At 34.9% G+C, this 288,358-nt stretch overlaps 3 protein-coding genes across 3 annotated transcripts; all 3 read right to left on the reverse strand.

The window, feature by feature from the left end:
* Positions 1–169,934: 169,934 nt before the first annotated feature.
* On the reverse strand, positions 169,935–171,373 carry LOC143187781 (uncharacterized). Its single transcript, XM_076391991.1, has 2 exons — positions 171,275–171,373; positions 169,935–171,230 (listed from the first exon to the last, which is right to left on the reverse strand). Exons 1-2 carry the CDS (start codon positions 171,371–171,373, stop codon positions 169,935–169,937), a joined length of 1,395 nt encoding a protein of 464 aa, XP_076248106.1.
* A 6,824-nt stretch (positions 171,374–178,197) lies between these two features.
* On the reverse strand, positions 178,198–179,707 carry LOC143187782 (uncharacterized). The gene is made up of 4 exons (XM_076391992.1): positions 179,573–179,707; positions 179,510–179,520; positions 178,940–179,453; positions 178,198–178,851 (listed from the first exon to the last, which is right to left on the reverse strand). Exons 1-4 carry the CDS (start codon positions 179,705–179,707, stop codon positions 178,198–178,200), a joined length of 1,314 nt encoding a protein of 437 aa, XP_076248107.1.
* Positions 179,708–179,872: 165 nt separating this feature from the next.
* On the reverse strand, positions 179,873–182,816 carry LOC143187783 (uncharacterized). The gene is made up of 5 exons (XM_076391993.1): positions 182,035–182,816; positions 181,667–182,000; positions 181,600–181,617; positions 181,012–181,555; positions 179,873–180,981 (listed from the first exon to the last, which is right to left on the reverse strand). Exons 1-5 carry the CDS (start codon positions 182,814–182,816, stop codon positions 179,873–179,875), a joined length of 2,787 nt encoding a protein of 928 aa, XP_076248108.1.
* Between the last annotated feature and the right edge of the window lie 105,542 nt (positions 182,817–288,358).

Here is a 288,358-nt window from a genome sequence, read left to right on the forward strand (position 1 = left end):
TATTGAAAGTACATAATGAAAATGTCCTACAACATAGTATGTATCATGAAGTAAAATATGAATAGATGAATTTGATAATATAATTCCTGTTAATCCTCCTATTGTAAACAAAAAAATAAATCCCATAGATCATAAAGTTGTTGGATTTGCGTAAGCTTTTGATCCATGGAATGTTGCTAGTCATCTAAAAACTTTAATGCCAGTGGGAATGGCAGTAATTATAGTTGCTGATGTGAAATAAGCGCGAGTATCTACATCTATTCCAACAGTAAATATGTGATGTGCTCATACAATAAATCCTAGAAAACCAATTCCTAGTATTGCGTATACTATTCCTATGTTTCCAAATGTTGCTTTTTTACCTCTTTCGTTTAAAATAATATGTGAGATTAGTCCAAATCCTGGAAGAATTAGAATATAAACTTTTGGATGTCCAAAGAATCAAAATAAGTGTTGGTATAAAATTGGGTCACCCCCTCCTATAGGGTAAAAAAAGAAGAATTTAAATTTCGATCTGATAAAAGTATTGTAATTGCTCCAGCAAGAACAGGTAGTGATAGTAAAAGTAAAATTGCTGTAATTATAACTGATCATGGGAATAAAGGTATTTGATCATATTGTAGCGAATAATTTATTATATTGAAAATTGTCACTAAAAAATTAATAGCCCCTATGATTGATGATACTCCGGCGATATGAAGGGAAAAAATTGTTAGATCGGTAGATGATGATGGGTGGTATATAAATGATGATAATGGAGGGTAAATTGTTCATCCTGTGCCTGATCCTGAATTTAAATAATTTCTTATTAATAATGAAAAAATTGAAGGAGGTAGTAATCAAAATCTTATATTGTTTATTCGTGGAAATGCCATATCTGGAGCTCCAATCATTAAGGGAACTAATCAGTTCCCAAAATCTCCAATTATGAATGGTATAACCATAAAAAAAATTATAACAAAAGCATGAGACGTTACAATTGAATTATAAATCTGATCATTTTTAATTCATGCCCCTGTCTTCTTAATTCTAATCGAATAATAAATCTTATTGATGAACCAATTATTCCTGATCATATAGCGAATATAAAATATAATATGCCAATATTTTTATGATTAGTGGAGTATAATCATTTTTTCATTCACGAAGAAATTAAGATTTATAAAATTAAATTTATATTTTTAATTTTGAAGATTAATAGTTTAAAATTAACTTAAAATCTTTAAATAAAGTATTAGAGTATTATGTCTGATAAAAGGAATAAATTGTAAATTTATTTATGAAAATAAAATTTTCTAATACTATTAATATAATTTCTATAATTTAAACAAAATATTAAATTGCAAATTTAAAAATAAAATATAATTTTTCAGAAATTAGATTTTAAAGTAAATGTATATGATTCTAAATATAATTACTATAATAGTTATAATTAATAAAATTCACATATCTATATATTTGTATTTTAAGAATATATTTGAGTAATTTTTATTGAATAAATTATTATTAATAAAATTTAAATAATTTCAAATTATTAATAGTCTTGATATTACAATAACGATAGATAGGATAAGATTAAAACCATTAAGTTTAATTACTAAGTTCTCTAACACTAATCATTTTAAAGAAAATACTCCTATTGGTGGAATAAATATATATGTTAGTAATAAATAAGAAAATGTAAGTTTTGATTTATTGTTAAAGATTATTATTTCTATTTTATTTTCTAATTTTATATCTATGATTAAATAGATTATATTATATGATAATACTGAATATATGATGAAGTAAAGAATAAAAATATACAAATTTAAATATATTAATGTTATTATTAATGAAGTTTGATAAATTGAAGAAAATGATATTATTAGTATTAAAGAATTTTTATTTAATATTAATAGAGGTGATACAATTAAATTTAGAGTAATTGTAATTAATAATTCTTTTATCGGGATTGAATTTATTAAAAGAATAAAAGGAATTAATTTTATGAATGTTATTAATAAGAATGCATTTATGAAATTAATTGATTTAAATATAAAATTAAATCAAGCATTAAATGGAATAATCCCTAATTTTAATGAAGTTCCCATTATTATTAGGATTGATGAGTATACATTAAAATTATTAAATAAAATTCCCGTTAAAATTAGAGATCTTCTAATAAATGAAATAAAAAAATAAAGAACTCTAATTTTCATATTTTTTGAAATAGCTAATGATGATAAAAAAATTAAGTTAGTAATTTCTATAATTAGTCAAATGAAAAATATATTGTTTAATATGAGAGAAAATACTGATAAAAAGATAATTATTATAGATGAAAAATAAGAATAAAAATTTTTTATCATGATTAATTTTTTGTTAAATCTTTATATTTTAGTGTATGAGCATATAAATTTTTAAAGTTTATGGAATTAAAATTATTACTAAATTACTATTACACTAAATACAATCATTATTCTGCCATCCGCTGTATCGGTATCTATCATAAGATCGAAAAACTGCTTACTTGTTCTCAATTTTATGCTTCTCAAATGGATTTCTGCGGCCCTAATTGTCCGATCTGGTTGAGTAGCGTCTCTAACTGAAGCCTAGGTTGTGCGGAACGTAAATATAAACATTATTTTGCTTTCCATTGCATCTGAACCTATCCTATGATCGAAAAACTTCAAATTCATTCCGAATTTTGTGCTTCTGGAGTCAATTTCAGCGGCCCTACTTGTCCGATATGGCTGAGCAGCGGCTCAAACTGCAGCCTGGGTTGTGCGGAACGTAAGTATAAACATTACTTTGCCTTTTATTGCGTCCAAACCTGCCATAGAATGGAAAAACTGCTTATTTATTCTCAATCTTATGATTCTCATGTCGATTTCAGCGGCCCTAATTGTCCGATCTGGTTGAGCAGCGCCTCTAACGGAAGCCTAGGGTGTCAGGAACGTAAATATAACCCTTCTTTTGCTGTCCACTGCATCTGACCCTATCCTAGGATCGAAAAACTGCAAATTCATTCTGAATTTTTTGCTTCTGAAGTCGATTTCTGCGGCCCCAATTGTCCAATTTGGTTGTCCAGCGTCTGAAACTGAAGACTGGGTTGTGCGGTGTTAGGTTATCCATCTAGTCGACCTGTCATTTGTTTGGATTCTGTTATAATGATTTACTAGATTCGTTATTTATGGTTTTTAGCTTTGACAGCGTCTTCAAAGTTTATGCATTTCTTGGTACGTTATTATTTAATTTCACGGTTTACTATTATTTATATTTTAGTTAATTTAGTTGCATTGCTTCCAAAACTCTTCGCACCTCTTTAGATTACATTCACTAGTAAGGACTCTTATTGTACTAATATTGTTGTAATACAATATATCACGTTTATTGTTTTACAATCTCTCTATTTTTAATTAAGTGGAAATTATTATCTATATTTTAATTAGGTTAATATTTCTTTCCTGTTTCAGGTTTGCGTTCGCTTCTGTTAAATTATATTATATTTATCTTCCTGAGGGTTTTACTTTTAATTTGTTACCCATAGATGGTATGTATCTTATTCTTACAGTACAATAGATTATCATATTGTAGTGTTCTCTCTTTCAGTCTTTTGTGTTACTCTTTCATCGGCCTGTCTTTTATTCAGTACTTCTGGACAGAAACTTTGGAAAGCGTTCCATTTATTTTAGTCTGGGATAATTGCATCAATTATCTCATTAGGCTCTCATTGGATATTAATTTCTAGATTGTGCGTTAATTTTTGCCTTTGATCTTTCCATTTCTTACAGTAAAGCAGAGTGGGTTGCGCATCATCTTGTGTTTGACAGCTGTACCAGCAGTGATCCGTTTGGTATTCACCTATTTCTTTTTCGTATATTGGTTGAAGCAACCATGACCTGTAAGTATCTGTGTGGTATAAAAATTTACATACCCGTGCTTTCTTGTGACCCATTTCTCAATATCTCTAATCAGCCTTTTAGTCCAGATTCCTGTGTTAGATTCCTCTCATATATTTTGCCATTCTTTGATTGTATTCTCCTTAGTTAATTTGATTTCTTTTTCCAGGTCTTGTTCATATTTTCCTTTCCCTTGTGTAAGGCTAGATACGTAACTTTCTATTAATTTCTTATTGAATTATTCATCTGTGTATGCTTCTTCGTTATAACGAGGTTTGTGACATCTTAATTTATTATCGTTCCTTGTTACTCTGGCTAAATTTTTAATTTTACTATTTCTAGCATTATCCTTTTCTTTTATTTCATAAAGTTCTTTTCTTACTTTGATCTTTACCAAAATGGGTGGAAATCTTGCTAGTACACAGAAGGCGTTTAATGATTAATGATTAATTTAATTTTATTATAAGATTAATGATTTATTTTATTGATTGAAATAAATATTATTTTAGATAATTATGGACCTTATCTAACTTTACTAGTTACTTGCTTATTAACCTTTGATGTAAGTTTATTTCTTATTATCTATTAGGTTCTATCGTATAAATTACAAACTAATTTTCAATTTGTTGTTCGTTTGAAATCAAAATTCGACACCAACAAAATATTCTGCTATTTTGATATATATTTAATATATATTATCATTTTATTTTATTTTATTTTATTCAAAAAGTAGTTTAATTTAAATATTAATTTTGGAGATTAATGATAATTATCTATTTAATTTTTTTTGAAAATAAAATTATTATGTATTTTGTATAATAAAATATTTTGTGGTTAATTAGTTAAAATTATTATATGATATTTTAAATTTACAAGATTTATGTTTTAGATTAAACTATTTAACTAAAACAATGATTTTATTTTATTGCTTATTCACTTATTTTAATTTTATTAAATTTTATGTTGATTTTCGTTTTTAAGAGTGATTTATTGATAATATTGATTAGTATACAATTTTTTGTAATTTCTATACTATCAATAATCTTTATGTTTGAAATTTATTCTAATGAATGAATTTTCATATATTTTATAGTATTTTCTGTGTGCGATAGAGTTATTGGTTTGAGAATTTTAGTTAATTGTACTTATTTTTATGGGAATCAAAGAATTTCAATATTAAATTTAACATGATAAAAGCTTTTTTAATAATTTTGATATTATTTTTTCTTTATAATTTAAATAAATTTTTAAAATTTACATTTTTATTTTGATGTTTATTAGATTTATATTATTATTCAATTTTAGAAATGAAATATATTGAAACACAATTAGGTTTAATTTTGGCTTTAATTTTTTTTCATTTATATTAGTTATTTTAAATTTATGAATTTTTAATTTGATTTTGTTAATAAATTTATCTAGAATTTGTTTTAATTTAAATTTGATTTTGTTGATTGTTTTATATTTTACATTTTTAACAATAAATTTTTTAATATTTTATTTCTTTTTTGAGGTAAGGTTAATTATTATATGTTTAATTATTGTAAAATGAGGGACAGGTAACATACGATTATTAGCTGGTTATTATCTGATGTTTTATACAATATTTTTTTCATTTCCCTTACTGGTTTTTTTATTAATTATTATTTATTTGAATAATTTAGCGCTAATAAATTTAATAGAAATAATAGATTATAATTTAAATATTTTTATATTTATTTATATATTAAGTTCATTTTTAGTGAAAATTCCTATATTTATATTACATGGATGATTATTAAAAGCTCATGTTGAAGCCCCTGTGTTTGGATCAATAATTTTAGCAGCTATTTTATTAAAATTAGGAACATATGGTTTATTGCGATTTATATATATTTTTTATTCTAATTTTTATTTTGTAAATTTGGTAATTTTAGTATTTAGATTAATTGGGGGGTTAATTGTTTCAATTTTATGTTTACGTCAAATTGATATAAAGATTTTGGTAGCTTATTCTTCAGTAATTCATATAAGAATTTTATTAAGATCTATAATAACTGAAATACTTTTAGGATTTGTAGGTAGTTATATTATTATAATTGCTCATGGATTATGTTCTTCGGGTTTATTTTATTCAGTAAATTTGTGTTATAAATCTTCAGGGAGACGGATTATATTTTTAAATAAGGGGATAATAGCGTTAATGCCTCCAATATCTATATTTTGATTTATATTTTGTACATCTAATATATCTGCTCCTGTTTCATTAAACTTAGTTGGTGAGGTATTTTTGTTAATAATTATTTATTTATGATTCAAATATTTGATTTATTTATTAATTTTTTATTGTTTTCTTAGATTTTGTTATTCATTATATTTATATATTTATGTTCAACATGGAAAAATAAATTTCTTTTTAAAGATTTTTAATGCTAATATTTTAGATTATTATATTTTATTGATGCATTGAATTCCCCTAAATTTTATATTTTTAAATTTAATTATTTTTTCATATTAATTTTAAATATATTTTATTTAAATAGTTTAATTAAAATATTGACTTGTGGTGTCAATGATATATGTATTTATATTTTAAATTATCATAAAAATGTTTTTAATTAGTTTATTCATACTATTTTCTGGAATACTATATCTATTTTTAGGCCTATATTTATATACATCTAAATATGTAATTATTTTAGAATGGGATTTAATAAATTTGTTTTGTATAAAATTTAGAATAATTATTTATTTGGATTTTATTAGATTAATATTTATCGGAGTTGTTTCTATTATTTCCTCATGCGTAATAATTTACAGAATTGAATATATAAGGTCAGATAAAAGAATTTGTCGGTTTTTTTATTTATTAATTTTATTTATTCTATCAATATGTTTAATAATTTTAAGTCCCAGAGTTTTATCAATTTTATTAGGATGGGATGGGCTAGGTTTAATTTCTTTTGGTTTAATTATTTATTATCAAAGATATAGAGCTTTTAATTCTGGAGTTTTAACAATTGTATGTAATCGGGTTGGAGATATTGGATTTTTAATATTGATTGTTTCAAATTCCGCAAATGGGTCGTGAAATTTAATATTTTATGAAATAGATAGATTTATAATATTTTTCATATTTTTAAGCGCTTTAACTAAAAGAGCTCAAATACCCTTTTCTTTATGGTTACCTGCAGCTATAATAGCTCCAACCCCTATTTCTACTTTAGTTCATTCTTCAACCTTAGTTACTGCAGGGGTTTATTTATTAATCCATTATTACAGTTTAGTGTTTACAATAAATAATAACGTTATTTTATTTATCTCAATCTTTACTATATTTATGGCTAGTTCTATTGCTAATTTTGAATATGATTTAAAGAAAATTATTGCCCTATCAACTTTAAGTCAGTTAGGATTAATAATAAGAATTTTATCTGTAGGGTTAGTGGATTTAGCCTTCTTTCATTTAGTTATTCATGCTTTATTTAAATCAATAATATTTATATGTGCAAGAAGATTTATTCATAGATCTAATAATAACCAAGATATTCGAAATTTTAATTCTATGAGAATTTTAATACCTTTAAATGGTATAGTTCTATTAATTGGAAAATTAAGTCTATGCGGGTGTTTCTTTTTGTCAGGTTTTCTCTCTAAGGATATAATTATTGAATATTTCTTTATTAATAGAGATATTAGAATTACAATATTTTGTATATTTTATATATCTATGGTGTTTACACTAAGATACTCATTTCGTTTAGTTTTATGAATCTTTTATCCTTTTGAATTTAAAAATGTTACCTACAGAGTATATTATGAATCTTTATACATTAATTTATGTATTTCCTTTTTGTTTATTATAGTTATTTTTATGGGAATACTTATTTTTTATCTAATCTTTAAAGTTTACATTATCTTATTGAATTTTTATGATAAAATATTTATTTTATTTATTTATTTATTACGGATTTATTTTGGTTATTTATTATTTTATTATCCTAATAAACACCCCCAAAAATTTTTATTTAATAAATTTATCTTTTTCCTGAAAGGAATATATTTTTTATCATATTTTTATAAGATTAGGTATACTTTTTTACTTAAATCGATGTATAAAATTAATAATGAAATTGAAAAGGGTCTTTCCGAATCAATTTTGACATTTTGAATGAAAACATTTACAAATTACTTAGTAAAATTTATCAAGTGATTAATTATATATGACACTCTGATGTTTATCCTAAAGCCAAATAAAACTCAACACGAACAACAAACCGCTGATTATTTAATGATACTTATATTTTATATATATTTATCAATATTTATCCTCGTTTATTCATTATTTCTGTTGTTGTATTAAACTTACACCACTTACTGAACGAAAGAATATAATTTATTGTATTATTACTTATTATTGTATATTGCATTAACTGTAAATAATAGTCAGTTGGAAAGGCGTGCAGACATCTCTTCTAAAAATCGAAAATTAAAAACTTTTTAATAGGAACCAGATATTCAACGATGTTCTTTTAATTTCACTTTTCTTAAAACATCAATTTTGATGTATATATATTCAACTTATTCTTTTCAATATGTTTTAATACATTAATAGAGTTTTATTTATTTGCTTAGTATGTACTATTTCACAAGATTTAAGGTTTTACTGGTAGTATTTGAAGAGTACGTTTTGTTATGTTTTCTTATTAATATTATTCAAGATTATCTATTATTATTATTTCAAAATGTAATACTTTATTTTATAATGAATACAAAAATTATGTTTTTGTTATGTTTTATTTAAAATTAATTTCATTTTAGAAAGTGGGATGACATGACTATTGGCGAACCACCCATTATAATAAAAAAAGGGTAACGCGCCATGATAAATACCCCTAGGGTGGTGAGGAAATCTTTCACAATTACAATACAATATATCCTCTAACACGATTTTATAATTAACTGCATAATTGTTCCTTTCAATATCTAATTATGCTAATCTCTTTAGCCTGTTTCACCTGTTCACATAACCTATTTGGCTCCGTACCAATAATTTTGTCTATTCCACGTCTCTCTATTAACTTATACATACCTTTATGAATTTTTAAATTCTTCAGTTTGATTCAAAGATAGTTTTATCTTGTTTCACACTTATATTTTCTTGAAATCTCTGTAAATATTTCAAATATAATGCACCACAACACCAAACACTTTCCTAATTTTATTAAATCTAATACTATATATGAGTGCATTCCTTGAAATGTTCTTTCACGAATTACATCTCGTCATCATTGTGCTATAGTAAATAATATAGTAATTAATGATATAAATAGAATTCAATTAATTTTAAATTGAAAAATTATAATAGCTCTTATTAATAAATTTATTAAATTAATAGATAATATTATTGGTCAAGGCCTGGGTGTTACTAGATGAAATGGATGATTTTTCATTTGTTTTAGTGTTTATTTAAGATAAACAATTTTTTTTTAATTTAATGATTTTAATGATTAGATTCATTAAAGTATAGAAGTCTAAGAATGGAAATTACATACGATTGAATAAATAAAACTGAGATTTCTAGAATAAATAATATATTTTGAATAATGATTATAAATGGAATAATAATTAATCAGGAACTTTCTATTGACGATCCTAGTAAAGTTAAAAGTAAATATCCTGCTAATATATTAGCTGTTAGTCGAATTGATAATGCTCATGGACGAATAATGTTTCTGATTGTTTCAATTAATACTATAAAATTTATTAATATTAAAGGTGTATTTAGTGGTACTAAATGAATTAATATCTTTTCTGAATTTATAGTTCAACCGTAAAATATATATGTTAATCATATTGATATTGTTAATGATAAATTAATTGATAAGTGACTTGTAGGAGTGAAAGTATATGGTATTAATCCTATTAAATTATAAAGTATAATTATTATTAGTATTCTTAAGAAAATAATTATATTAAATATATATTTGTAACTAATTAGTAATTTAAATTCATTGTAAATTATTATTATAAGTTTAATTCATAATATATTTAAACGAGAGAGAATAAATCAATATATTATTGGTATCATTATTAATGGTAGTAATAAACTAATTCAATTTATTATAAGTATAATATATGTAGATGGGTCGAAAATTGATAATAGGTTTATCATATTCACTTTCATAAATTTTTATTCTTATTTTTTAATATTTTCTTTTTATTTTTATATGGAGAAAAATTAATAAATAAATAATGAAGATTAATGATTATAATGTAAATAATTCTTAATGTGAAAAATAGAAGAATTGATCATAATATTGGTTTTATCTGTGGTATAAAAAAATATTTAAATATTGGCCATTAGAAGTATATCGAATTTATACTATAATATGGTTTAAGAGACCAATTCTTTCATTTCAGACATCTAATGATTAAATTATTATTGTTAAATAAAATATAAATAAAAAATATTGAAAAATTAATAATTTTAAATTGACAATTTAATGTTATATGTTTAACTAATTTTTTATCTTAGGATTTTATAAAGTTATTATTCTAAGTAATCAATTTCCAAAATCATTTATTGATGTTGATTCTACTACGATAGGTATAAATCTATGATTTGTTCCACAAATTTCTGAACATTGGCCAAAAAATAATCCTGGTCGGTATGTAAATAATATTATTTGATTAAGTCGTCCTGGAGTTGCATCTATTTTTATTCCTAAGGATGGAATTGTTCATGAGTGAATTACATCAACAGATGTTGTAATTAAAGGAATTGGGGTTTTAAATGGAATAATAATTCGATTATCTACATCTAATAGTCGAAATAATCTTAAATTTGAATAATCATTGATTATAAAAGAATCATAATTTAAATAAAATTCTGGATATTCATATCTTCAATATCATTGATGACCAATAGCTTTAATTGTAAAATATGAGAATGTCCATATTTCATCAACAAAATAAAGAGTTTTTAATGATGGAAATGCAATAATTATTAATACAATTATTGGAAAAATAGTTCAAATAATTTCAATTAAATTATTTTCTAATAAAAATCGATTTCTAAATTTTCTTAAAATGATATTTATTATTATAAATAATGTTATCGAAATAATTATTGATAATATTATATATAGTAATATTATAAAATACAACTAAATTATCAGCAAAAGGAGAGTTAGGATCTTGAAGTGAAAATATATTTCATGTAGCAATTCTTAATAAATGAAATATATCTTTATATATGAAGCTTAAATTCATCGCACTAATCTGCCATATTAAATTTAATTTTTAATTTATAAATTTTATAAGTTTAAAATTAAATTTTATTTTTTTTATTTTCTTTTTTAAAAATCAAAGGAATTTCATTAAATGAGTGTTCAAATGGGGGATAGTTTTGTAATCATTCGAGTGAATTTTGAAAATATATAAGTAAAATTAATCGTTTTACTATAAATCTTTCTAATATAATAAAAATAAATATTATTATTCTATTAATTGAAATTAATGATCCTAGTGAAGGTAAAAAATTTCAACAGTAATACGCGTCAGGGTAATCTGAATATCGTCGTGGTATTCCTATTAATCCTAAAAAATGTTGAGGGAAGAATGTTATATTTACTCCAATAAATATAAAATAAAATTGAATTTTAAGAAATTTTTTGTTTAGTGTTAAGCCAGTAATTAAAGGATATCAGTGAAATAATCTTGCAATAATTCTAAATACTGCTCCTATTGAAAGTACATAATGAAAATGTCCTACAACATAGTATGTATCATGAAGTAAAATATGAATAGATGAATTTGATAATATAATTCCTGTTAATCCTCCTATTGTAAACAAAAAAATAAATCCCATAGATCATAAAGTTGTTGGATTTGCGTAAGCTTTTGATCCATGGAATGTTGCTAGTCATCTAAAAACTTTAATGCCAGTGGGAATGGCAGTAATTATAGTTGCTGATGTGAAATAAGCGCGAGTATCTACATCTATTCCAACAGTAAATATGTGATGTGCTCATACAATAAATCCTAGAAAACCAATTCCTAGTATTGCGTATACTATTCCTATGTTTCCAAATGTTGCTTTTTTACCTCTTTCGTTTAAAATAATATGTGAGATTAGTCCAAATCCTGGAAGAATTAGAATATAAACTTTTGGATGTCCAAAGAATCAAAATAAGTGTTGGTATAAAATTGGGTCACCCCCTCCTATAGGGTAAAAAAAGAAGAATTTAAATTTCGATCTGATAAAAGTATTGTAATTGCTCCAGCAAGAACAGGTAGTGATAGTAAAAGTAAAATTGCTGTAATTATAACTGATCATGGGAATAAAGGTATTTGATCATATTGTAGCGAATAATTTATTATATTGAAAATTGTCACTAAAAAATTAATAGCCCCTATGATTGATGATACTCCGGCGATATGAAGGGAAAAAATTGTTAGATCGGTAGATGATGATGGGTGGTATATAAATGATGATAATGGAGGGTAAATTGTTCATCCTGTGCCTGATCCTGAATTTAAATAATTTCTTATTAATAATGAAAAAATTGAAGGAGGTAGTAATCAAAATCTTATATTGTTTATTCGTGGAAATGCCATATCTGGAGCTCCAATCATTAAGGGAACTAATCAGTTCCCAAAATCTCCAATTATGAATGGTATAACCATAAAAAAAATTATAACAAAAGCATGAGACGTTACAATTGAATTATAAATCTGATCATTTTTAATTCATGCCCCTGTCTTCTTAATTCTAATCGAATAATAAATCTTATTGATGAACCAATTATTCCTGATCATATAGCGAATATAAAATATAATATGCCAATATTTTTATGATTAGTGGAGTATAATCATTTTTTCATTCACGAAGAAATTAAGATTTATAAAATTAAATTTATATTTTTAATTTTGAAGATTAATAGTTTAAAATTAACTTAAAATCTTTAAATAAAGTATTAGAGTATTATGTCTGATAAAAGGAATAAATTGTAAATTTATTTATGAAAATAAAATTTTCTAATACTATTAATATAATTTCTATAATTTAAACAAAATATTAAATTGCAAATTTAAAAATAAAATATAATTTTTCAGAAATTAGATTTTAAAGTAAATGTATATGATTCTAAATATAATTACTATAATAGTTATAATTAATAAAATTCACATATCTATATATTTGTATTTTAAGAATATATTTGAGTAATTTTTATTGAATAAATTATTATTAATAAAATTTAAATAATTTCAAATTATTAATAGTCTTGATATTACAATAACGATAGATAGGATAAGATTAAAACCATTAAGTTTAATTACTAAGTTCTCTAACACTAATCATTTTAAAGAAAATACTCCTATTGGTGGAATAAATATATATGTTAGTAATAAATAAGAAAATGTAAGTTTTGATTTATTGTTAAAGATTATTATTTCTATTTTATTTTCTAATTTTATATCTATGATTAAATAGATTATATTATATGATAATACTGAATATATGATGAAGTAAAGAATAAAAATATACAAATTTAAATATATTAATGTTATTATTAATGAAGTTTGATAAATTGAAGAAAATGATATTATTAGTATTAAAGAATTTTTATTTAATATTAATAGAGGTGATACAATTAAATTTAGAGTAATTATAATTAATAATTCTTTTATCGGGATTGAATTTATTAAAAGAATAAAAGGAATTAATTTTATGAATGTTATTAATAAGAATGCATTTATGAAATTAATTGATTTAAATATAAAATTAAATCAAGCATTAAATGGAATAATCCCTAATTTTAATGAAGTTCCCATTATTATTAGGATTGATGAGTATACATTAAAATTATTAAATAAAATTCCCGTTAAAATTAGAGATCTTCTAATAAATGAAATAAAAAAATAAAGAACTCTAATTTTCATATTTTTTGAAATAGCTAATGATGATAAAAAAATTAAGTTAGTAATTTCTATAATTAGTCAAATGAAAAATATATTGTTTAATATGAGAGAAAATACTGATAAAAAGATAATTATTATAGATGAAAAATAAGAATAAAAATTTTTTATCATGATTAATTTTTTGTTAAATCTTTATATTTTAGTGTATGAGCATATAAATTTTTAAAGTTTATGGAATTAAAATTATTACTAAATTACTATTACACTAAATACAATCATTATTCTGCCATCCGCTGTATCGGTATCTATCATAAGATCGAAAAACTGCTTACTTGTTCTCAATTTTATGCTTCTCAAATGGATTTCTGCGGCCCTAATTGTCCGATCTGGTTGAGTAGCGTCTCTAACTGAAGCCTAGGTTGTGCGGAACGTAAATATAAACATTATTTTGCTTTCCATTGCATCTGAACCTATCCTATGATCGAAAAACTTCAAATTCATTCCGAATTTTGTGCTTCTGGAGTCAATTTCAGCGGCCCTACTTGTCCGATATGGCTGAGCAGCGGCTCAAACTGCAGCCTGGGTTGTGCGGAACGTAAGTATAAACATTACTTTGCCTTTTATTGCGTCCAAACCTGCCATAGAATGGAAAAACTGCTTATTTATTCTCAATCTTATGATTCTCATGTCGATTTCAGCGGCCCTAATTGTCCGATCTGGTTGAGCAGCGCCTCTAACGGAAGCCTAGGGTGTCAGGAACGTAAATATAACCCTTCTTTTGCTGTCCACTGCATCTGACCCTATCCTAGGATCGAAAAACTGCAAATTCATTCTGAATTTTTTGCTTCTGAAGTCGATTTCTGCGGCCCCAATTGTCCAATTTGGTTGTCCAGCGTCTGAAACTGAAGACTGGGTTGTGCGGTGTTAGGTTATCCATCTAGTCGACCTGTCATTTGTTTGGATTCTGTTATAATGATTTACTAGATTCGTTATTTATGGTTTTTAGCTTTGACAGCGTCTTCAAAGTTTATGCATTTCTTGGTACGTTATTATTTAATTTCACGGTTTACTATTATTTATATTTTAGTTAATTTAGTTGCATTGCTTCCAAAACTCTTCGCACCTCTTTAGATTACATTCACTAGTAAGGACTCTTATTGTACTAATATTGTTGTAATACAATATATCACGTTTATTGTTTTACAATCTCTCTATTTTTAATTAAGTGGAAATTATTATCTATATTTTAATTAGGTTAATATTTCTTTCCTGTTTCAGGTTTGCGTTCGCTTCTGTTAAATTATATTATATTTATCTTCCTGAGGGTTTTACTTTTAATTTGTTACCCATAGATGGTATGTATCTTATTCTTACAGTACAATAGATTATCATACTGTAGTGTTCTCTCTTTCAGTCTTTTGTGTTACTCTTTCATCGGCCTGTCTTTTATTCAGTACTTCTGGACAGAAACTTTGGAAAGCGTTCCATTTATTTTAGTCTGGGATAATTGCATCAATTATCTCATTAGGCTCTCATTGGATATTAATTTCTAGATTGTGCGTTAATTTTTGCCTTTGATCTTTCCATTTCTTACAGTAAAGCAGAGTGGGTTGCGCATCATCTTGTGTTTGACAGCTGTACCAGCAGTGATCCGTTTGGTATTCACCTATTTCTTTTTCGTATATTGGTTGAAGCAACCATGACCTGTAAGTATCTGTGTGGTATAAAAATTTACATACCCGTGCTTTCTTGTGACCCATTTCTCAATATCTCTAATCAGCCTTTTAGTCCAGATTCCTGTGTTAGATTCCTCTCATATATTTTGCCATTCTTTGATTGTATTCTCCTTAGTTAATTTGATTTCTTTTTCCAGGTCTTGTTCATATTTTCCTTTCCCTTGTGTAAGGCTAGATACGTAACTTTCTATTAATTTCTTATTGAATTATTCATCTGTGTATGCTTCTTCGTTATAACGAGGTTTGTGACATCTTAATTTATTATCGTTCCTTGTTACTCTGGCTAAATTTTTAATTTTACTATTTCTAGCATTATCCTTTTCTTTTATTTCATAAAGTTCTTTTCTTACTTTGATCTTTACCAAAATGGGTGGAAATCTTGCTAGTACACAGAAGGCGTTTAATGATTAATGATTAATTTAATTTTATTATAAGATTAATGATTTATTTTATTGATTGAAATAAATATTATTTTAGATAATTATGGACCTTATCTAACTTTACTAGTTACTTCCTTATTAACCTTTGATGTAAGTTTATTTCTTATTATCTATTAGGTTCTATCGTATAAATTACAAACTAATTTTCAATTTGTTGTTCGTTTGAAATCAAAATTCGACACCAACAAAATATTCTGCTATTTTGATATATATTTAATATATATTATCATTTTATTTTATTTTATTTTATTCAAAAAGTAGTTTAATTTAAATATTAATTTTGGAGATTAATGATAATTATCTATTTAATTTTTTTTGAAAATAAAATTATTATGTATTTTGTATAATAAAATATTTTGTGGTTAATTAGTTAAAATTATTATATGATATTTTAAATTTACAAGATTTATGTTTTAGATTAAACTATTTAACTAAAACAATGATTTTATTTTATTGCTTATTCACTTATTTTAATTTTATTAAATTTTATGTTGATTTTCGTTTTTAAGAGTGATTTATTGATAATATTGATTAGTATACAATTTTTTGTAATTTCTATACTATCAATAATCTTTATGTTTGAAATTTATTCTAATGAATGAATTTTCATATATTTTATAGTATTTTCTGTGTGCGATAGAGTTATTGGTTTGAGAATTTTAGTTAATTGTACTTATTTTTATGGGAATCAAAGAATTTCAATATTAAATTTAACATGATAAAAGCTTTTTTAATAATTTTGATATTTTTTCTTTATAATTTAAATAAATTTTTAAAATTTACATTTTTATTTTGATGTTTATTAGATTTATATTATTATTCAATTTTAGAAATGAAATATATTGAAACACAATTAGGTTTAATTTTGGCTTTAATTTTTTTTCATTTATATTAGTTATTTTAAATTTATGAATTTTTAATTTGATTTTGTTAATAAATTTATCTAGAATTTGTTTTAATTTAAATTTGATTTTGTTGATTGTTTTATATTTTACATTTTTAACAATAAATTTTTTAATATTTTATTTCTTTTTTGAGGTAAGGTTAATTATTATATGTTTAATTATTGTAAAATGAGGGACAGGTAACATACGATTATTAGCTGGTTATTATCTGATGTTTTATACAATATTTTTTTCATTTCCCTTACTGGTTTTTTTATTAATTATTATTTATTTGAATAATTTAGCGCTAATAAATTTAATAGAAATAATAGATTATAATTTAAATATTTTTATATTTATTTATATATTAAGTTCATTTTTAGTGAAAATTCCTATATTTATATTACATGGATGATTATTAAAAGCTCATGTTGAAGCCCCTGTGTTTGGATCAATAATTTTAGCAGCTATTTTATTAAAATTAGGAACATATGGTTTATTGCGATTTATATATATTTTTTATTCTAATTTTTATTTTGTAAATTTGGTAATTTTAGTATTTAGATTAATTGGGGGGTTGATTGTTTCAATTTTATGTTTACATCAAATTGATATAAAGATTTTGGTAGCTTATTCTTCAGTAATTCATATAAGAATTTTATTAAGATCTATAATAACTGAAATACTTTTAGGATTTGTAGGTAGTTATATTATTATAATTGCTCATGGATTATGTTCTTCGGGTTTATTTTATTCAGTAAATTTGTGTTATAAATCTTCAGGGAGACGGATTATATTTTTAAATAAGGGGATAATAGCGTTAATGCCTCCAATATCTATATTTTGATTTATATTTTGTACATCTAATATATCTGCTCCTGTTTCATTAAACTTAGTTGGTGAGGTATTTTTGTTAATAATTATTTATTTATGATTCAAATATTTGATTTATTTATTAATTTTTTATTGTTTTCTTAGATTTTGTTATTCATTATATTTATATATTTATGTTCAACATGGAAAAATAAATTTCTTTTTAAAGATTTTTAATGCTAATATTTTAGATTATTATATTTTATTGATGCATTGAATTCCCCTAAATTTTATATTTTTAAATTTAATTATTTTTTCATATTAATTTTAAATATATTTTATTTAAATAGTTTAATTAAAATATTGACTTGTGGTGTCAATGATATATGTATTTATATTTTAAATTATCATAAAAATGTTTTTAATTAGTTTATTCATACTATTTTCTGGAATACTATATCTATTTTTAGGCCTATATTTATATACATCTAAATATGTAATTATTTTAGAATGGGATTTAATAAATTTGTTTTGTATAAAATTTAGAATAATTATTTATTTGGATTTTATTAGATTAATATTTATCGGAGTTGTTTCTATTATTTCCTCATGCGTAATAATTTACAGAATTGAATATATAAGGTCAGATAAAAGAATTTGTCGGTTTTTTTATTTATTAATTTTATTTATTCTATCAATATGTTTAATAATTTTAAGTCCCAGAGTTTTATCAATTTTATTAGGATGGGATGGGCTAGGTTTAATTTCTTTTGGTTTAATTATTTATTATCAAAGATATAGAGCTTTTAATTCTGGAGTTTTAACAATTGTATGTAATCGGGTTGGAGATATTGGATTTTTAATATTGATTGTTTCAAATTCCGCAAATGGGTCGTGAAATTTAATATTTTATGAAATAGATAGATTTATAATATTTTTCATATTTTTAAGCGCTTTAACTAAAAGAGCTCAAATACCCTTTTCTTTATGGTTACCTGCAGCTATAATAGCTCCAACCCCTATTTCTACTTTAGTTCATTCTTCAACCTTAGTTACTGCAGGGGTTTATTTATTAATCCATTATTACAGTTTAGTGTTTACAATAAATAATAACGTTATTTTATTTATCTCAATCTTTACTATATTTATGGCTAGTTCTATTGCTAATTTTGAATATGATTTAAAGAAAATTATTGCCCTATCAACTTTAAGTCAGTTAGGATTAATAATAAGAATTTTATCTGTAGAGTTAGTGGATTTAGCCTTCTTTCATTTAGTTATTCATGCTTTATTTAAATCAATAATATTTATATGTGCAAGAAGATTTATTCATAGATCTAATAATAACCAAGATATTCGAAATTTTAATTCTATGAGAATTTTAATACCTTTAAATGGTATAGTTCTATTAATTGGAAAATTAAGTCTATGCGGGTGTTTCTTTTTGTCAGGTTTTCTCTCTAAGGATATAATTATTGAATATTTCTTTATTAATAGAGATATTAGAATTACAATATTTTGTATATTTTATATATCTATGGTGTTTACACTAAGATACTCATTTCGTTTAGTTTTATGAATCTTTTATCCTTTTGAATTTAAAAATGTTACCTACAGAGTATATTATGAATCTTTATACATTAATTTATGTATTTCCTTTTTGTTTATTATAGTTATTTTTATGGGAATACTTATTTTTTATCTAATCTTTAAAGTTTACATTATCTTATTGAATTTTTATGATAAAATATTTATTTTATTTATTTATTTATTACGGATTTATTTTGGTTATTTATTATTTTATTATCCTAATAAACACCCCCAAAAATTTTTATTTAATAAATTTATCTTTTTCCTGAAAGGAATATATTTTTTATCATATTTTTATAAGATTAGGTATACTTTTTTACTTAAATCGATGTATAAAATTAATAATGAAATTGAAAAGGGTCTTTCCGAATCAATTTTGACATTTTGAATGAAAACATTTACAAATTACTTAGTAAAATTTATCAAGTGATTAATTATATATGACACTCTGATGTTTATCCTAAAGCCAAATAAAACTCAACACGAACAACAAACCGCTGATTATTTAATGATACTTATATTTTATATATATTTATCAATATTTATCCTCGTTTATTCATTATTTCTGTTGTTGTATTAAACTTACACCACTTACTGAACGAAAGAATATAATTTATTGTATTATTACTTATTATTGTATATTGCATTAACTGTAAATAATAGTCAGTTGGAAAGGCGTGCAGACATCTCTTCTAAAAATCGAAAATTAAAAACTTTTTAATAGGAACCAGATATTCAACGATGTTCTTTTAATTTCACTTTTCTTAAAACATCAATTTTGATGTATATATATTCAACTTATTCTTTTCAATATGTTTTAATACATTAATAGAGTTTTATTTATTTGCTTAGTATGTACTATTTCACAAGATTTAAGGTTTTACTGGTAGTATTTGAAGAGTACGTTTTGTTATGTTTTCTTATTAATATTATTCAAGATTATCTATTATTATTATTTCAAAATGTAATACTTTATTTTATAATGAATACAAAAATTATGTTTTTGTTATGTTTTATTTAAAATTAATTTCATTTTAGAAAGTGGGATGACATGACTATTGGCGAACCACCCATTATAATAAAAAAAGGGTAACGCGCCATGATAAATACCCCTAGGGTGGTGAGGAAATCTTTCACAATTACAATACAATATATCCTCTAACACGATTTTATAATTAACTGCATAATTGTTCCTTTCAATATCTAATTATGCTAATCTCTTTAGCCTGTTTCACCTGTTCACATAACCTATTTGGCTCCGTACCAATAATTTTGTCTATTCCACGTCTCTCTATTAACTTATACATACCTTTATGAATTTTTAAATTCTTCAGTTTGATTCAAAGATAGTTTTATCTTGTTTCACACTTATATTTTCTTGAAATCTCTGTAAATATTTCAAATATAATGCACCACAACACCAAACACTTTCCTAATTTTATTAAATCTAATATTATATATGAGTGCATTCCTTGAAATGTTCTTTCACGAATTACATCTCGTCATCATTGTGCTATAGTAAATAATATAGTAATTAATGATATAAATAGAATTCAATTAATTTTAAATTGAAAAATTATAATAGCTCTTATTAATAAATTTATTAAATTAATAGATAATATTATTGGTCAAGGCCTGGGTGTTACTAGATGAAATGGATGATTTTTCATTTGTTTTAGTGTTTATTTAAGATAAACAATTTTTTTTTAATTTAATGATTTTAATGATTAGATTCATTAAAGTATAGAAGTCTAAGAATGGAAATTACATACGATTGAATAAATAAAACTGAGATTTCTAGAATAAATAATATATTTTGAATAATGATTATAAATGGAATAATAATTAATCAGGAACTTTCTATTGACGATCCTAGTAAAGTTAAAAGTAAATATCCTGCTAATATATTAGCTGTTAGTCGAATTGATAATGCTCATGGACGAATAATGTTTCTTATTGTTTCAATTAATACTATAAAATTTATTAATATTAAAGGTGTATTTAGTGGTACTAAATGAATTAATATCTTTTCTGAATTTATAGTTCAACCGTAAAATATATATGTTAATCATATTGATATTGTTAATGATAAATTAATTGATAAGTGACTTGTAGGAGTGAAAGTATATGGTATTAATCCTATTAAATTATAAAGTATAATTATTATTAGTATTCTTAAGAAAATAATTATATTAAATATATATTTGTAACTAATTAGTAATTTAAATTCATTGTAAATTATTATTATAAGTTTAATTCATAATATATTTAAACGAGAGAGAATAAATCAATATATTATTGGTATCATTATTAATGGTAGTAATAAACTAATTCAATTTATTATAAGTATAATATATGTAGATGGGTCGAAAATTGATAATAGGTTTATCATATTCACTTTCATAAATTTTTATTCTTATTTTTTAATATTTTCTTTTTATTTTTATATGGAGAAAAATTAATAAATAAATAATGAAGATTAATGATTATAATGTAAATAATTCTTAATGTGAAAAATAGAAGAATTGATCATAATATTGGTTTTATCTGTGGTATAAAAAAATATTTAAATATTGGCCATTAGAAGTATATCGAATTTATACTATAATATGGTTTAAGAGACCAATTCTTTCATTTCAGACATCTAATGATTAAATTATTATTGTTAAATAAAATATAAATAAAAAATATTGAAAAATTAATAATTTTAAATTGACAATTTAATGTTATATGTTTAACTAATTTTTTATCTTAGGATTTTATAAAGTTATTATTCTAAGTAATCAATTTCCAAAATCATTTATTGATGTTGATTCTACTACGATAGGTATAAATCTATGATTTGTTCCACAAATTTCTGAACATTGGCCAAAAAATAATCCTGGTCGGTATGTAAATAATATTATTTGATTAAGTCGTCCTGGAGTTGCATCTATTTTTATTCCTAAGGATGGAATTGTTCATGAGTGAATTACATCAACAGATGTTGTAATTAAAGGAATTGGGGTTTTAAATGGAATAATAATTCGATTATCTACATCTAATAGTCGAAATAATCTTAAATTTGAATAATCATTGATTATAAAAGAATCATAATTTAAATAAAATTCTGGATATTCATATCTTCAATATCATTGATGACCAATAGCTTTAATTGTAAAATATGAGAATGTCCATATTTCATCAACAAAATAAAGAGTTTTTAATGATGGAAATGCAATAATTATTAATACAATTATTGGAAAAATAGTTCAAATAATTTCAATTAAATTATTTTCTAATAAAAATCGATTTCTAAATTTTCTTAAAATGATATTTATTATTATAAATAATGTTATCGAAATAATTATTGATAATATTATATATAGTAATATTATAAAATACAACTAAATTATCAGCAAAAGGAGAGTTAGGATCTTGAAGTGAAAATATATTTCATGTAGCAATTCTTAATAAATGAAATATATCTTTATATATGAAGCTTAAATTCATCGCACTAATCTGCCATATTAAATTTAATTTTTAATTTATAAATTTTATAAGTTTAAAATTAAATTTTATTTTTTTTATTTTCTTTTTTAAAAATCAAAGGAATTTCATTAAATGAGTGTTCAAATGGGGGATAGTTTTGTAATCATTCGAGTGAATTTTGAAAATATATAAGTAAAATTAATCGTTTTACTATAAATCTTTCTAATATAATAAAAATAAATATTATTATTCTATTAATTGAAATTAATGATCCTAGTGAAGGTAAAAAATTTCAACAGTAATACGCGTCAGGGTAATCTGAATATCGTCGTGGTATTCCTATTAATCCTAAAAAATGTTGAGGGAAGAATGTTATATTTACTCCAATAAATATAAAATAAAATTGAATTTTAAGAAATTTTTTGTTTAGTGTTAAGCCAGTAATTAAAGGATATCAGTGAAATAATCTTGCAATAATTCTAAATACTGCTCCTATTGAAAGTACATAATGAAAATGTCCTACAACATAGTATGTATCATGAAGTAAAATATGAATAGATGAATTTGATAATATAATTCCTGTTAATCCTCCTATTGTAAACAAAAAAATAAATCCCATAGATCATAAAGTTGTTGGATTTGCGTAAGCTTTTGATCCATGGAATGTTGCTAGTCATCTAAAAACTTTAATGCCAGTGGGAATGGCAGTAATTATAGTTGCTGATGTGAAATAAGCGCGAGTATCTACATCTATTCCAACAGTAAATATGTGATGTGCTCATACAATAAATCCTAGAAAACCAATTCCTAGTATTGCGTATACTATTCCTATGTTTCCAAATGTTGCTTTTTTACCTCTTTCGTTTAAAATAATATGTGAGATTAGTCCAAATCCTGGAAGAATTAGAATATAAACTTTTGGATGTCCAAAGAATCAAAATAAGTGTTGGTATAAAATTGGGTCACCCCCTCCTATAGGGTAAAAAAAGAAGAATTTAAATTTCGATCTGATAAAAGTATTGTAATTGCTCCAGCAAGAACAGGTAGTGATAGTAAAAGTAAAATTGCTGTAATTATAACTGATCATGGGAATAAAGGTATTTGATCATATTGTAGCGAATAATTTATTATATTGAAAATTGTCACTAAAAAATTAATAGCCCCTATGATTGATGATACTCCGGCGATATGAAGGGAAAAAATTGTTAGATCGGTAGATGATGATGGGTGGTATATAAATGATGATAATGGAGGGTAAATTGTTCATCCTGTGCCTGATCCTGAATTTAAATAATTTCTTATTAATAATGAAAAAATTGAAGGAGGTAGTAATCAAAATCTTATATTGTTTATTCGTGGAAATGCCATATCTGGAGCTCCAATCATTAAGGGAACTAATCAGTTCCCAAAATCTCCAATTATGAATGGTATAACCATAAAAAAAATTATAACAAAAGCATGAGACGTTACAATTGAATTATAAATCTGATCATTTTTAATTCATGCCCCTGTCTTCTTAATTCTAATCGAATAATAAATCTTATTGATGAACCAATTATTCCTGATCATATAGCGAATATAAAATATAATATGCCAATATTTTTATGATTAGTGGAGTATAATCATTTTTTCATTCACGAAGAAATTAAGATTTATAAAATTAAATTTATATTTTTAATTTTGAAGATTAATAGTTTAAAATTAACTTAAAATCTTTAAATAAAGTATTAGAGTATTATGTCTGATAAAAGGAATAAATTGTAAATTTATTTATGAAAATAAAATTTTCTAATACTATTAATATAATTTCTATAATTTAAACAAAATATTAAATTGCAAATTTAAAAATAAAATATAATTTTTCAGAAATTAGATTTTAAAGTAAATGTATATGATTCTAAATATAATTACTATAATAGTTATAATTAATAAAATTCACATATCTATATATTTGTATTTTAAGAATATATTTGAGTAATTTTTATTGAATAAATTATTATTAATAAAATTTAAATAATTTCAAATTATTAATAGTCTTGATATTACAATAACGATAGATAGGATAAGATTAAAACCATTAAGTTTAATTACTAAGTTCTCTAACACTAATCATTTTAAAGAAAATACTCCTATTGGTGGAATAAATATATATGTTAGTAATAAATAAGAAAATGTAAGTTTTGATTTATTGTTAAAGATTATTATTTCTATTTTATTTTCTAATTTTATATCTATGATTAAATAGATTATATTATATGATAATACTGAATATATGATGAAGTAAAGAATAAAAATATACAAATTTAAATATATTAATGTTATTATTAATGAAGTTTGATAAATTGAAGAAAATGATATTATTAGTATTAAAGAATTTTTATTTAATATTAATAGAGGTGATACAATTAAATTTAGAGTAATTATAATTAATAATTCTTTTATCGGGATTGAATTTATTAAAAGAATAAAAGGAATTAATTTTATGAATGTTATTAATAAGAATGCATTTATGAAATTAATTGATTTAAATATAAAATTAAATCAAGCATTAAATGGAATAATCCCTAATTTTAATGAAGTTCCCATTATTATTAGGATTGATGAGTATACATTAAAATTATTAAATAAAATTCCCGTTAAAATTAGAGATCTTCTAATAAATGAAATAAAAAAATAAAGAACTCTAATTTTCATATTTTTTGAAATAGCTAATGATGATAAAAAAATTAAGTTAGTAATTTCTATAATTAGTCAAATGAAAAATATATTGTTTAATATGAGAGAAAATACTGATAAAAAGATAATTATTATAGATGAAAAATAAGAATAAAAATTTTTTATCATGATTAATTTTTTGTTAAATCTTTATATTTTAGTGTATGAGCATATAAATTTTTAAAGTTTATGGAATTAAAATTATTACTAAATTACTATTACACTAAATACAATCATTATTCTGCCATCCGCTGTATCGGTATCTATCATAAGATCGAAAAACTGCTTACTTGTTCTCAATTTTATGCTTCTCAAATGGATTTCTGCGGCCCTAATTGTCCGATCTGGTTGAGTAGCGTCTCTAACTGAAGCCTAGGTTGTGCGGAACGTAAATATAAACATTATTTTGCTTTCCATTGCATCTGAACCTATCCTATGATCGAAAAACTTCAAATTCATTCCGAATTTTGTGCTTCTGGAGTCAATTTCAGCGGCCCTACTTGTCCGATATGGCTGAGCAGCGGCTCAAACTGCAGCCTGGGTTGTGCGGAACGTAAGTATAAACATTACTTTGCCTTTTATTGCGTCCAAACCTGCCATAGAATGGAAAAACTGCTTATTTATTCTCAATCTTATGATTCTCATGTCGATTTCAGCGGCCCTAATTGTCCGATCTGGTTGAGCAGCGCCTCTAACGGAAGCCTAGGGTGTCAGGAACGTAAATATAACCCTTCTTTTGCTGTCCACTGCATCTGACCCTATCCTAGGATCGAAAAACTGCAAATTCATTCTGAATTTTTTGCTTCTGAAGTCGATTTCTGCGGCCCCAATTGTCCAATTTGGTTGTCCAGCGTCTGAAACTGAAGACTGGGTTGTGCGGTGTTAGGTTATCCATCTAGTCGACCTGTCATTTGTTTGGATTCTGTTATAATGATTTACTAGATTCGTTATTTATGGTTTTTAGCTTTGACAGCGTCTTCAAAGTTTATGCATTTCTTGGTACGTTATTATTTAATTTCACGGTTTACTATTATTTATATTTTAGTTAATTTAGTTGCATTGCTTCCAAAACTCTTCGCACCTCTTTAGATTACATTCACTAGTAAGGACTCTTATTGTACTAATATTGTTGTAATACAATATATCACGTTTATTGTTTTACAATCTCTCTATTTTTAATTAAGTGGAAATTATTATCTATATTTTAATTAGGTTAATATTTCTTTCCTGTTTCAGGTTTGCGTTCGCTTCTGTTAAATTATATTATATTTATCTTCCTGAGGGTTTTACTTTTAATTTGTTACCCATAGATGGTATGTATCTTATTCTTACAGTACAATAGATTATCATATTGTAGTGTTCTCTCTTTCAGTCTTTTGTGTTACTCTTTCATCGGCCTGTCTTTTATTCAGTACTTCTGGACAGAAACTTTGGAAAGCGTTCCATTTATTTTAGTCTGGGATAATTGCATCAATTATCTCATTAGGCTCTCATTGGATATTAATTTCTAGATTGTGCGTTAATTTTTGCCTTTGATCTTTCCATTTCTTACAGTAAAGCAGAGTGGGTTGCGCATCATCTTGTGTTTGACAGCTGTACCAGCAGTGATCCGTTTGGTATTCACCTATTTCTTTTTCGTATATTGGTTGAAGCAACCATGACCTGTAAGTATCTGTGTGGTATAAAAATTTACATACCCGTGCTTTCTTGTGACCCATTTCTCAATATCTCTAATCAGCCTTTTAGTCCAGATTCCTGTGTTAGATTCCTCTCATATATTTTGCCATTCTTTGATTGTATTCTCCTTAGTTAATTTGATTTCTTTTTCCAGGTCTTGTTCATATTTTCCTTTCCCTTGTGTAAGGCTAGATACGTAACTTTCTATTAATTTCTTATTGAATTATTCATCTGTGTATGCTTCTTCGTTATAACGAGGTTTGTGACATCTTAATTTATTATCGTTCCTTGTTACTCTGGCTAAATTTTTAATTTTACTATTTCTAGCATTATCCTTTTCTTTTATTTCATAAAGTTCTTTTCTTACTTTGATCTTTACCAAAATGGGTGGAAATCTTGCTAGTACACAGAAGGCGTTTAATGATTAATGATTAATTTAATTTTATTATAAGATTAATGATTTATTTTATTGATTGAAATAAATATTATTTTAGATAATTATGGACCTTATCTAACTTTACTAGTTACTTGCTTATTAACCTTTGATGTAAGTTTATTTCTTATTATCTATTAGGTTCTATCGTATAAATTACAAACTAATTTTCAATTTGTTGTTCGTTTGAAATCAAAATTCGACACCAACAAAATATTCTGCTATTTTGATATATATTTAATATATATTATCATTTTATTTTATTTTATTTTATTCAAAAAGTAGTTTAATTTAAATATTAATTTTGGAGATTAATGATAATTATCTATTTAATTTTTTTTGAAAATAAAATTATTATGTATTTTGTATAATAAAATATTTTGTGGTTAATTAGTTAAAATTATTATATGATATTTTAAATTTACAAGATTTATGTTTTAGATTAAACTATTTAACTAAAACAATGATTTTATTTTATTGCTTATTCACTTATTTTAATTTTATTAAATTTTATGTTGATTTTCGTTTTTAAGAGTGATTTATTGATAATATTGATTAGTATACAATTTTTTGTAATTTCTATGCTATCAATAATCTTTATGTTTGAAATTTATTCTAATGAATGAATTTTCATATATTTTATAGTATTTTCTGTGTGCGATAGAGTTATTGGTTTGAGAATTTTAGTTAATTGTACTTATTTTTATGGGAATCAAAGAATTTCAATATTAAATTTAACATGATAAAAGCTTTTTTAATAATTTTGATATTATTTTTTCTTTATAATTTAAATAAATTTTTAAAATTTACATTTTTATTTTGATGTTTATTAGATTTATATTATTATTCAATTTTAGAAATGAAATATATTGAAACACAATTAGGTTTAATTTTGGCTTTAATTTTTTTTCATTTATATTAGTTATTTTAAATTTATGAATTTTTAATTTGATTTTGTTAATAAATTTATCTAGAATTTGTTTTAATTTAAATTTGATTTTGTTGATTGTTTTATATTTTACATTTTTAACAATAAATTTTTTAATATTTTATTTCTTTTTTGAGGTAAGGTTAATTATTATATGTTTAATTATTGTAAAATGAGGGACAGGTAACATACGATTATTAGCTGGTTATTATCTGATGTTTTATACAATATTTTTTTCATTTCCCTTACTGGTTTTTTTATTAATTATTATTTATTTGAATAATTTAGCGCTAATAAATTTAATAGAAATAATAGATTATAATTTAAATATTTTTATATTTATTTATATATTAAGTTCATTTTTAGTGAAAATTCCTATATTTATATTACATGGATGATTATTAAAAGCTCATGTTGAAGCCCCTGTGTTTGGATCAATAATTTTAGCAGCTATTTTATTAAAATTAGGAACATATGGTTTATTGCGATTTATATATATTTTTTATTCTAATTTTTATTTTGTAAATTTGGTAATTTTAGTATTTAGATTAATTGGGGGGTTAATTGTTTCAATTTTATGTTTACGTCAAATTGATATAAAGATTTTGGTAGCTTATTCTTCAGTAATTCATATAAGAATTTTATTAAGATCTATAATAACTGAAATACTTTTAGGATTTGTAGGTAGTTATATTATTATAATTGCTCATGGATTATGTTCTTCGGGTTTATTTTATTCAGTAAATTTGTGTTATAAATCTTCAGGGAGACGGATTATATTTTTAAATAAGGGGATAATAGCGTTAATGCCTCCAATATCTATATTTTGATTTATATTTTGTACATCTAATATATCTGCTCCTGTTTCATTAAACTTAGTTGGTGAGGTATTTTTGTTAATAATTATTTATTTATGATTCAAATATTTGATTTATTTATTAATTTTTTATTGTTTTCTTAGATTTTGTTATTCATTATATTTATATATTTATGTTCAACATGGAAAAATAAATTTCTTTTTAAAGATTTTTAATGCTAATATTTTAGATTATTATATTTTATTGATGCATTGAATTCCCCTAAATTTTATATTTTTAAATTTAATTATTTTTTCATATTAATTTTAAATATATTTTATTTAAATAGTTTAATTAAAATATTGACTTGTGGTGTCAATGATATATGTATTTATATTTTAAATTATCATAAAAATGTTTTTAATTAGTTTATTCATACTATTTTCTGGAATACTATATCTATTTTTACGCCTATATTTATATACATCTAAATATGTAATTATTTTAGAATGGGATTTAATAAATTTGTTTTGTATAAAATTTAGAATAATTATTTATTTGGATTTTATTAGATTAATATTTATCGGAGTTGTTTCTATTATTTCCTCATGCGTAATAATTTACAGAATTGAATATATAAGGTCAGATAAAACAATTTGTCGGTTTTTTTATTTATTAATTTTATTTATTCTATCAATATGTTTAATAATTTTAAGTCCCAGAGTTTTATCAATTTTATTAGGATGGGATGGGCTAGGTTTAATTTCTTTTGGTTTAATTATTTATTATCAAAGATATAGAGCTTTTAATTCTGGAGTTTTAACAATTGTATGTAATCGGGTTGGAGATATTGGATTTTTAATATTGATTGTTTCAAATTCCGCAAATGGGTCGTGAAATTTAATATTTTATGAAATAGAGAGATTTATAATATTTTTCATATTTTTAAGCGCTTTAACTAAAAGAGCTCAAATACCCTTTTCTTTATGGTTACCTGCAGCTATAATAGCTCCAACCCCTATTTCTACTTTAGTTCATTCTTCAACCTTAGTTACTGCAGGGGTTTATTTATTAATCCATTATTACAGTTTAGTGTTTACAATAAATAATAACGTTATTTTATTTATCTCAATCTTTACTATATTTATGGCTAGTTCTATTGCTAATTTTGAATATGATTTAAAGAAAATTATTGCCCTATCAACTTTAAGTCAGTTAGGATTAATAATAAGAATTTTATCTGTAGGGTTAGTGGATTTAGCCTTCTTTCATTTAGTTATTCATGCTTTATTTAAATCAATAATATTTATATGTGCAAGAAGATTTATTCATAGATCTAATAATAACCAAGATATTCGAAATTTTAATTCTATGAGAATTTTAATACCTTTAAATGGTATAGTTCTATTAATTGGAAAATTAAGTCTATGCGGGTGTTTCTTTTTGTCAGGTTTTCTCTCTAAGGATATAATTATTGAATATTTCTTTATTAATAGAGATATTAGAATTACAATATTTTGTATATTTTATATATCTATGGTGTTTACACTAAGATACTCATTTCGTTTAGTTTTATGAATCTTTTATCCTTTTGAATTTAAAAATGTTACCTACAGAGTATATTATGAATCTTTATACATTAATTTATGTATTTCCTTTTTGTTTATTATAGTTATTTTTATGGGAATACTTATTTTTTATCTAATCTTTAAAGTTTACATTATCTTATTGAATTTTTATGATAAAATATTTATTTTATTTATTTATTTATTACGGATTTATTTTGGTTATTTATTATTTTATTATCCTAATAAACACCCCCCAAAATTTTTATTTAATAAATTTATCTTTTTCCTGAAAGGAATATATTTTTTATCATATTTTTATAAGATTAGGTATACTTTTTTACTTAAATCGATGTATAAAATTAATAATGAAATTGAAAAGGGTCTTTCCGAATCAATTTTGACATTTTGAATGAAAACATTTACAAATTACTTAGTAAAATTTATCAAGTGATTAATTATATATGACACTCTGATGTTTATCCTAAAGCCAAATAAAACTCAACACGAACAACAAACCGCTGATTATTTAATGATACTTATATTTTATATATATTTATCAATATTTATCCTCGTTTATTCATTATTTCTGTTGTTGTATTAAACTTACACCACTTACTGAACGAAAGAATATAATTTATTGTATTATTACTTATTATTGTATATTGCATTAACTGTAAATAATAGTCAGTTGGAAAGGCGTGCAGACATCTCTTCTAAAAATCGAAAATTAAAAACTTTTTAATAGGAACCAGATATTCAACGATGTTCTTTTAATTTCACTTTTCTTAAAACATCAATTTTGATGTATATATATTCAACTTATTCTTTTCAATATGTTTTAATACATTAATAGAGTTTTATTTATTTGCTTAGTATGTACTATTTCACAAGATTTAAGGTTTTACTGGTAGTATTTGAAGAGTACGTTTTGTTATGTTTTCTTATTAATATTATTCAAGATTATCTATTATTATTATTTCAAAATGTAATACTTTATTTTATAATGAATACAAAAATTATGTTTTTGTTATGTTTTATTTAAAATTAATTTCATTTTAGAAAGTGGGATGACATGACTATTGGCGAACCACCCATTATAATAAAAAAAGGGTAACGCGCCATGATAAATACCCCTAGGGTGGTGAGGAAATCTTTCACAATTACAATACAATATATCCTCTAACACGATTTTATAATTAACTGCATAATTGTTCCTTTCAATATCTAATTATGCTAATCTCTTTAGCCTGTTTCACCTGTTCACATAACCTATTTGGCTCCGTACCAATAATTTTGTCTATTCCACGTCTCTCTATTAACTTATACATACCTTTATGAATTTTTAAATTCTTCAGTTTGATTCAAAGATAGTTTTATCTTGTTTCACACTTATATTTTCTTGAAATCTCTGTAAATATTTCAAATATAATGCACCACAACACCAAACACTTTCCTAATTTTATTAAATCTAATACTATATATGAGTGCATTCCTTGAAATGTTCTTTCACGAATTACATCTCGTCATCATTGTGCTATAGTAAATAATATAGTAATTAATGATATAAATAGAATTCAATTAATTTTAAATTGAAAAATTATAATAGCTCTTATTAATAAATTTATTAAATTAATAGATAATATTATTGGTCAAGGCCTGGGTGTTACTAGATGAAATGGATGATTTTTCATTTGTTTTAGTGTTTATTTAAGATAAACAATTTTTTTTTAATTTAATGATTTTAATGATTAGATTCATTAAAGTATAGAAGTCTAAGAATGGAAATTACATACGATTGAATAAATAAAACTGAGATTTCTAGAATAAATAATATATTTTGAATAATGATTATAAATGGAATAATAATTAATCAGGAACTTTCTATTGACGATCCTAGTAAAGTTAAAAGTAAATATCCTGCTAATATATTAGCTGTTAGTCGAATTGATAATGCTCATGGACGAATAATGTTTCTGATTGTTTCAATTAATACTATAAAATTTATTAATATTAAAGGTGTATTTAGTGGTACTAAATGAATTAATATCTTTTCTGAATTTATAGTTCAACCGTAAAATATATATGTTAATCATATTGATATTGTTAATGATAAATTAATTGATAAGTGACTTGTAGGAGTGAAAGTATATGGTATTAATCCTATTAAATTATAAAGTATAATTATTATTAGTATTCTTAAGAAAATAATTATATTAAATATATATTTGTAACTAATTAGTAATTTAAATTCATTGTAAATTATTATTATAAGTTTAATTCATAATATATTTAAACGAGAGAGAATAAATCAATATATTATTGGTATCATTATTAATGGTAGTAATAAACTAATTCAATTTATTATAAGTATAATATATGTAGATGGGTCGAAAATTGATAATAGGTTTATCATATTCACTTTCATAAATTTTTATTCTTATTTTTTAATATTTTCTTTTTATTTTTATATGGAGAAAAATTAATAAATAAATAATGAAGATTAATGATTATAATGTAAATAATTCTTAATGTGAAAAATAGAAGAATTGATCATAATATTGGTTTTATCTGTGGTATAAAAAAATATTTAAATATTGGCCATTAGAAGTATATCGAATTTATACTATAATATGGTTTAAGAGACCAATTCTTTCATTTCAGACATCTAATGATTAAATTATTATTGTTAAATAAAATATAAATAAAAAATATTAAAAAATTAATAATTTTAAATTGACAATTTAATGTTATATGTTTAACTAATTTTTTATCTTAGGATTTTATAAAGTTATTATTCTAAGTAATCAATTTCCAAAATCATTTATTGATGTTGATTCTACTACGATAGGTATAAATCTATGATTTGTTCCACAAATTTCTGAACATTGGCCAAAAAATAATCCTGGTCGGTATGTAAATAATATTATTTGATTAAGTCGTCCTGGAGTTGCATCTATTTTTATTCCTAAGGATGGAATTGTTCATGAGTGAATTACATCAACAGATGTTGTAATTAAAGGAATTGGGGTTTTAAATGGAATAATAATTCGATTATCTACATCTAATAGTCGAAATAATCTTAAATTTGAATAATCATTGATTATAAAAGAATCATAATTTAAATAAAATTCTGGATATTCATATCTTCAATATCATTGATGACCAATAGCTTTAATTGTAAAATATGAGAATGTCCATATTTCATCAACAAAATAAAGAGTTTTTAATGATGGAAATGCAATAATTATTAATACAATTATTGGAAAAATAGTTCAAATAATTTCAATTAAATTATTTTCTAATAAAAATCGATTTCTAAATTTTCTTAAAATGATATTTATTATTATAAATAATGTTATCGAAATAATTATTGATAATATTATATATAGTAATATTATAAAATACAACTAAATTATCAGCAAAAGGAGAGTTAGGATCTTGAAGTGAAAATATATTTCATGTAGCAATTCTTAATAAATGAAATATATCTTTATATATGAAGCTTAAATTCATCGCACTAATCTGCCATATTAAATTTAATTTTTAATTTATAAATTTTATAAGTTTAAAATTAAATTTTATTTTTTTTATTTTCTTTTTTAAAAATCAAAGGAATTTCATTAAATGAGTGTTCAAATGGGGGATAGTTTTGTAATCATTCGAGTGAATTTTGAAAATATATAAGTAAAATTAATCGTTTTACTATAAATCTTTCTAATATAATAAAAATAAATATTATTATTCTATTAATTGAAATTAATGATCCTAGTGAAGGTAAAAAATTTCAACAGTAATACGCGTCAGGGTAATCTGAATATCGTCGTGGTATTCCTATTAATCCTAAAAAATGTTGAGGGAAGAATGTTATATTTACTCCAATAAATATAAAATAAAATTGAATTTTAAGAAATTTTTTGTTTAGTGTTAAGCCAGTAATTAAAGGATATCAGTGAAATAATCTTGCAATAATTCTAAATACTGCTCCTATTGAAAGTACATAATGAAAATGTCCTACAACATAGTATGTATCATGAAGTAAAATATGAATAGATGAATTTGATAATATAATTCCTGTTAATCCTCCTATTGTAAACAAAAAAATAAATCCCATAGATCATAAAGTTGTTGGATTTGCGTAAGCTTTTGATCCATGGAATGTTGCTAGTCATCTAAAAACTTTAATGCCAGTGGGAATGGCAGTAATTATAGTTGCTGATGTGAAATAAGCGCGAGTATCTACATCTATTCCAACAGTAAATATGTGATGTGCTCATACAATAAATCCTAGAAAACCAATTCCTAGTATTGCGTATACTATTCCTATGTTTCCAAATGTTGCTTTTTTACCTCTTTCGTTTAAAATAATATGTGAGATTAGTCCAAATCCTGGAAGAATTAGAATATAAACTTTTGGATGTCCAAAGAACCAAAATAAGTGTTGGTATAAAATTGGGTCACCCCCTCCTATAGGGTAAAAAAAGAAGAATTTAAATTTCGATCTGATAAAAGTATTGTAATTGCTCCAGCAAGAACAGGTAGTGATAGTAAAAGTAAAATTGCTGTAATTATAACTGATCATGGGAATAAAGGTATTTGATCATATTGTAGCGAATAATTTATTATATTGAAAATTGTCACTAAAAAATTAATAGCCCCTATGATTGATGATACTCCGGCGATATGAAGGGAAAAAATTGTTAGATCGGTAGATGATGATGGGTGGTATATAAATGATGATAATGGAGGGTAAATTGTTCATCCTGTGCCTGATCCTGAATTTAAATAATTTCTTATTAATAATGAAAAAATTGAAGGAGGTAGTAATCAAAATCTTATATTGTTTATTCGTGGAAATGCCATATCTGGAGCTCCAATCATTAAGGGAACTAATCAGTTCCCAAAATCTCCAATTATGAATGGTATAACCATAAAAAAAATTATAACAAAAGCATGAGACGTTACAATTGAATTATAAATCTGATCATTTTTAATTCATGCCCCTGTCTTCTTAATTCTAATCGAATAATAAATCTTATTGATGAACCAATTATTCCTGATCATATAGCGAATATAAAATATAATATGCCAATATTTTTATGATTAGTGGAGTATAATCATTTTTTCATTCACGAAGAAATTAAGATTTATAAAATTAAATTTATATTTTTAATTTTGAAGATTAATAGTTTAAAATTAACTTAAAATCTTTAAATAAAGTATTAGAGTATTATGTCTGATAAAAGGAATAAATTGTAAATTTATTTATGAAAATAAAATTTTCTAATACTATTAATATAATTTCTATAATTTAAACAAAATATTAAATTGCAAATTTAAAAATAAAATATAATTTTTCAGAAATTAGATTTTAAAGTAAATGTATATGATTCTAAATATAATTACTATAATAGTTATAATTAATAAAATTCACATATCTATATATTTGTATTTTAAGAATATATTTGAGTAATTTTTATTGAATAAATTATTATTAATAAAATTTAAATAATTTCAAATTATTAATAGTCTTGATATTACAATAACGATAGATAGGATAAGATTAAAACCATTAAGTTTAATTACTAAGTTCTCTAACACTAATCATTTTAAAGAAAATACTCCTATTGGTGGAATAAATATATATGTTAGTAATAAATAAGAAAATGTAAGTTTTGATTTATTGTTAAAGATTATTATTTCTATTTTATTTTCTAATTTTATATCTATGATTAAATAGATTATATTATATGATAATACTGAATATATGATGAAGTAAAGAATAAAAATATACAAATTTAAATATATTAATGTTATTATTAATGAAGTTTGATAAATTGAAGAAAATGATATTATTAGTATTAAAGAATTTTTATTTAATATTAATAGAGGTGATACAATTAAATTTAGAGTAATTATAATTAATAATTCTTTTATCGGGATTGAATTTATTAAAAGAATAAAAGGAATTAATTTTATGAATGTTATTAATAAGAATGCATTTATGAAATTAATTGATTTAAATATAAAATTAAATCAAGCATTAAATGGAATAATCCCTAATTTTAATGAAGTTCCCATTATTATTAGGATTGATGAGTATACATTAAAATTATTAAATAAAATTCCCGTTAAAATTAGAGATCTTCTAATAAATGAAATAAAAAAATAAAGAACTCTAATTTTCATATTTTTTGAAATAGCTAATGATGATAAAAAAATTAAGTTAGTAATTTCTATAATTAGTCAAATGAAAAATATATTGTTTAATATGAGAGAAAATACTGATAAAAAGATAATTATTATAGATGAAAAATAAGAATAAAAATTTTTTATCATGATTAATTTTTTGTTAAATCTTTATATTTTAGTGTATGAGCATATAAATTTTTAAAGTTTATGGAATTAAAATTATTACTAAATTACTATTACACTAAATACAATCATTATTCTGCCATCCGCTGTATCGGTATCTATCATAAGATCGAAAAACTGCTTACTTGTTCTCAATTTTATGCTTCTCAAATGGATTTCTGCGGCCCTAATTGTCCGATCTGGTTGAGTAGCGTCTCTAACTGAAGCCTAGGTTGTGCGGAACGTAAATATAAACATTATTTTGCTTTCCATTGCATCTGAACCTATCCTATGATCGAAAAACTTCAAATTCATTCCGAATTTTGTGCTTCTGGAGTCAATTTCAGCGGCCCTACTTGTCCGATATGGCTGAGCAGCGGCTCAAACTGCAGCCTGGGTTGTGCGGAACGTAAGTATAAACATTACTTTGCCTTTTATTGCGTCCAAACCTGCCATAGAATGGAAAAACTGCTTATTTATTCTCAATCTTATGATTCTCATGTCGATTTCAGCGGCCCTAATTGTCCGATCTGGTTGAGCAGCGCCTCTAACGGAAGCCTAGGGTGTCAGGAACGTAAATATAACCCTTCTTTTGCTGTCCACTGCATCTGACCCTATCCTAGGATCGAAAAACTGCAAATTCATTCTGAATTTTTTGCTTCTGAAGTCGATTTCTGCGGCCCCAATTGTCCAATTTGGTTGTCCAGCGTCTGAAACTGAAGACTGGGTTGTGCGGTGTTAGGTTATCCATCTAGTCGACCTGTCATTTGTTTGGATTCTGTTATAATGATTTACTAGATTCGTTATTTATGGTTTTTAGCTTTGACAGCGTCTTCAAAGTTTATGCATTTCTTGGTACGTTATTATTTAATTTCACGGTTTACTATTATTTATATTTTAGTTAATTTAGTTGCATTGCTTCCAAAACTCTTCGCACCTCTTTAGATTACATTCACTAGTAAGGACTCTTATTGTACTAATATTGTTGTAATACAATATATCACGTTTATTGTTTTACAATCTCTCTATTTTTAATTAAGTGGAAATTATTATCTATATTTTAATTAGGTTAATATTTCTTTCCTGTTTCAGGTTTGCGTTCGCTTCTGTTAAATTATATTATATTTATCTTCCTGAGGGTTTTACTTTTAATTTGTTACCCATAGATGGTATGTATCTTATTCTTACAGTACAATAGATTATCATATTGTAGTGTTCTCTCTTTCAGTCTTTTGTGTTACTCTTTCATCGGCCTGTCTTTTATTCAGTACTTCTGGACAGAAACTTTGGAAAGCGTTCCATTTATTTTAGTCTGGGATAATTGCATCAATTATCTCATTAGGCTCTCATTGGATATTAATTTCTAGATTGTGCGTTAATTTTTGCCTTTGATCTTTCCATTTCTTACAGTAAAGCAGAGTGGGTTGCGCATCATCTTGTGTTTGACAGCTGTACCAGCAGTGATCCGTTTGGTATTCACCTATTTCTTTTTCGTATATTGGTTGAAGCAACCATGACCTGTAAGTATCTGTGTGGTATAAAAATTTACATACCCGTGCTTTCTTGTGACCCATTTCTCAATATCTCTAATCAGCCTTTTAGTCCAGATTCCTGTGTTAGATTCCTCTCATATATTTTGCCATTCTTTGATTGTATTCTCCTTAGTTAATTTGATTTCTTTTTCCAGGTCTTGTTCATATTTTCCTTTCCCTTGTGTAAGGCTAGATACGTAACTTTCTATTAATTTCTTATTGAATTATTCATCTGTGTATGCTTCTTCGTTATAACGAGGTTTGTGACATCTTAATTTATTATCGTTCCTTGTTACTCTGGCTAAATTTTTAATTTTACTATTTCTAGCATTATCCTTTTCTTTTATTTCATAAAGTTCTTTTCTTACTTTGATCTTTACCAAAATGGGTGGAAATCTTGCTAGTACACAGAAGGCGTTTAATGATTAATGATTAATTTAATTTTATTATAAGATTAATGATTTATTTTATTGATTGAAATAAATATTATTTTAGATAATTATGGACCTTATCTAACTTTACTAGTTACTTCCTTATTAACCTTTGATGTAAGTTTATTTCTTATTATCTATTAGGTTCTATCGTATAAATTACAAACTAATTTTCAATTTGTTGTTCGTTTGAAATCAAAATTCGACACCAACAAAATATTCTGCTATTTTGATATATATTTAATATATATTATCATTTTATTTTATTTTATTTTATTCAAAAAGTAGTTTAATTTAAATATTAATTTTGGAGATTAATGATAATTATCTATTTAATTTTTTTTGAAAATAAAATTATTATGTATTTTGTATAATAAAATATTTTGTGGTTAATTAGTTAAAATTATTATATGATATTTTAAATTTACAAGATTTATGTTTTAGATTAAACTATTTAACTAAAATAATGATTTTATTTTATTGCTTATTCACTTATTTTAATTTTATTAAATTTTATGTTGATTTTCGTTTTTAAGAGTGATTTATTGATAATATTGATTAGTATACAATTTTTTGTAATTTCTATACTATCAATAATCTTTATGTTTGAAATTTATTCTAATGAATGAATTTTCATATATTTTATAGTATTTTCTGTGTGCGATAGAGTTATTGGTTTGAGAATTTTAGTTAATTGTACTTATTTTTATGGGAATCAAAGAATTTCAATATTAAATTTAACATGATAAAAGCTTTTTTAATAATTTTGATATTATTTTTTCTTTATAATTTAAATAAATTTTTAAAATTTACATTTTTATTTTGATGTTTATTAGATTTATATTATTATTCAATTTTAGAAATGAAATATATTGAAACACAATTAGGTTTAATTTTGGCTTTAATTTTTTTTCATTTATATTAGTTATTTTAAATTTATGAATTTTTAATTTGATTTTGTTAATAAATTTATCTAGAATTTGTTTTAATTTAAATTTGATTTTGTTGATTGTTTTATATTTTACATTTTTAACAATAAATTTTTTAATATTTTATTTCTTTTTTGAGGTAAGGTTAATTATTATATGTTTAATTATTGTAAAATGAGGGACAGGTAACATACGATTATTAGCTGGTTATTATCTGATGTTTTATACAATATTTTTTTCATTTCCCTTACTGGTTTTTTTATTAATTATTATTTATTTGAATAATTTAGCGCTAATAAATTTAATAGAAATAATAGATTATAATTTAAATATTTTTATATTTATTTATATATTAAGTTCATTTTTAGTGAAAATTCCTATATTTATATTACATGGATGATTATTAAAAGCTCATGTTGAAGCCCCTGTGTTTGGATCAATAATTTTAGCAGCTATTTTATTAAAATTAGGAACATATGGTTTATTGCGATTTATATATATTTTTTATTCTAATTTTTATTTTGTAAATTTGGTAATTTTAGTATTTAGATTAATTGGGGGGTTAATTGTTTCAATTTTATGTTTACGTCAAATTGATATAAAGATTTTGGTAGCTTATTCTTCAGTAATTCATATAAGAATTTTATTAAGATCTATAATAACTGAAATACTTTTAGGATTTGTAGGTAGTTATATTATTATAATTGCTCATGGATTATGTTCTTCGGGTTTATTTTATTCAGTAAATTTGTGTTATAAATCTTCAGGGAGACGGATTATATTTTTAAATAAGGGGATAATAGCGTTAATGCCTCCAATATCTATATTTTGATTTATATTTTGTACATCTAATATATCTGCTCCTGTTTCATTAAACTTAGTTGGTGAGGTATTTTTGTTAATAATTATTTATTTATGATTCAAATATTTGATTTATTTATTAATTTTTTATTGTTTTCTTAGATTTTGTTATTCATTATATTTATATATTTATGTTCAACATGGAAAAATAAATTTCTTTTTAAAGATTTTTAATGCTAATATTTTAGATTATTATATTTTATTGATGCATTGAATTCCCCTAAATTTTATATTTTTAAATTTAATTATTTTTTCATATTAATTTTAAATATATTTTATTTAAATAGTTTAATTAAAATATTGACTTGTGGTGTCAATGATATATGTATTTATATTTTAAATTATCATAAAAATGTTTTTAATTAGTTTATTCATACTATTTTCTGGAATACTATATCTATTTTTAGGCCTATATTTATATACATCTAAATATGTAATTATTTTAGAATGGGATTTAATAAATTTGTTTTGTATAAAATTTAGAATAATTATTTATTTGGATTTTATTAGATTAATATTTATCGGAGTTGTTTCTATTATTTCCTCATGCGTAATAATTTACAGAATTGAATATATAAGGTCAGATAAAACAATTTGTCGGTTTTTTTATTTATTAATTTTATTTATTCTATCAATATGTTTAATAATTTTAAGTCCCAGAGTTTTATCAATTTTATTAGGATGGGATGGGCTAGGTTTAATTTCTTTTGGTTTAATTATTTATTATCAAAGATATAGAGCTTTTAATTCTGGAGTTTTAACAATTGTATGTAATCGGGTTGGAGATATTGGATTTTTAATATTGATTGTTTCAAATTCCGCAAATGGGTCGTGAAATTTAATATTTTATGAAATAGATAGATTTATAATATTTTTCATATTTTTAAGCGCTTTAACTAAAAGAGCTCAAATACCCTTTTCTTTATGGTTACCTGCAGCTATAATAGCTCCAACCCCTATTTCTACTTTAGTTCATTCTTCAACCTTAGTTACTGCAGGGGTTTATTTATTAATCCATTATTACAGTTTAGTGTTTACAATAAATAATAACGTTATTTTATTTATCTCAATCTTTACTATATTTATGGCTAGTTCTATTGCTAATTTTGAATATGATTTAAAGAAAATTATTGCCCTATCAACTTTAAGTCAGTTAGGATTAATAATAAGAATTTTATCTGTAGAGTTAGTGGATTTAGCCTTCTTTCATTTAGTTATTCATGCTTTATTTAAATCAATAATATTTATATGTGCAAGAAGATTTATTCATAGATCTAATAATAACCAAGATATTCGAAATTTTAATTCTATGAGAATTTTAATACCTTTAAATGGTATAGTTCTATTAATTGGAAAATTAAGTCTATGCGGGTGTTTCTTTTTGTCAGGTTTTCTCTCTAAGGATATAATTATTGAATATTTCTTTATTAATAGAGATATTAGAATTACAATATTTTGTATATTTTATATATCTATGGTGTTTACACTAAGATACTCATTTCGTTTAGTTTTATGAATCTTTTATCCTTTTGAATTTAAAAATGTTACCTACAGAGTATATTATGAATCTTTATACATTAATTTATGTATTTCCTTTTTGTTTATTATAGTTATTTTTATGGGAATACTTATTTTTTATCTAATCTTTAAAGTTTACATTATCTTATTGAATTTTTATGATAAAATATTTATTTTATTTATTTATTTATTACGGATTTATTTTGGTTATTTATTATTTTATTATCCTAATAAACACCCCCAAAAATTTTTATTTAATAAATTTATCTTTTTCCTGAAAGGAATATATTTTTTATCATATTTTTATAAGATTAGGTATACTTTTTTACTTAAATCGATGTATAAAATTAATAATGAAATTGAAAAGGGTCTTTCCGAATCAATTTTGACATTTTGAATGAAAACATTTACAAATTACTTAGTAAAATTTATCAAGTGATTAATTATATATGACACTCTGATGTTTATCCTAAAGCCAAATAAAACTCAACACGAACAACAAACCGCTGATTATTTAATGATACTTATATTTTATATATATTTATCAATATTTATCCTCGTTTATTCATTATTTCTGTTGTTGTATTAAACTTACACCACTTACTGAACGAAAGAATATAATTTATTGTATTATTACTTATTATTGTATATTGCATTAACTGTAAATAATAGTCAGTTGGAAAGGCGTGCAGACATCTCTTCTAAAAATCGAAAATTAAAAACTTTTTAATAGGAACCAGATATTCAACGATGTTCTTTTAATTTCACTTTTCTTAAAACATCAATTTTGATGTATATATATTCAACTTATTCTTTTCAATATGTTTTAATACATTAATAGAGTTTTATTTATTTGCTTAGTATGTACTATTTCACAAGATTTAAGGTTTTACTGGTAGTATTTGAAGAGTACGTTTTGTTATGTTTTCTTATTAATATTATTCAAGATTATCTATTATTATTATTTCAAAATGTAATACTTTATTTTATAATGAATACAAAAATTATGTTTTTGTTATGTTTTATTTAAAATTAATTTCATTTTAGAAAGTGGGATGACATGACTATTGGCGAACCACCCATTATAATAAAAAAAGGGTAACGCGCCATGATAAATACCCCTAGGGTGGTGAGGAAATCTTTCACAATTACAATACAATATATCCTCTAACACGATTTTATAATTAACTGCATAATTGTTCCTTTCAATATCTAATTATGCTAATCTCTTTAGCCTGTTTCACCTGTTCACATAACCTATTTGGCTCCGTACCAATAATTTTGTCTATTCCACGTCTCTCTATTAACTTATACATACCTTTATGAATTTTTAAATTCTTCAGTTTGATTCAAAGATAGTTTTATCTTGTTTCACACTTATATTTTCTTGAAATCTCTGTAAATATTTCAAATATAATGCACCACAACACCAAACACTTTCCTAATTTTATTAAATCTAATATTATATATGAGTGCATTCCTTGAAATGTTCTTTCACGAATTACATCTCGTCATCATTGTGCTATAGTAAATAATATAGTAATTAATGATATAAATAGAATTCAATTAATTTTAAATTGAAAAATTATAATAGCTCTTATTAATAAATTTATTAAATTAATAGATAATATTATTGGTCAAGGCCTGGGTGTTACTAGATGAAATGGATGATTTTTCATTTGTTTTAGTGTTTATTTAAGATAAACAATTTTTTTTTAATTTAATGATTTTAATGATTAGATTCATTAAAGTATAGAAGTCTAAGAATGGAAATTACATACGATTGAATAAATAAAACTGAGATTTCTAGAATAAATAATATATTTTGAATAATGATTATAAATGGAATAATAATTAATCAGGAACTTTCTATTGACGATCCTAGTAAAGTTAAAAGTAAATATCCTGCTAATATATTAGCTGTTAGTCGAATTGATAATGCTCATGGACGAATAATGTTTCTGATTGTTTCAATTAATACTATAAAATTTATTAATATTAAAGGTGTATTTAGTGGTACTAAATGAATTAATATCTTTTCTGAATTTATAGTTCAACCGTAAAATATATATGTTAATCATATTGATATTGTTAATGATAAATTAATTGATAAGTGACTTGTAGGAGTGAAAGTATATGGTATTAATCCTATTAAATTATAAAGTATAATTATTATTAGTATTCTTAAGAAAATAATTATATTAAATATATATTTGTAACTAATTAGTAATTTAAATTCATTGTAAATTATTATTATAAGTTTAATTCATAATATATTTAAACGAGAGAGAATAAATCAATATATTATTGGTATCATTATTAATGGTAGTAATAAACTAATTCAATTTAATATAAGTATAATATATGTAGATGGGTCGAAAATTGATAATAGGTTTATCATATTCACTTTCATAAATTTTTATTCTTATTTTTTAATATTTTCTTTTTATTTTTATATGGAGAAAAATTAATAAATAAATAATGAAGATTAATGATTATAATGTAAATAATTCTTAATGTGAAAAATAGAAGAATTGATCATAATATTGGTTTTATCTGTGGTATAAAAAAATATTTAAATATTGGCCATTAGAAGTATATCGAATTTATACTATAATATGGTTTAAGAGACCAATTCTTTCATTTCAGACATCTAATGATTAAATTATTATTGTTAAATAAAATATAAATAAAAAATATTGAAAAATTAATAATTTTAAATTGACAATTTAATGTTATATGTTTAACTAATTTTTTATCTTAGGATTTTATAAAGTTATTATTCTAAGTAATCAATTTCCAAAATCATTTATTGATGTTGATTCTACTACGATAGGTATAAATCTATGATTTGTTCCACAAATTTCTGAACATTGGCCAAAAAATAATCCTGGTCGGTATGTAAATAATATTATTTGATTAAGTCGTCCTGGAGTTGCATCTATTTTTATTCCTAAGGATGGAATTGTTCATGAGTGAATTACATCAACAGATGTTGTAATTAAAGGAATTGGGGTTTTAAATGGAATAATAATTCGATTATCTACATCTAATAGTCGAAATAATCTTAAATTTGAATAATCATTGATTATAAAAGAATCATAATTTAAATAAAATTCTGGATATTCATATCTTCAATATCATTGATGACCAATAGCTTTAATTGTAAAATATGAGAATGTCCATATTTCATCAACAAAATAAAGAGTTTTTAATGATGGAAATGCAATAATTATTAATACAATTATTGGAAAAATAGTTCAAATAATTTCAATTAAATTATTTTCTAATAAAAATCGATTTCTAAATTTTCTTAAAATGATATTTATTATTATAAATAATGTTATCGAAATAATTATTGATAATATTATATATAGTAATATTATAAAATACAACTAAATTATCAGCAAAAGGAGAGTTAGGATCTTGAAGTGAAAATATATTTCATGTAGCAATTCTTAATAAATGAAATATATCTTTATATATGAAGCTTAAATTCATCGCACTAATCTGCCATATTAAATTTAATTTTTAATTTATAAATTTTATAAGTTTAAAATTAAATTTTATTTTTTTTATTTTCTTTTTTAAAAATCAAAGGAATTTCATTAAATGAGTGTTCAAATGGGGGATAGTTTTGTAATCATTCGAGTGAATTTTGAAAATATATAAGTAAAATTAATCGTTTTACTATAAATCTTTCTAATATAATAAAAATAAATATTATTATTCTATTAATTGAAATTAATGATCCTAGTGAAGGTAAAAAATTTCAACAGTAATACGCGTCAGGGTAATCTGAATATCGTCGTGGTATTCCTATTAATCCTAAAAAATGTTGAGGGAAGAATGTTATATTTACTCCAATAAATATAAAATAAAATTGAATTTTAAGAAATTTTTTGTTTAGTGTTAAGCCAGTAATTAAAGGATATCAGTGAAATAATCTTGCAATAATTCTAAATACTGCTCCTATTGAAAGTACATAATGAAAATGTCCTACAACATAGTATGTATCATGAAGTAAAATATGAATAGATGAATTTGATAATATAATTCCTGTTAATCCTCCTATTGTAAACAAAAAAATAAATCCCATAGATCATAAAGTTGTTGGATTTGCGTAAGCTTTTGATCCATGGAATGTTGCTAGTCATCTAAAAACTTTAATGCCAGTGGGAATGGCAGTAATTATAGTTGCTGATGTGAAATAAGCGCGAGTATCTACATCTATTCCAACAGTAAATATGTGATGTGCTCATACAATAAATCCTAGAAAACCAATTCCTAGTATTGCGTATACTATTCCTATGTTTCCAAATGTTGCTTTTTTACCTCTTTCGTTTAAAATAATATGTGAGATTAGTCCAAATCCTGGAAGAATTAGAATATAAACTTTTGGATGTCCAAAGAATCAAAATAAGTGTTGGTATAAAATTGGGTCACCCCCTCCTATAGGGTAAAAAAAGAAGAATTTAAATTTCGATCTGATAAAAGTATTGTAATTGCTCCAGCAAGAACAGGTAGTGATAGTAAAAGTAAAATTGCTGTAATTATAACTGATCATGGGAATAAAGGTATTTGATCATATTGTAGCGAATAATTTATTATATTGAAAATTGTCACTAAAAAATTAATAGCCCCTATGATTGATGATACTCCGGCGATATGAAGGGAAAAAATTGTTAGATCGGTAGATGATGATGGGTGGTATATAAATGATGATAATGGAGGGTAAATTGTTCATCCTGTGCCTGATCCTGAATTTAAATAATTTCTTATTAATAATGAAAAAATTGAAGGAGGTAGTAATCAAAATCTTATATTGTTTATTCGTGGAAATGCCATATCTGGAGCTCCAATCATTAAGGGAACTAATCAGTTCCCAAAATCTCCAATTATGAATGGTATAACCATAAAAAAAATTATAACAAAAGCATGAGACGTTACAATTGAATTATAAATCTGATCATTTTTAATTCATGCCCCTGTCTTCTTAATTCTAATCGAATAATAAATCTTATTGATGAACCAATTATTCCTGATCGTATAGCGAATATAAAATATAATATGCCAATATTTTTATGATTAGTGGAGTATAATCATTTTTTCATTCACGAAGAAATTAAGATTTATAAAATTAAATTTATATTTTTAATTTTGAAGATTAATAGTTTAAAATTAACTTAAAATCTTTAAATAAAGTATTAGAGTATTATGTCTGATAAAAGGAATAAATTGTAAATTTATTTATGAAAATAAAATTTTCTAATACTATTAATATAATTTCTATAATTTAAACAAAATATTAAATTGCAAATTTAAAAATAAAATATAATTTTTCAGAAATTAGATTTTAAAGTAAATGTATATGATTCTAAATATAATTACTATAATAGTTATAATTAATAAAATTCACATATCTATATATTTGTATTTTAAGAATATATTTGAGTAATTTTTATTGAATAAATTATTATTAATAAAATTTAAATAATTTCAAATTATTAATAGTCTTGATATTACAATAACGATAGATAGGATAAGATTAAAACCATTAAGTTTAATTACTAAGTTCTCTAACACTAATCATTTTAAAGAAAATACTCCTATTGGTGGAATAAATATATATGTTAGTAATAAATAAGAAAATGTAAGTTTTGATTTATTGTTAAAGATTATTATTTCTATTTTATTTTCTAATTTTATATCTATGATTAAATAGATTATATTATATGATAATACTGAATATATGATGAAGTAAAGAATAAAAATATACAAATTTAAATATATTAATGTTATTATTAATGAAGTTTGATAAATTGAAGAAAATGATATTATTAGTATTAAAGAATTTTTATTTAATATTAATAGAGGTGATACAATTAAATTTAGAGTAATTATAATTAATAATTCTTTTATCGGGATTGAATTTATTAAAAGAATAAAAGGAATTAATTTTATGAATGTTATTAATAAGAATGCATTTATGAAATTAATTGATTTAAATATAAAATTAAATCAAGCATTAAATGGAATAATCCCTAATTTTAATGAAGTTCCCATTATTATTAGGATTGATGAGTATACATTAAAATTATTAAATAAAATTCCCGTTAAAATTAGAGATCTTCTAATAAATGAAATAAAAAGATAAAGAACTCTAATTTTCATATTTTTTGAAATAGCTAATGATGATAAAAAAATTAAGTTAGTAATTTCTATAATTAGTCAAATGAAAAATATATTGTTTAATATGAGAGAAAATACTGATAAAAAGATAATTATTATAGATGAAAAATAAGAATAAAAATTTTTTATCATGATTAATTTTTTGTTAAATCTTTATATTTTAGTGTATGAGCATATAAATTTTTAAAGTTTATGGAATTAAAATTATTACTAAATTACTATTACACTAAATACAATCATTATTCTGCCATCCGCTGTATCGGTATCTATCATAAGATCGAAAAACTGCTTACTTGTTCTCAATTTTATGCTTCTCAAATGGATTTCTGCGGCCCTAATTGTCCGATCTGGTTGAGTAGCGTCTCTAACTGAAGCCTAGGTTGTGCGGAACGTAAATATAAACATTATTTTGCTTTCCATTGCATCTGAACCTATCCTATGATCGAAAAACTTCAAATTCATTCCGAATTTTGTGCTTCTGGAGTCAATTTCAGCGGCCCTACTTGTCCGATATGGCTGAGCAGCGGCTCAAACTGCAGCCTGGGTTGTGCGGAACGTAAGTATAAACATTACTTTGCCTTTTATTGCGTCCAAACCTGCCATAGAATGGAAAAACTGCTTATTTATTCTCAATCTTATGATTCTCATGTCGATTTCAGCGGCCCTAATTGTCCGATCTGGTTGAGCAGCGCCTCTAACGGAAGCCTAGGGTGTCAGGAACGTAAATATAACCCTTCTTTTGCTGTCCACTGCATCTGACCCTATCCTAGGATCGAAAAACTGCAAATTCATTCTGAATTTTTTGCTTCTGAAGTCGATTTCTGCGGCCCCAATTGTCCAATTTGGTTGTCCAGCGTCTGAAACTGAAGACTGGGTTGTGCGGTGTTAGGTTATCCATCTAGTCGACCTGTCATTTGTTTGGATTCTGTTATAATGATTTACTAGATTCGTTATTTATGGTTTTTAGCTTTGACAGCGTCTTCAAAGTTTATGCATTTCTTGGTACGTTATTATTTAATTTCACGGTTTACTATTATTTATATTTTAGTTAATTTAGTTGCATTGCTTCCAAAACTCTTCGCACCTCTTTAGATTACATTCACTAGTAAGGACTCTTATTGTACTAATATTGTTGTAATACAATATATCACGTTTATTGTTTTACAATCTCTCTATTTTTAATTAAGTGGAAATTATTATCTATATTTTAATTAGGTTAATATTTCTTTCCTGTTTCAGGTTTGCGTTCGCTTCTGTTAAATTATATTATATTTATCTTCCTGAGGGTTTTACTTTTAATTTGTTACCCATAGATGGTATGTATCTTATTCTTACAGTACAATAGATTATCATATTGTAGTGTTCTCTCTTTCAGTCTTTTGTGTTACTCTTTCATCGGCCTGTCTTTTATTCAGTACTTCTGGACAGAAACTTTGGAAAGCGTTCCATTTATTTTAGTCTGGGATAATTGCATCAATTATCTCATTAGGCTCTCATTGGATATTAATTTCTAGATTGTGCGTTAATTTTTGCCTTTGATCTTTCCATTTCTTACAGTAAAGCAGAGTGGGTTGCGCATCATCTTGTGTTTGACAGCTGTACCAGCAGTGATCCGTTTGGTATTCACCTATTTCTTTTTCGTATATTGGTTGAAGCAACCATGACCTGTAAGTATCTGTGTGGTATAAAAATTTACATACCCGTGCTTTCTTGTGACCCATTTCTCAATATCTCTAATCAGCCTTTTAGTCCAGATTCCTGTGTTAGATTCCTCTCATATATTTTGCCATTCTTTGATTGTATTCTCCTTAGTTAATTTGATTTCTTTTTCCAGGTCTTGTTCATATTTTCCTTTCCCTTGTGTAAGGCTAGATACGTAACTTTCTATTAATTTCTTATTGAATTATTCATCTGTGTATGCTTCTTCGTTATAACGAGGTTTGTGACATCTTAATTTATTATCGTTCCTTGTTACTCTGGCTAAATTTTTAATTTTACTATTTCTAGCATTATCCTTTTCTTTTATTTCATAAAGTTCTTTTCTTACTTTGATCTTTACCAAAATGGGTGGAAATCTTGCTAGTACACAGAAGGCGTTTAATGATTAATGATTAATTTAATTTTATTATAAGATTAATGATTTATTTTATTGATTGAAATAAATATTATTTTAGATAATTATGGACCTTATCTAACTTTACTAGTTACTTGCTTATTAACCTTTGATGTAAGTTTATTTCTTATTATCTATTAGGTTCTATCGTATAAATTACAAACTAATTTTCAATTTGTTGTTCGTTTGAAATCAAAATTCGACACCAACAAAATATTCTGCTATTTTGATATATATTTAATATATATTATCATTTTATTTTATTTTATTTTATTCAAAAAGTAGTTTAATTTAAATATTAATTTTGGAGATTAATGATAATTATCTATTTAATTTTTTTTGAAAATAAAATTATTATGTATTTTGTATAATAAAATATTTTGTGGTTAATTAGTTAAAATTATTATATGATATTTTAAATTTACAAGATTTATGTTTTAGATTAAACTATTTAACTAAAACAATGATTTTATTTTATTGCTTATTCACTTATTTTAATTTTATTAAATTTTATGTTGATTTTCGTTTTTAAGAGTGATTTATTGATAATATTGATTAGTATACAATTTTTTGTAATTTCTATACTATCAATAATCTTTATGTTTGAAATTTATTCTAATGAATGAATTTTCATATATTTTATAGTATTTTCTGTGTGCGATAGAGTTATTGGTTTGAGAATTTTAGTTAATTGTACTTATTTTTATGGGAATCAAAGAATTTCAATATTAAATTTAACATGATAAAAGCTTTTTTAATAATTTTGATATTATTTTTTCTTTATAATTTAAATAAATTTTTAAAATTTACATTTTTATTTTGATGTTTATTAGATTTATATTATTATTCAATTTTAGAAATGAAATATATTGAAACACAATTAGGTTTAATTTTGGCTTTAATTTTTTTTCATTTATATTAGTTATTTTAAATTTATGAATTTTTAATTTGATTTTGTTAATAAATTTATCTAGAATTTGTTTTAATTTAAATTTGATTTTGTTGATTGTTTTATATTTTACATTTTTAACAATAAATTTTTTAATATTTTATTTCTTTTTTGAGGTAAGGTTAATTATTATATGTTTAATTATTGTAAAATGAGGGACAGGTAACATACGATTATTAGCTGGTTATTATCTGATGTTTTATACAATATTTTTTTCATTTCCCTTACTGGTTTTTTTATTAATTATTATTTATTTGAATAATTTAGCGCTAATAAATTTAATAGAAATAATAGATTATAATTTAAATATTTTTATATTTATTTATATATTAAGTTCATTTTTAGTGAAAATTCCTATATTTATATTACATGGATGATTATTAAAAGCTCATGTTGAAGCCCCTGTGTTTGGATCAATAATTTTAGCAGCTATTTTATTAAAATTAGGAACATATGGTTTATTGCGATTTATATATATTTTTTATTCTAATTTTTATTTTGTAAATTTGGTAATTTTAGTATTTAGATTAATTGGGGGGTTAATTGTTTCAATTTTATGTTTACGTCAAATTGATATAAAGATTTTGGTAGCTTATTCTTCAGTAATTCATATAAGAATTTTATTAAGATCTATAATAACTGAAATACTTTTAGGATTTGTAGGTAGTTATATTATTATAATTGCTCATGGATTATGTTCTTCGGGTTTATTTTATTCAGTAAATTTGTGTTATAAATCTTCAGGGAGACGGATTATATTTTTAAATAAGGGGATAATAGCGTTAATGCCTCCAATATCTATATTTTGATTTATATTTTGTACATCTAATATATCTGCTCCTGTTTCATTAAACTTAGTTGGTGAGGTATTTTTGTTAATAATTATTTATTTATGATTCAAATATTTGATTTATTTATTAATTTTTTATTGTTTTCTTAGATTTTGTTATTCATTATATTTATATATTTATGTTCAACATGGAAAAATAAATTTCTTTTTAAAGATTTTTAATGCTAATATTTTAGATTATTATATTTTATTGATGCATTGAATTCCCCTAAATTTTATATTTTTAAATTTAATTATTTTTTCATATTAATTTTAAATATATTTTATTTAAATAGTTTAATTAAAATATTGACTTGTGGTGTCAATGATATATGTATTTATATTTTAAATTATCATAAAAATGTTTTTAATTAGTTTATTCATACTATTTTCTGGAATACTATATCTATTTTTACGCCTATATTTATATACATCTAAATATGTAATTATTTTAGAATGGGATTTAATAAATTTGTTTTGTATAAAATTTAGAATAATTATTTATTTGGATTTTATTAGATTAATATTTATCGGAGTTGTTTCTATTATTTCCTCATGCGTAATAATTTACAGAATTGAATATATAAGGTCAGATAAAACAATTTGTCGGTTTTTTTATTTATTAATTTTATTTATTCTATCAATATGTTTAATAATTTTAAGTCCCAGAGTTTTATCAATTTTATTAGGATGGGATGGGCTAGGTTTAATTTCTTTTGGTTTAATTATTTATTATCAAAGATATAGAGCTTTTAATTCTGGAGTTTTAACAATTGTATGTAATCGGGTTGGAGATATTGGATTTTTAATATTGATTGTTTCAAATTCCGCAAATGGGTCGTGAAATTTAATATTTTATGAAATAGAGAGATTTATAATATTTTTCATATTTTTAAGCGCTTTAACTAAAAGAGCTCAAATACCCTTTTCTTTATGGTTACCTGCAGCTATAATAGCTCCAACCCCTATTTCTACTTTAGTTCATTCTTCAACCTTAGTTACTGCAGGGGTTTATTTATTAATCCATTATTACAGTTTAGTGTTTACAATAAATAATAACGTTATTTTATTTATCTCAATCTTTACTATATTTATGGCTAGTTCTATTGCTAATTTTGAATATGATTTAAAGAAAATTATTGCCCTATCAACTTTAAGTCAGTTAGGATTAATAATAAGAATTTTATCTGTAGGGTTAGTGGATTTAGCCTTCTTTCATTTAGTTATTCATGCTTTATTTAAATCAATAATATTTATATGTGCAAGAAGATTTATTCATAGATCTAATAATAACCAAGATATTCGAAATTTTAATTCTATGAGAATTTTAATACCTTTAAATGGTATAGTTCTATTAATTGGAAAATTAAGTCTATGCGGGTGTTTCTTTTTGTCAGGTTTTCTCTCTAAGGATATAATTATTGAATATTTCTTTATTAATAGAGATATTAGAATTACAATATTTTGTATATTTTATATATCTATGGTGTTTACACTAAGATACTCATTTCGTTTAGTTTTATGAATCTTTTATCCTTTTGAATTTAAAAATGTTACCTACAGAGTATATTATGAATCTTTATACATTAATTTATGTATTTCCTTTTTGTTTATTATAGTTATTTTTATGGGAATACTTATTTTTTATCTAATCTTTAAAGTTTACATTATCTTATTGAATTTTTATGATAAAATATTTATTTTATTTATTTATTTATTACGGATTTATTTTGGTTATTTATTATTTTATTATCCTAATAAACACCCCCAAAAATTTTTATTTAATAAATTTATCTTTTTCCTGAAAGGAATATATTTTTTATCATATTTTTATAAGATTAGGTATACTTTTTTACTTAAATCGATGTATAAAATTAATAATGAAATTGAAAAGGGTCTTTCCGAATCAATTTTGACATTTTGAATGAAAACATTTACAAATTACTTAGTAAAATTTATCAAGTGATTAATTATATATGACACTCTGATGTTTATCCTAAAGCCAAATAAAACTCAACACGAACAACAAACCGCTGATTATTTAATGATACTTATATTTTATATATATTTATCAATATTTATCCTCGTTTATTCATTATTTCTGTTGTTGTATTAAACTTACACCACTTACTGAACGAAAGAATATAATTTATTGTATTATTACTTATTATTGTATATTGCATTAACTGTAAATAATAGTCAGTTGGAAAGGCGTGCAGACATCTCTTCTAAAAATCGAAAATTAAAAACTTTTTAATAGGAACCAGATATTCAACGATGTTCTTTTAATTTCACTTTTCTTAAAACATCAATTTTGATGTATATATATTCAACTTATTCTTTTCAATATGTTTTAATACATTAATAGAGTTTTATTTATTTGCTTAGTATGTACTATTTCACAAGATTTAAGGTTTTACTGGTAGTATTTGAAGAGTACGTTTTGTTATGTTTTCTTATTAATATTATTCAAGATTATCTATTATTATTATTTCAAAATGTAATACTTTATTTTATAATGAATACAAAAATTATGTTTTTGTTATGTTTTATTTAAAATTAATTTCATTTTAGAAAGTGGGATGACATGACTATTGGCGAACCACCCATTATAATAAAAAAAGGGTAACGCGCCATGATAAATACCCCTAGGGTGGTGAGGAAATCTTTCACAATTACAATACAATATATCCTCTAACACGATTTTATAATTAACTGCATAATTGTTCCTTTCAATATCTAATTATGCTAATCTCTTTAGCCTGTTTCACCTGTTCACATAACCTATTTGGCTCCGTACCAATAATTTTGTCTATTCCACGTCTCTCTATTAACTTATACATACCTTTATGAATTTTTAAATTCTTCAGTTTGATTCAAAGATAGTTTTATCTTGTTTCACACTTATATTTTCTTGAAATCTCTGTAAATATTTCAAATATAATGCACCACAACACCAAACACTTTCCTAATTTTATTAAATCTAATACTATATATGAGTGCATTCCTTGAAATGTTCTTTCACGAATTACATCTCGTCATCATTGTGCTATAGTAAATAATATAGTAATTAATGATATAAATAGAATTCAATTAATTTTAAATTGAAAAATTATAATAGCTCTTATTAATAAATTTATTAAATTAATAGATAATATTATTGGTCAAGGCCTGGGTGTTACTAGATGAAATGGATGATTTTTCATTTGTTTTAGTGTTTATTTAAGATAAACAATTTTTTTTTAATTTAATGATTTTAATGATTAGATTCATTAAAGTATAGAAGTCTAAGAATGGAAATTACATACGATTGAATAAATAAAACTGAGATTTCTAGAATAAATAATATATTTTGAATAATGATTATAAATGGAATAATAATTAATCAGGAACTTTCTATTGACGATCCTAGTAAAGTTAAAAGTAAATATCCTGCTAATATATTAGCTGTTAGTCGAATTGATAATGCTCATGGACGAATAATGTTTCTGATTGTTTCAATTAATACTATAAAATTTATTAATATTAAAGGTGTATTTAGTGGTACTAAATGAATTAATATCTTTTCTGAATTTATAGTTCAACCGTAAAATATATATGTTAATCATATTGATATTGTTAATGATAAATTAATTGATAAGTGACTTGTAGGAGTGAAAGTATATGGTATTAATCCTATTAAATTATAAAGTATAATTATTATTAGTATTCTTAAGAAAATAATTATATTAAATATATATTTGTAACTAATTAGTAATTTAAATTCATTGTAAATTATTATTATAAGTTTAATTCATAATATATTTAAACGAGAGAGAATAAATCAATATATTATTGGTATCATTATTAATGGTAGTAATAAACTAATTCAATTTAATATAAGTATAATATATGTAGATGGGTCGAAAATTGATAATAGGTTTATCATATTCACTTTCATAAATTTTTATTCTTATTTTTTAATATTTTCTTTTTATTTTTATATGGAGAAAAATTAATAAATAAATAATGAAGATTAATGATTATAATGTAAATAATTCTTAATGTGAAAAATAGAAGAATTGATCATAATATTGGTTTTATCTGTGGTATAAAAAAATATTTAAATATTGGCCATTAGAAGTATATCGAATTTATACTATAATATGGTTTAAGAGACCAATTCTTTCATTTCAGACATCTAATGATTAAATTATTATTGTTAAATAAAATATAAATAAAAAATATTGAAAAATTAATAATTTTAAATTGACAATTTAATGTTATATGTTTAACTAATTTTTTATCTTAGGATTTTATAAAGTTATTATTCTAAGTAATCAATTTCCAAAATCATTTATTGATGTTGATTCTACTACGATAGGTATAAATCTATGATTTGTTCCACAAATTTCTGAACATTGGCCAAAAAATAATCCTGGTCGGTATGTAAATAATATTATTTGATTAAGTCGTCCTGGAGTTGCATCTATTTTTATTCCTAAGGATGGAATTGTTCATGAGTGAATTACATCAACAGATGTTGTAATTAAAGGAATTGGGGTTTTAAATGGAATAATAATTCGATTATCTACATCTAATAGTCGAAATAATCTTAAATTTGAATAATCATTGATTATAAAAGAATCATAATTTAAATAAAATTCTGGATATTCATATCTTCAATATCATTGATGACCAATAGCTTTAATTGTAAAATATGAGAATGTCCATATTTCATCAACAAAATAAAGAGTTTTTAATGATGGAAATGCAATAATTATTAATACAATTATTGGAAAAATAGTTCAAATAATTTCAATTAAATTATTTTCTAATAAAAATCGATTTCTAAATTTTCTTAAAATGATATTTATTATTATAAATAATGTTATCGAAATAATTATTGATAATATTATATATAGTAATATTATAAAATACAACTAAATTATCAGCAAAAGGAGAGTTAGGATCTTGAAGTGAAAATATATTTCATGTAGCAATTCTTAATAAATGAAATATATCTTTATATATGAAGCTTAAATTCATCGCACTAATCTGCCATATTAAATTTAATTTTTAATTTATAAATTTTATAAGTTTAAAATTAAATTTTATTTTTTTTATTTTCTTTTTTAAAAATCAAAGGAATTTCATTAAATGAGTGTTCAAATGGGGGATAGTTTTGTAATCATTCGAGTGAATTTTGAAAATATATAAGTAAAATTAATCGTTTTACTATAAATCTTTCTAATATAATAAAAATAAATATTATTATTCTATTAATTGAAATTAATGATCCTAGTGAAGGTAAAAAATTTCAACAGTAATACGCGTCAGGGTAATCTGAATATCGTCGTGGTATTCCTATTAATCCTAAAAAATGTTGAGGGAAGAATGTTATATTTACTCCAATAAATATAAAATAAAATTGAATTTTAAGAAATTTTTTGTTTAGTGTTAAGCCAGTAATTAAAGGATATCAGTGAAATAATCTTGCAATAATTCTAAATACTGCTCCTATTGAAAGTACATAATGAAAATGTCCTACAACATAGTATGTATCATGAAGTAAAATATGAATAGATGAATTTGATAATATAATTCCTGTTAATCCTCCTATTGTAAACAAAAAAATAAATCCCATAGATCATAAAGTTGTTGGATTTGCGTAAGCTTTTGATCCATGGAATGTTGCTAGTCATCTAAAAACTTTAATGCCAGTGGGAATGGCAGTAATTATAGTTGCTGATGTGAAATAAGCGCGAGTATCTACATCTATTCCAACAGTAAATATGTGATGTGCTCATACAATAAATCCTAGAAAACCAATTCCTAGTATTGCGTATACTATTCCTATGTTTCCAAATGTTGCTTTTTTACCTCTTTCGTTTAAAATAATATGTGAGATTAGTCCAAATCCTGGAAGAATTAGAATATAAACTTTTGGATGTCCAAAGAATCAAAATAAGTGTTGGTATAAAATTGGGTCACCCCCTCCTATAGGGTAAAAAAAGAAGAATTTAAATTTCGATCTGATAAAAGTATTGTAATTGCTCCAGCAAGAACAGGTAGTGATAGTAAAAGTAAAATTGCTGTAATTATAACTGATCATGGGAATAAAGGTATTTGATCATATTGTAGCGAATAATTTGTTATATTGAAAATTGTCACTAAAAAATTAATAGCCCCTATGATTGATGATACTCCGGCGATATGAAGGGAAAAAATTGTTAGATCGGTAGATGATGATGGGTGGTATATAAATGATGATAATGGAGGGTAAATTGTTCATCCTGTGCCTGATCCTGAATTTAAATAATTTCTTATTAATAATGAAAAAATTGAAGGAGGTAGTAATCAAAATCTTATATTGTTTATTCGTGGAAATGCCATATCTGGAGCTCCAATCATTAAGGGAACTAATCAGTTCCCAAAATCTCCAATTATGAATGGTATAACCATAAAAAAAATTATAACAAAAGCATGAGACGTTACAATTGAATTATAAATCTGATCATTTTTAATTCATGCCCCTGTCTTCTTAATTCTAATCGAATAATAAATCTTATTGATGAACCAATTATTCCTGATCATATAGCGAATATAAAATATAATATGCCAATATTTTTATGATTAGTGGAGTATAATCATTTTTTCATTCACGAAGAAATTAAGATTTATAAAATTAAATTTATATTTTTAATTTTGAAGATTAATAGTTTAAAATTAACTTAAAATCTTTAAATAAAGTATTAGAGTATTATGTCTGATAAAAGGAATAAATTGTAAATTTATTTATGAAAATAAAATTTTCTAATACTATTAATATAATTTCTATAATTTAAACAAAATATTAAATTGCAAATTTAAAAATAAAATATAATTTTTCAGAAATTAGATTTTAAAGTAAATGTATATGATTCTAAATATAATTACTATAATAGTTATAATTAATAAAATTCACATATCTATATATTTGTATTTTAAGAATATATTTGAGTAATTTTTATTGAATAAATTATTATTAATAAAATTTAAATAATTTCAAATTATTAATAGTCTTGATATTACAATAACGATAGATAGGATAAGATTAAAACCATTAAGTTTAATTACTAAGTTCTCTAACACTAATCATTTTAAAGAAAATACTCCTATTGGTGGAATAAATATATATGTTAGTAATAAATAAGAAAATGTAAGTTTTGATTTATTGTTAAAGATTATTATTTCTATTTTATTTTCTAATTTTATATCTATGATTAAATAGATTATATTATATGATAATACTGAATATATGATGAAGTAAAGAATAAAAATATACAAATTTAAATATATTAATGTTATTATTAATGAAGTTTGATAAATTGAAGAAAATGATATTATTAGTATTAAAGAATTTTTATTTAATATTAATAGAGGTGATACAATTAAATTTAGAGTAATTATAATTAATAATTCTTTTATCGGGATTGAATTTATTAAAAGAATAAAAGGAATTAATTTTATGAATGTTATTAATAAGAATGCATTTATGAAATTAATTGATTTAAATATAAAATTAAATCAAGCATTAAATGGAATAATCCCTAATTTTAATGAAGTTCCCATTATTATTAGGATTGATGAGTATACATTAAAATTATTAAATAAAATTCCCGTTAAAATTAGAGATCTTCTAATAAATGAAATAAAAAAATAAAGAACTCTAATTTTCATATTTTTTGAAATAGCTAATGATGATAAAAAAATTAAGTTAGTAATTTCTATAATTAGTCAAATGAAAAATATATTGTTTAATATGAGAGAAAATACTGATAAAAAGATAATTATTATAGATGAAAAATAAGAATAAAAATTTTTTATCATGATTAATTTTTTGTTAAATCTTTATATTTTAGTGTATGAGCATATAAATTTTTAAAGTTTATGGAATTAAAATTATTACTAAATTACTATTACACTAAATACAATCATTATTCTGCCATCCGCTGTATCGGTATCTATCATAAGATCGAAAAACTGCTTACTTGTTCTCAATTTTATGCTTCTCAAATGGATTTCTGCGGCCCTAATTGTCCGATCTGGTTGAGTAGCGTCTCTAACTGAAGCCTAGGTTGTGCGGAACGTAAATATAAACATTATTTTGCTTTCCATTGCATCTGAACCTATCCTATGATCGAAAAACTTCAAATTCATTCCGAATTTTGTGCTTCTGGAGTCAATTTCAGCGGCCCTACTTGTCCGATATGGCTGAGCAGCGGCTCAAACTGCAGCCTGGGTTGTGCGGAACGTAAGTATAAACATTACTTTGCCTTTTATTGCGTCCAAACCTGCCATAGAATGGAAAAACTGCTTATTTATTCTCAATCTTATGATTCTCATGTCGATTTCAGCGGCCCTAATTGTCCGATCTGGTTGAGCAGCGCCTCTAACGGAAGCCTAGGGTGTCAGGAACGTAAATATAACCCTTCTTTTGCTGTCCACTGCATCTGACCCTATCCTAGGATCGAAAAACTGCAAATTCATTCTGAATTTTTTGCTTCTGAAGTCGATTTCTGCGGCCCCAATTGTCCAATTTGGTTGTCCAGCGTCTGAAACTGAAGACTGGGTTGTGCGGTGTTAGGTTATCCATCTAGTCGACCTGTCATTTGTTTGGATTCTGTTATAATGATTTACTAGATTCGTTATTTATGGTTTTTAGCTTTGACAGCGTCTTCAAAGTTTATGCATTTCTTGGTACGTTATTATTTAATTTCACGGTTTACTATTATTTATATTTTAGTTAATTTAGTTGCATTGCTTCCAAAACTCTTCGCACCTCTTTAGATTACATTCACTAGTAAGGACTCTTATTGTACTAATATTGTTGTAATACAATATATCACGTTTATTGTTTTACAATCTCTCTATTTTTAATTAAGTGGAAATTATTATCTATATTTTAATTAGGTTAATATTTCTTTCCTGTTTCAGGTTTGCGTTCGCTTCTGTTAAATTATATTATATTTATCTTCCTGAGGGTTTTACTTTTAATTTGTTACCCATAGATGGTATGTATCTTATTCTTACAGTACAATAGATTATCATATTGTAGTGTTCTCTCTTTCAGTCTTTTGTGTTACTCTTTCATCGGCCTGTCTTTTATTCAGTACTTCTGGACAGAAACTTTGGAAAGCGTTCCATTTATTTTAGTCTGGGATAATTGCATCAATTATCTCATTAGGCTCTCATTGGATATTAATTTCTAGATTGTGCGTTAATTTTTGCCTTTGATCTTTCCATTTCTTACAGTAAAGCAGAGTGGGTTGCGCATCATCTTGTGTTTGACAGCTGTACCAGCAGTGATCCGTTTGGTATTCACCTATTTCTTTTTCGTATATTGGTTGAAGCAACCATGACCTGTAAGTATCTGTGTGGTATAAAAATTTACATACCCGTGCTTTCTTGTGACCCATTTCTCAATATCTCTAATCAGCCTTTTAGTCCAGATTCCTGTGTTAGATTCCTCTCATATATTTTGCCATTCTTTGATTGTATTCTCCTTAGTTAATTTGATTTCTTTTTCCAGGTCTTGTTCATATTTTCCTTTCCCTTGTGTAAGGCTAGATACGTAACTTTCTATTAATTTCTTATTGAATTATTCATCTGTGTATGCTTCTTCGTTATAACGAGGTTTGTGACATCTTAATTTATTATCGTTCCTTGTTACTCTGGCTAAATTTTTAATTTTACTATTTCTAGCATTATCCTTTTCTTTTATTTCATAAAGTTCTTTTCTTACTTTGATCTTTACCAAAATGGGTGGAAATCTTGCTAGTACACAGAAGGCGTTTAATGATTAATGATTAATTTAATTTTATTATAAGATTAATGATTTATTTTATTGATTGAAATAAATATTATTTTAGATAATTATGGACCTTATCTAACTTTACTAGTTACTTCCTTATTAACCTTTGATGTAAGTTTATTTCTTATTATCTATTAGGTTCTATCGTATAAATTACAAACTAATTTTCAATTTGTTGTTCGTTTGAAATCAAAATTCGACACCAACAAAATATTCTGCTATTTTGATATATATTTAATATATATTATCATTTTATTTTATTTTATTTTATTCAAAAAGTAGTTTAATTTAAATATTAATTTTGGAGATTAATGATAATTATCTATTTAATTTTTTTTGAAAATAAAATTATTATGTATTTTGTATAATAAAATATTTTGTGGTTAATTAGTTAAAATTATTATATGATATTTTAAATTTACAAGATTTATGTTTTAGATTAAACTATTTAACTAAAATAATGATTTTATTTTATTGCTTATTCACTTATTTTAATTTTATTAAATTTTATGTTGATTTTCGTTTTTAAGAGTGATTTATTGATAATATTGATTAGTATACAATTTTTTGTAATTTCTATACTATCAATAATCTTTATGTTTGAAATTTATTCTAATGAATGAATTTTCATATATTTTATAGTATTTTCTGTGTGCGATAGAGTTATTGGTTTGAGAATTTTAGTTAATTGTACTTATTTTTATGGGAATCAAAGAATTTCAATATTAAATTTAACATGATAAAAGCTTTTTTAATAATTTTGATATTATTTTTTCTTTATAATTTAAATAAATTTTTAAAATTTACATTTTTATTTTGATGTTTATTAGATTTATATTATTATTCAATTTTAGAAATGAAATATATTGAAACACAATTAGGTTTAATTTTGGCTTTAATTTTTTTTCATTTATATTAGTTATTTTAAATTTATGAATTTTTAATTTGATTTTGTTAATAAATTTATCTAGAATTTGTTTTAATTTAAATTTGATTTTGTTGATTGTTTTATATTTTACATTTTTAACAATAAATTTTTTAATATTTTATTTCTTTTTTGAGGTAAGGTTAATTATTATATGTTTAATTATTGTAAAATGAGGGACAGGTAACATACGATTATTAGCTGGTTATTATCTGATGTTTTATACAATATTTTTTTCATTTCCCTTACTGGTTTTTTTATTAATTATTATTTATTTGAATAATTTAGCGCTAATAAATTTAATAGAAATAATAGATTATAATTTAAATATTTTTATATTTATTTATATATTAAGTTCATTTTTAGTGAAAATTCCTATATTTATATTACATGGATGATTATTAAAAGCTCATGTTGAAGCCCCTGTGTTTGGATCAATAATTTTAGCAGCTATTTTATTAAAATTAGGAACATATGGTTTATTGCGATTTATATATATTTTTTATTCTAATTTTTATTTTGTAAATTTGGTAATTTTAGTATTTAGATTAATTGGGGGGTTAATTGTTTCAATTTTATGTTTACGTCAAATTGATATAAAGATTTTGGTAGCTTATTCTTCAGTAATTCATATAAGAATTTTATTAAGATCTATAATAACTGAAATACTTTTAGGATTTGTAGGTAGTTATATTATTATAATTGCTCATGGATTATGTTCTTCGGGTTTATTTTATTCAGTAAATTTGTGTTATAAATCTTCAGGGAGACGGATTATATTTTTAAATAAGGGGATAATAGCGTTAATGCCTCCAATATCTATATTTTGATTTATATTTTGTACATCTAATATATCTGCTCCTGTTTCATTAAACTTAGTTGGTGAGGTATTTTTGTTAATAATTATTTATTTATGATTCAAATATTTGATTTATTTATTAATTTTTTATTGTTTTCTTAGATTTTGTTATTCATTATATTTATATATTTATGTTCAACATGGAAAAATAAATTTCTTTTTAAAGATTTTTAATGCTAATATTTTAGATTATTATATTTTATTGATGCATTGAATTCCCCTAAATTTTATATTTTTAAATTTAATTATTTTTTCATATTAATTTTAAATATATTTTATTTAAATAGTTTAATTAAAATATTGACTTGTGGTGTCAATGATATATGTATTTATATTTTAAATTATCATAAAAATGTTTTTAATTAGTTTATTCATACTATTTTCTGGAATACTATATCTATTTTTACGCCTATATTTATATACATCTAAATATGTAATTATTTTAGAATGGGATTTAATAAATTTGTTTTGTATAAAATTTAGAATAATTATTTATTTGGATTTTATTAGATTAATATTTATCGGAGTTGTTTCTATTATTTCCTCATGCGTAATAATTTACAGAATTGAATATATAAGGTCAGATAAAACAATTTGTCGGTTTTTTTATTTATTAATTTTATTTATTCTATCAATATGTTTAATAATTTTAAGTCCCAGAGTTTTATCAATTTTATTAGGATGGGATGGGCTAGGTTTAATTTCTTTTGGTTTAATTATTTATTATCAAAGATATAGAGCTTTTAATTCTGGAGTTTTAACAATTGTATGTAATCGGGTTGGAGATATTGGATTTTTAATATTGATTGTTTCAAATTCCGCAAATGGGTCGTGAAATTTAATATTTTATGAAATAGATAGATTTATAATATTTTTCATATTTTTAAGCGCTTTAACTAAAAGAGCTCAAATACCCTTTTCTTTATGGTTACCTGCAGCTATAATAGCTCCAACCCCTATTTCTACTTTAGTTCATTCTTCAACCTTAGTTACTGCAGGGGTTTATTTATTAATCCATTATTACAGTTTAGTGTTTACAATAAATAATAACGTTATTTTATTTATCTCAATCTTTACTATATTTATGGCTAGTTCTATTGCTAATTTTGAATATGATTTAAAGAAAATTATTGCCCTATCAACTTTAAGTCAGTTAGGATTAATAATAAGAATTTTATCTGTAGAGTTAGTGGATTTAGCCTTCTTTCATTTAGTTATTCATGCTTTATTTAAATCAATAATATTTATATGTGCAAGAAGATTTATTCATAGATCTAATAATAACCAAGATATTCGAAATTTTAATTCTATGAGAATTTTAATACCTTTAAATGGTATAGTTCTATTAATTGGAAAATTAAGTCTATGCGGGTGTTTCTTTTTGTCAGGTTTTCTCTCTAAGGATATAATTATTGAATATTTCTTTATTAATAGAGATATTAGAATTACAATATTTTGTATATTTTATATATCTATGGTGTTTACACTAAGATACTCATTTCGTTTAGTTTTATGAATCTTTTATCCTTTTGAATTTAAAAATGTTACCTACAGAGTATATTATGAATCTTTATACATTAATTTATGTATTTCCTTTTTGTTTATTATAGTTATTTTTATGGGAATACTTATTTTTTATCTAATCTTTAAAGTTTACATTATCTTATTGAATTTTTATGATAAAATATTTATTTTATTTATTTATTTATTACGGATTTATTTTGGTTATTTATTATTTTATTATCCTAATAAACACCCCCAAAAATTTTTATTTAATAAATTTATCTTTTTCCTGAAAGGAATATATTTTTTATCATATTTTTATAAGATTAGGTATACTTTTTTACTTAAATCGATGTATAAAATTAATAATGAAATTGAAAAGGGTCTTTCCGAATCAATTTTGACATTTTGAATGAAAACATTTACAAATTACTTAGTAAAATTTATCAAGTGATTAATTATATATGACACTCTGATGTTTATCCTAAAGCCAAATAAAACTCAACACGAACAACAAACCGCTGATTATTTAATGATACTTATATTTTATATATATTTATCAATATTTATCCTCGTTTATTCATTATTTCTGTTGTTGTATTAAACTTACACCACTTACTGAACGAAAGAATATAATTTATTGTATTATTACTTATTATTGTATATTGCATTAACTGTAAATAATAGTCAGTTGGAAAGGCGTGCAGACATCTCTTCTAAAAATCGAAAATTAAAAACTTTTTAATAGGAACCAGATATTCAACGATGTTCTTTTAATTTCACTTTTCTTAAAACATCAATTTTGATGTATATATATTCAACTTATTCTTTTCAATATGTTTTAATACATTAATAGAGTTTTATTTATTTGCTTAGTATGTACTATTTCACAAGATTTAAGGTTTTACTGGTAGTATTTGAAGAGTACGTTTTGTTATGTTTTCTTATTAATATTATTCAAGATTATCTATTATTATTATTTCAAAATGTAATACTTTATTTTATAATGAATACAAAAATTATGTTTTTGTTATGTTTTATTTAAAATTAATTTCATTTTAGAAAGTGGGATGACATGACTATTGGCGAACCACCCATTATAATAAAAAAAGGGTAACGCGCCATGATAAATACCCCTAGGGTGGTGAGGAAATCTTTCACAATTACAATACAATATATCCTCTAACACGATTTTATAATTAACTGCATAATTGTTCCTTTCAATATCTAATTATGCTAATCTCTTTAGCCTGTTTCACCTGTTCACATAACCTATTTGGCTCCGTACCAATAATTTTGTCTATTCCACGTCTCTCTATTAACTTATACATACCTTTATGAATTTTTAAATTCTTCAGTTTGATTCAAAGATAGTTTTATCTTGTTTCACACTTATATTTTCTTGAAATCTCTGTAAATATTTCAAATATAATGCACCACAACACCAAACACTTTCCTAATTTTATTAAATCTAATACTATATATGAGTGCATTCCTTGAAATGTTCTTTCACGAATTACATCTCGTCATCATTGTGCTATAGTAAATAATATAGTAATTAATGATATAAATAGAATTCAATTAATTTTAAATTGAAAAATTATAATAGCTCTTATTAATAAATTTATTAAATTAATAGATAATATTATTGGTCAAGGCCTGGGTGTTACTAGATGAAATGGATGATTTTTCATTTGTTTTAGTGTTTATTTAAGATAAACAATTTTTTTTTAATTTAATGATTTTAATGATTAGATTCATTAAAGTATAGAAGTCTAAGAATGGAAATTACATACGATTGAATAAATAAAACTGAGATTTCTAGAATAAATAATATATTTTGAATAATGATTATAAATGGAATAATAATTAATCAGGAACTTTCTATTGACGATCCTAGTAAAGTTAAAAGTAAATATCCTGCTAATATATTAGCTGTTAGTCGAATTGATAATGCTCATGGACGAATAATGTTTCTGATTGTTTCAATTAATACTATAAAATTTATTAATATTAAAGGTGTATTTAGTGGTACTAAATGAATTAATATCTTTTCTGAATTTATAGTTCAACCGTAAAATATATATGTTAATCATATTGATATTGTTAATGATAAATTAATTGATAAGTGACTTGTAGGAGTGAAAGTATATGGTATTAATCCTATTAAATTATAAAGTATAATTATTATTAGTATTCTTAAGAAAATAATTATATTAAATATATATTTGTAACTAATTAGTAATTTAAATTCATTGTAAATTATTATTATAAGTTTAATTCATAATATATTTAAACGAGAGAGAATAAATCAATATATTATTGGTATCATTATTAATGGTAGTAATAAACTAATTCAATTTATTATAAGTATAATATATGTAGATGGGTCGAAAATTGATAATAGGTTTATCATATTCACTTTCATAAATTTTTATTCTTATTTTTTAATATTTTCTTTTTATTTTTATATGGAGAAAAATTAATAAATAAATAATGAAGATTAATGATTATAATGTAAATAATTCTTAATGTGAAAAATAGAAGAATTGATCATAATATTGGTTTTATCTGTGGTATAAAAAAATATTTAAATATTGGCCATTAGAAGTATATCGAATTTATACTATAATATGGTTTAAGAGACCAATTCTTTCATTTCAGACATCTAATGATTAAATTATTATTGTTAAATAAAATATAAATAAAAAATATTGAAAAATTAATAATTTTAAATTGACAATTTAATGTTATATGTTTAACTAATTTTTTATCTTAGGATTTTATAAAGTTATTATTCTAAGTAATCAATTTCCAAAATCATTTATTGATGTTGATTCTACTACGATAGGCATAAATCTATGATTTGTTCCACAAATTTCTGAACATTGGCCAAAAAATAATCCTGGTCGGTATGTAAATAATATTATTTGATTAAGTCGTCCTGGAGTTGCATCTATTTTTATTCCTAAGGATGGAATTGTTCATGAGTGAATTACATCAACAGATGTTGTAATTAAACGAATTGGGGTTTTAAATGGAATAATAATTCGATTATCTACATCTAATAGTCGAAATAATCTTAAATTTGAATAATCATTGATTATAAAAGAATCATAATTTAAATAAAATTCTGGATATTCATATCTTCAATATCATTGATGACCAATAGCTTTAATTGTAAAATATGAGAATGTCCATATTTCATCAACAAAATAAAGAGTTTTTAATGATGGAAATGCAATAATTATTAATACAATTATTGGAAAAATAGTTCAAATAATTTCAATTAAATTATTTTCTAATAAAAATCGATTTCTAAATTTTCTTAAAATGATATTTATTATTATAAATAATGTTATCGAAATAATTATTGATAATATTATATATAGTAATATTATAAAATACAACTAAATTATCAGCAAAAGGAGAGTTAGGATCTTGAAGTGAAAATATATTTCATGTAGCAATTCTTAATAAATGAAATATATCTTTATATATGAAGCTTAAATTCATCGCACTAATCTGCCATATTAAATTTAATTTTTAATTTATAAATTTTATAAGTTTAAAATTAAATTTTATTTTTTTTATTTTCTTTTTTAAAAATCAAAGGAATTTCATTAAATGAGTGTTCAAATGGGGGATAGTTTTGTAATCATTCGAGTGAATTTTGAAAATATATAAGTAAAATTAATCGTTTTACTATAAATCTTTCTAATATAATAAAAATAAATATTATTATTCTATTAATTGAAATTAATGATCCTAGTGAAGGTAAAAAATTTCAACAGTAATACGCGTCAGGGTAATCTGAATATCGTCGTGGTATTCCTATTAATCCTAAAAAATGTTGAGGGAAGAATGTTATATTTACTCCAATAAATATAAAATAAAATTGAATTTTAAGAAATTTTTTGTTTAGTGTTAAGCCAGTAATTAAAGGATATCAGTGAAATAATCTTGCAATAATTCTAAATACTGCTCCTATTGAAAGTACATAATGAAAATGTCCTACAACATAGTATGTATCATGAAGTAAAATATGAATAGATGAATTTGATAATATAATTCCTGTTAATCCTCCTATTGTAAACAAAAAAATAAATCCCATAGATCATAAAGTTGTTGGATTTGCGTAAGCTTTTGATCCATGGAATGTTGCTAGTCATCTAAAAACTTTAATGCCAGTGGGAATGGCAGTAATTATAGTTGCTGATGTGAAATAAGCGCGAGTATCTACATCTATTCCAACAGTAAATATGTGATGTGCTCATACAATAAATCCTAGAAAACCAATTCCTAGTATTGCGTATACTATTCCTATGTTTCCAAATGTTGCTTTTTTACCTCTTTCGTTTAAAATAATATGTGAGATTAGTCCAAATCCTGGAAGAATTAGAATATAAACTTTTGGATGTCCAAAGAATCAAAATAAGTGTTGGTATAAAATTGGGTCACCCCCTCCTATAGGGTAAAAAAAGAAGAATTTAAATTTCGATCTGATAAAAGTATTGTAATTGCTCCAGCAAGAACAGGTAGTGATAGTAAAAGTAAAATTGCTGTAATTATAACTGATCATGGGAATAAAGGTATTTGATCATATTGTAGCGAATAATTTATTATATTGAAAATTGTCACTAAAAAATTAATAGCCCCTATGATTGATGATACTCCGGCGATATGAAGGGAAAAAATTGTTAGATCGGTAGATGATGATGGGTGGTATATAAATGATGATAATGGAGGGTAAATTGTTCATCCTGTGCCTGATCCTGAATTTAAATAATTTCTTATTAATAATGAAAAAATTGAAGGAGGTAGTAATCAAAATCTTATATTGTTTATTCGTGGAAATGCCATATCTGGAGCTCCAATCATTAAGGGAACTAATCAGTTCCCAAAATCTCCAATTATGAATGGTATAACCATAAAAAAAATTATAACAAAAGCATGAGACGTTACAATTGAATTATAAATCTGATCATTTTTAATTCATGCCCCTGTCTTCTTAATTCTAATCGAATAATAAATCTTATTGATGAACCAATTATTCCTGATCATATAGCGAATATAAAATATAATATGCCAATATTTTTATGATTAGTGGAGTATAATCATTTTTTCATTCACGAAGAAATTAAGATTTATAAAATTAAATTTATATTTTTAATTTTGAAGATTAATAGTTTAAAATTAACTTAAAATCTTTAAATAAAGTATTAGAGTATTATGTCTGATAAAAGGAATAAATTGTAAATTTATTTATGAAAATAAAATTTTCTAATACTATTAATATAATTTCTATAATTTAAACAAAATATTAAATTGCAAATTTAAAAATAAAATATAATTTTTCAGAAATTAGATTTTAAAGTAAATGTATATGATTCTAAATATAATTACTATAATAGTTATAATTAATAAAATTCACATATCTATATATTTGTATTTTAAGAATATATTTGAGTAATTTTTATTGAATAAATTATTATTAATAAAATTTAAATAATTTCAAATTATTAATAGTCTTGATATTACAATAACGATAGATAGGATAAGATTAAAACCATTAAGTTTAATTACTAAGTTCTCTAACACTAATCATTTTAAAGAAAATACTCCTATTGGTGGAATAAATATATATGTTAGTAATAAATAAGAAAATGTAAGTTTTGATTTATTGTTAAAGATTATTATTTCTATTTTATTTTCTAATTTTATATCTATGATTAAATAGATTATATTATATGATAATACTGAATATATGATGAAGTAAAGAATAAAAATATACAAATTTAAATATATTAATGTTATTATTAATGAAGTTTGATAAATTGAAGAAAATGATATTATTAGTATTAAAGAATTTTTATTTAATATTAATAGAGGTGATACAATTAAATTTAGAGTAATTATAATTAATAATTCTTTTATCGGGATTGAATTTATTAAAAGAATAAAAGGAATTAATTTTATGAATGTTATTAATAAGAATGCATTTATGAAATTAATTGATTTAAATATAAAATTAAATCAAGCATTAAATGGAATAATCCCTAATTTTAATGAAGTTCCCATTATTATTAGGATTGATGAGTATACATTAAAATTATTAAATAAAATTCCCGTTAAAATTAGAGATCTTCTAATAAATGAAATAAAAAAATAAAGAACTCTAATTTTCATATTTTTTGAAATAGCTAATGATGATAAAAAAATTAAGTTAGTAATTTCTATAATTAGTCAAATGAAAAATATATTGTTTAATATGAGAGAAAATACTGATAAAAAGATAATTATTATAGATGAAAAATAAGAATAAAAATTTTTTATCATGATTAATTTTTTGTTAAATCTTTATATTTTAGTGTATGAGCATATAAATTTTTAAAGTTTATGGAATTAAAATTATTACTAAATTACTATTACACTAAATACAATCATTATTCTGCCATCCGCTGTATCGGTATCTATCATAAGATCGAAAAACTGCTTACTTGTTCTCAATTTTATGCTTCTCAAATGGATTTCTGCGGCCCTAATTGTCCGATCTGGTTGAGTAGCGTCTCTAACTGAAGCCTAGGTTGTGCGGAACGTAAATATAAACATTATTTTGCTTTCCATTGCATCTGAACCTATCCTATGATCGAAAAACTTCAAATTCATTCCGAATTTTGTGCTTCTGGAGTCAATTTCAGCGGCCCTACTTGTCCGATATGGCTGAGCAGCGGCTCAAACTGCAGCCTGGGTTGTGCGGAACGTAAGTATAAACATTACTTTGCCTTTTATTGCGTCCAAACCTGCCATAGAATGGAAAAACTGCTTATTTATTCTCAATCTTATGATTCTCATGTCGATTTCAGCGGCCCTAATTGTCCGATCTGGTTGAGCAGCGCCTCTAACGGAAGCCTAGGGTGTCAGGAACGTAAATATAACCCTTCTTTTGCTGTCCACTGCATCTGACCCTATCCTAGGATCGAAAAACTGCAAATTCATTCTGAATTTTTTGCTTCTGAAGTCGATTTCTGCGGCCCCAATTGTCCAATTTGGTTGTCCAGCGTCTGAAACTGAAGACTGGGTTGTGCGGTGTTAGGTTATCCATCTAGTCGACCTGTCATTTGTTTGGATTCTGTTATAATGATTTACTAGATTCGTTATTTATGGTTTTTAGCTTTGACAGCGTCTTCAAAGTTTATGCATTTCTTGGTACGTTATTATTTAATTTCACGGTTTACTATTATTTATATTTTAGTTAATTTAGTTGCATTGCTTCCAAAACTCTTCGCACCTCTTTAGATTACATTCACTAGTAAGGACTCTTATTGTACTAATATTGTTGTAATACAATATATCACGTTTATTGTTTTACAATCTCTCTATTTTTAATTAAGTGGAAATTATTATCTATATTTTAATTAGGTTAATATTTCTTTCCTGTTTCAGGTTTGCGTTCGCTTCTGTTAAATTATATTATATTTATCTTCCTGAGGGTTTTACTTTTAATTTGTTACCCATAGATGGTATGTATCTTATTCTTACAGTACAATAGATTATCATATTGTAGTGTTCTCTCTTTCAGTCTTTTGTGTTACTCTTTCATCGGCCTGTCTTTTATTCAGTACTTCTGGACAGAAACTTTGGAAAGCGTTCCATTTATTTTAGTCTGGGATAATTGCATCAATTATCTCATTAGGCTCTCATTGGATATTAATTTCTAGATTGTGCGTTAATTTTTGCCTTTGATCTTTCCATTTCTTACAGTAAAGCAGAGTGGGTTGCGCATCATCTTGTGTTTGACAGCTGTACCAGCAGTGATCCGTTTGGTATTCACCTATTTCTTTTTCGTATATTGGTTGAAGCAACCATGACCTGTAAGTATCTGTGTGGTATAAAAATTTACATACCCGTGCTTTCTTGTGACCCATTTCTCAATATCTCTAATCAGCCTTTTAGTCCAGATTCCTGTGTTAGATTCCTCTCATATATTTTGCCATTCTTTGATTGTATTCTCCTTAGTTAATTTGATTTCTTTTTCCAGGTCTTGTTCATATTTTCCTTTCCCTTGTGTAAGGCTAGATACGTAACTTTCTATTAATTTCTTATTGAATTATTCATCTGTGTATGCTTCTTCGTTATAACGAGGTTTGTGACATCTTAATTTATTATCGTTCCTTGTTACTCTGGCTAAATTTTTAATTTTACTATTTCTAGCATTATCCTTTTCTTTTATTTCATAAAGTTCTTTTCTTACTTTGATCTTTACCAAAATGGGTGGAAATCTTGCTAGTACACAGAAGGCGTTTAATGATTAATGATTAATTTAATTTTATTATAAGATTAATGATTTATTTTATTGATTGAAATAAATATTATTTTAGATAATTATGGACCTTATCTAACTTTACTAGTTACTTCCTTATTAACCTTTGATGTAAGTTTATTTCTTATTATCTATTAGGTTCTATCGTATAAATTACAAACTAATTTTCAATTTGTTGTTCGTTTGAAATCAAAATTCGACACCAACAAAATATTCTGCTATTTTGATATATATTTAATATATATTATCATTTTATTTTATTTTATTTTATTCAAAAAGTAGTTTAATTTAAATATTAATTTTGGAGATTAATGATAATTATCTATTTAATTTTTTTTGAAAATAAAATTATTATGTATTTTGTATAATAAAATATTTTGTGGTTAATTAGTTAAAATTATTATATGATATTTTAAATTTACAAGATTTATGTTTTAGATTAAACTATTTAACTAAAATAATGATTTTATTTTATTGCTTATTCACTTATTTTAATTTTATTAAATTTTATGTTGATTTTCGTTTTTAAGAGTGATTTATTGATAATATTGATTAGTATACAATTTTTTGTAATTTCTATACTATCAATAATCTTTATGTTTGAAATTTATTCTAATGAATGAATTTTCATATATTTTATAGTATTTTCTGTGTGCGATAGAGTTATTGGTTTGAGAATTTTAGTTAATTGTACTTATTTTTATGGGAATCAAAGAATTTCAATATTAAATTTAACATGATAAAAGCTTTTTTAATAATTTTGATATTATTTTTTCTTTATAATTTAAATAAATTTTTAAAATTTACATTTTTATTTTGATGTTTATTAGATTTATATTATTATTCAATTTTAGAAATGAAATATATTGAAACACAATTAGGTTTAATTTTGGCTTTAATTTTTTTTCATTTATATTAGTTATTTTAAATTTATGAATTTTTAATTTGATTTTGTTAATAAATTTATCTAGAATTTGTTTTAATTTAAATTTGATTTTGTTGATTGTTTTATATTTTACATTTTTAACAATAAATTTTTTAATATTTTATTTCTTTTTTGAGGTAAGGTTAATTATTATATGTTTAATTATTGTAAAATGAGGGACAGGTAACATACGATTATTAGCTGGTTATTATCTGATGTTTTATACAATATTTTTTTCATTTCCCTTACTGGTTTTTTTATTAATTATTATTTATTTGAATAATTTAGCGCTAATAAATTTAATAGAAATAATAGATTATAATTTAAATATTTTTATATTTATTTATATATTAAGTTCATTTTTAGTGAAAATTCCTATATTTATATTACATGGATGATTATTAAAAGCTCATGTTGAAGCCCCTGTGTTTGGATCAATAATTTTAGCAGCTATTTTATTAAAATTAGGAACATATGGTTTATTGCGATTTATATATATTTTTTATTCTAATTTTTATTTTGTAAATTTGGTAATTTTAGTATTTAGATTAATTGGGGGGTTAATTGTTTCAATTTTATGTTTACGTCAAATTGATATAAAGATTTTGGTAGCTTATTCTTCAGTAATTCATATAAGAATTTTATTAAGATCTATAATAACTGAAATACTTTTAGGATTTGTAGGTAGTTATATTATTATAATTGCTCATGGATTATGTTCTTCGGGTTTATTTTATTCAGTAAATTTGTGTTATAAATCTTCAGGGAGACGGATTATATTTTTAAATAAGGGGATAATAGCGTTAATGCCTCCAATATCTATATTTTGATTTATATTTTGTACATCTAATATATCTGCTCCTGTTTCATTAAACTTAGTTGGTGAGGTATTTTTGTTAATAATTATTTATTTATGATTCAAATATTTGATTTATTTATTAATTTTTTATTGTTTTCTTAGATTTTGTTATTCATTATATTTATATATTTATGTTCAACATGGAAAAATAAATTTCTTTTTAAAGATTTTTAATGCTAATATTTTAGATTATTATATTTTATTGATGCATTGAATTCCCCTAAATTTTATATTTTTAAATTTAATTATTTTTTCATATTAATTTTAAATATATTTTATTTAAATAGTTTAATTAAAATATTGACTTGTGGTGTCAATGATATATGTATTTATATTTTAAATTATCATAAAAATGTTTTTAATTAGTTTATTCATACTATTTTCTGGAATACTATATCTATTTTTACGCCTATATTTATATACATCTAAATATGTAATTATTTTAGAATGGGATTTAATAAATTTGTTTTGTATAAAATTTAGAATAATTATTTATTTGGATTTTATTAGATTAATATTTATCGGAGTTGTTTCTATTATTTCCTCATGCGTAATAATTTACAGAATTGAATATATAAGGTCAGATAAAACAATTTGTCGGTTTTTTTATTTATTAATTTTATTTATTCTATCAATATGTTTAATAATTTTAAGTCCCAGAGTTTTATCAATTTTATTAGGATGGGATGGGCTAGGTTTAATTTCTTTTGGTTTAATTATTTATTATCAAAGATATAGAGCTTTTAATTCTGGAGTTTTAACAATTGTATGTAATCGGGTTGGAGATATTGGATTTTTAATATTGATTGTTTCAAATTCCGCAAATGGGTCGTGAAATTTAATATTTTATGAAATAGATAGATTTATAATATTTTTCATATTTTTAAGCGCTTTAACTAAAAGAGCTCAAATACCCTTTTCTTTATGGTTACCTGCAGCTATAATAGCTCCAACCCCTATTTCTACTTTAGTTCATTCTTCAACCTTAGTTACTGCAGGGGTTTATTTATTAATCCATTATTACAGTTTAGTGTTTACAATAAATAATAACGTTATTTTATTTATCTCAATCTTTACTATATTTATGGCTAGTTCTATTGCTAATTTTGAATATGATTTAAAGAAAATTATTGCCCTATCAACTTTAAGTCAGTTAGGATTAATAATAAGAATTTTATCTGTAGAGTTAGTGGATTTAGCCTTCTTTCATTTAGTTATTCATGCTTTATTTAAATCAATAATATTTATATGTGCAAGAAGATTTATTCATAGATCTAATAATAACCAAGATATTCGAAATTTTAATTCTATGAGAATTTTAATACCTTTAAATGGTATAGTTCTATTAATTGGAAAATTAAGTCTATGCGGGTGTTTCTTTTTGTCAGGTTTTCTCTCTAAGGATATAATTATTGAATATTTCTTTATTAATAGAGATATTAGAATTACAATATTTTGTATATTTTATATATCTATGGTGTTTACACTAAGATACTCATTTCGTTTAGTTTTATGAATCTTTTATCCTTTTGAATTTAAAAATGTTACCTACAGAGTATATTATGAATCTTTATACATTAATTTATGTATTTCCTTTTTGTTTATTATAGTTATTTTTATGGGAATACTTATTTTTTATCTAATCTTTAAAGTTTACATTATCTTATTGAATTTTTATGATAAAATATTTATTTTATTTATTTATTTATTACGGATTTATTTTGGTTATTTATTATTTTATTATCCTAATAAACACCCCCAAAAATTTTTATTTAATAAATTTATCTTTTTCCTGAAAGGAATATATTTTTTATCATATTTTTATAAGATTAGGTATACTTTTTTACTTAAATCGATGTATAAAATTAATAATGAAATTGAAAAGGGTCTTTCCGAATCAATTTTGACATTTTGAATGAAAACATTTACAAATTACTTAGTAAAATTTATCAAGTGATTAATTATATATGACACTCTGATGTTTATCCTAAAGCCAAATAAAACTCAACACGAACAACAAACCGCTGATTATTTAATGATACTTATATTTTATATATATTTATCAATATTTATCCTCGTTTATTCATTATTTCTGTTGTTGTATTAAACTTACACCACTTACTGAACGAAAGAATATAATTTATTGTATTATTACTTATTATTGTATATTGCATTAACTGTAAATAATAGTCAGTTGGAAAGGCGTGCAGACATCTCTTCTAAAAATCGAAAATTAAAAACTTTTTAATAGGAACCAGATATTCAACGATGTTCTTTTAATTTCACTTTTCTTAAAACATCAATTTTGATGTATATATATTCAACTTATTCTTTTCAATATGTTTTAATACATTAATAGAGTTTTATTTATTTGCTTAGTATGTACTATTTCACAAGATTTAAGGTTTTACTGGTAGTATTTGAAGAGTACGTTTTGTTATGTTTTCTTATTAATATTATTCAAGATTATCTATTATTATTATTTCAAAATGTAATACTTTATTTTATAATGAATACAAAAATTATGTTTTTGTTATGTTTTATTTAAAATTAATTTCATTTTAGAAAGTGGGATGACATGACTATTGGCGAACCACCCATTATAATAAAAAAAGGGTAACGCGCCATGATAAATACCCCTAGGGTGGTGAGGAAATCTTTCACAATTACAATACAATATATCCTCTAACACGATTTTATAATTAACTGCATAATTGTTCCTTTCAATATCTAATTATGCTAATCTCTTTAGCCTGTTTCACCTGTTCACATAACCTATTTGGCTCCGTACCAATAATTTTGTCTATTCCACGTCTCTCTATTAACTTATACATACCTTTATGAATTTTTAAATTCTTCAGTTTGATTCAAAGATAGTTTTATCTTGTTTCACACTTATATTTTCTTGAAATCTCTGTAAATATTTCAAATATAATGCACCACAACACCAAACACTTTCCTAATTTTATTAAATCTAATACTATATATGAGTGCATTCCTTGAAATGTTCTTTCACGAATTACATCTCGTCATCATTGTGCTATAGTAAATAATATAGTAATTAATGATATAAATAGAATTCAATTAATTTTAAATTGAAAAATTATAATAGCTCTTATTAATAAATTTATTAAATTAATAGATAATATTATTGGTCAAGGCCTGGGTGTTACTAGATGAAATGGATGATTTTTCATTTGTTTTAGTGTTTATTTAAGATAAACAATTTTTTTTTAATTTAATGATTTTAATGATTAGATTCATTAAAGTATAGAAGTCTAAGAATGGAAATTACATACGATTGAATAAATAAAACTGAGATTTCTAGAATAAATAATATATTTTGAATAATGATTATAAATGGAATAATAATTAATCAGGAACTTTCTATTGACGATCCTAGTAAAGTTAAAAGTAAATATCCTGCTAATATATTAGCTGTTAGTCGAATTGATAATGCTCATGGACGAATAATGTTTCTGATTGTTTCAATTAATACTATAAAATTTATTAATATTAAAGGTGTATTTAGTGGTACTAAATGAATTAATATCTTTTCTGAATTTATAGTTCAACCGTAAAATATATATGTTAATCATATTGATATTGTTAATGATAAATTAATTGATAAGTGACTTGTAGGAGTGAAAGTATATGGTATTAATCCTATTAAATTATAAAGTATAATTATTATTAGTATTCTTAAGAAAATAATTATATTAAATATATATTTGTAACTAATTAGTAATTTAAATTCATTGTAAATTATTATTATAAGTTTAATTCATAATATATTTAAACGAGAGAGAATAAATCAATATATTATTGGTATCATTATTAATGGTAGTAATAAACTAATTCAATTTATTATAAGTATAATATATGTAGATGGGTCGAAAATTGATAATAGGTTTATCATATTCACTTTCATAAATTTTTATTCTTATTTTTTAATATTTTCTTTTTATTTTTATATGGAGAAAAATTAATAAATAAATAATGAAGATTAATGATTATAATGTAAATAATTCTTAATGTGAAAAATAGAAGAATTGATCATAATATTGGTTTTATCTGTGGTATAAAAAAATATTTAAATATTGGCCATTAGAAGTATATCGAATTTATACTATAATATGGTTTAAGAGACCAATTCTTTCATTTCAGACATCTAATGATTAAATTATTATTGTTAAATAAAATATAAATAAAAAATATTAAAAAATTAATAATTTTAAATTGACAATTTAATGTTATATGTTTAACTAATTTTTTATCTTAGGATTTTATAAAGTTATTATTCTAAGTAATCAATTTCCAAAATCATTTATTGATGTTGATTCTACTACGATAGGTATAAATCTATGATTTGTTCCACAAATTTCTGAACATTGGCCAAAAAATAATCCTGGTCGGTATGTAAATAATATTATTTGATTAAGTCGTCCTGGAGTTGCATCTATTTTTATTCCTAAGGATGGAATTGTTCATGAGTGAATTACATCAACAGATGTTGTAATTAAAGGAATTGGGGTTTTAAATGGAATAATAATTCGATTATCTACATCTAATAGTCGAAATAATCTTAAATTTGAATAATCATTGATTATAAAAGAATCATAATTTAAATAAAATTCTGGATATTCATATCTTCAATATCATTGATGACCAATAGCTTTAATTGTAAAATATGAGAATGTCCATATTTCATCAACAAAATAAAGAGTTTTTAATGATGGAAATGCAATAATTATTAATACAATTATTGGAAAAATAGTTCAAATAATTTCAATTAAATTATTTTCTAATAAAAATCGATTTCTAAATTTTCTTAAAATGATATTTATTATTATAAATAATGTTATCGAAATAATTATTGATAATATTATATATAGTAATATTATAAAATACAACTAAATTATCAGCAAAAGGAGAGTTAGGATCTTGAAGTGAAAATATATTTCATGTAGCAATTCTTAATAAATGAAATATATCTTTATATATGAAGCTTAAATTCATCGCACTAATCTGCCATATTAAATTTAATTTTTAATTTATAAATTTTATAAGTTTAAAATTAAATTTTATTTTTTTTATTTTCTTTTTTAAAAATCAAAGGAATTTCATTAAATGAGTGTTCAAATGGGGGATAGTTTTGTAATCATTCGAGTGAATTTTGAAAATATATAAGTAAAATTAATCGTTTTACTATAAATCTTTCTAATATAATAAAAATAAATATTATTATTCTATTAATTGAAATTAATGATCCTAGTGAAGGTAAAAAATTTCAACAGTAATACGCGTCAGGGTAATCTGAATATCGTCGTGGTATTCCTATTAATCCTAAAAAATGTTGAGGGAAGAATGTTATATTTACTCCAATAAATATAAAATAAAATTGAATTTTAAGAAATTTTTTGTTTAGTGTTAAGCCAGTAATTAAAGGATATCAGTGAAATAATCTTGCAATAATTCTAAATACTGCTCCTATTGAAAGTACATAATGAAAATGTCCTACAACATAGTATGTATCATGAAGTAAAATATGAATAGATGAATTTGATAATATAATTCCTGTTAATCCTCCTATTGTAAACAAAAAAATAAATCCCATAGATCATAAAGTTGTTGGATTTGCGTAAGCTTTTGATCCATGGAATGTTGCTAGTCATCTAAAAACTTTAATGCCAGTGGGAATGGCAGTAATTATAGTTGCTGATGTGAAATAAGCGCGAGTATCTACATCTATTCCAACAGTAAATATGTGATGTGCTCATACAATAAATCCTAGAAAACCAATTCCTAGTATTGCGTATACTATTCCTATGTTTCCAAATGTTGCTTTTTTACCTCTTTCGTTTAAAATAATATGTGAGATTAGTCCAAATCCTGGAAGAATTAGAATATAAACTTTTGGATGTCCAAAGAATCAAAATAAGTGTTGGTATAAAATTGGGTCACCCCCTCCTATAGGGTAAAAAAAGAAGAATTTAAATTTCGATCTGATAAAAGTATTGTAATTGCTCCAGCAAGAACAGGTAGTGATAGTAAAAGTAAAATTGCTGTAATTATAACTGATCATGGGAATAAAGGTATTTGATCATATTGTAGCGAATAATTTATTATATTGAAAATTGTCACTAAAAAATTAATAGCCCCTATGATTGATGATACTCCGGCGATATGAAGGGAAAAAATTGTTAGATCGGTAGATGATGATGGGTGGTATATAAATGATGATAATGGAGGGTAAATTGTTCATCCTGTGCCTGATCCTGAATTTAAATAATTTCTTATTAATAATGAAAAAATTGAAGGAGGTAGTAATCAAAATCTTATATTGTTTATTCGTGGAAATGCCATATCTGGAGCTCCAATCATTAAGGGAACTAATCAGTTCCCAAAATCTCCAATTATGAATGGTATAACCATAAAAAAAATTATAACAAAAGCATGAGACGTTACAATTGAATTATAAATCTGATCATTTTTAATTCATGCCCCTGTCTTCTTAATTCTAATCGAATAATAAATCTTATTGATGAACCAATTATTCCTGATCATATAGCGAATATAAAATATAATATGCCAATATTTTTATGATTAGTGGAGTATAATCATTTTTTCATTCACGAAGAAATTAAGATTTATAAAATTAAATTTATATTTTTAATTTTGAAGATTAATAGTTTAAAATTAACTTAAAATCTTTAAATAAAGTATTAGAGTATTATGTCTGATAAAAGGAATAAATTGTAAATTTATTTATGAAAATAAAATTTTCTAATACTATTAATATAATTTCTATAATTTAAACAAAATATTAAATTGCAAATTTAAAAATAAAATATAATTTTTCAGAAATTAGATTTTAAAGTAAATGTATATGATTCTAAATATAATTACTATAATAGTTATAATTAATAAAATTCACATATCTATATATTTGTATTTTAAGAATATATTTGAGTAATTTTTATTGAATAAATTATTATTAATAAAATTTAAATAATTTCAAATTATTAATAGTCTTGATATTACAATAACGATAGATAGGATAAGATTAAAACCATTAAGTTTAATTACTAAGTTCTCTAACACTAATCATTTTAAAGAAAATACTCCTATTGGTGGAATAAATATATATGTTAGTAATAAATAAGAAAATGTAAGTTTTGATTTATTGTTAAAGATTATTATTTCTATTTTATTTTCTAATTTTATATCTATGATTAAATAGATTATATTATATGATAATACTGAATATATGATGAAGTAAAGAATAAAAATATACAAATTTAAATATATTAATGTTATTATTAATGAAGTTTGATAAATTGAAGAAAATGATATTATTAGTATTAAAGAATTTTTATTTAATATTAATAGAGGTGATACAATTAAATTTAGAGTAATTATAATTAATAATTCTTTTATCGGGATTGAATTTATTAAAAGAATAAAAGGAATTAATTTTATGAATGTTATTAATAAGAATGCATTTATGAAATTAATTGATTTAAATATAAAATTAAATCAAGCATTAAATGGAATAATCCCTAATTTTAATGAAGTTCCCATTATTATTAGGATTGATGAGTATACATTAAAATTATTAAATAAAATTCCCGTTAAAATTAGAGATCTTCTAATAAATGAAATAAAAAAATAAAGAACTCTAATTTTCATATTTTTTGAAATAGCTAATGATGATAAAAAAATTAAGTTAGTAATTTCTATAATTAGTCAAATGAAAAATATATTGTTTAATATGAGAGAAAATACTGATAAAAAGATAATTATTATAGATGAAAAATAAGAATAAAAATTTTTTATCATGATTAATTTTTTGTTAAATCTTTATATTTTAGTGTATGAGCATATAAATTTTTAAAGTTTATGGAATTAAAATTATTACTAAATTACTATTACACTAAATACAATCATTATTCTGCCATCCGCTGTATCGGTATCTATCATAAGATCGAAAAACTGCTTACTTGTTCTCAATTTTATGCTTCTCAAATGGATTTCTGCGGCCCTAATTGTCCGATCTGGTTGAGTAGCGTCTCTAACTGAAGCCTAGGTTGTGCGGAACGTAAATATAAACATTATTTTGCTTTCCATTGCATCTGAACCTATCCTATGATCGAAAAACTTCAAATTCATTCCGAATTTTGTGCTTCTGGAGTCAATTTCAGCGGCCCTACTTGTCCGATATGGCTGAGCAGCGGCTCAAACTGCAGCCTGGGTTGTGCGGAACGTAAGTATAAACATTACTTTGCCTTTTATTGCGTCCAAACCTGCCATAGAATGGAAAAACTGCTTATTTATTCTCAATCTTATGATTCTCATGTCGATTTCAGCGGCCCTAATTGTCCGATCTGGTTGAGCAGCGCCTCTAACGGAAGCCTAGGGTGTCAGGAACGTAAATATAACCCTTCTTTTGCTGTCCACTGCATCTGACCCTATCCTAGGATCGAAAAACTGCAAATTCATTCTGAATTTTTTGCTTCTGAAGTCGATTTCTGCGGCCCCAATTGTCCAATTTGGTTGTCCAGCGTCTGAAACTGAAGACTGGGTTGTGCGGTGTTAGGTTATCCATCTAGTCGACCTGTCATTTGTTTGGATTCTGTTATAATGATTTACTAGATTCGTTATTTATGGTTTTTAGCTTTGACAGCGTCTTCAAAGTTTATGCATTTCTTGGTACGTTATTATTTAATTTCACGGTTTACTATTATTTATATTTTAGTTAATTTAGTTGCATTGCTTCCAAAACTCTTCGCACCTCTTTAGATTACATTCACTAGTAAGGACTCTTATTGTACTAATATTGTTGTAATACAATATATCACGTTTATTGTTTTACAATCTCTCTATTTTTAATTAAGTGGAAATTATTATCTATATTTTAATTAGGTTAATATTTCTTTCCTGTTTCAGGTTTGCGTTCGCTTCTGTTAAATTATATTATATTTATCTTCCTGAGGGTTTTACTTTTAATTTGTTACCCATAGATGGTATGTATCTTATTCTTACAGTACAATAGATTATCATATTGTAGTGTTCTCTCTTTCAGTCTTTTGTGTTACTCTTTCATCGGCCTGTCGTTTATTCAGTACTTCTGGACAGAAACTTTGGAAAGCGTTCCATTTATTTTAGTCTGGGATAATTGCATCAATTATCTCATTAGGCTCTCATTGGATATTAATTTCTAGATTGTGCGTTAATTTTTGCCTTTGATCTTTCCATTTCTTACAGTAAAGCAGAGTGGGTTGCGCATCATCTTGTGTTTGACAGCTGTACCAGCAGTGATCCGTTTGGTATTCACCTATTTCTTTTTCGTATATTGGTTGAAGCAACCATGACCTGTAAGTATCTGTGTGGTATAAAAATTTACATACCCGTGCTTTCTTGTGACCCATTTCTCAATATCTCTAATCAGCCTTTTAGTCCAGATTCCTGTGTTAGATTCCTCTCATATATTTTGCCATTCTTTGATTGTATTCTCCTTAGTTAATTTGATTTCTTTTTCCAGGTCTTGTTCATATTTTCCTTTCCCTTGTGTAAGGCTAGATACGTAACTTTCTATTAATTTCTTATTGAATTATTCATCTGTGTATGCTTCTTCGTTATAACGAGGTTTGTGACATCTTAATTTATTATCGTTCCTTGTTACTCTGGCTAAATTTTTAATTTTACTATTTCTAGCATTATCCTTTTCTTTTATTTCATAAAGTTCTTTTCTTACTTTGATCTTTACCAAAATGGGTGGAAATCTTGCTAGTACACAGAAGGCGTTTAATGATTAATGATTAATTTAATTTTATTATAAGATTAATGATTTATTTTATTGATTGAAATAAATATTATTTTAGATAATTATGGACCTTATCTAACTTTACTAGTTACTTCCTTATTAACCTTTGATGTAAGTTTATTTCTTATTATCTATTAGGTTCTATCGTATAAATTACAAACTAATTTTCAATTTGTTGTTCGTTTGAAATCAAAATTCGACACCAACAAAATATTCTGCTATTTTGATATATATTTAATATATATTATCATTTTATTTTATTTTATTTTATTCAAAAAGTAGTTTAATTTAAATATTAATTTTGGAGATTAATGATAATTATCTATTTAATTTTTTTTGAAAATAAAATTATTATGTATTTTGTATAATAAAATATTTTGTGGTTAATTAGTTAAAATTATTATATGATATTTTAAATTTACAAGATTTATGTTTTAGATTAAACTATTTAACTAAAATAATGATTTTATTTTATTGCTTATTCACTTATTTTAATTTTATTAAATTTTATGTTGATTTTCGTTTTTAAGAGTGATTTATTGATAATATTGATTAGTATACAATTTTTTGTAATTTCTATACTATCAATAATCTTTATGTTTGAAATTTATTCTAATGAATGAATTTTCATATATTTTATAGTATTTTCTGTGTGCGATAGAGTTATTGGTTTGAGAATTTTAGTTAATTGTACTTATTTTTATGGGAATCAAAGAATTTCAATATTAAATTTAACATGATAAAAGCTTTTTTAATAATTTTGATATTATTTTTTCTTTATAATTTAAATAAATTTTTAAAATTTACATTTTTATTTTGATGTTTATTAGATTTATATTATTATTCAATTTTAGAAATGAAATATATTGAAACACAATTAGGTTTAATTTTGGCTTTAATTTTTTTTCATTTATATTAGTTATTTTAAATTTATGAATTTTTAATTTGATTTTGTTAATAAATTTATCTAGAATTTGTTTTAATTTAAATTTGATTTTGTTGATTGTTTTATATTTTACATTTTTAACAATAAATTTTTTAATATTTTATTTCTTTTTTGAGGTAAGGTTAATTATTATATGTTTAATTATTGTAAAATGAGGGACAGGTAACATACGATTATTAGCTGGTTATTATCTGATGTTTTATACAATATTTTTTTCATTTCCCTTACTGGTTTTTTTATTAATTATTATTTATTTGAATAATTTAGCGCTAATAAATTTAATAGAAATAATAGATTATAATTTAAATATTTTTATATTTATTTATATATTAAGTTCATTTTTAGTGAAAATTCCTATATTTATATTACATGGATGATTATTAAAAGCTCATGTTGAAGCCCCTGTGTTTGGATCAATAATTTTAGCAGCTATTTTATTAAAATTAGGAACATATGGTTTATTGCGATTTATATATATTTTTTATTCTAATTTTTATTTTGTAAATTTGGTAATTTTAGTATTTAGATTAATTGGGGGGTTAATTGTTTCAATTTTATGTTTACGTCAAATTGATATAAAGATTTTGGTAGCTTATTCTTCAGTAATTCATATAAGAATTTTATTAAGATCTATAATAACTGAAATACTTTTAGGATTTGTAGGTAGTTATATTATTATAATTGCTCATGGATTATGTTCTTCGGGTTTATTTTATTCAGTAAATTTGTGTTATAAATCTTCAGGGAGACGGATTATATTTTTAAATAAGGGGATAATAGCGTTAATGCCTCCAATATCTATATTTTGATTTATATTTTGTACATCTAATATATCTGCTCCTGTTTCATTAAACTTAGTTGGTGAGGTATTTTTGTTAATAATTATTTATTTATGATTCAAATATTTGATTTATTTATTAATTTTTTATTGTTTTCTTAGATTTTGTTATTCATTATATTTATATATTTATGTTCAACATGGAAAAATAAATTTCTTTTTAAAGATTTTTAATGCTAATATTTTAGATTATTATATTTTATTGATGCATTGAATTCCCCTAAATTTTATATTTTTAAATTTAATTATTTTTTCATATTAATTTTAAATATATTTTATTTAAATAGTTTAATTAAAATATTGACTTGTGGTGTCAATGATATATGTATTTATATTTTAAATTATCATAAAAATGTTTTTAATTAGTTTATTCATACTATTTTCTGGAATACTATATCTATTTTTAGGCCTATATTTATATACATCTAAATATGTAATTATTTTAGAATGGGATTTAATAAATTTGTTTTGTATAAAATTTAGAATAATTATTTATTTGGATTTTATTAGATTAATATTTATCGGAGTTGTTTCTATTATTTCCTCATGCGTAATAATTTACAGAATTGAATATATAAGGTCAGATAAAACAATTTGTCGGTTTTTTTATTTATTAATTTTATTTATTCTATCAATATGTTTAATAATTTTAAGTCCCAGAGTTTTATCAATTTTATTAGGATGGGATGGGCTAGGTTTAATTTCTTTTGGTTTAATTATTTATTATCAAAGATATAGAGCTTTTAATTCTGGAGTTTTAACAATTGTATGTAATCGGGTTGGAGATATTGGATTTTTAATATTGATTGTTTCAAATTCCGCAAATGGGTCGTGAAATTTAATATTTTATGAAATAGATAGATTTATAATATTTTTCATATTTTTAAGCGCTTTAACTAAAAGAGCTCAAATACCCTTTTCTTTATGGTTACCTGCAGCTATAATAGCTCCAACCCCTATTTCTACTTTAGTTCATTCTTCAACCTTAGTTACTGCAGGGGTTTATTTATTAATCCATTATTACAGTTTAGTGTTTACAATAAATAATAACGTTATTTTATTTATCTCAATCTTTACTATATTTATGGCTAGTTCTATTGCTAATTTTGAATATGATTTAAAGAAAATTATTGCCCTATCAACTTTAAGTCAGTTAGGATTAATAATAAGAATTTTATCTGTAGGGTTAGTGGATTTAGCCTTCTTTCATTTAGTTATTCATGCTTTATTTAAATCAATAATATTTATATGTGCAAGAAGATTTATTCATAGATCTAATAATAACCAAGATATTCGAAATTTTAATTCTATGAGAATTTTAATACCTTTAAATGGTATAGTTCTATTAATTGGAAAATTAAGTCTATGCGGGTGTTTCTTTTTGTCAGGTTTTCTCTCTAAGGATATAATTATTGAATATTTCTTTATTAATAGAGATATTAGAATTACAATATTTTGTATATTTTATATATCTATGGTGTTTACACTAAGATACTCATTTCGTTTAGTTTTATGAATCTTTTATCCTTTTGAATTTAAAAATGTTACCTACAGAGTATATTATGAATCTTTATACATTAATTTATGTATTTCCTTTTTGTTTATTATAGTTATTTTTATGGGAATACTTATTTTTTATCTAATCTTTAAAGTTTACATTATCTTATTGAATTTTTATGATAAAATATTTATTTTATTTATTTATTTATTACGGATTTATTTTGGTTATTTATTATTTTATTATCCTAATAAACACCCCCAAAAATTTTTATTTAATAAATTTATCTTTTTCCTGAAAGGAATATATTTTTTATCATATTTTTATAAGATTAGGTATACTTTTTTACTTAAATCGATGTATAAAATTAATAATGAAATTGAAAAGGGTCTTTCCGAATCAATTTTGACATTTTGAATGAAAACATTTACAAATTACTTAGTAAAATTTATCAAGTGATTAATTATATATGACACTCTGATGTTTATCCTAAAGCCAAATAAAACTCAACACGAACAACAAACCGCTGATTATTTAATGATACTTATATTTTATATATATTTATCAATATTTATCCTCGTTTATTCATTATTTCTGTTGTTGTATTAAACTTACACCACTTACTGAACGAAAGAATATAATTTATTGTATTATTACTTATTATTGTATATTGCATTAACTGTAAATAATAGTCAGTTGGAAAGGCGTGCAGACATCTCTTCTAAAAATCGAAAATTAAAAACTTTTTAATAGGAACCAGATATTCAACGATGTTCTTTTAATTTCACTTTTCTTAAAACATCAATTTTGATGTATATATATTCAACTTATTCTTTTCAATATGTTTTAATACATTAATAGAGTTTTATTTATTTGCTTAGTATGTACTATTTCACAAGATTTAAGGTTTTACTGGTAGTATTTGAAGAGTACGTTTTGTTATGTTTTCTTATTAATATTATTCAAGATTATCTATTATTATTATTTCAAAATGTAATACTTTATTTTATAATGAATACAAAAATTATGTTTTTGTTATGTTTTATTTAAAATTAATTTCATTTTAGAAAGTGGGATGACATGACTATTGGCGAACCACCCATTATAATAAAAAAAGGGTAACGCGCCATGATAAATACCCCTAGGGTGGTGAGGAAATCTTTCACAATTACAATACAATATATCCTCTAACACGATTTTATAATTAACTGCATAATTGTTCCTTTCAATATCTAATTATGCTAATCTCTTTAGCCTGTTTCACCTGTTCACATAACCTATTTGGCTCCGTACCAATAATTTTGTCTATTCCACGTCTCTCTATTAACTTATACATACCTTTATGAATTTTTAAATTCTTCAGTTTGATTCAAAGATAGTTTTATCTTGTTTCACACTTATATTTTCTTGAAATCTCTGTAAATATTTCAAATATAATGCACCACAACACCAAACACTTTCCTAATTTTATTAAATCTAATACTATATATGAGTGCATTCCTTGAAATGTTCTTTCACGAATTACATCTCGTCATCATTGTGCTATAGTAAATAATATAGTAATTAATGATATAAATAGAATTCAATTAATTTTAAATTGAAAAATTATAATAGCTCTTATTAATAAATTTATTAAATTAATAGATAATATTATTGGTCAAGGCCTGGGTGTTACTAGATGAAATGGATGATTTTTCATTTGTTTTAGTGTTTATTTAAGATAAACAATTTTTTTTTAATTTAATGATTTTAATGATTAGATTCATTAAAGTATAGAAGTCTAAGAATGGAAATTACATACGATTGAATAAATAAAACTGAGATTTCTAGAATAAATAATATATTTTGAATAATGATTATAAATGGAATAATAATTAATCAGGAACTTTCTATTGACGATCCTAGTAAAGTTAAAAGTAAATATCCTGCTAATATATTAGCTGTTAGTCGAATTGATAATGCTCATGGACGAATAATGTTTCTGATTGTTTCAATTAATACTATAAAATTTATTAATATTAAAGGTGTATTTAGTGGTACTAAATGAATTAATATCTTTTCTGAATTTATAGTTCAACCGTAAAATATATATGTTAATCATATTGATATTGTTAATGATAAATTAATTGATAAGTGACTTGTAGGAGTGAAAGTATATGGTATTAATCCTATTAAATTATAAAGTATAATTATTATTAGTATTCTTAAGAAAATAATTATATTAAATATATATTTGTAACTAATTAGTAATTTAAATTCATTGTAAATTATTATTATAAGTTTAATTCATAATATATTTAAACGAGAGAGAATAAATCAATATATTATTGGTATCATTATTAATGGTAGTAATAAACTAATTCAATTTATTATAAGTATAATATATGTAGATGGGTCGAAAATTGATAATAGGTTTATCATATTCACTTTCATAAATTTTTATTCTTATTTTTTAATATTTTCTTTTTATTTTTATATGGAGAAAAATTAATAAATAAATAATGAAGATTAATGATTATAATGTAAATAATTCTTAATGTGAAAAATAGAAGAATTGATCATAATATTGGTTTTATCTGTGGTATAAAAAAATATTTAAATATTGGCCATTAGAAGTATATCGAATTTATACTATAATATGGTTTAAGAGACCAATTCTTTCATTTCAGACATCTAATGATTAAATTATTATTGTTAAATAAAATATAAATAAAAAATATTGAAAAATTAATAATTTTAAATTGACAATTTAATGTTATATGTTTAACTAATTTTTTATCTTAGGATTTTATAAAGTTATTATTCTAAGTAATCAATTTCCAAAATCATTTATTGATGTTGATTCTACTACGATAGGTATAAATCTATGATTTGTTCCACAAATTTCTGAACATTGGCCAAAAAATAATCCTGGTCGGTATGTAAATAATATTATTTGATTAAGTCGTCCTGGAGTTGCATCTATTTTTATTCCTAAGGATGGAATTGTTCATGAGTGAATTACATCAACAGATGTTGTAATTAAAGGAATTGGGGTTTTAAATGGAATAATAATTCGATTATCTACATCTAATAGTCGAAATAATCTTAAATTTGAATAATCATTGATTATAAAAGAATCATAATTTAAATAAAATTCTGGATATTCATATCTTCAATATCATTGATGACCAATAGCTTTAATTGTAAAATATGAGAATGTCCATATTTCATCAACAAAATAAAGAGTTTTTAATGATGGAAATGCAATAATTATTAATACAATTATTGGAAAAATAGTTCAAATAATTTCAATTAAATTATTTTCTAATAAAAATCGATTTCTAAATTTTCTTAAAATGATATTTATTATTATAAATAATGTTATCGAAATAATTATTGATAATATTATATATAGTAATATTATAAAATACAACTAAATTATCAGCAAAAGGAGAGTTAGGATCTTGAAGTGAAAATATATTTCATGTAGCAATTCTTAATAAATGAAATATATCTTTATATATGAAGCTTAAATTCATCGCACTAATCTGCCATATTAAATTTAATTTTTAATTTATAAATTTTATAAGTTTAAAATTAAATTTTATTTTTTTTATTTTCTTTTTTAAAAATCAAAGGAATTTCATTAAATGAGTGTTCAAATGGGGGATAGTTTTGTAATCATTCGAGTGAATTTTGAAAATATATAAGTAAAATTAATCGTTTTACTATAAATCTTTCTAATATAATAAAAATAAATATTATTATTCTATTAATTGAAATTAATGATCCTAGTGAAGGTAAAAAATTTCAACAGTAATACGCGTCAGGGTAATCTGAATATCGTCGTGGTATTCCTATTAATCCTAAAAAATGTTGAGGGAAGAATGTTATATTTACTCCAATAAATATAAAATAAAATTGAATTTTAAGAAATTTTTTGTTTAGTGTTAAGCCAGTAATTAAAGGATATCAGTGAAATAATCTTGCAATAATTCTAAATACTGCTCCTATTGAAAGTACATAATGAAAATGTCCTACAACATAGTATGTATCATGAAGTAAAATATGAATAGATGAATTTGATAATATAATTCCTGTTAATCCTCCTATTGTAAACAAAAAAATAAATCCCATAGATCATAAAGTTGTTGGATTTGCGTAAGCTTTTGATCCATGGAATGTTGCTAGTCATCTAAAAACTTTAATGCCAGTGGGAATGGCAGTAATTATAGTTGCTGATGTGAAATAAGCGCGAGTATCTACATCTATTCCAACAGTAAATATGTGATGTGCTCATACAATAAATCCTAGAAAACCAATTCCTAGTATTGCGTATACTATTCCTATGTTTCCAAATGTTGCTTTTTTACCTCTTTCGTTTAAAATAATATGTGAGATTAGTCCAAATCCTGGAAGAATTAGAATATAAACTTTTGGATGTCCAAAGAATCAAAATAAGTGTTGGTATAAAATTGGGTCACCCCCTCCTATAGGGTAAAAAAAGAAGAATTTAAATTTCGATCTGATAAAAGTATTGTAATTGCTCCAGCAAGAACAGGTAGTGATAGTAAAAGTAAAATTGCTGTAATTATAACTGATCATGGGAATAAAGGTATTTGATCATATTGTAGCGAATAATTTATTATATTGAAAATTGTCACTAAAAAATTAATAGCCCCTATGATTGATGATACTCCGGCGATATGAAGGGAAAAAATTGTTAGATCGGTAGATGATGATGGGTGGTATATAAATGATGATAATGGAGGGTAAATTGTTCATCCTGTGCCTGATCCTGAATTTAAATAATTTCTTATTAATAATGAAAAAATTGAAGGAGGTAGTAATCAAAATCTTATATTGTTTATTCGTGGAAATGCCATATCTGGAGCTCCAATCATTAAGGGAACTAATCAGTTCCCAAAATCTCCAATTATGAATGGTATAACCATAAAAAAAATTATAACAAAAGCATGAGACGTTACAATTGAATTATAAATCTGATCATTTTTAATTCATGCCCCTGTCTTCTTAATTCTAATCGAATAATAAATCTTATTGATGAACCAATTATTCCTGATCATATAGCGAATATAAAATATAATATGCCAATATTTTTATGATTAGTGGAGTATAATCATTTTTTCATTCACGAAGAAATTAAGATTTATAAAATTAAATTTATATTTTTAATTTTGAAGATTAATAGTTTAAAATTAACTTAAAATCTTTAAATAAAGTATTAGAGTATTATGTCTGATAAAAGGAATAAATTGTAAATTTATTTATGAAAATAAAATTTTCTAATACTATTAATATAATTTCTATAATTTAAACAAAATATTAAATTGCAAATTTAAAAATAAAATATAATTTTTCAGAAATTAGATTTTAAAGTAAATGTATATGATTCTAAATATAATTACTATAATAGTTATAATTAATAAAATTCACATATCTATATATTTGTATTTTAAGAATATATTTGAGTAATTTTTATTGAATAAATTATTATTAATAAAATTTAAATAATTTCAAATTATTAATAGTCTTGATATTACAATAACGATAGATAGGATAAGATTAAAACCATTAAGTTTAATTACTAAGTTCTCTAACACTAATCATTTTAAAGAAAATACTCCTATTGGTGGAATAAATATATATGTTAGTAATAAATAAGAAAATGTAAGTTTTGATTTATTGTTAAAGATTATTATTTCTATTTTATTTTCTAATTTTATATCTATGATTAAATAGATTATATTATATGATAATACTGAATATATGATGAAGTAAAGAATAAAAATATACAAATTTAAATATATTAATGTTATTATTAATGAAGTTTGATAAATTGAAGAAAATGATATTATTAGTATTAAAGAATTTTTATTTAATATTAATAGAGGTGATACAATTAAATTTAGAGTAATTATAATTAATAATTCTTTTATCGGGATTGAATTTATTAAAAGAATAAAAGGAATTAATTTTATGAATGTTATTAATAAGAATGCATTTATGAAATTAATTGATTTAAATATAAAATTAAATCAAGCATTAAATGGAATAATCCCTAATTTTAATGAAGTTCCCATTATTATTAGGATTGATGAGTATACATTAAAATTATTAAATAAAATTCCCGTTAAAATTAGAGATCTTCTAATAAATGAAATAAAAAAATAAAGAACTCTAATTTTCATATTTTTTGAAATAGCTAATGATGATAAAAAAATTAAGTTAGTAATTTCTATAATTAGTCAAATGAAAAATATATTGTTTAATATGAGAGAAAATACTGATAAAAAGATAATTATTATAGATGAAAAATAAGAATAAAAATTTTTTATCATGATTAATTTTTTGTTAAATCTTTATATTTTAGTGTATGAGCATATAAATTTTTAAAGTTTATGGAATTAAAATTATTACTAAATTACTATTACACTAAATACAATCATTATTCTGCCATCCGCTGTATCGGTATCTATCATAAGATCGAAAAACTGCTTACTTGTTCTCAATTTTATGCTTCTCAAATGGATTTCTGCGGCCCTAATTGTCCGATCTGGTTGAGTAGCGTCTCTAACTGAAGCCTAGGTTGTGCGGAACGTAAATATAAACATTATTTTGCTTTCCATTGCATCTGAACCTATCCTATGATCGAAAAACTTCAAATTCATTCCGAATTTTGTGCTTCTGGAGTCAATTTCAGCGGCCCTACTTGTCCGATATGGCTGAGCAGCGGCTCAAACTGCAGCCTGGGTTGTGCGGAACGTAAGTATAAACATTACTTTGCCTTTTATTGCGTCCAAACCTGCCATAGAATGGAAAAACTGCTTATTTATTCTCAATCTTATGATTCTCATGTCGATTTCAGCGGCCCTAATTGTCCGATCTGGTTGAGCAGCGCCTCTAACGGAAGCCTAGGGTGTCAGGAACGTAAATATAACCCTTCTTTTGCTGTCCACTGCATCTGACCCTATCCTAGGATCGAAAAACTGCAAATTCATTCTGAATTTTTTGCTTCTGAAGTCGATTTCTGCGGCCCCAATTGTCCAATTTGGTTGTCCAGCGTCTGAAACTGAAGACTGGGTTGTGCGGTGTTAGGTTATCCATCTAGTCGACCTGTCATTTGTTTGGATTCTGTTATAATGATTTACTAGATTCGTTATTTATGGTTTTTAGCTTTGACAGCGTCTTCAAAGTTTATGCATTTCTTGGTACGTTATTATTTAATTTCACGGTTTACTATTATTTATATTTTAGTTAATTTAGTTGTATTGCTTCCAAAACTCTTCGCACCTCTTTAGATTACATTCACTAGTAAGGACTCTTATTGTACTAATATTGTTGTAATACAATATATCACGTTTATTGTTTTACAATCTCTCTATTTTTAATTAAGTGGAAATTATTATCTATATTTTAATTAGGTTAATATTTCTTTCCTGTTTCAAGTTTGCGTTCGCTTCTGTTAAATTATATTATATTTATCTTCCTGAGGGTTTTACTTTTAATTTGTTACCCATAGATGGTATGTATCTTATTCTTACAGTACAATAGATTATCATATTGTAGTGTTCTCTCTTTCAGTCTTTTGTGTTACTCTTTCATCGGCCTGTCTTTTATTCAGTACTTCTGGACAGAAACTTTGGAAAGCGTTCCATTTATTTTAGTCTGGGATAATTGCATCAATTATCTCATTAGGCTCTCATTGGATATTAATTTCTAGATTGTGCGTTAATTTTTGCCTTTGATCTTTCCATTTCTTACAGTAAAGCAGAGTGGGTTGCGCATCATCTTGTGTTTGACAGCTGTACCAGCAGTGATCCGTTTGGTATTCACCTATTTCTTTTTCGTATATTGGTTGAAGCAACCATGACCTGTAAGTATCTGTGTGGTATAAAAATTTACATACCCGTGCTTTCTTGTGACCCATTTCTCAATATCTCTAATCAGCCTTTTAGTCCAGATTCCTGTGTTAGATTCCTCTCATATATTTTGCCATTCTTTGATTGTATTCTCCTTAGTTAATTTGATTTCTTTTTCCAGGTCTTGTTCATATTTTCCTTTCCCTTGTGTAAGGCTAGATACGTAACTTTCTATTAATTTCTTATTGAATTATTCATCTGTGTATGCTTCTTCGTTATAACGAGGTTTGTGACATCTTAATTTATTATCGTTCCTTGTTACTCTGGCTAAATTTTTAATTTTACTATTTCTAGCATTATCCTTTTCTTTTATTTCATAAAGTTCTTTTCTTACTTTGATCTTTACCAAAATGGGTGGAAATCTTGCTAGTACACAGAAGGCGTTTAATGATTAATGATTAATTTAATTTTATTATAAGATTAATGATTTATTTTATTGATTGAAATAAATATTATTTTAGATAATTATGGACCTTATCTAACTTTACTAGTTACTTCCTTATTAACCTTTGATGTAAGTTTATTTCTTATTATCTATTAGGTTCTATCGTATAAATTACAAACTAATTTTCAATTTGTTGTTCGTTTGAAATCAAAATTCGACACCAACAAAATATTCTGCTATTTTGATATATATTTAATATATATTATCATTTTATTTTATTTTATTTTATTCAAAAAGTAGTTTAATTTAAATATTAATTTTGGAGATTAATGATAATTATCTATTTAATTTTTTTTGAAAATAAAATTATTATGTATTTTGTATAATAAAATATTTTGTGGTTAATTAGTTAAAATTATTATATGATATTTTAAATTTACAAGATTTATGTTTTAGATTAAACTATTTAACTAAAACAATGATTTTATTTTATTGCTTATTCACTTATTTTAATTTTATTAAATTTTATGTTGATTTTCGTTTTTAAGAGTGATTTATTGATAATATTGATTAGTATACAATTTTTTGTAATTTCTATACTATCAATAATCTTTATGTTTGAAATTTATTCTAATGAATGAATTTTCATATATTTTATAGTATTTTCTGTGTGCGATAGAGTTATTGGTTTGAGAATTTTAGTTAATTGTACTTATTTTTATGGGAATCAAAGAATTTCAATATTAAATTTAACATGATAAAAGCTTTTTTAATAATTTTGATATTATTTTTTCTTTATAATTTAAATAAATTTTTAAAATTTACATTTTTATTTTGATGTTTATTAGATTTATATTATTATTCAATTTTAGAAATGAAATATATTGAAACACAATTAGGTTTAATTTTGGCTTTAATTTTTTTTCATTTATATTAGTTATTTTAAATTTATGAATTTTTAATTTGATTTTGTTAATAAATTTATCTAGAATTTGTTTTAATTTAAATTTGATTTTGTTGATTGTTTTATATTTTACATTTTTAACAATAAATTTTTTAATATTTTATTTCTTTTTTGAGGTAAGGTTAATTATTATATGTTTAATTATTGTAAAATGAGGGACAGGTAACATACGATTATTAGCTGGTTATTATCTGATGTTTTATACAATATTTTTTTCATTTCCCTTACTGGTTTTTTTATTAATTATTATTTATTTGAATAATTTAGCGCTAATAAATTTAATAGAAATAATAGATTATAATTTAAATATTTTTATATTTATTTATATATTAAGTTCATTTTTAGTGAAAATTCCTATATTTATATTACATGGATGATTATTAAAAGCTCATGTTGAAGCCCCTGTGTTTGGATCAATAATTTTAGCAGCTATTTTATTAAAATTAGGAACATATGGTTTATTGCGATTTATATATATTTTTTATTCTAATTTTTATTTTGTAAATTTGGTAATTTTAGTATTTAGATTAATTGGGGGGTTAATTGTTTCAATTTTATGTTTACGTCAAATTGATATAAAGATTTTGGTAGCTTATTCTTCAGTAATTCATATAAGAATTTTATTAAGATCTATAATAACTGAAATACTTTTAGGATTTGTAGGTAGTTATATTATTATAATTGCTCATGGATTATGTTCTTCGGGTTTATTTTATTCAGTAAATTTGTGTTATAAATCTTCAGGGAGACGGATTATATTTTTAAATAAGGGGATAATAGCGTTAATGCCTCCAATATCTATATTTTGATTTATATTTTGTACATCTAATATATCTGCTCCTGTTTCATTAAACTTAGTTGGTGAGGTATTTTTGTTAATAATTATTTATTTATGATTCAAATATTTGATTTATTTATTAATTTTTTATTGTTTTCTTAGATTTTGTTATTCATTATATTTATATATTTATGTTCTACATGGAAAAATAAATTTCTTTTTAAAGATTTTTAATGCTAATATTTTAGATTATTATATTTTATTGATGCATTGAATTCCCCTAAATTTTATATTTCTAATTTAATTATTTTTTCATATTAATTTTAAATATATTTTATTTAAATAGTTTAATTAAAATATTGACTTGTGGTGTCAATGATATATGTATTTATATTTTAAATTATCATAAAAATGTTTTTAATTAGTTTATTCATACTATTTTCTGGAATACTATATCTATTTTTACGCCTATATTTATATACATCTAAATATGTAATTATTTTAGAATGGGATTTAATAAATTTGTTTTGTATAAAATTTAGAATAATTATTTATTTGGATTTTATTAGATTAATATTTATCGGAGTTGTTTCTATTATTTCCTCATGCGTAATAATTTACAGAATTGAATATATAAGGTCAGATAAAACAATTTGTCGGTTTTTTTATTTATTAATTTTATTTATTCTATCAATATGTTTAATAATTTTAAGTCCCAGAGTTTTATCAATTTTATTAGGATGGGATGGGCTAGGTTTAATTTCTTTTGGTTTAATTATTTATTATCAAAGATATAGAGCTTTTAATTCTGGAGTTTTAACAATTGTATGTAATCGGGTTGGAGATATTGGATTTTTAATATTGATTGTTTCAAATTCCGCAAATGGGTCGTGAAATTTAATATTTTATGAAATAGATAGATTTATAATATTTTTCATATTTTTAAGCGCTTTAACTAAAAGAGCTCAAATACCCTTTTCTTTATGGTTACCTGCAGCTATAATAGCTCCAACCCCTATTTCTACTTTAGTTCATTCTTCAACCTTAGTTACTGCAGGGGTTTATTTATTAATCCATTATTACAGTTTAGTGTTTACAATAAATAATAACGTTATTTTATTTATCTCAATCTTTACTATATTTATGGCTAGTTCTATTGCTAATTTTGAATATGATTTAAAGAAAATTATTGCCCTATCAACTTTAAGTCAGTTAGGATTAATAATAAGAATTTTATCTGTAGGGTTAGTGGATTTAGCCTTCTTTCATTTAGTTATTCATGCTTTATTTAAATCAATAATATTTATATGTGCAAGAAGATTTATTCATAGATCTAATAATAACCAAGATATTCGAAATTTTAATTCTATGAGAATTTTAATACCTTTAAATGGTATAGTTCTATTAATTGGAAAATTAAGTCTATGCGGGTGTTTCTTTTTGTCAGGTTTTCTCTCTAAGGATATAATTATTGAATATTTCTTTATTAATAGAGATATTAGAATTACAATATTTTGTATATTTTATATATCTATGGTGTTTACACTAAGATACTCATTTCGTTTAGTTTTATGAATCTTTTATCCTTTTGAATTTAAAAATGTTACCTACAGAGTATATTATGAATCTTTATACATTAATTTATGTATTTCCTTTTTGTTTATTATAGTTATTTTTATGGGAATACTTATTTTTTATCTAATCTTTAAAGTTTACATTATCTTATTGAATTTTTATGATAAAATATTTATTTTATTTATTTATTTATTACGGATTTATTTTGGTTATTTATTATTTTATTATCCTAATAAACACCCCCAAAAATTTTTATTTAATAAATTTATCTTTTTCCTGAAAGGAATATATTTTTTATCATATTTTTATAAGATTAGGTATACTTTTTTACTTAAATCGATGTATAAAATTAATAATGAAATTGAAAAGGGTCTTTCCGAATCAATTTTGACATTTTGAATGAAAACATTTACAAATTACTTAGTAAAATTTATCAAGTGATTAATTATATATGACACTCTGATGTTTATCCTAAAGCCAAATAAAACTCAACACGAACAACAAACCGCTGATTATTTAATGATACTTATATTTTATATATATTTATCAATATTTATCCTCGTTTATTCATTATTTCTGTTGTTGTATTAAACTTACACCACTTACTGAACGAAAGAATATAATTTATTGTATTATTACTTATTATTGTATATTGCATTAACTGTAAATAATAGTCAGTTGGAAAGGCGTGCAGACATCTCTTCTAAAAATCGAAAATTAAAAACTTTTTAATAGGAACCAGATATTCAACGATGTTCTTTTAATTTCACTTTTCTTAAAACATCAATTTTGATGTATATATATTCAACTTATTCTTTTCAATATGTTTTAATACATTAATAGAGTTTTATTTATTTGCTTAGTATGTACTATTTCACAAGATTTAAGGTTTTACTGGTAGTATTTGAAGAGTACGTTTTGTTATGTTTTCTTATTAATATTATTCAAGATTATCTATTATTATTATTTCAAAATGTAATACTTTATTTTATAATGAATACAAAAATTATGTTTTTGTTATGTTTTATTTAAAATTAATTTCATTTTAGAAAGTGGGATGACATGACTATTGGCGAACCACCCATTATAATAAAAAAAGGGTAACGCGCCATGATAAATACCCCTAGGGTGGTGAGGAAATCTTTCACAATTACAATACAATATATCCTCTAACACGATTTTATAATTAACTGCATAATTGTTCCTTTCAATATCTAATTATGCTAATCTCTTTAGCCTGTTTCACCTGTTCACATAACCTATTTGGCTCCGTACCAATAATTTTGTCTATTCCACGTCTCTCTATTAACTTATACATACCTTTATGAATTTTTAAATTCTTCAGTTTGATTCAAAGATAGTTTTATCTTGTTTCACACTTATATTTTCTTGAAATCTCTGTAAATATTTCAAATATAATGCACCACAACACCAAACACTTTCCTAATTTTATTAAATCTAATACTATATATGAGTGCATTCCTTGAAATGTTCTTTCACGAATTACATCTCGTCATCATTGTGCTATAGTAAATAATATAGTAATTAATGATATAAATAGAATTCAATTAATTTTAAATTGAAAAATTATAATAGCTCTTATTAATAAATTTATTAAATTAATAGATAATATTATTGGTCAAGGCCTGGGTGTTACTAGATGAAATGGATGATTTTTCATTTGTTTTAGTGTTTATTTAAGATAAACAATTTTTTTTTAATTTAATGATTTTAATGATTAGATTCATTAAAGTATAGAAGTCTAAGAATGGAAATTACATACGATTGAATAAATAAAACTGAGATTTCTAGAATAAATAATATATTTTGAATAATGATTATAAATGGAATAATAATTAATCAGGAACTTTCTATTGACGATCCTAGTAAAGTTAAAAGTAAATATCCTGCTAATATATTAGCTGTTAGTCGAATTGATAATGCTCATGGACGAATAATGTTTCTGATTGTTTCAATTAATACTATAAAATTTATTAATATTAAAGGTGTATTTAGTGGTACTAAATGAATTAATATCTTTTCTGAATTTATAGTTCAACCGTAAAATATATATGTTAATCATATTGATATTGTTAATGATAAATTAATTGATAAGTGACTTGTAGGAGTGAAAGTATATGGTATTAATCCTATTAAATTATAAAGTATAATTATTATTAGTATTCTTAAGAAAATAATTATATTAAATATATATTTGTAACTAATTAGTAATTTAAATTCATTGTAAATTATTATTATAAGTTTAATTCATAATATATTTAAACGAGAGAGAATAAATCAATATATTATTGGTATCATTATTAATGGTAGTAATAAACTAATTCAATTTATTATAAGTATAATATATGTAGATGGGTCGAAAATTGATAATAGGTTTATCATATTCACTTTCATAAATTTTTATTCTTATTTTTTAATATTTTCTTTTTATTTTTATATGGAGAAAAATTAATAAATAAATAATGAAGATTAATGATTATAATGTAAATAATTCTTAATGTGAAAAATAGAAGAATTGATCATAATATTGGTTTTATCTGTGGTATAAAAAAATATTTAAATATTGGCCATTAGAAGTATATCGAATTTATACTATAATATGGTTTAAGAGACCAATTCTTTCATTTCAGACATCTAATGATTAAATTATTATTGTTAAATAAAATATAAATAAAAAATATTGAAAAATTAATAATTTTAAATTGACAATTTAATGTTATATGTTTAACTAATTTTTTATCTTAGGATTTTATAAAGTTATTATTCTAAGTAATCAATTTCCAAAATCATTTATTGATGTTGATTCTACTACGATAGGCATAAATCTATGATTTGTTCCACAAATTTCTGAACATTGGCCAAAAAATAATCCTGGTCGGTATGTAAATAATATTATTTGATTAAGTCGTCCTGGAGTTGCATCTATTTTTATTCCTAAGGATGGAATTGTTCATGAGTGAATTACATCAACAGATGTTGTAATTAAACGAATTGGGGTTTTAAATGGAATAATAATTCGATTATCTACATCTAATAGTCGAAATAATCTTAAATTTGAATAATCATTGATTATAAAAGAATCATAATTTAAATAAAATTCTGGATATTCATATCTTCAATATCATTGATGACCAATAGCTTTAATTGTAAAATATGAGAATGTCCATATTTCATCAACAAAATAAAGAGTTTTTAATGATGGAAATGCAATAATTATTAATACAATTATTGGAAAAATAGTTCAAATAATTTCAATTAAATTATTTTCTAATAAAAATCGATTTCTAAATTTTCTTAAAATGATATTTATTATTATAAATAATGTTATCGAAATAATTATTGATAATATTATATATAGTAATATTATAAAATACAACTAAATTATCAGCAAAAGGAGAGTTAGGATCTTGAAGTGAAAATATATTTCATGTAGCAATTCTTAATAAATGAAATATATCTTTATATATGAAGCTTAAATTCATCGCACTAATCTGCCATATTAAATTTAATTTTTAATTTATAAATTTTATAAGTTTAAAATTAAATTTTATTTTTTTTATTTTCTTTTTTAAAAATCAAAGGAATTTCATTAAATGAGTGTTCAAATGGGGGATAGTTTTGTAATCATTCGAGTGAATTTTGAAAATATATAAGTAAAATTAATCGTTTTACTATAAATCTTTCTAATATAATAAAAATAAATATTATTATTCTATTAATTGAAATTAATGATCCTAGTGAAGGTAAAAAATTTCAACAGTAATACGCGTCAGGGTAATCTGAATATCGTCGTGGTATTCCTATTAATCCTAAAAAATGTTGAGGGAAGAATGTTATATTTACTCCAATAAATATAAAATAAAATTGAATTTTAAGAAATTTTTTGTTTAGTGTTAAGCCAGTAATTAAAGGATATCAGTGAAATAATCTTGCAATAATTCTAAATACTGCTCCTATTGAAAGTACATAATGAAAATGTCCTACAACATAGTATGTATCATGAAGTAAAATATGAATAGATGAATTTGATAATATAATTCCTGTTAATCCTCCTATTGTAAACAAAAAAATAAATCCCATAGATCATAAAGTTGTTGGATTTGCGTAAGCTTTTGATCCATGGAATGTTGCTAGTCATCTAAAAACTTTAATGCCAGTGGGAATGGCAGTAATTATAGTTGCTGATGTGAAATAAGCGCGAGTATCTACATCTATTCCAACAGTAAATATGTGATGTGCTCATACAATAAATCCTAGAAAACCAATTCCTAGTATTGCGTATACTATTCCTATGTTTCCAAATGTTGCTTTTTTACCTCTTTCGTTTAAAATAATATGTGAGATTAGTCCAAATCCTGGAAGAATTAGAATATAAACTTTTGGATGTCCAAAGAATCAAAATAAGTGTTGGTATAAAATTGGGTCACCCCCTCCTATAGGGTAAAAAAAGAAGAATTTAAATTTCGATCTGATAAAAGTATTGTAATTGCTCCAGCAAGAACAGGTAGTGATAGTAAAAGTAAAATTGCTGTAATTATAACTGATCATGGGAATAAAGGTATTTGATCATATTGTAGCGAATAATTTATTATATTGAAAATTGTCACTAAAAAATTAATAGCCCCTATGATTGATGATACTCCGGCGATATGAAGGGAAAAAATTGTTAGATCGGTAGATGATGATGGGTGGTATATAAATGATGATAATGGAGGGTAAATTGTTCATCCTGTGCCTGATCCTGAATTTAAATAATTTCTTATTAATAATGAAAAAATTGAAGGAGGTAGTAATCAAAATCTTATATTGTTTATTCGTGGAAATGCCATATCTGGAGCTCCAATCATTAAGGGAACTAATCAGTTCCCAAAATCTCCAATTATGAATGGTATAACCATAAAAAAAATTATAACAAAAGCATGAGACGTTACAATTGAATTATAAATCTGATCATTTTTAATTCATGCCCCTGTCTTCTTAATTCTAATCGAATAATAAATCTTATTGATGAACCAATTATTCCTGATCATATAGCGAATATAAAATATAATATGCCAATATTTTTATGATTAGTGGAGTATAATCATTTTTTCATTCACGAAGAAATTAAGATTTATAAAATTAAATTTATATTTTTAATTTTGAAGATTAATAGTTTAAAATTAACTTAAAATCTTTAAATAAAGTATTAGAGTATTATGTCTGATAAAAGGAATAAATTGTAAATTTATTTATGAAAATAAAATTTTCTAATACTATTAATATAATTTCTATAATTTAAACAAAATATTAAATTGCAAATTTAAAAATAAAATATAATTTTTCAGAAATTAGATTTTAAAGTAAATGTATATGATTCTAAATATAATTACTATAATAGTTATAATTAATAAAATTCACATATCTATATATTTGTATTTTAAGAATATATTTGAGTAATTTTTATTGAATAAATTATTATTAATAAAATTTAAATAATTTCAAATTATTAATAGTCTTGATATTACAATAACGATAGATAGGATAAGATTAAAACCATTAAGTTTAATTACTAAGTTCTCTAACACTAATCATTTTAAAGAAAATACTCCTATTGGTGGAATAAATATATATGTTAGTAATAAATAAGAAAATGTAAGTTTTGATTTATTGTTAAAGATTATTATTTCTATTTTATTTTCTAATTTTATATCTATGATTAAATAGATTATATTATATGATAATACTGAATATATGATGAAGTAAAGAATAAAAATATACAAATTTAAATATATTAATGTTATTATTAATGAAGTTTGATAAATTGAAGAAAATGATATTATTAGTATTAAAGAATTTTTATTTAATATTAATAGAGGTGATACAATTAAATTTAGAGTAATTATAATTAATAATTCTTTTATCGGGATTGAATTTATTAAAAGAATAAAAGGAATTAATTTTATGAATGTTATTAATAAGAATGCATTTATGAAATTAATTGATTTAAATATAAAATTAAATCAAGCATTAAATGGAATAATCCCTAATTTTAATGAAGTTCCCATTATTATTAGGATTGATGAGTATACATTAAAATTATTAAATAAAATTCCCGTTAAAATTAGAGATCTTCTAATAAATGAAATAAAAAAATAAAGAACTCTAATTTTCATATTTTTTGAAATAGCTAATGATGATAAAAAAATTAAGTTAGTAATTTCTATAATTAGTCAAATGAAAAATATATTGTTTAATATGAGAGAAAATACTGATAAAAAGATAATTATTATAGATGAAAAATAAGAATAAAAATTTTTTATCATGATTAATTTTTTGTTAAATCTTTATATTTTAGTGTATGAGCATATAAATTTTTAAAGTTTATGGAATTAAAATTATTACTAAATTACTATTACACTAAATACAATCATTATTCTGCCATCCGCTGTATCGGTATCTATCATAAGATCGAAAAACTGCTTACTTGTTCTCAATTTTATGCTTCTCAAATGGATTTCTGCGGCCCTAATTGTCCGATCTGGTTGAGTAGCGTCTCTAACTGAAGCCTAGGTTGTGCGGAACGTAAATATAAACATTATTTTGCTTTCCATTGCATCTGAACCTATCCTATGATCGAAAAACTTCAAATTCATTCCGAATTTTGTGCTTCTGGAGTCAATTTCAGCGGCCCTACTTGTCCGATATGGCTGAGCAGCGGCTCAAACTGCAGCCTGGGTTGTGCGGAACGTAAGTATAAACATTACTTTGCCTTTTATTGCGTCCAAACCTGCCATAGAATGGAAAAACTGCTTATTTATTCTCAATCTTATGATTCTCATGTCGATTTCAGCGGCCCTAATTGTCCGATCTGGTTGAGCAGCGCCTCTAACGGAAGCCTAGGGTGTCAGGAACGTAAATATAACCCTTCTTTTGCTGTCCACTGCATCTGACCCTATCCTAGGATCGAAAAACTGCAAATTCATTCTGAATTTTTTGCTTCTGAAGTCGATTTCTGCGGCCCCAATTGTCCAATTTGGTTGTCCAGCGTCTGAAACTGAAGACTGGGTTGTGCGGTGTTAGGTTATCCATCTAGTCGACCTGTCATTTGTTTGGATTCTGTTATAATGATTTACTAGATTCGTTATTTATGGTTTTTAGCTTTGACAGCGTCTTCAAAGTTTATGCATTTCTTGGTACGTTATTATTTAATTTCACGGTTTACTATTATTTATATTTTAGTTAATTTAGTTGCATTGCTTCCAAAACTCTTCGCACCTCTTTAGATTACATTCACTAGTAAGGACTCTTATTGTACTAATATTGTTGTAATACAATATATCACGTTTATTGTTTTACAATCTCTCTATTTTTAATTAAGTGGAAATTATTATCTATATTTTAATTAGGTTAATATTTCTTTCCTGTTTCAGGTTTGCGTTCGCTTCTGTTAAATTATATTATATTTATCTTCCTGAGGGTTTTACTTTTAATTTGTTACCCATAGATGGTATGTATCTTATTCTTACAGTACAATAGATTATCATATTGTAGTGTTCTCTCTTTCAGTCTTTTGTGTTACTCTTTCATCGGCCTGTCTTTTATTCAGTACTTCTGGACAGAAACTTTGGAAAGCGTTCCATTTATTTTAGTCTGGGATAATTGCATCAATTATCTCATTAGGCTCTCATTGGATATTAATTTCTAGATTGTGCGTTAATTTTTGCCTTTGATCTTTCCATTTCTTACAGTAAAGCAGAGTGGGTTGCGCATCATCTTGTGTTTGACAGCTGTACCAGCAGTGATCCGTTTGGTATTCACCTATTTCTTTTTCGTATATTGGTTGAAGCAACCATGACCTGTAAGTATCTGTGTGGTATAAAAATTTACATACCCGTGCTTTCTTGTGACCCATTTCTCAATATCTCTAATCAGCCTTTTAGTCCAGATTCCTGTGTTAGATTCCTCTCATATATTTTGCCATTCTTTGATTGTATTCTCCTTAGTTAATTTGATTTCTTTTTCCAGGTCTTGTTCATATTTTCCTTTCCCTTGTGTAAGGCTAGATACGTAACTTTCTATTAATTTCTTATTGAATTATTCATCTGTGTATGCTTCTTCGTTATAACGAGGTTTGTGACATCTTAATTTATTATCGTTCCTTGTTACTCTGGCTAAATTTTTAATTTTACTATTTCTAGCATTATCCTTTTCTTTTATTTCATAAAGTTCTTTTCTTACTTTGATCTTTACCAAAATGGGTGGAAATCTTGCTAGTACACAGAAGGCGTTTAATGATTAATGATTAATTTAATTTTATTATAAGATTAATGATTTATTTTATTGATTGAAATAAATATTATTTTAGATAATTATGGACCTTATCTAACTTTACTAGTTACTTCCTTATTAACCTTTGATGTAAGTTTATTTCTTATTATCTATTAGGTTCTATCGTATAAATTACAAACTAATTTTCAATTTGTTGTTCGTTTGAAATCAAAATTCGACACCAACAAAATATTCTGCTATTTTGATATATATTTAATATATATTATCATTTTATTTTATTTTATTTTATTCAAAAAGTAGTTTAATTTAAATATTAATTTTGGAGATTAATGATAATTATCTATTTAATTTTTTTTGAAAATAAAATTATTATGTATTTTGTATAATAAAATATTTTGTGGTTAATTAGTTAAAATTATTATATGATATTTTAAATTTACAAGATTTATGTTTTAGATTAAACTATTTAACTAAAATAATGATTTTATTTTATTGCTTATTCACTTATTTTAATTTTATTAAATTTTATGTTGATTTTCGTTTTTAAGAGTGATTTATTGATAATATTGATTAGTATACAATTTTTTGTAATTTCTATACTATCAATAATCTTTATGTTTGAAATTTATTCTAATGAATGAATTTTCATATATTTTATAGTATTTTCTGTGTGCGATAGAGTTATTGGTTTGAGAATTTTAGTTAATTGTACTTATTTTTATGGGAATCAAAGAATTTCAATATTAAATTTAACATGATAAAAGCTTTTTTAATAATTTTGATATTATTTTTTCTTTATAATTTAAATAAATTTTTAAAATTTACATTTTTATTTTGATGTTTATTAGATTTATATTATTATTCAATTTTAGAAATGAAATATATTGAAACACAATTAGGTTTAATTTTGGCTTTAATTTTTTTTCATTTATATTAGTTATTTTAAATTTATGAATTTTTAATTTGATTTTGTTAATAAATTTATCTAGAATTTGTTTTAATTTAAATTTGATTTTGTTGATTGTTTTATATTTTACATTTTTAACAATAAATTTTTTAATATTTTATTTCTTTTTTGAGGTAAGGTTAATTATTATATGTTTAATTATTGTAAAATGAGGGACAGGTAACATACGATTATTAGCTGGTTATTATCTGATGTTTTATACAATATTTTTTTCATTTCCCTTACTGGTTTTTTTATTAATTATTATTTATTTGAATAATTTAGCGCTAATAAATTTAATAGAAATAATAGATTATAATTTAAATATTTTTATATTTATTTATATATTAAGTTCATTTTTAGTGAAAATTCCTATATTTATATTACATGGATGATTATTAAAAGCTCATGTTGAAGCCCCTGTGTTTGGATCAATAATTTTAGCAGCTATTTTATTAAAATTAGGAACATATGGTTTATTGCGATTTATATATATTTTTTATTCTAATTTTTATTTTGTAAATTTGGTAATTTTAGTATTTAGATTAATTGGGGGGTTAATTGTTTCAATTTTATGTTTACGTCAAATTGATATAAAGATTTTGGTAGCTTATTCTTCAGTAATTCATATAAGAATTTTATTAAGATCTATAATAACTGAAATACTTTTAGGATTTGTAGGTAGTTATATTATTATAATTGCTCATGGATTATGTTCTTCGGGTTTATTTTATTCAGTAAATTTGTGTTATAAATCTTCAGGGAGACGGATTATATTTTTAAATAAGGGGATAATAGCGTTAATGCCTCCAATATCTATATTTTGATTTATATTTTGTACATCTAATATATCTGCTCCTGTTTCATTAAACTTAGTTGGTGAGGTATTTTTGTTAATAATTATTTATTTATGATTCAAATATTTGATTTATTTATTAATTTTTTATTGTTTTCTTAGATTTTGTTATTCATTATATTTATATATTTATGTTCAACATGGAAAAATAAATTTCTTTTTAAAGATTTTTAATGCTAATATTTTAGATTATTATATTTTATTGATGCATTGAATTCCCCTAAATTTTATATTTTTAAATTTAATTATTTTTTCATATTAATTTTAAATATATTTTATTTAAATAGTTTAATTAAAATATTGACTTGTGGTGTCAATGATATATGTATTTATATTTTAAATTATCATAAAAATGTTTTTAATTAGTTTATTCATACTATTTTCTGGAATACTATATCTATTTTTACGCCTATATTTATATACATCTAAATATGTAATTATTTTAGAATGGGATTTAATAAATTTGTTTTGTATAAAATTTAGAATAATTATTTATTTGGATTTTATTAGATTAATATTTATCGGAGTTGTTTCTATTATTTCCTCATGCGTAATAATTTACAGAATTGAATATATAAGGTCAGATAAAACAATTTGTCGGTTTTTTTATTTATTAATTTTATTTATTCTATCAATATGTTTAATAATTTTAAGTCCCAGAGTTTTATCAATTTTATTAGGATGGGATGGGCTAGGTTTAATTTCTTTTGGTTTAATTATTTATTATCAAAGATATAGAGCTTTTAATTCTGGAGTTTTAACAATTGTATGTAATCGGGTTGGAGATATTGGATTTTTAATATTGATTGTTTCAAATTCCGCAAATGGGTCGTGAAATTTAATATTTTATGAAATAGATAGATTTATAATATTTTTCATATTTTTAAGCGCTTTAACTAAAAGAGCTCAAATACCCTTTTCTTTATGGTTACCTGCAGCTATAATAGCTCCAACCCCTATTTCTACTTTAGTTCATTCTTCAACCTTAGTTACTGCAGGGGTTTATTTATTAATCCATTATTACAGTTTAGTGTTTACAATAAATAATAACGTTATTTTATTTATCTCAATCTTTACTATATTTATGGCTAGTTCTATTGCTAATTTTGAATATGATTTAAAGAAAATTATTGCCCTATCAACTTTAAGTCAGTTAGGATTAATAATAAGAATTTTATCTGTAGAGTTAGTGGATTTAGCCTTCTTTCATTTAGTTATTCATGCTTTATTTAAATCAATAATATTTATATGTGCAAGAAGATTTATTCATAGATCTAATAATAACCAAGATATTCGAAATTTTAATTCTATGAGAATTTTAATACCTTTAAATGGTATAGTTCTATTAATTGGAAAATTAAGTCTATGCGGGTGTTTCTTTTTGTCAGGTTTTCTCTCTAAGGATATAATTATTGAATATTTCTTTATTAATAGAGATATTAGAATTACAATATTTTGTATATTTTATATATCTATGGTGTTTACACTAAGATACTCATTTCGTTTAGTTTTATGAATCTTTTATCCTTTTGAATTTAAAAATGTTACCTACAGAGTATATTATGAATCTTTATACATTAATTTATGTATTTCCTTTTTGTTTATTATAGTTATTTTTATGGGAATACTTATTTTTTATCTAATCTTTAAAGTTTACATTATCTTATTGAATTTTTATGATAAAATATTTATTTTATTTATTTATTTATTACGGATTTATTTTGGTTATTTATTATTTTATTATCCTAATAAACACCCCCAAAAATTTTTATTTAATAAATTTATCTTTTTCCTGAAAGGAATATATTTTTTATCATATTTTTATAAGATTAGGTATACTTTTTTACTTAAATCGATGTATAAAATTAATAATGAAATTGAAAAGGGTCTTTCCGAATCAATTTTGACATTTTGAATGAAAACATTTACAAATTACTTAGTAAAATTTATCAAGTGATTAATTATATATGACACTCTGATGTTTATCCTAAAGCCAAATAAAACTCAACACGAACAACAAACCGCTGATTATTTAATGATACTTATATTTTATATATATTTATCAATATTTATCCTCGTTTATTCATTATTTCTGTTGTTGTATTAAACTTACACCACTTACTGAACGAAAGAATATAATTTATTGTATTATTACTTATTATTGTATATTGCATTAACTGTAAATAATAGTCAGTTGGAAAGGCGTGCAGACATCTCTTCTAAAAATCGAAAATTAAAAACTTTTTAATAGGAACCAGATATTCAACGATGTTCTTTTAATTTCACTTTTCTTAAAACATCAATTTTGATGTATATATATTCAACTTATTCTTTTCAATATGTTTTAATACATTAATAGAGTTTTATTTATTTGCTTAGTATGTACTATTTCACAAGATTTAAGGTTTTACTGGTAGTATTTGAAGAGTACGTTTTGTTATGTTTTCTTATTAATATTATTCAAGATTATCTATTATTATTATTTCAAAATGTAATACTTTATTTTATAATGAATACAAAAATTATGTTTTTGTTATGTTTTATTTAAAATTAATTTCATTTTAGAAAGTGGGATGACATGACTATTGGCGAACCACCCATTATAATAAAAAAAGGGTAACGCGCCATGATAAATACCCCTAGGGTGGTGAGGAAATCTTTCACAATTACAATACAATATATCCTCTAACACGATTTTATAATTAACTGCATAATTGTTCCTTTCAATATCTAATTATGCTAATCTCTTTAGCCTGTTTCACCTGTTCACATAACCTATTTGGCTCCGTACCAATAATTTTGTCTATTCCACGTCTCTCTATTAACTTATACATACCTTTATGAATTTTTAAATTCTTCAGTTTGATTCAAAGATAGTTTTATCTTGTTTCACACTTATATTTTCTTGAAATCTCTGTAAATATTTCAAATATAATGCACCACAACACCAAACACTTTCCTAATTTTATTAAATCTAATATTATATATGAGTGCATTCCTTGAAATGTTCTTTCACGAATTACATCTCGTCATCATTGTGCTATAGTAAATAATATAGTAATTAATGATATAAATAGAATTCAATTAATTTTAAATTGAAAAATTATAATAGCTCTTATTAATAAATTTATTAAATTAATAGATAATATTATTGGTCAAGGCCTGGGTGTTACTAGATGAAATGGATGATTTTTCATTTGTTTTAGTGTTTATTTAAGATAAACAATTTTTTTTTAATTTAATGATTTTAATGATTAGATTCATTAAAGTATAGAAGTCTAAGAATGGAAATTACATACGATTGAATAAATAAAACTGAGATTTCTAGAATAAATAATATATTTTGAATAATGATTATAAATGGAATAATAATTAATCAGGAACTTTCTATTGACGATCCTAGTAAAGTTAAAAGTAAATATCCTGCTAATATATTAGCTGTTAGTCGAATTGATAATGCTCATGGACGAATAATGTTTCTGATTGTTTCAATTAATACTATAAAATTTATTAATATTAAAGGTGTATTTAGTGGTACTAAATGAATTAATATCTTTTCTGAATTTATAGTTCAACCGTAAAATATATATGTTAATCATATTGATATTGTTAATGATAAATTAATTGATAAGTGACTTGTAGGAGTGAAAGTATATGGTATTAATCCTATTAAATTATAAAGTATAATTATTATTAGTATTCTTAAGAAAATAATTATATTAAATATATATTTGTAACTAATTAGTAATTTAAATTCATTGTAAATTATTATTATAAGTTTAATTCATAATATATTTAAACGAGAGAGAATAAATCAATATATTATTGGTATCATTATTAATGGTAGTAATAAACTAATTCAATTTATTATAAGTATAATATATGTAGATGGGTCGAAAATTGATAATAGGTTTATCATATTCACTTTCATAAATTTTTATTCTTATTTTTTAATATTTTCTTTTTATTTTTATATGGAGAAAAATTAATAAATAAATAATGAAGATTAATGATTATAATGTAAATAATTCTTAATGTGAAAAATAGAAGAATTGATCATAATATTGGTTTTATCTGTGGTATAAAAAAATATTTAAATATTGGCCATTAGAAGTATATCGAATTTATACTATAATATGGTTTAAGAGACCAATTCTTTCATTTCAGACATCTAATGATTAAATTATTATTGTTAAATAAAATATAAATAAAAAATATTGAAAAATTAATAATTTTAAATTGACAATTTAATGTTATATGTTTAACTAATTTTTTATCTTAGGATTTTATAAAGTTATTATTCTAAGTAATCAATTTCCAAAATCATTTATTGATGTTGATTCTACTACGATAGGCATAAATCTATGATTTGTTCCACAAATTTCTGAACATTGGCCAAAAAATAATCCTGGTCGGTATGTAAATAATATTATTTGATTAAGTCGTCCTGGAGTTGCATCTATTTTTATTCCTAAGGATGGAATTGTTCATGAGTGAATTACATCAACAGATGTTGTAATTAAACGAATTGGGGTTTTAAATGGAATAATAATTCGATTATCTACATCTAATAGTCGAAATAATCTTAAATTTGAATAATCATTGATTATAAAAGAATCATAATTTAAATAAAATTCTGGATATTCATATCTTCAATATCATTGATGACCAATAGCTTTAATTGTAAAATATGAGAATGTCCATATTTCATCAACAAAATAAAGAGTTTTTAATGATGGAAATGCAATAATTATTAATACAATTATTGGAAAAATAATTCAAATAATTTCAATTAAATTATTTTCTAATAAAAATCGATTTCTAAATTTTCTTAAAATGATATTTATTATTATAAATAATGTTATCGAAATAATTATTGATAATATTATATATAGTAATATTATAAAATACAACTAAATTATCAGCAAAAGGAGAGTTAGGATCTTGAAGTGAAAATATATTTCATGTAGCAATTCTTAATAAATGAAATATATCTTTATATATGAAGCTTAAATTCATCGCACTAATCTGCCATATTAAATTTAATTTTTAATTTATAAATTTTATAAGTTTAAAATTAAATTTTATTTTTTTTATTTTCTTTTTTAAAAATCAAAGGAATTTCATTAAATGAGTGTTCAAATGGGGGATAGTTTTGTAATCATTCGAGTGAATTTTGAAAATATATAAGTAAAATTAATCGTTTTACTATAAATCTTTCTAATATAATAAAAATAAATATTATTATTCTATTAATTGAAATTAATGATCCTAGTGAAGGTAAAAAATTTCAACAGTAATACGCGTCAGGGTAATCTGAATATCGTCGTGGTATTCCTATTAATCCTAAAAAATGTTGAGGGAAGAATGTTATATTTACTCCAATAAATATAAAATAAAATTGAATTTTAAGAAATTTTTTGTTTAGTGTTAAGCCAGTAATTAAAGGATATCAGTGAAATAATCTTGCAATAATTCTAAATACTGCTCCTATTGAAAGTACATAATGAAAATGTCCTACAACATAGTATGTATCATGAAGTAAAATATGAATAGATGAATTTGATAATATAATTCCTGTTAATCCTCCTATTGTAAACAAAAAAATAAATCCCATAGATCATAAAGTTGTTGGATTTGCGTAAGCTTTTGATCCATGGAATGTTGCTAGTCATCTAAAAACTTTAATGCCAGTGGGAATGGCAGTAATTATAGTTGCTGATGTGAAATAAGCGCGAGTATCTACATCTATTCCAACAGTAAATATGTGATGTGCTCATACAATAAATCCTAGAAAACCAATTCCTAGTATTGCGTATACTATTCCTATGTTTCCAAATGTTGCTTTTTTACCTCTTTCGTTTAAAATAATATGTGAGATTAGTCCAAATCCTGGAAGAATTAGAATATAAACTTTTGGATGTCCAAAGAATCAAAATAAGTGTTGGTATAAAATTGGGTCACCCCCTCCTATAGGGTAAAAAAAGAAGAATTTAAATTTCGATCTGATAAAAGTATTGTAATTGCTCCAGCAAGAACAGGTAGTGATAGTAAAAGTAAAATTGCTGTAATTATAACTGATCATGGGAATAAAGGTATTTGATCATATTGTAGCGAATAATTTATTATATTGAAAATTGTCACTAAAAAATTAATAGCCCCTATGATTGATGATACTCCGGCGATATGAAGGGAAAAAATTGTTAGATCGGTAGATGATGATGGGTGGTATATAAATGATGATAATGGAGGGTAAATTGTTCATCCTGTGCCTGATCCTGAATTTAAATAATTTCTTATTAATAATGAAAAAATTGAAGGAGGTAGTAATCAAAATCTTATATTGTTTATTCGTGGAAATGCCATATCTGGAGCTCCAATCATTAAGGGAACTAATCAGTTCCCAAAATCTCCAATTATGAATGGTATAACCATAAAAAAAATTATAACAAAAGCATGAGACGTTACAATTGAATTATAAATCTGATCATTTTTAATTCATGCCCCTGTCTTCTTAATTCTAATCGAATAATAAATCTTATTGATGAACCAATTATTCCTGATCATATAGCGAATATAAAATATAATATGCCAATATTTTTATGATTAGTGGAGTATAATCATTTTTTCATTCACGAAGAAATTAAGATTTATAAAATTAAATTTATATTTTTAATTTTGAAGATTAATAGTTTAAAATTAACTTAAAATCTTTAAATAAAGTATTAGAGTATTATGTCTGATAAAAGGAATAAATTGTAAATTTATTTATGAAAATAAAATTTTCTAATACTATTAATATAATTTCTATAATTTAAACAAAATATTAAATTGCAAATTTAAAAATAAAATATAATTTTTCAGAAATTAGATTTTAAAGTAAATGTATATGATTCTAAATATAATTACTATAATAGTTATAATTAATAAAATTCACATATCTATATATTTGTATTTTAAGAATATATTTGAGTAATTTTTATTGAATAAATTATTATTAATAAAATTTAAATAATTTCAAATTATTAATAGTCTTGATATTACAATAACGATAGATAGGATAAGATTAAAACCATTAAGTTTAATTACTAAGTTCTCTAACACTAATCATTTTAAAGAAAATACTCCTATTGGTGGAATAAATATATATGTTAGTAATAAATAAGAAAATGTAAGTTTTGATTTATTGTTAAAGATTATTATTTCTATTTTATTTTCTAATTTTATATCTATGATTAAATAGATTATATTATATGATAATACTGAATATATGATGAAGTAAAGAATAAAAATATACAAATTTAAATATATTAATGTTATTATTAATGAAGTTTGATAAATTGAAGAAAATGATATTATTAGTATTAAAGAATTTTTATTTAATATTAATAGAGGTGATACAATTAAATTTAGAGTAATTATAATTAATAATTCTTTTATCGGGATTGAATTTATTAAAAGAATAAAAGGAATTAATTTTATGAATGTTATTAATAAGAATGCATTTATGAAATTAATTGATTTAAATATAAAATTAAATCAAGCATTAAATGGAATAATCCCTAATTTTAATGAAGTTCCCATTATTATTAGGATTGATGAGTATACATTAAAATTATTAAATAAAATTCCCGTTAAAATTAGAGATCTTCTAATAAATGAAATAAAAAGATAAAGAACTCTAATTTTCATATTTTTTGAAATAGCTAATGATGATAAAAAAATTAAGTTAGTAATTTCTATAATTAGTCAAATGAAAAATATATTGTTTAATATGAGAGAAAATACTGATAAAAAGATAATTATTATAGATGAAAAATAAGAATAAAAATTTTTTATCATGATTAATTTTTTGTTAAATCTTTATATTTTAGTGTATGAGCATATAAATTTTTAAAGTTTATGGAATTAAAATTATTACTAAATTACTATTACACTAAATACAATCATTATTCTGCCATCCGCTGTATCGGTATCTATCATAAGATCGAAAAACTGCTTACTTGTTCTCAATTTTATGCTTCTCAAATGGATTTCTGCGGCCCTAATTGTCCGATCTGGTTGAGTAGCGTCTCTAACTGAAGCCTAGGTTGTGCGGAACGTAAATATAAACATTATTTTGCTTTCCATTGCATCTGAACCTATCCTATGATCGAAAAACTTCAAATTCATTCCGAATTTTGTGCTTCTGGAGTCAATTTCAGCGGCCCTACTTGTCCGATATGGCTGAGCAGCGGCTCAAACTGCAGCCTGGGTTGTGCGGAACGTAAGTATAAACATTACTTTGCCTTTTATTGCGTCCAAACCTGCCATAGAATGGAAAAACTGCTTATTTATTCTCAATCTTATGATTCTCATGTCGATTTCAGCGGCCCTAATTGTCCGATCTGGTTGAGCAGCGCCTCTAACGGAAGCCTAGGGTGTCAGGAACGTAAATATAACCCTTCTTTTGCTGTCCACTGCATCTGACCCTATCCTAGGATCGAAAAACTGCAAATTCATTCTGAATTTTTTGCTTCTGAAGTCGATTTCTGCGGCCCCAATTGTCCAATTTGGTTGTCCAGCGTCTGAAACTGAAGACTGGGTTGTGCGGTGTTAGGTTATCCATCTAGTCGACCTGTCATTTGTTTGGATTCTGTTATAATGATTTACTAGATTCGTTATTTATGGTTTTTAGCTTTGACAGCGTCTTCAAAGTTTATGCATTTCTTGGTACGTTATTATTTAATTTCACGGTTTACTATTATTTATATTTTAGTTAATTTAGTTGCATTGCTTCCAAAACTCTTCGCACCTCTTTAGATTACATTCACTAGTAAGGACTCTTATTGTACTAATATTGTTGTAATACAATATATCACGTTTATTGTTTTACAATCTCTCTATTTTTAATTAAGTGGAAATTATTATCTATATTTTAATTAGGTTAATATTTCTTTCCTGTTTCAGGTTTGCGTTCGCTTCTGTTAAATTATATTATATTTATCTTCCTGAGGGTTTTACTTTTAATTTGTTACCCATAGATGGTATGTATCTTATTCTTACAGTACAATAGATTATCATATTGTAGTGTTCTCTCTTTCAGTCTTTTGTGTTACTCTTTCATCGGCCTGTCTTTTATTCAGTACTTCTGGACAGAAACTTTGGAAAGCGTTCCATTTATTTTAGTCTGGGATAATTGCATCAATTATCTCATTAGGCTCTCATTGGATATTAATTTCTAGATTGTGCGTTAATTTTTGCCTTTGATCTTTCCATTTCTTACAGTAAAGCAGAGTGGGTTGCGCATCATCTTGTGTTTGACAGCTGTACCAGCAGTGATCCGTTTGGTATTCACCTATTTCTTTTTCGTATATTGGTTGAAGCAACCATGACCTGTAAGTATCTGTGTGGTATAAAAATTTACATACCCGTGCTTTCTTGTGACCCATTTCTCAATATCTCTAATCAGCCTTTTAGTCCAGATTCCTGTGTTAGATTCCTCTCATATATTTTGCCATTCTTTGATTGTATTCTCCTTAGTTAATTTGATTTCTTTTTCCAGGTCTTGTTCATATTTTCCTTTCCCTTGTGTAAGGCTAGATACGTAACTTTCTATTAATTTCTTATTGAATTATTCATCTGTGTATGCTTCTTCGTTATAACGAGGTTTGTGACATCTTAATTTATTATCGTTCCTTGTTACTCTGGCTAAATTTTTAATTTTACTATTTCTAGCATTATCCTTTTCTTTTATTTCATAAAGTTCTTTTCTTACTTTGATCTTTACCAAAATGGGTGGAAATCTTGCTAGTACACAGAAGGCGTTTAATGATTAATGATTAATTTAATTTTATTATAAGATTAATGATTTATTTTATTGATTGAAATAAATATTATTTTAGATAATTATGGACCTTATCTAACTTTACTAGTTACTTCCTTATTAACCTTTGATGTAAGTTTATTTCTTATTATCTATTAGGTTCTATCGTATAAATTACAAACTAATTTTCAATTTGTTGTTCGTTTGAAATCAAAATTCGACACCAACAAAATATTCTGCTATTTTGATATATATTTAATATATATTATCATTTTATTTTATTTTATTTTATTCAAAAAGTAGTTTAATTTAAATATTAATTTTGGAGATTAATGATAATTATCTATTTAATTTTTTTTGAAAATAAAATTATTATGTATTTTGTATAATAAAATATTTTGTGGTTAATTAGTTAAAATTATTATATGATATTTTAAATTTACAAGATTTATGTTTTAGATTAAACTATTTAACTAAAATAATGATTTTATTTTATTGCTTATTCACTTATTTTAATTTTATTAAATTTTATGTTGATTTTCGTTTTTAAGAGTGATTTATTGATAATATTGATTAGTATACAATTTTTTGTAATTTCTATACTATCAATAATCTTTATGTTTGAAATTTATTCTAATGAATGAATTTTCATATATTTTATAGTATTTTCTGTGTGCGATAGAGTTATTGGTTTGAGAATTTTAGTTAATTGTACTTATTTTTATGGGAATCAAAGAATTTCAATATTAAATTTAACATGATAAAAGCTTTTTTAATAATTTTGATATCATTTTTTCTTTATAATTTAAATAAATTTTTAAAATTTACATTTTTATTTTGATGTTTATTAGATTTATATTATTATTCAATTTTAGAAATGAAATATATTGAAACACAATTAGGTTTAATTTTGGCTTTAATTTTTTTTCATTTATATTAGTTATTTTAAATTTATGAATTTTTAATTTGATTTTGTTAATAAATTTATCTAGAATTTGTTTTAATTTAAATTTGATTTTGTTGATTGTTTTATATTTTACATTTTTAACAATAAATTTTTTAATATTTTATTTCTTTTTTGAGGTAAGGTTAATTATTATATGTTTAATTATTGTAAAATGAGGGACAGGTAACATACGATTATTAGCTGGTTATTATCTGATGTTTTATACAATATTTTTTTCATTTCCCTTACTGGTTTTTTTATTAATTATTATTTATTTGAATAATTTAGCGCTAATAAATTTAATAGAAATAATAGATTATAATTTAAATATTTTTATATTTATTTATATATTAAGTTCATTTTTAGTGAAAATTCCTATATTTATATTACATGGATGATTATTAAAAGCTCATGTTGAAGCCCCTGTGTTTGGATCAATAATTTTAGCAGCTATTTTATTAAAATTAGGAACATATGGTTTATTGCGATTTATATATATTTTTTATTCTAATTTTTATTTTGTAAATTTGGTAATTTTAGTATTTAGATTAATTGGGGGGTTAATTATTTCAATTTTATGTTTACGTCAAATTGATATAAAGATTTTGGTAGCTTATTCTTCAGTAATTCATATAAGAATTTTATTAAGATCTATAATAACTGAAATACTTTTAGGATTTGTAGGTAGTTATATTATTATAATTGCTCATGGATTATGTTCTTCGGGTTTATTTTATTCAGTAAATTTGTGTTATAAATCTTCAGGGAGACGGATTATATTTTTAAATAAGGGGATAATAGCGTTAATGCCTCCAATATCTATATTTTGATTTATATTTTGTACATCTAATATATCTGCTCCTGTTTCATTAAACTTAGTTGGTGAGGTATTTTTGTTAATAATTATTTATTTATGATTCAAATATTTGATTTATTTATTAATTTTTTATTGTTTTCTTAGATTTTGTTATTCATTATATTTATATATTTATGTTCAACATGGAAAAATAAATTTCTTTTTAAAGATTTTTAATGCTAATATTTTAGATTATTATATTTTATTGATGCATTGAATTCCCCTAAATTTTATATTTTTAAATTTAATTATTTTTTCATATTAATTTTAAATATATTTTATTTAAATAGTTTAATTAAAATATTGACTTGTGGTGTCAATGATATATGTATTTATATTTTAAATTATCATAAAAATGTTTTTAATTAGTTTATTCATACTATTTTCTGGAATACTATATCTATTTTTAGGCCTATATTTATATACATCTAAATATGTAATTATTTTAGAATGGGATTTAATAAATTTGTTTTGTATAAAATTTAGAATAATTATTTATTTGGATTTTATTAGATTAATATTTATCGGAGTTGTTTCTATTATTTCCTCATGCGTAATAATTTACAGAATTGAATATATAAGGTCAGATAAAACAATTTGTCGGTTTTTTTATTTATTAATTTTATTTATTCTATCAATATGTTTAATAATTTTAAGTCCCAGAGTTTTATCAATTTTATTAGGATGGGATGGGCTAGGTTTAATTTCTTTTGGTTTAATTATTTATTATCAAAGATATAGAGCTTTTAATTCTGGAGTTTTAACAATTGTATGTAATCGGGTTGGAGATATTGGATTTTTAATATTGATTGTTTCAAATTCCGCAAATGGGTCGTGAAATTTAATATTTTATGAAATAGATAGATTTATAATATTTTTCATATTTTTAAGCGCTTTAACTAAAAGAGCTCAAATACCCTTTTCTTTATGGTTACCTGCAGCTATAATAGCTCCAACCCCTATTTCTACTTTAGTTCATTCTTCAACCTTAGTTACTGCAGGGGTTTATTTATTAATCCATTATTACAGTTTAGTGTTTACAATAAATAATAACGTTATTTTATTTATCTCAATCTTTACTATATTTATGGCTAGTTCTATTGCTAATTTTGAATATGATTTAAAGAAAATTATTGCCCTATCAACTTTAAGTCAGTTAGGATTAATAATAAGAATTTTATCTGTAGAGTTAGTGGATTTAGCCTTCTTTCATTTAGTTATTCATGCTTTATTTAAATCAATAATATTTATATGTGCAAGAAGATTTATTCATAGATCTAATAATAACCAAGATATTCGAAATTTTAATTCTATGAGAATTTTAATACCTTTAAATGGTATAGTTCTATTAATTGGAAAATTAAGTCTATGCGGGTGTTTCTTTTTGTCAGGTTTTCTCTCTAAGGATATAATTATTGAATATTTCTTTATTAATAGAGATATTAGAATTACAATATTTTGTATATTTTATATATCTATGGTGTTTACACTAAGATACTCATTTCGTTTAGTTTTATGAATCTTTTATCCTTTTGAATTTAAAAATGTTACCTACAGAGTATATTATGAATCTTTATACATTAATTTATGTATTTCCTTTTTGTTTATTATAGTTATTTTTATGGGAATACTTATTTTTTATCTAATCTTTAAAGTTTACATTATCTTATTGAATTTTTATGATAAAATATTTATTTTATTTATTTATTTATTACGGATTTATTTTGGTTATTTATTATTTTATTATCCTAATAAACACCCCCAAAAATTTTTATTTAATAAATTTATCTTTTTCCTGAAAGGAATATATTTTTTATCATATTTTTATAAGATTAGGTATACTTTTTTACTTAAATCGATGTATAAAATTAATAATGAAATTGAAAAGGGTCTTTCCGAATCAATTTTGACATTTTGAATGAAAACATTTACAAATTACTTAGTAAAATTTATCAAGTGATTAATTATATATGACACTCTGATGTTTATCCTAAAGCCAAATAAAACTCAACACGAACAACAAACCGCTGATTATTTAATGATACTTATATTTTATATATATTTATCAATATTTATCCTCGTTTATTCATTATTTCTGTTGTTGTATTAAACTTACACCACTTACTGAACGAAAGAATATAATTTATTGTATTATTACTTATTATTGTATATTGCATTAACTGTAAATAATAGTCAGTTGGAAAGGCGTGCAGACATCTCTTCTAAAAATCGAAAATTAAAAACTTTTTAATAGGAACCAGATATTCAACGATGTTCTTTTAATTTCACTTTTCTTAAAACATCAATTTTGATGTATATATATTCAACTTATTCTTTTCAATATGTTTTAATACATTAATAGAGTTTTATTTATTTGCTTAGTATGTACTATTTCACAAGATTTAAGGTTTTACTGGTAGTATTTGAAGAGTACGTTTTGTTATGTTTTCTTATTAATATTATTCAAGATTATCTATTATTATTATTTCAAAATGTAATACTTTATTTTATAATGAATACAAAAATTATGTTTTTGTTATGTTTTATTTAAAATTAATTTCATTTTAGAAAGTGGGATGACATGACTATTGGCGAACCACCCATTATAATAAAAAAAGGGTAACGCGCCATGATAAATACCCCTAGGGTGGTGAGGAAATCTTTCACAATTACAATACAATATATCCTCTAACACGATTTTATAATTAACTGCATAATTGTTCCTTTCAATATCTAATTATGCTAATCTCTTTAGCCTGTTTCACCTGTTCACATAACCTATTTGGCTCCGTACCAATAATTTTGTCTATTCCACGTCTCTCTATTAACTTATACATACCTTTATGAATTTTTAAATTCTTCAGTTTGATTCAAAGATAGTTTTATCTTGTTTCACACTTATATTTTCTTGAAATCTCTGTAAATATTTCAAATATAATGCACCACAACACCAAACACTTTCCTAATTTTATTAAATCTAATACTATATATGAGTGCATTCCTTGAAATGTTCTTTCACGAATTACATCTCGTCATCATTGTGCTATAGTAAATAATATAGTAATTAATGATATAAATAGAATTCAATTAATTTTAAATTGAAAAATTATAATAGCTCTTATTAATAAATTTATTAAATTAATAGATAATATTATTGGTCAAGGCCTGGGTGTTACTAGATGAAATGGATGATTTTTCATTTGTTTTAGTGTTTATTTAAGATAAACAATTTTTTTTTAATTTAATGATTTTAATGATTAGATTCATTAAAGTATAGAAGTCTAAGAATGGAAATTACATACGATTGAATAAATAAAACTGAGATTTCTAGAATAAATAATATATTTTGAATAATGATTATAAATGGAATAATAATTAATCAGGAACTTTCTATTGACGATCCTAGTAAAGTTAAAAGTAAATATCCTGCTAATATATTAGCTGTTAGTCGAATTGATAATGCTCATGGACGAATAATGTTTCTGATTGTTTCAATTAATACTATAAAATTTATTAATATTAAAGGTGTATTTAGTGGTACTAAATGAATTAATATCTTTTCTGAATTTATAGTTCAACCGTAAAATATATATGTTAATCATATTGATATTGTTAATGATAAATTAATTGATAAGTGACTTGTAGGAGTGAAAGTATATGGTATTAATCCTATTAAATTATAAAGTATAATTATTATTAGTATTCTTAAGAAAATAATTATATTAAATATATATTTGTAACTAATTAGTAATTTAAATTCATTGTAAATTATTATTATAAGTTTAATTCATAATATATTTAAACGAGAGAGAATAAATCAATATATTATTGGTATCATTATTAATGGTAGTAATAAACTAATTCAATTTATTATAAGTATAATATATGTAGATGGGTCGAAAATTGATAATAGGTTTATCATATTCACTTTCATAAATTTTTATTCTTATTTTTTAATATTTTCTTTTTATTTTTATATGGAGAAAAATTAATAAATAAATAATGAAGATTAATGATTATAATGTAAATAATTCTTAATGTGAAAAATAGAAGAATTGATCATAATATTGGTTTTATCTGTGGTATAAAAAAATATTTAAATATTGGCCATTAGAAGTATATCGAATTTATACTATAATATGGTTTAAGAGACCAATTCTTTCATTTCAGACATCTAATGATTAAATTATTATTGTTAAATAAAATATAAATAAAAAATATTGAAAAATTAATAATTTTAAATTGACAATTTAATGTTATATGTTTAACTAATTTTTTATCTTAGGATTTTATAAAGTTATTATTCTAAGTAATCAATTTCCAAAATCATTTATTGATGTTGATTCTACTACGATAGGTATAAATCTATGATTTGTTCCACAAATTTCTGAACATTGGCCAAAAAATAATCCTGGTCGGTATGTAAATAATATTATTTGATTAAGTCGTCCTGGAGTTGCATCTATTTTTATTCCTAAGGATGGAATTGTTCATGAGTGAATTACATCAACAGATGTTGTAATTAAAGGAATTGGGGTTTTAAATGGAATAATAATTCGATTATCTACATCTAATAGTCGAAATAATCTTAAATTTGAATAATCATTGATTATAAAAGAATCATAATTTAAATAAAATTCTGGATATTCATATCTTCAATATCATTGATGACCAATAGCTTTAATTGTAAAATATGAGAATGTCCATATTTCATCAACAAAATAAAGAGTTTTTAATGATGGAAATGCAATAATTATTAATACAATTATTGGAAAAATAGTTCAAATAATTTCAATTAAATTATTTTCTAATAAAAATCGATTTCTAAATTTTCTTAAAATGATATTTATTATTATAAATAATGTTATCGAAATAATTATTGATAATATTATATATAGTAATATTATAAAATACAACTAAATTATCAGCAAAAGGAGAGTTAGGATCTTGAAGTGAAAATATATTTCATGTAGCAATTCTTAATAAATGAAATATATCTTTATATATGAAGCTTAAATTCATCGCACTAATCTGCCATATTAAATTTAATTTTTAATTTATAAATTTTATAAGTTTAAAATTAAATTTTATTTTTTTTATTTTCTTTTTTAAAAATCAAAGGAATTTCATTAAATGAGTGTTCAAATGGGGGATAGTTTTGTAATCATTCGAGTGAATTTTGAAAATATATAAGTAAAATTAATCGTTTTACTATAAATCTTTCTAATATAATAAAAATAAATATTATTATTCTATTAATTGAAATTAATGATCCTAGTGAAGGTAAAAAATTTCAACAGTAATACGCGTCAGGGTAATCTGAATATCGTCGTGGTATTCCTATTAATCCTAAAAAATGTTGAGGGAAGAATGTTATATTTACTCCAATAAATATAAAATAAAATTGAATTTTAAGAAATTTTTTGTTTAGTGTTAAGCCAGTAATTAAAGGATATCAGTGAAATAATCTTGCAATAATACTAAATACTGCTCCTATTGAAAGTACATAATGAAAATGTCCTACAACATAGTATGTATCATGAAGTAAAATATGAATAGATGAATTTGATAATATAATTCCTGTTAATCCTCCTATTGTAAACAAAAAAATAAATCCCATAGATCATAAAGTTGTTGGATTTGCGTAAGCTTTTGATCCATGGAATGTTGCTAGTCATCTAAAAACTTTAATGCCAGTGGGAATGGCAGTAATTATAGTTGCTGATGTGAAATAAGCGCGAGTATCTACATCTATTCCAACAGTAAATATGTGATGTGCTCATACAATAAATCCTAGAAAACCAATTCCTAGTATTGCGTATACTATTCCTATGTTTCCAAATGTTGCTTTTTTACCTCTTTCGTTTAAAATAATATGTGAGATTAGTCCAAATCCTGGAAGAATTAGAATATAAACTTTTGGATGTCCAAAGAATCAAAATAAGTGTTGGTATAAAATTGGGTCACCCCCTCCTATAGGGTAAAAAAAGAAGAATTTAAATTTCGATCTGATAAAAGTATTGTAATTGCTCCAGCAAGAACAGGTAGTGATAGTAAAAGTAAAATTGCTGTAATTATAACTGATCATGGGAATAAAGGTATTTGATCATATTGTAGCGAATAATTTATTATATTGAAAATTGTCACTAAAAAATTAATAGCCCCTATGATTGATGATACTCCGGCGATATGAAGGGAAAAAATTGTTAGATCGGTAGATGATGATGGGTGGTATATAAATGATGATAATGGAGGGTAAATTGTTCATCCTGTGCCTGATCCTGAATTTAAATAATTTCTTATTAATAATGAAAAAATTGAAGGAGGTAGTAATCAAAATCTTATATTGTTTATTCGTGGAAATGCCATATCTGGAGCTCCAATCATTAAGGGAACTAATCAGTTCCCAAAATCTCCAATTATGAATGGTATAACCATAAAAAAAATTATAACAAAAGCATGAGACGTTACAATTGAATTATAAATCTGATCATTTTTAATTCATGCCCCTGTCTTCTTAATTCTAATCGAATAATAAATCTTATTGATGAACCAATTATTCCTGATCATATAGCGAATATAAAATATAATATGCCAATATTTTTATGATTAGTGGAGTATAATCATTTTTTCATTCACGAAGAAATTAAGATTTATAAAATTAAATTTATATTTTTAATTTTGAAGATTAATAGTTTAAAATTAACTTAAAATCTTTAAATAAAGTATTAGAGTATTATGTCTGATAAAAGGAATAAATTGTAAATTTATTTATGAAAATAAAATTTTCTAATACTATTAATATAATTTCTATAATTTAAACAAAATATTAAATTGCAAATTTAAAAATAAAATATAATTTTTCAGAAATTAGATTTTAAAGTAAATGTATATGATTCTAAATATAATTACTATAATAGTTATAATTAATAAAATTCACATATCTATATATTTGTATTTTAAGAATATATTTGAGTAATTTTTATTGAATAAATTATTATTAATAAAATTTAAATAATTTCAAATTATTAATAGTCTTGATATTACAATAACGATAGATAGGATAAGATTAAAACCATTAAGTTTAATTACTAAGTTCTCTAACACTAATCATTTTAAAGAAAATACTCCTATTGGTGGAATAAATATATATGTTAGTAATAAATAAGAAAATGTAAGTTTTGATTTATTGTTAAAGATTATTATTTCTATTTTATTTTCTAATTTTATATCTATGATTAAATAGATTATATTATATGATAATACTGAATATATGATGAAGTAAAGAATAAAAATATACAAATTTAAATATATTAATGTTATTATTAATGAAGTTTGATAAATTGAAGAAAATGATATTATTAGTATTAAAGAATTGTTATTTAATATTAATAGAGGTGATACAATTAAATTTAGAGTAATTATAATTAATAATTCTTTTATCGGGATTGAATTTATTAAAAGAATAAAAGGAATTAATTTTATGAATGTTATTAATAAGAATGCATTTATGAAATTAATTGATTTAAATATAAAATTAAATCAAGCATTAAATGGAATAATCCCTAATTTTAATGAAGTTCCCATTATTATTAGGATTGATGAGTATACATTAAAATTATTAAATAAAATTCCCGTTAAAATTAGAGATCTTCTAATAAATGAAATAAAAAAATAAAGAACTCTAATTTTCATATTTTTTGAAATAGCTAATGATGATAAAAAAATTAAGTTAGTAATTTCTATAATTAGTCAAATGAAAAATATATTGTTTAATATGAGAGAAAATACTGATAAAAAGATAATTATTATAGATGAAAAATAAGAATAAAAATTTTTTATCATGATTAATTTTTTGTTAAATCTTTATATTTTAGTGTATGAGCATATAAATTTTTAAAGTTTATGGAATTAAAATTATTACTAAATTACTATTACACTAAATACAATCATTATTCTGCCATCCGCTGTATCGGTATCTATCATAAGATCGAAAAACTGCTTACTTGTTCTCAATTTTATGCTTCTCAAATGGATTTCTGCGGCCCTAATTGTCCGATCTGGTTGAGTAGCGTCTCTAACTGAAGCCTAGGTTGTGCGGAACGTAAATATAAACATTATTTTGCTTTCCATTGCATCTGAACCTATCCTATGATCGAAAAACTTCAAATTCATTCCGAATTTTGTGCTTCTGGAGTCAATTTCAGCGGCCCTACTTGTCCGATATGGCTGAGCAGCGGCTCAAACTGCAGCCTGGGTTGTGCGGAACGTAAGTATAAACATTACTTTGCCTTTTATTGCGTCCAAACCTGCCATAGAATGGAAAAACTGCTTATTTATTCTCAATCTTATGATTCTCATGTCGATTTCAGCGGCCCTAATTGTCCGATCTGGTTGAGCAGCGCCTCTAACGGAAGCCTAGGGTGTCAGGAACGTAAATATAACCCTTCTTTTGCTGTCCACTGCATCTGACCCTATCCTAGGATCGAAAAACTGCAAATTCATTCTGAATTTTTTGCTTCTGAAGTCGATTTCTGCGGCCCCAATTGTCCAATTTGGTTGTCCAGCGTCTGAAACTGAAGACTGGGTTGTGCGGTGTTAGGTTATCCATCTAGTCGACCTGTCATTTGTTTGGATTCTGTTATAATGATTTACTAGATTCGTTATTTATGGTTTTTAGCTTTGACAGCGTCTTCAAAGTTTATGCATTTCTTGGTACGTTATTATTTAATTTCACGGTTTACTATTATTTATATTTTAGTTAATTTAGTTGCATTGCTTCCAAAACTCTTCGCACCTCTTTAGATTACATTCACTAGTAAGGACTCTTATTGTACTAATATTGTTGTAATACAATATATCACGTTTATTGTTTTACAATCTCTCTATTTTTAATTAAGTGGAAATTATTATCTATATTTTAATTAGGTTAATATTTCTTTCCTGTTTCAGGTTTGCGTTCGCTTCTGTTAAATTATATTATATTTATCTTCCTGAGGGTTTTACTTTTAATTTGTTACCCATAGATGGTATGTATCTTATTCTTACAGTACAATAGATTATCATATTGTAGTGTTCTCTCTTTCAGTCTTTTGTGTTACTCTTTCATCGGCCTGTCTTTTATTCAGTACTTCTGGACAGAAACTTTGGAAAGCGTTCCATTTATTTTAGTCTGGGATAATTGCATCAATTATCTCATTAGGCTCTCATTGGATATTAATTTCTAGATTGTGCGTTAATTTTTGCCTTTGATCTTTCCATTTCTTACAGTAAAGCAGAGTGGGTTGCGCATCATCTTGTGTTTGACAGCTGTACCAGCAGTGATCCGTTTGGTATTCACCTATTTCTTTTTCGTATATTGGTTGAAGCAACCATGACCTGTAAGTATCTGTGTGGTATAAAAATTTACATACCCGTGCTTTCTTGTGACCCATTTCTCAATATCTCTAATCAGCCTTTTAGTCCAGATTCCTGTGTTAGATTCCTCTCATATATTTTGCCATTCTTTGATTGTATTCTCCTTAGTTAATTTGATTTCTTTTTCCAGGTCTTGTTCATATTTTCCTTTCCCTTGTGTAAGGCTAGATACGTAACTTTCTACTAATTTCTTATTGAATTATTCATCTGTGTATGCTTCTTCGTTATAACGAGGTTTGTGACATCTTAATTTATTATCGTTCCTTGTTACTCTGGCTAAATTTTTAATTTTACTATTTCTAGCATTATCCTTTTCTTTTATTTCATAAAGTTCTTTTCTTACTTTGATCTTTACCAAAATGGGTGGAAATCTTGCTAGTACACAGAAGGCGTTTAATGATTAATGATTAATTTAATTTTATTATAAGATTAATGATTTATTTTATTGATTGAAATAAATATTATTTTAGATAATTATGGACCTTATCTAACTTTACTAGTTACTTCCTTATTAACCTTTGATGTAAGTTTATTTCTTATTATCTATTAGGTTCTATCGTATAAATTACAAACTAATTTTCAATTTGTTGTTCGTTTGAAATCAAAATTCGACACCAACAAAATATTCTGCTATTTTGATATATATTTAATATATATTATCATTTTATTTTATTTTATTTTATTCAAAAAGTAGTTTAATTTAAATATTAATTTTGGAGATTAATGATAATTATCTATTTAATTTTTTTTGAAAATAAAATTATTATGTATTTTGTATAATAAAATATTTTGTGGTTAATTAGTTAAAATTATTATATGATATTTTAAATTTACAAGATTTATGTTTTAGATTAAACTATTTAACTAAAACAATGATTTTATTTTATTGCTTATTCACTTATTTTAATTTTATTAAATTTTATGTTGATTTTCGTTTTTAAGAGTGATTTATTGATAATATTGATTAGTATACAATTTTTTGTAATTTCTATACTATCAATAATCTTTATGTTTGAAATTTATTCTAATGAATGAATTTTCATATATTTTATAGTATTTTCTGTGTGCGATAGAGTTATTGGTTTGAGAATTTTAGTTAATTGTACTTATTTTTATGGGAATCAAAGAATTTCAATATTAAATTTAACATGATAAAAGCTTTTTTAATAATTTTGATATTATTTTTTCTTTATAATTTAAATAAATTTTTAAAATTTACATTTTTATTTTGATGTTTATTAGATTTATATTATTATTCAATTTTAGAAATGAAATATATTGAAACACAATTAGGTTTAATTTTGGCTTTAATTTTTTTTCATTTATATTAGTTATTTTAAATTTATGAATTTTTAATTTGATTTTGTTAATAAATTTATCTAGAATTTGTTTTAATTTAAATTTGATTTTGTTGATTGTTTTATATTTTACATTTTTAACAATAAATTTTTTAATATTTTATTTCTTTTTTGAGGTAAGGTTAATTATTATATGTTTAATTATTGTAAAATGAGGGACAGGTAACATACGATTATTAGCTGGTTATTATCTGATGTTTTATACAATATTTTTTTCATTTCCCTTACTGGTTTTTTTATTAATTATTATTTATTTGAATAATTTAGCGCTAATAAATTTAATAGAAATAATAGATTATAATTTAAATATTTTTATATTTATTTATATATTAAGTTCATTTTTAGTGAAAATTCCTATATTTATATTACATGGATGATTATTAAAAGCTCATGTTGAAGCCCCTGTGTTTGGATCAATAATTTTAGCAGCTATTTTATTAAAATTAGGAACATATGGTTTATTGCGATTTATATATATTTTTTATTCTAATTTTTATTTTGTAAATTTGGTAATTTTAGTATTTAGATTAATTGGGGGGTTAATTATTTCAATTTTATGTTTACGTCAAATTGATATAAAGATTTTGGTAGCTTATTCTTCAGTAATTCATATAAGAATTTTATTAAGATCTATAATAACTGAAATACTTTTAGGATTTGTAGGTAGTTATATTATTATAATTGCTCATGGATTATGTTCTTCGGGTTTATTTTATTCAGTAAATTTGTGTTATAAATCTTCAGGGAGATGGATTATATTTTTAAATAAGGGGATAATAGCGTTAATGCCTCCAATATCTATATTTTGATTTATATTTTGTACATCTAATATATCTGCTCCTGTTTCATTAAACTTAGTTGGTGAGGTATTTTTGTTAATAATTATTTATTTATGATTCAAATATTTGATTTATTTATTAATTTTTTATTGTTTTCTTAGATTTTGTTATTCATTATATTTATATATTTATGTTCAACATGGAAAAATAAATTTCTTTTTAAAGATTTTTAATGCTAATATTTTAGATTATTATATTTTATTGATGCATTGAATTCCCCTAAATTTTATATTTTTAAATTTAATTATTTTTTCATATTAATTTTAAATATATTTTATTTAAATAGTTTAATTAAAATATTGACTTGTGGTGTCAATGATATATGTATTTATATTTTAAATTATCATAAAAATGTTTTTAATTAGTTTATTCATACTATTTTCTGGAATACTATATCTATTTTTAGGCCTATATTTATATACATCTAAATATGTAATTATTTTAGAATGGGATTTAATAAATTTGTTTTGTATAAAATTTAGAATAATTATTTATTTGGATTTTATTAGATTAATATTTATCGGAGTTGTTTCTATTATTTCCTCATGCGTAATAATTTACAGAATTGAATATATAAGGTCAGATAAAACAATTTGTCGGTTTTTTTATTTATTAATTTTATTTATTCTATCAATATGTTTAATAATTTTAAGTCCCAGAGTTTTATCAATTTTATTAGGATGGGATGGGCTAGGTTTAATTTCTTTTGGTTTAATTATTTATTATCAAAGATATAGAGCTTTTAATTCTGGAGTTTTAACAATTGTATGTAATCGGGTTGGAGATATTGGATTTTTAATATTGATTGTTTCAAATTCCGCAAATGGGTCGTGAAATTTAATATTTTATGAAATAGATAGATTTATAATATTTTTCATATTTTTAAGCGCTTTAACTAAAAGAGCTCAAATACCCTTTTCTTTATGGTTACCTGCAGCTATAATAGCTCCAACCCCTATTTCTACTTTAGTTCATTCTTCAACCTTAGTTACTGCAGGGGTTTATTTATTAATCCATTATTACAGTTTAGTGTTTACAATAAATAATAACGTTATTTTATTTATCTCAATCTTTACTATATTTATGGCTAGTTCTATTGCTAATTTTGAATATGATTTAAAGAAAATTATTGCCCTATCAACTTTAAGTCAGTTAGGATTAATAATAAGAATTTTATCTGTAGGGTTAGTGGATTTAGCCTTCTTTCATTTAGTTATTCATGCTTTATTTAAATCAATAATATTTATATGTGCAAGAAGATTTATTCATAGATCTAATAATAACCAAGATATTCGAAATTTTAATTCTATGAGAATTTTAATACCTTTAAATGGTATAGTTCTATTAATTGGAAAATTAAGTCTATGCGGGTGTTTCTTTTTGTCAGGTTTTCTCTCTAAGGATATAATTATTGAATATTTCTTTATTAATAGAGATATTAGAATTACAATATTTTGTATATTTTATATATCTATGGTGTTTACACTAAGATACTCATTTCGTTTAGTTTTATGAATCTTTTATCCTTTTGAATTTAAAAATGTTACCTACAGAGTATATTATGAATCTTTATACATTAATTTATGTATTTCCTTTTTGTTTATTATAGTTATTTTTATGGGAATACTTATTTTTTATCTAATCTTTAAAGTTTACATTATCTTATTGAATTTTTATGATAAAATATTTATTTTATTTATTTATTTATTAGGGATTTATTTTGGTTATTTATTATTTTATTATCCTAATAAACACCCCCAAAAATTTTTATTTAATAAATTTATCTTTTTCCTGAAAGGAATATATTTTTTATCATATTTTTATAAGATTAGGTATACTTTTTTACTTAAATCGATGTATAAAATTAATAATGAAATTGAAAAGGGTCTTTCCGAATCAATTTTGACATTTTGAATGAAAACATTTACAAATTACTTAGTAAAATTTATCAAGTGATTAATTATATATGACACTCTGATGTTTATCCTAAAGCCAAATAAAACTCAACACGAACAACAAACCGCTGATTATTTAATGATACTTATATTTTATATATATTTATCAATATTTATCCTCGTTTATTCATTATTTCTGTTGTTGTATTAAACTTACACCACTTACTGAACGAAAGAATATAATTTATTGTATTATTACTTATTATTGTATATTGCATTAACTGTAAATAATAGTCAGTTGGAAAGGCGTGCAGACATCTCTTCTAAAAATCGAAAATTAAAAACTTTTTAATAGGAACCAGATATTCAACGATGTTCTTTTAATTTCACTTTTCTTAAAACATCAATTTTGATGTATATATATTCAACTTATTCTTTTCAATATGTTTTAATACATTAATAGAGTTTTATTTATTTGCTTAGTATGTACTATTTCACAAGATTTAAGGTTTTACTGGTAGTATTTGAAGAGTACGTTTTGTTATGTTTTCTTATTAATATTATTCAAGATTATCTATTATTATTATTTCAAAATGTAATACTTTATTTTATAATGAATACAAAAATTATGTTTTTGTTATGTTTTATTTAAAATTAATTTCATTTTAGAAAGTGGGATGACATGACTATTGGCGAACCACCCATTATAATAAAAAAAGGGTAACGCGCCATGATAAATACCCCTAGGGTGGTGAGGAAATCTTTCACAATTACAATACAATATATCCTCTAACACGATTTTATAATTAACTGCATAATTGTTCCTTTCAATATCTAATTATGCTAATCTCTTTAGCCTGTTTCACCTGTTCACATAACCTATTTGGCTCCGTACCAATAATTTTGTCTATTCCACGTCTCTCTATTAACTTATACATACCTTTATGAATTTTTAAATTCTTCAGTTTGATTCAAAGATAGTTTTATCTTGTTTCACACTTATATTTTCTTGAAATCTCTGTAAATATTTCAAATATAATGCACCACAACACCAAACACTTTCCTAATTTTATTAAATCTAATATTATATATGAGTGCATTCCTTGAAATGTTCTTTCACGAATTACATCTCGTCATCATTGTGCTATAGTAAATAATATAGTAATTAATGATATAAATAGAATTCAATTAATTTTAAATTGAAAAATTATAATAGCTCTTATTAATAAATTTATTAAATTAATAGATAATATTATTGGTCAAGGCCTGGGTGTTACTAGATGAAATGGATGATTTTTCATTTGTTTTAGTGTTTATTTAAGATAAACAATTTTTTTTTAATTTAATGATTTTAATGATTAGATTCATTAAAGTATAGAAGTCTAAGAATGGAAATTACATACGATTGAATAAATAAAACTGAGATTTCTAGAATAAATAATATATTTTGAATAATGATTATAAATGGAATAATAATTAATCAGGAACTTTCTATTGACGATCCTAGTAAAGTTAAAAGTAAATATCCTGCTAATATATTAGCTGTTAGTCGAATTGATAATGCTCATGGACGAATAATGTTTCTGATTGTTTCAATTAATACTATAAAATTTATTAATATTAAAGGTGTATTTAGTGGTACTAAATGAATTAATATCTTTTCTGAATTTATAGTTCAACCGTAAAATATATATGTTAATCATATTGATATTGTTAATGATAAATTAATTGATAAGTGACTTGTAGGAGTGAAAGTATATGGTATTAATCCTATTAAATTATAAAGTATAATTATTATTAGTATTCTTAAGAAAATAATTATATTAAATATATATTTGTAACTAATTAGTAATTTAAATTCATTGTAAATTATTATTATAAGTTTAATTCATAATATATTTAAACGAGAGAGAATAAATCAATATATTATTGGTATCATTATTAATGGTAGTAATAAACTAATTCAATTTATTATAAGTATAATATATGTAGATGGGTCGAAAATTGATAATAGGTTTATCATATTCACTTTCATAAATTTTTATTCTTATTTTTTAATATTTTCTTTTTATTTTTATATGGAGAAAAATTAATAAATAAATAATGAAGATTAATGATTATAATGTAAATAATTCTTAATGTGAAAAATAGAAGAATTGATCATAATATTGGTTTTATCTGTGGTATAAAAAAATATTTAAATATTGGCTATTAGAAGTATATCGAATTTATACTATAATATGGTTTAAGAGACCAATTCTTTCATTTCAGACATCTAATGATTAAATTATTATTGTTAAATAAAATATAAATAAAAAATATTGAAAAATTAATAATTTTAAATTGACAATTTAATGTTATATGTTTAACTAATTTTTTATCTTAGGATTTTATAAAGTTATTATTCTAAGTAATCAATTTCCAAAATCATTTATTGATGTTGATTCTACTACGATAGGTATAAATCTATGATTTGTTCCACAAATTTCTGAACATTGGCCAAAAAATAATCCTGGTCGGTATGTAAATAATATTATTTGATTAAGTCGTCCTGGAGTTGCATCTATTTTTATTCCTAAGGATGGAATTGTTCATGAGTGAATTACATCAACAGATGTTGTAATTAAAGGAATTGGGGTTTTAAATGGAATAATAATTCGATTATCTACATCTAATAGTCGAAATAATCTTAAATTTGAATAATCATTGATTATAAAAGAATCATAATTTAAATAAAATTCTGGATATTCATATCTTCAATATCATTGATGACCAATAGCTTTAATTGTAAAATATGAGAATGTCCATATTTCATCAACAAAATAAAGAGTTTTTAATGATGGAAATGCAATAATTATTAATACAATTATTGGAAAAATAGTTCAAATAATTTCAATTAAATTATTTTCTAATAAAAATCGATTTCTAAATTTTCTTAAAATGATATTTATTATTATAAATAATGTTATCGAAATAATTATTGATAATATTATATATAGTAATATTATAAAATACAACTAAATTATCAGCAAAAGGAGAGTTAGGATCTTGAAGTGAAAATATATTTCATGTAGCAATTCTTAATAAATGAAATATATCTTTATATATGAAGCTTAAATTCATCGCACTAATCTGCCATATTAAATTTAATTTTTAATTTATAAATTTTATAAGTTTAAAATTAAATTTTATTTTTTTTATTTTCTTTTTTAAAAATCAAAGGAATTTCATTAAATGAGTGTTCAAATGGGGGATAGTTTTGTAATCATTCGAGTGAATTTTGAAAATATATAAGTAAAATTAATCGTTTTACTATAAATCTTTCTAATATAATAAAAATAAATATTATTATTCTATTAATTGAAATTAATGATCCTAGTGAAGGTAAAAAATTTCAACAGTAATACGCGTCAGGGTAATCTGAATATCGTCGTGGTATTCCTATTAATCCTAAAAAATGTTGAGGGAAGAATGTTATATTTACTCCAATAAATATAAAATAAAATTGAATTTTAAGAAATTTTTTGTTTAGTGTTAAGCCAGTAATTAAAGGATATCAGTGAAATAATCTTGCAATAATTCTAAATACTGCTCCTATTGAAAGTACATAATGAAAATGTCCTACAACATAGTATGTATCATGAAGTAAAATATGAATAGATGAATTTGATAATATAATTCCTGTTAATCCTCCTATTGTAAACAAAAAAATAAATCCCATAGATCATAAAGTTGTTGGATTTGCGTAAGCTTTTGATCCATGGAATGTTGCTAGTCATCTAAAAACTTTAATGCCAGTGGGAATGGCAGTAATTATAGTTGCTGATGTGAAATAAGCGCGAGTATCTACATCTATTCCAACAGTAAATATGTGATGTGCTCATACAATAAATCCTAGAAAAACCAATTCCTAGTATTGCGTATACTATTCCTATGTTTCCAAATGTTGCTTTTTTACCTCTTTCGTTTAAAATAATATGTGAGATTAGTCCAAATCCTGGAAGAATTAGAATATAAACTTTTGGATGTCCAAAGAATCAAAATAAGTGTTGGTATAAAATTGGGTCACCCCCTCCTATAGGGTAAAAAAAGAAGAATTTAAATTTCGATCTGATAAAAGTATTGTAATTGCTCCAGCAAGAACAGGTAGTGATAGTAAAAGTAAAATTGCTGTAATTATAACTGATCATGGGAATAAAGGTATTTGATCATATTGTAGCGAATAATTTATTATATTGAAAATTGTCACTAAAAAATTAATAGCCCCTATGATTGATGATACTCCGGCGATATGAAGGGAAAAAATTGTTAGATCGGTAGATGATGATGGGTGGTATATAAATGATGATAATGGAGGGTAAATTGTTCATCCTGTGCCTGATCCTGAATTTAAATAATTTCTTATTAATAATGAAAAAATTGAAGGAGGTAGTAATCAAAATCTTATATTGTTTATTCGTGGAAATGCCATATCTGGAGCTCCAATCATTAAGGGAACTAATCAGTTCCCAAAATCTCCAATTATGAATGGTATAACCATAAAAAAAATTATAACAAAAGCATGAGACGTTACAATTGAATTATAAATCTGATCATTTTTAATTCATGCCCCTGTCTTCTTAATTCTAATCGAATAATAAATCTTATTGATGAACCAATTATTCCTGATCATATAGCGAATATAAAATATAATATGCCAATATTTTTATGATTAGTGGAGTATAATCATTTTTTCATTCACGAAGAAATTAAGATTTATAAAATTAAATTTATATTTTTAATTTTGAAGATTAATAGTTTAAAATTAACTTAAAATCTTTAAATAAAGTATTAGAGTATTATGTCTGATAAAAGGAATAAATTGTAAATTTATTTATGAAAATAAAATTTTCTAATACTATTAATATAATTTCTATAATTTAAACAAAATATTAAATTGCAAATTTAAAAATAAAATATAATTTTTCAGAAATTAGATTTTAAAGTAAATGTATATGATTCTAAATATAATTACTATAATAGTTATAATTAATAAAATTCACATATCTATATATTTGTATTTTAAGAATATATTTGAGTAATTTTTATTGAATAAATTATTATTAATAAAATTTAAATAATTTCAAATTATTAATAGTCTTGATATTACAATAACGATAGATAGGATAAGATTAAAACCATTAAGTTTAATTACTAAGTTCTCTAACACTAATCATTTTAAAGAAAATACTCCTATTGGTGGAATAAATATATATGTTAGTAATAAATAAGAAAATGTAAGTTTTGATTTATTGTTAAAGATTATTATTTCTATTTTATTTTCTAATTTTATATCTATGATTAAATAGATTATATTATATGATAATACTGAATATATGATGAAGTAAAGAATAAAAATATACAAATTTAAATATATTAATGTTATTATTAATGAAGTTTGATAAATTGAAGAAAATGATATTATTAGTATTAAAGAATTTTTATTTAATATTAATAGAGGTGATACAATTAAATTTAGAGTAATTATAATTAATAATTCTTTTATCGGGATTGAATTTATTAAAAGAATAAAAGGAATTAATTTTATGAATGTTATTAATAAGAATGCATTTATGAAATTAATTGATTTAAATATAAAATTAAATCAAGCATTAAATGGAATAATCCCTAATTTTAATGAAGTTCCCATTATTATTAGGATTGATGAGTATACATTAAAATTATTAAATAAAATTCCCGTTAAAATTAGAGATCTTCTAATAAATGAAATAAAAAAATAAAGAACTCTAATTTTCATATTTTTTGAAATAGCTAATGATGATAAAAAAATTAAGTTAGTAATTTCTATAATTAGTCAAATGAAAAATATATTGTTTAATATGAGAGAAAATACTGATAAAAAGATAATTATTATAGATGAAAAATAAGAATAAAAATTTTTTATCATGATTAATTTTTTGTTAAATCTTTATATTTTAGTGTATGAGCATATAAATTTTTAAAGTTTATGGAATTAAAATTATTACTAAATTACTATTACACTAAATACAATCATTATTCTGCCATCCGCTGTATCGGTATCTATCATAAGATCGAAAAACTGCTTACTTGTTCTCAATTTTATGCTTCTCAAATGGATTTCTGCGGCCCTAATTGTCCGATCTGGTTGAGTAGCGTCTCTAACTGAAGCCTAGGTTGTGCGGAACGTAAATATAAACATTATTTTGCTTTCCATTGCATCTGAACCTATCCTATGATCGAAAAACTTCAAATTCATTCCGAATTTTGTGCTTCTGGAGTCAATTTCAGCGGCCCTACTTGTCCGATATGGCTGAGCAGCGGCTCAAACTGCAGCCTGGGTTGTGCGGAACGTAAGTATAAACATTACTTTGCCTTTTATTGCGTCCAAACCTGCCATAGAATGGAAAAACTGCTTATTTATTCTCAATCTTATGATTCTCATGTCGATTTCAGCGGCCCTAATTGTCCGATCTGGTTGAGCAGCGCCTCTAACGGAAGCCTAGGGTGTCAGGAACGTAAATATAACCCTTCTTTTGCTGTCCACTGCATCTGACCCTATCCTAGGATCGAAAAACTGCAAATTCATTCTGAATTTTTTGCTTCTGAAGTCGATTTCTGCGGCCCCAATTGTCCAATTTGGTTGTCCAGCGTCTGAAACTGAAGACTGGGTTGTGCGGTGTTAGGTTATCCATCTAGTCGACCTGTCATTTGTTTGGATTCTGTTATAATGATTTACTAGATTCGTTATTTATGGTTTTTAGCTTTGACAGCGTCTTCAAAGTTTATGCATTTCTTGGTACGTTATTATTTAATTTCACGGTTTACTATTATTTATATTTTAGTTAATTTAGTTGCATTGCTTCCAAAACTCTTCGCACCTCTTTAGATTACATTCACTAGTAAGGACTCTTATTGTACTAATATTGTTGTAATACAATATATCACGTTTATTGTTTTACAATCTCTCTATTTTTAATTAAGTGGAAATTATTATCTATATTTTAATTAGGTTAATATTTCTTTCCTGTTTCAGGTTTGCGTTCGCTTCTGTTAAATTATATTATATTTATCTTCCTGAGGGTTTTACTTTTAATTTGTTACCCATAGATGGTATGTATCTTATTCTTACAGTACAATAGATTATCATATTGTAGTGTTCTCTCTTTCAGTCTTTTGTGTTACTCTTTCATCGGCCTGTCTTTTATTCAGTACTTCTGGACAGAAACTTTGGAAAGCGTTCCATTTATTTTAGTCTGGGATAATTGCATCAATTATCTCATTAGGCTCTCATTGGATATTAATTTCTAGATTGTGCGTTAATTTTTGCCTTTGATCTTTCCATTTCTTACAGTAAAGCAGAGTGGGTTGCGCATCATCTTGTGTTTGACAGCTGTACCAGCAGTGATCCGTTTGGTATTCACCTATTTCTTTTTCGTATATTGGTTGAAGCAACCATGACCTGTAAGTATCTGTGTGGTATAAAAATTTACATACCCGTGCTTTCTTGTGACCCATTTCTCAATATCTCTAATCAGCCTTTTAGTCCAGATTCCTGTGTTAGATTCCTCTCATATATTTTGCCATTCTTTGATTGTATTCTCCTTAGTTAATTTGATTTCTTTTTCCAGGTCTTGTTCATATTTTCCTTTCCCTTGTGTAAGGCTAGATACGTAACTTTCTATTAATTTCTTATTGAATTATTCATCTGTGTATGCTTCTTCGTTATAACGAGGTTTGTGACATCTTAATTTATTATCGTTCCTTGTTACTCTGGCTAAATTTTTAATTTTACTATTTCTAGCATTATCCTTTTCTTTTATTTCATAAAGTTCTTTTCTTACTTTGATCTTTACCAAAATGGGTGGAAATCTTGCTAGTACACAGAAGGCGTTTAATGATTAATGATTAATTTAATTTTATTATAAGATTAATGATTTATTTTATTGATTGAAATAAATATTATTTTAGATAATTATGGACCTTATCTAACTTTACTAGTTACTTCCTTATTAACCTTTGATGTAAGTTTATTTCTTATTATCTATTAGGTTCTATCGTATAAATTACAAACTAATTTTCAATTTGTTGTTCGTTTGAAATCAAAATTCGACACCAACAAAATATTCTGCTATTTTGATATATATTTAATATATATTATCATTTTATTTTATTTTATTTTATTCAAAAAGTAGTTTAATTTAAATATTAATTTTGGAGATTAATGATAATTATCTATTTAATTTTTTTTGAAAATAAAATTATTATGTATTTTGTATAATAAAATATTTTGTGGTTAATTAGTTAAAATTATTATATGATATTTTAAATTTACAAGATTTATGTTTTAGATTAAACTATTTAACTAAAATAATGATTTTATTTTATTGCTTATTCACTTATTTTAATTTTATTAAATTTTATGTTGATTTTCGTTTTTAAGAGTGATTTATTGATAATATTGATTAGTATACAATTTTTTGTAATTTCTATACTATCAATAATCTTTATGTTTGAAATTTATTCTAATGAATGAATTTTCATATATTTTATAGTATTTTCTGTGTGCGATAGAGTTATTGGTTTGAGAATTTTAGTTAATTGTACTTATTTTTATGGGAATCAAAGAATTTCAATATTAAATTTAACATGATAAAAGCTTTTTTAATAATTTTGATATTATTTTTTCTTTATAATTTAAATAAATTTTTAAAATTTACATTTTTATTTTGATGTTTATTAGATTTATATTATTATTCAATTTTAGAAATGAAATATATTGAAACACAATTAGGTTTAATTTTGGCTTTAATTTTTTTTCATTTATATTAGTTATTTTAAATTTATGAATTTTTAATTTGATTTTGTTAATAAATTTATCTAGAATTTGTTTTAATTTAAATTTGATTTTGTTGATTGTTTTATATTTTACATTTTTAACAATAAATTTTTTAATATTTTATTTCTTTTTTGAGGTAAGGTTAATTATTATATGTTTAATTATTGTAAAATGAGGGACAGGTAACATACGATTATTAGCTGGTTATTATCTGATGTTTTATACAACATTTTTTTCATTTCCCTTACTGGTTTTTTTATTAATTATTATTTATTTGAATAATTTAGCGCTAATAAATTTAATAGAAATAATAGATTATAATTTAAATATTTTTATATTTATTTATATATTAAGTTCATTTTTAGTGAAAATTCCTATATTTATATTACATGGATGATTATTAAAAGCTCATGTTGAAGCCCCTGTGTTTGGATCAATAATTTTAGCAGCTATTTTATTAAAATTAGGAACATATGGTTTATTGCGATTTATATATATTTTTTATTCTAATTTTTATTTTGTAAATTTGGTAATTTTAGTATTTAGATTAATTGGGGGGTTAATTGTTTCAATTTTATGTTTACGTCAAATTGATATAAAGATTTTGGTAGCTTATTCTTCAGTAATTCATATAAGAATTTTATTAAGATCTATAATAACTGAAATACTTTTAGGATTTGTAGGTAGTTATATTATTATAATTGCTCATGGATTATGTTCTTCGGGTTTATTTTATTCAGTAAATTTGTGTTATAAATCTTCAGGGAGACGGATTATATTTTTAAATAAGGGGATAATAGCGTTAATGCCTCCAATATCTATATTTTGATTTATATTTTGTACATCTAATATATCTGCTCCTGTTTCATTAAACTTAGTTGGTAAGGTATTTTTGTTAATAATTATTTATTTATGATTCAAATATTTGATTTATTTATTAATTTTTTATTGTTTTCTTAGATTTTGTTATTCATTATATTTATATATTTATGTTCAACATGGAAAAATAAATTTCTTTTTAAAGATTTTTAATGCTAATATTTTAGATTATTATATTTTATTGATGCATTGAATTCCCCTAAATTTTATATTTTTAAATTTAATTATTTTTTCATATTAATTTTAAATATATTTTATTTAAATAGTTTAATTAAAATATTGACTTGTGGTGTCAATGATATATGTATTTATATTTTAAATTATCATAAAAATGTTTTTAATTAGTTTATTCATACTATTTTCTGGAATACTATATCTATTTTTACGCCTATATTTATATACATCTAAATATGTAATTATTTTAGAATGGGATTTAATAAATTTGTTTTGTATAAAATTTAGAATAATTATTTATTTGGATTTTATTAGATTAATATTTATCGGAGTTGTTTCTATTATTTCCTCATGCGTAATAATTTACAGAATTGAATATATAAGGTCAGATAAAACAATTTGTCGGTTTTTTTATTTATTAATTTTATTTATTCTATCAATATGTTTAATAATTTTAAGTCCCAGAGTTTTATCAATTTTATTAGGATGGGATGGGCTAGGTTTAATTTCTTTTGGTTTAATTATTTATTATCAAAGATATAGAGCTTTTAATTCTGGAGTTTTAACAATTGTATGTAATCGGGTTGGAGATATTGGATTTTTAATATTGATTGTTTCAAATTCCGCAAATGGGTCGTGAAATTTAATATTTTATGAAATAGATAGATTTATAATATTTTTCATATTTTTAAGCGCTTTAACTAAAAGAGCTCAAATACCCTTTTCTTTATGGTTACCTGCAGCTATAATAGCTCCAACCCTTATTTCTACTTTAGTTCATTCTTCAACCTTAGTTACTGCAGGGGTTTATTTATTAATCCATTATTACAGTTTAGTGTTTACAATAAATAATAACGTTATTTTATTTATCTCAATCTTTACTATATTTATGGCTAGTTCTATTGCTAATTTTGAATATGATTTAAAGAAAATTATTGCCCTATCAACTTTAAGTCAGTTAGGATTAATAATAAGAATTTTATCTGTAGGGTTAGTGGATTTAGCCTTATTTCATTTAGTTATTCATGCTTTATTTAAATCAATAATATTTATATGTGCAAGAAGATTTATTCATAGATCTAATAATAACCAAGATATTCGAAATTTTAATTCTATGAGAATTTTAATACCTTTAAATGGTATAGTTCTATTAATTGGAAAATTAAGTCTATGCGGGTGTTTCTTTTTGTCAGGTTTTCTCTCTAAGGATATAATTATTGAATATTTCTTTATTAATAGAGATATTAGAATTACAATATTTTGTATATTTTATATATCTATGGTGTTTACACTAAGATACTCATTTCGTTTAGTTTTATGAATCTTTTATCCTTTTGAATTTAAAAATGTTACCTACAGAGTATATTATGAATCTTTATACATTAATTTATGTATTTCCTTTTTGTTTATTATAGTTATTTTTATGGGAATACTTATTTTTTATCTAATCTTTAAAGTTTACATTATCTTATTGAATTTTTATGATAAAATATTTATTTTATTTATTTATTTATTAGGGATTTATTTTGGTTATTTATTATTTTATTATCCTAATAAACACCCCCAAAAATTTTTATTTAATAAATTTATCTTTTTCCTGAAAGGAATATATTTTTTATCATATTTTTATAAGATTAGGTATACTTTTTTACTTAAATCGATGTATAAAATTAATAATGAAATTGAAAAGGGTCTTTCCGAATCAATTTTGACATTTTGAATGAAAACATTTACAAATTACTTAGTAAAATTTATCAAGTGATTAATTATATATGACACTCTGATGTTTATCCTAAAGCCAAATAAAACTCAACACGAACAACAAACCGCTGATTATTTAATGATACTTATATTTTATATATATTTATCAATATTTATCCTCGTTTATTCATTATTTCTGTTGTTGTATTAAACTTACACCACTTACTGAACGAAAGAATATAATTTATTGTATTATTACTTATTATTGTATATTGCATTAACTGTAAATAATAGTCAGTTGGAAAGGCGTGCAGACATCTCTTCTAAAAATCGAAAATTAAAAACTTTTTAATAGGAACCAGATATTCAACGATGTTCTTTTAATTTCACTTTTCTTAAAACATCAATTTTGATGTATATATATTCAACTTATTCTTTTCAATATGTTTTAATACATTAATAGAGTTTTATTTATTTGCTTAGTATGTACTATTTCACAAGATTTAAGGTTTTACTGGTAGTATTTGAAGAGTACGTTTTGTTATGTTTTCTTATTAATATTATTCAAGATTATCTATTATTATTATTTCAAAATGTAATACTTTATTTTATAATGAATACAAAAATTATGTTTTTGTTATGTTTTATTTAAAATTAATTTCATTTTAGAAAGTGGGATGACATGACTATTGGCGAACCACCCATTATAATAAAAAAAGGGTAACGCGCCATGATAAATACCCCTAGGGTGGTGAGGAAATCTTTCACAATTACAATACAATATATCCTCTAACACGATTTTATAATTAACTGCATAATTGTTCCTTTCAATATCTAATTATGCTAATCTCTTTAGCCTGTTTCACCTGTTCACATAACCTATTTGGCTCCGTACCAATAATTTTGTCTATTCCACGTCTCTCTATTAACTTATACATACCTTTATGAATTTTTAAATTCTTCAGTTTGATTCAAAGATAGTTTTATCTTGTTTCACACTTATATTTTCTTGAAATCTCTGTAAATATTTCAAATATAATGCACCACAACACCAAACACTTTCCTAATTTTATTAAATCTAATACTATATATGAGTGCATTCCTTGAAATGTTCTTTCACGAATTACATCTCGTCATCATTGTGCTATAGTAAATAATATAGTAATTAATGATATAAATAGAATTCAATTAATTTTAAATTGAAAAATTATAATAGCTCTTATTAATAAATTTATTAAATTAATAGATAATATTATTGGTCAAGGCCTGGGTGTTACTAGATGAAATGGATGATTTTTCATTTGTTTTAGTGTTTATTTAAGATAAACAATTTTTTTTTAATTTAATGATTTTAATGATTAGATTCATTAAAGTATAGAAGTCTAAGAATGGAAATTACATACGATTGAATAAATAAAACTGAGATTTCTAGAATAAATAATATATTTTGAATAATGATTATAAATGGAATAATAATTAATCAGGAACTTTCTATTGACGATCCTAGTAAAGTTAAAAGTAAATATCCTGCTAATATATTAGCTGTTAGTCGAATTGATAATGCTCATGGACGAATAATGTTTCTGATTGTTTCAATTAATACTATAAAATTTATTAATATTAAAGGTGTATTTAGTGGTACTAAATGAATTAATATCTTTTCTGAATTTATAGTTCAACCGTAAAATATATATGTTAATCATATTGATATTGTTAATGATAAATTAATTGATAAGTGACTTGTAGGAGTGAAAGTATATGGTATTAATCCTATTAAATTATAAAGTATAATTATTATTAGTATTCTTAAGAAAATAATTATATTAAATATATATTTGTAACTAATTAGTAATTTAAATTCATTGTAAATTATTATTATAAGTTTAATTCATAATATATTTAAACGAGAGAGAATAAATCAATATATTATTGGTATCATTATTAATGGTAGTAATAAACTAATTCAATTTATTATAAGTATAATATATGTAGATGGGTCGAAAATTGATAATAGGTTTATCATATTCACTTTCATAAATTTTTATTCTTATTTTTTAATATTTTCTTTTTATTTTTATATGGAGAAAAATTAATAAATAAATAATGAAGATTAATGATTATAATGTAAATAATTCTTAATGTGAAAAATAGAAGAATTGATCATAATATTGGTTTTATCTGTGGTATAAAAAAATATTTAAATATTGGCCATTAGAAGTATATCGAATTTATACTATAATATGGTTTAAGAGACCAATTCTTTCATTTCAGACATCTAATGATTAAATTATTATTGTTAAATAAAATATAAATAAAAAATATTGAAAAATTAATAATTTTAAATTGACAATTTAATGTTATATGTTTAACTAATTTTTTATCTTAGGATTTTATAAAGTTATTATTCTAAGTAATCAATTTCCAAAATCATTTATTGATGTTGATTCTACTACGATAGGTATAAATCTATGATTTGTTCCACAAATTTCTGAACATTGGCCAAAAAATAATCCTGGTCGGTATGTAAATAATATTATTTGATTAAGTCGTCCTGGAGTTGCATCTATTTTTATTCCTAAGGATGGAATTGTTCATGAGTGAATTACATCAACAGATGTTGTAATTAAAGGAATTGGGGTTTTAAATGGAATAATAATTCGATTATCTACATCTAATAGTCGAAATAATCTTAAATTTGAATAATCATTGATTATAAAAGAATCATAATTTAAATAAAATTCTGGATATTCATATCTTCAATATCATTGATGACCAATAGAAATAAAGAGTGGATTAACTTCATAATTTTCGTTGCTGCCAGAACTATCATCTAAATATAAGGTCTTATGCTGCTTTTCATTTTCAATTATATTTCGCTTCTCTTTATATTTGGTTTTTAAATTGTTTCTGTCTAACTGAACAGACCTGAAAAGAGATAATGCAGCACTAGGTCTATTATTTTTTAACGCTGCACATATCTCTTTCCAGACTGGATCTCCCCTTCGCTGCAATAAATTATCACCATCAAATATATCAAAATTTAATAATGTATTTAAAATAATTTCAGGAGGTGCAATGGTTGAGGACCACGTTGTCTCTCTACTGGTACCATGATTCTGAAATGCTATTATTCTAACAATATATGAAAGGTAATATTAAAATAGTGTATTCTAAAAATACAAATGATTCCTGAAATTATTTTGTGTACGATTCTTTTTTTTATACTAATCAAAAAACAATTAACTTTTTACCCACATGTGCTTTTACACATTGAATATTATTATTAATTATTATTGCACTTACTACTTTATTAATCCCACGTAGGTGACACAAACAAAAAATTAAAAAAAAAAACAAAAACTACTAATTATATAAAACTACTATCTTAAATAAACTAAAAATTGCTTTTATTGTCGGAGACACAAAGCTTGCAGTCAAAGATCCACGCCAACTTTTGCTACGGATGTTTCGCTTTTGTTTCATTAAAACAGTTGAACGCTATGAAAAATGTCTTTTGTTTCTGTAGCCTTTTAGTTATTTCCTAATTTAAAGCTAGGTTTTTATGATTAAGAATAATTAATACTCAAACTTGTATTTAAAATGAAAAATATAATTACATGTCTGTACAATACAAACTTTAATTAACAAACACAACAATTTCAATTTTATGCAGCTTGCATTACAAAACATATTTTGTTTTACAACGAGCGTTTTCACATATGTACTCAGAAAAAATAGATGAAATTATAATTGCACTGAGCACATAATTACACAGTTTTGTAGATTTGTATTAAAACGATGATTATAATTACATAAAAGGTGCCTTAGTTTAAATTTCCCTCAAAATATGATGAAGCTCTTAAATACATATTCATCAGGCAACAAGATCGGGAATAGTCGCTCATCCAAAAATATCGTTTGTACATAAAAAGTCAATATGTATTGAGTTACCCTTTTAAAACAAGAATTACGGATTATAGCATTTTCCAATACGAAACAAAGATTTCTCAAAGAATCCGACAACTGAATCTCAGACAACTTTGCTACGATAAAAGATATCTTTCTCAGATTTTACGCGAAGAAAAGTTTAGGATGCTTTAAAGCTAAGCATATAAATTGCAAATACACCCGTCAAAATTAAAGATTTACAATTTTTACTCAATTATAATTTTCATATATAGAGATATTTTTTGAATTCCATGAAAACTGGCAGTCTTATATCTGTCGCCAACTTAATGCAGTTGAAACGGCATGTCAGTTTTTCAGAAATTTCTCGAAAAATAAGAGGGAGCAATTAAATGTAATTACAGAGCAATAATGGGCAAGAAAAGAGCAATTTTTTAAGCCATTTTGCAGTAAGATAGGGCAATTTTTTGGAAACTTGTATAATTGTAAACTGATATGTATTGCCAACTGAACGCAGTTGTAATTGCAAGAGCATTTTTCCGAAAGTTTTAGATGATTACGAGTGAGAAGTTAGAAGTAATTACAGGGCAGGAAAGAGCAAATAAAGAGCAATTGTTTAAGTCACTGCGTAATGTAGTGGAGCAAGTTTCAGAGTTTTCATGTGGAGGCGGACGTACGATCTGTATTAATGTTACTAAAGATACGTGCATGAGCACTTAGAAGTTACTAGGTTACAGTTTCATATTTTTATTTATAAAATTTGTTGTTTATTGGCCTAATTGTTGCTTATTAACGATTGAGCAATTAATTCTGAGCAAAGAGCAATTTCTTGGTAGCTTGTGTAGTTCGTTTTGTACATTATTTTAGAAGTTTCGGGATAGTGTATGTCGTTGCCAACCCATAAAAGTCCCTAGATGCCCAAAAAAGTATTTTGATAATATTTTGAAAACGAAAGGTGAGCAATTAAAAATAATTGATGAGCAATTATGGGCAATTAAAGATCAATTTTTTGACCTATGTTTTATTGGATTTGGTTACTAGTGTGAGCTAACTTCACATGGGTCTGTTTTCCCATGTGCGTTGATTGAGATGCAGAAGAGATGTGAAAGTGTGTTTAAGTTACTGACTATATTATCATATGATAATTTTTCATTTCAAATGTAACAAATATACTGCATTTTTGATTCTCAAATCACGTGAGATATGTGGGAACGTTTTTATTTATTTTCTACGCCATATTCCACGATTTGAAAACAGTAACCAAAATCCAAGAGGTTATGGGTCCAGGAAACACATGGCGTAAAGAAAAGTAAAAATTGAAAAAGGAAAAAGAATAAGAGAAGAAGGGCATTAAAGCGGATTAATAAAGAATCCAGTAAAATCTTAAAAATGAATACCACGGTAAACAATCAGGAAAATGTGCAAATTGTGGAAAAACTGAAGAATGCAGATGGATATCCACTATGGAAATTTCAAATTGTAATTCATCTGGAGGCAGCAGGTCTTTTATCTGTTGTTTTAGCGGAAGCCACAAATGAAATTAGGATAACAGAACAATGGAGAGAAAAGGATGCAAAAGCCAGAAAAATAATTGTAAGTACTGTGGAAAGACAAGCATTGGTGCATATAGTAACGTGTAAAATTGCTTTTGAAATGTGGTACAAGTTAAAGGGCATTTATGAGAGAGATTCATATCAACAAAAATGTGCTCTTATGCAAGAATTTTTTCAGTACAGGAAGAAAAATGAAGTAGATATGGTGTTGGAAACCCGGTCGACTGAATGATACAAGGTCTACTATTTAACTATATAGCAATGTATATTTCAGTAGGTTACAACAATTAAAGGGATCGCAAGCTGGACTGACAAAGGTTCGGAGTGTAGGAGAGTACAAGTGAGAATTGCCTCTTTTTGGTTGTACAGACATATATAAAGAGTTTGGGTTTTGGTGGGGGATAGTACTATGAACCCTTAGTTCTAAACAAGAAGCGACATGACTAAAATTTGCTTAAGCTTACTCAGTTGGTTTGAACAGTTCTCGAAAACAACCCTTATCGGAATGTGACTCATCCGTGAGTCAAACGTAAGATTACATAGTTTCCCAACATCTCCCCCCTTTAATGAAATTGAAAACGCCAGTTTTTAATTTATAATTAACTTAGCCTGTACCTTATGATCTATATCGCTAATTCCTAGCTTAATAAGGTATAAAATAGTAAACTATAATGTATCATGTTTTAGTTAAACATATTAGAATATAAGTATTACAGTAAATTACTACTTTAACTTATTGAAATATAATATCTTAAAATATAATATATCATACTTTGTACTATCGTTTAGGTATTTATGTATATAAAAAAAAATGATATTACAACGGTATAGTGCTTTTACGCGGTTGTAGTACACGCTTACTTCAGAGATTATAACGTGATGTTGATGGTACATTTTCTTGAATATTTGTTTCTACTGGTTGTGGATTTCTTACAATTTGAGTGCCTGATTGATTGTCGTATATTACAATGTCACTTGACTCTTCTCGATAATCTGTACGAACATCAGAGTCAAATGTACAGTTAATAAAATTTTTTATCATTGGAGGTACAATTTCGCCCGTTTCAGGTTTTCTTGTAAAACAAAATAATTTTTTTAAAAATCGACAACATCCAAAGAGATTACAACAGTTTCCGCAAATGAACAAAAATATTATTGCTACTATTACGCATAGAACTATAGTATACCATTGAGTATGAGTAACAATAAAAGGTTCTTTTAACCATCGAGTAATAATATCATCAAATTCGTTAATCTTTTTACTAGCGTATTTGAGATCATTTAAATCAATATTTGTTAACTTAACCGGCTTTAATATTATTGAGTCCAATTTCTTGACTTCTTCAGAAGTAACGCAACAATCACTTCCAACTATGCTGATTGAAGGAATATGATGACTAATGTTTCTGTTTGTTCGTTTCGTCGGTTCCAAGGAGTATACCATTGTATAACCTTTGCAGTTATCCCGGAGTTGTAGAATCCCAGATTGTTGCAGAACAACATCGTTCATGTAGTTTTCCTCGCCGTTGCAGATGATCGTTATGGTAGTAGGTTGTTGCAAAACATAGAGCCACTGATTATCCCCTATGTATTGCCAGGTCTCGATTTCAGCCTTGATAGTCCTTGTATCACAATCTTCAGGAATCCGGTTCACATGAGGAGACAGCAAGGATACTTCGCAGGTCCCATGGTCCGTAGTTTTGGAAGTGTGTACGTTTGCACATACGTACTTTTCATCCATGTACTCTTTACATTCTGACAATTCTGATCGAAAGGAGTATTGGGTCTTGGATTGGGATAAGAGCAAGTATGGTTGTTTAGGTTCAATGTATGAGAAGGTAGATGTATTTTGGTGTTGGATTGGAAGCGGAATTAATTCAAAGAGATCAAAAATAGCTCTTTTTACAAGGGGAAACTTTAAAGCAAATACAACAAGTCCGTCAGCAACTTTTGTTTTCAAACTAATTAATTTATAAATTATCTGCATATTTTTATAATTTGCTACTATGGGTAAATCAAAGTCGCCTTTGTAATTATTCAGTTCTTCACAAAGTATTTTAGGAGGTATTACGAATGGTGAGATTATATTATGGCTACTTAAATTAATTGCTTCAATATATTTACTGTAGTCTTCAGATATGCGTGTGCAGAGTGACAGCAAGAGTGTAATATGCTGAGTAATTATTGATTCAATAGACAATTGTGTCAGTATTCCATTAGTTTCCGTTGTAAATTTGTTAATTAATCTCAAATTATTATTTAGTGTACCTTCAGTTTCTCTTAAAGATTGCAGTGAATTATTAAAATTTTTTATAGTGGAGGAAATTATCTGAATTTGTGATTTTAAGAGAGTTTGGGTTTGTTTGTTATCATTTATCAACATTTTTATACTGTCAGTATAATACTGAGCATCATCTGCATCCGGAGTACCAATCAACCAGTTAAGGATATTCGAAACACCATTTATTAGACCTCGACGTTTACGTTTATTTGAAAGGCCTAATAGATTTTGCAAGATTTCACATTTCATATCAATGTTTTGCAATTCTCCATTAATAAGTTTTAGATTACGGTCGCAATGAAAGCTAACATGATTATGTTCAGTAGGATTCTTTAATGCTGCAGTACAGAGGTTTTGTGATTTTGTAAAATATAATTGCAGAATGTCTCTCTCTTTATTTAGGTGAGTGACATTGATATGTGTTAAAAGAGTTAATTCTGAATTGGATATTTTTGCAATCCCCTTTTTGTTGTAAAATATTCCACTTGAATGGAAAAGGGGTGTATTGTGTTACGTCCCTGCTTTGCGGAGCGCACGCGCGCAGCACGGCAGGGGAAAGTACAGTGAATATTTAAATTTTTAAATATAATTTTGTTTGGGTTCGGAGACACTCTAGTCCCATACGGGCCCCATTCACAGGATTACTTAAAGAAAGTGGTAACAAAATAAGAGCTTGAGATTAATTTTAACTGGAAAAGATATAATGTGTAATTGCCAATTCTCAATGATTACAACAAAGTTATTCAATGAATATAAACATATAAAAGAGAAAATTTATAAAATACGACATACGCGTACACACACACAATCGACCGAGTTGTTACAAAATTTTTATTATAAAGGAGTAACGGAAAAGTACTCACCAAATTTTATTTGGTCAATTTACTTTATAATTTTGCTTTTGGTATTTGGCTTTAACTGTGTTATTTCCTGTTGGGGGAAGAAGCACACACACACTGTTATTAGCACTACAGTTACGTATGATTATAATTATAATAATAAGAAAATTAAAATTGAATATATATTTATATATATATAATATGGAAAAAGAAATAAAGAAAAAGAAAAAGAAAAACGAAGTTAAAGAGAATACTAATTAGGATAACTAATTTTCGAGAGGCTGAGTCCTTTTTGTTAATAACAAAAACTATGTCTCAAACCACCCCACGGACTCACGACACGCACCTCGCGATTGTACGTCGACAAGTGACGCAGCTTCACGCTCCCGGAGGAGACCAAAGTGGGCCTCGTCCGAAATTGTTTATTCTGCGCCCCGTATCTTAACGAATTAGGTCGCGAGTTCGATACATGGTGAGCCGTGATTCGTCAATCTGTTGCATCGAGAGCATGTGAAGAGTGTGTGTATGCTCCTTCCTTTCTTCTTTCTATATTCTACTATACTCTTTTTCTTTTTAAAGGGTTTTATAATGAATTTTGAATTTGGAGTAAAAGAGAATTTTCCAGACGATGCGTGACGCTAATGAAAAGGAAAGGCATTCGTAAAATTAGTACCAATATCCACTATGGTCAGGGAAAGCCCACAATGCTATGCAATACCACAGTGTTCTAGTACCATATAGTTCTATTAAGTAATGCCCATCCTTACATTGAAACGCATTCAATCAACTCACTCAATCGCATACACGTACATAGGTGCAACTAAACAAAATGAAGGATTTTTTCTATCGTAATATTCTTTGCTCTTATTTTTGGAGTCAGACAAATTTTCTTTTGCAATTTTAAATGAAATATTTAATTTATTTTGAAGGGAACGAATATAATCATCATATGTATAATGGAATCGAGGTTCTTGTAAAATCGAGGAAGGCAAATAAGCTTTTCGACCAAACAAAAGTTCGTAAGGAGTAAGTTGAGTTGACTTATGAATTGACGTATTATAACTGAAAATTGCAAATGAAAGGTATTCGTCCCAGTCAGTTTGATTAGGTTTTATATAATGTTTTAAATAATCTTTTAAAGTTAAATGATATCGCTCTAATGCACCGTTGGTTTGAGGATGATAAGGACTGCTGTTAATGTGTTTAGTTTTAAGCATATTACTCAAATTTTTTATTAATTCAGACATAAAGTCACTTCCTTGATTAGTAAGAAATGTTTTTGGAATTCCAAACTGCATAAATAATTTTACTAAAGATTTTGCAACGGTTAATGCCTCATGATTGGGAATTGCTTTGGCAAAACAATATCTCGTTAAATCATCCTGAATAGTAAGAATAAATCTGTTACCAGATTCAGTAAGTGGCAATGGACCTACAATATCAATGGCTAATCTTTCAAATGGTTCATTAGCTGTAGTCGTAATTTCCATTGGTTGTTTTACTGGTCTAAAATTTGTTTTATTAATTTGACACGAATGACAAGTTTTTATGTAGTTTTTTACATCTGTCTTAATAGAAGGCCAATAATACCGTTCTTTAATTCTTGCGTATGTCTTGCTAAAACCATAATGTCCTGACAATTTATTATCATGGTTTTCTTTCAGAATTTGCTGTATTTCTGTTTGCGTTTTTAGAATTATTCTAGAAAAGTTAAATAGTTTGATTTCATTTTGTTGGAAAATAAATTTCAGCATCTCGTTTAACCGATCAATCTTTATATTTTTATGTTTCCTTGGTGGTACTAATACGAACCTCTTATCTTTAATAATTGATTTTAATTTTTTAAAACAATCGAATAGATTCTTATACTCTAACTTATCAAAACAATGATTCAATGGTTACAGCAAATATATGGTTTGTTTTTTATTTTCAAGTTTCTGTAACCCGTTCAACTCTGGTTTAAGATTGGTAATGTCAAAATTAGAACATACGTGACCTGAATATGGATTCTCTTCATCTAAATCTTGAGACCATAACAAGACAATTGGATCACTAATTTTTTCAAGGGGTTTATTTTCTGTATCGTAATATATAGTATCATTATTGGTATAATGGAATTTAATAAAGTCTTGATAACTTTGATCTTGTGTAACAGTTAAATTTACTGTATTTTCAGGAATTAGTCTAGAAAGACCATCAGCATTGGAATTGATACATCCTGGTTTATATTTTATGGTATATTCATATTCCTCAAGTCTAAGTCTCCACCTGACTAATTTCGAAGATGGATTTTTACAATTAAACAACCACTGAAGTGGTCGATGATCCGTGTAAATGATAAAAGATCTACCATATAAATATGGTCTAAAATGTTCAACAGAATTAACAATTGCAAGTAATTCTTTTTCTGTTGTAGAGTAATTTTGCTCAGACTTGTTCAAAGTACGAGAGTAATAAGCAGTCGGAAGATCCTGATCGTTTGTTATTTGCGATAATACAGCTCCTATTCCGATATTCGAAGCATCGGTAGTTAAAACGAATTCCTTTGAAAAATTAGGATACTGTAAAATAGGTTTTTTCACTAATTTGTTTTTAAGATTTAAAAATGAATTTTCTTGTTGTTCCGTCCAATTAAAGGTTACATCCTTTTTTAATAATTGTGTTAGGGGTTTAGCTAGCATTGAAAAATTTGGAATAAACTTCCTGTAATATCCTGTCATTCCTAGAAACATCTTAATCTCTTTTACATTTCGCGGTCTAGGTACTTTAAGGATGCTATTTATTTTATCTGGATTTGGCTCTACACCTCTATCGGAAATTACATGACCTAAATATCGACAAGTTCTTTCCATGAATTCGCACTTATCCGGTTGTAATTTTAAATTATTTTCTCTAAGTCTGGAAAAAATGTTTTTTAATTTACGATTATGGTCTTCTATTGAGGAACCGTAGAGTACGACATCATCAAGATAAACGAAACATTGGACATTATTTAAACCAGTGATGACATTATTCATCATACGTTGAAAACAGGCTGGAGCATTTTTTAGACCGAATGGCATACGGGTGAATTCATAATGTCCATTTGGCGTTGAAAACGCTGTCTTTGAAGCATGTTTCGGATCCATGGGGATTTGATGAAATCCACTTGCTAAATCTAGAGTGGTAAAATATTGCGCATGACCCAATTGATCAAGAATGTCTTCAATGTTTGGGAGCGGATATGAATCGCCTATTGTTTTTTCGTTCAATTTCCTATAATCAATGACAATTCGCCATTTTCTTTCACCGGATGCGTCTAATTTTTTTGGAACAACCCACAGGGGACTAGACCATGGACTGATTGAGGGTTTAATTATTCCCTGATCTAACATTTTTTCTATTTGTTTATCTACCTCAGTTTTATGTACTTGTGGATAACGATAATTTTTTGATTGAATAGGTGTTTCGTCAGTAATAGGAATACTATGTGAAGCTGCAGTAGTTCGAGTAAGTAAGTCAGTGAGCAAATGGAATATATCATTAAATTCTTCACAAATTTTCGTAACAGACTCTTTTTCTTCAGCATTAAGATGCTCAAGTCTAAGATTTTTGTTCAATGTAATTAATTTGTTTTCTTTATTACTTTCCCGATTCTCTGCTAAACTGTAGATATAAGAATATTTAGGAATAGGTTCAATGAGAACTTCAGGGATTGGTATCGTCTGAGTTTTGACTGAAGTATTAAGAATTGTTACGAAGGCTTTATTTCCTTCATGTACTTTCACGATTGCATTAGGCATCACAAGAGAATTATCATCATTTAATTGTTTTGGTGATATTATGCCTTCTTGTATATTTAAAGGATTTATTAATTTAATTGGAACTATAGTTTCTGTGCGAGGATTAAGTCTAATTGTAAAGGCAGAATTTTGTGGTGAATTACGACTTAAAGGTATTGAAAATGGTATAGATGCTAACGAAATAGTACATGTTGCATAATCAATTTTAGCATTATGAGTTTGAAAAAAATCATCTCCCAATAAGCCATCAAATGGGATATTAGTAGTAGTGTTAAGAACTTGAAAACTTCCAAGAATTTGTTTGTTACAGACTTCTAATGTTAATTTTGTTTCTCCAAGAGTTTGAATGGGAGTATTTGGTGCAATGCCATTTAATACAGTTGGATTGTCATTGTTTATTGTAAAATTTGTTATACTACTGGCTTTGACTAAGGACACTACTGCTCCAGTATCAATTAACGATTTCAAAATTCTATCACTACTGCCTGAACTAGGTGATTCGAATAACACATAAAGTTGATCATTAGAAGTCAATAAAGTTGATGAATTTAGGATAATCTCATTGTGTGATTGGAGGATTTGGTAGCTGATGAGAACTGGGAAAATTTGAAGGTTGAGGCGGTTCGTGTCTAATCTGAGTTGAAAGTGAACTATTTTGAATACTCGAAGTAGGAACAGTTTGATTACGTCTACTAAATGAATTTGTATTTTGATTGTACGTATTTGCAGAATTCGAATTTCGCTGATATGTACGCGATGTAGTCTGATTTTGTTGGTGTTGATTGGTAAAATTAGAATTTTGTCTCGAATTATTAAATTGTCGCGTTCTGCATTCTTCTATAACGTGTCCAAAGGGCCTAGCCGAATAAGGGGGTCAAAAGTGCCCCCAAACCAAATCCGACTTCCAATGAATCATTCGATAGCTTATTACAAAAAACTAGTTTGTGGCAATTTTCAACCCTGTAACTCAACCTGGGGGGTAGTTATGAGGGTAAATAGAAAATCAAGTTTTTTGGAAATTACTCGCATCTTACTGAATAAAAAATTCGACAAAAAATCAGAGATATATCAGATACCAAGACACATGTTGTGGAATTTTTTGAGATTTTTAAAACGATAATTGAAGCCGTGAAAAATAAAAAACGCAAAAAAACGCCAAAAAACGGGAATTTCGCATTGAAGCAATCGCAGAACTACAATCATATTTTTACAGTAAATACATAATGTTGTTACTAGTATCCCTGATTTTTTTCAGATTTTTCGGTTTGGTGCGCCATTGTCAAAAAAATCAAAAACCGATATTTTCGTCGTTTCTTTCGCGTCAGAGTAACATGTACGTTGAGTTTCCGTACATTCTTTATGAAACATATGTTTTGTGCAATGTTCAATGCTTTTGCACTCAAAAAAATAATATAAGAATTACAGAAAATAAATAAACTCGTCCGATGAAAACTATGTCGAGCGCGTTATGTTTCGAAGTGTCGACGCTATATCTGCAACAGCCTCAGTGGCGCAGCGACAAAGCGTCCGCTTGCCGGACCGCTGCATGTTTTTTTACCTGCAGGTTCGAGTCCTTCTTGGACTCATAATTTTTTATGTTCATTATTATATTTTTTTTTTAGTTTCTAACTATGTAATGATGATCAACATTTACTTTTAAATGTTTTTTGAGAACATTTCAAAATATTTTAATCTGAAATGCCTATAAAAATAATTTTGGAGTGTTTTTCACGATTCCGCTTTTCTTATTATATATATGTTGTAGGTGTTTACCACAGCTTCACTATCTAACGGAAGAAGCTATAAGGATCATTCCACTCTATATCTACTATCCCACTCTCAGTCAATAATACTTTTTTTTTAATAATCACATATTTAAGTACCTGTTTGATTGTTCGCTACCCATTTGTAGAAAAAAGTATTATTGTTCGATGGAAACCACGGGAAGGTGGTGGGCTTCTTCCATCAGGAAGGGATAAGGATTGGTCTGGGTTAGGTCTGGGTGAGGTCTGGGGATAAGGATAAGTTTCAAAGGATAACCTGAATGGGATGAGTTTACATGGCAGGGTAAAGGGTTGCAAGTACGAGCATGGAATGATCCGGATGAATTCCTAAAAATGTTTCTAATCTTCATCGCTGTCTGCGTTAATGACCGGAGCTACTTCTTCGATGCTGAATATTTTAGTTAAGATTTCTGCGGGACGTATAATTTTTGATAAGTACCGAGCATGTGATAAATAATATATGATTGCTGCGACATGTGAACAGCATCCGACGGTACGGTTACCATTCGCACATTCGCAACAATAGCGTTGAATTCCCGAGTAACCAATTGAATTTGGAGTATAATCAATGTAACATCTATATGTTTTACTATTAATATGCCGTGATTTTACTTCGAATTTAAGAATATTAGTGGTCTCTTTAAGGCAACGAACGTTAATTTTATTTTCATCGTCCATAAGTTCCGCTAAATACGAAACCGCTTGAGATAATTGATACGAACCGGTAAACAGATTTTTAAGATCTTTCTCGGTCATTTCCGGAAAATCAAGAACTTCAGAAGCTGAAAGCAATTTGAAGGGTACCTTTCTTCTGTTCCAGTGTTGATTCTCAACCTGTACTGCCAGTGAATTTTCGATACTATTTTGAGAGGACATTCTGTCTACTATTTCGTTAAAAAGACCTACATCCGAATTTAAGCGTTTACCGAAAGTATTATGAAGAAAACCCGCTATTCTACAAAGTGAACTAACTTTTGGGAGTAGTTTGTTATCTAATTGATGATGTAAAAGCTGATACTTTTGACCTAAAATGCCATGAACTGCCTCGACTACCCAGCGAACTTTCGTTATATGACGAGATGCATTTGATTCTGTAGTCGTTAATTGACTACGTTTGCCTTTCAACGCAGGCATGAGAACTCTATAACCGCGTTCTTCTAAATAAGACGTTATATCGCGAAAGCCTCGATCAACAATACAAATATCTCCGGATTTTAATATTGTTTGTAATCCATTAGGATCTTGTAATATAATTTTTAGAATTTCCGCGTCATTCTGGGTGGCATAAAATGGACCTAGCATATCAAGAATGTAACCGTTTGTTGTGCAAACAGTGAAAGGTTTGCACAGAGGTACCTTCTTTTGACCTGAATAAGATTTCCGCTGATATTCGTTATTAGAACTTTTCTCATGCCGAATATATGTTCCATCGAAAATCAGTGCCATTTGGTCTGTTATATTATACAATTTTTTAGCAACAAGCGAAGTTTCATTTTCTATTAAATCATTTCTAGAACGCGCGCCGAATCCAAAATGAAAGGGTAATATGTCTTTTTCGAACGAGTTTATAACGGATCTACAAAAATCAGATACTTGTTGCTCGCGTTCTAATCCGAGAATTGCAGCTATCATACTATTTGAATTACCGGTACGCAATTTTAGTAAAAAAACAACTATAGCTTGTGTAACATCACGCTGTTCAGAATTCCTCATGGAAGACATCATTTCGCGAAGTTTTATTAAGTTTTCCCACGTTAAACCTGTAAATACTTTTAACCGTTCTTCGGAAAGTGTAAAATCACCTACTTTATCTTTAATATGCGAAGAGCTATTAATCGAAAGATATTCAAAATAATTCCGTAATTCTTTTGTATCGATTGTACTACTATTTGAATGTACACGTAAATTCGTAATATCATCTTGAAATAAACGTTTTTTTAACAAATGACCAGGACAGACTCGATTTCCTTTAGGAACATATAATCTGCGCATGATAAAGACCTGTTGTCTAGTTTCAATTGGTACACTAATGATATTTTTTGAAGAACCGCAAATAAAGCAGTATTTGTGAGTGGAAATAACTCTTGCAAATGGCATTTCTACGACCGAAACTTCAATATTATTTGAATCGAAAACAAATGATGGATCTTGAATTGAGGAACATGATGAAATGGGTTCAGAGGTAGATTGATCTGATGAAGACATTTCTACTGATGATTCAGGTGAAGGTACCTCGGCTGATGACGTTCCAGGTAAAGATACTTCAGCTGAAACAACTCCAAATGAAGAAGAAGAAGGTTCCACTGGAAACAAAGTTTCAGCTGAAGAAGAGGGTTCAACTAAACGACAAGTTGCAGATGAAGAAGAGGGTTCAACTGAATGAATGATTTCATTTGAAGAAGAGGACTCAATTGAAGAGAACACTGTATCTGCAGAAGAGCACTCGACTGAAGTAAAAGATTCGACAATAGAAGACATACCGGTGGAAGTTTCCTCAAGCTGAAGAAATACCTGAGAACTATCAGAATCTGAGGTGGAAGTCGCTGCTTGTTTATACATATAAACACGGCACCTATTACACAACATGTCACCTACACTCACGGAAATTCTCAAAATCCTTGAACACTTCATTGCTTCAGCTTCTGTCTTGATTTTCTTGATCTGACCAGGCGATTTACGAATTAAAATATGACAACGAATGCATTTAGCGTGCAAGGTTTTTCTTTCAACGAATTGTACTGATTGACTGGACATATTGGAAAATACACAAGAGATGAATGTACGCGGAAAATAAAGTTAAGAAACTGATAAAATAGCTACTACTAAAAATGAAATAAGCTCACCACGCGACGTATTAATGAAGACCGTTGTATTTGATATTTCAACCAAGACTGATTATCTTTTCCGTACTTTTACTTAGAGGAAAACATTTTCCAATGGACGGTGGGGGGAAGGTAGGTAACGAGAGTGGGAAGGGAGCTAAAGACTAAAGGATCTTTTATATCTTCTTGTTTTGAAGCACAGTTCAAGATCCTCAATAGCAATTGACCTGTTATAAACCCATAGTAAGGGACGCACATGGTCGGTACTCTCCAACTTTGTACCCTTTGAGACTGACCTTTTTCAATACAGTAAAAGCTTTATGAGTGCCATTTTCATGAATTCGTTGTTTTGAGTACAATGGTTTATGGTGTACGCAGTCGCTCTTCTGTCCGAAGAGTAATTATGTCTCGCTAAAAAACTTTTACTTAAAACTCAGTGACAAGCTTTAAGGTAAATATGGTAGGGACGAATATCAAATACCAAAAAAGAACAAAAGACAGGTAAAATGAACATACTTACAGACGTCACATTGATTATACTCCAAATTCAATAGGTGACCCAAGCATTAAACGTTATTGTTGCGAATTGTACGAATAGTAACCGTATCTTCCCACCACCTTCCGTTATCCCCATATCTAACCCAGACCTAACCCAGACCAATCCTTATCCCTTCCTGATGGAAGAAGCCCACCACCTTCCCGTGGTTTCCATCGAACAATAATACTTTTTTCTACAAATGAGTAGCGAACAATCAAACAGGTACTTAAATATGTGATTATTAAAAAAAAAGTATTATTGACTGAGAGTGGGATAGTAGATATAGAGTGGAATGATCCTTATAGCTTCTTCCGTTAGATAGTGAAGCTGTGGTAAACACCTACAACATATATATAATAAGAAAAGCGGAATCGTGAAAAACACTCCAAAATTATTTTTATAGGCATTTCAGATTAAAATATTTTGAAATGTTCTCAAAAAACATTTAAAAGTAAATGTTGATCATCATTACATAGTTAGAAACTAAAAAAAAAATATAATAATGAACATAAAAAATTATGAGTCCAAGAAGGACTCGAACCTGCAGGTAAAAAAACATGCAGCGGTCCGGCAAGCGGACGCTTTGTCGCTGCGCCACTGAGGCTGTTGCAGATATAGCGTCGACACTTCGAAACATAACGCGCTCGACATAGTTTTCATCGGACGAGTTTATTTATTTTCTGTAATTCTTATATTATTTTTTTGAGTGCAAAAGCATTGAACATTGCACAAAACATATGTTTCATAAAGAATGTACGGAAACTCAACGTACATGTTACTCTGACGCGAAAGAAACGACGAAAATATCGGTTTTTGATTTTTTTGACAATGGCGCACCAAACCGAAAAATCTGAAAAAAATCAGGGATACTAGTAACAACATTATGTATTTACTGTAAAAATATGATTGTAGTTCTGCGATTGCTTCAATGCGAAATTCCCGTTTTTTGGCGTTTTTTTGCGTTTTTTATTTTTCACGGCTTCAATTATCGTTTTAAAAATCTCAAAAAATTCCACAACATGTGTCTTGGTATCTGATATATCTCTGATTTTTTGTCGAATTTTTTATTCAGTAAGATGCGAGTAATTTCCAAAAAACTTGATTTTCTATTTACCCTCATAACTACCCCCCAGGTTGAGTTACAGGGTTGAAAATTGCCACAAACTAGTTTTTTGTAATAAGCTATCGAATGATTCATTGGAAGTCGGATTTGGTTTGGGGGCACTTTTGACCCCCTTATTCGGCTAGGCCCTTTCTTACAATATCGACATTGTTTTTGTTCACGAGTAAAATTAGTTGAATTTGGTTGATTATAATGGATAAATCGAGTAGAAAAAGGTATTCTATTGTTAAAAGACTTATTCTGATTCTTATAGCATTCGTTTGTTCTATGATTTGTTTTAAAACAAATTCTACATTTTGAGATAGGCAACTGATCGTATTTTAAGCGTAGTGCTTTTTCTTCTGTTATTGCCGCTGTAAGAGCACAATTGATATTTTCAAAATCACGATACCTCAACATTTGGGATATTTGCGGATGCGAATGGTGAATAAAGCGATTTAATGTCATGTCATTAATCATTGCTAATCGTCCTACTAATGTATTGTCATTTATATTCGATGCATGAATTGATGCAAGAATTCGTGATGATAAATCCTCTAAACGTTGCTAAAATTGCGAAACATTTTCATTTCTTTCTTGTCTTATTGAATTCATGTCTTCCATTAACTGATCGAATGATTTTTTATCATGATAGAGACTTAATAAAAGATCAGAGATTTCTGGCCACGTCGTAAGATTACAATGGATGTCAATTTGATCTCTTGCTTTACCAATGATACTTTTTTTTACGAAAACTAATAGAATTTGTTGCTGAGATGGAGTAGCTAGTTCAAATGCAGCATCGACTTGCTTTATAAATTGCCTCAATGTATAAGGATTGCCATCAAATGAAGTTGGTAACAATTTTATTATTAATTGTAAGGAAAATGATTCGGATTGTATCGTATTTGCTTCATCTTGAGACATTTTTCTTAATCGTTTTCTTTCTTTCTATTTATTTAAGGAAAAGGATAGATCTTTCTTGTCAGAAATTAGAATATCTAGATGTCAGTACTTACAGTGACACACGTTTTTCTCCCTTGGAATGATGATTCCCGTTGACGTTGGATTGTTGAGTATGTCAATTGATGATGGAATTGATGATACTTCTCCATGCGATGTTCCACGCCAGGAAATAGATACCCTTGGTTGCCAAATTCAGCCGAATTATGGTTTGCCAGCTATGTCTGCGATACTGCTTTCTTCGTTGATTCAACTTTGTCAATTGAAATTGACAATTCACTATCAGTACGGAAGCAGTTTTCCGTCTATACTGAATACGTGAAATGATGAACCATCCCACTTCTGACACCAAATTTTTATGTTGGAAACCCGGTCGACTGAATGATACAAGGTCTACTATTTAACTATATAACAATGTATATTTCGGTAGGTTACAACAATTAAAGGGATCGCAAGCTGGACTGACAAAGGTTCGGAGTGTAGGAGAGTACGAGTGAGAATTGCCTCTTTTTGGCTGTACAGACATATATAAAGAGTTTGGGTTTTGGTGGGGGATAGTACTATGAACCCTTAGTTCTAAACAAGAAGCGACATGACTAAAATTTGCTTAAGCTTACTCAGTTGGTTTGAACAGTTCTCGAAAACAACCCTTATCGGAATGTGACTCATCCGTGAGTCAAACGTAAGATTACATAGTTTACCAACAATGGTCACATTCATATCTGACTTAAAAAATCTAGCCTACAAACTTAAGGGCTTAGGTCAAGAGATAGATGAAACGATGATAGTATCAAAAATATTAGCTGTTTTGCCAGAAAAGTATCGCTTCTTTGTAAGTGCGTGGGAATCCACAGCAATCGCTGAGAGGACATTAGCAAATTTAACGGCTAGACTCTTGGCTGAAGAATCAAGGGACAACACTGGGAAAGAAGAGGCGATAGCATTCAAGACTGAAGAAGAAAGGAATACCAAATATGTCAAGAAAGGGTCATCATCGCAAAATTATAAAAGGCAAGCAGATGGAAGAAATGATGTCTTAAAGTGCTTTAATTATCAGAAAGTAGGACATATAGCAAAAGACTGCAGAGCAAATGCATCGATGTTTTGCAAAATATGTAAAAGGAACAGTCATCTGGACAAAGATTGTTTCTTTAGAAACAAAAAGGGAAACGTAAAAAAGGAACAGTCTCAAAAAGTAGCTTTACTGACAAATATTATTTTTATTTATTTATTAGTACATAATCCTTGCCTTTCGGCTTAGGATGGCTTCCAGTTTACACCCATTTACATTTTTCCTGTGTACATATCTATGTGTTAATCTATTTTCTCTTTCCTCTTCTCTTTGGTATATGCTTAACTTATATTCTAACTTTATCTTAACTTATCCTTATTTCCTATCCCTTTCTTTGTACTTCCAAACTATTCCCTATGTATATATAACTCTGGACTATAAATATAATTCTAAACTAAAATAAATGTCTGTATAAATCTAAACTATAAGTCTCAACCACGAACATTTCTTTTGTACCCCTTCAACCTTCCCTCAACTACCCAATCTCTATCTCTCTCTGTTTTGCCTTCTTAGTACTCGTTTCGTTCTCCCACCTTCTTCCCATTCCTAATCTTTGGTTTCCCTCCTCTTTCCTTCCTACTCCTTCTCTTCTTCCCTTTTCCTTTCCTCCCTTCCCTCTACTATTCTTTTCATTGCTTCTAAACCTGCCCCACTCTCGCTTAGAAATTCTTCTATTTCTATGTTGCTCTTTGTCACCTCGCATTCTTTCAGTATATGTGTCACATCTTCGTCTTCCTTCTTACATATCCTGCACATCCTCTCCTCTTCTTCTCTCCAATGTTGATTTCCTCTTAGTTCATTTCCACATCTGAATCTTGCTATTATGTTCCTATCCTTCTTTTTCCTTTTCCCTTTCAAATATTGTGGTAACTCGGCCGTCCTTATGTACTCGTAGTAGCTATTGTACTTTGATTCCTTTATTTTCTCTTCTCTCTCCTCCTTTTCCTTCCACCATATCCTTTCCAGAGCCAGTTGTCCTACTTCTGAACCTTCTTCTCTCTCTCTATTTCGGTTCTCTTTTCCCATTCCCACTCCTTCTAGCCTTTCTCTTCTCATCTTCTCCCATCTCATCTCTTCCTCCTTCGGTCTTCCCCTGTCCAGACTTCTTATACATTCTGTTATCAATTTCTTTTCTGTTTGCCTTGCCTTCTCTTCGTAACATATTGCTCTCCTAATAGCTTCCAGTCTTAGCTCTATGCTTTTGCTCTCTTCCACTACGATATAGTTTGGTGTCTCTCTGTCTAGGTTTAGTATCCACTTTATGTATTTTCTTTTGACTTTATCCACTCTTGCCTCGTTCTGCCAGCCCCATATCTCTGCTCCATATAGTGCAACGCTACCAACCAGCGCGTCAAACATTTTCATTCTCCTTCTGTAATCGTCTTTGAAAATTCTTTCTCCTATACTCCATTTCATTTTCATCGCTATTGTTGCTCTCTTCATCCTCTCCACTAAATGTCTCTCTGTTCCTCTGTTCTTCTGCATCATATAACCTAAATATCTCATCTCTTTTACCTCTTCTATACTCTCGTTCCCCCATTTCCATTCCCGCCCCCTTTTCCTTCCCTTTCCCCTCTTGAACACCATTATCTTCGATTTTTCACTACTTAATGTTAGTCCTTTCCTTTCTACATACTTCTGAATCTTCTTAACATGCCTCTCAATCCTGCTTCTCCTGTTGCTAACAGTACGATGTCGTCCGCATATGTAACTGTCCACAATTTTTCCCTCCCTGTCACTACTCCTCCCTCCTGTTCTTTCCTCATTTCTTGTTCCAGGTCTGCCAAATACACATTGAATAATGTGGGACTCATCGGACACCCTTGTCTCACCCCTTTCTCAGTCCAGAACTCCTCCGTCCTTCTTTGTCCTACTCTTACCCCACACTTCGTCTCTTCATATACCTCCATTATTCTCTTTCTTAAATGCTTTCTTGTTCCGGTATCCTTCAACATTCTATTTAACTCTTTCCAAATGCAGCTTTTAAATCCGCAAAGAACGCGAATATCTTCCCTCCTTTTTGCCCCAACTCCTTGTTTACTACGCAGTTCAAGGTACATACGGCATCTATTGTTCCTCTTCCTTTTCTGAATCCAAATTGCCCTTCGTATAACCCCTCTTCCACTTCATTTCTTAATTTTTCGTTAAGTAGGCTTGCATAAATTTTGTATGCTGTGTTCATTAAGGTCACCCCCCTGTAATTTTTAACTTCGCTTTTTTCTCCCTTCTTATAAATAGGGCTGATTATCCCTCTCTTCGACTCCTCCACTATCTCTCCCTCTCTCCATATCTTGTTGATTATCTTCCAAACTTCTTCCCCTATCTCCTTTGGCATGTATATCCACGCTTCGTTCTCAATCCCGTCCTCCCCTGGTGCTTTCGCCTTCTTTAGCTTCCTTAGCTGCTTTATTAGGTCCTCCTTCGTTATGTCTTCTATTTCTTCCTCCTCTTGTGTATCTTCCCCTTCTTCCCCCTCCAGATTCAGGGTAACTCTGTCTTCCTTCCCTCCTAATAACTCCATAAAATGCTTCTTCCACCTGTCTACTTCTATGGTTTCATTTATATTTTCTCTTCTCTTCCTATATCTATTTATGTACTTCCATGCCTCTGCCTCCGTTCTAATATTCTTTATTTTCTCTTCTTCCTCTAGTGCATGCCTTCTCTTTTCTTCCTCACACCATGCTCTAAATTCCTTCCTCTTTCCTATGTACTCCTCCCTGTTGATTTTTCCTTTCTTCCATGCTCTCATTGTTTTCTTCAGCTCCCTCTTCCTCTCTCCCCATACCCTACTATGCCAATCCTTCTTTCCCAATTTCCACCGTATTATTTTCCTTCTTATTTTCTTTATCGAGCTTTTCACCTTTCCCGCTATTTCCCCCCATGTCCCCTCAATATCTTCTTTTGTACTTCTCCATCCTTCACATTTTCCATGATAATATATTATGCCTTCCTCTGTCCAATCCGTCTTTTCTACTTCCTTTTCCCTTTCCTTTTGTTGACTTCTTGTTTCCTCTTGCTCCTCCGTCTCTCTCAACTCTACTTCCACTGGAACGTGGTCCGATTCCGTCCTGTCTCCCTCTGTCACCCTCTCTACCTCCTCTTTTGCTCTTTCATTCGCAATTGCATAATCTATTACTGATAATCCTGTCTCTCCAATGTATGTCCACCCTCCTTCCTCTTCGTATGTGCCATTCAGAATCATCCACCCCCTTTCTTCTATTCTTTCGATCAGTATCCTTCCTTCTTTGTTTGTTACCTTATCTATTGATCTTCTAATCCCTATCCTTTCTCCCTCCCTACTATTGGTCCTCCTTCGTCTCCTGTCCTTGCGTTACAGTCTCCTCCTACTAATAAGCATTCTTCCTCTCTTTCGTCTATTACACCCATCACCACTTCCATTGTTTCCTTTATATTTTGGCTATATATCGTTACATTTCTCCATCTTTTTCCCTTGTAGCTCACTCATAACTCCACTGTCTGTTCATTCCACTCCTTACATTCCATCAAATCCAAGTCCTTACTTACTGCTATAAGAATTCCTCCCTTCGCTCTTCCTTTCTTGTTCTCCCTTTTGGCTGGCGTACAGTACCTTACTGACAAATATTGCTACAGGTAAGTGGATCGTGGATTCAGGTTCCACATCACATATGACCAATGACATAGATAAGCTGAAAAATTATCGCAAAATAAAGACAGAAACTAAAGTAGCGAGTTAAGAGGGTAAGATGATGGCAGAAAAGATAGGTACAGTTGATCTTGGAGATTGTGAGTTACAAAAGGTCTTATATGTACCAAATCTGAGAGGAGATCTTTTATCAGTGAGTGTAATAGATAAACAAGGAGGCACAGTAGAATTCCAGAATGGTTAAGGTCACAGTAAAGAAGAATGGAAATACACTATTACATGGAAGTAGAAATACATTGGGATTATACACCATTAATGAGACTGAAGAGGCATTAATTACTGTAAATGAATCCTCGGCGAAGTTATGGCACCAAAGACTTGGACATCTTGGTACAAATAATGTGATTAGATTACTAAGTATGTCTGAAGGTATAAAATTAACAAAAAATGAGATATTACTTCAGTTAACAAACTGTGATTCATGTATGCGAGCAAATCAAAGGAAGCAACCATATAAAGATCAACGAAGAAGATCATCACAACCAATGGAGATAATTCATACAGATGTATGTGGACCCATAACGCCAACAACATGGGATAACAAGAGATATTTTCTTACCTTCATAGACGATTATACGAATTACGTTACAGTATATCTTCTGGAGTCGAAGGAAGAAGTTTTCTCAAAGGTGAGAGAATTTTTAATGCAAGCTGAGACAAAATGGGAAAGAAAAACAAAAGAGATAAGGTGTGACAACGGTAAGGAGTAATCTAACGATAGATTACAAACATGGTGTAAAGAAAGAGGCACTTGGATAAATTATGCTCCGCCATATACACCTCAGTTGAATGGGAAGGCGGAGAGATTGAATAGGACGTTGATAGAAAAGGTAAGAGCGATGCTGAGTATTGAGGATAAAGTACTTTGGGGAGAGGCAGTGAGAGTCGCAACCTATCTATACAACAGGAGTCCAACCAAAGTTAATCCACAAACGGCATATGAATTATGGACTGGGAGGAAACCTAACTTTCAACATCTAAAGATTTTTGGATGCACTCCATATTCCAGAGAACTAGGACAATTAAAGGAACTAGAAGATAGAGGGAGAAAAGTAAAATATTGTCGGGTATACATCGTTAGGTTATCGATTGTGGGATTCAACAAGGAAAAAAATCATAATATCTAGAGAAGTATTGTTTCATGAAGAGCAGTGTGTAAAACCAGAAAGCAGAATAACTGAAATCAATGAGAGCAAGGTGAATTAAGAAACGCTAATTCACATACCAATTGATAAAGAAAATGATGAGATAGAAGAAGGGATCCTTGAAGATAACGAATTAGATACAGATAGTGAGGAATATGAATGGACAGAAGATGAACAAGATACAACAGTTATCGAGGTGAATAATTCAGGAAGCGGACAAGTTGAAGGTACACAAAATGAATTAGAAGAAAATGAGCAAGAAACTCAATTAAGAAGATCTACTCGAGCAAGGAAATGTCCAGAAAAATTAAATGACTATGTTTTACTAACCTATGAAGATATCATGAAAAGTGAAGATAAATCAAAGTGGTTGAGTGCAATGCAAGAAGAAAAAGAATCATTAAAGAAAAATAAAACGTGGGAATTAGTAGTTTCAAGTGAGAGAAAGGAAAAAGAATGCCATCTAGTAGATGGGTATTTCAAATAAAGGAAGGAGGAAGATATAAGGTAAGACTAGTCGCAAGAGGATTTGAACAGAAAAATAACATAGACTATGAACAATTATACAGTCCAGTGGTCAACGATGCAACATTGAAGATATTATTCGCATTAGCAATGCAGTATGGATGGGATTTTATAAAGTTTGATGTAAAGACAGCATTTCTGTATGGAGAACTAAATGAAGAGATATACATACGATTACCAGAAGGATTTGAGGAAGAAAAAGGAAAAGTCTGTAGGTTGAAGAAAGCATTATATGGGCTAAAACAGGCTTCATATTGTTGGAATAAATCGTTTACAGAAGCATTGAAGAAATATGGTTTGAAACAACTCAAGACAGCTAAATGTATTTTCAAGAATGAAGATAACTCAGAGATCATGGCGATCCATGTTGATGATCTTGTTTGGAACAAATAAACAAAAACTCCAAGATTTAGTTTGAAAATTGAGAATATATTTTGACATAAAATGTGATTCTAATCCAAATTCTTTTCTAGGTCTAGAAATTGAAAGAATAGGGAAGCAAACTGTCAGATTAAAACAATCTAAATATTTGGATAAAGTCCTAGAAACATATGGAATGGGTGGAGCAAAGGCGGTGGACACACCCATGCTAGCAAAAGTTCAAGAGGAGGTACATAAGGAAAAGACGACCTTTCCATATAGAGAAGCGGTAGGGAGTCTTATGTATCTAACCAAGAAAACAAGACCGGATATAAACTATGCGGTAATGTATAGTAGTAGGAGAGTAGAGAATCCTTCAGAAGTTGATGTAACTAACATAAAAAGAATAATAAGATATTTACAAGGTACCAGAAACTTAGGGATAATATATCGTAAAGATGAGAGTAACGTGAATATTATTAAAGGATACTTTTTTTTTTCTTTTCTTTTTTGACGTGGGGAAATCCTCATAGGACACCCCGAACCCCTTGGGGAGGCCTCGGGGCACTGTCGGACTCTTACCGACTAAAACTCCACGGTGGCCAACCTATGGCGTTTCGGGCGGTACTGCCAACTCCGAAGAATACATCCAGTACCCCCCTAGCCGTGCAGAGGCTCATCCCGGGAGGGGTGGTTCCCCTGCCTGCGACATATCTAACTCCGACGACATGTGGCCACACTACATGAAGCCCCCCCCCCCCCCCCCCACCCCGCCGTGGTCGCTGTGCCATGGCGACTTGGGCCCCAACCCAAGCCACCTGCGACCCCCGCGATGTCCCGCTGCCAGCCAAACCCTCGGGGGCCTAGTGGCCCCGTCGGTGGGTCCCGCTGGCCTCGGGCCGTCGCTCCCCCCTTCCCTTTGTCATGGGACTGCTACTGGACCGGGGCGGGTCGGCGATCTGCGTCGTCGTCTCGCCCGTGGCCCGGCCCTAGCTCTACCCCTATGAGCGGGATGGACGCGTCGCTCCCTAACCCGCTCCGCGGCCTCCTTCTGCAACATAACTTGCTCGCAGAAGGAGGCCATTGCTTTCCATTTCCTCTCGCCGGAGAGCATAGCTTCCACTACTGCCCCCAGCGAGAGGTCCCATCCCACTGCCTGCACCAGGACACGGCGCTCCGCTGCTCACGCTGGGCAGACTTCCAACGTGTGCTGCGCCGTGTCATGTTCGTCCCCGCAATGGTGGCATGCCGCTGTCGCTTCCTTTCCAATTCGACACAGGTACTCCCCGAAACAGCCATGTCCGGAGAGCACCTGCGTCATTCGATAGGTGAGCCTTCCGAATGCTCTGCCCCGCCACTTTTCAAAATGCGGCAGGACAGCCGCGACGGCCCTTTTCGTTGCCGCGCCAGTCTCTAGCTGGCGGGTCCACTCCAAGTGGAGGGCACGCCGGGCGAGACGCCTCGTCTGCTCGACTGCTCCTGCCTCCGGTGGCCTCCCGCTATCCCGGAGCTGGCGCAGCCGGACGTATATCGTCCGGTCGTGCTGCGTCAAAAGCTCCAGGGAGGGTAGACCCGCCAGGGCCGTCGCCGCCTCGTAGGAGACGGTGCGATAGCCTCGGATGACTCTGATGGCCAGCCGCCTGTGAAGGCATCGCAGCAAAATTATGCTGCGTTTTCTGGCCATCAGGTCCGGGGGCCAGACAGGGACCTCGTAGAGGGTCATTGATCGCACCACCCCAGCGTAGAGGCGGCGAATTCCTTCCTCGGGCCCCCCTATATTGAGGAGGAGGTGGCCTAAAGCGGCAGACGCTCTCTCCACCCGGGGGGCCAAGCGTCCGAAATGCTCGACGAAGCGCCATCGGCTGTCGAGGATCAGGCCCAGATACTTCATCTGTTCCTTCACCTCGACGAAGGCATCACCCACCTTGAACCGCAAGCCGGGCGGGGTCACCCCGCGGCGACGCCGGTTATAAAACCACATTGCCTCGCATTTGTGAGGCGCTACCTCAAGGCCCGACTCACGGATCGCTGCGACAACGACAGTCACCGCCATCTCGGCAAGGCGGATGGCCCCACCGTAGCCTACCCCACCGACCAGTTCCAGCGGGTCGTCTGCATATCGCGTCAGGTTGACATCGGCGGGGAGGCGTGCCCGCAGCACGTGGTCGTACGCGACGACCCATAGCACTGGGCCCAACACGGACCCCTGCGGCATGCCGCGCACGACCTTCCTTCGGCAAATATTTCCATCACGGCCGGTGTATTGAATCCACCTGTCACTTAGGTAGGACCGGACCATACGTCTCAGGTACGGTGGCACCCGCATATGACGAAGCGCCCCCAGTACCCTGCTCCAAGGAAGGGTGTTAAAGGCGTTGACGATATCTAACGACACTGCCAACGCCACCCCATCCCTGGAGACGCCCTCCTCCGAGAGGGACCTGACGCACAGGATGGCGTCAATGGTTGATAGTCCCTCCCGGAAGCCAAACTGGCTGGAGGACAATCCCGGTCCCACCGTCGATAGGTGGCTCGAGAGGCGGGCAGCTATGATGGTCTCAAAAAGCTTTCCCGCCTCGTCAAGCAAGCACACCGGCCTGTACGCCGAAGGCGTGTCTGCGGACCGTCCATCCTTCCTTAAATGGACCATCCGCGCTTGCTTCCATTCCCTGGGGAATTCACCCAGGCGGAGGCAGCCGCTCAACATCCGCGCGAACCGCGAGCTGAGGACGCCCATTGCCCGGGCTAATACGCGGCCAGGGACACCGTCAGGGCACGGCGCAACGTTGCGGGATGCGCGGCGGCGCAGTGCCCCGGCCATCTCCTCGTGGGTAACCCCCATCTCCGCCTCGGACCATTCACTAAGTGGCTCCGAGGCTTCGTCGCGGGTGGCCTCCTGCTCCCTGTCTATTCCGGGAAACAGGGTCTGTACCACCCGCTCGAGGAGTGGGGGATCTAGGGTCTCCGTTATGGGTGGCGCCCACGGGCGTAGCTTGCCCATTACTGGTTTTTATGGGTGCCACTACGGATCCCTGTTTAGCTCCACGAGGAGTTCCTTCCATGCCCGGGCTTTGGCGTCCCGGATGGCGCGCTGGAGGTTCTTGCGTGTAGCACTATAATCCTCGTATCAGCGCGCCACCTGCTCGGGCTCGGCGTGTCGGCGACGACGGGCGTGGGTATACCGGCGCCGCGCTCGGACATTCGCTGCACGTAATCCGCCCATTTCGCGCGACCACCAGTAGGCCGCGACTGGACGCGAGGGTGGCCTAGCTCTTGGCATGGCGGTGTCACACACCGCCATTATAGCCCTGCTGAACCCGGCCAATTCTCCCTCAACGTCGACGACTGGCCCAGCCGGTACCTCCGACCAAGCCGCTACCTGAGCGGCTGCCTCCAAGAGGCTGTCGTCCAGCCGCTTTGCGACCCATCGCGGCGGTGGGCGCAGTTGCCGGCTCCCGTGGCACCGGGGCCCGACAATTGAAAGGTGTAATATCTTTATTAAATCTGGAAGCTGTTACTAATTTTAAACAGGGTTTACGAGACCAATCTTTGAGACTACATTTTCTTAAAGAACGAGCGGAAGATTTTGAGGAAATCGCGAAAATTGCGTGCGAACTAGGACGAGAACTAGGTGATGAACAATCAAATCAAGTTTTATCTACTCGGCCTATAATTCGAGATGGTAAAGTTTTTACAACTAACGGTGAAGAAATTCAATGCTTTAAGTGTAATCAAAAACGACACTTTCGTAATAACTGTCCCCAAAATAATGAGAAGAATTTGAATAAATCGAACTATAACTGGATCAGATGCAAATTCTGTAGGAAAACCGGCCATGACGAATCGCGTTGTTTTAAAAAACAGAATATTAATTTTCCTTCACAAGCACAATTAACTTCAAACACTATCACAAAACCTCAATATTAAAACTCTCAGATAGCTCCGCGGAAGGGTGTGACACGGGGCGAACCTTTGATTGCACGCCCTCAACTCAACAAAACAGGTTCCAGTTCGATGTAAAAAGTATAGGTCAATTACCAGTTCTTGATTTAGAACACAGTTCATTTTGTAGAGGGATCGCTAGCTTCCTTATTGACACTGGTTCACAGTTAAACCTAATCAAACGAAAGAGTGTTATTTCTACTTTGAAAGTAAATCCTAAAGGTCGCTTTCCATTGCTCTAACGAGCTCGTTCGGTCATAAATGTGCGTGCTCGGCGAGTTTTGCTCGAAAAGACGTTCCCACTAGGCGAGCATAGGTCGCCTATACGACGCTTCGAGCCACTCGAAAGGGTCTATTTTTACGAGCGTCCGAGCATGAGAGGCGTTCGGCGCTAGCAGCAACGGCTATATTCCACCCGAGCATCCGAGCATCCGAGCATCCGAGCAATAACCATGGTTACCTCAATTTCCTCAATGAAAATTAATATTTTTTTAATACGTCAATCGATACATCTTTGTATTCTATTTAGAAAAGTATTGGATGTCTTAGTTCGAAAGTTGATTAAATTAGGAGCAATGAGTTTTGCTCCAAATTTCCACAATAGGCGACACACTGTGGGACGGAAAGACCCTACCCCTTGTTGACCGCCTGCGGCGGCGACAGCGATCGGGGTGCATAGTCATGGCTTCGTATGTTAATAATGTTTTTCCGACTGTACGAATTAAATGACGCTTCACTTGTTTGACAGTTGCCTCCCAGAGACCTCCGAAATTAGATGCACGTGGGGGAATAAAATGCCAAATAATTCTATTATCTATCGCATAATGTTGTACTATACTATTTTTTATCGCAGTTTTGAACGACTCGTGTATTTCACGTAATTCTCGATTCGCATCAATGAAAGTCTTTGCGTTGTCCGAATAAATTTCTGATGATTTTCCTCGTCTCGCAAAAAATCTTTTAAGAACCGCCAAAAATGCTTCTGTTGTTAAATCACTGACCAATTCAAGATGAACTGCTTTGGTTGAGAAACAAACGAATACTACTACATATACCTTTATTGTTTTTGTATTACGTAGGCGCTTTTCCTTTATGTACAATGGGCTGCAATAATCGATGCCCGTCACGAGGAAAGCGCGATTTGGTGTAACCCTAGTCTTAGGTAAATTACCCATTTGGTATACCTGTGTGGAAATGCTTCCAGTGCTCATGACGAATAACTAAGTTGGTGAAATGATGTTTAGCTGGTAATAATATTTGATGCTTCTTATCATATGTAGTGGTTGCATTTGTAATTCTCCCCCCTACCCGTAAAATTCCATTTTTATCCACAAAAGGATTTAAAAATCGCAGTTTTCCGTTATAAGGTTGTTTTTTGTTACATATCAATTTGATGTCTTCTACGAACTCCTTTTGTTGTATGAACTTAATTATCGATTGCTGCGCGTTTTGTAATTCTTCGACGCTAAGCAATCCTGAACGTTTTTGTTTGTGCTTGATGTTAAAACAAAATCTAAGGCAATAAGCTATTGTTCGCTCTAAGCGACCTAAGGAAGAAAAACGGTCAATGAATGTTTTATTGCTAATGACTGTGGCAGTAAGAACTACTACGGTACGACGCTCAGAAACCTCGACAGGTAACAAAGTATTTGATGGCCATTTGTCCTCTGACTGTCGTAACCATTGTGGACCGGTAAACCATGATGTTTCATGCAAGAAATCGGCAGGCCTTATACCCCTTGACAAACAATTGGCAGGATTATCTTGTGATGGCACATGACGCCAATGAACGTTGTCAGCTAATTGTTGTATTTCGCTTACCCTATTAGCAATAAAAACCTTTAATGTATGTGGAGGAGTATTGATTCAATGTAATACCATTGTAGCGTCTGTCCAAAATACATCGTTATCTATTTTTAATTTAAAAGATTTTATAGTTACGTTAAATAATTTGGTTAATAAAACTGCCGCACATAATTCTAAACGCGATAGTGACTGAACTTTAAGAGGCGCAACTTTACTTTCTGAACAAATTAATTGTGTATAACATTGACCGGAATTATTAATAGAACGCATGTATATACAGGCTCCGTATGCCTTTTCACTGGCATCACAGAATCCGTGTAACTCTAATAATGCATATTGATCGCATGTAATTCTACGCGGTATACATAGGTTTTTGATAATACCCAACTGTGATTCAAAAAGTTTCCATTCAGTGTGTAATGTTTCCGGAATTGTTTAGTCCCAATCTATTTTCAATTGCCACAATCTCTGCATTAAAATTTTAGTTTTTACAATAATTGGACCCAGTAGACCTAATGGATCGAAAAGCTGAGCAACTCGCGATAGTATAGTACGTTTTGTTACCTGCAGAAGTGGTCCATGATCTTTAACCTCATAACCTAAGGTATCATGTACCTGATTCCAATATAAACCTAACGTTTTTCTAAATTCATCTGATACTATGTTCATAAATGTATTTTCATTGCTTTTAGCAACAGATTGTAATAATTGTTGATCGCTTGATGACCACTGCCTTAATTGGAATCCTGCCCTTTGAGTTATTTGAATACGCTGATCACGAATTAATAAAGCATCTTCATAAGTGTCTGCTCCGGTTAAAAGGTCGTCAACGTAGAAATCAGACTTTAAAATTTTTGCTGCTATTGGAAATTGATGACCTTCATCATCCGCCAATCGATGTAATGTTTTAATAGCTAAATAGGATGCGGATGATGTGCCATACGTTACAGTATTTAACAAGTATGTGGATATAGGATGACTTGAGTTTCCGCGCCAGAGTATCTTATGATAATGACGATCTTCTGTAGCAAGCATAACCTGACGATACATCTTAGTGATATCAGCAGATAAAACATATTTATGAATTCTAAATCTCGTAACAATAGTAAATAATTCTCCTTGAATATTAGTTCCGATCATTAAAGTATCATTTAATGATAAACCTGAAGTAGTTTTTGCCGATGCATCGAATACAACGCGAATTTTTGTGGTTAAATTATCCTCCTTTTTTACGGCATGGTGTGGAAGATAATAACCTTCAAATTTAGAACAAAATGTAGTTTTAGTCATATGACCTAAATCCTCGTACTCACGCATGAAAATGACATAGTGTTCGCGCATAATTGGATTATGTTGGAGTGATCTTTCCAGAGATAAAAATCTTTTCATGGCAGTATTGTATGGATCACCTAGATTTTTGACATTATTTTTGAATGGCAAATTTACGCTATATCTTCCCGTTTCTAATTCCCGACGTGTATGGTCCAAATAATGTTTTTCACAATTTTGTTCTTCCTCAGACAATGTTACTTCCTGTGGAGTCTCTTCTACTTTTCAAAATTTAGCTAACTGACCGTCTAATGAGCTTAACGTATCATTACAAACTACTGAATTTATTGTCCTTGATCTAGGAGTCTCTCCTACTATTATCCAACCTAACAAAGTTTTACGCATCATCATTGTTGGATGTGCTAATTTGATTTGTCCTACACTTAATAAATGCCAAAATAACTGAGCACCAAGTAAACCGTCAATTTCTGCTGCGTTATGAAATTCTGGATCAGCTAATGGCAAATTTTGAGGTAATTGTAGTGATTTATAGTTAATATTTTCTTCGGGCAAAGATTCTGAAATCTGATTGGATACAAGAAATGTTAATTCAGTAGTAAAATTAGTTGTACGCGATTGAATACGAGCTTTTGTAAAATATTTAACTTCAGAATGCATTTGATTCATACCAGCTACTAGAATTTGTGTTTGAAATAAGGGCAAATTTAATCTTTTTGCAAATTGGTAAGTTAAAAAATGTGATTGCGCGCATGAATCTAATAACACCCGACAACGATGCGAATGTTTATTATTGTCAATAACGTCTATAGCGGCAGTAGATAATATGACCTGTGATTTTGTGTTATTGTTTAAGCACACTATGTTGACATGACTAGTTCATGGCTGTGGTTCTAATGGTGCATCGGTATGCAATAAAGTGTTATGCCTTTTCTTACATACCCTGCAACCACTACTCTTGCATACTGATGCAGAATGCCCCCTTTTTAAGCAATTAATGCATAACCTATTATCTAATATGAGCTTCGTACGTTGTGAAATAGCAGATTTGGTAAACTGATCACATGCGTAGATAGCATGAGCGCCCTGACATATAGGACAGGATGAATGTACTGTAGTATAAGTCCTTTGAGTAGGAATACTATTATTTACTGGAGCTCGTGATGTAACGTGTGTTGTTTGCTGGACCTGATGGCTCAATATCATGGCATCGATTCCGCAAAAATTTACACAATTCATCAAGAGTTGGAAATATTTTATCACGTGTATGTTCCTTCTATTTTAAATTAGTTTCTTGATCTAGTCTTGACAAGGATAAATGTATTAATAAAGTGTCAGCTGACGGCTGGTGTAACGTTTGAAGTGCGCGATAATGTGACTCTAAATTAGTTAAAAATTGTCTTATATTATGATGATTTACCTTTGCTATATGTGGTAAATTAAATAACGCGCGTACGTGATTGGCAACGATTACCGCTGGCTTATTATATTGTTCTTCTGACAAATCCCAAGCAGTTTTGTAATTGGCCGAGGAATTTTCTAAAGATGCAATTAAACGCGACGCTTCGGCCCGTAAACAAGAACGCAAATAAATTAATTTACGACAATCATTTAATCGAGGATTATTATGTACGGCAGATTTGAACTGATCAGCAAATCCTGGCCATTCTTCATAACATGCACTAAAGTATGGTAAATGTAATTTAGGAAGACTTATATCGTTATCGAGAGTTTTCAAATTTGCTAGAGTATTACTTGTATTATGATCTGTATTTGCATGAGAATGAGCCGGAATCTGCTGGACAGATTGTAATAGCTTTTGCGCTATAGAACTATAACCTATGTACATATTTTTTATCTCAATTCTTTCTTTCATTAATTCTCCAGTTTCATCTGCATTATCTAAATCACTTTGCGATTTTCGGAATGCGGCGTATTCGATTTTAAGTTCATCTAATCTATATTTAATTTCAATGTCTTCTTTATCGGGGTCGCAATTATCAAGAAAATGTTTAAAAGTTATTAACTCGAACTTGAACGACGAGCGTTTTAATTTTAAAATACGAATGCGTTCTTCCGCGGATGGAGCCATGACAACAGATTATTGCGGACTGAGAAGAGGAATAAAAAAGGATAGAACTTGATCACTGTATTGAGCAGGTACGTTACCGTTTCGTTGTCGGCAGGCTGCTACAATATGTTAACGCTACCAAAAGCTGCTGATGGTATGAAGAAAGAGGAGGTACTCTAAGGAGATGTTGATGCTCTGCAAAGGTGTTGATGCATCGAAGATGCCTTGACGCTACGAAGATCGGCTGACGCTCCGAGGATGCGCTGATGCTCCAAAGATGCGCGGATGCTCCGAGGATGTGCTGATGCTCCGAAGATGCGCTGATGCTCCGAAGATGCGCTGATGCTCCGAAGATGCGCTGACCAGATGTTGGCCTGATGTAGACTCGTGTAAAATATCAGTTTCCAGAAAACTGTTGCTTGTTTCGCTGGAGACCTGATAACGAGAGCCTGAATTTCTAATCCTCAGGCGTTGACCGTTGTTGGATTACTTGATGTTGAATGATGGTTGAATACAGGATGGAATGTTCTCCACAGCTGCTATATCCGGCTCGAAGGAACGTGTCCTTCAATACACGGAAGAAAACCCCCAAACGAGTGTACGCCAGATGGAAAGATTAATTGGGATACCACGCTCGACTGTACATCGAATTTTACAAGACGAAGGACAATATCCATACCACATGTACCGTGTGCAGTCTCTACAACCTGCTGATCTGCCGGCGAGAATGGTTTTCTGCAGATGGTTACTGCAGAAACATGAAGAAGATGAGAATATCTTGCAAAGAATACTATGGACAGACGAAAGCACTTTTACGAGATCTGGTGCTTTTAATACACGCAATACTCATGTTTAGAGTTATGAAAATCCACATGAGACATGGTCCACTAATTTCCAACAACGATGGAAACTTAACGTCTGGGCAGGAATAGTAGGTAATGACATTGTGGATCCAGTTTTCCTCCCGGAGACATTAACAGCCAGGACGTACTTGGAGTTTTTACAAAATGAGCTGCCTTTGCTCTTGGAAAATATTCCATTAGCTGTAAGGAATACTATGCTTTTCCAACAGGATGGAGCACCAGCTCATTTTGGACGAAGTGTTCGTGAATTTTTAAATAATACATACAAAGATCGTTGGATCGGACGATTAGGTCCAGTGGCATGGCCACCACGATCTCCCGACCTCACTCCCTTAGACTTTTTTTTGTGAGGGTACGTGAAACAAAAAGTTTACGGAGTCGAGATTGAAAGTCGACATGCTGCGTGACAGGATACAAAATGCGTTTGAGGAAATTAAACTGGACGGAGTGTATGCTAGTGTACAGGAATCATTATTAAGAAGACTTCAAAAGTGTGTTGATAAACAAGGAGATGTGTTCAAACATTTATTATGACTTACAATTAGTGAAAAAGTTAAGTAACTGTTCAGTTCATACCATGGAAGTGCATTAACATCTGTAACATCAGCAGTATACGCGTGTGTATGTTCACCGACGCGTGCTTCTCGCGTTCGAACTCGCGTGTTTGTGGTCACACGTTCGGCTGACTGGGATTTGAACAGCGCGCCCCGAAAGTCCAATACCTGAATTTCAATCACCGATATCCCGAAGATGAAGCTCCAGATTGCAAAACGGTACAGGACTTTTCGATTTCTATTTGTATGAAGAATATGCATGTCCCGGCTTGTCCCATAGTTTTGGGACACCCTGTTTATAATTATTCATACCTATACATACCTATACATACATATTATTTTCCCTATTGTAACGTCCCTAAAACTATGCTACGTTGTCCATGGAAGAGCGGCTTTCCAATGGACGGAAAGGTGGGGATCCGTGTGGCGTGCGGTTAAGGAGTTAAAATCCAAGGCTTATATCTTTCTTAACAATAATTTATTCAATAATACTTATTCTAATCCTAACATTAATAGAACAATGATAACTATTCTAATCTGGTTAAATAAAATCATAAGATGATATTAGGTTATATTATATGTGATTATCTATTTGTCAGGTTATATTGAACGTGATTATAATTATCTATTAATTATCTCGATAACGCGAGAGTTATGAAAATACGATATACAGTATGTCCCACGAAATCCTGGACAGTCGGTTATTTGCTAACCTATTAAAGATACGAAAAAAGTTTTTATATGAAATTGAATGGCAAGAGGGGGCTGATTTATTGGCCGTAACAATTTTTTTTTATCATTATTGTTTACAGAGATATGCAAGTTAAGTTTGGTTTTTTAAATGGGATTATATATATTTTTTTGATAAATAGATAGTACGTTTCAAGACGAATTCAGCAAACATTAATGTATACACTTTTTTTCAAATAGTTTTTAAGATATTACGCGTAAAAGTTTACTTATAGTATATATATATACTATATAAGTGTGGGAAAACTCGGTGATGTAGGTAGAAGACAAGATAATAGACCGAAAACTTCCTATGCAATATTCTCGGAAACGCTTAGTTTGTTAGTTATACGCGATTTTATATTTCGTAAAATACCGATGTAACAGTGACCCATCCCCTTTAAGGTCAGTGTCCGGGCTTCGACGAGGCCTCGAGCTTTTAAAGGTCTAAGCATTTCTGAGCCTAAGTGAGCTTCTGGCGACTCGCAACGCGTGTCGAGAGATATCTCATCAAATGGGAAAGCATAGTTTCTAATTGAAAATACTATTGATATTTATCTACAATTAAGGGGTTGCTTTGGCATTTTTAGAAAGGCGAAAATTTTGCTTTCTCATAAAGGGATGTCATGAACCTATTTAAATAACGTGGAAAAGATTTCATACTAAAATATTAAAAATGAAATTCGGTTTGAATAGAGAAATATCTTCGAATCCGGAAATATTTCTGAAAATTCAGGAATCCTTTCGGAAAAGACTAGAGATGTGTTTGCGTGAGGGTGTAGGGCATTTCGAACATCGATTATAAACATATGGTAAGTCGTTATTATTCACACCCAGAGTTCTTCTTTAATACTCTAGTCGGATTTTTAATATTCTAGTATGAAATCTTTTCCACGTTATTTAAACAGGTTCAAGATATCCCTTTATGAGAAAGCAAAATTTTCGCCTTTCTAAAAATGCCAAAGCAACCCCTTAATTGTAGATAAATATCAATAGTATTTTCAATTAGAAACTATGCTTTCCCATTTGATGAAGTATCACTCGACATGCGTTGCGAGTCGTCAGAGGGTCACTTAGAACCAGAGATGCCTAGTCCTTTAAAGGGGATGGGCCACTGGCATATCGGTATTTTACGAAATATAAACCCGCTTAAAACTAACAAACTAAGCGTTTCGGAGAATATTGTATATGAAGTTTTCGGTTTATTTTCTTGTCTACTACCTACATCTCCGAGTTTTCCCACGAATTTAGAAACACCCTGTATATAGTATATAGGAGCAGTGTCAGTGTCAGGAGCAGTCTCAGGAGCAGTGTCAGGAGCAGTGTCAGTGTCAGTGTCAGGCGCAGTGTCAGTGTCAGTGTCAGGAGGAGTGTCAGTGTCAGTGTGAGGATCAGTGTCAGAAGAAGTGCCAGTGTCAGGAGAAGTGCCAGTGTCAGGAGCAGTATCAGGAGCAGTGTCAGTGTCTGGAGCAGTGTCAGGAGCAGTGTCAGTGTCAGGAGCAGTGTCAGGAGCAGTTTCAGGAGCATTGTCAGCAGCAGTGTCAGTGTCAGGAGAAGTGCCAGTGTCAGGAGCAGTATCAGGAGCAGTGTCAGTGTCTGGAGCAGAGTCAGGAGCAGTGTCAGTGTCAGGAGCAGTGTCAGGAGCAGTTTCAGGAGCATTGTCAGCAGCAGTGTCAGTGTCAGAAGAAGTGCCAGTGTCAGGAGAAGTGCCAGTGTCAGGAGCAGTGTCAGGAGCAGTGTCAGTATCAGGAGCAGTGTCAGGAGCAGTGTCAGGAGCAGCGTCAGTGTCAGGAGCAGTGTCAGGAGCAGTTTCAGGAGCATTGTCAGCAGCAGTGTCAGTGTCAGGAGCAGTGCCAGTGTCAGGAGCAGTGTCAGTGTCCGGAGCAGTGTTAGTGTCAGGAGCTGTGTTAGGAACAGTGGCAGTGTCTGGAGCAGAGTCAGGAACAGTGGCAGTGTCTGGAGCAGAGTCAGGAACAGTGCCAGTGTCTGGAGCAGTGTCAGTGCCAGGAGCAGTGTCAGGAGCAGTGTCAGTGTCAGGAGCAGGGTCTGGAGAAGTGTCAGTGTCAGGAAAACTGTCAGTGTCAGTGTCTGTGTCAGGAGCCTTGACAGTGTCAGTGCCAGTAGCAGTGTCAGTGTCAGGAGCAGTGTCAGGAGTAGTGTCAGTGTTAGGAGCAGTGTCAGGAGCAGTGTCAGGAGAGGTGCCAGTGTCACGAGCAGTATCAGGAGCATTGTCAGTGTCTGGAGCAGTGTCAGAAGCAGTGTCAGTGTCAGGAGCAGTGCCTGGAGCAGTCTCAGTTTCAGGAGCAGTGTCAGTGTCAGGAGCAGTGTTAGGAGCAATGTCAGTATCAGTGTCAGGCGCAGTGTCAGTGCCAGGAGCAGTGTCAGGGGCAGTATCAGTGTCAGGAGCAGGGTCTGGAGCAGTGTCAGTGTCAGGAAAAGTGTCAGTGTCAGTGTCAGGAGCAGTGTCAGTGTCAGTGTGAGGATCAGTGTCAGAAGAAGTGCCAGTGTCAGGAGCAGTACCAGGAGCGGTACCGGTGTCAGGAGCAGTGTCAGGAGCAGTATCCGTGACAGGAGCAGTGTCAGTGTCAGTGTCAGGAGCAGTGTCAGTGTCAGTGCCAGGAGCAGTTTAAGGAGAAGTGCCAGTGTCAGGAGCAGTATCAGGAGCAGTGTCAGTGTCTGGAGCAGTGTCAGGTGTAGTGTCAGGAGCAGTGTCTGGAGAAGTGCCAGTGTCAGGAGCATTATGAGGAGCGGTGCCAGTGACAGGAGCAGTGTCAGGAGCACTGTCAGTGCCAGGAGCAGTGTCAGCAGCAATGTCAGTGTCAGTGTCAGGAGCAGTGCCAATGCCAGGAGCAGTGTCAGGGGCAGTGTCAGTGTCAGGAGCAGGGTCTGGAGCAGTGTCAGTGTCAGGAAAAGTGTCTGTGTCAGTGACAGTGTCAGGAGCAGTGTCAGGAGGAGTGTCAGTGTCAGTGTCAGTGGCAGGAGCAGTGTCAGTGTCAGTGTGAGGATCAGTGTCAGAAGAAGTGCCAGTGTCAGGAGAAGTGCCAGTGTCAGGAGCAGTACCAGGAGCGGTACCGGTGTCACGAGCAGTGTCAGGAGCAGTATCAGTGCCAGGAGCAGTGTCAGTGTGAGTGTCAGGAGCAGTGTTAGTGTCAGTGTCAGGAGCAGTGTCAGGAGCAGTGTCAGGGTCAGGAGCAGTGTCAGTTTCAGTATCTGGAGCAGTGTCAGGAGTAGTGTCAGTGTCAGGAGCAATGTCAGGAGCTGTGTCAGGAACAGTGTCAGTGTCTGGAGCAGGGTCTGGAGCAGTGTCAGTGTCAGTGTCAGGAGCAGTGTCAGCAGCAGTGTCAGTGTCAGTGTCAGGAGCAGTGCCAGTGTCAGGAGAAGTGCCAGTGTCAGGAGCAGTGTCAGTGTCAGGAGCAGTGTCAGTGTCCGGAGCAGTGTCAGTGTCCGGAGCAGTATCAGGAGCTGTGTCAGTGTTAGGAGCAGTGTCAGTATCACTGACAGTGTCAGGAGCAGTGCCTGTGTCAGGAGCAGTGTCAGGAGCAGTGTCAGTGTCAGGAGCAGGGTCAGTCTCGGAAGCAGTGTCAGGAGCAGTATCAGTGGCAGGAGCAGTGTCAGTGTCAGGAGCAGTGTCAGGAGAAGTGCCAGTGTCAGGAGCAGTATCAGGAGCAGTGTCAGGAGCAGTGTCAGTGCCAGGAGCAGTGTCAGCGTCAGGAATAGTGTCAGGAGAAGTGCCAGTGTCAGGAGCAGTATCAGGAGCGGTGCCAGTGTCAGGAGCAGCGCCATGGGGCAGCGTCAGTGCCAGGAGCAGTGTCAGGAGCAGTGTCAGTGTCAGTGTCAGGAGCAGTGTCAATGTCAGTGATAGGAGCAGTGTCAGTGTCAGGAATAGTGTCAGTGCCAGGAGCAATGTCAGTGTCAGGAGCAGTGTGAGGAGCAGTGCCATTGTCAGGAGCAGTATCAGGAGCGGTGCCAGTGTCAGGAACAGTGTCAGGAGCACTGTCAGTGCCAGGAGCAGTGTCAGCAGCAATGTCAGTGTCAGTGTCAGGAGCAGTGTCAGTGCCAGGAGCAGTGTCAGGGGCAGTGTCAGTGTCAGGAGCAGGGTCTGTAGCAGTGTCAGTGTCTGGAACAGTGTGAGGAGTAGTGTCAGAGTCAGGAGCAGTGTCAGGAGCAGTGTCGGTGTCAGGAGCAATGTCAGGAGCAGTGTCAGGAGCAGTGCATGTGTCAGGGCCATTGTCAGGAGCAGTGTCAGTGTCAGGAGCAGTGCCAGTGTCAGGAGCAGTGTCAGTGTCTGTGTCAGGAGCAGTATCAGGAGCGGTGCCAGTGTCAGGAGCAGTGTCAGGTGCAGTGTCAGTGACAGTGTCAGGGGTAATATCTGGAGCAGTGTCAGGGTCAGGAGCAGTGTCAGGCGCAGTGTCAGTGTCAGGAGCAGCGTCACTGTCAGGAGCAGTGTCAAGTGCAGTGTCAGTGTCAGGAGCAGTATCCTCAGCTGTGTCATAAGCAGCGCCAGTGTCAGGAGCAGTGTCAGGGCAGCGTCAGTGTCAGGAGCAGTGTCAGGAGCAGTTTCAGTGTCAGTGTCAGGAATAGTGTCAGGAGAAGTGCCAGTGTCAGGAGCAGTATCAGGAGCGGTGCCAGTGTCAAGAGCAGCGCCAGGGGCAGCTTCAGTGCCAGGAGCAGTGTCAGGAGCTGTGTCAGTGTCAGTGTCAGGAGCAGTGTCAATGTCAGTGATAGGAGCAATGTCAGTGTCAGGAATAGTGTCAGTACCAGGAGCAATGTCAGTGTCAGGATCAGTGTGAGGAGAAGTGCCATTGTCAGGAGGGGTGTCGGGAGCCGTATCAGTGTCAGGAGCAGTGTCAGGAGCAGTGTCAGTGTCAGGAGCAGTGTCAGGAGCAGTGTCAGTGTCAGGAGCAGCGTCACTGTCAGGAGCAGTGTCAAGTGCAGTGTCAGTGTCAGGAGCAGTATCCTCAGCTGTGTCATAAGCAGCGCCAGTGTCAGGAGCAGTGTCAGGGCAGCGTCAGTGTCAGGAGCAGTGACAGGAGCAGTGTCAGGAGCAGTGTCAGTGTCAGGAGCAGCGTCAGTGTCAGTGTTAGGAGCAGTGTCAGTATCACTGACAGTGTCAGGAGCAGTGTCAGGCGCAGTGTCTGTGTCAGGAGCAGAGTCAGGAGCAGTGACAGTGTCAGGAGCAGTGTCAGTGTCAGGAGCAGTGTCAGGAGCAGTTTCAGTGTCAGTGTCAGGAATAGTGTCAGGAGAAGTGCCAGTGTCAGGAGCAGTATCAGGAGCGGTGCCAGTGTCAAGAGCAGCGCCAGGGGCAGCTTCAGTGCCAGGAGCAGTGTCAGGAGCAGTGTCAGGAGCAGTGTCAGGAGCAGTTTCTGTGTCAGTGCCAGGAGCAGTGTGAGGAGCAGTGTCAGTGTCAGGAGCAGTGTCAGGAGTAGTGCCAGTGTCAGGAGAAGTGCCAGTGTCAGGAGCAGTACCAGGAGCGGTACCGGTGCCAGGAGCAGTGTCAGGAGCAGTATCAGTGCCAGGAGCAGTGTCAGTGTCAGTGTCAGGAGCAGTGTCAGGAGAAGTGCCAGTGTTAGGAGCAGTATCAGGATCAGTGTCAGTGTCTGGAGCAGTGTCAGAAGCAGTGTCAGGAGCAGTGTCAGTGTCAGGAGCAGTGCCAGTGTCAGGAGAAGTGCCAGTGTCAGGAGCAGTACCAGGAGCGGTACCGGTGCCAGGAGCAGTGTCAGGAGCAGTATCAGTGCCAGGAGCAGTGTCAGTGTCAGTGTCAGGAGCAGTGTCAGGAGAAGTGCCAGTGTCAGGAGCAGTATCAGTATCAGTGTCAGTGTCTGGAGCAGTGTCAGAAGCAGTGTCAGTGTCAGGAGCAGTGTCAGGAGCAGTGTCAGGAGCATTGTCAGGAGCAGTGTCAGTGTCAGGAGCAGTGCCAGTGTCAGGAGCAGTGTCAGTATCAGGAACAGTGTCAGGGGCAGTGTCAGTGTCAGGAGCAGTGTCAGGATTAGTGTCTATGTCAGGGGCAGTGTCAGGAGCTGTGTCAGGAGCAGTGTCAGTGTCAGGAGCAGTGTTAGGAGCAATGTCAGATTCAGGAGCATTGTCAGTGACAGGTGCAGCATCAGGAGCAGTGCCAGGAGCAGTGATAGTGTCAGGAGCAGCATCAGGAGCAGTGTCAGGAGCAGGGTCAGTGTCAGTGTCAGTCTCAGGAGCAGTGCCAGTGTCAGTGTCTGTAGCAGTGTCAGTGTCTGGAGCAGTGTGAGGAGTAGTGTCAGAGTCAGGAGCAGTGTCAGGAGCAGTGTCGGTGTCAGGAGCAATGTCAGGAGCAGTGTCAGGAGCAGTGCAAGTGTCAGTGTCAGTGTCAGGCGCAGTGTCAGTGTCAGTGTTAGTGTCAGGAGGAGTGTCAGTGTCAGTGTGAGGATCAGTGTCAGAAGAAGTGCCAGTGTCAGGAGAAGTGCCCGTGTCAGGAGCAGTATCAGGAGCACTGTCAGTGTCTGGAGCAGTGTCAGGAGCAGTGTCAGTGTCAGGAGCAGTGTCAGGAGCAGTTTCAGCAGCATTGTCAGCAGCAGTGTCAGTGTCAGAAGAAGTGCCAGTGTCAGGAGAAGTGCCAGTGTCAGGAGCAGTGTCAGGAGCAGTGTCAGTATCAGGAGCAGTGTCAGGAGCAGTGTCAGGAGCAGTGTCAGGAGCAGTGTCAGTGTCAGGAGCAGTGTCAGGAGCAGTTTCAGGAGCATTGTCAGCAGCAGTGTCAGTGTCAGGTGCAGTGCCAGTGTCAGGAGCAGTGTCAGTGTCAGGAGCAGTGTCAGTGTCAGGAGCAGTGTCAGTGTCAGGAGCAGTGTTAGTGTCAGGAGCTGTGTTAGGAACAGTGGCAGAGTCTGGAGTAGAGTCAGGAACAGTGGCAGTGTCTGGAGCAGAGTCAGGAACAGTGCCAGTGTCTGGAGCAGTGTCAGTGCCAGGAGCAGTGTCAGGAGGAGTGTCAGTGTCAGGGGCAGGGTCTGGAGAAGTGTCAGTGTCAGGAAAACTGTCAGTGTCAGTGTCTGTGTCAGGAGCCTTGACAGTGTCAGTGCCAGTAGCAGTGTCAGTGTCAGGAGCAGTGTCAGGAGTAGTGTCAGTGTTAGGAGCAGTGTCAGGAGCAGTGTCAGGAGAGGTGCCAGTGTCACGAGCAGTATCAGGAGCATTGTCAGTGTCTGGAGCAGTGGCAGAAGCAGTGTCAGTGTCAGGAGCAGTGCCTGGAGGAGTCTCAGTTTCAGGAGCAGTGTCAGTGTCAGGAGCAGTGTTATGAGCAATGTCAGTATCAGTGTCAGGCGCAGTGTCAGTGCCAGGAGCAGTGTCAGGGGCAGTGTCAGTGTCAGGAGCAGGGTCTGTAGCAGAGTCAGTGTCTGGAACAGTGTGAGGAGTAGTGTCAGAGTCAGGAGCAGTGTCAGGAGCAGTGTTGGTGTCAGGAGCAATGTCAGGAGCAGTGTCAGGAGCAGTGCATGTGTCAGGGCCATTGTCAGGAGCAGTGTCAGTGTCAGGAGCAGTGCCAGTGTCAGGAGCAGTGTCAGGGCAGCGTCAGTGTCAGGAGCAGTGTCAGGAGCAGTGTCAGGAGCAGTGTCAGTGTCAGGAGCAGCGTCAGTGTCAGTGTTAGGAGCAGTGTGAGTATCACTGACAGTGTCAGGAGCAGTGTCAGGCGCAGTGTCTGTGTCAGGAGCAGAGTCAGGAGCAGTGGCAGTGTCAGGAGCAGTGTCAGTGTCAGTGTCAGGAGCAGTATCAGGAGCGGTGCCAGTGTCAGGAGCAGTGTCAGGTGCAGTGTCAGTGACAGTGTCAGGAGCAGTATCTGGAGCAGTGTCAGGGTCAGGAGCAGTGTCAGGGGCAGTGTCAGGAGCAATCTCAGGAGCAGTGTCAGTGTCAGGAGCAGTGTCACTGTCAGGAGCAGTGTTAAGTGCAGTGTCAGTGTCAGTAGCAGTATCGTGAGCTGTGTCATAAGCAGCGCGAGTGTCACGAGCAGTGTCAGGGCAGTGTCAGTGTCAGGAGCAGTGTCAGGAGCAGTGTCAGTGTCAGGAGCAGTGTCAGGAGCAGTGTCAGTGCCAGGAGCAGTGTCAGGAGCAGTGTCTGTGTCAGGAGCAGGGTCTGGAGCAGTGTCAGTGTCAGGAGCAGTGTCGGGAGCAATGTCACGAGCTGTGTCAGTGTTAGCAGCACGGTCAGTCTCAGAAGCAGTGTCAGGAGCATTGTCAGTGTCAGGAGCAGCGTCAGTGTCAATGTCAGGAGCAATGTCAGTGTCAGGAGCAGTGTCAGTGTAAGGAGCAATGTCAGTGTCAGTGTCAGGAGCAGTGTCAGTACCAGGAGCAGTGTCGGTGTCAGGAGCAGTGTGAGGAGCAGTGCCAGTGTCAGGAGCAGTGTCAGTGTCAGGAGCATTGTCCGGAGCAGTGTCTGTGTCAGGAGCATTGTCCGGAGCAGTGTCTGTGTCAGGAGCAGTGCCAGTGTGAGGAGCAATGTCAGTGACAGTGTCAGGAGCAGTATCAGGAATAGTGTCAGTGTCAGGAGCAGTGTCAGGTGCAGTGTCATGAGCTGTGTCATAAGCAGCGCCAGTGTCAGGAGCAGTGTCAGGGCAGCGTCAGTGTCAGGAGCAGTGTCAGGAGCAGTGTCAGGAGCAGTGTCAGTGTCAGGAGCAGCGTCAGTGTCAGTGTTAGGTGCAGTGTCAGTATCACTGACAGAGTCAGGAGCAGTGTCTGGAGCAGTGTCAGTGTCAGGAGCAGTATCGTGAGCTGTGTCATAAGCAGTGCCAGTGTCAGGAGCAGTGTCAGGGCAGCGTCATCGTCAGGAGCAGTGTCATCGTCAGGAGCAGCGTCAGTGTCAGTGTTAGGAGCAGTGTCAGTATCACTGACAGTGTCAGGAGCAGTGTCAGGAGCAGTGTCTGTGTCAGGAGCAGAGTCAGGAGCAGTGTCAGTGTCAGGAGCAGTGTCAGTGTCAGTGTCAGGAGCAGTATCAGGAGCGGTGCCAGTGTCAGGAGCAGTGTCAGGTGCAGTGTCAGTGCCAGTGTCAGAAGCGGTGTCAGGGGCCGTGTCAGTTTCAGGAGCAGTGTCAGGAGCAGTGTGAGTGCCAGGAGCAGGGTCAGTGTCAATGTCAGGAGCAACGTCAGTGTCAGGAGCAGTGTCAGTGTAAGGAGCAGTGTCAGTGTCAGTGTCAGGAGCAGTGTCAGTACCAGGAGCAGTGTCGGTGTCAGGAGCAGTATGAGGAGCAGTGCCAGTGTCAGAAGCGGTGTCAGGGGCCGTGTCAGTTTCAGGAGCAGTGTCAGGAGCAGTGTCAGTGTCAGGGGCAGTGTCAGGAGCAGCGTCAGTGTCAGGAGCGTCGTCAGGGGCAGTGTCAGGAGCAATGTCAGGAGCAGTGTCAGTGTCAGGAGCAGTGTCTGGAGCAGTGTCAGTGTCTGGAGCAGTGTCACCAACAGTGTCAGTGTCAGGAGCAATGTCAGGAGCATCGCCAGTGTCAGGAGCATTGTCAGGAGCAGTGTCAGTCTCAGTAGCAGTGTCACGGGCAGTGTCAGTGTCAGGAGCAGGGTCTGGAGCAGTGTCAGTGTCAGGAAAAGTGTCAGTGTCAGTGTCAGGAGCAGTGTCAGTGTCAGTGTGAGGATCAGTGTCAGAAGAAGTGCCAGTGTCAGGAGAAGTGCCAGTGTCAGGAGCAGTACCAGGAGCGGTACCGGTGCCAGGAGCAGTGTCAGGAGCAGTATCAGTGCCAGGAGCAGTGTCAGTGTCAGTGTCAGGAGCAGTGTCAGGAGAAGTGCCAGTGTCAGGAGCAGTATCAGGATCAGTGTCAGTGTCTGGAGCAGTGTCAGAAGCAGTGTCAGGAGCAGTGTCAGGAGCATTGTCAGGAGCAGTGTCAGTGTCAGGAGCAGTGCCAGTGTCAGGAGGAGTGTCAGTATCAGGAACAGTGTCAGGGGCAGTGTCAGTGTCAGGAGCAGTGTCAGGATTAGTGTCTGTGTCAGGGGCAGTGTCAGGAGCTGTGTCAGGAGCAGTGTCAGTGTCAGGAGCAGTGTTAGGAGCAATGTCAGATTCAGGAGCATTGTCAGTGACAGGTGCAGCATCAGGAGCAGTGCCAGGAGCAGTGATAGTGTCAGGAGCAGCATCAGGAGCAGTGTCAGGAGCAGGGTCAGTGTTAGTGTCAGTGTCAAGAGCAGTGCCAGTGTCAGTGTCTGTAGCAGTGTCAGTGTCTGGAGCAGTGTGAGGAGTAGTGTCAGAGTTAGGGGCAGTGTCAGGAGCAGTGTCGGTGTCAGGAGCAATGTCTGGTTCAGTGTCAGTATCACTGACAGTGTCAGGAGCAGTGTCAGGAGCTGTGTCTGTGTCAGGAGCAGTGTCAGGAGCAGTGTCAGTGTGCGGAGCAGGTTCAGTCTCAGAAGCAGTGTCAGGAGCAGTGTCAGTGTCAGGAGCAGCGTCAGTGTCAATGTCAGGAGCAACGTCAGTGTCAGGAGCAGTGTCAGTGTAAGGAGCAGTGTCAGTGTCAGTGTCAGGAGCAGCGTCAGTACCAGGAGCAGTGTCGGTGTCAGGAGCAGTGTGAGGAGCAGTGCCAGTGTCAGAAGCGGTGTCAGGAGCCGTGTCAGTTTCAGGAGCAGTGTCAGGAGCAGTGTCAGTGTCAGGGGCAGTGTCAGGAGGAGCGTCAGTGTCAGGAGCGTCGTCAGGGGCAGTGTCAGGAGCAATGTCAGGAGCAGTGTCAGTGTCAGGTGCAGTGTTAGCAGCAGTGTCAGTGTCAGTGTCAGGAGCAGTGTTAGGAGCAGTATCAGTGTCAGGAGCAGTGTCAGGAGCAGTGTCAGTGCCAGGAGAAGTGTCAGGAGCAGTGTCAGTGTCAGGAGCAGGGTCTGGAGTAGTGTCAGTGTCAGGAGCAGTGTCGGGAGCAATGTCACGAGCTGTGTCAGTGTCAGCAGCACGGTCAGTCTCAGAAGCAGTGTCAGGAGCAGTGTCACTGTCAGGAGCAGCGTCAGTGTCAATGTCAGGAGCAATGTCAGTGTCAGGAGCAGTGTCAGTGTAAGGAGCAATGTCAGTGTCAGTGTCAGGAGCAGTGTCAGTACCAGGAGCAGTGTCGGTGTCAGGAGCAGTGTGAGGAGCAGTGCCAGTGTCAGGAGCAGTGTCAGTGTCAGCAGCAGTGTCAGTGTCAGTGTCAGGAGCAGTGCCAGTTTCAGGAGCAGAGCCAGGAGCAGTGTGAGTGTCAGGAGCTGTGTCAGGAGCAGTGTCAGTGTCACGAGCAGTGTCAGGAGCAGGGTCAGTGTCAGTGTCAGGAATAGTGTCAGGAGAAGTGCCAGTTTCAGGAGCAGTATCAGGAGCGTTGCCAGTGTCAGGAGAAGCGCCAGGGGCAGCGTCAGTGCCAGTAGCAGTGTCAGGAGCAGTGCCAGTGTCAGTGTCTGTAGCAGTGTCAGTGTCTGGAGCAGTGTGAGGAGCAGTGTCAGAGTCAGCAGCAGTGTCAGGAGCAGTGTCGGTGTCAGGAGCAATATCACGAGCAGTGTCAGGAGCAGTGTAAGTGTCAGGAGCATTGTCAGGAGCAGTCTCAGTGTCAGGAGCAGTGTCAGTGTCAGGAGCAATGTCAGGAGCAGTTTCAGTGTCAGTGTCAGGAATAGTGTCAGGAGAAGTGCCAGTGTCAGGAGCAGTATCAGGAGCGGTGCCAGTGTCAGGAGCAGTGACAGGTGCAGTGTCAGCGTCATTAGCGTCGTGAGGGGCAGTGTCAAGAGCAATGTCAGGAGCAGTGTCAGGAGCAGTGTCAGTGCCACTGTCAGGAATAGTGTCCGGAGCTGTGTCAGTATCAGGATCAGTGTCAGGAGCAGTGTTAGTGTCAGGAGCAGTGTGAGGAGTAGTGTCAGGGTCAGGAGTAGTGTCAGGAGCAGTGTCGGTGTCAGTGTCTGTGTCAGGAGCAGTGTCAGTGTCTGGAGCAGTGTCACCAACAGTGTCAGTGTCAGGAGCAATTTCAGGAGCATCGCCAGTGTCAGGAGCACTGTCAGGAGCAGTGTCAGTCTCAGGAGCAGTGTCAAGGGCAGTGTCAGTGTCAATGTCAGGAGCAATGTCAGTGCAGGAGCAGTGTCAGTGTCAGGAGCAGTGTCAGGGGCAGTGTTTGTGTCTGGAGCAGTGTCAGGAGCTGTGTCAGGAGCAGTGTCAGGAGTAGTGTCAGTGCCAGGAGCAGTGTCAGTGTCAGGAGCAGTACCAGGAGCGGTACCAGTGTCAGGTGCAGTGTCAGGATGTGTCAGTATCAGGAGCAGTGTCAGCAGCAACGTCAGTGTCAGTCTCAGCAGCAGTGCCAGTGCCAGGAGCAGTGTCAGGGGCAGTGTCAGTGTCAGGAGCAGGGTCTGGAGCAGTGTCAGTGTCAGGAGCAGTGTCACTGTCAGGAGCAGTGTCAAGTGCAGTGTCCGTGTCAGGAGCAGTGTCAGGAGCAGTGTGAGTGCCAGGAGCAGGATCAGTGTCAATGTCAGGAGCAACGTCAGTGTCAGGAGCAGTGTCAGTGTAAGGAGCAGTGTCAGTGTCAGTGTCAGGAGCAGTGTCAGTACCAGGAGCAGTGTCGGTGTCAGGAGCAGTGTGAGGAGCAGTGCCAGCGTCAGAAGCGGTGTCAGGGGCCGTGTCAGTTTCAGGAGCAGTGTCAGGAGCAGTGTCAGTGTCAGGGGCAGTGTCAGGAGCAGCGTCAGTGTCAGGAGCGTCGTCAGGGGCAGTGTCAGGAGCAATGTCAGGAGCAGTGTCAGTGTCAGGAGCAGTGTCACTGTCAGGAGCACTGTCAAGTGCAGTGTCAGTGTCAGGAGCAGTATCGTGAGCTGTGTCATAAGCAACGCCTGTGTCAGGAGCAGTGTCAGGGCAGCGTCATCGTCAGGAGCAGTGTCATCGTCAGGAGCAGCGTCAGTGTCAGTGTTAGGAGCAGTGTCAGTATCACTGACAGTGTCAGGAGCAGTGTCAGGAGCAGTGTCTGTGTCAGGAGCAGAGTCAGGAGCAGTGTCAGTGTCAGGAGCAGTGTCAGGAGCAGTATCAGTAGCGGTGCCAGTGTTAGGAGCAGCGCCAGGGGCAGCGTCAGTGCCAGGAGCAGTGTGAGGAGCAGTGTCAGTGTCAGGAGCAGTGTCTGGAGCAGTGTCAGTGTCTGGAGCAGTGTCACCAACAGTGTCAGTGTCAGGAGCAATTTCAGGAGCATCGCCAGTGTCAGGAGCATTGTCAGGAGCAGTGTCAGTCTCAGGAGCAGTGTCAAGGGCAGTGTCAGTGTCAGTGTCAGGAGCAGTGTTAGGAGCAGTGCCAGTGTCAGAAGCGGTGTCAGGAGCCGTGTCAGTTTCAGGAGCAGTGTCAGGAGCAGTGTGAGGAGCAGTGTCAGGAGTAGTGTCAGTGCCAGGAGCAGTGTCAGTGTCAGGAGCAGTACCAGGAGCGGTACCAGTATCAGGAGCAGTGTCAGGAAGTGTCAGTATCAGGAGCAGTGTCAGCAGCAACGACAGTGTCAGTCTCAGGAGCAGTGTCAGTGCCAGGAGCAGTGTCAGGGGCAGTTTCAGTGTCAGGAGCAGGGTCTGGAGCAGTGTCAGTGTCTGGAAAAGTGTCAGTGTCAGTGACAGTGTCAGGAGCAGTGTCAGGAGCAGTGTCAGTGTCAGTGTCAGGAGCAGTGCCAGTGTCAGGAGCAATGTCAGTGTCAGTGTCAGGAGCAGTATCAGGAGCGGTGCCAGTGTCAGGATCAGTGTCAGGTGCAGTGTCAGTGACAGTGTCAGAAGCAGTATCTGGAGCAGTGTCAGGGTCAGGAGCAGTGTCAGGGCAGTGTCAGGAGCAATGTCAGGAGCAGTGTCAGTGTCAGGAGCAGTGTCACTGTCAGGAGTAGTGTCAGGAGCAGTGTCAGTGTCAGGAGCAGTATCATGAGCTGTGTCATAAGCAGCGCCAGTGTCAGGAGCAGCGTCAGTGTCAGTGTTAGGAGCAGTGTCAGTATCAGTGACAGTGTCAGGAGCAGTGTCAGGAGCAGTGTCCGTGTCAGGAGCAGTGTCAGGAGCAGTGTCAGTGTGCGGAGCAGGTTCAGTCTCAGAAGCAGTGTCAGGAGCAGTGTCAGTGTCAGGAGCAGCGTCAGTGTCAATGTCAGGAGCAACGTCAGTGTCAGGAGCAGTGTCAGTGTAAGGAGCAGTGTCAGTGTCAGTGTCAGGAGCAGCGTCAGTACCAGGAGCAGTGTCGGTGTCAGGAGCAGTGTGAGGAGCAGTGCCAGTGTCAGAAGCGGTGTCAGGAGCCGTGTCAGTTTCAGGAGCAGTGTCAGGAGCAGTGTCAGTGTCAGGGGCAGTGTCAGGAGGAGCGTCAGTGTCAGGAGCGTCGTCAGGGGCAGTGTCAGGAGCAATGTCAGGAGCAGTGTCAGTGTCAGGTGCAGTGTTAGCAGCAGTGTCAGTGTCAGTGTCAGGAGCAGTGTTAGGAGCAGTATCAGTGTCAGGAGCAGTGTCAGGAGCAGTGTCAGTGCCAGGAGAAGTGTCAGGAGCAGTGTCAGTGTCAGGAGCAGGGTCTGGAGTAGTGTCAGTGTCAGGAGCAGTGTCGGGAACAATGTCACGAGCTGTGTCAGTGTCAGCAGCACGGTCAGTCTCAGAAGCAGTGTCAGGAGCAGTGTCACTGTCAGGAGCAGCGTCAGTGTCAATGTCAGGAGCAATGTCAGTGTCAGGAGCAGTGTCAGTGTAAGGAGCAATGTCAGTGTCAGTGTCAGGAGCAGTGGCAGTACCAGGAGCAGTGTCGGTGTCAGGAGCAGTGTGAGGAGCAGTGCCAGTGTCAGGAGCAGTGTCAGTGTCAGCAGCAGTGTCAGTGTCAGTGTCAGGAGCAGTGCCAGTTTCAGGAGCAGAGCCAGGAGCAGTGTGAGTGTCAGGAGCTGTGTCAGGAGCAGTGTCAGTGTCACGAGCAGTGTCAGGAGCAGGGTCAGTGTCAGTGTCAGGAATAGTGTCAGGAGAAGTGCCAGTTTCAGGAGCAGTATCAGGAGCGTTGCCAGTGTCAGGAGAAGCGCCAGGGGCAGCGTCAGTGCCAGTAGCAGTGTCAGGAGCAGTGCCAGTGTCAGTGTCTGTAGCAGTGTCAGTGTCTGGAGCAGTGTGAGGAGCAGTGTCAGAGTCAGCAGCAGTGTCAGGAGCAGTGTCGGTGTCAGGAGCAATATCACGAGCAGTGTCAGGAGCAGTGTAAGTGTCAGGAGCATTGTCAGGAGCAGTGTCAGTGTCAGGAGCAGTGTCAGTGTCAGGAGCAATGTCAGGAGCAGTTTCAGTGTCAGTGTCAGGAATAGTGTCAGGAGAAGTGCCAGTGTCAGGAGCAGTATCAGGAGCGGTGCCAGTGTCAGGAGCAGTGACAGGTGCAGTGTCAGCGTCATTAGCGTCGTGAGGGGCAGTGTCAAGAGCAATGTCAGGAGCAGTGTCAGGAGCAGTGTCAGTGCCACTGTCAGGAATAGTGTCCGTAGCTGTGTCAGTATCAGGATCAGTGTCAGGAGCAGTGTTAGTGTCAGGAGCAGTGTGAGGAGTAGTGTCAGGGTCAGGAGTAGTGTCAGGAGCAGTGTCGGTGTCAGGAGCAATGTCAGGAGCAGTGTCAGGAGCAGTGTCAGTGTCAGCAGCAGTGTCAGTGTCAGTGTCAGGAGCAGTGCCAGTTTCAGGAGCAGAGCCAGGAGCAGTGTGAGTGTCAGGAGCTGTGTCAGGAGCAGTGTCAGTGTCACGAGCAGTGTCAGGAGCAGGGTCAGTGTCAGTGTCAGGAATAGTGTCAGGAGAAGTGCCAGTTTCAGGAGCAGTATCAGGAGCGTTGCCAGTGTCAGGAGAAGCGCCAGGGGCAGCGTCAGTGCCAGTAGCAGTGTCAGGAGCAGTGCCAGTGTCAGTGTCTGTAGCAGTGTCAGTGTCTGGAGCAGTGTGAGGAGCAGTGTCAGAGTCAGCAGCAGTGTCAGGAGCAGTGTCGGTGTCAGGAGCAATATCACGAGCAGTGTCAGGAGCAGTGTAAGTGTCAGGAGCATTGTCAGGAGCAGTCTCAGTGTCAGGAGCAGTGTCAGTGTCAGGAGCAATGTCAGGAGCAGTTTCAGTGTCAGTGTCAGGAATAGTGTCAGGAGAAGTGCCAGTGTCAGGAGCAGTATCAGGAGCGGTGCCAGTGTCAGGAGCAGTGACAGGTGCAGTGTCAGCGTCATTAGCGTCGTGAGGGGCAGTGTCAAGAGCAATGTCAGGAGCAGTGTCAGGAGCAGTGTCAGTGCCACTGTCAGGAATAGTGTCCGGAGCTGTGTCAGTATCAGGATCAGTGTCAGGAGCAGTGTTAGTGTCAGGAGCAGTGTGAGGAGTAGTGTCAGGGTCAGGAGTAGTGTCAGGAGCAGTGTCGGTGTCAGTGTCTGTGTCAGGAGCAGTGTCAGTGTCTGGAGCAGTGTCACCAACAGTGTCAGTGTCAGGAGCAATTTCAGGAGCATCGCCAGTGTCAGGAGCACTGTCAGGAGCAGTGTCAGTCTCAGGAGCAGTGTCAAGGGCAGTGTCAGTGTCAATGTCAGGAGCAATGTCAGTGCAGGAGCAGTGTCAGTGTCAGGAGCAGTGTCAGGGGCAGTGTTTGTGTCTGGAGCAGTGTCAGGAGCTGTGTCAGGAGCAGTGTCAGGAGTAGTGTCAGTGCCAGGAGCAGTGTCAGTGTCAGGAGCAGTACCAGGAGCGGTACCAGTGTCAGGTGCAGTGTCAGGATGTGTCAGTATCAGGAGCAGTGTCAGCAGCAACGTCAGTGTCAGTCTCAGCAGCAGTGCCAGTGCCAGGAGCAGTGTCAGGGGCAGTGTCAGTGTCAGGAGCAGGGTCTGGAGCAGTGTCAGTGTCAGGAGCAGTGTCACTGTCAGGAGCAGTGTCAAGTGCAGTGTCCGTGTCAGGAGCAGTGTCAGGAGCAGTGTGAGTGCCAGGAGCAGGATCAGTGTCAATGTCAGGAGCAACGTCAGTGTCAGGAGCAGTGTCAGTGTAAGGAGCAGTGTCAGTGTCAGTGTCAGGAGCAGTGTCAGTACCAGGAGCAGTGTCGGTGTCAGGAGCAGTGTGAGGAGCAGTGCCAGCGTCAGAAGCGGTGTCAGGGGCCGTGTCAGTTTCAGGAGCAGTGTCAGGAGCAGTGTCAGTGTCAGGGGCAGTGTCAGGAGCAGCGTCAGTGTCAGGAGCGTCGTCAGGGGCAGTGTCAGGAGCAATGTCAGGAGCAGTGTCAGTGTCAGGAGCAGTGTCACTGTCAGGAGCACTGTCAAGTGCAGTGTCAGTGTCAGGAGCAGTATCGTGAGCTGTGTCATAAGCAACGCCTGTGTCAGGAGCAGTGTCAGGGCAGCGTCATCGTCAGGAGCAGTGTCATCGTCAGGAGCAGCGTCAGTGTCAGTGTTAGGAGCAGTGTCAGTATCACTGACAGTGTCAGGAGCAGTGTCAGGAGCAGTGTCTGTGTCAGGAGCAGAGTCAGGAGCAGTGTCAGTGTCAGGAGCAGTGTCAGGAGCAGTATCAGTAGCGGTGCCAGTGTTAGGAGCAGCGCCAGGGGCAGCGTCAGTGCCAGGAGCAGTGTGAGGAGCAGTGTCAGTGTCAGGAGCAGTGTCTGGAGCAGTGTCAGTGTCTGGAGCAGTGTCACCAACAGTGTCAGTGTCAGGAGCAATTTCAGGAGCATCGCCAGTGTCAGGAGCATTGTCAGGAGCAGTGTCAGTCTCAGGAGCAGTGTCAAGGGCAGTGTCAGTGTCAGTGTCAGGAGCAGTGTTAGGAGCAGTGCCAGTGTCAGAAGCGGTGTCAGGAGCCGTGTCAGTTTCAGGAGCAGTGTCAGGAGCAGTGTGAGGAGCAGTGTCAGGAGTAGTGTCAGTGCCAGGAGCAGTGTCAGTGTCAGGAGCAGTACCAGGAGCGGTACCAGTATCAGGAGCAGTGTCAGGAAGTGTCAGTATCAGGAGCAGTGTCAGCAGCAACGACAGTGTCAGTCTCAGGAGCAGTGTCAGTGCCAGGAGCAGTGTCAGGGGCAGTTTCAGTGTCAGGAGCAGGGTCTGGAGCAGTGTCAGTGTCTGGAAAAGTGTCAGTGTCAGTGACAGTGTCAGGAGCAGTGTCAGGAGCAGTGTCAGTGTCAGTGTCAGGAGCAGTGCCAGTGTCAGGAGCAATGTCAGTGTCAGTGTCAGGAGCAGTATCAGGAGCGGTGCCAGTGTCAGGATCAGTGTCAGGTGCAGTGTCAGTGACAGTGTCAGAAGCAGTATCTGGAGCAGTGTCAGGGTCAGGAGCAGTGTCAGGGCAGTGTCAGGAGCAATGTCAGGAGCAGTGTCAGTGTCAGGAGCAGTGTCACTGTCAGGAGCAGTGTCAGGAGCAGTGTCAGTGTCAGGAGCAGTATCATGAGCTGTGTCATAAGCAGCGCCAGTGTCAGGAGCAGCGTCAGTGTCAGTGTTAGGAGCAGTGTCAGTATCAGTGACAGTGTCAGGAGCAGTGTCAGGAGCAGTGTCCGTGTCAGGAGCAGTGTCAGGAGCAGTGTCAGTGTGCGGAGCAGGTTCAGTCTCAGAAGCAGTGTCAGGAGCAGTGTCAGTGTCAGGAGCAGCGTCAGTGTCAATGTCAGGAGCAACGTCAGTGTCAGGAGCAGTGTCAGTGTAAGGAGCAGTGTCAGTGTCAGTGTCAGGAGCAGCGTCAGTACCAGGAGCAGTGTCGGTGTCAGGAGCAGTGTGAGGAGCAGTGCCAGTGTCAGAAGCGGTGTCAGGAGCCGTGTCAGTTTCAGGAGCAGTGTCAGGAGCAGTGTCAGTGTCAGGGGCAGTGTCAGGAGGAGCGTCAGTGTCAGGAGCGTCGTCAGGGGCAGTGTCAGGAGCAATGTCAGGAGCAGTGTCAGTGTCAGGTGCAGTGTTAGCAGCAGTGTCAGTGTCAGTGTCAGGAGCAGTGTTAGGAGCAGTATCAGTGTCAGGAGCAGTGTCAGGAGCAGTGTCAGTGCCAGGAGAAGTGTCAGGAGCAGTGTCAGTGTCAGGAGCAGGGTCTGGAGTAGTGTCAGTGTCAGGAGCAGTGTCGGGAACAATGTCACGAGCTGTGTCAGTGTCAGCAGCACGGTCAGTCTCAGAAGCAGTGTCAGGAGCAGTGTCACTGTCAGGAGCAGCGTCAGTGTCAATGTCAGGAGCAATGTCAGTGTCAGGAGCAGTGTCAGTGTAAGGAGCAATGTCAGTGTCAGTGTCAGGAGCAGTGTCAGTACCAGGAGCAGTGTCGGTGTCAGGAGCAGTGTGAGGAGCAGTGCCAGTGTCAGGAGCAGTGTCAGTGTCAGCAGCAGTGTCAGTGTCAGTGTCAGGAGCAGTGCCAGTTTCAGGAGCAGAGCCAGGAGCAGTGTGAGTGTCAGGAGCTGTGTCAGGAGCAGTGTCAGTGTCACGAGCAGTGTCAGGAGCAGGGTCAGTGTCAGTGTCAGGAATAGTGTCAGGAGAAGTGCCAGTTTCAGGAGCAGTATCAGGAGCGTTGCCAGTGTCAGGAGAAGCGCCAGGGGCAGCGTCAGTGCCAGTAGCAGTGTCAGGAGCAGTGCCAGTGTCAGTGTCTGTAGCAGTGTCAGTGTCTGGAGCAGTGTGAGGAGCAGTGTCAGAGTCAGCAGCAGTGTCAGGAGCAGTGTCGGTGTCAGGAGCAATATCACGAGCAGTGTCAGGAGCAGTGTAAGTGTCAGGAGCATTGTCAGGAGCAGTGTCAGTGTCAGGAGCAGTGTCAGTGTCAGGAGCAATGTCAGGAGCAGTTTCAGTGTCAGTGTCAGGAATAGTGTCAGGAGAAGTGCCAGTGTCAGGAGCAGTATCAGGAGCGGTGCCAGTGTCAGGAGCAGTGACAGGTGCAGTGTCAGCGTCATTAGCGTCGTGAGGGGCAGTGTCAAGAGCAATGTCAGGAGCAGTGTCAGGAGCAGTGTCAGTGCCACTGTCAGGAATAGTGTCCGTAGCTGTGTCAGTATCAGGATCAGTGTCAGGAGCAGTGTTAGTGTCAGGAGCAGTGTGAGGAGTAGTGTCAGGGTCAGGAGTAGTGTCAGGAGCAGTGTCGGTGTCAGGAGCAATGTCAGGAGCAGTGTCAGGAGCAGTGTAAATGCCAGGAGCATTGTCAGGAGCAGTGTCAGTGTCAGGAGCAGTGGCATTGTCAGGAGCAATGTCAGTGTTAGTGTCAGGAGCAGTATCAGGAGCGGTGCCAGTGTCAGGAGCAGTGTCAGGTGCAGTGTCAGTGACAGTGTCAGGAGCAGTATCTGGAGCAGTATCCGGGTCAGGAGCAGTGTCAGGGGGCAGTGTCAGGAGCAATGTCAGGAGCAGTGTCAGTGTCAGGAGCAGTGTCACTGTCGGGAACAGTGTCAAGATCAGTGTCAGTGTCAGGAGCAGTATCGTGAGCTGTGTCATAAGCAGCGCCAGAGTCAGGAGCAGTGTCAGGGCAGCGTCAGTGTCAGGAGCAGTGTCAGGAGCAGTGCCAGTGTCAGGAGCAGCGTCAGTGTCAGTGTCAGGACGAGTGTCAGTGTTAGTAGCAGTCTCAGGAGCAGTGTCAGTGTCAGTAGCAGTGTCAGGAGCTGTGTCAGGAGCAGTGTCAGTGTTAGGAGCAGTGTCAGTGTCAGGGGCAGTGTCAGGAGCAGTGCCAGTGTCAGGAGCAGCGTCAGTGTCAGGGGCAGTGTCAGGAGCAGTGCCAGTGTCAGGAGCAGCGTCAGTAGCAGTGTCAGTAGCAGGAGCAACGTCAGTGTCAGGAGCAGTGTCTGTGTCAGTAGCAGTTTCAGGTGCAGTGTCAGTGACAGGAGCAGTGTCAGTGTCAGGAGCAGTGTCAGGAGCAGTGTCAGTGTCGGGAGCATTGCCAGTGCCAGGAGCCATAGCCATAGCCATAGCCTTAGCGGCCAGAGCCATAGCCACAGGAGCCATAGCCATAGCCATAGCCATAGGAGCCATAGGCATAGCCATAGCAGCCATAGCCATAGACATACCAGACAGAGCCATAGCAATACCCATAGCAGCCACAGCGATAGTCATAGCAGCCACAGCCACACCTATAGCAGCCATAGTCGTAGCCATAGCCATAGCAGCCATAGCCATATCCATACTAGCCATAGACATAGCCATAGCCTTAGCAGCAATAGCCATAGCCATTGCAGCCGTAGCCATAGCCATAGCAGCCATAGCCATAGCCATAGCCATAGCAGCCATAGCCATAGCCATAGTCATAGTAGCCGTAGCCATAGCCATAGAAGCCGTAGCCATAGCAGCCATAGCCATAGCCATAGCCATAGCAGCCATAGCCATAGCCATAGCAGCCATAGCCATAGCCATAGCAGCCATAGCCATAGCTATAGCCGCAATAGCCATTGCAGCCATAGCCATAGCCATAGCAGCCATAGCCATACTCATAACAGCCATAGCCATAGCCATAGCAACCATAGCCATAGCCATAGCAGCCATAGCCAAAGCCATAGCAACCATAGCCATAGCCATAGCAGCCACAGCCATAGCCATCGCAGCCATAGCCATAGCCATAGCCTTAGCAGCAATAGCCATAGCCATAGCAGCCATAGCCATATCCATACTAGCCATAGCCATAGCCATAGCCGTAGCAGCAATAGCCATAGCTATAGCAGCCACAGCCATAGCCATAGCAGCCATAGCCATAACCATAGCCATAGAGGCCATAGCCATAGCAGCCATAACCATTGCCATAGCCATAGCAGTCATAGGCATAACCATAGCCATAGCCATAGCAGCCATAGCCGTAGCCATAGCAGCCATAGCCATACTCATAGCAGCCATAGCCATAGCCATAGCAACCATAGCCATAGCCATAGCAGCCATAGCCAAAGCCATAGCAGCCATAGCCATAGCTATAGCCGCCATAGCCATAGCAGCCATAGCCATAGCCATAGCCATAGCAGCCATAGGCATAGCCATAGTCATAGTAGCCATAGCCATAGCCATAGCGGCAATAGCCATAGCCATAGTAGCAATAGCAGCCATAGCCATAGCCATTGCAGCCATAGCCATACTCATAGCAGCAATAGCCATAGCCATTGCAGCCATTGCCATAGCCATAGCAGCCTTAGCCATAGCCATAGTCATAGTAGCTATAGCCATAGCCATGGCCATAGCAGCCATAGCGATAGTCCTAGCAGCCATAGCCATAGCCATAGCAGCCATAACCATAGCCATTGCAGCCGTAGCCATACTCATAGCAGCCATAGCCATAGCCATTGCAGCCATAGCCATAGCCATAGCAACCATAGCCATAGCCATAGCAGCCATAGCCATACTCATAGCAGCCATAGCCGTAGCCATAGCAGCCATAGCCAAAGCCATAGCAGCCATAGCCAAAGCCATAGCAGCCATAGCCATAGCTATAGCCGCCATAGCCATAGCAGCCATAGCCATAGCCGTAGCCATAGCAGCCATAGGCATAGCCATAGTCATAGTAGCCATAGCCATAGCCATAGCGGCAATAGCCATAGCCATAGTAGCAATAGCAGCCATAGCCATAGCCATAGCCATAGCAGCCATAGCCATAGCCATACCAGACAGAGCAACCATAGCCATAGTCATGGCCTTAGTAGCCATAGTTATACGCATAGCAGACATAGCCACAGCCAAAGCAGCCATAGCGATAGTCATAGCAGCCATAGCCATAGCCAAAGTCATTGCAGCCATAGCCATGGCCACAGCAATCATAGCCATAGCCATAGCAGCCATAGCGATAGCCATAGCAGCCATAGCCATAGCCACAGCAGCCATAGACATAGCCATAGCCATAGCAGCCGTAGCCACAGCCATAGCGGCCATAGCCATAGCCATAGGAGCCATAGCAGTCATAACAATAGCCATAGCCCTAGCAGCCATAGCCATAGCCATAGCCGCCATAGCCATAGCCATAGCAGCCATAGCCATAGCCATAGCAGCCATAGCCATAGCAGCCATAGCCATAGCCATAGTAGCCTTAGCCATAGTCATAGCCATAGTAGCGATAGCCATAGCCATAGCAGACATAGCCATAGCCATAGCCTTAGCAGCCATAGCCATAACTACAGCCATAGCAGCCATAGCAAAAGCCTTAGCCATAGCAACCATAGCCATAGCCATAGCAGCCATAGCCATAGCCATAGCAGCCATAGCCAGAGCCATAGCATCCATAGCCCTAGCCAAAGCAGCCATAGCCATAGCCATGGCAGGCATAACCATATCCATACTAGCCATAGCCAAAGCTATAGAAGCCATAGCCATAGCAGCCATAGCCATAGCCGTAGTAGCCATAGACATAGCCATAGCAGCCATAGCCATACTCATAGCAGCCATAGCCATAGCCATAGCAACCATAGCCATAGCCATAGCAGCCATAGCCATAGCCATGGCAGGCATAACCATATCCATACTAGCCACAGCCAAAGCTATAGAAGCCATAGCCATAGCAGCCATAGCCATAGCCATAGTAGCCATAGACATAGCCATAGCAGCCATAGCCATACTCATAGCGGCCATAGCCATAGCCATAGCAACCATAGCCATAGCCATAGCAGCCATAGCCATAGCCATAGCAGCCATAACCATATCCATACTAGCCATAGCCAAAGCTATAGAAGCCATAGCCATAGCAGCCATAGCCATAGCCATAGCCGTAGCAGCCAGAGCCATAGCCATAGCAGCCATAGCCCTAGCCATAGGAGCCATAGCCATAGCCTTAGCAGCCATAGCCATAGCCATAGCAACCGTAGCCATAGCCATAGCAGCCATAGCCATAGCCATAGCAGCCACAGCGATAGTCATAGCAGACACAGCCACAGCTATAACAGCGATAGTCGTAGCCATAGCAGCCATAGCAGCCATATCCATAACCATAGCCATAGAAGCCATAGCCATAGCAGCCATAGCCATAGCCATAGCAACCATAGCCATAGCCATAGCAGCCATAGCCATACTCATGGCAGCCATAGCCATAGCCATAGCAGCCATAGCCAAAGCCATAGCAGCCATAGCCATAGCTATAGCCGCCATAGCCATTGCAGCCATAGCCATAGCCATAGCAGCCATAGCCATACTCATAGCAGCCATAGCCAGAGCCATAGCATCCATAGCCCTAGCCAAAGCAGCCATAGCCATAGCCATGGCAGGCATAACCATATCCATACTAGCCATAGCCAAAGCTATAGAAGCCATAGCCATAGCAGCCATAGCAATAGCCATAGCCATAGCAGCCATAGCCATAGCCATAGCCATAGTAGCCATAGCCATAGCCATACTAGGCATAGCCATAGCCTTAGCCATAGCAACCATAGCCGTAGCCATAGCAGCCTTAGCCATAGCCATAGTCATAGTAGCTATAGCCATAGCCATGGCCATAGCAGCCATAGCGATGGTCCTAGCAGCCATAGCCATAGCCATAGCAGCCATAACCATAGCCATTGCAGCCGTACCCATACTCATAGCAGCCATAGCCATAGCCATTGCAGCCATAGCCATAGCCATAGCAACCATAGCCATAGCCATAGCAGCCATAGCCATACTCATAGCAGCCATAGCCATAGCCATAGCAGCCATAGCCAAAGCCATAGCAACCATAGCCATAGCCATAGCAGCCACAGCCATAGCCATCGCAGCCATAGCCATAGCCATAGCCTTAGCAGCAATAGCCATATCCATACTAGCCATAGCCATAGCCATAGCCGTAGCAGCAGTAGCCATAGCCGTAGCAGCAGTAGCCATAGCTATAGCAGCCACAGCCATAGCCATAGCAGCCATAGCCATAACCATAGCCATAGAAGCCATAGCCATAGCAGCCATAACCATTGCCATAGCCATAGCAGTCATAGGCATAGCCATAGCCATAGCCATAGCAGCCATAGCCATAGCAATTGCAACCATAGCCATAGCCATAGCAGCCATAGCCATAGCCATGGCAGCCATAGCCATACTCATAGCAGCCATAGCCATAGCCATAGCAACCATAGCCATAGCCATAGCAGCCATAGCCAAAGCCATAGCAGCCATAGCCATAGCTATAGCCGCCATAGCCATAGCAGCCATAGCCATAGCCATAGCCATAGCAGCCATAGGCATAGCCATAGTCATAGTAGCCATAGCCATAGCCATAGCGGCAATAGCCATAGCCATAGTAGCAATAGCAGCCATAGCCATAGCCATAGCCATAGCAGCCATAGCCATAGCCATACCAGACAGAGCAACCATAGCCATAGTCATGGCCTTAGTAGCCATAGCTATACGCATAGCAGCCATAGCCACAGCCAAAGCAGCCATAGCGATAGTCATAGCAGCCATAGCCATAGCCAAAGTCATTGCAGCCATAGCCATGGCCACAGCAACCATAGCCATAGCCATAGCAGCCATAGCGATAGCCATAGCAGCCATAGCCATAGCCACAGCAGCCATAGACATAGCCATAGCCATAGTAGCCGTAGCCACAGCCATAGCGGCCATAGCCATAGCCATAGGAGCCATAGCAGTCATAACAATAGCCATAGCCATAGCAGCCATAGCCATAGCCATAGCCGCCATAGCCATAGCCATAGCAGCCATAGCCATAGCCATAGCAGCCATAGCCATAGCAGCCATAGCCATAGCCATAGTAGCCTTAGCCATAGTCATAGCCATAGTAGCGATAGCCATAGCCATAGCAGACATAGCCATAGCCATAGCCATAGCAGCCATAGCCATAACTACAGCCATAGCAGCCATAGCAAAAGCCTTAGCCATAGCAACCATAGCCATAGCCATAGCAGCCATAGCCATAGCCATAGCAGCCATAGCCAGAGCCATAGCAGCCATAGCCATACTCATGGCAGCCATAGCCATAGCCATAGCAGCCATAGCCAAAGCCATAGCAGCCATAGCCATAGCTATAGCCGCCATAGCCATTGCAGCCATAGCCATAGCCATAGCAGCCATAGCCATAGCCATAGCAGCCATAGCCAGAGCCATAGCATCCATAGCCCTAGCCAAAGCAGCCATAGCCATAGCCATGGCAGGCATAACCATATCCGTACTAGCCATAGCCAAAGCTATAGAAGCCATAGCCATAGCAGCCATAGCAATAGCCATAGCCATAGCAGCCATAGCCATAGCCATAGCCATAGTAGTCATAGCCATAGCCATACTAGGCGTAGCCATAGTATTAGCCATAGCAACCATAGCCATAGCCATAGCAGCCATAGCCATAGCCATAGCAGCCATAGCCATAGCCATAGCCTTAGCAGCAATAGCCATAGCCATAGCAGCCATAGCCATAGCCATAGCAGCCATAGCCATAGCCATAGCCTTAGCAGCAATAGCCATAGCCATAGCAGCCATAGCCATATCCATACTAGCCATAGCCATAGCCATAGCTTTAGCAGCAATAGCCATAGCCATTGCAGCCATAGCCATAGCCATAGCAGCCTTAGCCATAGCCATAGTCATAGTAGATATAGCCATAGCCATGGCCATAGCAGCCATAGCGATAGTCATAGCAGCCATAGCCATGGCCATAGCAGCCATAGCCATAGCCATAGCAGCCATAGCCATACTCATAGCAGCCATAGCCATAGCCATAGCAACCGTAGCCATAGCCATAGCAGCCATAGCCATACTCATAGCAGCCATAGCCATAGCCATAGCAACCGTAGCCATAGCCATAGCAGTCATAGCCATATCCATACTAGCCATAGCCATAGCCATAGCTTTAGCAGCAATAGCCATAGCCATTGCAGCCATAGCCATAGCCATAGCAGCCATAGCCATAGCCATAGCCATAGTAGTCATAGCCATAGCCATACTAGGCATAGCCATAGTATTAGCCATAGCAACCATAGCAATAGCCATAGCAGCCATAGCCATAGCCATAGCAGCCATAGCCATAGCCATAGCCATAGCAGCCATAGCCATACTCATAGCAGCCATAGCCATACTCATAGCAGCCATAGCCATAGCCATTGCAGCCATAGCCATAGCCATAGCAACCATAGCCATAGCCATAGCAGCCATAGCCACACTCATAGCAGCCATAGCCATGGCCATAGCAACCATAGCCATAGCCATAGCAGCCATAGCCATAGCCATAGCAGCCATAGCCATAGCTATAGCAGCCATAGCCATAGCCATAGCAGCCATAGCCATAGCTATAGCAGCCATAGCCATAGCAGCCATAGCCATAGCGATAGTCATAGCAGCCATAGCCATAGCCATAGCCATAGCCATAGCAGCCATAGCCATAGCCATAGCAGCCATAGCCCTAGTCATAGGAGCCATAGCCATTGCCTTAGCAGCCATAGCTATAGCTATAGCAGCCATAGCCATAGCAGCCTTAGCCATAGCTATACCAGACAGAGCCATAGCAATAGCCATAGCAGCCACAGCGATAGTCATAGCAGCCACAGCGACAGCTATAACAGCCATAGTGGTAGCCATAGCAGCCATAGCAGCCATAGCCATAACCATAGCCATAGAAGCCATAGCCGTAGCAGCCATAGCCATAGCGATAGCAGCCATAGACATAGCCATAGCCATAGTAGCCATAGCAATAGCCATAGCGGCCATAGCCATAGCCATAGGAGCCATAGCAGCCATAACCATAGCCATAGCCATAGCAGACAGAGCCATAGCCATAGCCATAGCAGCCATAGCCATAGCCATAGCAACCACAGCCATAGCCATAGCAGCCATAGCCATAGCCATAGCCATAGCAGCCATAGCCATAGCCATAGCAGCCATAGCCATAGCCATAGCCATAGTAGCCATAGCCATAGCCATACTAGGCATAGCCATAGCCTTAGCCATAGCAACCATAGCCATAGCCAAAGCAGCCATATCCATAGCCATAGCAGCCATAGCCATAGCCATAGCCTTAGCAGCAATAGCCATAGCAGCCATAGCCATATCCATACTACCCAGAGCCATAGCCATAGCCTTAGCAGCAATAGCCATAGCCATAGTAGCCATAGCAATAGCCATAGCGGCCATAGCCATAGCCATAGGAGCCATAGCAGCCATAACCATAGCCATAGCCATAGCAGACAGAGCCATAGCCATAGCCATAGCAGCCATAGCCATAGCCATAGCAACCACAGCCATAGCCATAGCAGCCATAGCCATAGCCATAGCCATAGCAGCCATAGCCATAGCCATAGCAGCCATAACCATAGCCATAGCCATAGCAGACAGAGCCATAGCCATAGCCATAGCAGCCATAGCCATAGCCAAAGCAGCCATAGCCATAGCCATAGCAGCCATAGCCATAGCCATAGCCTTAGCAGCAATAGCCATAGCCATAGCAGCCATAGCCATATCCATACTACCCAGAGCCATAGCCATAGCCTTAGCAGCAATAGCCATAGCCATTGCAGCCATTGCCATAGCCATAGCAGCCTTAGCCATAGCAATAGTCATAGTAGCTATAGTCATAGCCATGGCCATAGCAGCCATAGCGATAGTCCTAGCAGCCATAGCCATAGCCATAGCAGCCATAACCATAGCCATTGCAGCCATAGCCATACTCATAGCAGCCATAGCCATAGCCATTGCAGCCATAGCCATAGCCATAGCAACCATAGCCATAGCCATAGCAGCCATAGCCATACCCATAGCAGTCATAGCCATAGCCATAGCCATAGCAGCCATAGCCATGGCCATAGCAACCTTAGACATAGCCATAGCATCCATAGCCATAGCCATAGCAGCCATAGACATAGCCATAGCAATAGTCATAGCGGCCATAGCCATAGCCATAGCAGCCATAGCCCTAGTCATAGGAGCCATAGCCATAGCCTTAGCAGCCATAGCCCTAGTCATAGGAGCCATAGCCATAGCCTTAGCAGCCATAGCTATAGCTATAGCAGCCATAGCCATAGCTATAGCCGCCATAGCCATAGCAGCCATATCCATAGCCATAGCCATAGTAGCCATAGCCAAGGCCATACTAGGCATAGCCATAGCCTTAGCCATAGCAACCATAGCCATAGCCATAGCAGCCATAGCCATAGGCATAGCAGCCATAGCCATAGCCATAGCCTTAGCAGCAATACCCACTGCCATTGCAGCCATAGCCATAGCCATAGCAGTCTTAGCCATAGCCATAGTCATAGTAGCTATAGCCATAGCCATGGCCATAGCAGCCACAGCGATAGTCCTAGCAGCCATAGCCATAGCCATAGCAGCCATAACCATAGCCATTGCAGCCATAGCCATACTCATAGCAGCCATATCCATAGCCATTGCAGCCATAGCCATAGCCATAGCAACCATAGCCATAGCCATTGCAGCCATAGCAATAGCCATAGCAGTCATTGCGATAGTCATACCAGCCATAGCCATAGCCACACCAGCCATAGCCATAGCGATGGCCATAGCAGGCATAGCTGTAGGCATAGCAGCCATAGCAACAGCCATAGCAGCCATAGCGATAGTCATAGCAGCCATAGTCATAGCCATAGTCATTGCAGCCATAGCCATGGCCATAGCAACCATAGCAATAGCCATAGCAGCCATAGCGATAGCCATAGCAGCCATAGCCATAGCCATAGTCATGCACCCCTAGCCATGGCCATAGCAACCTTAGCCATAGCCATAGCATCCATAGCCATAGCCATAGCAGCCATAGACATAGCCATAGCAATAGTCATAGCGGCCATAGCCATAGCCATAGGAGCCATAGCAGCCATAGCCATAGCCATAGCCATAGCAGCCATAGCCATAGCCATACCAGACAGAGCAACCATAGCCATAGTCATGGCCTTAGTAGCCATAGCTATACGCATAGCAGCCATAGCCACAGCCATAGCAGCCATAGCGATAGTCATAGCAGCCATAGCCATAGCCATAGTCATTGCAGCCATAGCCATGGCCACAGCAACCATAGCCATAGCCATAGCAGCCATAGCGATAGCCATAGCAGCCATAGCCATAGCCACAGCAGCCATAGACATAGCCATAGCCATAGTAGCCATACCCACAGCCATAGCGGCCATAGCCATAGCCATAGGAGCCATAGCAGTCATAACGATAGCCATAGCCATAGCAGCCATAGCCATAGCCATAGCCGCCATAGCCATAGCCATAGCAGCCATAGCCATAGCCATAGCAGCAATAGCCATAGCCATAGTAGCCTTAGCCATAGCCATACTAGCCATAGCCAAAGCTATAGAAGCCATAGCCATAGCAGCCATAGCAATAGGCATAGCCATAGCAGCCATAGCCATAGCCATAGCCATAGTAGTCATAGCCATAGCCATACTAGGCATAGCCATAGCCTTAGCCATAGCAACCATAGCCATAGCCATAGCAGCCATAGCCATAGCCATAGCAGCCATAGCCATAGCCATAGCCTTAGCAGCAATAGCGATAGCCATAGCAGCCATAGCCATATCCATACTAGCCATAGCCATAGCCATAGCTTTAGCAGCAATAGCCATGGCCATTGCAGCCATAGCCATAGCCATAGCAGACTTAGCCATAGCCATAGCCATAGCAGCCATAGCCATAGCCATAGCCATAGCAGCTATAGCCATAGCCATAACAGCCATAGCCATACCAGCCATAGCCATAGCCTTAGCCATAGCAGCCATAGCCATAGCCTTAGTCATAGTAGCCATAGCCACAGCCATGGCCATAGCAGTCATAGCAATAGTCATAGCAGCCATAGCCATAGCCATAGTCATTGCAGCCATAGCCATGGCCACAGCAACCATAGCCATAGCCATAGCAGCCACAGCCATAGCCATAGCAGCCATAGGCATAACCATAGCCATAGAGGCCATAGCCATAGAAGCCATAACCATTGCCATAGCCATAGCAATCATAGGCAAAGCCATAGCCACTGTAGCCATAGCCATAGCCATATCAGACATAGCCATAGCCATAGCCATAGCAGCCATAGCGATATTCATAGCAGCCATAGCCATAGCCATACCAGCCATAGCCATACCAGCCATAGCCGTAGCCTTAGCCGTAGCAGCCATAGCCATAGCCATAGCAGCCATAGCCATAGCCATAGCAGCCATAGCCATAGCCATAGCAGCCATAACCATATCCATACTAGCCATAGCCAAAGCTGTAGAAGCCATAGCCAAAGCTATAGAAGCCATAGCCATAGCAGCCATAGCCATAGCCATAGCTATAGCAGCCATAGCCATAGGCATAGCAGCCATAGCCATAGCCATAGCCTTAGCAGCAATACCCATTGCCATTGCAGCCATAGCCATAGCCATAGCAGTCTTAGCGATAGCCATAGTCATAGTAGCTATAGCCATAGCCATGGCCATAGCAGCCATAGCGATAGTCCTAGCAGCCATAGCCAAAGCCATAGCAGCCATAGCCATAGCTATAGCCGCCATAGCCATTGCAGCCATAGCCATAGCAATTGCAACCATAGCCATAGCCATAGCAGCCATAGCCATAGCCATAGCAGCCATAGCCATACTCATAGCAGCCATAGCCATAGCCATAGCAACCATAGCCATAGCCATAGCAGCCATAGCCAAAGCCATAGCAGCCATAGCCATAGCTATAGCCGCCATAGCCATAGCAGCCATAGCCATAGCCATAGCCATAGCAGCCATAGGCATAGCCATAGTCATAGTAGCCATAGCCATAGCCATAGCGGCAATAGCCATAGCCATAGTAGCAATAGCAGCCATAGCCATAGCCATAGCCATAGCAGCCATAGCCATAGCCATACCAGACAGAGCAACCATAGCCATAGTCATGGCCTTAGTAGCCATAGCTATACGCATAGCAGCCATAGCCACAGCCAAAGCAGCCATAGCGATAGTCATAGCAGCCATAGCCATAGCCAAAGTCATTGCAGCCATAGCCATGGCCACAGCAACCATAGCCATAGCCATAGCAGCCATAGCGATAGCCATAGCAGCCATAGCCATAGCCACAGCAGCCATAGACATAGCCATAGCCATAGTAGCCGTAGCCACAGCCATAGCGGCCATAGCCATAGCCATAGGAGCCATAGCCATAGCAGCCATAGCCATAGCCATAGTAGCCTTAGCCATAGCCATAGCAGCCATAGCCATAGCAGCCATAGCCATAGCCATAGTAGCCTTAGCCATAGTCATAGCCATAGTAGCGATAGCCATAGCCATAGCAGACATAGCCATAGCCATAGCCATAGCAGCCATAGCCATAACTACAGCCATAGCAGCCATAGCAAAAGCCTTAGCCATAGCAACCATAGCCATAGCCATAGCAGCCATAGCCATAGCCATAGCAGCCATAGCCAGAGCCATAGCAGCCATAGCCATACTCATGGCAGCCATAGCCATAGCCATAGCAGCCATAGCCAAAGCCATAGCAGCCATAGCCATAGCTATAGCCGCCATAGCCATTGCAGCCATAGCCATAGCCATAGCAGCCATAGCCATAGCCATAGCAGCCATAGCCAGAGCCATAGCATCCATAGCCCTAGCCAAAGCAGCCATAGCCATAGCCATGGCAGGCATAACCATATCCATACTAGCCATAGCCATAGCCATAGCTTTAGCAGCAATAGCCATAGCCATTGCAGCCATAGCCATAGCCATAGCAGCCTTAGCCATAGCCATAGTCATAGTAGATATAGCCATAGCCATGGCCATAGCAGCCATAGCGATAGTCATAGCAGCCATAGCCATGGCCATAGCAGCCATAGCCATAGCCATAGCAGCCATAGCCATACTCATAGCAGCCATAGCCATAGCCATAGCAACCGTAGCCATAGCCATAGCAGCCATAGCCATACTCATAGCAGCCATAGCCATAGCCATAGCAACCGTAGCCATAGCCATAGCAGTCATAGCCATATCCATACTAGCCATAGCCATAGCCATAGCTTTAGCAGCAATAGCCATAGCCATTGCAGCCATAGCCATAGCCATAGCAGCCATAGCCATAGCCATAGCCATAGTAGTCATAGCCATAGCCATACTAGGCATAGCCATAGTATTAGCCATAGCAACCATAGCCATAGCCATAGCAGCCATAGCCATAGCCATAGCAGCCATAGCCATAGCCATAGCCATAGCAGCCATAGCCATACTCATAGCAGCCATAGCCATACTCATAGCAGCCATAGCCATAGCCATTGCAGCCATAGCCATAGCCATAGCAACCATAGCCATAGCCATAGCAGCCATAGCCACACTCATAGCAGCCATAGCCATGGCCATAGCAACCATAGCCATAGCCATAGCAGCCATAGCCATAGCCATAGCAGCCATAGCCATAGCTATAGCAGCCATAGCCATAGCCATAGCAGCCATAGCCATAGCTATAGCAGCCATAGCCATAGCAGCCATAGCCATAGCGATAGTCATAGCAGCCATAGCCATAGCCATAGCCATAGCCATAGCAGCCATAGCCATAGCCATAGCAGCCATAGCCCTAGTCATAGGAGCCATAGCCATTGCCTTAGCAGCCATAGCTATAGCTATAGCAGCCATAGCCATAGCAGCCTTAGCCATAGCTATACCAGACAGAGCCATAGCAATAGCCATAGCAGCCACAGCGATAGTCATAGCAGCCACAGCCACAGCTATAACAGCCATAGTGGTAGCCATAGCAGCCATAGCAGCCATAGCCATAACCATAGCCATAGAAGCCATAGCCGTAGCAGCCATAGCCATAGCGATAGCAGCCATAGACATAGCCATAGCCATAGTAGCCATCGCAATAGCCATAGCGGCCATAGCCATAGCCATAGGAGCCATAGCAGCCATAACCATAGCCATAGCCATAGCAGACAGAGCCATAGCCATAGCCATAGCAGCCATAGCCATAGCCATAGCAACCACAGCCATAGCCATAGCAGCCATAGCCATAGCCATAGCCATAGCAGCCATAGCCATAGCCATAGCAGCCATAGCCATAGCCATAGCCATAGTAGCCATAGCCATAGCCATACTAGGCATAGCCATAGCCTTAGCCATAGCAACCATAGCCATAGCCAAAGCAGCCATATCCATAGCCATAGCAGCCATAGCCATAGCCATAGCCTTAGCAGCAATAGCCATAGCAGCCATAGCCATATCCATACTACCCAGAGCCATAGCCATAGCCTTAGCAGCAATAGCCATAGCCATAGTAGCCATAGCAATAGCCATAGCGGCCATAGCCATAGCCATAGGAGCCATAGCAGCCATAACCATAGCCATAGCCATAGCAGACAGAGCCATAGCCATAGCCATAGCAGCCATAGCCATAGCCATAGCAACCACAGCCATAGCCATAGCAGCCATAGCCATAGCCATAGCCATAGCAGCCATAGCCATAGCCATAGCAGCCATAACCATAGCCATAGCCATAGCAGACAGAGCCATAGCCATAGCCATAGCAGCCATAGCCATAGCCAAAGCAGCCATAGCCATAGCCATAGCAGCCATAGCCATAGCCATAGCCTTAGCAGCAATAGCCATAGCCATAGCAGCCATAGCCATATCCATACTACCCAGAGCCATAGCCATAGCCTTAGCAGCAATAGCCATAGCCATTGCAGCCATTGCCATAGCCATAGCAGCCTTAGCCATAGCAATAGTCATAGTAGCTATAGTCATAGCCATGGCCATAGCAGCCATAGCGATAGTCCTAGCAGCCATAGCCATAGCCATAGCAGCCATAACCATAGCCATTGCAGCCATAGCCATACTCATAGCAGCCATAGCCATAGCCATTGCAGCCATAGCCATAGCCATAGCAACCATAGCCATAGCCATAGCAGCCATAGCCATACCCATAGCAGTCATAGCCATAGCCATAGCCATAGCAGCCATAGCCATAGCCTTAGTCATAGTAGCCATAGCCATAGCCATGGCCATAGCAGTCATAGCAATAGTCATAGCAGCCATAGCCATAGCCATAGTCATTGCAGCCATAGCCATGGCCACAGCAACCATAGCCATAGCCATAGCAACCATAGCGATAGCCATAGCAGCCATAGCCATAGCCATAGCAGCCATAGCCATATCCATACTAGCCATAGCCATAGCCATAGCCTTAGCAGCAATAGCCATAGCTATAGCAGCCACAGACATAGCCAAGGCAGCCATAGCCATAACCATAGCCATAGAGGCCATAGCCATAGCAGCCATAACCATTGCCATAGCCATAGCAGTCATAGGCATAGCCATAGCCACAGTAGCCATAGCCATAGCCATAGCAGCCATAGCCATAGCCATAGCAGTCATAGCCATACTCATAGCAGCCATAGCCATAGCCATAGCAACCATAGCCATAGCCATAGCAGCCATAGCCAAAGCCATAGCAGCCATAGCCGTAGCTATAGCCGCCATAGCCATTGCAGCCATAGCCATAGTCATAGCAGCCACAGCCATAGCCATAGCAGCCATAGCCATAACCATAGCCATAGAGGCCATAGCCATAGAAGCCATAACCATTGCCATAGCCATAGCAATCATAGGCAAAGCCATAGCCACTGTAGCCATAGCCATAGCCATAGCAGCCATAGCCATAGCCATAGCCTTAGCAGCAATAGCCATAGCCATAGCAGCCATAGCCATATCCATACTACCCAGAGCCATAGCCATAGCCTTAGCAGCAATAGCCATAGCCATAGTAGCCATAGCAATAGCCATAGCGGCCATAGCCATAGCCATAGGAGCCATAGCAGCCATAACCATAGCCATAGCCATAGCAGACAGAGCCATAGCCATAGCCATAGCAGCCATAGCCATAGCCATAGCAACCACAGCCATAGCCATAGCAGCCATAGCCATAGCCATAGCCATAGCAGCCATAGCCATAGCCATAGCAGCCATAACCATAGCCATAGCCATAGCAGACAGAGCCATAGCCATAGCCATAGCAGCCATAGCCATAGCCAAAGCAGCCATAGCCATAGCCATAGCAGCCATAGCCATAGCCATAGCCTTAGCAGCAATAGCCATAGCCATAGCAGCCATAGCCATATCCATACTACCCAGAGCCATAGCCATAGCCTTAGCAGCAATAGCCATAGCCATTGCAGCCATTGCCATAGCCATAGCAGCCTTAGCCATAGCCATAGTCATAGTAGCTATAGTCATAGCCATGGCCATAGCAGCCATAGCGATAGTCCTAGCAGCCATAGCCATAGCCATAGCAGCCATAACCATAGCCATTGCAGCCATAGCCATACTCATAGCAGCCATAGCCATAGCCATTGCAGCCATAGCCATAGCCATAGCAACCATAGCCATAGCCATAGCAGCCATAGCCATACCCATAGCAGTCATAGCCATAGCCATAGCCATAGCAGCCATAGCCATAGCCTTAGTCATAGTAGCCATAGCGATAGCCATAGCAGCCATAGCCATAGCCACAGCAGCCATAGACATAGCCATAGCCATAGTAGCCATACCCACAGCCATAGCGGCCATAGCCATAGCCATAGGAGCCATAGCAGTCATAACGATAGCCATAGCCATAGCAGCCATAGCCATAGCCATAGCCGCCATAGCCATAGCCATAGCAGCCATAGCCATAGCCATAGCAGCCATAGCCATAGCCATAGTAGCCTTAGCCATAGCCATACTAGCCATAGCCAAAGCTATAGAAGCCATAGCCATAGCAGCCATAGCAATAGGCATAGCCATAGCAGCCATAGCCATAGCCATAGCCATAGTAGTCATAGCCATAGCCATACTAGGCATAGCCATAGCCTTAGCCATAGCAACCATAGCCATAGCCATAGCAGCCATAGCCATAGCCATAGCAGCCATAGCCATAGCCATAGCCTTAGCAGCAATAGCGATAGCCATAGCAGCCATAGCCATATCCATACTAGCCATAGCCATAGCAATAGCTTTAGCAGCAATAGCCATGGCCATTGCAGCCATAGCCATAGCCATAGCAGACTTAGCCATAGCCATAGCCATAGCAGCCATAGCCATAGCCATAGCCATAGCAGCTATAGCCATAGCCATAACAGCCATAGCCATACCAGCCATAGCCATAGCCTTAGCCACAGCAGCCATAGCCATAGCCATAGCAGCCATAGCCATAGCCATAGCAGCCATAACCATATCCATACTAGCCATAGCCAAAGCTGTAGAAGCTATAGCCAAGGCTATAGAAGCCATAGCCATAGCAGCCATAGCCATAGCCATAGCCATAGCAGCCATAGCCATAGCCATAGCAGCCATAGCCCTAGTCATAGGAGCCATAGCCATAGCCATAGCAGCCATAGCCATAGCTATAGCAGCCATAGCCATAGCCATAGCAGCCATAGCCATAACCATAGCCATAGAGGCCATAGCCATAGAAGCCATAACCATTGCCATAGCCATAGCAATCATAGGCAAAGCCATAGCCACTGTAGCCATAGCCATAGCCATATCAGACATAGCCATAGCCATAGCCATAGCAGCCATAGCGATATTCATAGCAGCCATAGCCATAGCCATACCAGCCATAGCCATACCAGCCATAGCCGTAGCCTTAGCCGTAGCAGCCATAGCCATAGCCATAGCAGCCATAGCCATAGCCATAGCAGCCATAGCCATAGCCATAGCAGCCATAACCATATCCATACTAGCCATAGCCAAAGCTGTAGAAGCCATAGCCAAAGCTATAGAAGCCATAGCCATAGCAGCCATAGCCATAGCCATAGCTATAGCAGCCATAGCCATAGGCATAGCAGCCATAGCCATAGCCATAGCCTTAGCAGCAATACCCATTGCCATTGCAGCCATAGCCATAGCCATAGCAGTCTTAGCGATAGCCATAGTCATAGTAGCTATAGCCATAGCCATGGCCATAGCAGCCATAGCGATAGTCCTAGCAGCCATAGCCATAGCCATAGCAGCCATAACCATAGCCATTGCAGCCATAGCCATACTCATAGCAGCCATAGCCATAGCCATTGCAGCCATAGCCATAGCCATAGCAACCATAGCCATAGCCATTGCAGCCATAGCAATAGCCATAGCAGTCATTGCGATAGTCATACCAGCCATAGCCATAGCCACACCAGCCATAGCCATAGCCATAGCAACCATAGCCATAGCCATAGCAGCCATAGCGATAGCCATAGCAGCCATAGCCATAGCCATAGCAGCCATAGACGTAGCCATAGCCATAGTAGCCATAGCCATAGCCATAGCGGGCGCAGCCATAGCCATAGGAGCCGTAGCAGCCATAACGATAGCCATAGCTATAGCAGCCATAGCCATAGCCATAGCGGCCATAGCAAAAGCCTCAGCCATAGCAACCATAGCCATAGTCATAGCAGCCATAGCCATAGCCATAGCACCCATAGACATAGCCATAGACATAGTAGCCATAGCCATAGCCATAGCAGCCATAGCCATAGCAGCAATAGCCATAGCAGCCATAACCATAGCAGCCATAGCCATAGCCATAGCAGCCATAACCATATCCATACTAGCCATAGCCAAAGCTATAGAAGCCATAGCCATAGCAGCCATAGCTATAGCCATAGCCATAGCCATAGCTGCCATAGCCATAGCCGTAGCCATTGTAGCCATAGCCATAGCCATACTAGGCATAGCCATAGCCATAGCAGCCATAGCCAGAGCCGTAGCATCCATAGGCCTAGCCATAGCAGCCATAGCCATAGTCATAGCAGCCTTAGCCATAGCCATAGCCATAGCAGCCTTAGCCATAGCCATAGCCATAGTACCGATAGCCATAGCCATAGCAGCCTTAGCCATAGCCATAGCACCCATAGCGATAGCCATAGCAGCCATAGCCATAGCAGCCATTGCCATAGCAGCCATTGCCATAGCAGCCATAGCCATAGAGATAGCAGCTATAGCCATAGCCAAAGCAGCCATAGCGATAGCCATAGCGGCCGTAGCCATGGCCACAGCCATAGCAGCCAGAGCCTTAGCCATAGCACACATAGCCATTTGTATAGCCAAAGCATCCGTAGCCATAGCCATTGCCATAGCCATAGCCATAGCAACCATAGCGATAGCCATAGCAGCCATAGCCATAGCCATAGCAGCCATAGACATAGCCATAGCCATAGTAGCCATACCCACAGCCATAGCGGCCATAGCCATAGCCATAGGAGCCATAGCAGTCATAACGATAGCCATAGACATAGCAGCCATAGCCATAGCCATAGCCGCCATAGCCATAGCCATAGCAGCCATAGCCATAGCCATAGCAGCCATAGCCATAGTCATAGTAGCCTTAGCCATAGCCATACTAGCCATAGCCAAAGCTATAGAAGCCATAGCCATAGCAGCCATAGCAATAGCCATAGCCATAGCAGCCATAGCCATAGCCATAGCCATAGTAGTCATAGCCATAGCCATACTAGGCATAGCCATAGCCTTAGCCATAGCAACCATAGCCATAGCCATAGCAGCCATAGCCATAGCCATAGCAGCCATAGCCATAGCCATAGCCTTAGCAGCAAAAGCCATAGCCATAGCAGCCATAGCCATATCCATGCTAGCCATAGCCATAGCCATAGCTTTAGCAGCAATAGCCATAGCCATTGCAGCCATAGCCATAGCCATAGCAGCCTTAGCCATAGCCATAGTCATAGTAGCTATAGCCATAGCGATGGCCATAGCAGCCATGGCGATAGTTATAGCAGCCATTGCCATAGCCATAGCAGGCATAACCATAGCCATACTAGCCATAGCCAAAGCTATAGAAGCCATAGCCATAGCAGCCATAGCTATAGCCATAGCCATAGCCATAGCTGCCATAGCCATAGCCGTAGCCATTGTAGCCATAGCCATAGCCATACTAGGCATAGCCATAGCCATAGCAGCCATAGCCAGAGCCGTAGCATCCATAGGCCTAGCCATAGCAGCCATAGCCATAGTCATAGCAGCCTTAGCCATAGCCATAGCCATAGCAGCCTTAGCCATAGCCATAGCCATAGTACCGATAGCCATAGCCATAGCAGCCTTAGCCATAGCCATAGCACCCATAGCGATAGCCATAGCAGCCATAGCCATAGCAGCCATTGCCATAGCAGCCATTGCCATAGCAGCCATAGCCATAGAGATAGCAGCTATAGCCATAGCCAAAGCAGCCATAGCGATAGCCATAGCGGCCGTAGCCATGGCCACAGCCATAGCAGCCAGAGCCTTAGCCATAGCACACATAGCCATTTGTATAGCCAAAGCATCCGTAGCCATAGCCATTGCCATAGCCATAGCCATAGCAACCATAGCGATAGCCATAGCAGCCATAGCCATAGCCATAGCAGCCATAGACATAGCCATAGCCATAGTAGCCATACCCACAGCCATAGCGGCCATAGCCATAGCCATAGGAGCCATAGCAGTCATAACGATAGCCATAGCCATAGCAGCCATAGCCATAGCCATAGCCGCCATAGCCATAGCCATAGCAGCCATAGCCATAGCCATAGCAGCCATAGCCATAGTCATAGTAGCCTTAGCCATAGCCATACTAGCCATAGCCAAAGCTATAGAAGCCATAGCCATAGCAGCCATAGCAATAGCCATAGCCATAGCAGCCATAGCCATAGCCATAGCCATAGTAGTCATAGCCATAGCCATACTAGGCATAGCCATAGCCTTAGCCATAGCAACCATAGCCATAGCCATAGCAGCCATAGCCATAGCCATAGCAGCCATAGCCATAGCCATAGCCTTAGCAGCAAAAGCCATAGCCATAGCAGCCATAGCCATATCCATGCTAGCCATAGCCATAGCCATAGCTTTAGCAGCAATAGCCATAGCCATTGCAGCCATAGCCATAGCCATAGCAGCCTTAGCCATAGCCATAGTCATAGTAGCTATAGCCATAGCGATGGCCATAGCAGCCATGGCGATAGTTATAGCAGCCATAGCCATAGCCATAGCAGGCATAACCATAGCCATAGCAGCCATTGCCATACTCATAGCAGCCATAGCCATAGCCATTGCTGCCATAGCCATAGCCATAGCAACCATAGCCATAGCCATAGCAGCCATAGCCACACTCATAGCAGCCATAGCCATAGCCATAGCAACCATAGCCATAGCCATAGCAGCCATAGCCATAGCCATAGCAGCCATAGCCATAGCTATAGCAGCCATAGCCATAGCCATAGCAGCCATAGCCATAGCTATAGCAGCCATAGCCATAGCAGCCATAGCCATAGCCATAGTCATAGCAGCCATAGCCATAGCCATAGTCATAGTAGCCATAGCCATAGCCATGGCCATAGCAGCCATAGCGATAGTCATAGCAGCCATAGCCATGGCCATAGCAGCCATAGCCATAGCCATAGCAGCCATAGCCATAGCCATAGCAGCCATAGCCATATCCATACTAGCCATAGCCATAGCCATAGCCTTAGCAGCAATATCCATAGCTATAGCAGCCACAGCCATAGCCATAGCAGCCATAGCCATAGCCATAGCCATAGCAGCCATAGCCATAGCCATAGCAGCCATAGCCCTAGTCATAGGAGCCATAGCCATTGCATTAGCAGCCATAGCTATAGCTATAGCAGCCATAGCCATAGCAGCCTTAGCCATAGCTATACCAGACAGAGCCATAGCAATAGCCATAACAGCCACAGCGATAGTCATAGCAGCCACAGCCACAGCTATAACAGCCATAGTAGTAGCCATAGCCATAGCAGCCATAGCCATAGCCATAGCAGCCATAGCCATAGCTATACCAGCCATAGCCATAGCCATAGCAACCATAGCCATAGCCATAGCCATAGCCATAGCTGCCATAGCCATAGCCGTAGCCATTGTAGCCATAGCCATAGCCATACTAGGCATAGCCATAGCCATAGCAGCCATAGCCAGAGCAGTAGCATCCATAGGCCTAGCCATAGCAGCCATAGCCATAGTCATAGCAGCCTTAGCCATAGCCATAGCCATAGCAGCCTTAGCCATAGCCATAGCCATAGTACCGATAGCCATAGCCATAGCAGCCTTAGCCATAGCCATAGCACCCATAGCGATAGCCATAGCAGCCATAGCCATAGCAGCCATTGCCATAGCAGCCATAGCCATAGAGATAGCAGCTATAGCCATAGCCAAAGCAGCCATAGCGATAGCCATAGCGGCCGTAGCCATGGCCACAGCCATAGCAGCCAGAGCCTTAGCCATAGCACACATAGCCATTTGTATAGCCAAAGCATCCGAGGCCATAGCCATTGCCATAGCCATAGCCATAGCAACCATAGCGATAGCCATAGTAGCCATAGCCATAGCCATAGCAGCCATAGACATAGCCACAGCCATAGTAGCCATACCCACAGCCATAGCGGCCATAGCCATAGCCATAGGAGCCATAGCAGTCATAACGATAGCCATAGACATAGCAGCCATAGCCATAGCCATAGCCGCCATAGCCATAGCCATAGCAGCCATAGCCATAGCCATAGCAGCCATAGCCATAGCCATAGTAGCCTTAGCCATAGTCATACTAGCCATAGCCAAAGCTATAGAAGCCATAGCCATAGCAGCCATAGCAATAGCCATAGCCATAGCAGCCATAGCCATAGCCATAGCCATAGTAGTCATAGCCATAGCCATACTAGGCATAGCCATAGCCTTAGCCATAGCAACCATAGCCATAGCCATAGCAGCCATAGCCATAGCCATAGCAGCCATAGCCATAGCCATAGCCGTAGCAGCAATAGCCATAGCCATAGCAGCCATAGCCATATCCATGCTAGCCATAGCCATAGCCATAGCTTTAGCAGCAATAGCCATAGCCATTGCAGCCATAGCCATAGCCATAGCAGCCTTAGCCATAGCCATAGTCATAGTAGCTATAGCCATAGCGATGGCCATAGCAGCCATAGCGATAGTTATAGCAGCCATAGCCATAGCCATAGCAGGCATAACCATAGCCATAGCAGCCATAGCCATACTCATAGCAGCCATAGCCATAGCCATTGCTGCCATAGCCATAGCCATAGCAACCATAGCCATAGCCATAGCAGCCATAGCCACACTCATAGCAGCCATAGCCATAGCCATAGCAACCATAGCCATAGCCATAGCAGCCATAGCCATAGCCATAGCAGCCATAGCCATAGCTATAGCAGCCATAGCCATAGCCATAGCAGCCATAGCCATAGCTATAGCAGCCATAGCCATAGCAGCCATAGCCATAGCCATAGTCATAGCAGCCATAGCCATAGCCATAGTCATAGTAGCCATAGCCATAGCCGTGGCCATAGCAGCCATAGCGATAGTCATAGCAGCCATAGCCATGGCCATAGCAGCCATAGCCATAGCCATAGCAGCCATAGCCATACTCATAGCAGCCATAGCCATAGCCATAGCAACCGTAGCCATAGCCATAGCAGCCATAGCCATATCCATACTAGCCATAGCCATAGCCATAGCCTTAGCAGCAATATCCATAGCTATAGCAGCCACAGCCATAGCCATAGCAGCCATAGCCATAGCCATAGCCATAGCAGCCATAGCCATAGCCATAGCAGCCATAGCCCTAGTCATAGGAGCCATAGCCATTGCATTAGCAGCCATAGCTATAGCTATAGCAGCCATAGCCATAGCAGCCTTAGCCATAGCTATACCAGACAGAGCCATAGCAATAGCCATAACAGCCACAGCGAAAAGTCATAGCAGCCACAGCCACAGCTATAACAGCCATAGTAGTAGCCATAGCCATAGCAGCCATAGCCATAGCCATAGCAGCCATAGCCATAGCTATACCAGCCATAGCCATAGCCATAGCAACCATAGCCATAGCCATAGCCGTAGCCATAGCAGCCATAGCCATAGCCATAGTCATTGCAGCCATAGCCATGTCCACAGCAACCATAGCCATAGCCATCGCAGCCATAGCGATAGCCATAGCAGCCATAGCCATAGCCACAGCAGCCATAGACATAGCCATAGCCATAGTAGCCTTAGCCACAGCCATAGCGGCCATAGCCATAGCCATAGGAGCCATAGCAGTCATAAGGATAGCCATAGCCATAGCAGCCATAGCCATAGCCATAGCCGCCATAGCCATAGCCATAGCAGCCATAGCCATAGCCTTAGCAGCCATAGCCATAGCAGGCACAGCCATAGCCATAGCAGCCATAGCCATTATAATAGCCATAGAGGCCATAGCCATAGCAGCCATAGCGATAGTCCTAGCAGCTATAGCCATAGCCATAGCAGCCATAACCATAGCCATTGCAGCCGTAGCCATACTCATAGCAGCCATAGCCATAGCCATTGCAGCCATAGCCAAAGCCATAGTAGCCATAGCCATAGCTATAGCCGCCATAGCCATTGCAGCCATAGCCATAGCCATAGCAGCCATAGCCATAGCCATAGCAGCCACAGCCAGAGCCATAGCATCCATAGCCCTAGCCAAAGCAGCCATAGCCATAGCCATGGCAGGCATAACCATATCCATACCAGCTATAGCCAAAGCTATAGAAGCCATAGCCATAGCAGCCATAGCAATAGCCATAGCCATAGCAGCCATAGCCATAGGCATAGCCATAGTCGCCATAGCCATGGCCATACTAGGCATAGCCATAGCCATAGTCATTGCAGCCATAGCCATGGCCATAGCCACCACAGCCATAGCCATAGCAGCCATAGCGATAGCCATAGAAGCCATAGCCATAGCCATAGTCATGCAGCCGTAGCCATGGCCGTAGCAACCATAGCCATAGCCATAGCAGCAATAGCGATAGCCATAGAATCCATAGCCATAGCCATAGCAGCCATAGACATAGCCATAGCCATAGTAGCCATAGCAATAGCCATAGCGGCCATAGCCGTAGCCATAGGAGCCATAGCAGCCATAGCCATAGCCATAGCCATAGCAGCCATAGCCATAGCCATACCAGACAGAGCAACCATAGCCATAGTCATGGCCTTAGTAGCCATAGCTATACGCATAGCAGCCATAGCCATAGCCATAGCAGCCATAGCGATAGTCAATGCAGCCATAGCCATAGCCATAGTCATTGCAGCCATAGCCATGGCCACAGCAACCCTAGCCATAGCCATAGCAGCCATAGCGATAGCCATAGCAGCCATAGCCATAGCCACAGCAGCCATAGACATAGCCATAGCCATAGTAGCCATAGCCACAGCCATAGCGGACATAGCCATAGCTACAGCCATAGCAGCCATAGCCATAGCCATAGCCATAGCAGACATAGCCATAGCCATAGCAGCCATAGCCATAGCCATAGCAGTCATAGCCATAGCGATAGCAGCCATAGCGATAGTCATAGCAGACGCAGCCACAGCTATAACAGCGATAGTCGTAGCCATAGCAGCCATAGCAGCCATAGCCATAACCATAGCCATAGAAGCCATAGCCATAGCAGCCATAGCAATAGCCATAGCAGTCATTGCGTTAGTCATACCAGCCATAGCCATATCCACACCAGCCATAGCCATAGCCATGGCCATAGCAGTCATAGCTATAGGCATAGCAGCCATAGCCACAGCCATAGCAGTCATAGCGACAGTCATAGCAGCCATAGCCATAGCCATAGTCAATGCAGCCATAGCCATGGCCATAGCAACCATAGCCATAGCCATAGCAGCCATAGCGATAGCCATAGCAGCCATAGCCATAGCCATAGTCATGCAGCCATAGCCATGGCCATGGCCATAGCAGCCATAGCTATAGGCATAGAAGCCACAGCCACAGCCATAGCAGCCACAGCGATAGTCATAGCAGCCATAGCCATAGCCATAGCCATTGCAACCATAGCCATGGCCATAGCAACAAAAGCCATAGCCATAGCAGCCATAGCGATAGCCATAGCACTCATAGCCATAGCCATAGTCATGCAGCCATAGCCATGGCCATAGCAACCATAGCCATAGCCATAGCAGCCATGGCGATAGCCATAGCAACCATAGCCATAGCCATAGCAGCCATAGCGATAGCCATAGCAGCCATAGCCATAGCCATAGCAGCCATAGACGTAGCCATAGCCATAGTAGCCATAGCCATAGCCATAGCGGGCACAGCCATAGCCATAGGAGCCGTAGCAGCCATAACGATAGCCATAGCTATAGCAGCCATAGCCATAGCTATAGCCGCCATAGCAAAAGCCTCAGCCATAGCAACCATAGCCATAGTCATTGCAGCCATACCCATAGCCATAGCAGCCATAGCCATAGCAGCCATAGCCATAGCAGCCATAACCATAGCAGCCATAGCCATAGCCATAGCAGCCATAACCATATCCATACTAGCCATAGCCAAAGCTATAGAAGCCATAGCCATAGCAGCCATAGCCATAGCCATAGCCATAGCCATAGCTGCCATAGCCATAGCCGTAGCCATTGTAGCCATAGCCATAGCCATACTAGGCATAGCCATAGCCATAGCAGCCATAGCCAGAGCCGTAGCATCCATAGGCCTAGCCATAGCAGACATAGCCATAGCCATAGCAGCCTTAGCCATAGCCATAGCCATAGTACCGATAGCCATAGCCATAGCAGCCTTAGCCATAGCCATAGCACCCATAGCGATAGCCATAGCAGCCATAGCCATAGCAGCCATTGCCATAGCAGCCATAGCCATAGAGATAGCAGCTATAGCCATAGCCAAAGCAGCCATAGCGATAGCCATAGCAGCCGTAGCCATGGCCACAGCCATAGCAGCCAGAGCCTTAGCCATAGCACACATAGTCATTTGTATAGCCAAAGCATCCGTAGCCATAGCCATTGCCATAGCTATAGCCATACCAGACAGAGCAACCATAGCCATAGTCATGGCCTTAGTAGCCATAGCTATACGCATAGCAGCCATAGCCACAGCCATAGCAGCCATAGCGATAGTCAATGCAGCCATAGCCATAGCCATTGTCATTGCAGCCATAGCCATGGCCACAGCAACCCTAGCCATAGCCATAGCAGCCATAGCGATAGCCATAGCAGCCATAGTCATAGCCACAGCAGCCATAGACATAGCCATAGCCATAGTAGCCATAGCCACAGCCATAGCAGCCATAGCCATAACTACAGCCATAGCAGCCATAGCCATAGCCATAGCCATAGCAGACATAGCCATAGCCATAGCAGCCATAGCCATAGCCATAGCAGTCATAGCCATAGCGATAGCAGCCATAGCGATAGTCATAGCAGACGCAGCCACAGCTATAACAGCGATAGTCGTAGCCATAGCAGCCATAGCAGCCATAGCCATAACCATAGCCATAGAAGCCGTAGCCATAGCAGCCATAGCCATAGCCATAGTAGCCATACACATAGCCATAGCAGCCATAGACATAGCCACAGCAGCCATAGACATAGCCATAGACATAGTAGACATAGCCATAGCCATAGCAGCCATAGCCATAGCAGCCATAGCCATAGCAGCCACAGCCATAGCCATAGCAGCCACAGCCATAGCCATAGCAGCCTTAGCCAAAGCCATAGCCATAGTACCGATATCCATAGCCGTAGCAGCCATAGCCATAGCAGCCACAGCCACAGCCATAGCAGCCATAGCCATAATCATAGGAGCCATATCAGCCATAACCATAGCCATAGCCATAGCAGCTATAGCAATAGCCATAGCAGTCATTGCGATAGTCATACCAGCCATAGCCATATCCACACCAGCCATAGCCATAGCCATGGCCATAGCAGTCATAGCTATAGGCATAGCAGCCATAGCCACAGCCATAGCAGCCATAGCGACAGTCATAGCAGCCATAGCCATAGCCATAGTCAATGCAGCCATAGCCATGGCCATAGCAACCATAGCCATAGCCATAGCAGCCATAGCGATAGCCATAGCAGCCATGGCCATAGCCATAGTCATGCAGCCATAGCCATGGCCATAGCAACCATAGCCATAGCCATAGCAGCCATGGCGATAGCCATAGCAACCATAGCCATAGCCATAGCAGCCATAGCGATAGCCATAGCAGCCATAGCCATAGCCATAGCAACCATAGCCATAGCCATAGCAGCCATAGCCATAGCCATAGCAGCCATAGCCATAGCGATAGTCATAGCAGCCATAGCCATGGCCATAGCAGCCATAGCGATAGTCATAGCAGCCATAGCCATGGCCACAGCAGCCATAGCCATAGCCATAGCAGCCATAGCCATACTCATAGCAGCCATAGCCATAGCCATAGCAACCGTAGCCATAGCCATAGCAGCCATAGCCATATCCATACTAGCCATAGCCATAGCCATAGCCTTAGCAGCAATATCCATAGCTACAGCAGCCACAGCCATAGCCATAGCAGTCATAGCCATAGCCATAGCCATAGCCATAGCAGCCATAGCCATAGCCATAGCAGCCATAGCCCTAGTCATAGGAGCCATAGCCATTGCCTTAGCAGCCATAGCTATAGCTATAGCAGCCATAGCCATAGCAGCCTTAGCCATAGCTATACCAGACAGAGCCATAGCAATAGCCATAGCAGCCACAGCGATAGTCATAGCAGCCACAGCCACAGCTATAACAGCCATAGTGGTAGCCATAGCAGCCATAGCAGCCATAGCCATAACCATAGCCATAGAAGCCATAGCCGTAGCAGCCATAGCCATAGCGATAGCAGCCATAGACATAGCCATAGCCATAGTAGCCATAGCAATAGCCATAGCGGCCATAGCCATAGCCATAGGAGCCATAGCAGCCATAACCATAGCCATAGCCATAGCAGACAGAGCCATAGCCATAGCCATAGCAGCCATAGCCATTGCCATAGCAACCACAGCCATAGCCATAGCAGCCATAGCCATAGCCATAGCCATAGCAGCCATAGCCATAGCCATAGCAGCCATAGCCATAGCCATAGCCATAGTAGCCATAGCCATAGCCATACTAGGCATAGCCATAGCCTTAGCCATAGCAACCATAGCCATAGCCAAAGCAGCCATAGCCATAGCCATAGCAGCCTTAGCCATAGCCATAGTCATAGTAGCTATAGCCATAGCGATGGCCATAGCAGCCATAGCGATAGTTATAGCAGCCATAGCCATAGCCATAGCAGGCATAACCATAGCCATAGCAGCCATAGCCATACTCATAGCAGCCATAGCCATAGCCATTGCTGCCATAGCCATAGCCATAGCAACCATAGCCATAGCCATAGCAGCCATAGCCACACTCATAGCAGCCATAGCCATAGCCATAGCAACCATAGCCATAGCCATAGCAGCCATAGCCATAGCCATAGCAGCCATAGCCATAGCTATAGCAGCCATAGCCATAGCCATAGCAGCCATAGCCATAGCTATAGCAGCCATAGCCATAGCAGCCATAGCCATAGCCATAGTCATAGCAGGTATAGCCATAGCCATAGTCATAGTAGCCATAGCCATAGCAGCCATAGCCATAGCTATAGCAGCCATAGCCATAGCCATAGCAGCCATAGCCATAGCTATAGCAGCCATAGCCATAGCAGCCATAGCCATAGCCATAGTCATAGCAGGTATAGCCATAGCCATAGTCATAGTAGCCATAGCCATAGCCATGGCCATAGCAGCCATAGCGATAGTCATAGCAGCCATAGCCATGGCCATAGCAGCCATAGCCATAGCCATAGCAGCCATAGCCATACTCATAGCAGCCATAGCCATAGCCATAGCAACCGTAGCCATAGCCATAGCAGCCATAGCCATATCCATACTAGCCATAGCCATAGCCATAGCCTTAGCAGCAATATCCATAGCTATAGCAGCCACAGCCATAGCCATAGCAGCCATAGCCATAGCCATAGCCATAGCAGCCATAGCCATAGCCTTAGCAGCCATAGCCATAGCCACAGCAGCCATAGACATAGCCATAGCCATAGTAGCCTTAGCCACAGCCATAGCGGCCATAGCCATAGCCATAGGAGCCATAGCAGTCATAAGGATAGCCATAGCCATAGCAGCCATAGCCATAGCCATAGCCGCCATAGCCATAGCCATAGCAGCCATAGCCATAGCCTTAGCAGCCATAGCCATAGCAGGCACCGCCATAGCCATACCAGCCATAGCCATAGCCTTAGCCGTAGCAGCCATAGCCATAGCCATAGCAGCCATAGCCATAGCCATAGCAGCAATAGCCATAGCCATAGCAGCCATAACCATATCCATACTAGCCATAGCCAAAGCTGTAGAAGCCATAGCCAAAGCTATAGAAGCCATAGCCATAGCAGCCATAGCCATAGCCATAGCCATAGCAGCCATAGCCATAGGCATAGCAGCCATAGCCATAGCCATAGCCTTAGCAGCAATACCCATTGCCATTGCAGCCATAGCCATAGCCATAGCAGTCTTAGCGATAGCCATAGTCATAGTAGCTATAGCCATAGCCATGGCCATAGCAGCCATAGCGATAGTCCTAGCAGCCATAGCCATAGTCATAGCAGCCATAACCATAGCCATTGCAGCCATAGCCATACTCATAGCAGCCATAGCCATAGCCATTGCAGCCATAGCCATAGCCATAGCAACCATAGCCATAGCCATTGCAGCCATAGCAATAGCCATAACAGTCATTGCGATAGTCATACCAGCCATAGCCATAGCCACACCAGCCATAGCCATAGCCATAGCAACCATAGCCATAGCCATAGCAGCCATAGCGATAGCCATAGCAGCCATAGCCATAGCCATAGCAGCCGTAGACGTAGCCATAGCCATAGTAGCCATAGCCATAGCCATAGCGGGCGCAGCCATAGCCATAGGAGCCGTAGCAGCCATAACGATAGCCATAGCTATAGCAGCCATAGCCATAGCCATAGCGGCCATAGCAAAAGCCTCAGCCATAGCAACCATAGCCATAGTCATAGCAGCCATAGCCATGGCCATAGCACCCATAGACATAGCCATAGACATAGTAGCCATAGCCATAGCCATAGCAGCCATAGCCATAGCAGCCATAGCCATAGCAGCCATAACCATAGCAGCCATAGCCATAGCCATAGCAGCCATAACCATATCCATACTAGCCATAGCCAAAGCTATAGAAGCCATAGCCATAGCAGCCATAGCTATTGCCATAGCCATAGCCATAGCTGCCATAGCCATAGCCGTAGCCATTGTAGCCATAGCCATAGCCATACTAGGCATAGCCATAGCCATAGCAGCCATAGCCAGAGCCGTAGCATCCATAGGGCTAGCCATAGCAGCCATAGCCATAGCCATAGCAGCCTTAGCCATAGCCATAGCCATAGCAGCCTTAGCCATAGCCATAGCCATAGTACCGATAGCCATAGCCATAGCAGCCTTAGCCATAGCCATAGCACCCATAGCGATAGCCATAGCAGCCATAGCCATAGCAGCCATTGCCATAGCAGCCATAGCCATAGAGATAGCAGCTATAGCCATAGCCAAAGCAGCCATAGCGATAGCCATAGCGGCCGTAGCCATGGCCACAGCCATAGCAGCCAGAGCCTTAGCCATAGCACACATAGTCATTTGTATAGCCAAAGCATCCGTAGCCATAGCCATTGCCATAGCCATAGCCATAGCAACCATAGCGATAGCCATAGCAGCCATAGCCATAGCCATAGCAGCCATAGACATAGCCATAGCCATAGTAGCCATACCCACAGCCATAGCGGCCATAGCCATAGCCATAGGAGCCATAGCAGTCATAAAGATAGCCATAGACATAGCAGCCATAGCCATAGCCATAGCCGCCATAGCCATAGCCATAGCAGCCATAGCCATAGCAGCCATAGCCATAGCAGCCATAACCATAGCAGCCATAGCCATAGCCATAGCAGCCATAACCATATCCATACTAGCCATAGCCAAAGCTATAGAAGCCATAGCCATAGCAGCCATAGCTATTGCCATAGCCATAGCCATAGCTGCCATAGCCATAGCCGTAGCCATTGTAGCCATAGCCATAGCCATACTAGGCATAGCCATAGCCATAGCAGCCATAGCCAGAGCCGTAGCATCCATAGGGCTAGCCATAGCAGCCATAGCCATAGCCATAGCAGCCTTAGCCATAGCCATAGCCATAGCAGCCTTAGCCATAGCCATAGCCATAGTACCGATAGCCATAGCCATAGCAGCCTTAGCCATAGCCATAGCACCCATAGCGATAGCCATAGCAGCCATAGCCATAGCAGCCATTGCCATAGCAGCCATAGCCATAGAGATAGCAGCTATAGCCATAGCCAAAGCAGCCATAGCGATAGCCATAGCGGCCGTAGCCATGGCCACAGACATAGCAGCCAGAGCCTTAGCCATAGCACACATAGTCATTTGTATAGCCAAAGCATCCGTAGCCATAGCCATTGCCATAGCCATAGCCATAGCAACCATAGCGATAGCCATAGCAGCCATAGCCATAGCCATAGCAGCCATAGACATAGCCATAGCCATAGTAGCCATACCCACAGCCATAGCGGCCATAGCCATAGCCATAGGAGCCATAGCAGTCATAACGATAGCCATAGACATAGCAGCCATAGCCATAGCCATAGCCGCCATAGCCATAGCCATAGCAGCCATAGTCATAGCCATAGCAGCCGTAGCCATAGCCATAGTAGCCTTAGCCATAGCCATACTAGCCATAGCCAAAGCTATAGAAGCCATAGCCATAGCAGCCATAGCAATAGCCATAGCCATAGCAGCCATAGCCATAGCCATAGCCATAGTAGTCATAGCCATAGCCATACTAGGCATAGCCATAGCCTTAGCCATAGCAACCATAGCCATAGCCATAGCAGCCATAGCCATAGCCATAGCAGCCATAGCCATAGCCATAGCCTTAGCAGCAATAGCCATAGCCATAGCAGCCATAGCCATATCCATGCTAGCCATAGCCATAGCCATAGCTTTAGCAGCAATAGCCATAGCCATTGCAGCCATAGCCATAGCCATAGCAGCCTTAGCCATAGCCATAGTCATAGTAGCTATAGCCATAGCGATGGCCATAGCAGCCATAGCGATAGTTATAGCAGCCATAGCCATAGCCATAGCAGGCATAACCATAGCCATAGCAGCCATAGCCATACTCATAGCAGCCATAGCCATAGCCATTGCTGCCATAGCCATAGCCATAGCAACCATAGCCATAGCCATAGCAGCCATAGCCACACTCATAGCAGCCATAGCCATAGCCATAGCAACCATAGCCATAGCCATAGCAGCCATAGCCATAGCCATAGCAGCCATAGCCATAGCTATAGCAGCCATAGCCATAGCCATAGCAGCCATAGCCATAGCTATAGCAGCCATAGCCATAGCAGCCATAGCCATAGCCATAGTCATAGCAGCCATAGCCATAGCCATAGTCATAGTAGCCATAGCCATAGCCATGGCCATAGCAGCCATAGCGATAGTCATAGCAGCCATAGCCATGGCCATAGCAGCCATAGCCATAGCCATAGCAGCCATAGCCATACTCATAGCAGCCATAGCCATAGCCATAGCAACCGTAGCCATAGCCATAGCAGCCATAGCCATATCCATACTAGCCATAGCCATAGCGATAGCCTTAGCAGCAATATCCATAGCTATAGCAGCCACAGCCATAGCCATAGCAGCCATAGCCATAGCCATAGCCATAGCAGCCATAGCCATAGCCATAGCAGCCATAGCCCTAGTCATAGGAGCCATAGCCATTGCATTAGCAGCCATAGCTATAGCTATAGCAGCCATAGCCATAGCAGCCTTAGCCATAGCTATACCAGACAGAGCCATAGCAATAGCCATAACAGCCACAGCGATAGTCATAGCAGCGACAGCCACAGCTATAACAGCCATAGTAGTAGCCATAGCCATAGCAGCCATAGCCATAGCCCTAGCAGCCATAGCCATAGCTATACCAGCCATAGCCATAGCCATAGCAACCATAGCCATAGACATAGCCATAGCCATAGCAGCCATAGCCATAGCCATAGTCATTGCAGCCATAGCCATGTCCACAGCAACCATAGCCATAGCCATAGCAGCCATAGCGATAGCCATAGCAGCCATAGCCATAGCCACAGCAGCCATAGACATAGCCATAGCCATAGTAGCCTTAGCCACAGCCATAGCGGCCATAGCCATAGCCATAGGAGCCATAGCAGTCATAAGGATAGCCATAGCCATAGCAGCCATAGCCATAGCCATAGCCGCCATAGCCATAGCCATAGCAGCCATAGCCATAGCCTTAGCAGCCATAGCCATAGCAGGCACCGCCATAGCCATAGCAGCCATAGCCATTACCATAGCCATAGAGGCCATAGCCATAGCAGCCATAGCGATAGTCCTAGCAGCTATAGCCATAGCCATAGCAATCATAACCATAGCCATTGCAGCCGTAGCCATACTCATAGCAGCCATAGCCATAGCCATTGCAGCCATAGCCAAAGCCATAGCAGCCATAGCCATAGCTATAGCCGCCATAGCCATTGCAGCCATAGCCATAGCCATAGCAGCCATAGCCATAGCCATAGCAGCCACAGCCAGAGCCATAGCATCCATAGCCCTAGCCAAAGCAGCCATAGCCATAGCCATGGCAGGCATAACCATATCCATACCAGCTATAGCCAAAGCTATAGAAGCCATAGCCATAGCAGCCATAGCAATAGCCATAGCCATAGCAGCCATAGCCATAGGCATAGCCATAGTCGCCATAGCCATGGCCATACTAGGCATAGCCATAGCTATAGTCATTGCAGCCATAGCCATGGCCATAGCCACCATAGCCATAGCCATAGCAGCCATAGCGATAGCCATAGAAGCCATAGCCATAGCCATAGTCATGCAGCCGTAGCCATGGCCGTAGCAACCATAGCCATAGCCATAGCAGCAATAGCGATAGCCATAGAATCCATAGCCATAGCCATAGCAGCCATAGACATTGCCATAGCCATAGTAGCCATAGCAATAGCCATAGCGGCCATAGCCGTAGCCATAGGAGCCATAGCAGCCATAGCCATAGCCATAGCCATAGCAGCCATAGCCATAGCCATACCAGACAGAGCAACCATAGCCATAGTCATGGCCTTAGTAGCCATAGCTATACGCATAGCAGCCATAGCCATAGCCATAGCAGCCATAGCGATAGTCAATGCAGCCATAGCCATAGCCATAGTCATTGCAGCCATAGCCATGGCCACAGCAACCCTAGCCATAGCCATAGCAGCCATAGCGATAGCCATAGCAGCCATAGCCATAGCCACAGCAGCCATAGACATAGCCATAGCCATAGTAGCCATAGCGACAGCCATAGCGGACATAGCCATAACTACAGCCATAGCAGCCATAGCCATAGCCATAGCCATAGCAGACATAGCCATAGCCATAGCAGCCATAGCCATAGCCATAGCAGTCATAGCCATAGCGATAGCAGCCATAGCGATAGTCATAGCAGACGCAGCCACAGCTATAACAGCGATAGTCGTAGCCATAGCAGCCATAGCAGCCATAGCCATAACCATAGCCATAGAAGCCATAGCCGTAGCAGCCATAGCCATAGCCATAGCCATAGCAGCCATAGCCATAGCCATAGCAGCCATAGCCCTAGTCATAGGAGCCATAGCCATTGCCTTAGCAGCCATAGCTATAGCTATAGCAGCCATAGCCATAGCAGCCTTAGCCATAGCTATACCAGGCAGAGCCATAGCAATAGCCATAGCAGCCACAGCGATAGTCATAGCAGCCACAGCCACAGCTATAACAGCCATAGTGGTAGCCATAGCAGCCATAGCAGCCATAGCCATAACCATAGCCATAGAAGCCATAGCCGTAGCAGCCATAGCCATAGCGATAGCAGCCATAGACATAGCCATAGCCATAGTAGCCATAGCAATAGCCATAGCGGCCATAGCCATAGCCATAGGAGCCATAGCAGCCATAACCATAGCCATAGCCATAGCAGACAGAGCCATAGCCATAGCCATAGCAGCCATAGCCATAGCCATAGCAACCACAGCCATAGCCATAGCAGCCATAGCCATAGCCATAGCCATAGCAGCCATAGCCATAGCCATAGCAGCCATAGCCATAGCCATAGCCATAGTAGCCATAGCCATAGCCATACTAGGCATAGCCATAGCCTTAGCCATAGCAACCATAGCCATAGCCAAAGCAGCCATAGCCATAGCCATAGCAGCCATAGCCATAGCCATAGCCTTAGCAGCAATAGCCATAGCCATAGCAGCCATAGCCATATCCATACTACCCAGAGCCATAGCCATAGCCTTAGCAGCAATAGCCATAGCCATAGTAGCCATAGCAATAGCCATAGCGGCCATAGCCATAGCCATAGGAGCCATAGCAGCCATAACCATAGCCATAGCCATAGCAGACAGAGCCATAGCCATAGCCATAGCAGCCATAGCCATAGCCATAGCAACCACAGCCATAGCCATAGCAGCCATAGCCATAGCCATAGCCATAGCAGCCATAGCCATAGCCATAGCAGCCATAGCCATAGCCATAGCCATAGTAGCCATAGCCATAGCCATACTAGGCATAGCCATAGCCTTAGACATAGCAACCATAGCCATAGCCAAAGCAGCCATAGCCATAGCCATAGCAGCCATAGCCATAGCCATAGCCTTAGCAGCAATAGCCATAGCCATAGCAGCCATAGCCATATCCATACTACCCAGAGCCATAGCCATAGCCTTAGCAGCAATAGCCATAGCCATTGCAGCCATTGCCATAGCCATAGCAGCCTTAGCCATAGCCATAGTCATAGTAGCTATAGTCATAGCCATGGCCATAGCAGCCATAGCGATAGTCCTAGCAGCCATAGCCATAGCCATAGCAGCCATAACCATAGCCATTGCAGCCATAGCCACACTCATAGCAGCCATAGCCATAGCCATTGCAGCCATAGCCATAGCCATAGCAACCATAGCCATAGCCATAGCAGCCATAGCCATACCCATAGCAGTCATAGCCATAGCCATAGCCATAGCAGCCATAGCCATAGCCTTAGTCATAGTAGCCATAGCCATAGCCATGGCCATAGCAGTCATAGCAATAGTCATAGCAGCCATAGCCATAGCCATAGTCATTGCAGCCATAGCCATGGCCACAGCAACCATAGCCATAGCCATAGCAATCATAGCGATAGCCATAGCAGCCATAGCCATAGCCATAGCAGCCATAGCCATATCCATACTAGCCATAGCCATAGCCATAGCCTTAGCAGCAATAGCCATAGCTATAGCAGCCACAGACATAGCCAAGGCAGCCATAGCCATAACCATAGCCATAGAGGCCATAGCCATAGCAGCCATAACCATTGCCATAGCCATAGCAGTCATAGGCATAGCCATAGCCACAGTAGCCATAGCCATAGCCATAGCAGCCATAGCCATAGCCATGGCAGTCATAGCCATACTCATAGCAGCCATAGCCATAGCCATAGCAACCATAGCCATAGCCATAGCAGCCATAGCCAAAGCCATAGCAGCCATAGCCGTAGCTATAGCCGCCATAGCCATTGCAGCCATAGCCATAGTCATAGCAGCCACAGCCATAGCCATAGCAGCCATAGCCATAACCATAGCCATAGAGGCCATAGCCATAGAAGCCATAACCATTGCCATAGCCATAGCAATCATAGGCAAAGCCATAGCCACTGTAGCCATAGCCATAGCCATATCAGACATAGCCATAGCCATAGCCATAGCAGCCATAGCGATATTCATAGCAGCCATAGCCATAGCCATACCAGCCATAGCCATACCAGCCATAGCCATAGCCTTAGCCGTAGCAGCCATAGCCATAGCCATAGCAGCCATAGCCATAGCCATAGCAGCCATAGCCATAGCCATAGCAGCCATAACCATATCCATACTAGCCATAGCCAAAGCTGTAGAAGCCGTAGCCAAAGCTATAGAAGCCATAGCCATAGCAGCCATAGCCATAGCCATAGCCATAGCAGCCATAGCCATAGCCATAGCAGCCATAGCCCTAGTCATAGGAGCCATAGCCATAGCCTTAGCAGCCATAGCCCTAGTCATAGGAGCCATAGCCATAGCCTTAGCAGCCATAGCTATAGCTATAGCAGCCATAGCCATAGCTATAGCCGCCATAGCCATAGCAGCCATATCCATAGCCATAGCCATAGTAGCCATAGCCAAGGCCATACTAGGCATAGCCATAGCCTTAGCCATAGCAACCATAGCCATAGCCATAGCAGCCATAGCCATAGGCATAGCAGCCATAGCCATAGCCATAGCCTTAGCAGCAATACCCATTGCCATTGCAGCCATAGCCATAGCCATAGCAGTCTTAGCCATAGCCATAGTCATAGTAGCTATAGCCATAGCCATGGCCATAGCAGCCATAGCGATAGTCCTAGCAGCCATAGCCATAGCCATAGCAGCCATAACCATAGCCATTGCAGCCATAGCCATACTCATAGCAGCCATATCCATAGCCATTGCAGCCATAGCCATAGCCATAGCAACCATAGCCATAGCCATTGCAGCCATAGCAATAGCCATAGCAGTCATTGCGATAGTCATACCAGCCATAGCCATAGCCACACCAGCCATAGCCTTAGCCATGGCCATAGCAGGCATAGCTGTAGGCATAGCAGCCATAGCAACAGCCATAGCAGCCATAGCGATAGTCATAGCAGCCATAGTCATAGCCATAGTCATTGCAGCCATAGCCATGGCCATAGCAACCATAGCAATAGCCATAGCAGCCATAGCGATAGCCATAGCAGCCATAGCCATAGCCATAGTCATGCACCCCTAGCCATGGCCATAGCAACCTTAGCCATAGCCATAGCATCCATAGCCATAGCCATAGCAGCCATAGACATAAACATAGCAATAGTCATAGCGGGCATAGCCATAGCCATAGGAGCCATAGCAGCCATAGCCATAGCCATAGCCATAGCTGCCATAGCCATAGCCATACCAGACAGAGCAACCATAGCCATAGTCATGGCCTTAGTAGCCATAGCTATACGCATAGCAGCCATAGCCACAGCCATAGCAGCCATAGCGATAGTCATAGCAGCCATAGCCATAGCCATAGACATTGCAGCCATAGCCATGGCCACAGCAACCATAGCCATAGCCATAGCAGCCATAGCGATAGCCATAGCAGCCATAGCCATAGCCACAGCAGCCATAGACATAGCCATAGCCATAGTAGCCATACCCACAGCCATAGCGGCCATAGCCATAGCCATAGGAGCCATAGCAGTCATAACGATAGCCATAGCCATAGCAGCCATAGCCATAGCCATAGCCGCCATAGCCATAGCCATAGCAGCCATAGCCATAGCCATAGCAGCCATAGCCATAGCCATAGTAGCCTTAGCCATAGCCATACTAGCCATAACCAAAGCTATAGAAGCCATAGCCATAGCAGCCATAGCAATAGGCATAGCCATAGCAGCCATAGCCATAGCCATAGCCATAGTAGTCATAGCCATAGCCATACTAGGCATAGCCATAGCCTTAGCCATAGCAACCATAGCCATAGCCATAGCAGCCATAGCCATAGCCATAGCAGCCATAGCCATAGCCATAGCCTTAGCAGCAATAGCCATAGCCATAGCAGCCATAGCCATATCCATACTAGCCATAGCCATAGCCATAGCTTTAGCAGCAATAGCCATAGCCATTGCAGCCATAGCCATAGCCATAGCAGACTTAGCCATAGCCATAGCCATAGCAGCCATAGCCATAGCCATAGCCATAGCAGCTATAGCCATAGCCATAACAGCCATAGCCATACCAGCCATAGCCATAGCCTTAGCCATAGCAGCCATAGCCATAGCCATAGCAGCCATAGCCATAGCCATAGCAGCCATAACCATATCCATACTAGCCATAGCCAAAGCTGTAGAAGCTATAGCCAAGGCTATAGAAGCCATAGCCATAGCAGCCATAGCCATAGCCATAGCCATAGCAGCCATAGCCATAGCCATAGCAGCCATAGCCCTAGTCATAGGAGCCATAGCCATAGCCATAGCAGCCATAGCCATAGCTATAGCAGCCATAGCCATAGCCTTAGTCATAGTAGCCATAGCCACAGCCATGGCCATAGCAGTCATAGCAATAGTCATAGCAGCCATAGCCATAGCCATAGTCATTGCAGCCATAGCCATGGCCACAGCAACCATAGCCATAGCCATAGCAGCCACAGCCATAGCCATAGCAGCCATAGCCATAACCATAGCCATAGAGGCCATAGCCATAGAAGCCATAACCATTGCCATAGCCATAGCAATCATAGGCAAAGCCATAGCCACTGTAGCCATAGCCATAGCCATATCAGACATAGCCATAGCCATAGCCATAGCAGCCATAGCGATATTCATAGCAGCCATAGCCATAGCCATACCAGCCATAGCCATACCAGCCATAGCCATAGCCATAGCGGCCATAGCAAAAGCCTCAGCCATAGCAACCATAGCCATAGTCATAGCAGCCATAGCCATAGCCATAGCACCCATAGACATAGCCATAGACATAGTAGCCATAGCCATAGCCATAGCAGCCATAGCCATAGCAGCCATAGCCATAGCAGCCATAACCATAGCAGCCATAGCCATAGCCATAGCAGCCATAACCATATCCATACTAGCCATAGCCAAAGCTATAGAAGCCATAGCCATAGCAGCCATAGCTATAGCCATAGCCATAGCCATAGCTGCCATAGCCATAGCCGTAGCCATTGTAGCCATAGCCATAGTCATACTAGGCATAGCCATAGCCATAGCAGCCATAGCCAGAGCCGTAGCATCCATAGGCCTAGCCATAGCAGCCATAGCCATAGCCATAGCAGCCTTAGCCATAGCCATAGCCATAGCAGCCTTAGCCATAGCCATAGCCATAGTACCGATAGCCATAGCCATAGCAGCCTTAGCCATAGCCATAGCACCCATAGCGATAGCCATAGCAGCCATAGCCATAGCAGCCATTGCCATAGCAGCCATAGCCATAGAGATAGCAGCTATAGCCATAGCCAAAGCAGCCATAGCGATAGCCATAGCGGCCGTAGCCATGGCCACAGCCATAGCAGCCAGAGCCTTAGCCATAGCACACATAGTCATTTGTATAGCCAAAGCATCCGTAGCCATAGCCATTGCCATAGCCATAGCCATAGCAACCATAGCGATAGCCATAGCAGCCATAGCCATAGCCATAGCAGCCATAGACATAGCCATAGCCATAGTAGCCATACCCACAGCCATAGCGGCCATAGCCATAGCCATAGGAGCCATAGCAGTCATAACGATAGCCATAGACATAGCAGCCATAGCCATAGCCATAGCCGCCATAGCCATAGCCATAGCAGCCATAGCCATAGCCATAGCAGCCATAGCCATAGCCATAGTAGCCTTAGCCATAGCCATACTAGCCATAGCCAAAGCTATAGAAGCCATAGCCATAGCAGCCATAGCAATAGCCATAGCCATAGCAGCCATAGCCATAGCCATAGCCATAGTAGTCATAGCCATAGCCATACTAGGCATAGCCATAGCCTTAGCCATAGCAACCATAGCCATAGCCATAGCAGCCATAGCCATAGCCATAGCAGCCATAGCCATAGCCATAGCCTTAGCAGCAATAGCCATAGCCATAGCAGCCATAGCCATATCCATGCTAGCCATAGCCATAGCCATAGCTTTAGCAGCAATAGCCATAGCCATTGCAGCCATAGCCATAGCCATAGCAGCCTTAGCCATAGCCATAGTCATAGTAGCTATAGCCATAGCGATGGCCATAGCAGCCATAGCGATAGTTATAGCAGCCATAGCCATAGCCATAGCAGGCATAACCATAGCCATAGCAGCCATAGCCATACTCATAGCAGCCATAGCCATAGCCATTGCTGCCATAGCCATAGCCATAGCAACCATAGCCATAGCCATAGCAGCCATAGCCACACTCATAGCAGCCATAGCCATAGCCATAGCAACCATAGCCATAGCCATAGCAGCCATAGCCATAGCCATAGCAGCCATAGCCATAGCTATAGCAGCCATAGCCATAGCCATAGCAGCCATAGCCATAGCTATAGCAGCCATAGCCATAGCAGCCATAGCCATAGCCATAGTCATAGCAGCCATAGCCATAGCCATAGTCATAGTAGCCATAGCCATAGCCATGGCCATAGCAGCCATAGCGATAGTCATAGCAGCCATAGCCATGGCCATAGCAGCCATAGCCATAGCCATAGCAGCCATAGCCATACTCATAGCAGCCATAGCCATAGCCATAGCAACCGTAGCCATAGCCATAGCAGCCATAGCCATATCCATACTAGCCATAGCCATAGCCATAGCCTTAGCAGCAATATCCATAGCTATAGCAGCCACAGCCATAGCCATAGCAGCCATAGCCATAGCCATAGCCATAGCAGCCATAGCCATAGCCATAGCAGCCATAGCCCTAGTCATAGGAGCCATAGCCATTGCATTAGCAGCCATAGCTATAGCTATAGCAGCCATAGCCATAGCAGCCTTAGCCATAGCTATACCAGACAGAGCCATAGCTATACCAGCCATAGCCATAGCCATAGCAACCATAGCCATAGCCATAGCCATAGCCATAGCAGCCATAGCCATAGCCATAGTCATTGCAGCCATAGCCATGTCCACAGCAACCATAGCCATAGCCATAGCAGCCATAGCGATAGCCATAGCAGCCATAGCCATAGCCACAGCAGCCATAGACATAGCCATAGCCATAGTAGCCATAGCCACAGCCATAGCGGACATAGCCATAACTACAGCCATAGCAGCCATAGCCATAGCCATAGCCATAGCAGACATAGCCATAGCCATAGCAGCCATAGCCATAGCCATAGCAGTCATAGCCATAGCGATAGCAGCCATAGCGATAGTCATAGCAGACGCAGCCACAGCTATAACAGCGATAGTCGTAGCCATAGCAGCCATAGCAGCCATAGCCATAACCATAGCCATAGAAGCCATAGCCGTAGCAGCCATAGCCATAGCCATAGCCATAGCAGCCATAGCCATAGCCATAGCAGCCATAGCCCTAGTCATAGGAGCCATAGCCATTGCCTTAGCAGCCATAGCTATAGCTATAGCAGCCATAGCCATAGCAGCCTTAGCCATAGCTATACCAGACAGAGCCATAGCAATAGCCATAGCAGCCACAGCGATAGTCATAGCAGCCACAGCCACAGCTATAACAGCCATAGTGGTAGCCATAGCAGCCATAGCAGCCATAGCCATAACCATAGCCATAGAAGCCATAGCCGTAGCAGCCATAGCCATAGCGATAGCAGCCATAGACATAGCCATAGCCATAGTAGCCATAGCAATAGCCATAGCGGCCATAGCCATAGCCATAGGAGCCATAGCAGCCATAACCATAGCCATAGCCATAGCAGACAGAGCCATAGCCATAGCCATAGCAGCCATAGCCATAGCCATAGCAACCACAGCCATAGCCATAGCAGCCATAGCCATAGCCATAGCCATAGCAGCCATAGCCATAGCCATAGCAGCCATAGCCATAGCCATAGCCATAGTAGCCATAGCCATAGTCATACTAGGCATAGCCATAGCCTTAGCCATAGCAACCATAGCCATAGCCAAAGCAGCCATAGCCATAGCCATAGCAGCCATAGCCATAGCCATAGCCTTAGCAGCAATAGCCATAGCCATAGCAGCCATAGCCATATCCATACTACCCAGAGCCATAGCCATAGCCTTAGCAGCAATAGCCATAGCCATAGTAGCCATAGCAATAGCCATAGCGGCCATAGCCATAGGCATAGCAGCCATAGCCATAGCCATAGCCTTAGCAGCAATACCCATTGCCATTGCAGCCATAGCCATAGCCATAGCAGTCTTAGCCATAGCCATAGTCATAGTAGCTATAGCCATAGCCATGACCATAGCAGCCATAGCGATAGTCCTAGCAGCCATAGCCATAGCCATAGCAGCCATAACCATAGCCATTGCAGCCATAGCCATACTCATAGCAGCCATATCCATAGCCATTGCAGCCATAGCCATAGCCATAGCAACCATAGCCATAGCCATTGCAGCCATAGCAATAGCCATAGCAGTCATTGCGATAGTCATACCAGCCATAGCCATAGCCACACCAGCCATAGCCTTAGCCATGGCCATAGCAGGCATAGCTGTAGGCATAGCAGCCATAGCAACAGCCATAGCAGCCATAGCGATAGTCATAGCAGCCATAGTCATAGCCATAGTCATTGCAGCCATAGCCATGGCCATAGCAACCATAGCAATAGCCATAGCAGCCATAGCGATAGCCATAGCAGCCATAGCCATAGCCATAGTCATGCACCCCTAGCCATGGCCATAGCAACCTTAGCCATAGCCATAGCATCCATAGCCATAGCCATAGCAGCCATAGACATAAACATAGCAATAGTCATAGCGGGCATAGCCATAGCCATAGGAGCCATAGCAGCCATAGCCATAGCCATAGCCATAGCAGCCATAGCCATAGCCATACCAGACAGAGCAACCATAGCCATAGTCATGGCCTTAGTAGCCATAGCTATACGCATAGCAGCCATAGCCACAGCCATAGCAGCCATAGCGATAGTCATAGCAGCCATAGCCATAGCCATAGACATTGCAGCCATAGCCATGGCCACAGCAACCATAGCCATAGCCATAGCAGCCATAGCGATAGCCATAGCAGCCATAGCCATAGCCACAGCAGCCATAGACATAGCCATAGCCATAGTAGCCATACCCACAGCCATAGCGGCCATAGCCATAGCCATAGGAGCCATAGCAGTCATAACGATAGCCATAGCCATAGCAGCCATAGCCATAGCCATAGCCGCCATAGCCATAGCCATAGCAGCCATAGCCATAGCCATAGCAGCCATAGCCATAGCCATAGTAGCCTTAGCCATAGCCATACTAACCATAACCAAAGCTATAGAAGCCATAGCCATAGCAGCCATAGCAATAGGCATAGCCATAGCAGCCATAGCCATAGCCATAGCCATAGTAGTCATAGCCATAGCCATACTAGGCATAGCCATAGCCTTAGCCATAGCAACCATAGCCATAGCCATAGCAGCCATAGCCATAGCCATAGCAGCCATAGCCATAGCCATAGCCTTAGCAGCAATAGCCATAGCCATAGCAGCCATAGCCATATCCATACTAGCCATAGCCATAGCCATAGCTTTAGCAGCAATAGCCATAGCCATTGCAGCCATAGCCATAGCCATAGCAGACTTGGCCATAGCCATAGCCATAGCAGCCATAGCCATAGCCATAGCCATAGCAGCTATAGCCATAGCCATAACAGCCATAGCCATACCAGCCATAGCCATAGCCTTAGCCATAGCAGCCATAGCCATAGCCATAGCAGCCATAGCCATAGCCATAGCAGCCATAACCATATCCATACTAGCCATAGCCAAAGCTGTAGAAGCTATAGCCAAGGCTATAGAAGCCATAGCCATAGCAGCCATAGCCATAGCCATAGCCATAGCAGCCATAGCCATAGCCATAGCAGCCATAGCCCTAGTCATAGGAGCCATAGCCATAGCCATAGCAGCCATAGCCATAGCTATAGCAGCCATAGCCATAGCCTTAGTCATAGTAGCCATAGCCACAGCCATGGCCATAGCAGTCATAGCAATAGTCATAGCAGCCATAGCCATAGCCATAGTCATTGCAGCCATAGCCATGGCCACAGCAACCATAGCCATAGCCATAGCAGCCACAGCCATAGCCATAGCAGCCATAGCCATAACCATAGCCATAGAGGCCATAGCCATAGAAGCCATAACCATTGCCATAGCCATAGCAATCATAGGCAAAGCCATAGCCACTGTAGCCATAGCCATAGCCATATCAGACATAGCCATAGCCATAGCCATAGCAGCCATAGCGATATTCATAGCAGCCATAGCCATAGCCATACCAGCCATAGCCATACCAGCCATAGCCATAGCCATAGCGGCCATAGCAAAAGCCTCAGCCATAGCAACCATAGCCATAGTCATAGCAGCCATAGCCATAGCCATAGCACCCATAGACATAGCCATAGACATAGTAGCCATAGCCATAGCCATAGCAGCCATAGCCATAGCAGCCATAGCCATAGCAGCCATAACCATAGCAGCCATAGCCATAGCCATAGCAGCCATAACCATATCCATACTAGCCATAGCCAAAGCTATAGAAGCCATAGCCATAGCAGCCATAGCTATAGCCATAGCCATAGCCATAGCTGCCATAGCCATAGCCGTAGCCATTGTAGCCATAGCCATAGTCATACTAGGCATAGCCATAGCCATAGCAGCCATAGCCAGAGCCGTAGCATCCATAGGCCTAGCCATAGCAGCCATAGCCATAGCCATAGCAGCCTTAGCCATAGCCATAGCCATAGCAGCCTTAGCCATAGCCATAGCCATAGTACCGATAGCCATAGCCATAGCAGCCTTAGCCATAGCCATAGCACCCATAGCGATAGCCATAGCAGCCATAGCCATAGCAGCCATTGCCATAGCAGCCATAGCCATAGAGATAGCAGCTATAGCCATAGCCAAAGCAGCCATAGCGATAGCCATAGCGGCCGTAGCCATGGCCACAGCCATAGCAGCCAGAGCCTTAGCCATAGCACACATAGTCATTTGTATAGCCAAAGCATCCGTAGCCATAGCCATTGCCATAGCCATAGCCATAGCAACCATAGCGATAGCCATAGCAGCCATAGCCATAGCCATAGCAGCCATAGACATAGCCATAGCCATAGTAGCCATACCCACAGCCATAGCGGCCATAGCCATAGCCATAGGAGCCATAGCAGTCATAACGATAGCCATAGACATAGCAGCCATAGCCATAGCCATAGCCGCCATAGCCATAGCCATAGCAGCCATAGCCATAGCCATAGCAGCCATAGCCATAGCCATAGTAGCCTTAGCCATAGCCATACTAGCCATAGCCAAAGCTATAGAAGCCATAGCCATAGCAGCCATAGCAATAGCCATAGCCATAGCAGCCATAGCCATAGCCATAGCCATAGTAGTCATAGCCATAGCCATACTAGGCATAGCCATAGCCTTAGCCATAGCAACCATAGCCATAGCCATAGCAGCCATAGCCATAGCCATAGCAGCCATAGCCATAGCCATAGCCTTAGCAGCAATAGCCATAGCCATAGCAGCCATAGCCATATCCATGCTAGCCATAGCCATAGCCATAGCTTTAGCAGCAATAGCCATAGCCATTGCAGCCATAGCCATAGCCATAGCAGCCTTAGCCATAGCCATAGTCATAGTAGCTATAGCCATAGCGATGGCCATAGCAGCCATAGCGATAGTTATAGCAGCCATAGCCATAGCCATAGCAGGCATAACCATAGCCATAGCAGCCATAGCCATACTCATAGCAGCCATAGCCATAGCCATTGCTGCCATAGCCATAGCCATAGCAACCATAGCCATAGCCATAGCAGCCATAGCCACACTCATAGCAGCCATAGCCATAGCCATAGCAACCATAGCCATAGCCATAGCAGCCATAGCCATAGCCATAGCAGCCATAGCCATAGCTATAGCAGCCATAGCCATAGCCATAGCAGCCATAGCCATAGCTATAGCAGCCATAGCCATAGCAGCCATAGCCATAGCCATAGTCATAGCAGCCATAGCCATAGCCATAGTCATAGTAGCCATAGCCATAGCCATGGCCATAGCAGCCATAGCGATAGTCATAGCAGCCATAGCCATGGCCATAGCAGCCATAGCCATAGCCATAGCAGCCATAGCCATACTCATAGCAGCCATAGCCATAGCCATAGCAACCGTAGCCATAGCCATAGCAGCCATAGCCATATCCATACTAGCCATAGCCATAGCCATAGCCTTAGCAGCAATATCCATAGCTATAGCAGCCACAGCCATAGCCATAGCAGCCATAGCCATAGCCATAGCCATAGCAGCCATAGCCATAGCCATAGCAGCCATAGCCCTAGTCATAGGAGCCATAGCCATTGCATTAGCAGCCATAGCTATAGCTATAGCAGCCATAGCCATAGCAGCCTTAGCCATAGCTATACCAGACAGAGCCATAGCTATACCAGCCATAGCCATAGCCATAGCAACCATAGCCATAGCCATAGCCATAGCCATAGCAGCCATAGCCATAGCCATAGTCATTGCAGCCATAGCCATGTCCACAGCAACCATAGCCATAGCCATAGCAGCCATAGCGATAGCCATAGCAGCCATAGCCATAGCCACAGCAGCCATAGACATAGCCATAGCCATAGTAGCCATAGCCACAGCCATAGCGGACATAGCCATAACTACAGCCATAGCAGCCATAGCCATAGCCATAGCCATAGCAGACATAGCCATAGCCATAGCAGCCATAGCCATAGCCATAGCAGTCATAGCCATAGCGATAGCAGCCATAGCGATAGTCATAGCAGACGCAGCCACAGCTATAACAGCGATAGTCGTAGCCATAGCAGCCATAGCAGCCATAGCCATAACCATAGCCATAGAAGCCATAGCCGTAGCAGCCATAGCCATAGCCATAGCCATAGCAGCCATAGCCATAGCCATAGCAGCCATAGCCCTAGTCATAGGAGCCATAGCCATTGCCTTAGCAGCCATAGCTATAGCTATAGCAGCCATAGCCATAGCAGCCTTAGCCATAGCTATACCAGACAGAGCCATAGCAATAGCCATAGCAGCCACAGCGATAGTCATAGCAGCCACAGCCACAGCTATAACAGCCATAGTGGTAGCCATAGCAGCCATAGCAGCCATAGCCATAACCATAGCCATAGAAGCCATAGCCGTAGCAGCCATAGCCATAGCGATAGCAGCCATAGACATAGCCATAGCCATAGTAGCCATAGCAATAGCCATAGCGGCCATAGCCATAGCCATAGGAGCCATAGCAGCCATAACCATAGCCATAGCCATAGCAGACAGAGCCATAGCCATAGCCATAGCAGCCATAGCCATAGCCATAGCAACCACAGCCATAGCCATAGCAGCCATAGCCATAGCCATAGCCATAGCAGCCATAGCCATAGCCATAGCAGCCATAGCCATAGCCATAGCCATAGTAGCCATAGCCATAGCCATACTAGGCATAGCCATAGCCTTAGCCATAGCAACCATAGCCATAGCCAAAGCAGCCATAGCCATAGCCATAGCAGCCATAGCCATAGCCATAGCCTTAGCAGCAATAGCCATAGCCATAGCAGCCATAGCCATATCCATACTACCCAGAGCCATAGCCATAGCCTTAGCAGCAATAGCCATAGCCATAGTAGCCATAGCAATAGCCATAGCGGCCATAGCCATAGCCATAGGAGCCATAGCAGCCATAACCATAGCCATAGCCATAGCAGACAGAGCCATAGCCATAGCCATAGCAGCCATAGCCATAGCCATAGCAACCACAGCCATAGCCATAGCAGCCATAGCCATAGCCATAGCCATAGCAGCCATAGCCATAGCCATAGCAGCCATAGCCATAGCCATAGCCATAGTAGCCATAGCCATAGCCATACTAGGCATAGCCATAGCCTTAGACATAGCAACCATAGCCATAGCCAAAGCAGCCATAGCCATAGCCATAGCAGCCATAGCCATAGCCATAGCCTTAGCAGCAATAGCCATAGCCATAGCAGCCATAGCCATATCCATACTACCCAGAGCCATAGCCATAGCCTTAGCAGCAATAGCCATAGCCATTGCAGCCATTGCCATAGCCATAGCAGCCTTAGCCATAGCCATAGTCATAGTAGCTATAGTCATAGCCATGGCCATAGCAGCCATAGCGATAGTCCTAGCAGCCATAGCCATAGCCATAGCAGCCATAACCATAGCCATTGCAGCCATAGCCACACTCATAGCAGCCATAGCCATAGCCATTGCAGCCATAGCCATAGCCATAGCAACCATAGCCATAGCCATAGCAGCCATAGCCATACCCATAGCAGTCATAGCCATAGCCATAGCCATAGCAGCCATAGCCATAGCCTTAGTCATAGGTGCCATAGCCATAGCCATGGCCATAGCAGTCATAGCAATAGTCATAGCAGCCATAGCCATAGCCATAGTCATTGCAGCCATAGCCATGGCCACAGCAACCATAGCCATAGCCATAGCAATCATAGCGATAGCCATAGCAGCCATAGCCATAGCCATAGCAGCCATAGCCATATCCATACTAGCCATAGCCATAGCCATAGCCTTAGCAGCAATAGCCATAGCTATAGCAGCCACAGACATAGCCAAGGCAGCCATAGCCATAACCATAGCCATAGAGGCCATAGCCATAGCAGCCATAACCATTGCCATAGCCATAGCAGTCATAGGCATAGCCATAGCCACAGTAGCCATAGCCATAGCCATAGCAGCCATAGCCATAGCCATGGCAGTCATAGCCATACTCATAGCAGCCATAGCCATAGCCATAGCAACCATAGCCATAGCCATAGCAGCCATAGCCAAAGCCATAGCAGCCATAGCCGTAGCTATAGCCGCCATAGCCATTGCAGCCATAGCCATAGTCATAGCAGCCACAGCCATAGCCATAGCAGCCATAGCCATAACCATAGCCATAGAGGCCATAGCCATAGAAGCCATAACCATTGCCATAGCCATAGCAATCATAGGCAAAGCCATAGCCACTGTAGCCATAGCCATAGCCATATCAGACATAGCCATAGCCATAGCCATAGCAGCCATAGCGATATTCATAGCAGCCATAGCCATAGCCATACCAGCCATAGCCATACCAGCCATAGCCATAGCCTTAGCCGTAGCAGCCATAGCCATAGCCATAGCAGCCATAGCCATAGCCATAGCAGCCATAGCCATAGCCATAGCAGCCATAACCATATCCATACTAGCCATAGCCAAAGCTGTAGAAGCCGTAGCCAAAGCTATAGAAGCCATAGCCATAGCAGCCATAGCCATAGCCATAGCCATAGCAGCCATAGCCATAGCCATAGCCATAGCAGCCATAGCCATAGCCATAGCAGCCATAGCCCTAGTCATAGGAGCCATAGCCATAGCCTTAGCAGCCATAGCCCTAGTCATAGGAGCCATAGCCATAGCCTTAGCAGCCATAGCTATAGCTATAGCAGCCATAGCCATAGCTATAGCCGCCATAGCCATAGCAGCCATATCCATAGCCATAGCCATAGTAGCCATAGCCAAGGCCATACTAGGCATAGCCATAGCCTTAGCCATAGCAACCATAGCCATAGCCATAGCAGCCATAGCCATAGGCATAGCAGCCATAGCCATAGCCATAGCCTTAGCAGCAATACAAATTGCCATTGCAGCCATAGCCATAGCCATAGCAGTCTTAGCCATAGCCATAGTCATAGTAGCTATAGCCATAGCCATGGCCATAGCAGCCATAGCGATAGTCCTAGCAGCCATAGCCATAGCCATAGCAGCCATAACCATAGCCATTGCAGCCATAGCCATACTCATAGCAGCCATATCCATAGCCATTGCAGCCATAGCCATAGCCATAGCAACCATAGCCATAGCCATTGCAGCCATAGCAATAGCCATAGCAGTCATTGCGATAGTCATACCAGCCATAGCCATAGCCACACCAGCCATAGCCTTAGCCATGGCCATAGCAGGCATAGCTGTAGGCATAGCAGCCATAGCAACAGCCATAGCAACCACAGCCATAGCCATAGCAGCCATAGCCATAGCCATAGCCATAGCAGCCATAGCCATAGCCATAGCAGCCATAGCCATAGCCATAGCCATAGTAGCCATAGCCATAGCCATACTAGGCATAGCCATAGCCTTAGCCATAGCAACCATAGCCATAGCCAAAGCAGCCATAGCCATAGCCATAGCAGCCATAGCCATAGCCATAGCCTTAGCAGCAATAGCCATAGCCATAGCAGCCATAGCCATATCCATACTACCCAGAGCCATAGCCATAGCCTTAGCAGCAATAGCCATAGCCATAGTAGCCATAGCAATAGCCATAGCGGCCATAGCCATAGCCATAGGAGCCATAGCAGCCATAACCATAGCCATAGCCATAGCAGACAGAGCCATAGCCATAGCCATAGCAGCCATAGCCATAGCCATAGCAACCACAGCCATAGCCATAGCAGCCATAGCCATAGCCATAGCCATAGCAGCCATAGCCATAGCCATAGCAGCCATAGCCATAGCCATAGCCATAGTAGCCATAGCCATAGCCATACTAGGCATAGCCATAGCCTTAGACATAGCAACCATAGCCATAGCCAAAGCAGCCATAGCCATAGCCATAGCAGCCATAGCCATAGCCATAGCCTTAGCAGCAATAGCCATAGCCATAGCAGCCATAGCCATATCCATACTACCCAGAGCCATAGCCATAGCCTTAGCAGCAATAGCCATAGCCATTGCAGCCATTGCCATAGCCATAGCAGCCTTAGCCATAGCCATAGTCATAGTAGCTATAGTCATAGCCATGGCCATAGCAGCCATAGCGATAGTCCTAGCAGCCATAGCCATAGCCATAGCAGCCATAACCATAGCCATTGCAGCCATAGCCACACTCATAGCAGCCATAGCCATAGCCATTGCAGCCATAGCCATAGCCATAGCAACCATAGCCATAGCCATAGCAGCCATAGCCATACCCATAGCAGTCATAGCCATAGCCATAGCCATAGCAGCCATAGCCATAGCCTTAGTCATAGGTGCCATAGCCATAGCCATGGCCATAGCAGTCATAGCAATAGTCATAGCAGCCATAGCCATAGCCATAGTCATTGCAGCCATAGCCATGGCCACAGCAACCATAGCCATAGCCATAGCAATCATAGCGATAGCCATAGCAGCCATAGCCATAGCCATAGCAGCCATAGCCATATCCATACTAGCCATAGCCATAGCCATAGCCTTAGCAGCAATAGCCATAGCTATAGCAGCCACAGACATAGCCAAGGCAGCCATAGCCATAACCATAGCCATAGAGGCCATAGCCATAGCAGCCATAACCATTGCCATAGCCATAGCAGTCATAGGCATAGCCATAGCCACAGTAGCCATAGCCATAGCCATAGCAGCCATAGCCATAGCCATGGCAGTCATAGCCATACTCATAGCAGCCATAGCCATAGCCATAGCAACCATAGCCATAGCCATAGCAGCCATAGCCAAAGCCATAGCAGCCATAGCCGTAGCTATAGCCGCCATAGCCATTGCAGCCATAGCCATAGTCATAGCAGCCACAGCCATAGCCATAGCAGCCATAGCCATAACCATAGCCATAGAGGCCATAGCCATAGAAGCCATAACCATTGCCATAGCCATAGCAATCATAGGCAAAGCCATAGCCACTGTAGCCATAGCCATAGCCATATCAGACATAGCCATAGCCATAGCCATAGCAGCCATAGCGATATTCATAGCAGCCATAGCCATAGCCATACCAGCCATAGCCATACCAGCCATAGCCATAGCCTTAGCCGTAGCAGCCATAGCCATAGCCATAGCAGCCATAGCCATAGCCATAGCAGCCATAGCCATAGCCATAGCAGCCATAACCATATCCATACTAGCCATAGCCAAAGCTGTAGAAGCCGTAGCCAAAGCTATAGAAGCCATAGCCATAGCAGCCATAGCCATAGCCATAGCCATAGCAGCCATAGCCATAGCCATAGCCATAGCAGCCATAGCCATAGCCATAGCAGCCATAGCCCTAGTCATAGGAGCCATAGCCATAGCCTTAGCAGCCATAGCCCTAGTCATAGGAGCCATAGCCATAGCCTTAGCAGCCATAGCTATAGCTATAGCAGCCATAGCCATAGCTATAGCCGCCATAGCCATAGCAGCCATATCCATAGCCATAGCCATAGTAGCCATAGCCAAGGCCATACTAGGCATAGCCATAGCCTTAGCCATAGCAACCATAGCCATAGCCATAGCAGCCATAGCCATAGGCATAGCAGCCATAGCCATAGCCATAGCCTTAGCAGCAATACAAATTGCCATTGCAGCCATAGCCATAGCCATAGCAGTCTTAGCCATAGCCATAGTCATAGTAGCTATAGCCATAGCCATGGCCATAGCAGCCATAGCGATAGTCCTAGCAGCCATAGCCATAGCCATAGCAGCCATAACCATAGCCATTGCAGCCATAGCCATACTCATAGCAGCCATATCCATAGCCATTGCAGCCATAGCCATAGCCATAGCAACCATAGCCATAGCCATTGCAGCCATAGCAATAGCCATAGCAGTCATTGCGATAGTCATACCAGCCATAGCCATAGCCACACCAGCCATAGCCTTAGCCATGGCCATAGCAGGCATAGCTGTAGGCATAGCAGCCATAGCAACAGCCATAGCAGCCATAGCGATAGTCATAGCAGCCATAGTCATAGCCATAGTCATTGCAGCCATAGCCATGGCCATAGCAACCATAGCAATAGCCATAGCAGCCATAGCGATAGCCATAGCAGCCATAGCCATAGCCATAGTCATGCACCCCTAGCCATGGCCATAGCAACCTTAGCCATAGCCATAGCATCCATAGCCATAGCCATAGCAGCCATAGACATAAACATAGCAATAGTCATAGCGGGCATAGCCATAGCCATAGGAGCCATAGCAGCCATAGCCATAGCCATAGCCATAGCAGCCATAGCCATAGCCATACCAGACAGAGCAACCATAGCCATAGTCATGGCCTTAGTAGCCATAGCTATACGCATAGCAGCCATAGCCACAGCCATAGCAGCCATAGCGATAGTCATAGCAGCCATAGCCATAGCCATAGACATTGCAGCCATAGCCATGGCCACAGCAACCATAGCCATAGCCATAGCAGCCATAGCGATAGCCATAGCAGCCATAGCCATAGCCACAGCAGCCATAGACATAGCCATAGCCATAGTAGCCATACCCACAGCCATAGCGGCCATAGCCATAGCCATACGAGCCATAGCAGTCATAACGATAGCCATAGCCATAGCAGCCATAGCCATAGCCATAGCCGCCATAGCCATAGCCATAGCAGCCATAGCCATAGCCATAGCAGCCATAGCCATAGCCATAGTAGCCTTAGCCATAGCCATACTAGCCATAACCAAAGCTATAGAAGCCATAGCCATAGCAGCCATAGCAATAGGCATAGCCATAGCAGCCATAGCCATAGCCATAGCCATAGTAGTCATAGCCATAGCCATACTAGGCATAGCCATAGCCTTAGCCATAGCAACCATAGCCATAGCCATAGCAGCCATAGCCATAGCCATAGCAGCCATAGCCATAGCCATAGCCTTAGCAGCAATAGCCATAGCCATAGCAGCCATAGCCATATCCATACTAGCCATAGCCATAGCCATAGCTTTAGCAGCAATAGCCATAGCCATTGCAGCCATAGCCATAGCCATAGCAGACTTAGCCATAGCCATAGCCATAGCAGCCATAGCCATAGCCATAGCCATAGCAGCTACAGCCATAGCCATAACAGCCATAGCCATACCAGCCATAGCCATAGCCTTAGCCATAGCAGCCATAGCCATAGCCATAGCAGCCATAGCCATAGCCATAGCAGCCATAACCATATCCATACTAGCCATAGCCAAAGCTGTAGAAGCTATAGCCAAGGCTATAGAAGCCATAGCCATAGCAGCCATAGCCATAGCCATAGCCATAGCAGCCATAGCCATAGCCATAGCAGCCATAGCCCTAGTCATAGGAGCCATAGCCATAGCCATAGCAGCCATAGCCATAGCTATAGCAGCCATAGCCATAGCCTTAGTCATAGTAGCCATAGCCACAGCCATGGCCATAGCAGTCATAGCAATAGTCATAGCAGCCATAGCCATAGCCATAGTCATTGCAGCCATAGCCATGGCCACAGCAACCATAGCCATAGCCATAGCAGCCGCAGCCATAGCCATAGCAGCCATAGCCATAACCATAGCCATAGAGGCCATAGCCATAGAAGCCATAACCATTGCCATAGCCATAGCAATCATAGGCAAAGCCATAGCCACTGTAGCCATAGCCATAGCCATATCAGACATAGCCATAGCCATAGCCATAGCAGCCATAGCGATATTCATAGCAGCCATAGCCATAGCCATACCAGCCATAGCCATACCAGCCATAGCCATAGCCATAGCGGCCATAGCAAAAGCCTCAGCCATAGCAACCATAGCCATAGTCATAGCAGCCATAGCCATAGCCATAGCACCCATAGACATAGCCATAGACATAGTAGCCATAGCCATAGCCATAGCAGCCATAGCCATAGCAGCCATAGCCATAGCCATAGCAGCCATAGCCATAGCCATAGTAGCCTTAGCCATAGCCATACTAGCCATAGCCAAAGCTATAGAAGCCATAGCCATAGCAGCCATAGCAATAGCCATAGCCATAGCAGCCATAGCCATAGCCATAGCCATAGTAGTCATAGCCATAGCCATACTAGGCATAGCCATAGCCTTAGCCATAGCAACCATAGCCATAGCCATAGCAGCCATAGCCATAGCCATAGCAGCCATAGCCATAGCCATAGCCTTAGCAGCAATAGCCATAGCCATAGCAGCCATAGCCATATCCATGCTAGCCATAGCCATAGCCATAGCTTTAGCAGCAATAGCCATAGCCATTGCAGCCATAGCCATAGCCATAGCAGCCTTAGCCATAGCCATAGTCATAGTAGCTATAGCCATAGCGATGGCCATAGCAGCCATAGCGATAGTTATAGCAGCCATAGCCATAGCCATAGCAGGCATAACCATAGCCATAGCAGCCATAGCCATACTCATAGCAGCCATAGCCATAGCCATTGCTGCCATAGCCATAGCCATAGCAACCATAGCCATAGCCATAGCAGCCATAGCCACACTCATAGCAGCCATAGCCATAGCCATAGCAACCATAGCCATAGCCATAGCAGCCATAGCCATAGCCATAGCAGCCATAGCCATAGCTATAGCAGCCATAGCCATAGCCATAGCAGCCATAGCCATAGCTATAGCAGCCATAGCCATAGTAGCCATAGCCATAGCCATGGCCATAGCAGCCATAGCGATAGTCATAGCAGCCATAGCCATGGCCATAGCAGCCATAGCCATAGCCATAGCAGCCATAGCCATACTCATAGCAGCCATAGCCATAGCCATAGCAACCGTAGCCATAGCCATAGCAGCCATAGCCATATCCATACTAGCCATAGCCATAGCCATAGCCTTAGCAGCAATATCCATAGCTATAGCAGCCACAGCCATAGCCATAGCAGCCATAGCCATAGCCATAGCCATAGCAGCCATAGCCATAGCCATAGCAGCCATAGCCCTAGTCATAGGAGCCATAGCCATTGCATTAGCAGCCATAGCTATAGCTATAGCAGCCATAGCCATAGCAGCCTTAGCGATAGCTATACCAGACAGAGCCATAGCTATACCAGCCATAGCCATAGCCATAGCAACCATAGCCATAGCCATAGCCATAGCCATAGCAGCCATAGCCATAGCCATAGTCATTGCAGCCATAGCCATGTCCACAGCAACCATAGCCATAGCCATAGCAGCCATAGCGATAGCCATAGCAGCCATAGCCATAGCCACAGCAGCCATAGACATAGCCATAGCCATAGTAGCCTTAGCCACAGCCATAGCGGCCATAGCCATAGCCATAGGAGCCATAGCAGTCATAAGGGTAGCCATAGCCATAGCAGCCATAGCCATAGCCATAGCCGCCATAGCCATAGCCATAGCAGCCATAGCCATAGCCTTAGCAGCCATAGCCATAGCAGGCACCGCCATAGCCATAGCAGCCATAGCCATTACCATAGCCATAGAGGCCATAGCCATAGCAGCCATAGCGATAGTCCTAGCAGCTATAGCCATAGCCATAGCAGCCATAACCATAGCCATTGCAGCCGTAGCCATACTCATAGCAGCCATAGCCATAGCCATTGCAGCCATAGCCAAAGCCATACCAGCCATAGCCATAGCTATAGCCGCCATAGCCATTGCAGCCATAGCCATAGCCATAGCAGCCATAGCCATAGCCATAGCAGCCACAGCCAGAGCCATAGCATCCATAGCCCTAGCCAAAGCAGCCATCGCCATAGCCATGGCAGGCATAACCATATCCATACCAGCTATAGCCAAAGCTATAGAAGCCATAGCCATAGCAGCCATAGCAATAGCCATAGCCATAGCAGCCATAGCCATAGGCATAGCCATAGTCGCCATAGCCATGGCCATACTAGGCATAGCCATAGCCATAGTCATTGCAGCCATAGCCATGGCCATAGCCACCATAGCCATAGCCATAGCAGCCATAGCGATAGCCATAGAAGCCATAGCCATAGTCATGCAGCCGTAGCCATGGCCGTAGCAACCATAGCCATAGCCATAGCAGCAATAGCGATAGCCATAGAATCCATAGCCATAGCCACAGCAGCCATAGACATAGCCATAGCCATAGTAGCCATAGCAATAGCCATAGCGGCCATAGCCGTAGCCATAGGAGCCATAGCAGCCATAGCCATAGCCATAGCCATAGCAGCCATAGCCATAGCCATACCAGACAGAGCAACCATAGCCATAGTCATGGCCTTAGTAGCCATAGCTATACGCATAGCAGCCATAGCCATAGCCATAGCAGCCATAGCGATAGTCAATGCAGCCATAGCCATAGCCATAGTCATTGCAGCCATAGCCATGGCCACAGCAACCCTAGCCATAGCCATAGCAGCCATAGCGATAGCCATAGCAGCCATAGCCATAGCCACAGCAGCCATAGACATAGCCATAGCCATAGTAGCCATAGCCACAGCCATAGCGGACATAGCCATAACTACAGCCATAGCAGCCATAGCCATAGCCATAGCCATAGCAGACATAGCCATAGCCATAGCAGCCATAGCCATAGCCATAGCAGTCATAGCCATAGCGATAGCAGCCATAGCGATAGTCATAGCAGACGCAGCCACAGCTATAACAGCGATAGTCGTAGCCATAGCAGCCATAGCAGCCATAGCCATAACCATAGCCATAGAAGCCATAGCCATAGCAGCCATAGCAATAGCCATAGCAGTCATTGCGATAGTCATACCAGCCATAGCTATATCCACACCAGCCATAGCCATAGCCATGGCCATAGCAGTCATAGCTATAGGCATAGCAGCCATAGCCACAGCCATAGCAGTCATAGCGACAGTCATAGCAGCCATAGCCATAGCCATAGTCAATGCAGCCATAGCCATGGCCATAGCAACCATAGCCATAGCCATAGCAGCCATAGCGATAGCCATAGCAGCCATAGCCATAGCCATAGTCATGCAGCCATAGCCATGGCCATGGCCATAGCAGCCATAGCTATAGGCATAGAAGCCACAGCCACAGCCATAGCAGCCACAGCGATAGTCATAGCAGCCATAGCCATAGCCATAGCCATTGCAACCATAGCCATAGCCATAGTCATGCAGCCATAGCCATGGCCATAGCAACCATAGCCATAGCCATAGCAGCCATGGCGATAGCCATAGCAACCATAGCCATAGCCATAGCAGCCATAGCGATAGCCATAGCAGCCATAGCCATAGCCATAGCAGCCATAGACGTAGCCATAGCCATAGTAGCCATAGCCATAGCCATAGCGGGCACAGCCATAGCCATAGGAGCCGTAGCAGCCATAACGATAGCCATAGCTATAGCAGCCATAGCCATAGCCATAGCCGCCATAGCAAAAGCCTCAGCCATAGCAACCATAGCCATAGTCATAGCAGCCATAGCCATAGCCATAGCACCCATAGACATAGCCATAGACATAGTAGCCATAGCCATAGCCATAGCAGCCATAGCCATAGCAGCCATAGCCGTAGCAGCCATAGCCATAGCAGCCATAGCCATAGCCATAGCAGCCTTAGCCATAGCCATAGCCATAGTACCAATAGCCATAGCCATAGCAGCCATAGCCATAGCAGCCACAGCCACAGCCATAGCAGCCATAGCGATAGTCATAGCAGCCATAGTCATAGCCATAGTCATTGCAGCCATAGCCATGGGCATAGCAACCATAGCCATAGCCATAGCAGCCATAGCGATAGCCATAGAAGCCATAGATATAGCCATAGTCATGCAGCCATAGCCATGGCCATAGCGACCATAGCCATAGCCATAGCAGCAATAGCGATAGCCATAGCAGCCATAGCCATAGCCATAGTAGCCTTAGCCATAGCCATACTAGCCATAGCCAAAGCTATAGAAGCCATAGCCATAGCAGCCATAGCAATAGCCATAGCCATAGCAGCCATAGCCATAGCCATAGCCATAGTAGACATAGCCATAGCCATACTAGGCATAGCCATAGCCTTAGCCATAGCAACCATAGCCATAGCCATAGCAGCCATAGCCATAGCCATAGCAGCCATAGCCATAGCCATAGCCTTAGCAGCAATAGCCATAGCCATAGCAGCCATAGCCATATCCATGCTAGCCATAGCCATAGCCATAGCTTTAGCAGCAATAGCCATAGCCATTGCAGCCATAGCCATAGCCATAGCAGCCTTAGCCATAGCCATAGTCATAGTAGCTATAGCCATAGCGATGGCCATAGCAGCCATAGCGATAGTTATAGCAGCCATAGCCATAGCCATAGCAGGCATAACCATAGCCATAGCAGCCATAGCCATACTCATAGCAGCCATAGCCATAGCCATTGCTGCCATAGCCATAGCCATAGCAACCATAGCCATAGCCATAGCAGCCATAGCCACACTCATAGCAGCCATAGCCATAGCCATAGCAACCATAGCCATAGCCATAGCAGCCATAGCCATAGCCATAGCAGCCATAGCCATAGCTATAGCAGCCATAGCCATAGCCATAGCAGCCATAGCCATAGCTATAGCAGCCATAGCCATAGCAGCCATAGCCATAGCCATAGTCATAGCAGCCATAGCCATAGCCATAGTCATAGTAGCCATAGCCATAGCCATGGCCATAGCAGCCATAGCGATAGTCATAGCAGCCATAGCCATGGCCATAGCAGCCATAGCCATAGCCATAGCAGCCATAGCCATACTCATAGCAGCCATAGCCATAGCCATTGCAGCCATAGCCATAGCCATAGCAACCATAGCCATAGTCATAGCAGCCACAGCCATAGCCATAGCAGACATAGCCATAACCATAGCCATTGAGGCCATAGCCATAGCAGCCATAACCATTGCCATCGCCATAGCAGTCATAGGCATAGCCATAGCCACAGTAGCCATAGCCATAGCCATGTCAGACATAGCCATAGCCATAGCCATAGCAGCCATAGCGAAATTCATAGCAGCCATAGCCATAGCCATACCAGCCATAGCCATAGCCTTAGCCATAGCATCCATAGCCATAGCCATAGCAGCCATAGCCATAGCCATAGCAGCCATAGTAGCCATAGTCATAGCCATAGCCATTGCAGCCATAGCCATAGCCATACCAGACAGAGCAACCATAGCCATAGTCATGGCCTTAGTAGCCATAGCTATACGCATAGCAGCCATAGCCACAGCCATAGCAGCCATAGCGATAGTCATAGCAGCCATAGCCATAGCCATAGTCATTGCAGCCATAGCCATGGCCACAGCAACCATAGCCATAGCCATAGCAGCCATAGCGATAGCCATAGCCGCCATAGCCATAGCCACAGCAGCCATAGACATAGCCATAGCCATAGTAGCCATAGCCGCAGCCATAGCGGCCATGGCCATAGGCATAGGAGCCATAGCAGTCATAACGATAGCCATAGCCATAGCAGACATAGCCATAGCCATAGCAGCCATAGCCATAGCCATAGCAGTCATAGCCATAGCGATAGCAGCCATAGCGATAGTCATAGCAGACGCAGCCACAGCTATAACAGCGATAGTCGTAGCCATAGCAGCCATAGCAGCCATAGCCATAACCATAGCCATAGAAGCCGTAGCCATAGCAGCCATAGCCATAGCCATAGTAGCCATAGACATAGCCATAGCAGCCATAGACATAGCCATAGCAGCCATAGACATAGCCATAGACATAGTAGCCATAGCCATAGCCATAGCAGCCATAGCCATAGCAGCCATAGCCATAGCCATAGCAGCCATAACCATATCCATACTAGCCATAGCCAAAGCTATAGAAGCCATAGCCATAGCAGCCATAGCCATAGCCATAGCCATAGCCATAGCTGCCATAGCCATAGCCGTAGCCATTGTAGCCATAGCCATAGCCATACTAGGCATAGTCATAGCCATAGCAGCCATAGCCAGAGCCGTAGCATCCATAGGCCTAGCCATAGCAGCCATAGCCATAGCCATAGCAGCCTTAGCCATAGCCATAGCCATAGCAGCCTTAGCCATAGCCATAGCCATAGTACCGATAGCCATAGCCATAGCAGCCTTAGCCATAGCCATAGCCATAGTACCGATAGCCATAGCCATAGCAGCCTTAGCCATAGCCATAGCACCCATAGCGATAGCCATAGCAGCCATAGCCACAGCAGCCATTGCCATAGCAGCCATAGCCATAGAGATAGCAGCTATAGCCATAGCCAAAGCAGCCATAGCGATAGCCATAGCGGCCGTAGCCATGGCCACAGCCATAGCAGCCAGAGCCTTAGCCATAGCACACATAGTCATTTGTATAGCCAAAGCATCCGTAGCCATAGCCATTGCCATAGCCATAGCCATAGCAGCCATAGCTAAAGGCATAGCAGCCGTAGCCACAGCCATAGCAGCCATAGCGATAGTCATAGCAGCCATAGCGATAGCCATAGCAGCCATAGCCATAGCCACAGCAGCCATAGACATAGCCATAGCAGACATAGCCATTTGTATAGCCAAAGCAGCCGTAGCCATAGCCATAGCCATAGCCATAGCCATATCTATAGCCGCCATAGCCATTGCAGCCATAGCCATAACCATAGCCATAGAGGCCATAGCCATAGAAGCCATAACCATTGCCATAGCCATAGCAGTCATAGGCATAGCCATAGTCACTGTAGCCATAGCCATGGCCATATCAGACATAGCCATAGCCATAGCCATACCAGCCATAGCGATATTCATAGCAGCCATAGCCATAGCCATACCAGCCATAGCCATACCAGCCATAGCCATAGCCTTAGCCATAGCAGCCATAGCCATAGCCATAGCAGCCATAGCCATAGCCATAGCAGCCATAGCCATAGCCATAGCAGCCATAGCCATAGCCATAGCCATAGCAGCCGTAGCCATAGCCATAGCAGCCATAGCCCTAGTCATAGGAGCCATAGCCATAGCCTTAGCAGCCATAGCTATAGCAGCCATAGCCATAGCAGCCTTAGCCATAGCTATACCAGACAGAGCCATAGCAATAGCCATAGCAGCCACAGCGATAGTCATAGCAGCCACAGCCACAGCTATAACAGCCATAGTCGTAGCCATAGCAGCCATAGCAGCCATAGCCATAACCATAGCCATAGAAGCCATAGCCATAGCAGCCATAGCGATAGTCATAGCAGCCATAGCCATAGCCATAGCAGCCATAGCCATAGCCATAGCAGCCATAGCCATACTCATAGCAGCCATAGCCATAGCCATTGCAGCCATAGCCATAGCCATAGCAACCATAGCCATAGTCATAGCAGCCACAGCCATAGCCATAGCAGACATAGCCATAACCATAGCCATTGAGGCCATAGCCATAGCAGCCATAACCATTGCCATCGCCATAGCAGTCATAGGCATAGCCATAGCCACAGTAGCCATAGCCATAGCCATGTCAGACATAGCCATAGCCATAGCCATAGCAGCCATAGCGAAATTCATAGCAGCCATAGCCATAGCCATACCAGCCATAGCCATAGCCTTAGCCATAGCATCCATAGCCATAGCCATAGCAGCCATAGCCATAGCCATAGCAGCCATAGCCATTCTCATAGCAGCCGTAGCCATAGCCATAGCCATAGAGGCCATAGCCATAGCAGCCATAACCATTGCCATCGCCATAGCAGTCATAGGCATAGCCATAGCCACAGTAGCCATAGCCATAGCCATGTCAGACATAGCCATAGCCATAGCCATAGCAGCCATAGCGAAATTCATAGCAGCCATAGCCATAGCCATAGCAGCCATAGCCATAACCATAGCCATAGAGGCCATAGCCATAGCAGCCATAGCGATAGTCCTAGCAGCTATAGCCATAGCCATAGCAGCCATAACCATAGCCATTGCAGCCGTAGCCATACTCATAGCAGCCATAGCCATAGCCAAAGCCATAGCAGCCATAGCCATAGCTATAGCCGCCATAGCCATTGCAGCCATAGCCATAGCCATAGCAGCCATAGCCATAGCCATAGCAGCCACAGCCAGAGCCATAGCATCCATAGCCCTAGCCAAAGCAGCCATAGCCATAGCCATGGCAGGCATAACCATATCCATACTAGCTATAGCCAAAGCTGTAGAAGCCATAGCCATAGCAGCCATAGCAATAGCCATAGCCATAGCAGCCATAGCCATAGGCATAGCCATAGTCGCCATAGCCATGGCCATACTAGGCATAGCCATAGCCATAGTCATTGCAGCCATAGCCATGGCCATAGCAACCATAGCCATAGCCATAGCAGCCATAGCGATAGCCATAGAAGCCATAGCCATAGCCATAGTCATGCAGCCGTAGCCATGGCCGTAGCAACCATAACCATAGCCATAGCAGCAATAGCGATAGCCATAGAATCCATAGCCATAGCCATAGCAGCCATAGACATAGCCATAGCCATAGTAGCCATAGCAATAGCCATAGCGGCCATAGCCGTAGCCATAGGAGCCATTGCAGCCATAGCCATAGCCATAGCCATAGCAGCAATAGCCATAGCCATACCAGACAGAGCAACCATAGCCATAGTCATGGCCTTAGTAGCCATAGCTATACGCATAGCAGCCATAGCCACAGCCATAGCAGCCATAGCGATAGTCAATGCAGCCATAGCCATAGCCATAGTCATTGCAGCCATAGCCATGGCCACAGCAACCCTAGCCATAGCCATAGCAGCCATACCGATAGCCATAGCAGCCATAGCCATAGCCACAGCAGCCATAGACATAGCCATAGCCATAGTAGCCATAGCCACAGCCATAGCGGCCATAGCCATAACTACAGCCATAGCAGCCATAGCCATAGCCATAGCCATAGCAGACATAGCCATAGCCATAGCAGCCATAGCCATAGCCATAGCAGTCATAGCCATAGCGATAGCAGCCATAGCGATAGTCATAGCAGACGCAGCCACAGCTATAACAGCGATAGTCGTAGCCATAGCAGCCATAGCAGCCATAGCCATAACCATAGCTATAGAAGCCATAGCCATAGCAGCCATAGCCATAGCCATAGTAGCCATAGACATGGCCATAGCAGCCATAGACATAGCCATAGTAGCCATAGACATAGCCATAGACATAGTAGCCATAGCCATAGCCATAGCAGCCATAGCCATAGCAGCCATAGCCATAGCAGCCATAGCCATAGCCATAGCAGCCTTAGCCAAAGCCATAGCCATAGTACCAATAGCCATAGCCATTGCAGCCATAGCCATAGCAGCCACAGCCACAGCCATAGCAGCCATAGCCATAACCATAGGAGCCATATCAGCCATAACCATAGCCATAGCCATAGCAGCCATAGCCATAGCCACAGCAGTCATTGCGATAGTCATACCAGCCATAGCCATAGCCACACCAGCCATAGCCATAGCCATGGCCATAGCAGCCATAGGTATAGGCATAGCAGCCATAGCCACAGCCATAGCAGCCATAGCCATAGCCATATCAGACATAGCCATAGCCATAGCCATAGCAGCCATAGCGATATTCATAGCAGCCATAGCCATAGCCATACCAGCCATAGCCATACCAGCCATAGCCATAGCCTTAGCCATAGCAGCCATAGCCATAGCCATAGCAGCCATAGCCATTCTCATAGCAGCCGTAGCCATAGCCATAGCCATAGAGGCCATAGCCATAGAGGCCATAGCCATAGCAGCCATAACCATTGCCATCGCCATAGCAGTCATAGGCATAGCCATAGCCACAGTAGCCATAGCCATAGCCATGTCAGACATAGCTATAGCCATAGCCATAGCAGCCATAGCGAAATTCATAGCAGCCATAGCCATAGCCATAGCAGCCATAGCCATAGCCATGGCCATAGCAGCCATAGCTATAGGCATAGCAGCCATAGCCACAGCCATAGCAGCCATAGCCATAGCCATATCAGACATAGCCATAGCCATAGCCATAGCAGCCATAGCGATATTCATAGCAGCCATAGCCATAGCCACACCAGCCATAGCCATAGCCATGGCCATAGCAGCCATAGCTATAGGCATAGCAGCCATAGCCACAGCCATAGCAGCGATAGCCATAGCCATAGCAGCCTTAGCCACAGCCATAGCCATAGTACCGATAGCCATAGCCATAGCAGCCTTAGCCATAGCCATAGCACCCATAGCGATAGCCATAGCAGCCATAGCCATAGCAGCCATTGCCATAGCAGCCATAGCCATAAAGATAGCAGCTATAGCCATAGCCAAAGCAGCCATAGCGATAGCCATAGCAGCCGTAGCCATGGCCACAGCCATAGCAGCCAGAGCCTTAGCCATAGCAACCATAGCGATAGCCATAGCAGCCATAGCCATAGCCATAGCAGCCATAGCCATAGCCATAGCCATAGCAGCCGTAGCCATAGCCATAGCAGCCATAGCCCTAGTCATAGGAGCCATAGCCATAGCCTTAGCAGCCATAGCTATAGCAGCCATAGCCATAGCAGCCTTAGCCATAGCTATACCAGACAGAGCCATAGCAATAGCCATAGCAGCCACAGCGATAGTCATAGCAGCCACAGCCACAGCTATAACAGCCATAGTCGTAGCCATAGCAGCCATAGCAGCCACAGCCACAGCTATAACAGCCATAGTCGTAGCCATAGCAGCCATAGCAGCCTTAGCCATAGCCATAGCAACCATAGCCATAGTCATAGCAGCCACAGCCATAGCCATAGCAGCCATAGCCATAACCATAGCAACCATAGCCATAGCCATAGCAGCCATAGCCAAAGCCATAGCAGCCATAGCCATAGCTATAGCCGCCATAGCAATAGCCATAGCGGCCATAGCCATAGCCATAGGAGACATAGCAGCCATAACCATAGCCATAGCCATAGCAGCTATAGCCATAGCCATACCAGACAGAGCCATAGCCATAGCCATAGCAGCCATAGCCATACTCATAGCAGCCATAACCATAGCCATTGCAGCCATAGCCATAGCCATAGCAACCATAGCCATAGTCATAGCAGCCACAGCCATAGCCATAGCAGACATAGCCATAACCATAGCCATTGAGGCCATAGCCATAGCAGCCATAACCATTGCCATCGCCATAGCAGTCATAGGCATAGCCATAGCCACAGTAGCCATAGCCATAGCCATGTCAGACATAGCCATAGCCATAGCCATAGCAGCCATAGCGAAATTCATAGCAGCCATAGCCATAGCCATACCAGCCATAGCCATAGCCTTAGCCATAGCATCCATAGCCATAGCCATAGCAGCCATAGCCATAGCCATAGCAGCCATAGTAGACATAGTCATAGCCATAGCCATTGCAGCCATAGCCATAGCCATACCAGCCATAGCCATAGCCTTAGCCATAGCATCCATAGCCATAGCCATAGCAGCCATAGCCATAGCCATAGCAGCCATAGTAGCCATAGTCATAGCCATAGCCATTGCAGCCATAGCCATAGCCATACCAGACAGAGCAACCATAGCCATAGTCATGGCCTTAGTAGCCATAGCTATACGCATAGCAGCCATAGCCACAGCCATAGCAGCCATAGCGATAGTCATAGCAGCCATAGCCATAGCCATAGTCATTGCAGCCATAGCCATGGCCACAGCAACCATAGCCATAGCCATAGCAGCCATAGCGATAGCCATAGCCGCCATAGCCATAGCCACAGCAGCCATAGACATAGCCATAGCCATAGTAGCCATAGCCGCAGCCATAGCAGACATAGTCATTTGTATAGCCAAAGCAGCCGTAGCCATAGCCATAGCAGCCGTAGCCATGGCCACAGCCATAGCAGCCAGAGCCTTAGCCATAGCAGACATAGTCATTTGTATAGCCAAAGCAGACGTAGCCATAGCCATAGCCATAGCCATAGCCATAGCAACCATAGCGATAGCCATAGCAGCCATAGCCATAGCCATAGCAGCCATAGACATAGCCATAGACATAGTAGCCATAGCCATAGCCATAGCAGCCATAGCCATAGCAGCCATAGCCATAGCAGCCATAGCCATAGCCATTGCAGCCTTAGCCAAAGCCATAGCCATAGTACCGATATCCATAGCCGTAGCAGCCATAGCCATAGCAGCCACAGCCACAGCCATAGCAGCCATAGCCATAGCAGCCACAGCCACAGCCATAGCAGCCATAGCCATAAACATAGGAGCCATATCACCCATAACCATAGCCATAGCCATAGCAGCCATAGCAATAGCCATAGCAGCCATTGCGATAGTCATACCAGCCATAGCCATATCCACACCAGCCATAGCCATAGCCATGGCCATAGCAGCCATAGCTATAGGCATAGCAGCCATAGCCACAGCCATAGCAGCCATAGCGATAGTCATAGCAGCCATAGCCATAGCCATAGTCAATGCATCCATAGCCATGGCCATAGCAACCATAGCCATAGCCATAGCAGCCATAGCGATAGCCATAGCAGCCATAGCCATAGCCATAGTCATGCAGCCATAGCCATGGCCATGGCCATAGCAGCCATAGCTATAGGCATAGAAGCCACAGCCACAGCCATAGCAGCCACAGCGATAATCATAGCAGCCATAGCCATAGCCATAGTCATTGCAGCCATAGCCATGGCCATAGCATCCAAAGCCATAGCCATAGCAGCCATAGCGATAGCCATAGCAGCCATAGCCATAGCCATAGTCATGCAGCCATAGCCATGGCCATAGCAACCATAGCCATAGCCATAGCAGCCATAGCGATAGCCATAGCAGCCATAGCCATAGCCATAGCAGCCATAGCCATAGCCATAGCACCCATAGACATAGCCATAGACATAGTAGCCATAGCCATAGCCATAGCAGCCATAGCCATAGCAGCCATAGCCATAGCAGTCATAGCCATAGCAGCCATAGCTATAGCAGCCATAGCCATAGCCATAGCAGCCTTAGCCATAGCCATAGCCATAGTACCAATAGCCATAGCCATTGCAGCCATAGCCATAGCAGCCACAGCCACAGCCATAGCAGCCATAGCCATAAACATAGGAGCCATATCAGCCATAACCATAGCCATAGCCATAGCAGCCATAGCAATAGCCATAGCAGTCATTGCGATAGTCATACCAGCCATAGCCATATCCACACCAGCCATAGCCATAGCCATGGCCATAGCAGCCATAGCTATAGGCATAGCAGCCATAGCCACAGCCATAGCAGCCATAGCGATAGTCATAGCAGCCATAGCCATAGCCATAGTCAATGCAGCCATAGCCATGGCCATAGCAACCATAGCCATAGCCATAGCAGCCATAGCGATAGCCATAGCAGCCATAGCCATAGCCATAGTCATGCAGCCATAGCCATAGCAACCATAGCGATAGCCATAGCAGCCATAGCCATAGCCATAGCAGCCATAGACATAGCCATAGACATAGTAGCCATAGCCATAGCCATAGCAGCCATAGCCATAGCAGCCATAGCCATAGCAGCCATAGCCATAGCCATAGCAGCCTTAGCCAAAGCCATAGCCATAGTACCAATAGCCATAGCCATTGCAGCCATAGCCATAGCAGCCACAGCCACAGCCATAGCAGCCATAGCCATAACCATAGGAGCCATATCAGCCATAACCATAGCCATAGCCATAGCAGCCATAGCAAGAGCCACAGCAGTCATTGCGATAGTCATGCCAGCCATAGCCATAGCCATGGCCATAGCAGCCATAGCTATAGGCATAGCAGCCATAGCCACAGCCATAGCAGCGATAGCCATAGCCATAGCAGCCTTAGCCATAGCTATAGCCATAGTACCGATAGCCATAGCCATAGCAGCCTTAGCCATAGCCATAGCACCCATAGCGATAGCCATAGCAGCCATAGCCATAGCAGCCATTGCCATGGCAGCCATAGCCATAGAGATAGCAGCTATAGCCATAGCCAAAGCAGCCATAGCGATAGCCATAGCAGCCATAGCCATAGCCATAGCAGCCATAGACGTAGCCATAGCCATAGTAGCCATAGCCATAGCCATAGCGGGCACAGCCATAGCCATAGGAGCCATAGCAGCCATAACGATAGCCATAGCTATAGCAGCCATAGCCATAGCCATAGCCGCCATAGCAAAAGCCTCAGCCATAGCAACCATAGCCATAGCCATAGCAGCCATAGCCATAGCCATAGCACCCATAGACATAGCCATAGACATAGTAGCCATAGCCATAGCCATAGCAGTCATAGCCATAGCAGCCATAGCCATAGCAGCCATAACCATAGCAGCCATAGCCATAGCCATAGCAGCCATAACCATATCCATACTAGCCATAGCCAAAGCTATAGAAGCCATAGCCATAGCAGCCATAGGCCTAGCCATAGCAGCCATAGCCATAGCCATAGCAGCCTTAGCCATAGCCATAGCCATAGCAGCCTTAGCCATAGCCATAGCCATAGCAGCCTTAGCCATAGCCATAGCCATAGTACCGATAGCCATAGCCATAGCAGCCTTAGCCATAGCCATAGCACCGATAGCGATAGCCATAGCAGCCATAGCCATAGCAGCCATTGCCATAGCAGCCATAGCCATAGAGATAGCAGCTATAGCCATAGCCAAAGCAGCCATAGCGATAGCCAAAGCAGCCGTAGCCATGGCCACAGCCATATCAGCCAGAGCCTTAGCCATAGCAGACATAGTCATTTGTATAGCCAAAGCATCCGTAGCCATAGCCATTGCCATAGCCATAGCCATAGCAACCATAGCGATAGCCATAGCAGCCATAGCCATAGCCATAGCAGCCATAGCGATAGCCATAGCAGCCATAGCCATAGCCATAGTCATGCAGCCATAGCCATAGCAACCATAGCGATAGCCATAGCAGCCATAGCCATAGCCATAGCAGCCATAGACATAGCCATAGACATAGTAGCCATAGCCATAGCCATAGCAGCCATAGCCATAGCCATAGCAGCCATAGAACTAGTCATAGGAGCCATAGCCACAGCCTTAGCAGCCATAGCCATAGCTATAGCAGCCATAGACATAGCAGCCATAGACATAGCCATAGCCATAGCCATAGCAGACATAGCCATAGCCATAGCAGCCATAGCCAGAGCCATAGCATCCATAGCCCTAGCCAAAGCAGCCATAGCCATAGCCATGGCAGGCATAACCATATCCATACTAGCCATAGCCAAAGCTATAGAAGCCATAGCCATAGCAGCCATAGCAATAGCCATAGCCATAGCAGCCATAGCCATAGCCATAGCCATAGTAGCCATAGCCATAGCCATACTAGGCATAGCCATAGCCTTAGCCATGGCAACCATAGCCATAGCCATAGCAGCCATAGCCATAGCCATAGCAGCCATAGCCATAGCAGCCATAGCCATAGCCATAGCCTTAGCAGCAATAGCCATAGCCATAGCAGCCATAGCCATATCCATACTAGCCATAGCCATAGTCATAGCCTTAGCAGCAATAGCCATAGCCATTACAGACCTAGCCATAGCCATAGTAGCCTTAGCCATAGCCATAGTCATAGTATCTATAGCCATAGCCATGGCCATAGCAGCCATAGTGATAGTCATAGCAGCCACAGCCATAGCCATAGCAGTCATAACCATAGCCATAGCAGCCATAGCCATACTCATAGCAGCCATAGCCATAGCCATTGCAGCCATATCCATAGCCATAGCAACCATAGCTATAGCCATAGCAGCCATAGCCATACTCATAACAGCCATAGCCATAGCCATAGCAACCATACCCATAGCCATAGCAGCCATAGCCTTAGCCATAGCAGCCATAGCCATAGCTATAGCAGTCATAGCCATAGCCATAGCAGCCATAGCCATAGCTATAGCAGCCATAGCCATAGCAGCCATAGCCATAGCCATAGTCATAGCAGCCATAGCCATAGCCATAGTCATAGTAGCCATAGCCATAGCCATGGCCATAGCAGCCATAGCGATAGTCATAGCAGCCATAGCCATAGCCATACCAGCCATAGCCATAGCCATAGCAGCCATAGCCATACTCATAGCAGCCATAGCCATAGCCATAGCAACCATAGCCATAGCCATAGCAGCCATAGCCAAAGCCATAGCAGCCTTAGCCATAGCTATAGCCGCCATAGCCATAGCAGCCATAGCCATAGCCATAGCCATAGCAGCCATAGCCATAGCCGTAGCAGCCATAGCCATACTCATAGCAGCCATAGCAATAGCCATAGCGGCCATAGCCATAGCCATAGGAGCCATAGCAGCCATAACCATAGCCATAGCCATAGCAGCTATAGCCATAGCCATACCAGACAGAGCCATAGCCATAGCCATAGCAGCCATAGCCATAGTCATAGCAACCACAGCCATAGCCATAGCAGCCATAGCCATAGCCATAGCAGCCATAGCGATAGCCATAGCAGCCATAACCATAGCCATAGCCATAGCAGCCATAGCAATAGCCATAGCAGTCATTGTGATAGTCATACCAGCCATAGCCATATCCTCACCAGCCATAGCCATAGCCATGGCCATAGCAGCCATAGCTATAGGCATAGCAGCCATAGCCACAGCCATAGCAGCCATAGCGATAGTCATAGCAGCCACAGCCACAGCCATAGCAGGCACAGCGATAGTCATAGCAGCCATAGCCATAGCCATAGTCATTGCAGCCATAGCCATGGCCATAGCAACCAAAGCCATAGCCATAGCAGCCATAGCGATAGCCATAGCAGCCATAGCCATAGCCATAGCAGCCATAGACGTAGCCATAGCCATAGTAGCCATAGCCATAGCCATAGCGGGCACAGCCATAGCAATAGGAGCCATAGCAGCCATAACGATAGCCATAGCTATAGCAGCCATAGCCATAGCCATAGCCGCCATAGCAAAAGCCTCAGCCATAGCAGCCATAGCTATAGGCATAGCAGCCATAGCCACAGCCATAGCAGCCATAGCGATAGTCATAGCAGCCACAGCCACAGCCATAGCAGGCACAGCGATAGTCATAGCAGCCATAGCCATAGCCATAGTCATTGCAGCCATAGCCATGGCCATAGCAACCAAAGCCATAGCCATAGCAGCCATAGCGATAGCCATAGCAGCCATAGCCATTGCCATAGTCATGCAGCCATAGCCATGGCCATAGCAACCATAGCCATAGCCATAGCAGCCATAGCGATAGCCATAGCAGCCATAGCCATAGCCATAGCAGCCATAGACGTAGCCATAGCCATAGTAGCCATAGCCATAGCCATAGCGGGCACAGCCATAGCCATAGGAGCCATAGCAGCCATAACGATAGCCATAGCTATAGCAGCCATAGCCATAGCCATAGCCGCCATAGCAAAAGCCTCAGCCATAGCAACCATAGCCATAGCCATAGCAGCCATAGCCATAGCCATAGCACCAATAGACATAGCCATAGACATAGTAGCCATAGCCATAGCCATAGCAGCCATAGCCATAGCAGCCATAGCCATAGCAGCCATAGCCATAGCCATAGCAGCCTTAGCCATAGCCATAGCCATAGTACCAATAGCCATAGCCATAGCAGCCATAGCCATAGCAGCCACAGCCACAGCCATAGCAGCCATAGCGATAGTCATAGCAGCCATAGTCATAGCCATAGTCATTGCAGCCATAGCCATGGGTATAGCAACCATAGCCATAGCCATAGCAGCCATAGCGATAGCCATAGAAGCCATAGCCATAGCCATAGTCATGCAGCCATAGCCATGGCCATAGCGACCATAGCCATAGCCATAGCAGCAATAGCGATAGCCATAGCATCCATAGCCATAGCCATAGCAGCCATAGACATAGCCATAGCCATAGTAGCCATAGCAATAGCCATAGCAGCCATAGCCATAGCCATAGGAGCCATAGTAGCCATAGTCATAGCCATAGCCATTGCAGCCATAGCCATAGCCATACCAGACAGAGCAACCATAGCCATAGTCATGGCCTTAGTAGCCATAGCTATACGCATAGCAGCCATAGCCATAGCTGCCATAGCCATAGCAGTCATAGCCATAGCAGCCATAGCCATAGCAGCCATAGCCATAGCCATAGTAGCCATAGCAATAGCCATAGCAGCCATAGCCAAGGCCATAGCAGCCATAGCTATAGGCATAGCAGCCATAGCCATAGACATAGTAGCCATAGCCATAGCCATAGCAGCCATAGCCATAGCAGCCATAGCCATAGCAGCCATAGCCATAGCCGTAGCAGCCATAGCCATACTCATAGCAGCCATAGCAATAGCCATAGCGGCCATAGCCATAGCCATAGGAGCCATAGCAGCCATAACCATAGCCATAGCCATAGCAGCTATAGCCATAGCCATACCAGACAGAGCCATAGCCATAGCCATAGCAGCCATAGCCATAGTCATAGCAACCACAGCCATAGCCATAGCAGCCATAGCCATAGCCATAGCAGCCATAGCGATAGCCATAGCAGCCATAACCATAGCCATAGCCATAGCAGCCATAGCAATAGCCATAGCAGTCATTGCGATAGTCATACCAGCCATAGCCATATCCTCACCAGCCATAGCCATAGCCATGGCCATAGCAGCCATAGCTATAGGCATAGCAGCCATAGCCACAGCCATAGCAGCCATAGCGATAGTCATAGCAGCCACAGCCACAGCCATAGCAGGCACAGCGATAGTCATAGCAGCCATAGCCATAGCCATAGTCATTGCAGCCATAGCCATGGCCATAGCAACCAAAGCCATAGCCATAGCAGCCATAGCGATAGCCATAGCAGCCATAGCCATTGCCATAGTCATGCAGCCATAGCCATGGCCATAGCAACCATAGCCATAGCCATAGCAGCCATAGCGATAGCCATAGCAGCCATAGCCATAGCCATAGCAGCCATAGACGTAGCCATAGCCATAGTAGCCATAGCCATAGCCATAGCGGGCACAGCCATAGCCATAGGAGCCATAGCAGCCATAACGATAGCCATAGCTATAGCAGCCATAGCCATAGCCATAGCCGCCATAGCAAAAGCCTCAGCCATAGCAACCATAGCCATAGCCATAGCAGCCATAGCCATAGCCATAGCACCAATAGACATAGCCATAGACATAGTAGCCATAGCCATAGCCATAGCAGCCATAGCCATAGCAGCCATAGCCATAGCAGCCATAGCCATAGCCATAGCAGCCTTAGCCATAGCCATAGCCATAGTACCAATAGCCATAGCCATAGCAGCCATAGCCATAGCAGCCACAGCCACAGCCATAGCAGCCATAGCGATAGTCATAGCAGCCATAGTCATAGCCATAGTCATTGCAGCCATAGCCATGGGTATAGCAACCATAGCCATAGCCATAGCAGCCATAGCGATAGCCATAGAAGCCATAGCCATAGCCATAGTCATGCAGCCATAGCCATGGCCATAGCGACCATAGCCATAGCCATAGCAGCAATAGCGATAGCCATAGCATCCATAGCCATAGCCATAGCAGCCATAGACATAGCCATAGCCATAGTAGCCATAGCAATAGCCATAGCAGCCATAGCCATAGCCATAGGAGCCATAGTAGCCATAGTCATAGCCATAGCCATTGCAGCCATAGCCATAGCCATACCAGACAGAGCAACCATAGCCATAGTCATGGCCTTAGTAGCCATAGCTATACGCATAGCAGCCATAGCCATAGCTGCCATAGCCATAGCAGTCATAGCCATAGCAGCCATAGCCATAGCAGCCATAGCCATAGCCATAGTAGCCATAGCAATAGCCATAGCAGCCATAGCCAAGGCCATAGCAGCCATAGCTATAGGCATAGCAGCCATAGCCATAGACATAGTAGCCATAGCCATAGCCATAGCAGCCATAGCCATAGCAGCCATAGCCATAGCAGTCATAGCCATAGCAGCCATAGCCATAGCAGCCATAGCCATAGCCATAGCAGCCTTAGCCATAGCCATAGCCATAGTACCAATAGCCATAGCCATTGCAGCCATAGCCATAGCAGCCACAGCCACAGCCATAGCAGCCATAGCCATAAACATAGGAGCCATATCAGCCATAACCATAGCCATAGCCATAGCAGCCATAGCAATAGCCATAGCAGTCATTGCGATAGTCATACCAGCCATAGCCATATCCACACCAGCCATAGCCATAGCCATGGCCATAGCAGCCATAGCTATAGGCATAGCAGCCATAGCCACAGCCATAGCAGCCATAGCGATAGTCATAGCAGCCATAGCCATAGCCATAGTCAATGCAGCCATAGCCATGGCCATAGCAACCATAGCCATAGCCATAGCAGCCATAGCGATAGCCATAGCAGCCATAGCCATAGCCATAGTCATGCAGCCATAGCCATAGCAACCATAGCGATAGCCATAGCAGCCATAGCCATAGCCATAGCAGCCATAGACATAGCCATAGACATAGTAGCCATAGCCATAGCCATAGCAGCCATAGCCATAGCAGCCATAGCCATAGCAGCCATAGCCATAGCCATAGCAGCCTTAGCCAAAGCCATAGCCATAGTACCAATAGCCATAGCCATTGCAGCCATAGCCATAGCAGCCACAGCCACAGCCATAGCAGCCATAGCCATAACCATAGGAGCCATATCAGCCATAACCATAGCCATAGCCATAGCAGCCATAGCAAGAGCCACAGCAGTCATTGCGATAGTCATGCCAGCCATAGCCATAGCCATGGCCATAGCAGCCATAGCTATAGGCATAGCAGCCATAGCCACAGCCATAGCAGCGATAGCCATAGCCATAGCAGCCTTAGCCATAGCTATAGCCATAGTACCGATAGCCATAGCCATAGCAGCCTTAGCCATAGCCATAGCACCCATAGCGATAGCCATAGCAGCCATAGCCATAGCAGCCATTGCCATGGCAGCCATAGCCATAGAGATAGCAGCTATAGCCATAGCCAAAGCAGCCATAGCGATAGCCATAGCAGCCATAGCCATAGCCATAGCAGCCATAGACGTAGCCATAGCCATAGTATCCATAGCCATAGCCATAGCGGGCACAGCCATAGCCATAGGAGCCATAGCAGCCATAACGATAGCCATAGCTATAGCAGCCATAGCCATAGCCATAGCCGCCATAGCAAAAGCCTCAGCCATAGCAACCATAGCCATAGCCATAGCAGCCATAGCCATAGCCATAGCACCCATAGACATAGCCATAGACATAGTACCCATAGCCATAGCCATAGCAGTCATAGCCATAGCAGCCATAGCCATAGCAGCCATAACCATAGCAGCCATAGCCATAGCCATAGCAGCCATAACCATATCCATACTAGCCATAGCCAAAGCTATAGAAGCCATAGCCATAGCAGCCATAGAACTAGTCATAGGAGCCATAGCCACAGCCTTAGCAGCCATAGCCATAGCTATAGCAGCCATAGACATAGCAGCCATAGACATAGCCATAGCCATAGCCATAGCAGACATAGCCATAGCCATAGCAGCCATAGCCAGAGCCATAGCATCCATAGCCCTAGCCAAAGCAGCCATAGCCATAGCCATGGCAGGCATAACCATATCCATACTAGCCATAGCCAAAGCTATAGAAGCCATAGCCATAGCAGCCATAGCAATAGCCATAGCCATAGCAGCCATAGCCATAGCCATAGCCATAGTAGCCATAGCCATAGCCATACTAGGCATAGCCATAGCCTTAGCCATGGCAACCATAGCCATAGCCATAGCAGCCATAGCCATAGCCATAGCAGCCATAGCCATAGCAGCCATAGCCATAGCCATAGCCTTAGCAGCAATAGCCATAGCCATAGCAGCCATAGCCATATCCATACTAGCCATAGCCATAGTCATAGCCTTAGCAGCAATAGCCATAGCCATTACAGACCTAGCCATAGCCATAGTAGCCTTAGCCATAGCCATAGTCATAGTATCTATAGCCATAGCCATGGCCATAGCAGCCATAGTGATAGTCATAGCAGCCACAGCCATAGCCATAGCAGTCATAACCATAGCCATAGCAGCCATAGCCATACTCATAGCAGCCATAGCCATAGCCATTGCAGCCATATCCATAGCCATAGCAACCATAGCTATAGCCATAGCAGCCATAGCCATACTCATAACAGCCATAGCCATAGCCATAGCAACCATAGCCATAGCCATAGCAGCCATAGCCTTAGCCATAGCAGCCATAGCCATAGCTATAGCAGTCATAGCCATAGCCATAGCAGCCATAGCCATAGCTATAGCAGCCATAGCCATAGCAGCCATAGCCATAGCCATAGTCATAGCAGCCATAGCCATAGCCATAGTCATAGTAGCCATAGCCATAGCCATGGCCATAGCAGCCATAGCGATAGTCATAGCAGCCATAGCCATAGCCATACCAGCCATAGCCATAGCCATAGCAGCCATAGCCATACTCATAGCAGCCATAGCCATAGCCATAGCAACCATAGCCATAGCCATAGCAGCCATAGCCAAAGCCATAGCAGCCTTAGCCATAGCTATAGCCGCCATAGCCATAGCAGCCATAGCCATAGCCATAGCCATAGCAGCCATAGCCATAGCCGTAGCAGCCATAGCCATACTCATAGCAGCCATAGCAATAGCCATAGCGGCCATAGCCATAGCCATAGGAGCCATAGCAGCCATAACCATAGCCATAGCCATAGCAGCTATAGCCATAGCCATACCAGACAGAGCCATAGCCATAGCCATAGCAGCCATAGCCATAGTCATAGCAACCACAGCCATAGCCATAGCAGCCATAGCCATAGCCATAGCAGCCATAGCGATAGCCATAGCAGCCATAACCATAGCCATAGCCATAGCAGCCATAGCAATAGCCATAGCAGTCATTGCGATAGTCATACCAGCCATAGCCATATCCTCACCAGCCATAGCCATAGCCATGGCCATAGCAGCCATAGCTATAGGCATAGCAGCCATAGCCACAGCCATAGCAGCCATAGCGATAGTCATAGCAGCCACAGCCACAGCCATAGCAGGCACAGCGATAGTCATAGCAGCCATAGCCATAGCCATAGTCATTGCAGCCATAGCCATGGCCATAGCAACCAAAGCCATAGCCATAGCAGCCATAGCGATAGCCATAGCAGCCATAGCCATTGCCATAGTCATGCAGCCATAGCCATGGCCATAGCAACCATAGCCATAGCCATAGCAGCCATAGCGATAGCCATAGCAGCCATAGCCATAGCCATAGCAGCCATAGACGTAGCCATAGCCATAGTAGCCATAGCCATAGCCATAGCGGGCACAGCCATAGCCATAGGAGCCATAGCAGCCATAACGATAGCCATAGCTATAGCAGCCATAGCCATAGCCATAGCCGCCATAGCAAAAGCCTCAGCCATAGCAACCATAGCCATAGCCATAGCAGCCATAGCCATAGCCATAGCACCAATAGACATAGCCATAGACATAGTAGCCATAGCCATAGCCATAGCAGCCATAGCCATAGCAGCCATAGCCATAGCAGCCATAGCCATAGCCATAGCAGCCTTAGCCATAGCCATAGCCATAGTACCAATAGCCATAGCCATAGCAGCCATAGCCATAGCAGCCACAGCCACAGCCATAGCAGCCATAGCGATAGTCATAGCAGCCATAGTCATAGCCATAGTCATTGCAGCCATAGCCATGGGTATAGCAACCATAGCCATAGCCATAGCAGCCATAGCGATAGCCATAGAAGCCATAGCCATAGCCATAGTCATGCAGCCATAGCCATGGCCATAGCGACCATAGCCATAGCCATAGCAGCAATAGCGATAGCCATAGCATCCATAGCCATAGCCATAGCAGCCATAGACATAGCCATAGCCATAGTAGCCATAGCAATAGCCATAGCAGCCATAGCCATAGCCATAGGAGCCATAGTAGCCATAGTCATAGCCATAGCCATTGCAGCCATAGCCATAGCCATACCAGACAGAGCAACCATAGCCATAGTCATGGCCTTAGTAGCCATAGCTATACGCATAGCAGCCATAGCCATAGCTGCCATAGCCATAGCAGTCATAGCCATAGCAGCCATAGCCATAGCAGCCATAGCCATAGCCATAGTAGCCATAGCAATAGCCATAGCAGCCATAGCCAAGGCCATAGCAGCCATAGCTATAGGCATAGCAGCCATAGCCACAGCCATAGCAGCCATAGCGATAGTCATAGCAGCCATAGCCATAGCCATAGTCAATGCAGCCATAGCCATGGCCATAGCAACCATAGCCATAGCCATAGCAGCCATAGCGATAGCCATAGCAGCCGTAGCCATAGCCATAGTCATGCAGCCATAGCCATGGCCATGGCCATAGCAGCCATAGCCATGGCCATGGCCATAGCAGCCATAGCTATAGGCATAGAAGCCACAGCCACAGCCATAGCAGCCACAGCGATAGTCATAGCAGCCATAGCCATAGCCATAGTCATTGCAGCCATAGCCATGGCCATAGCATCCAAAGCCATAGCCATAGCAGCCATAGCGATAGCCATAGCAGCCATAACCATATCCATACTAGCCATAGCCAAAGCTATAGAAGCCATAGCCATAGCAGCCATAGGCCTAGCCATAGCAGCCATAGCCATAGCCATAGCAGCCTTAGCCATAGCCATAGCCATAGCAGCCTTAGCCATAGCCATAGCCATAGTACCGATAGCCATAGCCATAGCAGCCTTAGCCATAGCCATAGCACCGATAGCGATAGCCATAGCATCCATAGCCATAGCAGCCATTGCCATAGCAGCCATAGCCATAGAGATAGCAGCTATAGCCATAGCCAAAGCAGCCATAGCGATAGCCAAAGCAGCCGTAGTCATGGCCACAGCCATAGCAGCCAGAGCCTTAGCCATAGCAGACATAGTCATTTGTATAGCCAAAGCATCCGTAGCCATAGCCATTGCCATAGCCATAGCCATAGCAACCATAGCGATAGCCATAGCAGCCATAGCCATAGCCATAGCAGCCATAGACATAGCCATAGACATAGTAGCCATAGCCATAGCCGTAGCAGCCATAGCCATAGCAGCCATAGCCATAGCAGCCATAGCCATAGCCATAGCAGCCTTAGCCAAAGCCATAGATATAGTACCGATATCCATAGCCGTAGCAGCCATAGCCATAGCAGCCACAGCCACAGCCATAGCAGCCATAGCCATCATCATAGGAGCCATATCAGCCATAACCATAGCCATAGCCATAGCAGTCATTGCGATAGTCATACCAGCCATAGCCATATCCACACCAGCCATAGCCATAGCCATGGCCATAGCAGCCATAGCTATAGGCATAGCAGCCGTAGCCACAGCCATAGCTGCCATAGCGATAGTCATAGCAGCCATAGCGATAGCCATAGCAGCCATAGCCATAGCCACAGCAGCCATAGACATAGCCATAGCAGACATAGCCATTTGTATAGCCAAAGCAGCCGTAGCCATAGCCATAGCCATAGCCATAGCCATAGCAACCATAGCGATAGCCATAGCAGCCATATCCATAGCCATAGCAGCCATAGACATAGCCATAGACATAGTAGCCATAGCCATAGCCATAGCAGCCATAGCCATAGCAGCCATAGCCATAGCAGCCATAGCGATAGCCATAGCAGCCATAGCCATAGCCATAGTCATGCAGCCATAGCCATGGCCATAGCAACCATAGCCATAGCCATAGCAGCCATAGCGATAGCCATAGCAGCCATAGCCATAGCCATGGCAGCCATAGCCATAGCCATAGCACCCATAGACATAGCCATAGACATAGTAGCCATAGCCATAGCCATAGCAGCCATAGCCATAGCAGCCATAGCCATAGCAGTCATAGCCATAGCAGCCTTAGCCATAGCAGCCATAGCCATAGCCATAGCAGCCTTAGCCATAGCCATAGCCATAGTACCAATAGCCATAGCCATTGCAGCCATAGCCATAGCAGCCACAGCCACAGCCATAGCAGCCATAGCCATAAACATAGGAGCCATATCAGCCATAACCATAGCCATAGCCATAGCAGCCATAGCAATAGCCATAGCAGTCATTGCGATAGTCATACCAGCCATAGCCATATCCACACCAGCCATAGCCATAGCCATGGCCATAGCAGCCATAGCTATAGGCATAGCAGCAATAGCCACAGCCATAGCAGCCATAGCGATAGTCATAGCAGCCATAGCCATAGCCATAGTCAATGCAGCCATAGCCATGGCCATAGCAACCATAGCCATAGCCATAGCAGCCATAGCGATAGCCATAGCAGCCATAGCCATAGCCATAGTCATGCAGCCATAGCCATAGCAACCATAGCCATAGCCATAGCAGCCATAGCCATAGCCAAAGCAGCCATAGCCGTACTCATAGCAGCCATAGCCATAGCCATTGCAGCCATAGCCATAGCCATAGCAACCATAGCCATAGCCATAGCAGCCATAGCCCTAGTCATAGGAGCCATAGCCATAGCCATAGCAGCCATAGCCATAGCTATAGCAGCCATAGCCGTAGCAGCCATAGCCATAGCCATAGCCATAGCAGCCATAGCCATAGCCTTAGTCATAGTAGCCATAGCCATAGCCATGGCCATAGCAGCCATAGCGATTGTCATAGCAGCCATAGCCATAGCCGTAGCAGCCATAGCCATAGCCATAGCAGCCATAGCCATAGAGATAGCAGCTATAGCCATAGCCAAAGCAGCCATAGCGATAGCCATAGCAGCCGTAGCCATGGCCACAGCCATAGCAGCCAGAGCCTTAGCCATAGCAGACATAGTCATTTGTATAGCCAAAGCAGCCGTAGCCATAGCCATAGCAGCCGTAGCCATGGCCACAGCCATAGCAGCCAGAGCCTTAGCCATAGCAGACATAGTCATTTGTATAGCCAAAGCAGCCGTAGCCATAGCCATAGCCATAGCCATAGCCATAACAACCATAGCGATAGCCATAGCAGCCATAGCCATAGCCATAGCAGCCATAGACATAGCCATAGACATAGTAGCCATAGCCATAGCCATAGCAGCCATAGCCATAGCAGCCATAGCCATAGCAGCCATAGCCATAGCCATTGCAGCCTTAGCCAAAGCCATAGCCATAGTACCGATATCCATAGCCGTAGCAGCCATAGCCATAGCAGCCACAGCCACAGCCATAGCAGCCATAGCCATAGCAGCCACAGCCACAGCCATAGCAGCCATAGCCATAAACATAGGAGCCATATCAGCCATAACCATAGCCATAGCCATAGCAGCCATAGCAATAGCCATAGCAGTCATTGCGATAGTCATACCAGCCATAGCCATATCCACACCAGCCATAGCCATAGCCATGGCCATAGCAGCCATAGCTATAGGCATAGCAGCCATAGCCACAGCCATAGCAGCCATAGCGATAGTCATAGCAGCCATAGCCATAGCCATAGTCAATGCATCCATAGCCATGGCCATAGCAACCATAGCCATAGCCATAGCAGCCATAGCGATAGCCATAGCAGCCATAGCCATAGCCATAGTCATGCAG

This window comes from Calliopsis andreniformis, unplaced genomic scaffold, assembly GCF_051401765.1.
Source record: "Calliopsis andreniformis isolate RMS-2024a unplaced genomic scaffold, iyCalAndr_principal scaffold0276, whole genome shotgun sequence".
Classification (NCBI taxonomy): domain Eukaryota; kingdom Metazoa; phylum Arthropoda; class Insecta; order Hymenoptera; family Andrenidae; genus Calliopsis; species Calliopsis andreniformis.

Coding starts and splice junctions, on each gene's coding strand:
- LOC143187781 (XM_076391991.1), bottom strand. CDS start 171,373: ATGGAAGTGGTGATGGGTGTAATAGACGAAAGAGAGGAAGAATGCTTA. Junction 171,231..171,274: donor GAGACGAAGGAGGACCAATA/GTAGGGAGGGAG, acceptor TCAATAGATAAG/GTAACAAACAAAGAAGGAAG.
- LOC143187782 (XM_076391992.1), bottom strand. CDS start 179,707: ATGCGTTCTATTAATAATTCCGGTCAATGTTATACACAATTAATTTGT. Junction 178,852..178,939: donor ATAAAAATGGAATTTTACGG/GTAGGGGGGAGA, acceptor TCACCAACTTAG/TTATTCGTCATGAGCACTGG.
- LOC143187783 (XM_076391993.1), bottom strand. CDS start 182,816: ATGGCTCCATCCGCGGAAGAACGCATTCGTATTTTAAAATTAAAACGC. Junction 182,001..182,034: donor TTATTAATACATTTATCCTT/GTCAAGACTAGA, acceptor AATTTAAAATAG/AAGGAACATACACGTGATAA. Junction 180,982..181,011: donor TACGTTAAGCTCATTAGACG/GTCAGTTAGCTA, acceptor GAAAAGTAGAAG/AGACTCCACAGGAAGTAACA.